Source organism: Erinaceus europaeus, chromosome 12, assembly GCF_950295315.1.
Source record: "Erinaceus europaeus chromosome 12, mEriEur2.1, whole genome shotgun sequence".
In the NCBI taxonomy this organism is placed as follows: domain Eukaryota; kingdom Metazoa; phylum Chordata; class Mammalia; order Eulipotyphla; family Erinaceidae; genus Erinaceus; species Erinaceus europaeus.
This window is the reverse complement of record NC_080173.1, coordinates 43,229,777-43,495,852: the sequence shown is the minus strand read 5'-3', so window position 1 is coordinate 43,495,852 and position 266,076 is coordinate 43,229,777. Positions and strand designations below refer to the sequence as shown.

Here is a 266,076-nt window from a genome sequence, read left to right as displayed (position 1 = left end):
GTCATTATTGTTGGATAGGACAGAGAGAAATCGAGAGAGGAGGGGGAGAGAAAGATAGATACCTGCAGACCTGCTTTACTGCTTGTGAAGTGAACCCCTGCAGGTGGGGAGCTGGAGGGTGGAACCAAGATCCTTACTCGGGTCTTTGTGTTTTGCACCATGTGTGCTTAACCTGCTGCACTACTGTCTGCCCCCCTCCCCCGCCTCTTTTTAAAGTTTGTTTGTTTATTGATGACAAAGGGAACCAGAGCATCACTGGCACATGCACTGCTGGGAATCAAACTTAGAATATCCTATCTGGGGTGGGGGTATAGCATTATGGTTATGCAAAGAGACTTTCATGCCTGAGGCTCTCAAGTCCTAGGTTCAATCCCCCACACTGCCATAAGCCAGAGCTGAGCAGTGCTCTGGTAAAAAAAAAAAAAAAAAAAAAGAATATTCTATCTGAAAGCCCAAGGACCGGTGTAAGCATCCCGGTTCTAGCCCCCGGCTCCCCACCTACACAGGTGGTAAAGCAGGTCTGCTTTACCCCTCTCTGTCTTCCCCTCCTCTCGCCATTTCTCTCTATCCTATCCAACAACAACAATAAAACAAGGGCAACATAAGGGAATAAATAAATAAATCTTTATATATATATATATCCCCCTTTCTGAGGCCAGTGTTTTATCCACTGTGCCACCCTGACTACTCTATCTGGTAACACCAGCCTGGATCAGTGAAGCTCCAAAGACAACAATTTAAAAACAAAGACTCTGGGACTGGATGGTAGTGCACCTGGTTGAGTGCACATGTTACAATGTGCAAGGGCTCGGGTTCGAGCCCCTGGTCTCTACCTGCAGGGAAAAAGCTTTACCAGTGGTGAAGTAGGGCTGCAGGTGTCTCTCTGTCTCTCTCCTGCTCTGTCTCCCCCTTCCCTCTTGATTTCTGGCTGTCTCTATCAAATAAATAAAATAAAAATTAAAAATAAAAAACAAACTCACTAGATCAGTGTGAGGATCTGGCACTTTCCCCCAGATAACCTAAGACTTGGGCTCTTGGAAAAAGCTCAGTTTCTTTTAATTTAATTTAATTAATTAATTTTTTAGTCTTTATTTATTGGATAGAGGCAGCCAGAAATTGAGAGGGAAAAGGGTGACAGAGAGAGAGAGAGACGGGGTTGGGCAGTGGTGCACTGGGTTAAGTGCACATAGTACAAAGGGCAAAGGACCTGTGCAAGGATCCCGGTTCAAGCCCTTGGCTCCCTTCCTGCAGAGGGCGACACTCCACAAATGGTGAAGCAGGTCTGCAGGTGTCTATTTTTCTTTCCCCATTCTCTGTCTTCCCCTCCCCTCTCAATTTCTTTCTGTCCTATTCAATAAAACAGAAAAAATGGCCACCAGGACCAGTGGATTCATAGTGCTGGCACTAAGACCCAGCGATGACCCTGAAGGCAAAAAAGAGAGGGGGAGAGAGAGACAGCCCTGCTTCACAACTCACAAAATTTTTCCCCTACAGGTGGGGACCAGGGGCTCAAACCCAGGTCCTTGTGCATTGTGATATGTGCGCTCAACCAGGTGCACCACCACTCGGCCCCTTGAACTTTTTTTTTTTTTAACTGGAATACTGCTTAACTCTGGCCTAGGTGAAATAGGGATTGGATTTGGCACTTAAGAGCCGCAGGCATAAAAGGCTTTTGCATAACCATTAGGTTCTTTCAACGCACCCCCCCCCCCACACTCCTTGAATTCTTTGACTTCCAACAAGGGCACTTATAAATTAGAAGTATTAAAAAGCAAAATATGATTCAGCAGCAAGAGCCAGAGTGCTCCTTAGCAGAGCTGATCAGCCTGGCTTTCCTGGTGCCCGCTGTGCCTCTGTGCATCCAGCTCTTGTTGTTTTTTGTTTTAAGATCTAGTTATTTATTTATATGGGTAGAGACAGAGAAGTTGAGAGGAAGAGGGAGATAGAGAGGGGCTGGGCAGTATCTCACCTGGTTAAGTGCACTTAGTTAAACACAGAAGGACCCGGGTTCCAACCCTCAGCTCCCACATTGGGGGGGAGGGGGATTCTTAAGCAGTGAAGTAAGTCTGCAGGTGTCTTTCTCTCTCCTTCTCTATCTTCCCCTCTTCTCTCACTCTCTCTGACCTGTTGAATAAAATGGAACAAATGGCTGCCAAAAACAGTGGATTTGCAGTGCAGGCACCAAGTCCCAGCAATAACCTAAAGGCAAAAAGACAGAGAGAGAAAGGAAGAGACACAGACACCTGTAGCACTGCTTTACCTCTCCCGAAGCTTCCTTACCCCCGTCCTTGCGCTTAGCGCCATGAGTGCTTCACCCGCTGCACTACCGCCCAACTCCCTCTCCTGAAGCTTCCAACCTGCAGGTGGGGCCCAGGGGCTTGAGTCCAGGTCCTTGTTCTGTAATATATGTACTCAACCTAGTGCGCTACTGCCTGGCTTCTGTGCATCCAGCTCTTACTTAGTCACCATGAGGTGCAGGACCCTCACCTGACTATGTGTAATAGGGAGCTGAGGCAGCCCAGATAGTGCAGACATTACCAATGAGCCACTGGTGTTGGGCTCAGAAAAGGCTCACACTCTTCCCCAAAACCCTCTTCATGTGTTCCAGGAGGTGGGGCAGTGGATAGAGCATTTGACTCAAAAGCATGAGGTCCCGAATTCAATCCCCAGCAGCACAAGTACCAGAGTGATGTCTAGTTCTTTCTCTCTCTCTGCTTATCTTCTTCATGAATAAATAAAATCTTTAAAAACAAAACTCTTGGGGGGGTGGTCAGGCGGTAGTGCAGTGGTAGTGAAGTGGGTTGGGCACACGTGGTGCAAAAGCATAAGGACCAGCATAAGGACCCTGGTTCAAGCCTCCGGCTCCCCACCTGCAGGGGAGTCGCTTCACAGGCGGTGAAGCAGGTCTGCAGGTGTCTATCTTTCTCTCCCTCTCTCTGTCTTAGCCCTCCTCTCTCCATTTCTCTCTGGCCTGTCCAACAAAACGAAGGACATCAACAACAGTAATAACCACAACAAGGCTACAACAACAATGGCAACAAAAGGGGGGGAAATGGCTTCCTCCTGGAGGACTCATGGTGCAGACACTGAGCCCCAGCAATAACCCTGGAGGCAAAAAAAAAAAAAAACCTCTATCTGCCCTGCATGTGATACTAATAAACCATTGGATGGGGGGGGGGTGAGGGTAGCCTAGGGATTTATGCAACTTTCATGCCTGAGGCACTAGATCTCCCAGGTTCAATCCTCAAAACCACTATGAATAAACTGAGCAGTGCTCTGGTAAAAAGAATGAGAAGGGGGAGTCGGGCCCATAGCACAGTGGGTTAAGTGCATGTGGTGCAAAGCGCAAGGACCCGCGGAAGCATCCTAGTTCCAGTCCCCAGCTCTCCACCTGCAGGGGAGTCGCTTCACAAGCGGTGAAGTAGGTCCCCCTCTCTGTCTTCCCCTCCTCTCTCCATTTCTCTCTGTCCTATCTAATAGTGACATCAATAACAACAACAATAAAAAAAAAGGGCAAGAAAACGAAAAATAAATATTAAAAAAATAAAGAACGAGAGGAAAAATAAACTCTCTGTCACTGCATGGGGAGCCATAGTGGTATGACTGCCCAGCCTGGCTTCCATTCCAGGAAGGCTCATCTTGATAGGCAACGTTGAGCAAAAGAAAGGCCTGAGAGCTGCAGGGATGGAAACACTGACGAGCCCTTTGTGTTGCCAGGACAACTTTCATTTCTGCCCTGCCACACCCAGGCATTGCCAGCTTCATCTACAACTCAGCAAGGCCAGAACAGATTCTCAGAAGGAGTGGATTTTAAGAAAGTAAAATCCAATCTGGTCACTGGGAGAGAGCCCTTGAGTTGGTGGCCAAGGGATTTTGCCCTTTCCCTTTGATCCTCAGCAGCTGTTTGGGAGGGCCAGAGGAATGATTGGTCCTCTTTTGCAGATGGGAGAACCAAGGCTTAGGAAATTGTTTTCCTGGTCGCTAGAAAGCTGGCCAGAGGCCTGCCTTCCCCTGTGGGGTACTAGCCCAAGGGCCCCTGGGCCAAGAACTGACAGCCTCCCAGCTGCTGCATTCCTCAGCAAGGAATCCAGAGGGTAAGGGGAAAATAGGTGACTGAGGACAATAGGGGAAAGTTGTTTACCTTGGAGGCAATCATTTTGTGTGTGTGTGTGTGTGTGTGTGTGTGAAGAAGATTCCAGAGGGCTTCTGGAGTGTGGGGGAGGAGTGCTGGGGTGTGTCCAGGGATGGCTTGGCCAGCCTGTCCCTGAGCAGACAAGATCTGCAGACAGGAGGGGACAGGTGAGGATAACAACCCTTCGTGGACCAGAAACTGCTGAGGAACCTGAAGACCTGAAGACTGCCAGTTAGCTTGCCCTATGCCCAACACACACACACACACACACACACACACACACACACACACACACACACACACACACACACACACACACGGCTTTTCTTGCTCAGGGTCACACAGAGAAAGATTGACTCTCTTCCAGCACTGCTCAGCTCTGGCTTATGGTAGTGCTAGGGATTGAATCTGGGATTAAAGAGCCTCAGGCATGAAAATATTTTTACATAACCATTATGCTGTCTCCCTCACCTAGAAAACTGATTTTTAGGAGACGGGCGGTAGCGTGATGTGAAGCACAAGGACTGGCATAAGGATCCCAGTTCAAGCCCTTGGCTCCCCACCTGCAGGGGGGCCGCTTCACAGGTGGTGAAGCAGGTCTGCAGGTGTCTGTCTTTCTCTCCCCTTTTGTCTTCCCCTCCTTTCTCCATTTCTCTCTGTCCTATCCAACAATGATGACATCAATAACAACAACAATAATAACTACAACAAATAAGGGCAACAAAAGGGAAAATAAATATTAAAAAATTTAAAAATTGATTTTCATAAAGCTGGTAGATAACAAAGTGGGACAAGAAGAAAACAAAGGGTGTATGTCTAGAGGGGCTGACGAATCAGTGATGAAGGGGTTAAGGAATCAGTGTCACCCCTTTTCCTATCCAGCTCACTGGCCCCAAACCTCTGGGTGCAGCTGGGATGTCTCCAGAGTTCAGTCCCTGGAGGGGCAGCCCAGCATCAGGTGATGACCAGGCTAGGGTCCCTCAGGCTGCCTGTGTCTGAGTGCCAGCTTCTCTCTCACCCATCATAGTGATACCTCAGTTGACAGAGCTGCCCACCCCCAATACCCTATCTCAGCAGCTTGGAGGACAGGTTTCGGCAGCTGTTCCCTCTCCTTCCCAGGCCATTCCAAAACAAATGTTAGCTGCCTCACTCAGCCTGCTTGCTTTATTGGACACATGGGCCAAAGGGAGAGAGGTTCATAGAGGCACATATTTTGTAGGAGTGACTCAAAACTCCTTACCACCCCCTCATCCCTTCACCTGGAATCCTTTCTTCCATCAAAGCCTTCCTTGCTCTGATGGGAGCTCCTGTGTCTAATGAAGAGACCTTGGGATCATAGAACGAAAAACTGAGAGGGCAGGAGGAAGCTGCCAGGAAGTGGAGGGAGAAGGCCAGAGGTGTAGTTACCTGGCATGGGTCTCCTGGCCCCTGCTGGGTGCATACAAGGATGGAACTGGCCCTTTAAGTGGGAGTGCCAGTCAGTGCTCTCCCCCAGCCAATCCAATTTGTGGGCACACAGAGTATGTGCAGGAGCTGTGCAAGAAGGGAAGATAAGGGAGAGGTTCTGGAGGATAGCTTAACCCCCTCTACTTCTTTGTAGCTACCCCTGTTCTCCTTTCTGGGTCTAACAAAGGAGCCTCTAGCGCCCCCCCCCCCTTTTTAAGTATTTTATTTATTAATGAGAAAGATAGGAGGAGAGAAAGAAAGAGCCAGACATCACTTTGGTGCATGTGTTGCCGGGAATTGAACGCAGGACCTCCTGCTTGAGAGTCCAGTGCTTTACCCACTGCACTAGTGGGGTTTTCACTGGGGTCTGCAAGAGTTGCTGTGCAGGTCCTATGGGTCCTGGGTAGTCTGGGGCAGCCTCCCTGGTGCCCCAAGATAGCATATATTTACTGCTACCTGCACTTCTTTGGTGTGGGCAGTGGGTAAATTTCCCTGGTTGGTCTGTTTTGTTTTTGTCTTTTTCCTGAAACACTGCTCCGTTTCTGGCTTATGGTGGTACTGGGAATTAAACCTGGGACCGCAGAGCCTCAAGCATGAAAGTTGTATAACCATTATGCTGTCTCCCCAGCCCTCTTTCCCTGCCTCTTAACATGCTTTATTTCATTCCACTGGTGTCAGGTTTTCATAAAAAGTTATCTGGGATGGGACAGTGGCACACTTGGCTGAGCACATGATACCATGCTCAAGCACCCAGTATCAAGACCTCAGTTCCCACCTGTAGGAGGAAAGCTTCACAAGTTTCTCTTATTTATTTATTTATTTATTTATTTATTTATTTATTTATTTATTTATTTTGCCTCCAGGGTTATTGCTAGGGCTCGGTGACTGCACCATGAATCCACTGCTCCTGGAGACTATTTTTCCCATTTTGTCGCTCTTGTTATTGCCCTTGTAGTTGTTATAGTTGTTGTTGTTGGATAGAACAGAAAGAAATGGAGAGAGGAGGGGAAGACAGAGAGGGAGAGAAAGAGAGACACCTTGTGAAGCGACCCCCCTGCAAGTGGGGAGCTGGGGGCTCAAACCCGGATCCTTACACCAGTCCTTGTGCTTTTCGCCATATGCGCTTAACCTGCTGCGCTACCACCCAGCCCCCAAGTTTCTCTTTCTATTTATCTCCCTTTCCCCTTTCAATTTCTCTCTGTCCTATAAAATAAAATAAAATATATACATACATAAATAAATCTTAAAAAGAAAGAACCATATCTACTTGTGATGACACTACTCTGAAAACTAAAGATAGCTAGACAGTGAGGCCCCTGCCTATACTCAGGAGCTTCCAGTTTGAATGGAAGCAAATAGCTCAAAAAGTACCTGCTATAGACTCCCTCTCCTGCTTTTCACTTCCTCTACAGACCAGGGACTCCCCCAAACTCTACCTACTCAACCAGCAGCCTAGGAAGTCCCTCCCTCAAACCTCTACCTCCTCCAACTTCCCTGTCTGAGCAAAGACTTCCTTCTTTCCTGGGCCCCCTTTCACCTTCAGGAACCCCTTGTCCCTGCCCTTCTTCCTTTAATTTGTTAATTGCAGTTATAAGTCTGGGCTTTGGAGAGAGTATGTGTGTGTGGGGGGAGGACGGGGATTTCACTGTTCCTGGGCTCTTTTTCTATTTATTTATTTATTTATTTTGCCTCCAGGGTTATTGCTGAGGCTCAGTGTTTGCACTAGAATCTACTGCTCCTGGAGGCCATTTTTCCCTTTTTGTTGCCCTTGTTGTTTATCGTTGTTGTTGTTATTATTTCTGTCATTGTTGGTTAGGGCAGAAAGAAATCAAGAGATGAGGGGAAAACAGAGAGGGGAGAAGAAGACAGATACCTACAGACATGCTTCACCTCTTGTGAAATGACCCCCCCTGCAGGTGGGGAGCCAGGGGCTGGAACCGGGATGCTTGCCCTGGACTTGGCTTCATGCTTGCTTAACCTGCTGCGCTACTGCCCCGCCCCCTCACTTTTTAATTTAGATAGAGACAGAGGGAGAGACCCCAGAACATCTGAGTTTCCACTATCCTGGCACATCTCTCTACAATCTTTTATTTTTTCATTATTTATTTATTTACATTTTTTATCAAAGTACTCCTCAATTCTGTCTTATGATGGTATGGGAGACTGAACCTGGGACCTCAGAGCCTCAGGCGTGAGAGTCTTATTGTATAACCATTATGCTACCTTCCCCACCCTAATTTTTTTTTTCTTTTTGCCACCGAGGTTATTGCTGAAGCTCGGTGCCAGCACAATGAATTCACTGTTCCCAGCAGTTGTTTTCCTTTTTATTTACTTATTCTTTCTTCTATTTGATTGGACAGAAAGAAATTGAGGGGGGAAGATAGATAGAAAGAGAGACAGACACCTGCATACCTTCTTCACTACTCGTGAAGCTTCTTTCCCTCCCTGCAGGTGGGGAGTGGGAGCTGGAACCTGGGTCCTTGCACATGGTATTATGAGCACCTGGTGCTTCACATCCTGGCCTCCAAAATATTTTTTGAGATTTTTTTTTTAATTATATATGAGGGAGAGTTTCACACAAGGCAAAGAGGAGAGAGAAAGAAAGAGACCAGAACACTACTCTGGCATAAGTAGTATAGAGATCAAATGGGGATATCATGCATGCAAGTCCTGCACTCTACCTGATGAGACACCTCCCATCACTCTGACCCATGAGATGCCAGGGATTGAACTTGTGACCTCACTGCCTTACAGGTTGCTACTTTTTTTTTTTTTTTACTGTCTTTTTTTTAAATTTATTTCTTTATTGGGGAATTAATGTTTTACATTCAACAGTAAATACAATAGTTTGTACATGCATAACATTCCCCAGTTTCCCATTTAACAATACAACCCCCACTATGTCATTTATCGTCCTTCATGGACCTGTATTCTCCCCACCCACCCACCCCAGAATCTTTTACTTGGGGGCAATATGCCAATTCCATTTCAGGTTCTACTTGTGTTTTCTTTTCTGATCTTGTTTTTCAACTTCTGCCTGAGAGTGAGATCATCCCATATTCATCCTTCTGTTTCTGACTTATTTCACTCAACATGATTTTTTCAAGGTCCATCCAAGATCGGCTGAAAACAGTGAAGTCACCATCTTTTACAGCTGAGTAGTATTCCATTGTGTATATAGACCACAACTTGCTCAGCCACTCATCTGTTGTTGGACACCTGGGTTGCTTCCAGGTTTTGGCTATTACAAATTGTGCTGCCAAGAACATATGTGTACACAGATCTTTTTGGATGGATGTGTTGAGTTCCTTAGGATATATCCCCAGGAGAGGGATTGCAGGGTCATAGGGTAGGTCCATTTCTAGCCTTCTGAGAGTTCTCCAGACTGTTCTCCACAGAGGTTGGACCAATTGACATTCCCACCAGCAGTGCAGGAGGGTTCCTTTGACCCCACACCCTCTCCAGCATTTGCTGCTGTTCCCTTTTCTGATGTATGACATTCTCACAGGAGTGAAGTGATATCTCATTGTTGTCTTGATTTGCATTTCTCTGACAATCAGAGACTTGGAGCATTTTTTCATGTGTTTCTCGGCCTTTTGGATCTCTTCTGTGGTGAATATTCTGTCCAAGTCCTCCCCCCATGTTTGGATGGGGTTATTTGTTGTCTTGTTGTTGAGTCTGGCAAGCTCTTTATATATGTTGGTTATTAAACTCTTATCTGATGTATGACATGTAAAGATCTTCTCCCATTCTGTGAGGGGTCTCTTGGTTTGGGTAGTGGTTTCTTTTGCTCTGAAGAAGCTTTTTAATTTGATGTAGTCCCATACGTTTATACTTGCCTTAGTCTTCTTTGTAATTGGATTCGTTTCATTGAAAATGTCTTTAAAATTTATGCAGAAAAGAGTTCTGCCAATATTTTCCTCTAAGTATTTAATAGTTTGTGGTCTAACATCCAAGTCCTTGATCCACTTGGAATGTACTTTTGTATTCGGTGAAATACAGTGATTCAGTTTCATTCTTCTGCATGTTTCAACCCATTGTTTCCAACACCATTTGTTGAAGAGACTCTGCTTTCCCCATTGAATAGTCTGGGTCCCTTTGTCAAAGATTAGATGTCCATAGGTGTGGGGCCTCATTCCTGGGCTCTCAATTCTATTCCACTGGTCAGTGTGTCTATTCATGTTCCAGTACCAAGCAGTTTTGATTACAGTGGCCCTATAATACAGCTTGAGATCTGGGAGTGTGATGCCTCCAGTTCTGTTCTTTCTTCTCAAGATTGTTTTGGCAATTCTAGGTCTTTCCTGGTTCCAGATAAACATTTGTAGCATTTGTTCTATTGTCCTAAAAAATGTGCTTGGGATCTTGATGGGGATAGCATTAAATTTGTAGATGGCTCTGGGTAATATATTCATTTTGATGATGTTAATTCTTCCAACCCATTAACATGGAATATCTTTCCACTTCTTTGTATCTTTTTCAATTTCTTTGAGTAGTGACTCATAATTTTCAGTATACAGGTCTTTCACTTCTTTGGTTAGGTTTACTCCTAGATAGTTTATTGTTTTTGTTGCTATAGTAAAAGGGATTGATTTCTGGATTTCAATTTCTTCTAACTTAGTGTTTGCATAGAGGAATGCCACTGACTTTTGAATGTTAATTTTGTAGCCTGACACCTTACTGTATTGCCTGATGATTTCCAAAAGCTTCTTGCTGGATTCCTTAGGTTTTTCCATGTATACTATCATGTCATCTGCAAATAAGGAGAGTTTGACTTCTTCCAATTTGTATCTCTTCCAATTTGTATCCCTTTAATGCCTTGCTCCTGCCTGATTGCTATGGCAAGAACTTCCAACACTATGTTGAATAGTAATGGTGATAGTGGGCAGCCCTGTCTAGTACCTGATCTCAGTGGAAATGCTTCCAGTTTTTCACCATTGAGTATGATGTTGGCTGTAGGTTTGCTATATATAGACTCCCACTATCTTCAGGAATTTTCCATGTATTCCCATTTTTTGTAGTGTTTTGATCATAAAGGGATGTTGTATTTTGTCAAAGGCTTTCTCTGCATCTATTGATATGACCATGTGGTTTTTGGTCTTGCTTTTGTTGATGTGGTGGATCACATTGATTGATTTACGTATATTAAACCAACCTTGCATGCCTGGGATAAACCCCACTTGGTCATGATGAATAATCTTTTTAACATACTGCTGTATCTGGTTGGCTAGAATTTTGTTCAATATTTTCGCATCTATGTTCATCAGAGATATTGGTCTGTAGTTTTCTTTTTTGGTTGTGTCCCTGTCTGCTTTTGGTATCAGGGTGATGTTGGCTTCATAGAAGCTGGCAGGGAGTATTCCAGTGTCTTCAATCTTCTGGAAGACTTTTAAAAGTAGAGGTATTAGTTCTTCTTTGAAGGTTTTGTAGAATTCATTTGTAAAATCATCTGGTCCAGGACTTTTATTTTTGGGGAGATTTTTGATAACTGTTTCAATTTCATTAGCTGTGATGGGCCTGTCCATGTTATCCACTTCCTCTTGACTTAGTTTTGGAAGTTGATAGGTATCTAGGAAATCGTCCATTTCTTCCAGGTTCTCTAGCTTGGTGGCATATAGTTGTTCATAGAAGCCTCGCATGATATGTTGAATTTCTGCGGTGTCTCTTGTGATATCTCCTCTTTCATTTACTATCTGATTTATTTGGGTCTTCTCCCTTTTTTGTTTTGTGAGTCTGGCTAAAGGTTTGTCGATTTTGTTTACTCTTTCGAAGAACCAACATTTACTTTCGTTGATCTTTTGTAAGGTTTTCCTGTTCTCAATGTTATTTATTTCTGCCCTAACTTTAGTGATTTCTGTCCTTCTGGTTGCTTTAGGGTTCCTTTGTTCTTCTTCTTCTAGGTCTTTAAGATGTGCAATCAGGCTGTTTATTTGTGCTTTTTCTTGTTTCCTAATGTGTGCTTGTATAGCTATGAACTTCCCTCTTAGGACTGCTTTAGCTGTGTCCCAAATATTTTGATAGCTTGTGTCTTCATTTTCATTGAACTCTCGAAACATTTTGATTCCTTCCTTGATTTCCTCTTTGACCCAGAAGTTGTTAAGAAGTGTACTGTTGAGCTTCCACATTTTGGCACTGTTACTAATATTTTGTTGATTGTTAAGTGTTAGTTTAATTCCACTGTGGTCTGAGAAGATGCTTGGGATGATTTCAATGCCCTTGAATTGGCTGATGCTGTCTTTGTGGCCTAATATATGGTCTATCCTTGAGAATGACCCATGTGGATTTGAGTAAAATGTGTATTCCAGTTTCTTGGGATGAATGACTCTGAAAATGTCCAATAGTTCTAGTTTATCTATCTTTTCATTTAGCTCCCTTATGTCTTTATTGATTTTCTGCCTGGATGATCTGTCAAGTTGAGAGAGTGGGGTGTTGAAGTCCCCTACTATGATTGTGTTACTGTTAATATATTGCTGTAGCTCTTTCAGTAGAAGTTTGATGTATTTAGATGGCTTCTCATTGGGTGCATAGATGTTAATAATTGTTAAGTCCTCTTGATTGACTGATCCTCTGAGCATTAAGTAGTGTCCATTCCTATCTTTTTTAATCTTATCTATTTTAAAGTCTATCATGTCAGATATGAGAATAGCTGCTCCTGCCCTTTTTTGTGGGCCATTGGCTTGTATGATAGTTTTCCATCCTTTCACTTTAAGTCTGTGTTTGTCTTGTTGAGTTAGGTGGGTTTCCTGTAGACAGCATATTGTTGGGTTGTGTTTTCTGATCCATCTTCCTACTCTGTGTCTTTTAATAGGTGAATTCAGGCCATTGACATTTATTGATATCAAAGATTGAAGATTTTTAAAAAATTATTTATTTATTTCCTTTTGTTGCCCTTGTTTTTTTTTATTGTTGTAGTTATTATTGATGTCATTGTTGTTGGATAGGACAGAGAGAAATGTAGAGAGGAGGGGAAGACAGAGAGGGGGAGAGAAAGACAGACACCTGCAGACCTGCTTCACCGCCTGTGAAGGGACCTGCCTGCAGGTGGGGAGCCGGGGGCTCGAACCGGGATCCTGACTCAGGTCCTTGAGCTTAGCGCCACCTGCGCTTAACCCGCTGCACTACAGCCCAACTCCCGATTGAAGATATTTTAACACCATTCTTGTAGAGTTTTTAAAGTGTTTTGATATATGTCCTATTTGTGGTGGTCTGGTCGTTTATAGGAGACCTTTCAGAACTTCTTTCAGGGCAGGCTTGGTGATGGTTGCTTCCTTCAACTGTTGCTTGTCTGAGAAGGTTTTGATGCCTCCATCTAGTCTGGATAACAGTCTTAGCAGGATATAGTATTCTTGGTTGAAAGCCTTTCTCATTGAGCACTTGATAGATATCTTGCCATTCTCTTCTGGCCTGTAGTGTTTGTATGGAGAAGTCTGCTGCTAATCTTATGGGTTTTTCTTTGTAGGTGACTCTGTTTTTCTCTTGCAGCCTTCAGGATCCTTTCTTTATCCTTATTCCTTTCCATTCTAAGTACGATATGTATTGGTGTCTTTAGGTCTGGGTTAATTCTGTTTGGGACCCTCTGGGCTTCTTGAATTTTTATGTCTTTGATGTTGTCTAGATTAGAGAAGTTTTCCGCTACTATGGCCTGGAAAATGCTTTCTTCCTCTCCTTCTCTTTCTTCCTCTGGTATGCCAATAATGCGTATATTGTTTCTTTTGAAGTCATCCCATAGGACTCTGTTGTTGTTTTCAGCATCTCTTAATCTCTTTTTGAGATCTCTTACTTCTTTTTTAGTTGTCTCTAATTCATCCTCAATCTTGCTAATTCTGTCTTCAGCCTCATAGATTCTATTCTCTCTGCCCTCTACTGTTTTCTGGAGTTCATCTATTTTGTTGCCCTGCTCTAATACTGTTTTAGCTTGTTCAGCTAGTTGCATTCTTAGCTCAGCGATTTCAGCTTTCAGCTCTCTAATAACCATGAGATAATTAGTATTTTCTTCCATATTCTCATTTGTTGTTCCTGCATTTCTGATTACAATTTTTTCAAATTCTTTACTCACTCCTGTTATTATTTCCTTAGCTAATGTTTGGATGTTGAACTCGTCATTTTGTGCTTCACCCTCTGGAGGACTCTTAGCTGGACTCTTGTCCTGGTTCGATTCTCCAATATTTTTTCTTGTTATTTTAACCATTTTATATATTATGTTATGAGTTCCCTTTATCAGTACTTTTCAAATTATTGATCACTGTTGCCTGGATTGACTTGTGTCTAAGTAAGTTAATTAAAGGGTTCACAGTGGTAGAAGTTAACAGTTATTTCAATCCCTGAGTTGGAGCTCAGCAGTTTAAAAGCCTCTTTCTTTTTTTTCTCCTTCCCTGTAGGCTATGGGAGCCTGAGGGCTTTTAAACTATCAATAGGCTTCTTAGCTTAATCACTGACTCCTGACCAAGAGATAAATCAGGGTGTGGCAGAGATAATCCAGTGGTTATGCAAAGAGACTTTCACAGCCCCTCAGCTATGCCACCGAGGTATAGGTCTTCTGAGTTTCCTGGTTAGATCTCTGTCCCCTGGTGTCCCTTCCTGTCGCTGTTCCAAATTATGAGGGTAGTAGCAATGGAGACTCAGAGTTGCACTTGGTGAGTCTCTGAGGAGTCCTCTCCTCCCTTCAGCTGTCCCCTTGTTGTGGAGCAGACTGGAGGTGGTGTCTCCACTGATAAACTGTTGAACTGTTAGCAGTCACTTAATCTCTCCTTAGGCCCCTCTCTCCTCTCTGTCACCAGCTACATGTGTTTGTACTCACCGATGATTTACTGGGTTCCTGTGGTCATTCTAGTCCTGTCTTGTTTCGGTCCTGGTGGTCTCCTTTGGTATTCCTAGTTGATCCGAGAGAGGACAGGAGAGGAGAGGAGAGGAGAGGAGAGGAGAGGAGAGGAGAGGAGAGGAGAGGAGAGGAGAGGAGAGGAGAGGAGAGGAGAGAAAGCGATCTGCTGCTCGTAGCTCTGTCTCTGGAAGTCTAGGTTGCTACTCTTAATTGAAGTTACATTCACATGATAGTAAATAACTTTTATTGTGAACAATTCTGTGACATATAAGACATTTACTGTCTTGGTCAGGGAGGTGGCACAGTGGCTAAGGCACTAGACTCTTAAGCATGAGGTCCTGAGTTCAATCCCCGGCAGCACATGTACCAGAGTGATGTCTGGTTATTTCACTCTTCTCCTATGTTTCTCATGAATCAATAAATAAAATATTTTTAAAAAAGACATTCACTGTCTTCCCCAATTGCCAATTCTTTTTTTTTCCTCCAGGGTTATCATTGGAGCTCGGTGCCTGTACTACAAATTCACTGCAAGACATTATTATTATTATTATTTTATTTTTAAAAAGGGAACACTGACAAAACAATAGGATAAGAGGGGTCCAATTCCACACAATTCCCACCACTGGAACTCTGTATCCCATCCCCTCCCTTGATAGCTTTCCTATTCTTTTTTTAAATATTTATTTATTTTTCCCTTTTTGTTGTCCTTGTTGTTTTTATTGTTGTTATTGATGTCATCATTGTTGGATAGGACAGAGAGAAATGAAGAGAGGAGTGGAAGACAGAGAGGGGGAGAGAAAGATAGACACCTGTAGATCTGCTTCACCACTTGTGAAACGACCCTTCTGCAGGTGGGGAGCTGTGGGCTTGAACCGGGATCTTTTTGCCAGTCCTTGCACTTTGCGCCACCTGTGCTTAACCTGCTGTGCTACTGCCCAACTCCCAGCTTTCCTATTCTTTAACCCTCTGGGAGTATGGACCCAACATCATTGTGGGATGCAGAAGGTGGAAGGTCTGGCTTCTGTAATTGCTTCCCCACTGAACATGGGCGTTGACAGGTTGATCCATACTCCCAGCCTGCCTCTCTCTTTCCCTAGTGGGGAAGGGCTCTGGGGAAGCAGAGCTCCAGGACATATTGGTGGGGTTGTATGTCCAGGGAAGTCTGGTTGGCCTTATGCTAGCATCTGGAACCTGGTGGTTGAAAAGAGAGTTGACATATAAAGCGAAACAAATTCTTGATTATTGGAGGCATTTTTTTTCCTTTTGTTGCCCTTGTTGTTTATCGTTGCTGTTGTTATTATTGTTGTTGTCATTACTGTCATTGTTGGATAGGACAGAAAGAAATCAAAGAGAGGAGGAGAAGACAGAGGGGGGGAGAAAGACAGACAACTGCAGACCTGCTTCACCACTTGTGAAGCAACCTCCCTGCAGGTGGGGAGCTGGGGGCTTGAACCATGATCCTTACTCCAGTCCTTGCACTTCGCACTATGTGTCCTTAACCTGCTGCATCACCACCTGCACCTCCAACTGCCCATTCTATCTAGATCCAAATATCACCACCCCAAAGGAAAATCCTGAGCCCATCATACAGTTCTTTCTCATTCCTGAATTTCTTCCATATAGGAAAGGAAACAACTTATCTGCTTTCAGCCTTGCACATCCTATAGAACACACATTGCCATATGCAAGAACCCAGGTTCAAGCCCCTGGTCCCAAACTTCAGTCAGGAAGCTTCCCCAGTGGTGAAGCAGGGTTGCATGTGTCTTTCTTTCTCCCTATCTCTCCTTCCCCCCTCAATCTGCCGGAATCAAAACCAAAATCAAACCAAATCAAAAACCTTCTTTAGGACTAAAAGCAACAAATATTCGGGTGGTATTTTATAGGATCAGCGGAGACATTGAAGGAGACCCTATAATCCATCTGAGCATCTCTTATAACTCAGAGGCCTTTTCTGCTGCTTTGTTCAGTGGGCTGGGGACTTCAGGACCACCCAGGGTCTATCCCTGACTAGAGAACTTCTGCAGTTGTGTTGCCTGGCCTGAAAAACACTATCCCCTCGATCCTCTTGGCTCTTCCCTGCCAGGTCCAAGCAGAAAAGTTGGCCCTGGGAGTGGGGGGTAGCGTAGGGGTGTCAGGAAATTGTGAGGATGTGGTAGAGCCTGGCAGGGCTTGACCTGAGGACTGTATCTATCCTATCAGTGTCTCTCTCTACCGAGAGGTTGAGCAAGGAAGGACAGGAGTAACCCCAAAGGTTTGCCCTATCTTATCAGACTCCCTGCCTCACAAAGCACCCTGCATTCCTGATACTATGGCCATTAGATAAAAAGAAAGGGGGAGATGTTAGAAAATTGTGAGGATGTGGTTGAGCTTGGTAGGGCTTGACTTGAAGGGACATCCCTCCTCTTGTATTATCAGACTTACTATCTACATAATCATTGTTTTGCCTGAAAGATCCCCACCCATTCCATTCCTTTGATCTATCTTCTTTCTACCTTCAAGATCCTCCCTGCCTGCAGGGTATTATTAATTCTACCAGTTAAACCCCTCACAACAGTTGCTAAGGAGATTCCTACCTTTCCAGTCCTCTTTTGCCTTTCTCCACCCCTTTCCTAGCTATTTCCATTTCTGACTTGCCACTTCTGGGTCCGATCTTTAAAAGCCTGGGCTTCCTGATCAATAAAGATTTGAATTGTCTCACCACCATGAGTCTGTTCCTGAGTCATCTCCCGTGCGTAGCTGAATGAGTAGGAGCCCAGGCTGGCTCTGGTTGAGTTCTCTCCAACTCAGAGAGTATGTGCCCGGGAATTGGCACCCCCATGAGCGGCACTGGGGTGCCGCTGGGTTGAATCCCCCGGGTGGACTGTGTGGACCCCACCCATTTACCTCTTAATGGTTTCATGCCCTCTTGAGCTCTCTCTTCAAAGTTCTTTTCAACTTTCTCTTATAGTACTTGTTGACTATCGGTTTCATGCTGGTAATTATCCTTAGATGGAGTTTACCACCCACTTTGGGCTGCATTCCCAAGCAACCCAACTCTGGGAAGACCTGGGCCTGGTATGCTGGGGGCCACTACCAGCCTCACACCTTTAATGGGCTGGGCCTTGATCAGAAGCACTTGGGCCCCGGTGCTGCTCGTGGGGATGCCTCTTCTTGGGCGTGTACTCTCTGGGTTGGAGAGAACTCAACTGGAGCCAGCCTGGGCTACTACTCACTCAGCTACACGTGGGATGGATGTCCCCTCAAGTCAAGCCCTACCAAGCTCACCCACATCCTCACAATTTCCTGACAGTAGGGGGACAGGGTGATTAACACTGTGGCCTTTGGCGTCAGGTAATAGAGATGAAGAAACTTCAGCTCAGGGAAGTTGAGAAATTTGTCCAAGGCCACACAACTCTTGCAGCACTAAAGCAGTCAGTTCTGGTTGACTGTATTTGTGTTCTTGACCACTGTACTCTCCTGTCTTCAAAGAGATACAGTCAGTTAAGGGTTTAGGAAGGTGCCAGCTGTGTGGGAGGTGCTCTCCAATGGAAGCGACCATAAATTTTATTACTTGTAGTGCGTTGCATCACAGTGAAACTCCATGCCAAGGATGCTCTTGGGAGTTTTACCCAATCCTCCTCCCCTTTTTCTATCTCTTGAAGAGTTACCACTTTGCCCTTTCAACTAGCCTCCCTAGGATAACAGTTTTTATTGGGGTTGGGGCTGTCTGGATCCTGAATCCTTAAGGCGGGTGGGAGTAAGAAGTGTGGATCCTCCCTCCCTCAGAGGAGATGTCATACTGCCATCACCTGGGGCTCAGTTTTTCCCACAACTGGACACCCAGCACTGATCACACAGACAGAAAAACCTTTGTGGACCCAGAGAAGGGTGGGGGCTGCTCAAGCCTTCTAGGGGCCAGGCTGAACAACTGGCCGCCAGTTGGTCACTGTGTTCCAGTTGCTTGTGAGCACAAACATTTCAGAGACCACCTGCCCTAGAGACCTTCCAGATCAACTCTTGAGGCAACAGCAGTCTCCTGCCTCAGGACAACCAGGATGGGTCTTTCCCCTACTGTGTTCTTTTTTAAAAAATTAATCCACTTTTTGGCATATTGCACCAAAGTAAAAAACTCTGGGGTGGAGAGGAGGGTTCAGGCCCTGGAATATGATGGCAGAGGAGGACTTAAGGGGGTTTGAATTGTTATGTGGAAAACTGAGAAATGTTACACATGTATAAGCTACTGTATTTTACTGTTGACTGTAAACCACTAATCCCTCCAATAAAGAGAAAAGTAATTCATATTATTATTATTATTGCCACCAGGAATATCGCTGGGGCTTGATACCTGCAAAACCAATTGATTGCTCCTGATGGCCATTTTTTCCTTTTTAGTTTTTGTTCTTTTCTTTTTTAAAAAAAAAATTTTGTTTTTATTTATTGGATGGAGACAGCCAGAAATCAAGAGGAAGGGGGATATAGAGAGGAAGAGAAACAGACAGACACCTACAGCACTGCTTCACCATTTGTGAAGCTTTCTCCCTGCATGTGGGGACTGGGTGCTTGAGGCCAGGTCTTTGCACATTGTAATATGTGCGCTCTACCAAGTGCACCAGCACTCAGCCCCCTCTTTTCTTTCTTTTATTTGGTAGAACAGAGAGGGATTGAGAGGGAAGGAGGAAGTAGACACCTGAAGTACTGCTTCGCCTCTGCAGATGGTGCTGTGTATATTCAACTGAGTATGACACCACCTGGGCCCCCATGGAGACTATATTGTGAGGAGGACATGACAGGGACCTCCACAGCCTACTTATTATTCCAAAGAAGGAATGGAAGGGATTTTTTGTTGTTATTGTTATTTTTTGTTTGTCTGTTTTGTTTTTTAACCAGAGCTCAGCTCTGGTTTATGGTGGTGTGGGAGATTAAATCTGGGACATTGGAGCCTCAGGCATGAATCTCTTTGCATAACCATTATGCTAACCCCACACACACACAGACACACCCATACACACACACAGGGTCTCTAGGGCCTCAATCTCTTCTGGTTCTCACTCTTTCCAGCTCCCTGCCCTTAAGTTAAACACTCCTGGTCAATTTTTCAGATTCCTTTAGCTCAGTGTGAGGACCCAGCATAGAAGCTACAGGCTTCCTCTCAGATCCACTTGGAACCAAACCCTGTGGCTGCCTGCCTAGCAGGCTCCCTCTGTCACCCATGGGTTGCCCAACCCTCTGACCATGGTCCTCTGTGTCGAGGTTAAAGAAAAGCCCAGAATAGTGGTCTGGGAGGTGGCGCAGTGATAAAGCATTGAACTCTCAAACATGAGGTCCCCGAGTTCAATTCCCAGCCGCACATGTGCCAGAGTGATGTCTGGTTCTTTCTCTCTCCTCCTATCTTTCTCATAAATAAATATTAAAAAATCTTAGAAAAAAAAAGCCCAGAATATTGAGAACAGCCGTTAACCCAAAACCAACTGTTCCTTGTTCTGCGTAAATATTTCCATCTGTACCCACCCTGTGATAACTATAAAAAGGTGGAATGAAAAATGATCAGGGTGATCACAGACTCTCTCCTTGCGTGGAAGGGTGTCAGCGGCCCAAGCTTAAGCTTTCTTTCTTTCTTTTTTTTTCTTATTTTTTTTATATTTATTTTATTTATTTATTCCCTTTTGTTGCCTTTGTTATTTTATTGTTGTAGTTATTATTGTTGTTGTCGTTGTTGGATAGGACAGAGAGAAATGGAGAGAGGAGGGGAAGACAGAGAGGAGGAGAGAAAGATAGACACCTGAAGACCTGCTTCACCACCTGTGAAGGGACTCCCCTGCAGGTGGGGAGCCGGGGTTCGAACCGGGATCCTTATGCCGGTCCTTGTGCTTTGCGCCACCTGCACTTAACCCGCTGCGCTACAGCCCGACTCCCAAGCTTAAGCTTTCTAATAAAGGCTCTTGCTATTGCATGTGATTCTGGTCTTCTTTGCGTGAGATTGGGACTTGAATCTCTGGGCTTAACATTTGGGGGCTTATCCCCATCTCACTAAAGGAATGCCAGCCTCACTGAGCCTTCAGGACCGGTCAAACTTCAGGTATCTGTAGCGAGAGACCCCTTGGAGTTGAAGGCTGACGCGCTGGGTGGCTCCGGGTCCAGGGTCCTGGGAGAGGTCTCAGGCCCTGCTGTAGGGGATTGGATCCCCCTCACAAATTTTGAAGGGGAGAGTGGGTCGTGCCCACAGAACGGTGAGAGGCCGTCCTCCCATCTGTTGGTTCAGAGTGTTGGGCTGGGCCACTGGAGTTTTCTTTGAGTATTGTCTCTGCATTTTCTTTGTGTGTGTTGTCTCTGTATTTTCTTTGTATTTGTCTCTGTATTTATTATGTTTTGTTTTTCTTAAGTCCAAAATCATGAGTCAGGCTACTTCAACTCCTCTGACTATTGTCCTGGATCATTTTAAAGGATTCAAATATAGGGCTCATAATTTGAAGGACCGGATGATCACTTATTGTCAAAATGAGTGGCCAACCTTCTCTACCGGTTGGTCCCCAGAAGGAACCTGGGACCTTTTTGTTGCCCCCCTTTTAAAAATTATTTATTTATTTATTCATGAGAAAGATAGGAGAGAAAGAACTAGCCATCATTCTGGTACATGTGCTGCTGGAGATCAAACTTGGGACCTCATGCATGAGAGTCTAGTGCCTTAACCACTTCTCCACCTCCCAGAGCACCTTGTTTTATTTTTTTTATTGCTGTTGTATTTATTATTGTTGTTGTTATTGATGTCATCATTGTTAGATAGGACAGAGAGAAATGGAGAGAGGAGGGGAAGACAGAGAGGGGGAGAGAAAGATAGACACCTGCAGACCTGCTTTAACGCTTGTGAAGCGACTCCCCTGCAGGTGGGGAGCAGGGGGCTCAAACTGGGATATTTATTTTTTTTAATCAGAGCACTGTTCAGCTCTGGCTTATGGTGGTGCAGGAGATTAAACCTGAGACTTTGGAGCCAGCCTCAGGCTTGAGAGTCTCTTTGCATAATCATCATGCTATCTACTCCCGCCCCTATCATTTTTTTCTAAAAACCCTTTGATAGGATTTGCTTCCCATCCAATAGGACACGGACTTCCTTACCCTTGAGGAACTCCTCTGCTCCTCAACTTGACTACTTTCAGGAATCACCTGGGAACAAACTTGATCATTCTGATGTCTGTGCTGCTTCTCCCTCTCTTTCTCATAAATAAATAGTCCCCCCCCCCCCCCTTTTAAGTGTATTGTCTTCCAGTTCTGGAGTCTAGAAATCTGAAATCCTGTTAACAGGACCATGTTCTCTCTGACAACTGTAGAGTGAGAAGCCTTCCCTGCCTCTTAACTTCTGCTAGTTTGCCAGCAGTCTTTGGCATTCCTTGACTTATAGATGCATCATTTCAGTTCTTTATCTTCCTTCTGTCTGTCTCTGTGTCCAAATGTCCATTTATTTTATAAGTATTCTAGGCCTATTAACTAAGAACCCACTCTAAGTAATTGTAGTTTAACTTGATTATATCTGTAAAGATATATCCAAATGAAGTGATATTGTGAGGTACTAGAGTTAGGACTTCAATATTTTTGGGGGGGAGGAGGGGTACAATTAAATCTATAACACTGAGTATCTGTGCTGTTCCAGGCATCCTGCTAGAGACTTAGGATACAAGTGAACCTGATAGACATCAGCCTCCACAGGCCTTACCCCATCTCTTAGTCTTTTTTTTTTTTAAATAATTTTTATTTATTTTAATGAGAGAGAGATACAGAGAAAAAGACCAGAGCACTGCTCAGCTCTGGCTTATGGTGGTACTGGGGATTGAACCTGAATATGGGCCCCAGATCAAATCAATGGGGTTTACAGTTAACTATATTTATATACTTTCCCCATATTTGGGAGCTACTCTTTTCCCTGATGCAGCTTTCTAGTCCTAATCCCAACTCTAAAACCATCTCCCCAGATACCTTTAGCCCACCTACATGTTAGCTGTCAGTCTCTTAGTCTTTTTCCTCGTTGCTGTTTATTTAGTACTTTTTTTTTTCATCACTAGGGCATAAAGTAAACAAATTAAAGAAATAATCACTAAGAGAAGAGAAGGGAGGACAGTAAAAAAGAAGCCATCTGCCTGCCCCAATGGTGAGATGGAGGCAGGCCAGCCAAGAGAGCCAATTGCCTCTGCTTTTCACATAGAAAGAGATGGAGACACACACAAAGAGGGGGAAAGCCACCTCAGCATTGCAGTATTAGGGGTCGGGCACAGATGTCTGTTGCTCTACCAGCTGAGTCCTTTCTGAGTCCTTTCTCCAGTCAAAAATATGTAGTTTTATATAATATTTTAGACATAAAACACCCTCCATGTACCCACCATCCTACGGGAGAAGCCACCTCATTTCCATTATTGTTGAAACCCTAAACTCATACTGCTTCCCAATTGCGTTTCATACTGCAGAAGGAAGCAGCACTCTGGATTGGTGACAAGTATTTCCATTTATCTTTTTTTTTTTTCTAATTTATTTTCCCAACTTAAAAATTTTATTTTTAGAGAGATGTAGAGAGAGAAGGACACAGAAACACCAGAGCACTGCTCAGCTCTGGCTTATGATGGTGTGGGGTATTGAACCTGGGACTTCGGAGCCTCAGGCATGAGAGTCTCTTTGCTTAATCATTATGCTATCTACCCCCGCCCCTAGTTAATATTGTTTTACAAGGGTCTGTGCTGTAGGAGAACAATTTCATACCTCTTACTGTAGTGTGTCTTTCTTTTTTTTTTTAATTTTAAAAATTTATTTGTTGGATAGATAGTCAGAAATTGAGAGGAAGGGTGAGATAGAGAGAGACAAAAAGACATCTGTAGCACTGCTTCACAGTTTGTGAAGTTTTCCCCCTGCAGATGGGGACCAGGGACTTGAACCTGGGTCCTTGAGTATTGTAATATGTGAGCTCAACCAGGTGTATCACCATCTAGCCCCTGTAGTATGTCTTTCAATTTTAGGGAATACACAGACTTGGGGCTGGAGAGATAGCATAATGGTCATGCAAATGACTCTGATGCCTGAGGCTCTGAGGTCTCAAGTTCAATCCTTAGCATCATCATAAGCCAGAGCTAAGCAATGCTCTGATATCTCTTTCTGCCTTTCTCTGTATCTCTTATTAAAATAAAGTAAACAAAATATTAAAAAAAGAGAAACTGGTTATGTGTGTTCTGTAAAAAAGTTTTTCTTTAATGCATATAGGTGAGGGTGAGAAAGCAGCTGTGTAGACAGTTGTGCAAGTATGTGCAGGATGACCATATGGGCATCACAGCTTGACACGCCCCCAGCATCATCCACAGCCCTTAAAACTATTAGCTCTGGGCGGTAGCGCAGTGGGTTAAGCGCACATGGCAGGAAATGCAAGGACCGGCATAAGGATCCCGTTTTGAGTCCCTGGCTCCCTACCTGCAGGGGAGTCACTTTGCAAGCGGTGAAGCAAGTCTGCAGGTGTCTGTCTTTCTCTCCCCCCTCTCTGTCTTCCCCTCCTCTCTCCATTTCTCTCTGTCCTATCCAACAATGATGACAACAACAGCAGCAATAATAACTACAACAATTTAAAAAAAAAAAGCAAAAAAACAAGGGCAACAAAAGGGAAAATAAATAAAAAAAAAAAAAAACCAAAAAAAAAAAACTATTAGCTCTGATTGGAGGAAAGCAAATAATCAGTCTCCTGCAGCAGTAGGACCGATTTCTCTTTCTTCAGAAACCATCCTGGAAGCCTGTGTGTGCCCTCCCATTTGTTTTGTTATGCAGTTAATTCTGCTTGTTGCTACAGAAGCAGCATGTCGTTTGCATTTCTAGAAGGCCCTTTCAGGGCTGGGCATGCTTGGGTAGGTATTGAGTGGTGAGAAGTGCTTGTCTCAGAGACTGCATTCCACTTGGGGCCTAACAAATGGAGAAAACGAACCTGCAATTAGCAGCATCTCTTTGCATGCAAAGAATTAATGTACTGAGGACTGTTTATTCTCTTGCACCTGCCAAATATGTCCCACCATCCTGTTTTAACCAAATTTTGGCTTAGAAAGCCCTTTTCCTGTTCCATGGAGAGGAAAAATTAGTTTATATATTTTTTTTAAAAAAAGGCAAGTGAATTGAGCTACATGTATCGTATAGATAAATCTGGAAAGTTTTGGGGAAAGGAGCAAGTTATTAAAAGCTTTCAGCGGGATGATTTGCAGAAATTGAGGCCACCAGCTTCTGAGTTTGCAGAGTTCTGGCTGATGAAGTCATTTTGTTTCTTCTCTGTACTCTATAATTCAGTAATTCTGCAATTCAATTCAAATACAGAGAGTGCTGAGCCTGGCTGAGGTCTCAATAAGAATTGGTGTCCCTCCCCAGCTATTCCCTACTCATAGCAGGGCAAGGAGCAGTGTTACATGGCATGTGCTAGACTTGGGATTTGGTGTGGGAGATGTGACGTTGAACCCTATGATGATTTACTAGGTGAGTGATGGTTCATCTACCAAACATTTGTTGAGTGCCAGGCACTGGGTTGGCTCTGGAAACACCATAATAAATAGGACACAATTTTCACCTCTCCCATTAAAAAAAATGAGGAGTTCTTTTTAACTATGACATATGTATGTCTTGTAAACAGGAAAGTATGAAGTACACTGAGTGGTAAAGAAAGCATCCAATGATAAGAACCACCCAGATGATGCACAGATCTCAGCGGCATTTAAAGCACATGCTTTAAATGTATGAAGCCCTGGGTTTGGTCTTTAGCACCAAAACCAATGAAAGATTTACCTGGTCTGAGAAGTAAATCTAGAAGCACATTTAAAGTCCCTTGTACACAATACAGTCTCCCTTCTCCCACCAAAAAGGAACCTCCTTTGCATTTGGTGTTTGCATGTCTGCTATTTGAATTACCTGGATATATTTGACACTTTTTAAAATGAGTTTATATTTCATTTCTTTATATTGAAGATATGACTGAAACCATACATTAGCTGTCTTTCAAAGAAATGCAGGTCATTTGGTAACAATTATAAACTATAGCAACAAGAGTACTTGAATACAGGTATATATTCTTTTAAAAAATATTTATTTATTCCTTTTTGTTGCCCTTGTTTTATTGTTGTAGTTATTAATGATGTCATTGTTGTTGGATAGGACAGAGAGAAATGGAGAGAGGCGGGGAAGACAGAGGGGGGAGACAAAGATAGACACCTGCAGACCTGCTTCACCACTTGTGAAGTGACTCCCCTGCAAGTGGGGAGCCAAGTTTTTTTTAATAATCTTTATTTATTTATTGGATACAGACAGCCAGAAATCGAGAGGGTAGGGGGAAATGGAAAAGGAGAGAGACAGAGACACCTGCAGCCCTGCTTCATCACTCATGAAGCTTTCCCACTGCAGGTGGGGACCAGGAGCTCGAACCTGGGTCCTTGCGCATTATGACATGTGCGCTCAACCAGGTGTGCCACCACCCGGCCCCAGATATATATATATTTTTCAGATATATATTCTTATTTATTATTAAATATTTTATTTATTTATTAATGACAGGGATAGGAGGAGAGAAAGACAGAAAGAACCAGATATCACTCTGGTACAAGTGCCACGGGGGATTAAACTCAGGACCTCATGCTTGAGAAGCCAACACTATCCATTGCACCATTTCCAGACCACTATTATTTTTTTTAAAAAAAAGCACAGTTATTTTTATTTATTACTGGATAAAGACAGAGAGAACCTGAGAGGGGAGGAGGAGATAGAGAGGGAGAGAGACAGACAGACACCTACAACACTGCTTCACCACTCATGAAACTTTTCCCCCCTGCAAGAAGGGACCGGTGACTTGAACCCAGGTCCTTGCACATTGTAACATGTGCACTCAACCAGGTGCAATACACACACACACACACACACACACACACATCATTGCCAGGAGTTTACTACTTCAGGCTGATTTTTTTTTAAGGTAAAGACAGAGACAAAAGAGACACAGAGAGGGAAAGACACCACAGCACTAAAATTTCCCCAGGCTCAAATATGGGTCGCGCCCATGACAAAGGAGTACTATTCAGGTGAGCTATTCTGCTGGTTCCACCATGTCTTTTTTTTCGGGGGGGGGTATCAATGGGGTTCAATGCTCCTGGAGGCTATTTCCCCCATTTTTTGGTTGCCCTTGCTGTTGTTATTATTGTTATTGCTGGTGTTGGATAGGACAGAGAGAAATCGAGAGAAGGGGAGACAGACAGACACCTGCAGACTTGCTTCACCGCTTGTGAAGTGACCCCCCTGCAGGTGGGGAGCCGTGTGCTCAAACCAGGATCTTTGAACTTTGTGACATGTGCGCTTAATCTGCTGTGCTACTGCCTGGCCCTCTCATTCTCTTTTTAAAAAATATTTATTTCAGGTCCTGGAACATGATGGCATAGGGCCTAGTGGGGGTTGTATTATTATGTGCAAAACTGGGAAATGTTAAGCATGTACAAACTATTTTATTTACTGTTGTCTGTAAAACATTAATCTCCTAATAAGTAAATTTAAAATACCTTTATATTAGTATTAACGAGAGAGAGAGAGACAGAGAGAACAGGAATCAGAACATCACTCTGGCATGTGCAGTGCTGAGATTAAACTTAGGACCTTATGCTATCAAGTCCAGAATTCTACTGCTCTGCCACTTCCCCTGCCACTCAAAAGGTTAATTATTTAGGGGGTCAGGCGGTAGCACAGCGGGTTAAGTGCAGGTGGTGCAAAGCGCAAGGACCGGCCTAAGGATTCCAGTTCGAGCCCCCAGCTCCCCACCTGCAGGGGAGTCGCTTCACAGGCGGTGAAGCAGGTCTGCAGGTGTCTGTCTTTCTCTCCCCCTCTCTGTCTTCCCCTCCTCTCTTCATTTCTCTCTGCCCTATCCAACAAAGAACGACATCAACAACAACAATAATGACTACAACATGGCTACAACAATAAGGGCAACAAAAGGGGAAAAAATGGCCTCTAGGAGCAGTGGATTCATGGTGCAGACACTGAGCCCCAGCAATAACCTTGGAGGCAAAAAAATTAATTATTTAATATATTTATAATTAGTTAAGAAATGTTTTCTATTTTTTATATTTATTCCCTTTTGTTGCCCTTGTTTTTTATTGTTGTAGTTATTATTGTAGAAATGGAAGGCAGAGAGGGGGAGAGAATGACACCTGCAGACCTACTTCACCGCTTGTGAAGAGACTCCCCTGCAGGTGGGGAGTCGGGGGTTCAAAAATATATGTTTTTTATGGAGCCCAGGAAATGAACGCTGGACCTTAAGAATACTGAACAATGTCCCCAGTCTATTATTTTTTTTGTTATATATATATTTGAATTTCATATGAAATAGAGATAGAGTATCACATGAGAGAGAAGTGAGGGCATCTCTCCAACACATGTAGCATTGGGGCTCAAACCTGGAACTCAGGCGCTGAAGCGCCTCACTTTACCAGTTGGGTTATTTCTCTAGCTGCCTTATTTCATATTTTTGTTATTTCTTTTGAGAGAGAAAGTGAGGGAGAGGGTTGAGGAGACAGCATAATTGTTATGCAAAAAGCTATTCATGTGTGAGGTTATGAGTTCTTAGGTTCAATCCCCAGCACCACCATAAGCCAGAACTGAGCAGTGATCTGGGTCTTGCTCATCATTTGCTTCCTTCTCTCTGTATCTTTTTCCCTCTCTCATTAAAAAAAAAAAAATACACACACACACACACACACACACACACATATAAGTATAGTCAGGGAGATAAAAGACAGGGGAACACACACAAAAAAAATGAGAGGGAGAGAGAGAGAGACCGGTGGTGGCGCACCTGGTTGGACATGTTCCAGTGTGCAAGGACATGGGTTTGAGCCCCTGGCCCCCACCTGCAGGGGGAAAGCTTTGTGAGTGGTGAAGCAGTGTTGTAGGCATCTCTCCCTACCACCCCCTTCCCTCTGAATTTCTGGCTAGCTCTATCCAATAAGTAAATAAAGTAAATAAAGATTTTATATGGTGCTCCTATATAGCACTGGAACTTGAAACAGGACTTTATTTTTATTATTTTTTTAAATTAAAAAAAAATTATTTCTTATTGGGGAGTTAATGTCTTACATTCAACAGTAAATACAATAGTTTGTACATGCATAACATTCCCCCAAAACAGGAATATATATATATATGTGTATATATATATATATATATATATATATATATATATATATATATGTATATTTGAAACAGGACTTTACACATGGATGGTGTGCACCCTCTTGGATGAGTTATCTCTCAGCTCCCATTGCCATTTTTTTAAAAAAATATTTATTTATTTATTCATTCCCTTTTGTTGCCCTTGTTGTGTTGTAGTTATTATTGTTGTTGTTGCTGTCGTCATTGTTGGACAGGACAGAGAGAAATGGAGAGAGGAGGGGAAGACTCTAGAGAGGGGGAAAGAAAGACAGACACCTGCAGACCCACTTCACCTCTGTGAAGTGACTCCTCTGCAGGTGGGTAGCTGGGGGCTCGAACCGAGATCCTTACGCCCGTACTTTTTTGTTTGTTTGTTTTTGGCCTTTAATGTACTCTTTACTCTTTTTATTGATTTATTTTTTACAATTCTTTTTTTTAAAATTTATTTCTTTATTGGGGAGTTAATGTTTTACATTCAACAGTAAATACAATAGTTTGTACATGCATAACATTCCCCAGTTTCCCATTTAACAATACAACCCCCACTATGTCATTTATCGTCCTTCATGGACCTGTATTCTCCCCACCCACCCACCCCAGAATCTTTTACTTGGGGGCAATATGCCAATTCCATTTCAGGTTCTACTTGTGTTTTCTTTTCTGATCTTGTTTTTCAACTTCTGCCTGAGAGTGAGATCATCCCATATTCATCCTTCTGTTTCTGACTTATTTCACTCAACATGATTTTTTCAAGGTCCATCCAAGATCGGCTGAAAACAGTGAAGTCACCATCTTTTACAGCTGAGTAGTATTCCATTGTGTATATAGACCACAACTTGCTCAGCCACTCATCTGTTGTTGGACACCTGGGTTGCTTCCAGGTTTTGGCTATTACAAATTGTGCTGCCAAGAACATATGTGTACACAGATCTTTTTGGATGGATGTGTTGAGTTCCTTAGGATATATCCCCAGGAGAGGGATTGCAGGGTCATAGGGTAGGTCCATTTCTAGCCTTCTGAGAGTTCTCCAGACTGTTCTCCACAGAGGTTGGACCAATTGACATTCCCACCAGCAGTGCAGGAGGGTTCCTTTGACCCCACACCCTCTCCAGCATTTGCTGCTGTTCCCTTTTCTGATGTATGACATTCTCACAGGAGTGAAGTGATATCTCATTGTTGTCTTGATTTGCATTTCTCTGACAATCAGAGACTTGGAGCATTTTTTCATGTGTTTCTCGGCCTTTTGGATCTCTTCTGTGGTGAATATTCTGTCCAAGTCCTCCCCCCATGTTTGGATGGGGTTATTTGTTGTCTTGTTGTTGAGTCTGGCAAGCTCTTTATATATGTTGGTTATTAAACTCTTATCTGATGTATGACATGTAAAGATCTTCTCCCATTCTGTGAGGGGTCTCTTGGTTTGGGTAGTGGTTTCTTTTGCTCTGAAGAAGCTTTTTAATTTGATGTAGTCCCATACGTTTATACTTGCCTTAGTCTTCTTTGTAATTGGATTCGTTTCATTGAAAATGTCTTTAAAATTTATGCAGAAAAGAGTTCTGCCAATATTTTCCTCTAAGTATTTGATAGTTTGTGGTCTAACATCCAAGTCCTTGATCCACTTGGAATGTACTTTTGTATTCGGTGAAATACAGTGATTCAGTTTCATTCTTCTGCATGTTTCAACCCATTGTTTCCAACACCATTTGTTGAAGAGACTCTGCTTTCCCCATTGAATAGTCTGGGTCCCTTTGTCAAAGATTAGATGTCCATAGGTGTGGGGCCTCATTTCTGAAGCCCGTCCTTGTGTGCTTTGCCCCACGTGCGCTTAACCCGCTGTGCTACTTCCCTGCCCCCCCCCATTGCCATTTTTATATTAATGAAACCTTTTCATTGACATGTAACACATATATAAACAAGTGCATAAATCATGTGTACAGATGAACAAATTTTCACAAAATCAACAGACCTGTGTGGCCACACCCACTGTGGAAACAGTAAATACTCAGTGCTCCTGCATTCTCACTTTTTATGTACTACTCCCTAAGTATAGACTCTATCTGACTTCCAACACAGGTTACTGGGTCACTTAAGTCTGTTACATGAAAAGAAGAATTAAAAAAAAAACAAAGCGGGGGGGGGGAGTTGGGTGGTAGTGCAGCGGATTAAACGCACCTGGCACGAAGCTCAAGGACCAGCTTAATGAACCCAGTTCGAGCCCCCGGCTCCCCACCTGCAGGGAGGTCGCTTCACAGGCAGTGAAGCAGGTCTGCAGGTGTCTGTCTTTCTCTCCCCCTCTCTGTCTTCCCCTCCTCTCTCAATTTCTCTCTGTCCTATCCAACAACAACGACAGCAATAACAACTACAACAATAAAAATAATAAGGGCAACAAAAGGGGATAAATAAATAAAGAAAAAGAAGCATTTTTTGCTCAGTTCATTTCCCTCAACTTTACATTTGTGAGATTTATCTGTGCTACAAGTCGCAGCAGCTCATTTTTTCTTGCTATGTAATACTCCACTGCATAGACGATACCCATGTTAAAATGCATTAATTCATTCTCCTGCTTCTGGGTTTTTGGGCTGTTTCTAGCTTTATTGTTATTATGGTCAATGCTATGAGAATAATTTATGTGTCTTTCAGTGCACCCATGTGCACAACCTTCTTGGATATATACCTGGGAGTAAATTATTGGGCCATATTGTGTATACATATTCAGCTTTCACAGGTGCTGCTGAGCGGTTGCCCCTGTACTGAGTATGAGAGTTCCCTATTCTAATCTACATCCTTGGTCAGCACTTGGTGTTTGCTTTTTTCAGGTATTCAAAAGGGTATCCAAAAAGTGTCTCTATCCAAAAACTGAATAAAGAAATTTAAAATTTGTTGTTTTAACATATGTGCTCAACCAGATGCATCACTGCCCAGCTGGGCTCTTAAGTTTATTTTCTAATGAGAGGAGATGTGGATGGGGGCAAAGGAACTGGGGCATCACTCTACTATATGCTATGCTGGGGATACAACTTGGGGCTTTATGTTTATGAGGCCAATATGCTTTATCTACTCACCACCTCTTTGGTCACTGACTTATTTATTATTATTATTATTATTATTTGATTTCTTTATTAATGAGATAGAGAACCAGAGCATCAATCTGGCACATGGGATGCTGGGGATCAAACTCAAGACCTCATGTTTGAGAGTTCAATGCTTTATGCTGCACCAACTCCCAAGCCACAATAAATAAATTTGAAAAGAAAAAAAATAAAAAAAAGAGAGAAAGGGGGGAGGGGAGGGAGAGGGAGAGAGAGAGAGAAGGAAATACCCCACCCCACTTTGGTACTGTCACCTTGTTCCCCTCCATCCAGTTCCCAGGTCCCAGCAGAATTGGGAAGTAGGAACAATAACCAATGAAGGAGGGCCAAAGAAGGTAGGGCCAGGGTCAGGGTCAGGGTCAGGGTCAGGGTCAGGGTCAGGGGCAGGGCCAGGGCCAGGGCCAGGGCCAGGGCCAGGGCCAGGGGCAGGGCCAGGGCCAGGGGCAGGGCCAGGGGCAGGGCCACGGGCAGGGCCAGGGAGGTGTGTGTTTGTTTTGCAACCCTAGGGCTGCACCAGAGGGGAAGGAGGAGAGGAGGAGGGTGAGGGGAGAGTCCGGGAGAGTCGGGGAGAGGCAGGAAGGGTGGGGGAGGAAGGGAAGGAGTTGGACACAGAAAGGGGGAGGATTGATGTGTTGCTGGGGAGGGTAGTGAAGCCCCACCCCTGCCCCTCTCTACCGGGAGTCCTCCAAGGGAGTTTCCTTGGGGCACCCAGTGCCGGGAAGGCGACACGGAGGCTTAGGAGTGGGGAGCTAGATGGGCAGGAGTGAGGGTGGGGCTGCTTGGAGACCCCTGTGTGCCGGGTCCTTGTGGACCCGGGTGGGCAGACCACACCGAGCCTCTGCTAGGTTCTGCCAGAGCTGGCTCGACAGCGGCACCTGCTGGCCGTGCCTACTCGAGCGGGGTTTTCCCTCCAGCGCGTAGCCCAGCGGCTGAGTCATTCCTGCCTCCTGCCCAGCTGTCAGAACAGAAAATGTCGTCGGTGGCCTAGGAAAGCTCCAAGAGACTTCCAGTGTCCACCTCTGTCCCTCCTTTTGGCCAGCTAGTACATCCAGGATAGGCCAGAACTAGGGGATAATGCAGACCCTAAGTCTGGTTTGGGTAGAGGGTTAAAAAAAAATTATTTTTTTAACCAGAGCACTGCTCAGCTCTGGTTTATGGTGGTGTGGGGGATTGAACCTGGGACTTGATGGAGCCTCAGGCATGAGAGTCTGTTTGCATAACCATTATGCTATCTACCTCCGCAAAAAAAAAAAAAATAAGTGTGGGCTTTTTAAATTTTTGTTATTGGGCGGGGGTGGATACCATAATGGCTATGAAAAGAGACTATCATGCCTGAGGCTCCAAGGTCCCAGGTTCAATCCCTCTCACGACCATAAGCCAGAGCTGAGCAGTTCTCTGGTAAAAATAAATAAATAAATAAATTTTATTAGTTGCAAGCTTACATAAGAGTTGCAAAGAAAACGGCACAAAGCTTCTCCATATACCACATTACCACTTGTGAACTTTTAACCCCATCTGTTCTTTCTGTGTCTTCATCTGTGTATCATTTTATTCTTTTAAAAGATTTTTGTTATTTATTTTATGTAAGAGAGAGAATTTCACATGAGAGATGGAGAGAGAGAAGTCAGAGTTCTGGTGTATGCAGTGCTGGGAATTGAACTGGGAACCTTAGGCAACAACACTACCAAGTAAGCACTTCCCCAGTCTCTCTCTCTCTCTCCCCCCCACACACATTTAAATTTAAATCATCATTATTTATTGGATAGAGACAGAGTGAATGAAATTGAGAGGCAAGGGGGGAGAGGAAGGGGGAAAGAGATAGAGACCTACAGCTCTGTTTCATCACTGATGAAGCTTCCCCCCTGCAAGTGTGGGCTGGGGGCTTGAACATGGGTCCTTGCACATTATAACATGTGTATTCAACCAGGTGTGCCATGGACCAGCCCCTGTCACTCTATGTTTTTTCAAGGTTTATTTCATTAAATATGAGAGTTTCACATGAGGTGAGTAGGGGGAGAGGCCTGAACACCACTCAGTACATGCAGTGCTGGGAATTGAACCTGGAACCACAAGTACACAAGTCAAATGCTCTACTACTTGAACTATTTCTCTAGCCCAGTAGGTATTTCCTAAATGCTGGGAAGCTCTGCAAGAAGTGATTTGTGGGGCAAACTGCAGTTGATCTTTCTTGTCATCTATGCATTCTCCACTGGAGACATCTGCCGAGTTCCTGTCTTCAGCTGGGGCTTCTAGCAGCTTCAGAATCCCCGCTCGTGTTCATCAACCTAGAACCTTCACTCCCCCCATGTCTGTGGTGTACGTGCTGTGCCCCACCAGCTCTTTGTCACCTCACTCCAAGCCTGGGACATTTCCCCCTTATGTGAAGCCTTGTCTTTCTGAGAGATTCCTTTCTTTGCTCCTTTCTCTGGCTTGTTGTATTATTTTATTTATTTATTTTTGGATGTGAGGGCGATCTGGCTGCGACACCTGTCACTCCATTGATCACCAGGGTTGATTTGGCTGATCTGGCTGGCTAGGCGGGTGTCCCCTTCCTCCCTCACCTCGACCTTCCCCGAATAGAGACAGGTCTTTGGTATACGAGTAGCTGCGCTCCCCTGCTAGAACCTCCAAACAAACTCTCAAGGTCTATTTATTTATTTTTAGATAAAGACAAAGAGGCAGTGAGTGAGAGAAAAATAATGAAGAGACCACAGCACAGAAACTTCCTTCAGTGTGGTGGGTGCCAGGCTTAAACCTGGGTAGTACACATGGAAAATAGATATTATTGTTCTATCTATTTTATTATTTTTGTTTTTTTATATTTATTTATTTTCCCCTTTGTTGCCCTTTTTTATTGTTGTTGTAATTATTATTGTTGTTATTGATGTCATCATTGTTGGATAGGACAGAGAGAAATGGAGAGAGGAGGGGAAGACAGAGAGGGGGAGAGAAAGAGAGACACCTGCAGACCTGCGAATGCTTGTGAAGCGACTCCCCTGAGGTGGGGAGCTGGAGCTCGAACCGGGATCCTCACTCTGGTCCTTGCGCTTTGCACTACATGAGATTAACCCGCTGCGCTACCGCCAAACTCCCCCCAAAGTAACTTTTTAAATTTAAATTTTGAATTTTCTAGTTGTCAGCTTTCTCTGCCTATTTCCCTTTTGCTCCACTGTCCCTTTTAATCACCAGACTCAAGTCTCATATGCTTAGTATGTCCTTCAAGACACAATTGGGACTAATTATTAATTATTTTTCTTAAGTTTATTATCTTTATTTATTGGATAGAGACAGCCAGAAATAGAGAGGGAAGGGGGTGATAGAGAGGGAGAAAGACAGAGTGAGAGAGAGACACCTGCAGCCCTGCTTCACCACTGGCAAAGCTTTCCTCCTGCAGGTGGGGACAGGGGGCTCTAACCAGGGTCTTTGCGCATTGTAACATGTGCGCTCAACCAGGGGTGCCACCACCAGGCTTAGTTAATAATTCTTTTAGACTCATCCTCTCTCCTCTAGTTTCACACTATCCCCTCATCCTTATTTGATGCAGAGAGAAACTAAGAGGGAAGTGGGAGACAGAGATGGAGAGATATCTGCAGCACTGCTTCACTGCTTGTGGAGCTTGCCCCTGCAGATGGGATTGGGGGCTGGAATCAGAGTCCTTGAGCATTGTAACATGTGCTTTATCCTGGGTATACTATCATACATGAGGCTCACATCTCCCTGCCCAACTCCATACTCTTATTGCAGTTATGTTGTTTCTCTGAATACTGCTGTGGGACCACTGTGCCTGTGGCTCCCAGTTTGAATAGACACACTTAGCGCTTTCTCTGTCTCCCTTCCACTAATCTATCAATAGTATAAATGTTGGGGGCTGGGCAGTAGTGCAGTGGGTTAAGCACACATGACACGAAGCACAAGAACCCAGCTCCCTACCTGCAGTGGGGGGGGGGGGGCGGGGGAGCGGGTGTCACTTCACAAGTGGTGAAGCAGGTCTGCAGATGTCCATCTTTCTCTCCCCCTCTCTGTCTTCCCCTCTTCTCTCCATTTCTCTCTGTCCTATCCAACGACGACAGCAGCAACAACAACAACAATAACAACAATGATAAACAACAAGGGCAACAAAAGAGAAAAAATAGCCTCCAGGAGCAGTGGATTCATAGTGCAGGCACCAAGCCCCAGTGACAATCCTGGAGATAAAAAACAAAAAAAAAAAGGAAAAAAGAGTATAAATACTGTTCTCTGTGAAGCCTTTCTGAGTGGTCATGCAGTTCTGCCTTTACTCCTGGGGGGAAAGAGGGCCTGCCCTGATCTCCTGCAGCTGTCTCCCTCCCCACAGGGTAAGGAGTCCATTGGGAGTCCAGTCTCACCATCTAAACCTGTGGAACTTTCTGTGACAATGGAGATACTATCCATCTGCTATCTAGCATCAGACACATGTCCACACGCACATGCAGTTACTGAGTGCAAACAAGACACTGAATCTTAAATTTTATTGTTATTTTTATAAGGGCGTGTGGAGACTAAGACCTGGACATCATTCTAATATTTGTAACAACTTATTTGTTTTTGCATTTACTATTTTAAAAGAATTTTTATTACTATATTTATTTACTTATTGGATACAGTCAGAAATCAAGAGGGAAGGGGTGATAGAGAGGAAGAGAGAGAGACCTGCACTACTCACAAAGCTTTCTTCTTCTCTTTTTAAAAAATATTTTTATATTTATTTATTTACTTATTCCCTTTTGTTGCCCTTGTTGTTTTATTGTTGTAGTTATTATTGATGTTGTTGTTGTTGTTGGATAGGACATAGAGAAATGGAGAGAGGAGGGGAAGACAGAGAGGGGGAGAGAAAGACAGACACCTGCAGACCTGCTTCACTGCTTGTGAAGCGACTCCCCTGCAGGTGGGGAGCCAGGGGCTAGAGCTGGGATCCTTATGCAGGTCCTTGCGTTTTGTGCCACCTGCACTTAACCCACTGCGCTACTGCTTGACTCCCTCACAAAGCTTTCTTCTGCAGGTGGGAACCAGGGGTTTGAACGTGGGTCTTTGTGCATTGTAAAATGTGCACTTGACAAAGTGCACCTCCACCCACCGTGCATTTCCTGTTTTTATGTGGTGCCTGGGATGGAACACAGGTCCAAATGTAGGTAGGGCAGAGCCTCTACTGCTGAGTTGCTCCTGGCCCTTAAATAGTTTACATCAAAATTCATTTAAGGATTCGTTTTTTAAAAAAATATGTACTTTGTTTATTATTATTATTATTATTATTTTGTTTCTGACTTATTTCACTTAACATGATTTCTTCAAGCTCCATCCAAGATGTGCTGAAAACGGTGAAATCACCATTTTTACTCTGAAAATGTCCAATAGTTCTAGTTTATCTATATCTTCATTTAGCTTCTTCATTTTTTTGTTGTTGTTGCATTTTCAGATTTTATTTTATTTTTTTACTGTTTTTTTAATTTAAGAAAGGAGACATTAACAAAACCATAGGATAAGAGGGGTACGGTTCCACACAATTCCCACCACCCGATCTCCATATCCCATCCCCTCCCCTGATAGCTTTCCCATTCTCTATCCCTCTGGGAGTATGGACCCAGGGTCGTTGTGGGTTGCAGAAGGTGGAAGGTCTGGCTCTGTAATTGCTTCCCCGCTGAACATGGGTATTGACTGGTCGATCCATACTCCCAGTCTGCCTCTCTCTTTCTCTAGTAGGGTGGGTCTCTGGGGAAGCGGAGCTCCAGGACACATTGGTGGGGTTGTTTGTCCAGGGAAGTCTGGTCGACATTGTGCTGGCATCTGGAACCTGGTGGCTGAAAAGAGAGTTAACATACAAAGCCAAACAAATTGTTGAATGACCATGGACCTAAAGGCTGGAATAGTGCAGATGAAGTGTTGGGAGGTATTCCCTGAAGGCTCTTGTGTACTTCAGCTTTCAGGTATATATTTTTCCCTAGCTTATAGGCACGTGTGAACATACGCTCTATTTCAAGGGACCTGGACTATCTAGGTTTGGGGACTTTAATGGGGAGTGGAATACCTGAAATGGAATTAGAGAATACTATGAAAGGAAAGGTCTCACCTGAATGATGAAGCTGGAGGGTTGTCATTCCACACCTGAAGTCTTTGGACATAGTCTGAAGTGAAGCATGCTGGGGTGGCACTTGTTGCGTTGATTGGGTTGCGATCCGCGGATGCAATATTATTTGATTTGGATTGAGAGAAGCATGCAGGAAAGTGCGCCCCACCCTAAGTTTCAAAGGACTGGGGGAAATATAGGCTCTACAGTGGAAATGTGAGGTTCCTGCTGTCTTAGGGTTCAAGAAGACAATGGATAGTTATTGTTATCATCACATTATTTGGTGATTGGGTTAACTTTGAAAAGTCCCTTTGTTAGGGTTTGGCGTATAATACCCAGCATCTTGTATATAGCTGTGCTACCAGTTGCTTCTGTTCTCCCTGGTCTAGGCTTTTGAGAGAGTCAACATATCAAAAACAGCCTATGTATTAAAAAGACTCAGTCTGTGTTTTAAGAAGTTCTAGACATATGATCAATTTTCCCCCCTCATATTAATTAAATAGTGGTTTATATGTCTACAATTTAATAGGAGTGTACATAAACACCATTCCTACCACCAAAAGACTGTGTCCCATCCCAACCACTCTTCCCCCCCCCCCCCCGCACTGGGAAGCCCAATGGCCACCCTCCCCTTCACCACAGGGTTTTTACTTTGGTGCCCTGCTCTCGATTTAATCAGATCCTGCTTTTAGTTTCCCTTTCTGTTCTTCTTTTTCAACTTATGTTGATGTGTGGGGACATCCCATACTCATCTTTATCTTTCTGACTTAGCTCACTTAACATAATTCCTTCTAGGTCTGTCCAAGATGGGTCAGAGAAGGTGGGTTCATTGTTCTTAAAAGCTTCATAGTATTCCATTGTGTATATGTACCACAGCTTTCTCAGCCACTCATCTGTTGTTGGGCACCTGGGTTCCTTCCAGGTTTTAGCTATTATGAATTGAGCTCCTTCATTTCTTTATTGATTTTCTGCCTGAATGATCTGTCAAGTTGAGAGAATAGGGTGTTGAAGTCCCCTACTATTACTGTGTTACTGTTAATATATTGTTGTAGCTCTTTCAGTAGTAGATGTTTGATGTATTTAGATGGCCTGTCCTTGGGTGCATAGATGTTGATAATCATTAAGTCCTCATGATTGATTTATCCTCTGAGCACTAAGTAATGTCCATCCCTATCTTTTTAAATTTTATTTATTTTAAGGTCTATCATGTCATATGTGAGCATAGCTGTTCCTGCCCCTTTTTTGTGGTCCACTGGCATGTATGGTAGTTTTCCATCCTTTCACTTTAAGTCTGTGTTTGTCTTGTTGAGTTAGGTGGGATTCCTATAGACAACATGTGATTGGCTTGTATTTTCTGATCCATTTTCCTACTCTGTGCCTCTTAATAGGTGATTTCAGGCCATTGACATTTATTGATATTAAAGTTTGAAGATATTTTAATGCCATTATTGTATATTTTTAGAGTGTTCTGTTATATGGCATGTTTATGGTGATCTGATTGTTTATAGGAGATATTTCAGAACTTCTTTCAGGGTAGGCTTTGTGATAGCTGATTCCTTCAACTGTTGCTTGTCTGAGAAAGTTTTTATGCCTCCTCCAGTCTGAATGACAGTCTAGCAGGATACAGTATTCTTGGCTGAAAGCCTTTCTCATTGAGCACTCGATAGATATCTTGCCATTCGCTTCTGGCCTGTAGTGTTTGTGTGGAGAAGTCTGCTGCTAATCTTACGGGTTTTCCTCTTTAGGTCACTGTTTATTTTTCTCCTGCAGCCTTCAGGATCCTTTTTTTTAATCCTTATTCCTTTCCATTTTAAATATGGTGTGTTTTGGTGTCTTTAAGTCTGGGCTAATTCTGTTTGGGACCCTCTGGGCTTCTTGAATCTTTATGTCTTTTATGTTGTCTAGACTAGAGAAGTTCTCATCTATTGTCCTGTTGAATGCTTTCTTCCTCTCCCTCTCTTTCTTCTTCTGGTAGGCCTATAATGCATATACTACTTCTTTTGAAGTCATCCCATATGTCTCTGTTGTTGTTTTTAGTATCTCTTAATCTCTTTTTGAGATCTCTTACTTCTTTCTTAGTTTTCTCTCATTCATCCTCAATATTGATAATTCTGTTTTCTGCCTTATTTATTTATTCTATTCTTTTTTTATATTTATTTATTCCCTTTTGTTGCCTTTGTTGTTTTATTGCGGTAGTTATTATTGTTGTTATTGATGTCATTGTTGGATAGGACAGAGAGAAATAGAGAGAGGAGGGGGGAGACAGAGAGGGGGAGAGAAAGATAGACACCTGCAGACCTGCTTCACCACTTGTGAAGCAACTCCCCCTTCAGGTAGGGAGCCAGGGGCTCAAACCAGGATCCTTATGCCAGTCCTTGCACTTTGTGTATTTATTCTATTCTTTCTCCCCTCTGTTGTTTTCTGTAGCTCAGCTATTTTATTACCCTGTTGTGATATTGTATTAGCTTGTTGAGCTAGTTGTGCTCTTAGCTTGCTATTTCAGTTTTCTGCTCTCTAATTACCTCGAGATAGTTATTGCTTTTTTTCAGAGTCTCTCACTTGTTTCTGCATTTCTGATGACAATTCTTTCAAACACTTTGCTCACTCCTGTGAATACTTCCTCTACTAGCATTTGGATGTTGACCTCATTATTCTGTGCTTCAATCTTTGGGGGGCTTTTAGCTGGACTTTGTCCTGGTTCACTTCTCCAATGTTTCTCCTTGGTTTAACCATTATTACAGTGTGTTATGAGGTCCTTCTCTCAGTACTTTTCAGTTCACTGATCACTCTTGCCTGGATTGACTTGCATCTAAATAAGGTACTTAAAGAGTTCAAGGTTGTGGAAATTAACATTGTTTCAATGTTATCTCAATCCCTGCGTTGAATCACAGTGGCTGTTAAAGCCTCTTTTGTTCTTTTTCTTCCCTGTAGGCTATGGGACCCTGAGGGCTTTTTACCTATAAGTAGTTTTTTTAGCTTAATCACTCACTCTGGTGACTTGGTGGGTTCCCAAAGTAGTCCCAGTCTCATCTTGTTGCAGTCTCAGGTGATCTTTGATATTCCTTGTTCTTTAGAGATGTTTCTCAACTGGGTAGAGCTGTATCTGGGCAGAGCTGTAGTCTCTGGATGCTCTGGTGATTTGGTGGGCTCCCAAAATAGTTCTTGTCCTGTCTTGTTGTGGTCCCAGGTGGTTTCCTTTGATATTCCTAGTTGACTGAGGAAAGGAGAAAAATGCAACTGCTGCTACTCTGTATCCCCGCCTCCAGAAGTACCTATTATTATTATTGTTGTTGTTGTTGCCTCCAGGGTTATTGCTGGTGCCTGCAGTAGGAATCCACTGCTCCTGGAGCCCATTTTCCCCCATTTTTGTTGCCCTTGTTGCTGCTATTGTTATTGTTGTTATTGTTATTGCTGTTGTTGGATAGTACAGAGAGAAATTGAGAGAGGAGGGGAAAACATAGAGGGAGAGAGACCGCCTTGCAGGTGGGGAGTCGGGTGCTCAAACTGGGATCTTTATGCTGGTCCCTGCATGCTCAACCCACTGCACTACCGTCTGCCCTCACACCCCCCCTTTTTTTTAACTGGAGCAGCGCTCAGCCCTGCTTGACTGATGATGCTGTGGGGTATCAAACCTGAGACTTTAGAGCTTCAGGCAAGAAAGTCTCTGCATAACCATTACGCTATCTACCCCACCCTGTTTATTTCATTTGAGATAGAATAGTTTTTATAGGAGAGAGAAGCCAGAGCACCAGTCATTCACGTGATGCTGTGATTGAACCAGGAGCCTCAGGCATACAAGTCTTTCACTTTATTATTGAGATATTTGCCTCAGCTAAAAATTAAAAAAATATTTAAAAATCTTTATTCATTTTTATTTTTAAGTTTTTATTTCTTTATTTCCACCAGGGTAATTTCTTTCTTTTTTTTTTTTATTTAAGAAAGGATTAATTAACAAAACCATAGGGTAGGAGGGGTACGATTCCACACAATTCCCACCACCCAATCTCCATATCCCACCCCCTCCCCTGATAGCTTTCCCATTCTCTATCCCTCTGGAAGCATGGACCCAGGGTCATTGAGGGTTGCAGAAGGTAGAAGGTCTGGCTTCTGTAATTGCTTCCTCGCTGAACATGGGCGTTGACTGGTCGGTCCATACTCCCAGTCTGCCTCTCTCTTTCCCCAGTAGGGTCCACCAGGGTAATTTCTTGGACTAGTTGCCTACCTCAGTGAATCCTCTGCACTGGATGGCCATTTCTCCTCCTGCTCCTCTTTCTCCTCCTCTTTCTTCTTCCTCTTCTTCTTCAATATAGAGATAAATTTAGAGAGGATGGAGAGATATAGATAGAGAGCAAGAGACCAACCTACAGCACTACTTTACTGCTTGTGAAGCTTCCCTCTGCAGGTGGAGACTAGGGCTTGAACCTGGGTCCCTGCACATGGTGAAATGTATGTTCTTTTTTCCTTCCTTCCTCCCTCCCTTCTTTCCTTCCTTCCTTTCTTCCTTTCTTTTCCTTCCTTCCTTCCTTCCTTCCTTCCTTCCTTCCTTCCTTCCTTCCCTCAATTCAGTTAATTGAAAAATTTTAAGGGGACTGGGTGGTGGTTCAACAAGTGCACATATCACCAAGTACAAGGAACCCAGTTCAAGACCCCACTCCCCACCTTCAGGGGGTCTGCTTCACGGTGAAGTAGGTCTGCAGGTATTTATCTTTCTCTCCCTCTTTCTATCTCTCCATCTTCTCTCAATTTCTCTCTGTCCTATGTAATTAAAAATATTACCGAGGGAGTTGGGCTGTAGCGCAGTGAATTAAGCGCAGGTGGCAAGGACCAGTGGAAGGATCCAGGTTTGAGCCTCTGGCTCCCCGCCTGCAGGGGAGTTGCTTCACAAGTGGTGAAGCAGGTCTGCAGGTGTCTATCTTTCTCTTCCCCTCTCTGCTTCCCCCTCCTCTCTCCATTTCTCTCTGTCCTATACAGCAACGACAACAACAATAATAACTACAACAATAAAACAAGGGCAACAAAAGGGAATAAATAAATAAATATTTAAAAAATATATTAAGAGGGAAAAAAAAAGACCAAAAATTGGCTCCTGGAATCGGTGGATTCAAGGGAGTGGTGGATTTGTAGTGCCAGCACTGAGGCCCAGCAGTAACCCTGGTGGCAATTAAAATATATATATATATATATATATATATATATATATATATATATATATATATATTTTTTTTTAAAATAGATTAGACAAGAATTGGCAAGCTCACTTTTGCTTTCAAGCACACAATTATCAAAGTAGCTGCATATTAAACTGTTGTATGCTTTACATTGGGTTGTTCTAGCTCTCCCCCGCCAAGAAAATTGGATCAGTCCTGCTAATTTCACGGGCCCACTTGGCCCCGCCCCAAAGAACCCCGGGAGGGTTCCAGAGTTCCAGAGTTCGAGAGTTGGAGAGTTGCAGAGTTAGAGAGTGCGAGGGGGGGGGGTGAGGGGGCTTTTTATTGGGCGACAACCAGGGGTGACGTGTAGGGCCAGGATTGGTTGAAGGGGGCACTGCTAGGATTTCGCAGGGCATAGTAAAACCTGGGGGCGGAGACTGCATCAGAATAACTCCTCAGCAACATTAAACCATAGGAAAAATCTCAACCAAATTAAAAAAAAAATCATATAAATGTCATTATGTGACAGCAATATAATTAAGTTAGAAAGCAATAGTCAAAAAAAGAATATTGGGGTCTTGAGAACAATATGGGAGCTAGGAGAAAGCCAACCCTAGAGTCTTGCCAGAGACTTGCAGTCTCTGGGGCCTCAGGCATGCAAACTGGTTCTCTAACAGGCTGAGTTATCTCTTTCAGAATAGATTTCATCATCTCAAAGATGTCATATTTTGGGCATTCTTGACTTTTACAAGGGGCAGAAGGACTCTGACCCACTCCACCTTATGAGATCCCAGATTTTGTTGTTCATTTTTGGTTCTATCTCTCTCTCTCTCTTTCTCCTTTATTTCCCTCCCTCCCTCCCTTCCTTCCTTTCTCTTTCCTCCCACTTTCTTCCTACTCTTTCTTTCCCCCCTTCTCTTCCTCTTCCTCCTTGTCCCTCTCCTTCTACCAGAGCACTGCTCAGTGCTGGTTTCTGGTGGTGCTGGAGATTGAACCTGGGGCTTTTGGTGCCTCAGGAATGAAAGTCTTCTTGCACAGCCCTCTGCTATCTCCATGGCCTTGGATCTTTTCCTCTGAGGACTCTTTTTTTTTCCTTTGAGGGTTTTTATTTTCTTGCCAGCTCAGTCTTCTATTGAAGTAGCACGTACATTTTATTTTTTATGAAAAAAGATCTCAATATGAGATAGAGAGAGAGAGAGAAAAAGAGAAAGCATGCCAGACTCTGGTCATGTGCAGTACAAGGGGATAGCCTCTGTAAACCCCAGCTGCCACATCTTATCTAGCATTTCTTGCTGTTTTGTATCAGAATATCTATGCAAAATAGCCTACTTTATTGCTAAAGACAAATCTCAGATGAGCCTTTACATGTTTTATTTAATATTCAAAACATTTCCAGGAAATCCTACTGACATTATTTTCTGAAGGAGAAAACTGGGTTGGTGTACCTGATTAAGCACACATATCAGAGTCCACACTCCCCCTTTCTATCCCCCCAAATTCTCTGTCCTGTCACATAAAAATAGAAAGGGAAAAGAAAACAAAAAAAGGAAAAGGAAAGAAAAAAAAGGTCACTGGGGGTGGTAATGCAGGCACCAAGCCCCAGCGATAACCCTGGTGAGGGGAAAAAAAAGTAGGAAACTGGGTCAAGGAGGTAGTACAATGGCAGAGAATTTCCCTGGCATTCCTTGGTTGCCCTCTGGCAACACATAGAGATAGACTGGTATTCTCTTAAAAAAAAAAAAGAGGGCTGAGGAGATAGCGTAACGATTATGCGAAAGACTCTCAACTTAAAGTTCAGAGATCCCAGGTTCAGTCCCCTGCACCACCATAAACCAAAGCTGAACAGTACTCTGGTGTCTCTCTCCTGTCTTGTCTGTCTATCTCTCTCACTAAAGTAAATAAATAAAATATTAAAAACATAATGGGTTCCCCCAGCTACTCACAAGCAGGGGGGTTGCTTCACAAATGGTGAAGCAGTTCTACAGGTGTCTTTCTCTCCCTCATTTCTGTCTTTTCCTCCTCTCTCAATTTCCCTTTGTCCTATCCAACAATAACAACAGCAATAATAACAAGGGCAGCATGGGCAACAAAAATGGTCTCCAGGAGCAGTGGATTCATAGTGCAGGCACTGAGCCCCAGCAATAACCCTGGAGGCAATAATAATAATAATAATAATAATAATAATAATAATTTTAAAATAATGGCGGGTTGGGCAGTAGTGCAGCAGGTTAAGCACACATGGTGCAAAGTGCAAGGACTGGGTAAGGATCCCGGTTTGAGCCCCCAGCTCCCCGCCCCCTGGGGGGGGCTGCTTCACAAGTGGTGAAGCCAGTCTGCAGATGTCTTTCTCTCCCTCTCTCTCTCTTCCCCTCCTCTCTCTATTTCTCTCTGTCCTAGCCAACACAACAATAGCAATGACAACAATAACATTAATAGTAACAACAAGGGCAACAAAAATGGGAAACATGGCCTCCAGGAGCAGTGGCTTCTTAGTGTTGGCACCGAGCCCCAGCGATAACCCTGGAGGCGGGAGAGAGAGAGAGAGAGAGAGAGAGAGAGAGAGAGGTACAGACTGGGGGGGGTTATGAGTGGTTCAGATTCCAGCTCTGATATTTACCATCTGTATAGCTTTGAGTAATTAGTCCCTCCCCAGCACGTTGAGCTCAGTAAGCACTGCAGTGAGAGATCTGGCTGGCAGCAGGCACTGTCCAGTTTGGCCTGATGCACAAAAAAGGCCAGCTTCCTCTTGGTGCTAGGGAGATGTCAGTGACCACAACCACCTATAGGGGAGGGACACATGCCTGCTGTTGACCAGCATTGGTCATTTTCTGCCTGAGAGATAGCCAGGGGACTGCCTGTAAAAAGAATCCTTGACCCCATCTCCTTCAAATCTGATACACTGTCAGATTTGGGCACCTGTGTCAACAGGAGTGTAGCTTATGAGACATTGTTCTCTGTGGGGAGAGGGATATATGGAAAGGACAGTTTATTGAGGTTAGTTTCTTCATCTGCCACAAGTACAAGTTTCCAACAAGAGGGACGGAGCAGTCTTCCTTGATTAAGCAGCTTTTATTTTATTTTGTAATTTTATTTACTTTAAAAATATTTTAAAATTTTATTTTAATGAGAGATACAGAAAGGAAGATACAGAGACCAGAGCACTGCTCAGCTCTGGTTTATGGTATTGCTGGGGAATGAACTTGGGATCTTTGGTGCCTCAAGCTGAAAAGTCTTTTTGCATAATAGTTTTGCAAAAAGACTATATAATCTCCAGCCCCAACAGCTTTTATTTTAATTCCCCCCCCCCAGTGCTTGCACAGCTCCACTGTTCCTGGTGGACACTATTTTTTTTCTTTTTCTTTCCTTTTGACAGAGGGTAAGAGATAGAGAGAGGCAGAGTGAAAGAGAGAGAGAAAGAGAGATACCTTCTGGTCCACTGTTTGCCCAGCACTGTACAGTTTACCACTTGTAAGTTACTTGCTTTTGTAAAAATTTTTTATTTATTTTATTTATTCCCTTTTGTTGCCCTTGTTTTTTTTTTATTGTTGTAGTTATTATTGTTGTTGTCGTTGTTGGATAGGACAGAGAGAAATGGAGAGAGGGAGGGGAAGACAGAGAGGAGGAGAGAAAGATAGACACCTGCAGACCTGCTTCACCGCCTGTGAAGCGACTCCCCTGCAGGTGGGGAGCCGGGGTTTGAACCGGGATCCTTATGCCGGTCCTTGTGCTTTGCGCCACCTGCGCTTAACTCGCTGCGCTACAGCCCGACTCCCATTACTTGCTTTTTAAAACAAATATATTTATTATATTTATTTTTAAAATTTATTTTATTTTTTATATTTATTTTCCCTTTTGTTGCCCTTTTAAAAAAAAATTGTTGGTGTAGTTATTATTGTTGTTGTTATTGTTGTCATCGGTGTTAGATAGGACAGAGAGAAATGGAGAGAGGAGGGGAGGACAGAGGGGGGAGAGAAAGATAGACACCTGCAGACCTGCCTCACCACCTGTGAAATGACTCCCCTGCAGGTGGGGAGCTGGGGACTCCAACTGGGATCCTTTGGCCAGTCCTTGCACTCCCTGCCATGTATGCTTAGCCTGCTGTACTACCGCCAGACTCCTGAACTCATTTATTTAACCAGAGCTCTAGGTGTTGACAGGTCACTCCATACCCCCAGCCTGTCTCTACCTTTCCCTAGTGGCATAGGGTTCTGGGGAAGTGGTGTTCCAGGACATATTGATGGTGCTGGGGATTGAATTTGGGGCCACTGGTGCTTCAGGCATGAAAGTTTGATGCACTGTGCTATTTCTCCAGCCTAAATTAGTTAGTTAAAGCAAAAAGTAAAGATTTATGTAGCCTGGGAAGTGGAATAATAGCTAGAGCACTAGACTTGGAAACATGAAGTCCCAAGTTTGATTTCTGGCATCACTTGTGCCAGAGTGATGCTCTGGTTCTCTCTCTTACTCCTTTCTCTTGTTAATAAATAGATACTTAGAATAGATTTACATATTTATTAATTAGAGAGAGAACCAGAGCATCAGATGCAAACTTTTTTTTTCTTTTTTTGCCTCCAGGGTTATCGGTTGCATTGGATCGATCTTCTCGTGGTGCATCCCGTGAGTACCCATTCATTGGGGAAACTGACGATCCTTCCTAGCCGACTGAATCCACATGGATCCCAGTCACTTTCAAAGCCAGCAACAAGCAGCTCCTGACAGCTTTCAACCTGACGCTGTTGACTGGCTACGGAAGAAGGGCAAACGCTAGAAGAAGAAGAAGAAGAAGAAGAAGAAGAAGAAGAAGAAGAAGAAGAAGAAGAAGAAGAAGAAGAAGAAGAAGAAGAAGAAGAAGTGTCTGCACCACGAATCCACTGTTCCTGGAGGCTATTTTTTCCCCTTTTGTCGTCCTGGATTTTTTAATATATTTTTTATCATTGTTGTGATTATTATTATTATTGTTATTGATGTCATTGTTGTTGAATAGGACAGAGAGAAATGGAGAGAGGACGGGAGACAGAGAGGGAGAGAGATAGACACCTGTAGACCTGCTTCACCACTTATGAGGTGATCCCGTACAGGGGCTGGGGGCTTGAACTGTGATCCCTACGCTGGTCCTTGTGCTTGGCGCCATGTGTGCTTAACCTGCTGCACTACCACCCGACCCCCGATGCAAACATTTTTTTTTTTTTTGCAAACATTTTTTTTAAAGAGTTTATTTATTTATTTATTCATGAGAAAGAGAGAGAGAGAGAACCAACCAGACATCACTCTGGTACATGTGCTACCAGGCATTGAACTCAAGACCTCATGGTTGAGAATCCAGTGCTTTATCCACTGCGCCACCTCCTGGACCACGCAAACATTTTTAAAAAGATTTATTTATTTATTTTAAAAAAAGGAGAGAGAGAAGGAGGGGGGACAGAGACAGACCAGAGCCTCACTCTGGCACATGCTATGCTGACAGTCTCCTACAGTCACATAATCCTGGCTTATTTCCAATCTTTTGTCAGTTGATGATGATAAGGTCCACCCCAGGGAGGCAGGAAAGCTGAGTGAGGGCTGCTCTGGAAATACTGAGGCTTCAACCCAGATCTGGAAGTTCCTAAGGGCCTGTAAGAGAAGGGTATTAGGGTTTGGGGCTGAGGCTTAATCTGGGCCTGGAAAAGAGAGCAACCATTGGGACCAGGTGGTAGTGCATCTGTTAGAGCCCACACGCTACAGTGCAGAAGGACCCAGGTTCCATCTCTTGGTTCCCACTTGTGGGGTGTTTTATGAGTGGTGGAGCAGTAGTCTCTTATTCTCTTTCCCTACCCCCTCCTTCCTTAACAATTTCTCTCTATATCTCTATTAAAAATAAATAAATAAGTAGAGTGACCAGTAAGCATAGGCATCTTGCTCAATTCTAACCCACTTCCTCCTTCTAAGCTTGTCAATGTATAGTTGTGTTTTCTTTCATTTAATATTTGAGTCCAGTGATGAGGATAGAGACATGGAAAAGACTCAGTCTTTGCCTTTATAGATCATTACCTGCCTTTGCCAAAGACTTCCAAAAAAAGGCCCAGCCCAGACAACCACACCAATATGTCCTGGAATACCACCTCCCCAGAGCTCTACCCTACTAGGGAAAGATAGAGATAGGCTGGGGGTAAGGATCGACCTGTCAACACCCATGTTCTGTGAAGAAGCAATTACAGAAGTCAAATCTCTCACCTTCTGCACTCCATAAAGATCTTTGGTCCATACTCCCAGAGGGATAAAGATGGGGAAGCTTCCAATGGAGGGGATGGGTGTTCTGGTGTGGGAATTTTATAAATTGTACCCCTCTTTTATTTATTTATTTTTTCCCCTTTTGTTGCTCTTTTTATTGTTGTAGTTATTATTGTTGTTGTTATTGATGTCATTGTTGCTGGATAGGACAGAGAGAAATCGAGAGAGGAGGGGGAGATAAAGATAGACACCTGCAGACCTGCTCCACCACCTGTGGAGCGACTCCCCTGCAGGTGGGGAGCCTGGGGCTCGAACCGGTTCACGCCATGTGTGCTCAACCTGCTGCACTACCGCCAGACCCTCAATTGTACCCCTCTTATCCCACAATATTGTCAATTATTATTGAATCACTACTACTACTACTAATAATAAAGAAGTTGAAAAATAAGAAAATAACAAAGCAGAACTTGGACTGAGTTTAGTGTATTGCAAAGTAAAAAACTCTGGGATGGGGGTGGGGAAGGTTCAGGTCCTGGAACATGATGGCCAAGGAGGACCTAGAGGGGGTTGAATTGCTAGGTGGAAAACTGAGAAATGTTACGTACAAACTACTGTATTTTACTGTTGACTGTAAACCATTACTTTCCCCAATAAAGGGGGGGAAAAAAAAGCCCAACCTAAGATCCAAAGGCTTTGGTAGTGTTCTCCATTAGTGAGGATGGAGGTGTGGGGGAACAACACCATTCATTGCTGGGACTTACACATGAGTACAAACTTTTTGGAGGACAATTCTATGGAAATCTATCATAAAGTACCAAGTGTATCGGAGGCTGGGTGGTGGCATACCTGGTTGAGCATACACGTTACCATATGCAAGAACCCAGGTTCAAGCCCCTGCTCCCTACCTGCAACTGGAGGGATGCTTCATTGCAGGTGTCTGTTTCTCCTATCACCTCTTTTCTCTTCATCTTTGTTCTATCAAATTAGGAAATATGGTTCCCAGGAGTGGTGGATTTGTTCTGTAGGCATTGAACCCCTACAGTGGACCTGGTGGTGATTAAAAAAGAAGGAAAGAGGGGGCCAGGCGGTAGTACTACAGGTTAAGCACACATGGCGCAAAGCGCAAGGACCGGTATAAGGATCCCTGTTTGAACCCTGGCTCCCCACCTGCTGGGGAAGTCGCTTCACAGGTGGTGAAGCAGGTGTCTATCTTTCTCTCCCCCTCTCTGTCTTCCCCCTTCTCCCGATTTCTCTCTCTTCTATCCAACAACAATGACAGCAGTAACGGCAATAATAATAACAATGATAAATAACAAAGGCAACAAAAGGGAAAAAATGACCTCTAGCAGCAGTGGATGTGTAGTGCAGGCACTGAGCCCCAGCAATAACCCTGGAGGCAAAAAAGAAAAAAAGAAAAAAAGAAAAGAAAGAAAGAAAAAAAATCATATATAATGCATCAACTTTCGCCCAGCAATGCCATTTATACATTTTATTTCTTTTTAAAATAAATTTTATTTATTTATTTTGGATAGAGAAATTAGGGAGGGAAAGGAGATAGACACCTGCAACGTTTCTTCACCACTTATAAAGCTTCCCCCTTTCAGGGGAGGACCAGGGTTTTGAACCTGATTCTTTGTGCATAGTACTGTGTGTACTCAGGTACACCATTGTCCAGCCCCTCATTTATAAATTTTTCCTTTTTTATATATATATAATTTATTTCTTTATTGGGGAATTAATGTTTTACATTCAACAGTAAATACAATAGTTTGTACATGCATAACATTCCCCAGATTCCCATTTAACAATACAACCCCCACTATGTCATTCATCATCTTTCATGGACCTGTATTCTCCCCACCCACCCACCCACCCCAGAGTCTTTTACTTTGGTATAATACTCCAATTCCATTTCAGGTTCTACTTGTGTTTTCTTTTCTAATCTTGTTTTTCAACTTCAGTCTGAGAGTGAGATCATCCCATATTCATCCTTCTGTTTCTGACTTATTTCACTCAACATGATTTTTTCAAGGTCCATCCAAGATCGGCTGAAAATGGTGAAGTCACCATTTTTTTTACAGCTGAGTAGTATTCCATTGTGTATATAGACCACAGCTTGCTCAGCCACTCATCTGTTGTTGGACACCTGGGTTGCTTCCAGGTTTTGGCTATTACAAATTGTGCTGCCAAGAACATATGTGTACACAGATCTTTTTGGATGGATGTGTTGAGTTCCTTAGGATATATCCCCAGGAGAGGGATTGCAGGGTCATAGGGTAGGTCCATGTCTAGCCCACTGAGAGTTCTCCACAGAGGTTGGACCAATTGACATTCCCACCAGCAGTGCAGGAGGGTTCCTTTTACCCCACACCCTCTCCAGCATTTGCTGCTGTTCCCTTTTCTGATGTATGACATTCTCACAGGAGTGAAGTGATATCTCATTGTTGTCTTGATTATAAATTTTTCCTATAGGTATACACATAAACCATTTCTCTAGCCCTTTGTTTTTCTTTTTAACTGTCTGCTGTGTTACCCTTTAGAAATATCTATTAATTTGTTAATATATAAAGCAATAAATGAATATATATTAATTATAGATATGTTTTTAAGGAGAGCAAATCAGAGCATCACTCTGGCACATTTGATGCTGAAGATTGAACTCAGGACCTAATGCTTGAAAGCCCAACATGTTATCCACTGCATCAGCTCCTAAGCTTGTCTCTTTTTTTCTTCACATTTCATTTGTTTATTTCATGAGAGAAAATGAGAGAGAAGTTATAACATCATATGTGATAGCATATGTGGTGCGAGGGATTGAATTCAGAAGCTCATGCTTGCAAGTTCCGAGTTTTACTTTTTAAAAAAATATTTATTTATTCCCTTTTGTTGCCCTTGTTGTTTTATTGTTGTAGTTTATATTGTTGTTATTGATGTCGTCGTTGTTAGGTAAGACAGAGAGAAATGGAGAGAGGAGGGCAAGACAGAGAGGGGGAGAGAAAGATTGACACCTGCAGACCTGCTTCACCGCCTGTGAAGCGACTCCCCTGCAGGTGGGGAGCCTGGGGCTCACACCTTACGCTTTAACCTGCTGTGCTACCGCCCGACTCGCCCGAGTTTTACTTCTATGTCATGTCACCTGGGCTTCCAAAAGTCAGTGACTTACTTACCTACTTTATTTATTTGGTAGGACAGAGAGAAATTGAAAGGGGAGGGGAGATACAAAGAGAGATGTAGGGGGGATGCTTCACAAACGGTGAGGCAGGCCTGCAGGTATCTCTATCTTTCTCTCTCTTCTCTGTCTTCCTTTCCTATCTCAATTTCTCTTTGTCCAGTAAAATAGAAGAAATTGCCACTGGAATTAGTGGTTCGTAGTGCTAGCATCTGGCCCCAGCGATAACATTGGAGGCAAAAATTAAATTAAATTAAAATTTATATATATTATCTAAAAAAAGAAACAGCAATAAGGGAGAAGAAAGATATTTCTGGGAAAACTACTCAGTCATCTGAGCTCTGAGTGTCTTCATTGCCTGTACAATCTCTCCACAGAAGGTGAGAACAATTCAGAAATGTCACCCACATAGCTCTTATCACTGGCCCGGCCTAGGTTGTTATTTCACCTATGCCCAGCAGGGGGAAGCACAAGCCCACCAAAACATTGGTTCTAAACCTCACCAAGCATTCCTTCTAGGATTTATTTCCTCCTCTGTGGACCATTATTGGAAAGACACTTCCTGCTGAATCCACTAGATCAACTAAACAACAACTGACTATATTTTCTCCTTTTATTTTTTTCCCTTTAATTCTTTCTGATCTGAAAGAAAAAGAGAGAGATAAAGCTGACTCAGAGCTGATAAGAAAAGTCTTGGTTTGGGGAACTGGCATGGTATTTATGCAGAAGGTTTTCATACCTGAGGATCCAAGGTCCTAGGTTCAATCCCCAGAACCACCAGAAGCCAGAGTTGAGCAGTGCTTTGGTTAAGCAAAAACAAACAACAAAACAGTGTGTTTTGTTTGTTTGTTTGTTTGTTTGTTTTTCATGAGAGATAGAACGAGAACCAGAGCATCATTGGCATATGTGCTTCTGGGGATCAAACTTGGGATCTCATGCTTAAGAGTCCAATAATTTATCCATTGCACTACCTCCCAGACTACATTCCTTCCTTCCTTTCTTTCTAAACTATTTTAATTTTACTTTTATGAGAGAAAGAGATACACATGCACACAAGCACTGCTCAGCTCTGGCTTGAACCTGGGACTTTGGAGTCCGAGGCAGGAGGCCACACTCATTTGTTTACTTGATTATTGTTTACCAGAGCTCTACTCAGCTCTGGATTATGGTTGTATAGGGGATTGAATTTGGGACTTCAGAGCCTCAGGCAAGAATGTGTTTTATATAACCACTATGCTGTCTCCCCAGACCTCCACTTTAAAAATATATTTTATTTTCAATAGAGACAGAAAGGGGAGAGGTAGATAGATAGGTAGACAGTCCTGCAACACCGCTTTACCATTATTAGGCTTTCCCCCTGCAGGTGGGAACCAGGGACTTGAACCCAGGTTCTTATGCATTATAATGTGTTCACTCAACCAGGTCCATCACCACTCAGCCCCCTACATTTATTTCTAATAGGCCTTAGCAACTGAGCAATCCAGGGATTGAGGGTGCAGGCTAGGAATTACTGCATTAGAGGCTCCTCAGCCTACTAGGCTTTCAGCTCTAGGGTGCCCCTCAGAGAAGGAGTCTGGGCTAAGGGCAGCATTAGAATCAGATTCCATAAACTGACTGGTAGTATTCAGTCTTCCAGATGTGACTAAAGTCTGTCTCTTGGGGCTGGGAGGTGGCGCACCTGGTTGAGTGCACGTTACAATTTACAAGGACCTGGGTTTGAGTCCCTGGTCCTCACCTGCAGGGGGAAAGCTTCACAAGTGGTGAAGCAGTATTGCAGGTGTCTCTCTGTCTCTCTTCCTCTTATCCCATCCTTCCCTCTCAATTTCTGGCTGTCTCTATCCAATAAGTAAAGAAAGATAATGAAAAAAAAAATTAAAAAAGAAAAAAAAAAGCCTGTCTCTTGCTAGGTTGTGAGCAGCCTGAGGACAAGAACTCTTCTCATTTGTCACAGAATCTGAAGGATGGATCTTGCTGGCCCTGTAGTTATTGATAATGAACACAGATTTCATTATTTGCCAATGATGCAAAACAAATAAAAAAATCTTTAAGAATGAGCACAAAGTGGCATACAGCTGGTGCGAAGTAAAGGGTTGATGTTTAATGGAAAGAGTCCTTGAGGAGATCAGGGACAACGTCCTAAAAGGGAGGGAGGAAGGGAGAGTGAGAGTGGAGGAATCTAGCTAATCTCAAGGGCAAATACCCAAGGGCAAGACTTGATCCCTTCTAGGCTGGAGGCCAGGGCAGTGGGCAGGGAATTCCTACCACATCCAAGGAAAACTTCTACATCATTTTACCATATGGAACCCTGGCTGGGAACTGAAATAAGTAATTACATCTCCTATCCACTGGTGACCTTGGCAGAAGAAATCAGGTCAGCCTGGGGGAGGGTCAGACTCATCTCACAGTCTTTCTTAAGGTGTAGAGTTAAGTTCTATAATGGTCCTGATTTTGGGAGAAAGGACAGAAGGAAGAGGTGACTCTAAGGAGAGAGGATGTATATTATGATGATGATGATGACAAACAGACAGCGAAATATCACAGCATCTAAGCTTCCCTGAATACAGTAGGGGCCAGGCTCAAACCTGTGTTGTGCACATGACAAAGCAACATACTATCCAACTGAGCTATTTCAATGAAAGGCCCATTTCAAACCCCTCGTACAACCCAAAGACAATCCAGGACTCATAAATGGCCTCTTCTTCCTCAATGCCTCAGTAGTGTAGGGAGGGGCTGATAAGGTAGCCCTGAAAATTAGGATGGGGGTTGGGGAGGAGGAATAACACAAGCCTCTGTCCCAGGTTCAATTCCTAGAAGCACTATAGGTCAGAGCTGAGCAATGATCTGATATTAAAGAAAAAAGAAAAAAAGAGAAAACCAATGAATTATTTAAAAATAAAAAAAGAAAGAGGGGCCAGGTGGTGGCACACCTGGTTAAGCACTCACACTAGAGTGTGTAAAGACCTGGGTTCAAGCCCCTGGTCCCCACCTGTAGGGAGAAAGCTTCACAAGCGGTGAAGGGGGGCTTCAGGTGTCTCTCTGTCTCTATCCATCTCTATCTCCTCCTCCCCTCAATTTCTCTCTCTGTCTCTATCCAATAATAAATAAATAAAATTTTAAAAAATGAAACAAGGACACACAAATCAAATGGGGAACAAGAGGAGCAAGTGAAAGAGCAGAATCTTCATTTAGGATGGAAAATGTTTCCAGAGATTTGAGTTTTTCTTTTCTTTCTTTCTTTTTTCTTTTCTTTTTTTTCTTTGTCTCCAGAGTTATTACTGGGGCTCGGTGCCTGTACTAGGAATTCACTGCTCCTAGAGGCCATCCCCCCCCCCCATTTTGTTGCCCTTGTTGCCATTGATGTTGTTGGATAGGACAGAGAGAAATCGAGAGAAGAGGGGAGACAGAGAAGGGGAGAGAAAGACACCTGCAGACCTGCCTCACCGCTTGTGAAGGGACCCTCCTACAGGTGGGGAGCCGGGGAACCGGGATCCTTAATCTGGTTCTTGCGCTTGGCACCATGTGTGCTTAACCTGCTGCGCTACCGCCAGACCCCCAAGATTTGAGGTTCTACACATCCTCAATACTCTCACTCTTCTGGTCCACCTGGGTGGAAGTGTGTGTGTACACTAGCAGTGTAGATTTTGGAGGTGGACAGCCAGCCAGTCTGTTTCCGTCCTTTATTAGCCCTGTGGCACTTAACCACTCTGAGCCCCAGCTCCCTCTGATTCCCCTCCGCCCTTAGGCGAGGATGTCATACCCACCTTCCCTGGTCATTGTCGGGATGAATGGAAGAAGGCCCTTGGAAGCCCGCACCATTGCTAGACATCCTTGGATGGTTATTCCCTCAGGCGACAGAGGCTATACTAGGTCACTGGAGGAGACAGCGCAGTGAGACTCTGCTCTGTTCTGCAGAGCCTGCTCCAGCCTTTCCCAGCCCCCGCGCTTCTCCTTGACACCGCCTTGGTGGTCCCGGCTCCGTGCCACCCGCCCTCGGGCGCCCTCACTCCGCAGCCAGCACAGGTGGCCGGCTCACGGCGGACAGGTCGCGGCAGTGTCTCTTAACCTGGGTGTGCCACCCCCTTCCCGCTGGGGCGAGGGCAGATTGGGGGCGGTTCTCATTTGTAGATGGCTCCCTCTGTCCTCATCTCCTCTCTGGGCTACACAGAGAATAAGAAAAACCAGGGCTGGGGGGTCTGGAAGGGGGTTTCTACTCTCTCAGCCAGCGACCCCAGAGGGGGCGCCGCCCGGGCCACAGCGCCGCAGGGTCCAGGGTCCGCCGGTCGCGGGCTGCCACTGGGAAGCCTTAGCTCGGGGTTCTACCCCGAAACCCCAGTGCTGGGATCCCCTCGCAGCCCCCAAGCTGGGCTCGGGGAGAGCAGGAACCGCGGTTCTAGGACCCGGGGGCGCCGCCGAGCGCGCCGCCGCCTCTGCCTCGCCCGGGTCGGTCGCGGGCGCTCCGGCAGGTGAAGCGGCCGCCCCGCCCGCGGCAGGTGGCGGGGTCCACGGTGCCCTCCCGCCTCCATGGCTGCGCGGGACCCCCGGCCCGCACCCCGAGCCCACCCTCCTGCCCGCCCCCCGGGGGCCGGCTGCGCGGCGGCGGCGGCAAGATGCGGTCTGCGCTCCCGGGGAGCAGAAGTTAGAGACTCGCCGAGGGGGGAGCCCGCGCCGCAGCTTCCTGCCCCCGGCCCAGCCCTCTGGCCCTGCCGGCTGCAGCCTGACTTCCTCCCCCCGCCCCGCAGCGCGCCGCCCGGCTCCTCGGACGGGGCCACCCCGATGGGACGCCGTGCCCCGGTGCCTGCACGCCGCTGAGCCGAGCGCCCGCTGCCGCCTGCCCGAACGGGAGCCCCCGGCCCCGGCCCCCGGGAAAGCTGGATTTCCGTGGCTGGAGGCGCCTAGCCGGCTGGGTGGGGACCACCATGGGCAACGCGGCCGGCAGCGCCGAGCAGCCCGCGGGCCCCGCCACACCGGCGCCCAAGCAGCCCGCGGCGCCCAAGCAGCCGATGCCCGCGGCCGGAGAGCTGGAGGAGAGGTTCAACCGGGTGCTGGTGAGCGCGACCTCCGGGTGCGGGGCGCGGGGCGCGCATCCCCTCCCCCAGGGGTTCAGGTACCGCTTGGAGATCCCCAGGCAAGCAACTACCTTTCATGGGGTGGGAGTGACAGTGGCTTCCTTCAGAGTGACTTAGCACTCACCCCCACCCCACCCCCACTCCCCCCATAAAAAGAAAAAGAAAAAACAACTTTGTTCTGCCATTGTCCAGTTTCCCTCCTTCACACACCTCCTTTACCCCCCCCCCCCCCGAGTTCCTGGCTCTAAAGGTCTTTAAAAATGACCTGCAAGGAACTTGGAAGCCGAGCAGCAAGGGTGCCCAGGACACCCCTTTCCCACTGTAGCCTCCCGGCCGGGTCTGAAACATGTGCCTCAGTCTCAGGGTCAAACTGCGCGTGAGGAGTTACATTTGTAACCTCCTGGGAGCTGGAGAGCTAGATGAAGCATTTGGTCCTGATTTGCTGGTGCCTAGGCTGCTGGGAAATGTCAGAGCACGTCAAGGGGGTGTCTGCTTCTCACCTCCGTATGTACTTGGGACTGATGGGTCTTCCTTATCTTGGTCATATTCCTATCCACTGAAGGGTTTCAGCTTCTGAAGGGCGGGGTCAGGATGCTTTGGTCATTCTGGCTTGGGGTGGAGCAAGAGTCTGGAAGCCCTCTCTTTACCATGTCTTAGGAATTGGGGGGACTTAGAGGTCTGAGCCACTGGGGAATGAGTCCTCAGCCCTAGCTGAGCCTGTAGGCAGTTGGGATGTATTTTGTGGGTGGGGACTCCAGAGAAAAGACCTGCTAGGAGGCAGAAGTCTGTTGGGGGAAAGGCCCTCATTCTCACTTCCCTCTCTACCTCTCAGCCAGTCCCAGGTTCCCTTCTCTAAATAATTGCCCGGTGGCCTGCCTGCTGTCAGCCTCCCTCACAGGACTCTGGGTGACAGGGGAAGAAAGCTGTGTTTTTTCCAAGAGGCACTTCCTAGTCTGAGCAGGCTGCCACTGCAGGTCTGAGGGTGGGGACTTCAGAGGCCCTGGCGGCAGAGGGGTGCTGGCTGATGGCTTGATTCTTCTTCCCCTCCACCTTCTTGACATCATTTCCCCATCCCCTGGCTGGTGCTTAGGCCAGACTTGCCAGATCCTCTGCATAGCCCCTCCTAATAGTTCCTGGAAATCTTGGCTGATCCCCCCTCCCAGGAGAGAAGCCAGAGCAACTCTGGGATGGGGTGGGCTCTGGTCCATCCTTGTGAAGGCACCTTGTTTTGAAGGGAGGAAGGTACTCTGAGGGACATCTCACACCAGGCCAAGGCCCCAAGTATCCCCCTTCTCTTGCTTCCTCCAAGCCATGACTTTTCAAGGCTGAGCCAGTTGAGCAGATGGGGGGGGGGGGTGGTAAGGAGAGAGAGACAGTCTCTGGGGGCCATCTGGGAAGCCTGAGATGGTGGTGACTCCCTGGGCCCCTGCCAGGCTACTGGGGGGACTAGGGGCTCCAAGTATGAGCCTGTGGATGGGGGTAGACAGGCTGTTAGGGAGAGGCCCAGGACCCTGTGGGTGCTCTGTCCTATATGCTAATGGAGGAGGAGCTGTGTGAATAATTCAGACCAGTGGAAAATCCAAAAGTCAAATGGTGAGTGCTGATGCATGTGTGGGGCTTGATTGCTCTGCTTACATTTTGGCAGTCACCCCGAATGTACACTCAAGGCCATTGGGAGTACCTAAGCATCAGGGTGTGGAAGGAGGAGGTCCAGAGATGGGTCTTAGAAAGTGTTGTGGTAGAGAAAGGGGTGGTGGCTAGGTAAGAATGTAGGATGGCTTCACACACTGGGGCTCTCCCTGCCCCAGCCTCCAGGAGGCTCAGGGTGTTACTACTTCACCTTCTTCTTGGGGAGGGATCTTCCTGCCCATTGTCTTAACTGTGGGCAGAACACACCCAATTCAAGACCACTTGGTGAAAACCGTACCCTGACAAGGTGGTAACAGCCTTGGCCCCTGCCTGAGGATGCCCAAGGGCAAAGTTTTGGGGAGACACACATAGCTGCCAAAGGACAATATGGGGGAACCTCCATCTGACTGCTTCCTGAGTGGCCAGGGTTGAGTCCTGGCCTTCGTAGATGTTTCCAAGTAGAAGAACCCCAGCTAGCTGAGATTGGACCCCTTCCATTTTTATGTGTGTGTTTTGTTTTTCTGCTAGGAATAGAGTCCAGGGTCTCAAGCATATACTGTACTGTTGACCCATCCCCCTAATTATTGATTTTTTTTTGTTCTTTTTTATTTACTAGAGAACTACTCACCTCTGGCTGCTGATGGTACGAGGGACAGAATTGGTGGCCTCTAGTATTCAAGTCATCTGGGCTATCTCCCTGGTCCTCTGGCTCAGTTAAAAACATTTTATTTATTTATATTTATTTTTTTAATTATCTTTATTTATTTGGATAGAGACAGCCAGAAATTGAGAGGGAAGGGTGATAGCGAGGGAGAGAGACAGAGAGACACCTGCAGTCCTGCTTCACTACTTGTGGTGAGCGCACATGTTACTTGCACTGTAACATGTGCACTCAGCCAGGTGCACCACCACCCATCCCCTTATTTTTATTTTTTATTTTTGCCTTGAGAGTTATTGCTGGGGCATAGTGCCTGCACCATGAATCCACTGCTCCTGGATGCCATCCCCCCCCTTTGTTGCCCTTGTTGTAGCCTTGTTGTGGTTATTATTATTGTTGATGTCATTCATTGTTGGATAGGACAGAGAGAAATGGAGAGAGGAGGGAAAGACAGAGAGGGGGAGAGAAAGACAGACACCTGCAGACCTGCTGTGATCACTGCCTGTGAAGTGACTCCCCTGCAGGTGGGGAGCCGGGGGTTCGAACTGGGATCCTTATGCTTTATCCTTATCCTTGCGCTTTGTGCCACGTGCACTTAACCCACTGTGCTGCTGCCCGACCCCTTAAAATATTTTATTTTTAAAGGGAGATACACTCACCAGTGCACTACTCATCCTATGTGGCACCAGAGCTCTAACCCAGGGTATCGTGCTTGCAAGGTATATGCTCTGCTGTTAAGTCACCTCTCTATTCCCCTTATTATTATTTTTTCTTATTTGTTTATTTTAACTAGAGCATTGCTCAACTTTGGTTTGTGGTGATGCAGGGGACTGGGCTTGGGACCTCAAAGCCTCAGGTCTGTTTGTATAACCATTATGTTGTCTCCCCACCCACCTATTTTATATTTTTATGAGATACCAAAGTACTGCTCTACCACCCATGAAATCTCATGTATTTGGTGTTTTATTTTCCTTTTTAAAAAAATATTTTTATTTATTATAGATTAGAAACATAAATTGAGAGAGGAGGGGGAGAGACAGAGAGAGAGAGAGAGGGAAAGAGAAAAAGAGATACCCGTAGCCCTATTTCACCACTCATGAAGCTTTTTCCCCCTGCAAGTGTGCCAGGGGTTTGAACCTGGATCCTTGTGCACTGTATTGTGTGTGCTTAACTGGGTGCACTACTGCCTGGCCCTATGTTTGGTGTTTTCATAGGGTGTGAGAATTGGATCTAGGCCTCATTAATATAAGAACCTGCTCACTTCTTCTAGCGTTTGCCCTTCTTCCGTAGCCAGTCAACAGCGTCAGGTTGAGCCTGATGTAAAGTTTCGAGACCTCCTTTGAATCTGGAGAGGTGGCAGTCGTTGACTATGTGGGTCATAGTCTGTCTGTAGCCGCAGGGGCAGTTCGGGTCGTCTCTGGCTCCCCAGCGATGGAACATAGCGGCGCACCGGCCATGGCCTGTTCCATAGCGATTGAGGAGGGCCCAGTCATAACGTGCTAGGTCAAAGCCGGGTTGACGCTTGCAGGGGTCTGTGATCTGCTCACTACTAAGCCATCTCTCTGGCCTGAAACCCCCCCCCCCCAAATCTTGATGGGAGAAGCTAAGTTATACCTTGGGGACAGTCACATGGGCCCAGGAAATTTCTTCCTTTGATGTAAGTTCAGCCCTTAGGGGGTTGGGCGGTAGCACAGTGGGTTAAGGACCAGAGTAGGGACCCTGGTTCCAGCCCCTGGCTCCCCACCTGCAGGGGAGTCACTTCACAGGCGGTGAAGCAGGTCTGCAGGTGTCTATCTCTCCACCTTTCTGTCTTCCCCTCCTCTCTCCATTTCTCTCTGTCCTATCCAACAGTGAATGATATCAACAACAACAATGATAACTACAACAAGACAGCAACAAGGGCAACAAAAGGGCGGGGAATGGCCTCTAAAGCAGTGGATTCATGGTGCAGGCACTGAGCCCCAGCAATAACCTTGGAGGCAAAAAAAAAAAAAAGTTCAGCCCTTAGTGCAAAGTAGGATTTTAAAACCCCAGATTACCCCTCCTCCATGTTCCTGGCTATGGAAGGCTTTTGTGGGTGAGGGGTATCCCCCTAAATTCCCCTTCTCTGGAGCCAGTCATTCTTACCTGTAAAGGTGGGAGTGCAGGGCTACCTTCCCAAAGAAGCTGTGAGCCAGAGGTGCCCTGCTTAAAGTCGGGGTGGAAAGAAAGCAGGTTGAGCCTGGGCTTCCGGCTGCTACCTTAGCAACCACAGATGAGTGATGGCTGCCCAGCTATATGGGCTGCTGCAGTGGTAGGAAAAGCAGACGCTGAGGCTGTTGCCCAAGGCTGGTGTCTCCCAGCACTTTAGGCCTTCCTTCCTCTGTGACCCTCTGGATTTGGGATGGCAAGGCACTCAACCAGGCCTGTCACAGGTTCCATGCTTACCACTGGGCCTGGGACATCCCTGGTCTGGCTGGGGCTGCAAATTTGGGGCAAAGGGAAGTGGAGAGAGCAGAGTGATGCTGGATTCACAGAAAAGATTGAGCCATTAGAGGGGGTTCTTCCTGATGGAGACTAGTACCCTGGGGGTGATGTAGTCAGTGCCCAGGGCATGTGGGCACTTGGATGGGCTATGTGTGTGTGTGTTTAGGGGTGTGGGTCAGGATAGTCTCAGGTGAGGTGTGATTCTGGGTGTCCTGCTTCCAGTTGAGTCCTTCCTGTTGGGAATGACATGGGTACCTCCATGGACTGGGATGGAAGTATAGTCTCCTTCACCAAGCAACTTTTCTGGGATGGGGCAGATGAAGGGGGACTTGTAGCTGTGGGGTGGCTCAAGCCCTGGGCTTCCAGTCTCTGAAGGGAGTAGTTCTCGTGGAAGCTCCTAGTGGGGTGTGGCTGTGTGGTCAGATGTCAGCTGGGTAGAATCTGTGGTGCCATTTCTAGCTGGCAAGGTTGCCACATGCACCCTGAAGACCAAGGATGTGGTAAACATGATGCACAATGGCATCTGGGGCCAGTTGGCAAAGGGCTGACTGAGATGGGCAGGAGCAGGTGGGGCTGATCTTGCAACCACCTTTGCACCCCCCCCCCCCGAACATGGAGTCCCATTCCATCCCCATCTCTGTCTCTAAAAGGGCCAGGGGAAGAACGAGTAATTTCCTGGGCTTTGGGTTCTTAAGTTTGGGGGTTGTTACTAAGTACCTATGTGACCTTGAGAAGGTTGCCAACCCTTTCTGAGTTTTTTTTTTTTTTTTCCTCTTGTGTGTGAAAATGAGAATAGTTATGGTGTCTATTCCTTTTTTTTTTTTGCCTCCAATGTTATCGCTGGGACTTGGCACTTGCACCACAAACCCGCTGCTCCTAGCAGCCCCTTTTTTTTTTTTTTGACAGGACAGAGAGAAATTGAGAGGGGAGGAGAAGATAGAGAAGGAGAGGGAAAAACAGACACTTGCAGACGTGCTTCACTTGTGAAGCGACCCTCCTGCAGGTGGGGAGCTGGGGGCTCGAACCAGGATCCTTGCTCAGGTCGTTATGCTTTGTGCTTAACCTGGTGCTCCACTGCCTGCCCACCTGGTGTATATTCCTCATTCAACATCTTGTTGAAAGGATTAACTAGAGTTGAGGGGATTAAAACAGGTCTGTAGCCCTGGGGCCTAGGCTGAAAAACTGCCTGGTGGCCGGAAACCACGAGAGGGAGGGCCTACCTCTCCTGGAGGGTGGGGCAGTGGGGTGCTAACGGTAGCTATGTGTACTCTGGGAGGGGGTGGGGAGGACTCCACTTCCCTCTGAGAGATTGTGTGCTGGGGGGGGGTTCCCCAGTGAGTAAGACCTCAGTGTGGGCAACAACAGGAAGTCAGGGTGCTGGGTGACAGGAAATGGGACTAGCAGTTCTTGGTTCCTAAGACGGGAAGGGGGGGACACGGGGGGGGGGATACGGGGGGGGGCACTGGGACCAGACTGTCTGCAGAAGACCCCTCAGAGGCCAGGACCCACATTTCTCATTGCCCACAGTGCTCCTTCTGAGGAAACAGTCTTCTTGCCAGTGACTTACCTTGGACAAATGACTTAATTACTTCATGCCTCAGTTTCCCATTTGTGAATGAGTATTATAATAGTACCTTCTTTGCAGGCATGCTGTTGGGATTTTTGTTTTGTTTTCCTGTAATTTCTTTACTTGCCCATTTATTCATTATTTATTTACTCATTTACATGCTCTTGAGATTTAAATGAATTGATAGCTCTGAAGCACCTGGCCCAGAGTGTCTTGGGAGTAGTAATAATAGTCATTACTTTTGCTATTCTCTCGCTGTTTTTTTTTTTTTGCCTCCAGGGTTATCAATGGGGTTTGGTGCCTGCACCATGAATACACTGCTCCTGGTGGCCATCTTTTTCTATTGTTGTTGTTGGATAGGACAGAGAGAAATTGAGAGAGGAGGGGAAGACAGAGAGGGGAAGAGAAAGATAAACATCCACAGACCTGCTTCATTGTTTGTGAAGCGACCTCCCCCCAGATGGGGAGTCGGGGGCTCGAACCTGCATCCTTGCACAGGTCCTTGCACTTTGTACTATGTGCGTTTAACCCGGTGCACTACCATCCAGCCCCCCTCCTACTGTCTTGAGCAGTGTGTGCTATCCTTATCCCACCTGTCTGGTCCTTGTTTCTGTCCTGGGGACCCTTGAATATTGAAGGGAGAAACTATTTACTTTTGGGGGTCCTCTGATCCTAAGGCTGGGTTACCCTATAACACTCCTCTAAGCTTATGATTGCTTATACAAGCCTCAGAAAATTAATATACTGGAGTTTTAAAGAAGTGGATAGAGGGAGTCGGGTTGTAGCGCAGCGGGTTAAGTGCACGTGGCACAAAGCGCTAGGACTGGCATAAGGATCCTGGTTCGAGCCCCAGCTCCCCACCTGCAGGGGCGTTGCTTCACAGGCAGTGAAGCAGGTCTGCAGGTGTCTATCTTTCTCTCCTCCTCTCTGTCTTCCCCATCTCTCTCCATTTCTCTCTGTCCTATCCAACAACGATGACATCAGTAACAACAACAACAAAGCAACAAGGGCAACAAAAGGGAAAATAAATAAATAAATATTTTTTAAAAAGTGGATAGAATTGATTGTTTTGGTAGGCTAGGTGGTGGCACACCTGGTTAACCACACACATTACAGTGTGCAAGGACCTGGGTTCAAGCCCCCTGGTCTTCATCTGCAGGGAGAAGGCTTCATGAGTGGTGAAGTAGGGCTGCAGGTGTCTCGGTCTCTTTTCCTCTCTTTCCCTCCCTCCTTTCTCAATTTCTCTGTCTTAAATAAATAAGTAAATATATAAATAAAAATAAAAAACTGGTTGTTTCTGGAGAAGTGCTGAACACTCTCAAAGCTAGGTCAAAGCCATATAGCAGTGGGGGAGAGGGATGGAGAAGTAAGTGAGTGTGTGTGTGGGGTCAGGTGGTGGTGCACTGGGTTAAGTGCACAAAGTACAAGGGCATGTGCAAGGATCCCAGTTCGAGCCTCTGGCTTCCCACCTCAAGGGGGTCACTTCACAAGTGGTGAAGCAGGTCTGCAGGTATCTATCTTTCTCTTCCTCCCCTTTTTAAAAAGATTTTTTCTTTCTTTATTTATTAATGAGAAATATAGAAGGAGAGAGAAAGAGCCAGACATCTCTCCAGTACTTGTGCTGCTGGGGATTGAACTCAGGACTCCATGCTTGAGAGTCCGATGCTTCATCTACTGCACCACATCCTGGACCACAAGTTTTTTTAAATTATTATTATTATTAATGAAAAAGAGAGGAGGAGAGAAAGAACCAGACATCAACCTGATATGTGTGCTGCAGGGGACTGAACTAAGGGCTTCATGCTTGAGAGTCCAGTGCCTTATCCACTGCACCACCTCCCAGACCACTCTCTCCCTCTCTATCTTCTCCTCCTCTCTCAATTTCTCTCTGTCTTTACCAATAAAACGGGGGGGGGGGGGGAAATGGCTTCCAGGAGCAGTGGACTCATAGTGCTGGCACTGAGCTCCAATGTTAACCCTGGAGGCAAACAAACAAACAAGAGAAGTAAGAGTGGGGTGGGGCAAGGCTGGCTTCTGGGCCTATCAAGCTTCAGGACCTCTGCAGGGCTGATCTGAGGCTGAGGTTGGAGTCCAAGTTCAAGGGCATCCTGGGATTAGGCAGGGCCAGACCCCACGGGGAGAGGGTGGGCAGGTGGGCTGGAATATTGACTCAGCTTGAACTGAAAATGAAACTGAAGGGTATGGCTGTGTCCAGATGTAGATGGAGCCCTTCCAGTCTCCAGAGGCACATGTCAGCACTGGGGCTGGGGTGATGGGATGAGTTGGCCCGTGGCTGATCTTAGGTGGGCAAGGCAGGAGGCTGCTCTGGATCAGGGAGGAAGGATGATTAGCCCATACACAGTCTACCTTCTCTTGGGAACACCCTAAAAGATCGTACTTCTCTTCCTCTCTCTCTGTCCTACACTATCTCAGGTAGTGGGAGAAGGGGGCAGGAGGGGCAGCTGAGTTCTGGTCAAGTCTGGGTATTTTCACAAACTTCTGCTCAACCCACTGATCCCCACTTTGGGGTCTTCAATAGACTACCTCCAATCCCCAATCTATGAGATTCTTCTTAGATTATAGAAGAGGATAGTTCAGGAATGGGGAGACAGCATAGTAGTTATGCAAAAGACTTGCATATCTGAGGCTCTGAAGTCACAGGCTCAATCCCCTACACCACCATAAGCCAGAGCTGAGCAGAGCTCTAGTTAAATAAAGGGGGGGGGGAACAGGTGGTAGTGCAGTGCGTTAAGTGCACGTGGTGCAAAGCTCAAGGACCTGCATAAGGATCTCCGTTCCCCACCTGCAGTGGGGTCGCTTCACAAGCAGTGAAGCAGGTCTGCAGGTGTCTTTTTCTCTCCCTCTGTCTTCCTGTCCCCTCTCGATTTCTCTCTATTCTATCCAACAACAATGACAGCAGCAACAACAACAACAACAATGATAAACAACAAGGGCAACAAAAGGGAAAAAATAGCCTCCAGGAGCAGTGGATTCATAGTGCATGCACCAAGCCCCACCAGTAATAATCCTGGAGGATATAAAAAAATAAAATAGATAGAGGAGGATCATTCCATGAAGCACAGATTATCACTAGTATTTACAGGGGCTCCCAAGTTTCAGGAGGGAAGCATACCCACCCCACTTCATGGAGGAGGAAGGTAAGGCTAAGGGGGTAGTGATGCTATAGGGTCAGGTGGGCTTAAAGTGATGATGGTCTGAATGCAGCTGCCCCTCCCAGCTGCGCCCTCCTGAGAGGCAGGTGTCTACTACCACCACACCTGGACTTCCTTGTCCCATTTGAGAACTGTCAGCTAACTTGCCTCTCAGCCCTAGCCCCATGCTGCTGCCTCCTGGCTGAAGGCTCTGGTTCTGGGGGTTTGTTCTCATTTTCCAGGAGATAGCCCCACTCCACCTGAGTGAGTGGCATTGGCTGGCCCCTCTCCAACTCCCTAGCGTGCCCAGCTCCTGGGTGGGCACAGCCAAGGAACAGCTGCTAATTAGTGCTCAGCACTGTCAGAGCTATTTCTGATTTCTGAGTCTAAATTTAGCTCGCCTGGCAGGCTGGCATGTGGATTCAGAGGCCTGAGGAGTCTCAGGTGGGGAAGGGGCAAAGGTGTACCCTGCCCACCATCACTGTTGGGACAGATACACCAGACTCAGCAGAGGTTGTCCCCCTGCTCCCAAGAGTAACCATGGGGTCATTTTGGGGGTGTGTGTTCAGTGTCAGCTCTGGGTTCAATACCATCCTGACTCTCCTCTCACTGGCATCTTAACCTTGGCCAGGTCACTGAATCACTCTGAGCTTGCACCTGCAAAACAGGGTGAGTGGTAGTGAAGGTGGAAGGCAGGTATCAGTTCACCAGTCTCAGAGCTGGGCTGAGCATGGTGCACATTCAGGCTAAGCTGGCTAACAACATTCTCAGTCATTAGGATGATTAGTTGCTGCTTCTGGAAGTGTTACTAGGGCCATTCCAAGAAGCAAACAGGTCCCTGGGATAGGTGATAGCCTAGAGAGATCCACAAGGGAGACTGCTGTCCCCTTTAAAGCTCAACCATTCTCTGGCATTTCTGCCATCACCTAGGCCCTAGCTTTCCCATCTGTGTGTAGTGTCAGTGGATAAAGAGGGACCAGAGAGCAAGAGAGATAGACAGAGACAGAGGGTGAGAGATCATGAACTCAGAGGGGCCTCTCTGACCTAGTAGTACAGCGCCCCCCCCCCCCCAAGAGGCAGCTTACTTTCAGAACTGGGGAGAGGAATGACATAGCTCCATCCCCAGCCAGCCTGGTGTGTGTGTGTGTGTGTGTGTGTGTGTGTGTGTGTGTGTGTGTGGTGGTGGTGGTGGTGGTGGTGGTGGTGGTGGTGGCAGAAGATGGACAGTTTTGGCTCTTGAGTGAGGCCCAGCGAGAAGCTTGGGCAATGGGGGCCTAGAGTGCTTAGCTTCCTGTTATCTGTGGCTGACCTCTGGCAGTGATTTTTGGGGTGAGGTCTGGCCAGAGCCCCAGAGCTGGGCCCAGTACTCCAGAGAGGAAGCTGGCTGAGGAGCCTGGGCTGGGTGTGGCCCCTTCTCAGTTCCAGCTGTGACCTCAGACCATGTGACTGAGGATGCATAGTCTGAGCCACCCCAGCTGGGGCTCCCTGGACTCTGGGTTGGCTTTCTGAGAGCTCCACTTGCCTGGGGAGATCTGGACCTCCCCTAGGGGAAGGATTGGTTTGGAAGGCCTGACACATAGTAGACCTCACTAAACCTAAGGCTTGTAACCTATGGCCCAGTAGATGGGGCACTGGACTTGAAAACATGAGGTCCCAAGCTCAATTCCTGAGTTTAGTTCCTAGCACCACATGTGCCAAGGGATACTTGTTCTCTCCTTCTCTCTCTCTGTCTCACTCACTCTCATAAATAAATCTTAAAACAAAAACTGAGGTTTACTAAACTGAAGTGAAACTGGTACTATTTTCTGGCTCTATGAGGGAGACAGGCCAAGTCTTGGGGAGTCTAGAGAGCCCTTAATGCTGTTAACACTTGGTGATTCCACAGGAATCCCACAGGCAGGGCCCTACACCTGCCTGTGTGGGAGAAGCTTGGCATCTGGGGCTGGGGGAGGAAGGCCTGGAAAGAGCTGTGATTTTTCTTAGCTGCTGAGGGGCATCCTTGCCTGGGCTACCAGCACCCCTGACCCAGTCCCTGTGCTGAATCCTGGCCTCCAGGGAAGAGAGAGAGATAGACGGGGGTGGGGTGGGGTGGGGGGGGGGAGAAAGAGAGAGAAAGAGAGATAGAGAGAGAGAGAGAGAAAGAAAGAAAGAAAGAAAGAAAGGGAACAGAACATCATGCTGTCATATGTGCTGCTAAGGATTGAACCCAGGGCTTCATGCATGTAAGGAATGCACTCAGCTGCTTAGTCACCTCTCAGCCCTTAAGAAAAGATTCCTGGTTTGTGTGTGTGCGTGTGCGTGTGCGTGTGTGTGTGTGAGAGAGAGAGAGAGAGAGAGAGAGAGAGAAAGAGAGACACAGAGAGAGAGAGATACTTGTGCCTAGGTTGGGACTGAACACACGTGGTGTCTGCTGGCATGTGGCCAGGGCAGTACTTAGACCTGGCCACACCACTTCCTGGTAGAGTGTCCCTGTCCGCCCAAACTGGAGGATCAGGGGCTATAACTCCCCCCCCCCCCATCTCCGTGGGGAAACGAAGGTATCCAAGGGCCACTGGAAATTAGGCTGAGAATTCATATTCCTATATCATATGCCAGGGTTTTTTTTTTTTTTTTTTGGAGGGGGGTGCATGGAGGGGGCAGAGGCCAGACTTTGGAGACACATTGATTTAGAATCACACCCCAGTGTCACTTTCTAGCTGTTGGGCCCAAGAGCAGGTGCACCATCGCTGGGCCCCAGGTTTGTCATTATTAGCTAAGGCTGTGTGTCTCCCAGTGGGCAGGGATACAGATCTACCCAGGGAAGGGAGTGTCTGGTGGTGTCTAGTGGGCATTCTGAAAATGTCCAGGTGCAGGGCTCTCAGCCTTGTCTCTTCTTCCCCAGAACTGCATGAACTTGCCCCCAGACAAGGTCCAGTTGCTAAGCCAGTATGACAATGAGAAGAAATGGGAGCTCATCTGTGACCAGGTGGGTACTGGGCACCTTCCCTCCCATCATTGGGGTACTTTGCTCCATAGGGATGGCAGCATTAGGGGTGGGCGCTGTGCAGGGACCTGACTCACAAGTAGAGCTGGGCCTGTCCTCATGAGAACTACAGGGTTGGTCTGGGGCAGCTGAGGCCCCATCACCATCCTTACTGAGACCTCTGGAGTGGCCTCTTTTGACCCTCCAGCTCAGAGCTGGGAGAGAGAGGGGACTGTACAGACTCCTTTGACTCCATGGGCAGTAGGGATGTAGAAACAGTCCTCTTCCTCCTTTTTATTGTGGGTCCGGAGGAGTTGTGATTGGTGAAGCAGCCTCCTTCCCCCAGCATCAGCCAGTTCCCCAGTGGCTTAGAGCCAGTCTCTTGTCTCAGTCAGGAGTCTGAGCACGCACCCTTCATAGTGCATTCAGCTGCCTCCATTCCCTGGGCTTCTAGGATCACTGCCCTTGGTGGAAGGCACAGTTCTGCTCTTAGTAGGTGAGCTGGACTGCTGCAGGAGTGTAGAGATGGAGGCTTTGAGGAGGGAGCTTGGGAGTAGGAACCTACCCCTGGGAGCCAGGGCTGGGCTTTTAGCTCCTGCTAATGGAATGGTAATGGTAATAGTAATATGTGCACTCTGCTGGGTGTGCCACTGCCTGGCCCCTTAGAATGGGATGGAATGAACTAGTTGCCCAGGAGTCTTGGGGTGGAGGGAAAGCGGGTAAGGGCTGAGCTTTGGGAGAAGGTGGGGAGCAGTGTCCAGAGACTGTGGTGTTGTGGTAGGCATCCTTGCTATTGGGTCTAATGTGAAGGTTCATATGTCTAGGGGAGGTAGGAGAGCGAGAAGGTAGCTAAGTGTATCTGAAGGGCTTGGGTTGGGGTGTATGGGAGCTCCTTTGTGTAGGGGGCCTTCTGTATTGTCCCTGCTCCTCTGAGTGGGAGCTTAGGAGTTGTTTTGCTGAATGAGGTGAGCACAGTACCTACCAGCACAGGTGTATAGGACAGCTGGGGTAGGTCCCTGGGGAGGTGTCCCAGGAGCTGATCCACTTCATCAAGCCCCTCCAGAGTGTTTTTCTTCTTTGTATTCCTGACTCCAAACTGGGGTTTGGTCCAGGAAGGACTGGGGCTTGGCATCACCTACTGGTCTGTTATCCCCCACCTCTTGGCACCAGGGCAGGGTACGGTACCGTAGGACTGATCTGTCCAGACTCCACCCCAGGGCTGTGCTATGGCTGAGGCCTGTGAGGGAGGGCAGGGCAGGCGAGGGGGCTTTTAAAGTGGCCTGGTGGATTGTCTGTTTAGCCTTTTTTTTTTTTTTTTGGGGGGGGGTATTCAGATAGCCTGGGGCCTATAGTCTAACCTGAGACTAGGATTCTGGGCTGAGGTCTGGTCATTCTCCCTGGGAGTCTCTGGCTGGTTTCCTGTTCATCCCTCTCCATCTCCCTAGGAGCGGTTTCAAGTCAAGAACCCTCCCACAGCCTATATCCAGAAGCTGAAGAGCTACCTGGAAACTGGAGGGGTCAGCCGAAAGGTGGCAGCTGATTGGATGTCCAATCTGGGGGTACATGTCTCCCCCTTTTCTGTGTCCCTTCCCCTCACTCCTAAGCTCTGGTCAGCTGGAGTAACTGTGTGTATAACTTTCCTGTGGACTTGTGTGGGTGCATGTGTGAGTGTGAGTGTGTGTGTATTTGGAAGGGGTGGAGTGTGCCCAGCCATGCACTTCACAGACTCATATGCATATCCTATGTGTGTCTGCCTACATGTACACGAGTGTGCCCTTGTACAGTATGTGCACCTGTGCCCCCGTGTGGGTATGGATATGTGTGTACCCCTGAGTTTTTCTATAGGGTTGTGTGTACCCTGTGTCTCCATGTAGGGATGCGCGGTTGCCTTGTTTGTGTACCCCAGGTATTAGTGGGGCTGTGTGTATGAACTGTGTACCTGGGTTGGAGGTGTGTCTGTTCAGATGAGTGTACAGTGCTCTTCTGTGTATGTATGTATGTGAATGTTGTGTCCACACAAGGATGTATGAGCCTCCCATGTCCCCACTGTGTGTATGGGTGTGTGTGTACCCTGCTTGTCTGGGGGTGGGGGGAGCATGGCCTGAGAAGGCTGCTCTGCCTGGGCAGGTGTGTGGAGGCGGAGCGTGAAAGGCCAATTGTGGAGGGAGGCTGGGCGCTGCTGGGTGCTGCCTTTGGGCTTGGCAGGCATGTGAGAGAGCCCAGCTCCATCCATCAACCCAACCTGTTGTTGGCTCTCAGTTCAAGAGACGTGTCCAGGAGTCCACGCAGGTGCTTCGGGAGCTGGAGATCTCCTTGAGGACAAACCACATTGGGTGAGCCAGAGTGCTGGTTTCCTCTTATGGGCAGGGCTGAGCAGAGGTCCAGGGGATCCCTCACTATTCCTGCCTATGTCTCCCCTCTCCCTCCCAATATAGGATGTGCCTTGGGCCACCTCCAGGGAAGGAGTCAGGGCCAGCCTACCCTCTGCCCAGCCTTTGAGGCATGGCTAGTTCAGGGTCCTGGAATCTGGCTGGGGTCTTCTTGGGAGAAGTGAATCCAGGGGTTGCTGCCAAGCTTGTTCTATGGCCACTCTGGGCAGGAGCTCCTTCTGAGCTGGAACTAAGGGAGTTCTGTTTCTAACAGGTGGGTGCAGGAGTTTCTCAATGAGGAGAATCGGGGCCTGGATGTGCTCCTGGAGTACCTGGCCTTTGCCCAGTGTTCTGTCACGTAAGCCCCCGTCCTGCCCTGTGCTGTTCCCCACAGACTCTAACCTCTTCTCTGCTCTTTGTCTGCTTTTCTGGCTGCTTCCAGACTTGTCCAGAGGTCATACATTTGACCTTGAATGAAACTCCTCCCTGAAGGAAATGGCCTGTGTGTGTCTGGGAGATGGGTGGCTGATTCTTTTGTCCCCTCTCCCCCTAAGCCCAGCACGGTGCCAGAAACACAGCTGACCTCTGATTCCTCCTCTTCTCTTCTGCAGAACTCTCTCTCCCTCTCCTTCTCCCTCTCCCTGCCTCCAGGGTTATTGCTAGGGCTCAATGCCTGCACTACAAATACGTGGCTCCTGGTGGTCACGTTTCTTTCTTCCTTCCTTTCTCTTTCTTTCTTTCCTTCTTTCTTTCTTTCTTTCTTTCTTTCTTTCTTTCTTTCTTTCTTTCTTTTCCTTCCAGGGTTATTGCTGGGGCTCTGTGCCTGCACTACGAATCCACTGGGGCTGGAAGCTATTTTTTCCCTTTTGTTGCCATTGCCAATGTCATTGCTGTCATTGTTGGACAGGACAGAGAGAATTCAAGAGAGGAAGGGAAGACAGAGAGGAGGAGAAAAAGATAGACATCTGCAGACCTGCTTCACTGCTTGTGAAGCGACTCCCCCTGTAGGTGGAGAGCTGGGGGCTCAAACTGGGATACTTATGGGTCCTTGCACTTTGCGTTGTATTTTACCCGCTGTGCTACTGCCTGACCCCCCATTTTTCATTTTTATTGGATATGACAGAGAGAAATTGAGGGGGAGGGTAGGTAGAGAGGGAGAGAGACAGAGAGACCTGAAGAACTGCTTTACCGCTTGTGAAGTGACCTGTCTGCAGGTGGGGAGCTGGGGGCTTGAACCGGGATCCTTATGCTTCATACTATGTGCACTTAACCTGGAGCACCACCCCCGGCATCCCAGAGCTCTCTCTTCTCAAGTCTTCCCACCTCTTGTTTAAGCACCTCCCCCACCCCTTTCTAACTCAGCAGGTATGACATGGAGAGCACAGATAATGGGCTCCCTGGCTCAGAGAAAAGCAAGCCGCTGGAGCAGTCAGTGGAAGACCTCAGCAAGAGCCCGCCCTCCTCTGTGCAATCACAGCCCAAGAGCCGCCATCTGACCATCAAGTATGTGGATTCCATGGGCAAGTGTCAAGGAGAATGGAGAATTCACTCCTAGACCACTGTCCTCAGCTGGCTCTACCCTGTGCTTTTGGGGGATGGTGGGAGGAGTGACATTGGTGATTAAAGAGAAACAGGGTTGGCTGGGAGATGAATATGTTAAGAAGCTTTTGGGGTAGGCACTTAGAGACTAGAGTTGGGATGAGTCTGGGATAAGCAGGGGGTTTCTGGGTTTGTGGGACCCCTCTTTAACCTTGTAACCCTGTTTTCTCCCATGCGGCCTCCAGGTGTCCCCCTTCTCCCCGGTACGTAGCCACCTGGGGGCAACTGCATGTCTGATCAGTGGTGGTGGGGTTGAGTGAGGTGTCTAACTGATACCCTAGAGTTTGTCTGGATAAGTCACCCCACTCTAACTTTGGGTATCCTGCTGGGTAGCCGGGAGCGGGAAGACATGTTCCTGCAGCCTCATGTGGGGGGCCCTAGCTTCCTCCATTTCCACTTGAGGTCTGGGAGGGACTAACTTCATATTATGCCCTAAACGTTCATGTTTCTTTGGTTGTTCATTCAGCCATTCAACAAACATTTTTTTCTGAAGAATATTTACTATATAGTAGGCATGCTAGGAGGTGCTGAGAAGACTCTGCCCTTGAGAGCCCTTGTGGGTAGGGGACAATGTATATGACAGGCTGTCATGGAGGTATGACTAAGAGCTCTGGGAAGGGTGGTGACCACTGCCTGGGGCATCAGGAAGGATCCCCAGTAGACCCCTGGGGATGATGTTTTGCAGATGGATATGGGCTTTCCAGGCAGCACTGGAGGGGGTTGGTGGTGGTGGCAGGAAAAGGCATTCTAGGCAGAAGGAACAGCATGAATGAAGACTCAGGCACAGCTAAGTAAGGATGGGAGAAGTGTTGTGGCAGACAAGGAGGTGGGTCTTTCCAGTGTTGTTGGAGATGTGCTAGCACTCTCAAGGGGACACAGAAGTCACAATCTGGGGAGGGGCGGTAGCGCAGTGGGTTAAGCGCACGTGACACAAAGTGCAAGGATCCACCTAAAGATCCCAGTTCCAGCCCCCAGCTCCCCACCTGCAGAGGAGTTGCTTCACAAGCGGTGAAGCAGGTCTGCAGGTATCTATCTTTCTCTCCCCCTCTCTGTCTTCCCCTCCCCTCTCGATTTCTCTCTGTCCTATCCAACAACGACGACAACAATGAAACAACAAGGGCACAAAAGAGAATAAGTAAATATATAAAAAAAGAAGTCACAATCTGAAGTTTTGCAACAATGACACCAGCTACATTTTGGCAAAGAATTATGGAACATGCTTACAAAGTACTAACTATATGACAGGAACTCTGAAGCTGTTTCCATAGACCCGACGCCATTCTCAGAAAGGTAGCATTATTACCATTCCTATTTTACAACTAGGAAAGAAACAGGCAAAGGGAGATTAAGTAACTTGCCTCATAAGTGATCTGCTGGTTTCCGAATCCATGAAGTCTGAGGTCAGAGTTGTCCACCCAAGATGGAAGATAAGCCCTATGTGGCCAAGAGTGCCCCCTTGTGGACAGAGTCCCCAACGTCTGGCAGTTTTTGCCATCCACTGCTCTCCACCCTCTGTAACACACCAAGTCTTTTTGGCTGTCACGTGTCTTTGCTTTCTTTCTTCCCCTTTCCTCTCCTCTTCTTTCCCCTCCTGTCTCCCCCCCCCCTTTTTTTTTCTTTTTACCAGAGCACTGCTCAGATCTGGCTTATGATGGTGTGGTAGACTGAACTTGGAACTTCAGAACTTCAGGCATGAGAGTCTATAGAACCACTATGCTAATTCCCCTGCCCCGTCTTTGCTTTCCTGAACTTCTCATCCCCTGCCCAGAAGTCCAGGCCCCAGGCCCAGAGACCAAGAACACCTTTCTGCTCTCTACTGGTTTCTTTGACAGGGACTCTGGGAAGCAGGGGCCTGAGGTTCCAGATGTGTCCCCTTTACCCTAGAGGCCACCTGAGAGTAGTGGTGGGGCAGGAAACTGGGTTTGGAACACTGACCTCTGTGGCCTCCTCCCACCCTGCCCAGGCTGACCCCTGCCCACAGCAGGAAGACTCTGCGGAACTCTCGCATTGTCAGCCAGAAGGATGACGTCCATGTCTGTATCATGTGCTTGCGTGCCATCATGAACTACCAGGTTGGTCCTGGCACAGGGTAAGGGGTTCAGGGAGCCAAGCCTGTCCTCACTGGGACTGCCTGAGCTGCTGAGTCAGATGTCTCTCTACTCTGCCCCTGCCACTGGAGAACCCTGGCAGTCTAGACTGCTGGGCCTGGACTACAGGCTCAGGTTCTGGAGGCTGATGGGTTCTGAGAGGAAGCCTAGGTTTCCTAGTTGGAGCCAGAGAGTAGCAGGGATGTCACTGGGAGCAGGGATATAACTCACCTGGGAACTTAGGCACACCTACCAAAGACTGGACTGGCTAGGGAGATAGCTCAGCTGGTAGAGCATAGGACTTGCATGCCTGAGATTCCTGGTTCTGTCCCCAATGCTGCACATACTGTAGTGGTACTCTGGCTTCTCTCTTTCATGTAAAGCTATATCATATGAAATAAATAAAATTAACCTTTAAAAAAAAAGGGTGGATATATATATATATAAATATATATATATATATATATATATAATACAGGGAGGGTGAGACAGCATAATGATTATGCAAAGAGACTCTCATGCCTGAGGCTCTCAAATCCCAGGTTCAATCCCCCGCACCACCATAAATCAGAGCTGAGTAGTGCTCTGGAAAACAAACAAATGAAAAACACAGAAGCTGGAGAGACACAAAAACAAACAAACAAAAAAACATTATGCTTGAGGTTCCAACGTCCCAGTTTTAATCTCCTGCTCCACAATAAGCGAGAGGTGAGCAATGCTCTGGTGTCTCTTTCTCTCTCTCTCTTTTTTCCTGTATCTCTCTTACTCATTAAACAAACAGAAAACAAGCCTTGGAGGTGGCACAATGCATAAAGTATTGAACTCTTAAGCATGAGGCCTCAAGTTTGATCCCCAGCATAACAAGTTCTGGTTCTCTTTTTCTCTATCATTAATTAATAAATAAATCTTTAAAAAGAAAGACAGGCAAAATAGCTCGCTTGAATGGTGTACTATTTTGCCAGGTGTGTGACCCAAGTTCAAAGTTGATGCCCACTGCATTGATTTTTTTACCTCTCTCTTTACCTCTCTATCTCTATTAGAAAGAAAGAAAGGGGAGTTGGGTGGTAGCGCAGCGGGTTAAGCGCAGGTGGCACAAAGCGCAAGGACCGGCATAAGGACCCTAGTTCAAGCCCTCAGCTCCCCACCTGCAGGGGAGTCGCTTCACAGGCGGTGAAGCAGGTCTGCAGGTGTCTATCTTTCTCTCCCCCTCTGTCTTCCCCTCCTCTCTCCATTTCTCTCTGTCCTATCCAAGAATGACAACATCAGTAACAACAACAATAGTAACTACAACAATAAAACAACAAGGGCAACAAAAAAGAATAAATAAATAATAAAAAAAGAAAGAAAGAAGGAAGGAAAGGAAGGAAGTATGAAAGAAAGAAGGCAGGGGAGATAGATAGCATAATAGTTATGCAAAAAGACTCTCATACCTGAGGTCCCGGGATCAATCCCCCAAACCACCATAAGCCAAAGCTGAGCAATGCTCTGGTTAAAAAAAAAAAAAAAAAAAGAAAAGGAAAAAGAAACAGAGAGAGAGGGAGAAAGACAGGAGACAAATTGGGCACTAGGCATACAGAAAGAGCAGCTCTGGGTTACTACCTTTGGAAAGTCATGGGTAAAACTGCTCTTTTCACTTCCCCACCTTTGAGGACTTCCTATATCCAAGGTGCTGAATCCTGACACTGGTTTTTGAATGGAGGTATTTAAAGAGGGCACCAGGCTTTGGCTGGTTGTGATTACATATAAAGAACTACTTAAACTGGAGGACAATTAGAGAGCAAAATGGCTCCATGCCAATGCATGATACTGGACAAAATGGTGCTGGAACTTCTGGGAGGATTGCACGGAGGACCTAACCTCTCTTCTTTCCCCAGTCTGGCTTCAGCCTCGTCATGAACCATCCAGCCTGTGTCAATGAGATTGCACTGAGCCTCAACAATAAGAACCCCAGGTGATGTCTAGCCCCCTGGCCTTTCTCCATATCTAAACTCTCCTCCTACTTAACCCGTTGCCTACTCTGTCCTCCAGCACTCAGGACTGCTGTTGAGGTTCACTATGATTCCACAGCAGCACCCCTTTCTTCTGGAGATCAGCCCTTATATGCCTTGGCTATGCTGTCCACTTGTTCTCAAGGCACAACCTGTCCCTTTCTCCCCAGAACCAAGGCTTTGGTGTTGGAGCTGCTGGCAGCTGTGTGCCTGGTGCGGGGAGGACACGACATCATCCTTGCAGCCTTTGACAATTTCAAGGAGGTACCATGCCCCCCGCCCCATCATGTACTTGCCCTCCACTGTGGCTTGGGGCCCTGTTCCTGCCCTTGTGGCCTATGGCTCAGGAGGAAGGTGGGGATGCTGGGTGGGCATTTGAGGAGCACAGGATGGGGACAATCTGGGATAGGAAAGGTGATGCACCATCAAACAAAAGAAACAAAGAAGGGGGCAGGGCAGGCGACTCACTGGGTAGAGCATATCCCTTTCAGGGCTTAATCTCTGAGCCACTTATAATAGAGTGGTGCTCTGCTCACTCTCTCAAAAACAGCAATCAGTAATGGATAAGGCTTTGGACTCTCAATCATGAAGTCCTGAGTTCAATACAAGGCAGCACATATATCAGAATGAAGCTTTGGTTCTTGTTTTTCTCTTTTTATTGCTCATCTCTTTCACAAACCAAACCAAACCAAAGAAACAAACAAAAAACAGCAAACAAAACAAAGTAGTTTGTGGGGCCAGGCAGTGCTGCACCTGGTTAAGCACACACATCACAGTGCACAAGGACCTGGTCCAAGTCCCTGGCCCCCACCTGAAGAGGGAAAGCTTCATGAGGGGTGAAGCAGGGGTGTAGATGTCTCTCTGTCTCTTTCCCTCTTGATCTCCCCCTTCCCTCTCAATTTCTCTCTGTCTTTATCCAATAACAAATAAATAAATAAATAAATATTAAATATTTTTTAATATTTTTAAATATTTTTAAAAAGGTAGTTTGGTAAATTATTAGTCCTGCCCTATAGTAGTTATATATATATATGGGGCTGGATGATAGCCTACCATCTATCCAGGTTGAGAAAATATTTAACCATGTCTGGGGACCTGGGCTTGAGTTCCTAGCACCGCATGGCAGAGTACCATGCACGGCAGGTGCTGTGTTTTTTTCTCTTTCTTGTTCTCTCACTGTCTCTCTTTATCTTTTAAAATTTTCAAATATCTAGTTATTTATTGTAAAGAGACAAAGAGAAATCAAGAGGGAAGGGGGGATAGAGATGGAAAGAGAAAGATACCTGTTTCACATGCAGTCTTGAACTTGGATCCTTGGGCATTATAACATGTGTGCTCAACTGGTTGTGCCACCACCCCACCACTTGTGCTTCTCTTTATCTTAAAGTATATATATTCCACCAAGAGCAATGAGATGGGATTGTGTAGGCATGTAGCCCTAGCCCCAGAACAAAAAGAAAGGGGGAGGGGACAGATAATGAACACTATAATAAGGAAGTTGCATACTATATTAAAAATGATAAATTCTGTGGGTCAGAGAGAGAGCTTCACCAGGAAGGGTACATGCCTTGCCATGTGTGCAGCCCAAGTTTGAGCCCTGATACCACATGAGGAGGTTCTGTGGCATCTCTTTCTTTCGTTGTCTCTATTTGTCTTTCTCTCTGAGTGATGGAAAGGTCCAGAGTGCCAAGAGGCCCTGGCTCTGAAAAATCAGTCAATACATCAATCAATAAATGAAAATAAATGGAAAAAATAGGAGCTGGAGATAGCTTACCCAGCAGAGCACACATTTCACTGAGCATCAGGACATGGGTTTGAGCCGCTGGTTGGCTCCACACGGGAGCACCACAAGCTGTACCAGCAGAAGATTCATGAATGGTGCAGTGTTGCTGTGGTGTCTCCTCCTCCCACTCTCTCCCTTTCTATTTGGAATTAAAAGGAAAACGAAAAGTCCATATGGAGCCATGGAATTCCCCATTCAAAACGAAAATGATCAATACTCTGGGGGAAACACCCCCCAGAGACAATTGTGTAAAGGTTGGTCAGGGAAGCCTCGAAACTTTACATCAGGCTCAACCTGACGCTGTTAACTGGCTACGGAAGAAGGGCAAATGCTAGAAGAAGAAGAAGGGAAGCCTCTATAGCAAAGCTGTGAGGAAGTGAGGGATTTGGCAGGGTGGTTGTATAGAGAAACACTACATCAGACAGTTAGAACAGCGAGTGCAAAGGCCCTAAGGTGGGAAAATTCCAGTATGGTCAAAGTGGGGTAAGTGAGGGAAAGGCTGTGATAGACAAAAATGAGGTTCTGAGTAGACGAATAACAGGTCTGACAGATTAAACTTGAGAGAAGCCTACAGAGACATGAGGGTGGCAGCTGCAAGGTTTAGGAGGTGTCTCTGGAGACTGAGTGACAGCCATTCTCTCCTCCTCAAGGTGTGTGGGGAGCAGCACCGTTTTGAAAAGCTGATGGAATATTTCCGGAATGAGGACAGCAACATAGACTTCATGGTGAGCTCAGGAGCCAGCCAGGGCAGAGCTACTCATGGGTGCCAGAGGAGCAAGGGGAATGGGGCTTTGGGCTTGGGGCTCAGTTTCTGCCATGTGTGAGGATGGAGTGGTTGGTAGGGAGGAGTCACAGCGGGGAGTTATGGATTGGAACAAAGCTGAGCTGGTGGGGTAAGAAATGTGGAGTGGGAGAGACATGGGGGTAGGAGGCTTGGAGTACCCCCAACCCAGAGGACAATGGGGCCTGCTTAAACCTCCGGCCTCCCAGGTGGCCTGCATGCAGTTCATCAACATTGTGGTACATTCGGTGGAGAATATGAACTTCCGTGTCTTCCTGCAATATGAATTTACCCACCTGGGCCTGGACCTATACTTGGAGGTGAGCTCTGCACTGCCCCAGACTGCACCAGCACTCACCACCACAGGATATGGGTCACTGGTTAGCCTCATGGATGTTGAGGCCCCTGGCTGTTTAGGCACCAGTACAAACTCTGGGTGGCCCTGGGTTTGACTCAGACAGGCACTCAGATTTGAACACATACTGGGGACCAGAAGTGCTGGACCAGAAGGGAGCTGGCTTATGCTGGGTGGATGGGGGGCTATGGAGGAGTTCCTGGCCCTGGGAAAGTAGAAAGAGGAGCCTGAGTACAGGAGCTACAGTTTTCTTCTTTGATTCCTTTGGGAGATTTCCAGGAGGAGCAGGGTCTTTGGGATAAATTTTTGAAAGCCAGCATTAACAAAGGAGAAAAACAGACTCAGGCAATAGAGTCATACAAGGCATAAAAAAATGGAAGGAACTATTGATACATGGTGCAATATAGGTGAGCCTTGAAGATGTTTGTTTGTTTGTTTGTTTATTTTTACCAGAGCACTACTCAGCTCTGGCTTATGGTGGTGCTGGGGACTGAACCAGGGACCTTTAGTATCTCAGGCACAAAGATCTTTTTGCATAACTATTATGCTATCTCCCCAGTCCAAAGATGTTATACTAAGTGAAAGCCAGCACCAAAAACTATATCTTGTATGCATCCTTATGAGACATCCAGAATAGACACAGAGATGGGACTGGAGGAGGAGAGAAGGGGAAGTGACTACTTATAGACAGAGGATTTATTTTGGGGTAATGAAAATGTCCTAGAATTAGACAGTGGTGAAGGTTACCTATATTATACTGTGAATATACTAAAAATGATTGAACTGTAAGCTTTTAAATAGTGACTTTTATGGTATATGAATCATAGCTCAATAAATAGTAAAGAAGAAAGAGCAGGCCAGGGTTCAGGCCATTCCTCTGGGCTTTGGGCTACTGAGGGGCACTAACCCTGATCCTGCTCCTTCTATCTGGGGCGCAGAGGCTTCGGTTGACCGAGAGTGACAAGCTGCAGGTGCAGATTCAGGCGTACCTGGACAATGTGTTTGACGTGGGCGCCCTGCTGGAGGACACTGAGACCAAGAACGCTGTGCTGGAGCACATGGAGGAGCTACAGGAGCAAGTGACCCTGGTGAGAGCTGCTCTTGAACTCTATCTGGCACACAGTGGGCCTGCAGGGACCTAGGTGGCATCAGACATAGGCCCTTGTACACTCATTCCAGAAGTGAAGTGGTGTGGCCAAATGCCTTGCCTGAGTTTGACCTGAATCCAAACCCTGACATATAGGAATCTTTCTCAGAGCCTACTTGAGCTCCTACATGGGGCTGGTCCTAGGTTATCTTTCTCTTCTCTTCTGTCAGTGCTCAGAACCCCCTTCCCTGCCCTGTGGGTAACTAGGAACTAGGTGTGTCTGTGGGGAGGGTGACCCCCCATCCCAGCTGTCTCCTTTCTTTCTTCCTCTCTTTTTTTAATTAATTAATTAATTAATTTTGACCTGAGCACTGCTCAGCTCTAGCTTATGGCGGTGTGTGGGGATTAAACCTGGGATATGAGAGCCTCAGGCACGAAAGTCTCTTTGCATAACCATTATGCTATACCCCCACCTTCAGCTGTCTCCTTTCACCTCCCTACACCCTTCACTGTTGGGGCCGTGGTGGCCCCTTCTGAGAGAGGTCTAGTGTCCTCAGTGCCTCACTTTCTTGGGTTTGAGCGCCAGGCTCGCCCCCCCTCCCCATGGCACTCGGGGCTCAGCACATCCGGAAGCCTCCCCCAGCCTCCCAGGCAGGCCTGCCTGATGCCGCCCCCTCACCGGCGGTACCAGTGCCCGGCCGCGGGTGGGAGCTCACCATGTGCTGGTGCTACAGCTGACAGAGCGGCTTCGGGACGCGGAGAACGAATCCATGGCCAAGATCGCAGAGCTGGAGAAGCAGCTCAGCCATGCCCGGAAGGAGCTGGAGACCCTGCGGGTGAGGCTGTGGGCCGCGGCGGGGCAGGGGGGCCAGGCCCTCGGGAGCTGAGCTATCACTCCACCCCAGCGGGAGGAGCGGCTCTGCGAGACCCGCGCGATGCTGACTCGCCCCTGGGGCTTGCAGGAGCGCTACACCGAGGCCACCTCTGCGGTCGCCGCCAGGCGCCCCCCGGAGCCTGGGAAAGTGCCAGCCTCCGTGCCGGCGCGGCCCTCGGCGCTCGAGCTGAAGGTGGAGGAGCTGGAGGAGAAGGGGTTAATCCGGATCCTGCGGGGGCCCGGGGATGCGGTCTCCATCGAGATCCTCCCGGTCGCTGTGGCAACCCCAGGCGGCGAGGAGGCGCTGACTCCGGAGGTGCCCGCCAGCTCCCCCAGCTCAGGTGCGCAGGGGCTTCCAGCGCGGTGCGGGGCAGGTGGGAACCGGAGGCCCTCACCCAGAGGTGTGTCGGGGCTGGGGGCGCGGCTCCCGTAGACGCGGGTGGTGGGGACCTCGTTCCCGTGCGCATGCGTGGGGCGCGGAGGCGGAGACGGGACCACCCGAAGTGAGGAGCTGACGCCACCTTTCCCCCTCCCTGGTCCTTGCTGGGCTCAGATCTCGCACCTGCAGCTGAGCGCCTTTCGGGAGCAGCACCCCGGCCGCCGCAGCCGCCGCCGCCGCCGCCGCCTCTGCCCGGACTCCAGTCTCAGCAGGAAGCCCCGCCCCCGGCGCCCCCCTTGGCCCCGCCCCTCCCGGGGAGCCTCGAGCCCCCGCCCCCGCCGCCGCTGCCAGGAGGCCCGTCGCCCCCCCCGCCGCCGCCCGACACAGATGGGCCGGTGCCTCCGCCGCCCCCACCGCCGCCAGGAGGTCCTACTGATGTCCTTGGAGGGCCGGGCTCAGAGATGGGTCCAGGTGAGAGGACCGTCCAGGACTGGGAGGAGTCGGCGGGAGGGGCTCCTGTTTACAGGGTCAGGAGCCCTTCTTCTGACAGCTCCTCCAAGCCGCTGCCCCAGCTCAATAGGAGCACGCCACCCTTTACCATCCCTGTGCTCACTAATCCCTTCTGTCCTAGGAATGAAGGCCAAGAAACCCATCCAGACCAAGTTCAGGATGCCACTCTTAAACTGGGTGGCCTTGAAGCCCAGCCAGATCTCGGGCACTGTCTTCACTGAGCTCAACGACGAGAAAGTGCTGCAGGTAAGTGTGTACCCGCTGTGCGGAAAGCAGGGAAATGGATTTGCATGGATTTGGGCACAGCTTCCCTCCTCCCACTCCCATTTTACAGATGAAAACATGGAGGCCCAGAGAGTGGATGTTAAGCCAAACTGGGTATAGGGGCACATCCCTGCATACATCTCTCCCTTCAGGCCCCTCTTCCACAGATAACTAGGGTTTCAGCACTCTTAACTAAACTTTTCTGAAAGACATATATGATAGTTCTTTTGCCTCTAGGCCTTTGGTTGTGCCATTCTGTCTGCATGGAAATGCCTTCCGTTTCCCCCTTTAAACTTATGACCAGTTCAGCTCTTTCTCCTGTTGTAATGACTTGGGGTCAAGTGTCCCTGGGTTGGGTGCTGCTTCTACTGTTGTTGTTGTTGCTGCTGCTGTTCCTCTTCCTACTCCTCCTATTCCTCCTCAGTACTTTCTGTATTTTTTCTATACACTCCATCAGGGTCTGTGGTCAAACTGGTTTACTGGCTGACTTCTCTGGTGTGGCCTAATTGGGGCTGGTAGGTTGCCTTAATGGCCAGTGGTCATTTTTGGACCAGGGCACCACTCAGTTCTGGCTGTTGGCAGACTGCACCCAGGATCTTTCCATGCAAGCCCTTGTGTGTTGCTGTTAAGCTATTTCCCTGGCCCTGGAGACACAGCAGTCTTCAAACAGGCAGTATACCAGACCCTGGACCTGCCCAGTCCCTCCTCTTCTCCCTGTTCCTTCAGGAGCTAGACATGAGTGACTTTGAGGAGCAGTTCAAGACTAAGTCCCAAGGTCCCAGCCTGGACATCAGTGCTCTTAAGAGTAAGGCAGCCCAGAAGGCCCCCAGCAAGGCCACGCTCATTGAGGCCAACCGGGCCAAGAACCTGGCCATCACTCTGCGCAAGGGCAACCTGGGGGCTGACCGCATCTGCCAGGCTATTGAGATGTAAGTAACCCTGCCTGGGCTCGGTAAATCTAGTCTCTTGGGTAGGCCAGGGTCACCAAGAGGATCTTAGTAAAATAACCTCAAATATGAGATATAATCAAGCTTCATACCAGTCCTAGTTGGGGAGTAGGTGATGTATCTCATGCCTTTTTCATACCTAGAAAACTGAGGTCAGGGGTTGGGCAGTGAGTTGCACACATTACCATGTGCATGGACCTAGGTTCAAGTCCTCAGTCCTCACTTGCAGGAGGGAAGTCTCACAAGTGGTGAAGTGTTGTAATTTAACTTAAAAAGGGGGTTTGTGGGGGCTGTTGTGGCATGTGAAAGGATTCACAGTGGGGAGCTGGGAACTGGTTTAAACAATACAAGGTTTATTAGGGTGAAACAGATGAAAGGCCAAAGAAGCAGTTATCATCAAGGGTTAAAGGTACGCTAGGTCCATAAAGTCTGAGTACAGCAATTAAAAGTTTAGTCCCATAAGATAAACAATTATCTGTAGGGAGTCAGGCGGTAGTGCAGCAGGTTAAACACACGTGGTGCAAAGCGCGAGGGCCGGCTTAAGGATCCTGATTGGAGCCTCTGGCTCCCCACCTGCAGGGGAGTCGCTTCACAGGCGGTGTAGCAGGTCTGCAGGTGTCTGTCTTTCTCTCTCCCTCTCTGTCTTCCCCTCCTCTCTCCATTTCTCACTGTCCTATCCAACAATGAAGACATCAGTAACAACAACAATACCTACAGCAACAATAAAAAACAACAAGGGCAACAAAAGGGGGAAGAGAGATAAACAATTATCAGCTCTGGTAAGGTTGCGCATGGCTGTAGAGGGGTCTAAAAGTTTACCATCTAGCAGAGTCACACGTGTGCAGTTCCCAGAAGTAGCCATGGTGGATACCTGGGCCACCTCCGTCGAGATGCTTCTGACCAGGAGAAGAAGCAGCAGCCAAAAAAGAGCAACGTGTTCAAAGTCCCGTGCTTTTATACATTCCCTTCTCTGAAGCATCTCCTCAGGGTGTGTGCTAATATGTATGCTAATAGTCCCAAACTCCTGTTGGGGTCACAACAGTGAAGCAGTGCTGCAGGGGTCTTCCATTTGTTTTTCCGCTCTATTTCTCTGTTCTGTCAAAGAAAAAAACAAAAACAAAAACAAAACAAACAAAAAAACCCGTGGCTTCCGGGAGTGGTGGATTCGTCATACAGGCACTGAGCCCCAGTGATAACCTTCTTCGTCACACACACACACACACAAAAAAAAAAAAGGAAAAAAGGAAACTGAGGCCATACTATGCTTTCATGTCCAGACAGGGACATTTCCATGCCTTTCCTGCCCATCTGTGGACACTCAGGTCCAGGCCTTCCCAGCCAGGCCTCTGCCTATGGGGACTCTTCCCAACTCCTAACTTCTCTTTTACTTCTTGTTCTGCTTCTGAAGATATAGGCAAATAGCAACTACTGAAGTTCATTTAGTAAATGGGAAGTCCTCTTCTCCAGGACTGGTGGGTATAGAGTGACACCCAACCCCGTGCTGTGCCTCTCTTCCCTTCCCCAGGTATGACCTCCAGGTCCTTGGCTTGGACTTCCTGGAACTGCTTACCCGCTTCCTGCCTACCGAGTATGAACGCAGCCTCATTGCTCGCTTTGAGCGGGAGCAGCGGCCGATGGAGGAGCTGTCAGAGGAGGACTGCTTCATGCTTCGCTTCAGCCGTATTCCACGCCTGCCTGAGCGCATGGCTACACTCACCTTCCTGGGCAACTTCCCAGACTCTGTCCAACTGCTCATGCCGGTATGGGTGGGTGTACAGGACCAGGCCTGGGATGAGTGGTGGGGATGGGGCTGCTAGCAGCTTCCAAGAGGGATCGATCTTGTTATGAGCTGGCCTTCCATCTCACTGCAACAACTTACGTTTCCTCCTGTATTCCTTCCACAGCAACTGAATGCCATCATTGCAGCCTCCATGTCCATCAAATCCTCTGACAAACTCCGACAGATCTTGGAGGTGAGATGCTACTGTCCTGGGTGGTGAGAGGGAGACCCTGGACCCTACCCTGCACATCTGAGATGCAATAAATATATTCCTACCACCCAGATTCAAGCTCAGAAGAGCAAAGGTAGCAGTGGGAGTTGAGGGCCATATTTATAATCTCATGGCCTACTTGAGAGCTCAGTCTTCTCTGGGGACAACACCCACACATAGTGTCCTGGGAGGTGGCTCAGTGGATAAAGCCTTGAACTCTTAGGCATGAAGTCCTGAGTTCAGTTCCTGGCATCACATTCCAGAACATCAGCTCTGGTTTTTCCCCTAACCACCATTAACAAATAAATTAATCTTTAAAAAGAAATGATGGCAGGGTGGGGGTAGATAGTATAATGGTTATGCAAAGAGACTCTCATGCCTGAGGCTCCAAAGTCCTCGGTTTAATCCCTCTACCACCATAAACCATAGCTGATCAGTACTCTGGTAAAAAGAAAAAGAAAAAGAAATAAAAATAAATGGTGGCTAGGAGCTGGGTGGTTGCTCAACCAATTAAGTGCACACATTACCATGTAGAAGGACCTGGGTTTGAGTCTCTGCTCCCCACCAGCAGGGGGAATGCTTCACAAGTGGTGAAGTAGGTCTGCAGGTGTCTTTCTCTTCTCTAAATTTCTCTGTCCTATCAAATAAAATAGGGGTGAAAAAAGAAAAAGGAAAAAAAATGGCTGCTGGGAGTGGTGGATTTGTAGTGCTGGCATCAAGCCACAATGATAATCCTTGTGGCAAAAATAAATAAATAAATGGTGGCTAGAAAGGTGGTGGCCCCACAGCCTTGGAGGAGATGTGGCATGGTTGTGGGTAGGACTAGCAGAAGATGAAATTGAGTGAGCCATGGTGTTAGCTGTATTTGTGTCAAACACATGCATGTACATGTCAAGTGCCCACATGCCATGGACTTGAAGGAGTGCAGTGGGAGCTGATTATGTGGGTATGCTCATTGCCACCTCCTCATGAAATTTTGTATTTCTGGGGTTTCCAAAACCCTAGCATGTACCTGACTTTCCTTCCCCCACATCTCATCCCCTAGATTGTCCTGGCCTTTGGCAACTACATGAATAGCAGCAAGCGTGGAGCAGCCTATGGCTTCCGACTCCAGAGTTTGGATGCGGTGAGGGGTGGGGTGAGGAGGGCCTTCTGGCCTGGGTGATGGGGGTGGTTTGTGGCCTGTGACTTATAACAAGCCCTACCTGTAGTTGCTAGAGATGAAGTCCACTGACCGCAAGCAGACGCTGCTGCACTACCTGGTGAAGGTCATTGCTGAGAAGTACCCACAGCTCATGGGTTTCCACAGTGACCTGCACTTCCTGGACAAGGCAGGCTCAGGTATGGGTCCCTGGGTGGGAGAAAGCCTCAGCCCTGGGAAGATGTAAACGTTGAGTCAAAGAGGACCTCCAGATGCAATGGGACAGGTGTCTCTCTGATTCTCTGCCTCTTGTGCTGTTCCCTCCTGCTCAGTGTCCCTGGACAGTGTCCTTGGGGATGTACGCTCTCTGCAGCGAGGCCTAGAGCTGACCCAGCGAGAGTTTGTGCGGCAGGACGATTGTGTGGTTCTCAAGGAGTTTCTGAGAACCAATTCGCCCACCATGGACAAGATGCTGGCAGATAGCAAAACAGCTCAGGTGGGCCAGGGCAACCCAACACTGGAGGTAGGGAGTCTGGGATGAAGGATGAAGGTGGAGGGGCATGGCTACTGCAGGGGCATGTTGGGGGCTGGAGCAGGATTGAAAGGCCACCTGTCTGGAGGAGTAGCCATGCATCAGCTGGTGCCTTATTTATGTTTTAAATTTCTTTATTGGGGGATTAATAGTTTACAGTTGACAGTAAAATACAATTGTTTGTACATGCATAACATTTCCCAGTTTTTCACATAATACAACCCCCACTAGTTGAGTTGGTGTCTTGAGGTGGCACAGAATAGTGGGCAGGCTCTTTGTTGGTGGGGCTGACAGGTTATGTGTGCCCTCAGGAGGCCTATGAGTCTGTGGTGGAGTACTTCGGAGAGAATCCCAAGACTACATCTCCCTCCATGTTCTTTACCCTCTTTAGTCGCTTCATCAAGGCCTACAAGGTATGTGTGTGTGATGAGTACAGTGCACTGGGGCCCCCAAGGGATACTGCAGTCTCTAAATGGATGGTAGGGAGGGGTAGGTCAGGAAAGGGAGGACTCCCACCTCATGGACAACCACCTTGGCCCCTCAGAAAGCTGAGCAGGAAGTGGAGCAGTGGAAGAAAGAAGCAACTGCCCAGGAGGCAGGTGCCGACACCCAGGGCAGAGGGGAGCTCCCAGCACCCAAGGTAGGCAGCTGCGTTTGAACTTGGGCTCCTGGAGCTTAGTGTTCTAAGGACCTGGCCTTCCTCCACATGCCTATTTGCACAGACAGGCACTGCCCAAGGCAAGGACTGTTCTCCTAGCTTGGGGTGGGAAGGATTTGTCTCCTCTCCTCTCTTCTCCTTTCCTTTCTTCTTTTCTTTCCTTCCTTCCTTCCTTCCTTCCTTCCTTCCTTCCTTCCTTCCTTCCTTCCTTTTTTTTTTCTTTTTTCTGGAGCTGCAACAATACATCCTCACACACTTCCCTACCCATGCCAGTCTCCTACCAAGGCCCGACGGCAACAGATGGATCTTATTTCTGAATTGAAACGGAAGCAGCAGAAAGAGCCTCTCATCTATGAGAGTGACCGTGATGGGGCCATTGAAGATATCATCACAGGTGAGGGCTTGGTTGGGCCTGTCCTGTCCAGTTTGCCCTTCTGTGCTGTCATCTTCCATGTTCCACCCTAGGGTCAGGCTGCCTCACTGTCTCTTGCTACTTTTTTTTTTTTTTTCTATTTTCCCCTCTTTTTCTTCTCTTTCTCCTACTCCCCCCCCCCCCCCCCGCCAGTGCTCAAGACGGTGCCATTCACTGCCCGCACGGGCAAGCGGACGTCCAGGCTTCTCTGTGAGGCCAGTCTGGGAGAGGAGATCCCCCTCTAGCCCCCAGGTATCTGCATGGACTGGTCTTTGATCCCAGTGGCTGCCCACAGCCTGGTTGGGGGAACTGATTCATGTTGCCCTCCCCCTGGATCATGCACTTGCCCTTGAAGGGGGTCTGGTTAATATCAGCAGGCCCCTTCCACATACACTCTACGTGGGCCCCTAAGAGAGTGTGATTTGTTTCTTGGAGTGTTGGTCCCAGCCCCGTGTCCACTCCTGAAGGATAAAAGTGTTTTCTTCTCTTGCTGCCAGATCTTCGCAACCAGCCTTACATCCGTTCAGATACAGGCCGTAGAAGCGCCCGTAGGCGGCCCCCAGGACCTCCCCTGCAGGTCACTTCGGACCTCTCCCTGTAACCTGTTGACTATGCAGATGGACTCCGCAGGCTGGGATGGGGTGGGGGTACTTTCTTAAGCTGCGGCTTAAGAAAGGTGATCGTCAACTGGGCTGGGCCGGGTCCCCAGCGTGGGTCCACCTCAAGTGGGCCGGCATACCTATATCTTGCCACTGGGGGGCAGCATCGCCGCCCCCTCCCTCCAAATTCTGCTCGCAGCACTCCTTTCCGCTCAGCTTCAGCGGGAGCCTGGCCTGTAATTTATAAAATACAACCTCGCCCCATCCCAACTCCTACCATCCCTAGCTCCCGGGACTCTCCATGGACCTTATTTTTATACAAGATTAATAAAGATGTTTGCAAAAGATCTGTGTCGGCTCCGTGCCCGCACCCATCACGCGCAGTCTGTCTGGGCAACAAATGCTTTACTTGTATAAGTTCTTCACAACAGGTTTCTGTGCATAGGCGGGCGGTGGGGAGAAGGGCTGCTTCTGTACTAACGTTGGCGGGGAGGGGGCCAGCTTCGAGGAGCGCAAGTACTCCAGAGGCTGTTCCATCAACCCTGTAGGAAGGCGGGGAGGCCATAGGGGAGTGGGCAGCTGGAGTTTGGAGGAAGCTGATTTGTAATACCCCCGCCCGCCTTTCTGTTGTCCCATCGTCTCCTCCCTGGAGTAACCTTTTTCTTCTGCCCCGCCCCATCCTCAGTCACCCTTGAGCGAGCTCAGATTACTCTTGCTAGTCCCTGCCTCGCTCACCCCTGCTGGGTCCTGTTTGAATCCCGCTGTCACTCTTTCGCCAGTCCCCGCCCACTCAATCACTTGAGTGTGATAGCCCGGGCTCCGCCTGCCCTTTACCTGGGCGGCGCGACGTGGGTTTGGGCTTGAGTTTGGGGCGGCTGGGTAGGTAGGACTTGGGGAGTTGGATTTCGGAGCGTGGGGCTAGGTTCCGCGTCTTGAGTTCTGGACGTGTGCTCTCCTCCAGGTTAGGTATCTGGGAGTAGGGACTGCGCACACCTGGGGCGGGGAAGCCAAGAGGGGTCACCTGAGAGCCGGCTCCCCCACCCTCCAGCTCCCCTTCCCCCACCACGCGGGCTCCCCGCGAACCCCGGGCGCACCGGTTTTGCAGAGTCTGTGCAGCGATCGCACCAGCTCGCTACTGGAGAGTCCACTGATGCGGGCCGCCTGGCAGAAGAAGGTGAGGCCCACCTGAGAGCGCGGCGCGCAGGGCCGGCCCTTCCAGCCTGGGATCTGTCGCAGAGCTCGCTGCCTTGTGGAGTAGTAGCTTGAAGGAGAAAAGTGAGGCAGCTACCTCAGACACCGCCTCCCCGAGTAAGCACCATCTCAGAGGTGGGGAAATCGGTGCTAGACAACTCGGTCCCAACTTGGACGAGTTGGGAACCAGAAAACCACATGCAGAATTGGGGCTCAGGTTCTCTGGGGCAGGAGCCCTGCTCTGCTCAGTCTTGCCCCTCCCATCCTGGCTCCTGAAGTTAGGTAGGGCTGTGCTCACTTCATCACCTCCTGTACCGACTTGGAGGACACGAAGCCATGGCTTATCAACTTGAACACCAACTCTAGGAACAGAATTTGCAGGCCTTGGGCATCACCGGTCTGGCTTGGCCTCACTTGGCCTGGGGGCAGAGAAGAGTGGGAAGGGTAAAGTGGGGTCTCCCCCAGACCAGGTCCACTTCTGCCCCCCAGCATGCCTCCTCACCTAGGCACTGAGCAAGACATTGGCTGTCCGTGAGAACGCCCAGGAAGTCTTTGAAGTTTACAATTCCATCACCTGTGAAGATACAAGAGGCATGGGTTTGTGGGTCTGCAGTACACCTGCCATTAGCGAGTGGTTCCATGCTTGCCCCAGTCAAATGTCTCCCAGCTGAGGGTGTGTGTATTAGTCCTCAAACCGGGATGAGGACTAATCAGCGATTTTTAGAGATGGTGGGATAGTCTATGTTGATTAGGCAAAAGGGGATTTACATAGTACCAAGCCAGGGGCTTTGTAGACAGAACTGCTCTTCAGGACTGGGGGTGGGAGAGGGCCAGCTGGGGGGCACTCACCATCCAAATCGGCTTGCCGAAGAGCCTCACACATCCCCTGGGGGCTCAGATGGATGCCCACATTGCCCAGAGCGGCTTTCATGCTGCGTATGCCCACTGTGCCCTGAGGGCAGGAACTTAAGAGTCTGAAGATATCCTGGAATGCTGGGCAGGTGTGGGCCAGGTGGCAAGGTCAAATGCACCTTGAGAATACCACAGTGCCCACGGTCTAGATCAGATGGGTAAAGATGTGGCTAACTCAACCCCTTGGGCTTTAGAACTTTTATTTCCAAAAAATATTTATTTTCATCACACACACACACACACACACACACACACACACACACACACACACACACACACTAGAGCACTGCTCAATTCTGGCATATGGTAGTGCCACGGACTGAGCCTAGCACCCCTGCAGATTCAGGCAGGACAATCTGCTGCCCTATCTCCCTGCCCCTTATGAATTTTCATATAAGGAACAGCATACTGGCTGCTAAGTGCCCACTCAACTACCATGTCTAAAATTTATCCCTGAACTTGTCTGCATAAAAACTATTCAAAATTTGTGTATTGCACCAAAGTAAAAGACTCTGGGGTGGGGAGAAGGGTTCAGGTCCTGATGGCAGAGGAGGACCTAGAAGGGATTGAATTATGTGGAAAACTAAGAAACGTTACACATGTACAAAGAACTGTATTTTACTGTTGACTGTTAACCATTAATCCCCAATAAAGCAAAAAAAAGAATATTCAAAATTTATGTCCAAGATTATATATACTACCAGTGGAACCAATGATGGATCTTTTATTTATTTATTTATTCCCTTTTGTTGCCCTGGTTGTCTTCTTGTTGTAATTATTATTGTCGTCATTGTTGGATAGGACAGAGAGAAATGGAGAGAGGAGGGGAAGACAGAGAGGGGGAGAGAAAGATAGACACCTGCAGACCTGCTTCACCGCCTGTGAAGCGACTCCCCTGCAGGTGGGGAGCCGAGGGCTCAAACCAGGATCCTTATGTCAGTCCTTGGGCTTTGCGCCACGTGCGCTTAACCCGCTGCACTACCACCGGACTCCCCCAATGAAGGATCTTAAAAAAAAGATTTTTTTGGGGGGAAGTTGTGGTCTCTCACAGGTGCAATTTCATTACTCTAGACCACTTTTCCAATCAGAGAGAGGAAAAAGAAATCCCAGCACTAAAGCTTCCCCTAGTCCCACAGCACCTCCTGTGTGGTGCCAGGGCTCAGGCCTGGATTGTGTATACATGGCAAGACACAAACTATTTTTTTGGTCCCAGTGAGGGGCCTGAATTCTACTGTAACTGTCTGACTCTGGAGCTCCAGGGACACTGGAGGCTCACCTCTACTTGGCACTGAAAATTGTTGAATAAAATGATTCTGCTTTGAGGGGTCCTTTGGGAGACTGTGGGGACCCCCAAATTAAAAAATTGGCTTCTTCTACCTCTGCCCCCACTGGTTCAGACCTCAGGGAATTCACTCTTTTGCCCAACCACCCCCCCCCCTTTTTTTTTTTTTCCAATTTCACTCTTCCTTCCATCATGTTTATATATTCACACACCATACAAATGCCTCTTTATCCATCAATAGGTCCCTCTATCCCTCCACACCTTTCTCTACCCCCCCCCCCAATTGGGGCACTCTGGGGCTGTAGGGATGAGTAACTTGGACTGGCATGCAGGTGTGTTTCCAGTATAGTCACTTTTTGTAATGATTCCAACTTCTGGGTTTGTAGTTCTACTCTGAGCACCCCTTAATATTACTCCTCCCAGCACTGGGACACTTACCTGCCAGCTGCTGGGGTGTCAAGGGCTCCAAGTTCTCATCTGCAAAACTGCCTCGGGGGGAAGAGGTTGGAAAAGCCATTGCACCTCCTGCAGAGAGATGCCAAGACCAGGCAGCCCCAAACCCAGCCCCTGACCCAAGTCTGGCCTCCAGGTCCTGACCTCACCTCTGAGGCCCTTCACCTGAGCCTGACTGTGCTGAATAGGTGTTCTCAAGGCCCTTGAACTCCCTAGCTCTCCGGAAGGCCTGCTCAGCCCCCATGGCCAGGGCTGCTGCAGATTCCATCTGGCTCAGCAGGGTAGTGCGCTGCTGTAGCCTCTTTGGTGTTTTGCTGGCTTGCTCCTCTCCAGGGTCCTGTGTGAGCAGTCTTGAAGGCTTTTGTGACAGCCTTGGAGGGGAGAGGACAGGGCTGAGGGAGCCAGCCCACTGAGGTGCTCAAACTCTGGGGCACTCAGGAACAGGCCTACAGGTATATAGTTTCACCTCCTCCCAGGATCCCCCATAAACAGCCTGACCCACAGTCTCCTTCCAGAAGATTCCAGGGCTTAAAAGTAGTGGTGGACCCTTCCCCAACCTGTCACCTGGATGCTCTCAGTGCCGACAGGGGTCCCTCGGTCTTCCTCTCTCCGCTGCCTGAAAGGCACAGTCACAGCCTCTGAGCTTGTTCAGTACCGCTCAGCCCCCAGCTGGCTTTGCAGTAGGTTTTGACAGCTTTTGGCAGAAGTACTTTTTCTTCCCTACCACAGGCCCACTGCTCCCATAGGATATGGAAGACTTCATTCTTTCAGATTTGTGACTCCCTTAAGACTTCTGAAACTGTGACTGTACTCTGGAAGCCAAGCCAAGCCCAGGGAGAAGCAGAGTCCTGAAGTCAGAATAGTACTAAAGGACAGGGTTCAGTCCAAGATGGCGCTGTGTGTCACCTGACCACTGGTCTCCCAAGGGGGAAGGACCCCCCTCCAAAAAATGCAAACTCACAATACACAGGAAAAAAAACAGGTGGTGGCACAGTGGATAGGGCATTGGACTTTTGAGTTTAGTCCCTAACATCGAATGTCCTAGAGTGATGCTCTTCTCTCTCTCTGTCTCATTAATAAATAAATTAAAAATAATATTCCAGTGGCCTGGAGGTGACATAATGGGTAGAACGCTAGATTTGCAAACATGAGGTCTTAAGTTCTGTTCCTGACATTGCTTATGCCAGACTAGTGCTTTGGTTTGCTCTCCCTCATTAATAAATGAGTAAATGTAACAAAGAAAAAACCTCCAGAAGAACGTGTCTCAATAATTGAGGGACATTTCTGACTTAGTCCCTCCTGGGACACTCACCTAGGCATCTTTCTCATTTCTCTTTTCAACATCATGCCCCCTTTTCTCTCCAGTCCTGGCCATTCTTAACATTCACCCCCTTCCTAATCCCACTCTCTCTGTCCTTAACTCTGCCTCCCTCCCTCCCTCCCAGCCCGTGCTCTTGAGGATCTACCAAGCTGGAGCTTTCACTTAACCAGGCAACCATGTTTGGAGTGAGGTCCAGGCTAACCAGTACCCAAACTACAGCACCTCAGTCTCTCCTCTTTCCCAGACTCTCCTCTTCATGTCCATGTCCCTTCTCACACCAAGAGTTTTCTCATTTGTGCTCCTTCTCCTCTTCCAGAATCTTCCTCCCCCATTGCCTGTCTTTCCTCAAGGCTGTGAGATTTATGACTTGTGTGTGTAGCACATGTGTCTGAGTCAATGCGCATATATGCTGATGTGAGTTTGCATTTGTGGCACATGTAGAGGGTGCTTCTTGTGTCATGATATGGGTATCTGTGTGTGCGGTGTTTGTTCATGTGCCATCATACATGACTCCCCCCACACCTTGAGGTCTCTCCAGCCAGCTGAAGACTGTGCCCCATAGGGTTGATTCTCTGGCTTTACACTACTCCCTCCAACATCCCCCATGCCAGGCTTTGCCTGGGAGAGAAGCAGGAGGAGCTCCCTTTGGACCCATCTTTTGGCCTTCTCACCTACAGGAGCTGTCCTCTAGGTGATTCCATTATACCCCCAGTTTTAGACCAACAGGCAGCCCCATCTCAGGCTCTGAGAGACTGCAGCCTCAGGGAGGCCTTTGAGGATGCCCCAAGACCCATCCTGAGTCCTTGCTGATGGCTTAGAAGTCAGGATGAATGCTAGTCAAGTGGAACTATAAGGGAGGCATGAACAGGGCAAAATGGAGGTGTCAGAGACCTCTGGGGTGGGGGTAGGGGGTGGGGGGAGCAGGGCTGGGAATAGGGGGCAGAATCCCTAAAAAAATTGAGATCAGGACGCCGAGTGCAGCCAGGTGGGCTCACAGACCCAGGAGCATTTGCACAAAAAATATGAGCCAAGGGCCAGCACTGGAGGCTTTACTGTTTGTTTTTTTCTAGTCATTTCTCTGGGATTGAGGGGGTTGACAGCTTAAAATGGATTTTCAGCAATAATGGATTCCCTTTTCTGGTTTCTGGCACCGAGCTGCAACGCAAAAGAGAGAGTGTCATTTGGGGCCCTATGGACAAGTTGGGGCAAGGGGTGAGCCCAGAGGCCTTGCTGGGGAGGTCACTTAGGTGACTTTTCCTGCAGCCACTGAGCTGTGGTTCATATTCTGTGGTGTCCACTCATCAGTGGATAGCAAAGGGGTGCTGGGAACCCTGTTCCCTGGGCCCAGAGCCATCAGGTCCTCAGGAGGTCAGACAATGCCTGAGCACTTCTGGTGAGGACTTGCCAGCCACCTGTGAGTGGAGAGCTGCCTAGTGCTGGGCTGGCCTTCCCATTTTGACCCTAACCCTGACCCTGGTGCTCACCCTCCATGCTGCCCAGGTCTCCGCTAGCCCTGGCCTTGGCCCTGTGTCTCAAGTCCACTGGAACCTTGTTTCTAGCAGCCTTTATGAGGTCATGGGGGGGGGCAGGGGGAAATCACTGCTTATCTCCTTCTCTCCCTCCAATGTTCTCTGCTACCACCCCCCCCCCCCTTGGGTGGAGTGAATTCACTGCACATCTGAACCACCCAACCTTGCTTACTTGTCCTTGACTTCTTGCGGTGGAGGGGACAAGTCCAGTGGCTGAAGAAGCTTCATTTCACCTTTGATTGTGGCCTTCATCCCTGGCTTGCTGAAGTCAAGGTAAGGGTAAAGGAAGTTCTTGTTCCCTTCCTGCCAAGTTTTCTGAAACTCCCCACTCTCTAGTGTCTTGTTTAGTGGTTTCTCTGTTAACTCTTCAGGGGACTTCTTTGGCGGCTCTTTGGGGGCCTCTCTTGAAGGCTTTTCCTGCTTGGGTTGGTCCACAGAAGGCTGGGGGACATGATTCACTGTGGGCCCTGCTGAAGGTTTTATGACTTTCTGGATGGACATTTTGAACATGTTCTCCAAACTGGGCAGGTCCATGTTGTTGGAGGAAGCCATAGCCAGGGAAGAGGCAAAATTGATCAGCTCTGCTAAGCTAATAGTGGATGGCTGACTGGGGGGCAGGCAGTAAGGTGGTGACTTCTGAGACTGTGTGTCTGTGTGAGCCGACTGGGTGGTAGGGCTTATGAGACACAGATTGTTCTTGGGGACCAGAGTCTTATCTTTGCTTTTGTTGTTGAACTGCAAGAGGACACGGTCCAGGCTGTGTTCAGAGGCCTGGAGGAGCTTGTCTGCCCAGAAGAGGTGCCTGGAGGTCTGTATAGAGATGGAACGGTGATTGGCTGACATTGGTTCCTCTTCCCCGGTGCTGAGGAAGCTGCAGTTTGATCTTGTACTCCAACAGCTGGCGTCCTGTGCTAGCTCCTCTGTGAAGGGCTGGAGGAACTCTGCCTTTAACTCCCATTTCTCAGGCTCTTGCTTCTGGGACTCCTCCTGGGCTGGTGGTGCAGGCTCCTCCACTTCCTCCAGCACTGTGTCCGCTGATTGCGACTCCACTTCTAGCTCTAGGTCCATTTCATTATATGACATAGGCTCCAGTGCCAGCCATTCTTTCTCCAGCTGAAAGGTTTCCACTGAGCACTCAGGAGGTAAGAGTTGTCCCTTGCCCCTGAGGCTGTCTCTGTTACCAATTTCCCAGCTTGCTCTCCTGAGCCTCTTCTCCCTGCCCCCCCCCCCCCTTCTTCCTTGCTCTTAGGTCTTCACAAACACCTGCATGTGGGCAGGTTGTGGGGTGGGGGTGTGTGTGTGCCTGAGCAGGCCAGCACTAGGTTGACAGTGGGGTCCCAGAATTATCAAGGGGAGGGGCTACTCAAAAGTTATGGAGGACATGCCTCAAAGAGCCCACCCTTATCTACTACCTCCCTCTGAGAGTGACCCTGCCCTGATGTTACCTCTGCGTCAAAGTCTTCATCTGTTTGTTGGAACTGGTGTTGGTTATCTGTAACTCTGAGGGAGACAGAGTGGGTGCCAGGGCTCCATAGGGTGGATGGGGAGGCTTTTGGGCGGGGTAGGGCTTTCTTGTGTGGGAGCTGTCACAATGCCCCCAGGTCATTTGCTCCCCTGGACATCCCTACCCCACTCCATCAAGAACACCACTTGGCAGGCACATGCTCAAATTTCAGTGAATGCAGGAAGTATCTAGAGAGCTTGCCCAGTTGTCCCCGTGCTAAAGAAGGGTCCAGTCATTGTGGTCACTTCTCCATTGAGCTCATGCAGCCCACTTGGAGAACCAGTGTTCAAAACCATGAAAGGAGTGGTCCAGAGCAATCCTCTGGGCCCTGGCCCAACCCAGGTTTGGCAGGTGAAAGGATGTGTGTGGGTGATGGAGAGATGGAAGTGTTCCCTTAGTTTTTGTCTTGTTTTATTGGTGGAGCTGTGGTCTCATATGTGTGTGATTTCACCACTCAGTGCTTTTTCATTCAGTTAGAGAGGCAGAGAGGAGAGGCACCATAGCACCAGGACTTCCTCCAGTGCCATGGTGTCAGGGTTTGAATCTGGGCTGCAAGGCAGATATCCTTTCCAGTAAAATATCTCTCTGTCCTCCCTCAGTTCTCGTGGGAAGTTTGATGCCTTCTCAGTTCTTGCCCTCAGTGCTCAGCATTTGTGGCACCTGCCCACCTTCTACCTTGGACAGACTGTCCTCAGAGTAGAGCAGCTCTAAGGAGTCAGGTGTCATCTATGCCCCTGAGTGTACCCCTTCCCCTGTCCTGGGTCCTCATCATCAGAGACTTGAGGTAGACTGAGAAGAGAGTGGTGTTTGTCTGACCCTCCCCCCAACCCATTTATGCCATTAGGACTGGATTCTGCTCTTGGAGAGATTCTGAAAATGGGCAGGGTGGAGGAAGACCCTGGGTTGGGATGGGTACAGGAAAACATAGGCAGTGGTGGCAAGGGTTGAGGGGAGAGGGTCTGTGATGGTGGGGCATGGTTCTCACTGTGTCTCCTTGATGTCCACCGAATTCTTGCTGCAGCATGGAAACCCGCCACCTGCAGAGAGGAGAGGGTGAGGCTACTAGCTGTGGTGGGGTCATGGGGGTTGTGGGAGCAGCCAGTAGTACTGTTCTAGCCATCTTTTTAAGATATTTATTATTTGATAGGACAGAAATTGAGAGGGAAGGAAGATAGAGGAAATGACAGACACAACTGCAGCCCTGCTTTACCTCTCATGAAGCCCCCCTCCCTACTCCCCTACCTCCACGGGTGGTGACTGGGGGATAGAACCATGGTCCTTGTGCATGGTAATGTGCGCACCCAATCAGGTGCATCACTATCCAGCCCCAGCTCCAGTCATCTTTATACTCCCTTCTGTCCCTCTCCTTGGCCAGTTTGCCAGCTCCTGCCCCGTCCTGTCCTCATGCTCCTGTGCCACCAGCCCTACCCTCCACATTTCCTGATATCTATAGGACACCATGTCCTCCTCCTCCTTCCCATCATCCACCACTGTCCTCTATAAGGATGAAGCAGTATTCATTTTCATCTACTGAGTTAGCCCAGGTCTTGTTTTAGCACTTTCTGTCCTTTATCTCATTGATTCAACATGAAAGAGGAGAGAGAGAGAGACACACACACATACACACACACACAGAGATAATATGAGACCAGGAAATGACACATCCAGTTAAGTGCACATAGTACTATGCACAAGGACTCGTGCAAGGATGCAAGTTTGAGCCTCCCTGCCCCCTGCAGTGGGGACGCTTCACAAGCAGTGAAGCAGGTGCCTTTCTCTTTTCCTCTCTATCTCTCCCCCCCATCAATTTCTCTCTTTCCTATTGAATCAAATGGAGAGAGAGGAGGAGAGGGAGAAGGATAGGGAGAGGGAGAGGGAGAGAGAGATAATGCTCACCCAGTAGAGTGCACACTTTACATGCTAAAGGATCCAAGTTTGGGCCCCCTGGTCACCACATGAGTACAATGTAAAGGGAAATCTTCATGAGTGGTGGAGTTATGCTGTTGTGTTCCTCTTCTATCCCTTTATTTCAGTCTCTTAGCCTCTATAAAATAGAGTCCTCCTATGATGGTTCACTTTGGGAGGTATTTGTAACAAACTATAAATAACAAATAAAAAAATAGAGTTTTCTGGGAGTCATGGAATTGTGCAAGTCCAGAGAAGAGCCCTGCACAATTTGTGGCAAACAAACAAACAAACAAACAAAAAGCCTTCGCAGACTGAGATCACTCAAGTAACCACTAGTATTTCACCATTAAGTGTGATGTTAGCTATAGTTTTCTCATAGACCTTTATCGGATTAAGGAATTGCCCATCTATTCCTAGCTTACTTCATTTTTTTAAAATTTCTTTATTGGGGAATTAATGTTTTACATTCAACAGCTTACTTCATTTTTAATTAGGAAGAGATCCAGGATTTTTTTCTGATGCTTTTTATGGACTTACTGACATGAGCATATAATTTTTCTCTTATTCTATTGATAAGTGCCAACATGAATAACATTCTGGAAAATGTTTTATAGTTTATGATAAAATAAGTGCTCATTTTGTTAAACTAGTCTTGCACTTCAGGAGTAAAGCTCACTTGGTCATGTTTTATATATCATGTGGAGGATTGATGGGACTTTGGAGCCTCAGACATGAGTCTCTTTGTATAACCATTATGCTATCTACTCCTGCCCCATGATATGCATATTTTATGCATATGTATATTTGTTCTTGTGGCTTCACTGGTCTGAGTTGACTAGTTCATATGGAAACAAAGAGAAAGAGAGAGACCACAGCACTGTAGCTTCCACTTCGTAGCTTCCCCGAGGTGGTGCGTATTGGGCTCAAACCTGGGTCATGTACGTGACAAAACAGGTGTACTACTAGTAAGCTATCATAGTCTTGTCTTTCCTATCAAAGTGCTGCTCGGCTCTGTCTTCTGGTACGAAAGTCTTTTTGCTATCTCCACTGTGCTATCTCCCCTGACCTATATTATATATATATATTTTAATTTTTTAATAATTTATTTATTCTTTTTGTTGCCCTTTTTTTTATTGTTGTAGTTATTATTAATGTCATTGCTGTTGGATAGGAGAGAGAAATGGAGAGAGGAGGGGAAGACAGAGAGGGGGAGAGAAATACAGACACCTGCAGACCTACTTCACCGCCTGTAAAGTGACTCCCCCTGCAGGTGGGGAGCCGGGGGCTCGAACCGGGATCCTTCCGCTGGTCCTTGTGCTTAGCGCCACCTGCGCTTAACCCGCTGCGCTACCGCCCGACTCCCCTATATTATATTTTTATACACTGTTGAATTTGATTTTCCAACTTTTTAAAAAGAGACATATTGTTGTGTAATTTTCCTGGTGTGTAATAGTTTCTGCTGGGTTTTGACGTGAAGTAATGCTGGCCTCAAGAATAAATGTATATAGAAGTTGTGTTGGGGACCAGGAGACGGTCTTCCCAGAAAACCCCATGTCTCATGAGGCCCTGGGTTTGAGCCCAGGCACCACGTGGGAGAACCGTGTGCTGCAACTGGGGAGCTGCATGGATGATGGAATGGTACTTTGATGTCTCTTCTTTAAATTATATTTTATGTTTTATTAGTTAATATGACAGAAAGAAATTGATAGGGAAGGGGGATGGTGAGGGTGAGAAAGAGAGACACCTGCAGCACTGCTTCACTGATTGTGAATCTTAAGCCCTACAGGTGGGAGCTGGGGGCTTGAACCTGGGTCCTTGCATTTGGTAATACGCATTTAATGGAATGCACCATCACCTGTCCCCATATCACTCTTATTCTGTGTTTGTCTTTCCCATTCTTCTGTTTCCTCCTCTTCTTCTTCCTCCTTCTTGTTCTCTGTCTCTTTCTCTCTCTCTTGCCTCCAGGGTTATCACTAAGGCAGTGTCGGCACTACAAATCCACTGCTTATGTGGCCATTTTAAAATTATTTTCTTCTCTTCCTTCCTTCCTTCCTTCCTTCCTTCATTTCTTTCTTTCTTTTTTTATAGGTTTTTTAAAATATTTATTTTATTTATTTATTCCCTTTTGTTGCCCTTGTTGTTTTATTGTTGTAGTTATTATTGTTGTTGTCATTGTTGGATAGGACAGAGAGAAATGGAGAGAGGAGGGGAAGACAGAGAGGGAGAGAGAAAGATAGACACCTGCAGACCTGCTTCACCGCCTGTGAAGTGACTCCCCTGCAGGTGGGGAGCTGGGGTTCGAACTGGGATCATTTCTTTCTTTCTTTCTTTCTTCTTCTTCTTTTTTTTAATGATAGGACCGAGAGAAATTGAGAGGGGAGAAGGAAATAGAGAGGGAGAAAGATAGACACCTGCAGACCTGCTTCACCACTTGTGGGGTGGGGAACCTGCAGGTGGGGAGCTGGGGACTTGAACCAGGATCCTTGCATGGGTCCTGCACTTTGTGTGCTTAACCTGATGTGCTACCATCTGCCCCCCCCCCCCTCAGTAAAGAATAGAACACTGGGCTGGGTCACTAACTCAGTAGCTGCGCTGCACATACATGAGACCCTAGTCTCATTCTTCAGCACTACATAAGACAATCAATACTGTTTCTTATATTTGGTAGAATTCATAAGAGAAAGCTGTGAATCTGGGAATGGAATTTCCCTATGGGAACACTTAATTCAACTTAAAAAAGGGGTGGGGGTCTAGTTGAGCACATTACTATGCAAAGTGACTCAGGTTCAAGGTGCCTGGCCTCACCTGAAAGGAGGAAGCTTCATGAGCAGTGTAGCAGGTCTGCAGGTGTTCCTCTCCCTCTGTATCTCCCTGTCCCCTCTCAATTTCTGTCTTATCAAATTTACACACACACACACACACACACACACACACACAAAGGAAAAAATGGCTGCCAGGAGCAGTGAATTTGTAGTGTTAGCATGGAGCCCCTGTGATAACCTTGGTGGGGGAAAAATACAGGGCTTTGTAAGCTCTTTCTTTTTCACTGTGACAATGTACATATCACATAAAATTGCCTATGTATACTATTTTGTTTTAAAGATTTATTTTATCTTTATTTATTTTTTACCAGAGCACTGATCAAGTCTGGTTGATGGCGGTATGGGGGATTGAACCTGGGGCTTTGGCGCCTCAGGCATGAGAGTCTTTTTGCATAATCATTATGCTATCTACCCCCTGCCCTTGAGATTTATTTTATGAAAGAGAGAAGTATGCATGCAACCACAACTACTGTCCATCTCTGCATACCTGTTTCATGTCCCTGTACTCCCTACCCCACCTCGTGTTGTTGGAGAATGAATCCTGGGCCTTGCAGTGTGTGAGAGACCTCTGCTGAATGGCTGCCCCAGGCAAATTTCTTTCATTCTTTTTTATTTTAAAGGGAAAGAGGAGAGAGGGAGAGACACAACAGCACTACTCCAGCATTCATGGAGCTTTTCCATCATGGGACTCAAACCCATAGTGAAGTGTATGCTCTACTGGGTGACCCATCTCTTGCTCCCCACCTCCTTCCTTCCTTTCTTTCTTTCTTTCTTTCTTTCTTTCTTTCTTTCTTTCTTTCTTTCTTTCTTTCTTTCTTTCTTTCTTTCTTTCTTTCTTTCTTTCTTTCTTTCTTTCTTAATGAGACCAGAACTTCACTCTCTTGTTGATTTTTCTTTCCTTCTTCCACCTTCCCTACCCCCACGCCCTTTCATGGTACTGGAGACTAAACCCAGGACCTCGTGCTCATGTATGCAACGCATGTGCCCCAGCACCGCCCCCCCCCCCCCCAACCTCCCAGCGCGCCTGCTGCTCTCACCTGTCACCCCCATGCTGACTGGAACGCTGGCGTGGAGGCGTGGAGGCGTGGAGCTGACTGGTGGCTTGTGTTCCTCCGCCTCCAGTGCTCTCTTTGGTTGGGGTTGAGAGGGCGGTGGAGACCTGGGACTGCTGGCTCTTGTGATGTCTCTGCTTTCTGTGACGTCCTTGCCACTAAACCCTCGGTCAGGGAACAAGGCCTTGAAGGTAGCTGGGGCTGTCTTGTCATGTGGGTGTGTGTGGCAAGTCTCGCCCCGCCCCGCCCGCCCACTCCCAACTCCGCCCAGCCGCACAGCGGCTCTCCCAAGCCCTGCAGTCCTGAGCAGTGAGGATGCAGCTATGTAGGTTCAGGGATTAGGGATGGGGGTGGCTGCTGGACTGAACTCTGCATCAGATCTGGGCACAGGATCCCACCAGAACCCCAAAGAACCTGCAGCCTTTTACCTCAAGGCTTGTCTGTGGACCCACACGCTTGTGCACAGCTGCAGGGGTGGCAGTGTGTGTGGATGACCTGATTAAATAAGGCATTCTATGTGCTGGTGGCGCAATCCTTGGACTTCTGCCACTTGACAAAGAAAAGCCACTCTTGAAATGTCAGGCAGATCCCCCACAGGGAGGCTGATACAAGGGTTGGGAGCCCAAGCCTACTGCCAGTTCAGTTCCCTGGAAGCCAGGCCTCAAGGACAGAAGCTGGGGTGGGGGTGGGGGCAGATTTTGTTCTAGGTATTCCATATGCGCCTATGCATGCTGTGTTGGTGCCCTGGCCTTGGCATCCTCCTCCTCCCATTGGCAGAGTTTGGTCAAGGATTTTTCTGGGGCCATTGGTTGGGGTGTCTTATCTAAATGGTCTGGATAGCCCAGGGATGGAACTAGAAGCACCCGCTGGGAGGAAGGCAGAAAAAATAGGTTCACTTCAGGTTAGAAAAAGGACCAAAAAGCCAAGGACAGGTCTGACAAGATCTCACTAAGAATGCAAAGGGAGGTAACTGGCAGGATCTGGGGTTCAGTAACCAAGCAGGTGAGAATGGAGAATGGAGACAGTCACAACTGAAAATCATGTCATCAACACACACTTTATTGCATTCAAAGAGTTCCCTACAGCCTGAATTCTGCTGTACCAAGGCTGCAGGTCCCATGTGTTGGGGGTCAGGGGTCTGTCTCAACCTAAGAAGTTGTATGGCTCAATGTGAATGCTGGGCAGTAGCCATCTTGGCAAGATGTGGGGATGAGCTTCTCCCAGGGAGGAATCTTGGGGTACACCTGCTCAACTCCAGGAGCTAAGACTAGCTGACCCCTCACCCTCAAGAATTCACAGTTGACTTAATGCTACGTAAGTCTTCATTAACTCCATACACCTCAAGACAAGGCTAGGCCAGGACAATAGAGAAAGGGGTTCATCTTAACCTGGAGATTTGAGAGGTCACATGCATGAAGACAAGTGAAGACTTGAGTCCCTCACCCCATCTCCTGGCTGGCGTATGCTTCTGCAGAGACACTGACCTACTCTCCTGGGAGGAGGGGAGGGCAACTGTGAAAGTGCTTTGAGGTCATCAGAGTGCAAAGTGCAGCTGGCAGTGCCCTCTCCCTAGGGACACGGTGGGGCATGTAAGTAGGTGCATGGGTGATCCAAGTACCTCAGCCTGCTGCTTTCTCTCTGCCTAGCAGGCCTCAGCCTCAGACTGTTCCTGTCAGGCCTTATGTCACCCTTTACTGCTGCACAGGAGGGGACTAAGTGCTGAGTTGGGGCAGTGGTGGGCCTCCTGTTCTGGGGAGAAGCGGCCTGGGGTACGTGCCAGGAGACTGAGAATGGTTTCACTTAAACTCATCCTTTGCTTCTCAGCTGAAGCTGGAACCACACAACCTGAAGTGTGGGGTGTTCTCCAGAGGAGGCTTACCAAACTCAGACATTTCCTCCTCCCTGACTGTAAAGTTACTTGCTCTACAAGGGGGTTCAGTGGCTAAGCAAGGGTAGGCACTGTTGATTTGGTCCTGTACTGGACCTGGGTGTGAACCTATAGACACCCTGCTACCTGCCCGGAGGTTGGGGGGCTCATAACCCCTTCCTACCCAACCAGGGATGGCTCTCCACTGACTGCTAGCAAGCAGTCACTGATCCCCATGTCAGGCCAGCTGGTCTGTCCCTCTGTTTCTAATGGGAAGAGGCCTTCTGTCTTCCTCCACACCCTCAAGTGGCACAGGGTGTTCTCGGTGGGATCAGGTGGGATACTGGTAGGAAAGCCTTTTGCCAGGGAGACCTTTTGCCAGCCCCCACTTTGCTGCTGCCAGCCCCTTGCCCCACTGCTGAGCCACAGACAACTGCTCCCATGAGCTGGCTGAGCCTGTGCTTCAGTGGCTGCATAGAGCACTGAGAAGGAAGGTTCCTTTTGACCGAGTTGGGTCGGTGGTGGAGGCTGGGTCAAGGCCTGTTCTCCAACTGACCATGCTTGACCCTCCAGCTCCAGGCAAAGCTGCCATCAGGGGCCAGGGTGCATTGTAGGTCAATGCCCGAGTCGGGCACCTCCATGTCATAGTGCACAGGCTGTCCATCCTTGGTCACCAAGCTGAAGGCAGAAGCTGGGATCTGTGGATAGAGCCAATCGGCTGGTCTCAGTGCATGGAGCTAGAAGCTACCTAGAAGTATAAAGCTGTCAGTCTCCCCCAGGCCTGCAGGCTTATCCATCTGCCCTTCATCATGAAGGAGTCTCACCTGGTCAGAGCCAGAGTCCTGAGGACTCCTCCACCACTGTCAGCCTCATCTAGAGACGCTAGGGATTATTGAGACCAATTGTTTGCTAAGTTACCTTGCTTTTTCTCTCCTTTAAAATACTTACTTACTTAATTAATTAATTTCTTGGAGAGAGACAGATGGAGAGAAATTCACAGGGAAGGAGGAGATAGAGAAGAAGAGATACCTGCAGTACCGTTTCATCTCTTATAAAGCTTCCTCCCTATAGGTGTGGACGAGGGGCTTGAATCTGGGTTCCTGTGGACTGTAGCATGTGCATCCCACCAGATAGACCACCACCCAGCTAACCATTTCTACTTATGCTAAAGTTTTTCTCCCTGGAGGGGGGTGGGCCAGGTGCACTGGCCTCTGGGATTCTGCCCCTAAATGTGTACCTGCCTGCTTACCTGGCTGCTGATGCCAGTGGCGATGTCTCCCACCTTGACCCGGTGGAACTCCCGGATGTGCAGGTGCTCACCATTGAGAGACTGTATTTGAACTTTCACACCTAGAGGGCAAGCAAGGCAGTCATTAGGGGCACAGATATAGGCTCTGCAGAGCCCCACGAGAGAGAGGTAAGTCTGGCCGTAGTGTTCTCTGCTCCTTGCTCTTCCTGACCATTTTCTGTCCACACCTGGATGGCCCAAACACTGCAAAGAGCAAATGGGGGCTCCTCAGAGGAGAAGATATTCCAGTCTGCATGCCAAACAGAAAGGAGCTAGAAATAGACAGTCCAGATTGGGGGAAATTTCAACACTCATGTTCCTTGAGCTGGCATAGTCCCTGGCCAGGCCCCTGGTCACTTGGTGCTCAAATCACACTAGTCCTGGGAACTGTGAGCTGATAGATCTGTGACTATGCTACTGAAATCACAATAGAACCTCTTCAGCCATGCCTGAAAATAGATCAGTCCTATACATGTTGTAATTCTCTAATTCTGACTTTAAGTCCCAGCAAACTTGTGATTATCATCCTCATTGGGCCCTGCTCTGCTTCCCTTCAGAAAGTACTCATGGCCAGAAGACTGTTGTCTCTACCAAACAGTCTTTATCAGGAGACTGTTGTCTTTGGGACCCCAATAGCAGCCCCAAAGGATCATCACTGCCCTACCACAAAGGCTCCTGGTTATAAGGGTCTTTGTTTCAAGTCAACATAGTAGCCAGATAGCTCAGGTTCTGGGTGGCAGGCACCTCTTCTTCTAGTCCCCTCTGTGCTAGAGGGAGGGGAAAAATACCTCTCAATGTCTCCCTAGCTTGGGCAGGTTGAGAGCCAGGAGGATTGCTGAATAGGTGGTGTTGAACCTTACCATTAAAATAGCTTGGGGTGTCAGTGGGTTGTCCCCGGAACAGCACCATGTTCCAGCTGGAGCTGTGAGCCTCTGCTTGGCTATTCCACGAGTGCACGCCAGAACTCAGCGTGTCTCTTGAGCTCTGGGATACCTTTGACTGGTTCTGAAACAACAGGGGCAGCCAGGACCTCAGGCCTCTAGACAAAGGAACCACCTCTCGACTTGGTATCCTTTGGAGCAAAGGGACCCCGATAAGCTCCCTTGGAGTGATGAATTGCTCGTGTCCTAGGCTGGGACACGAAGGTTCTGGGCATTCTGGGGACTAAACAGAGGACAAATCTCATGAGGGTACCCTAGATGGAGAACAATGAGGAATATTTCTTTTCTTTTTCTTTTTTTGCCACCAGAGTTATGACTGGGGCTTGGAGCCTGCTATGAATCTACCGCTTCCAGTGACCATTTTTCTCTTCCTTCCTTGCCTGCTCCTTCTCTTCTCTTCTCTTCTCTTCTCTTCTCTTCTCTTCTCTTCTCCTCTCCTTTCCTTTCTCTCTCTTTCTCTCTCTCTCACATATATCTCTTTTATTTGATAGGACAGAGAGAAATTGAGAGTAGGGGTAAGTAGAGAGGGAGAGACAAAGAGAGGTAGGTATCTGTAGCACTGCTTCACCACTCCTAAAGCTTCTCCCCTGCAGGTGAGGAGTGGGGGCTTGAACCCAAATTTTCATACATCGTAATGTGTGTGCTCAACTGGGTGAGCAACCATCTGGTCCCAATGAGGAATATTTCCATGGGAACTAAAGGTCAAGCCTTCTTCCCCATTGCCCCTAGAAAACAAGTGTGCCCAAATGTGTTTAAGGTGGATTTCTCATGCTGAGAAACTGAGGATCCTTACCTTGGTGGGGACCCCTCCCAAAAGGAAGGGGTGTTCTTACCTTCCCTTCACCCACTATATGCATGCTGCCTATGGACTGGCTGGACATGAAGCCACCTGCTCTGTGGCCTGGCTCCTGTCCCCAGCTGACTCACCTTTTCACTGTCATCTGATAGTGAGAGGCTGTCAACACTGAGGCATGAAAGGATTTGCTCTTGCTCCTCCAGAGAAAATGGCTGGGACAGGCTGTTCAGAAACAACTCTGTGGAGAAAAGCAGATAATTGTAAAAGACTGGGAGGGGTCTGGCTATGTGGTCAGGATTCAGCCTGCAGATGCTGACCCAGGGAAGGGATTGGAAGAAAAATCAGGCTGACCAGGAAGAGGCCCAAGTACAGGCATGTGTGTGGGCCCAGGGCCTGCCCAGGGAGTCAGAGGCCATAACCTCAGCCACCTGCCTGCCCATACCTATTTCTAGCTGCTGCAGCTCCTGCTCAGGGAAGGTTGCTTTCCGTTCTGGTGAGCTGGTTTTTTTGGCAGGGGCTGGGTCCAGGGAGGACAGAGGCATGGGGTCCCACACCCCCAACTCTTCTTTGCCCCAATTCAGGCTTGGAGACTTGTTGCGCTCTGGAGGGTCTGGAGGCAGCGGGGGCTGGAGCTTAGGAACACTGTCTGTTGTATCCTCTGTTGGCTTCGGCCTCAGGGCCCCTGCTGAATGCTCTGCTGGCTGGGCATGCAGGGGCTGCTGAGGGGGGGTTTGGCTCAGTGGTGGAGCAACTTGATGTGGTGGTGGCTGTCTTGGTTCTTTATATTCTCCTTTCCAAGGGCTGTTCAGACCTCCCACTAGGAAACACAGAACACACTCGGTGAGATGGGAATAGCCCAGGTAGCCTTTCCCAAGTAGATGCCCAGAGTGGGTCATGAGAGAGTGTCCCCCAACAGAGGAGCACAGTTTAGGAGGCAGAGTGGTACTTGGAGGCTTTTTTTTTTTCCCCCAGTAATGGAAAAGGGCAGTGTTTTCTACCTTTTGTTTAATTTTCCTGCTGGGTCACAGCACACTTTAAAATGATATAAATGACTCCAGAGGTTTTTTCCATTAGTTGTAGTAAAGGCAAGACTGAAAGCTAGCTCTGGGGTGACAGTGACTCAGGATCTTGGGTAACCTGGTCTCTCCACAGTCACTTTCAGAGGCACCATTTCTCTATAGTATGGAAGTTCAGTCCTGGGGCCCTCCTTATCACTTCCATATACTTGGGGAGAGAAGGGTTGGGGGTGCATTGAAAGTCTTTCTCCTGTTCTATTTATTTATTCTCTTTGCATTCTTCTTTCTACCCAATGCCTTTCCTCTGCCCATCCCCAGGTGACATTATTATGTTCAATATGTCACTCTGGATTTGACTGTATTCCTGCAAAATACATGATTTTTCTTTGTCATTCATTATTATTATTTTAATATTTATTTATTCCCTTTTGTTGCCCTTGTTGTTTTATTGTTGTAGTAGTTGTTGTTATTGATGTCGTCACTGTTGGATAGGACAGAGAGAAACGGAGAGAGGAGGGGAAGACAGAGGGGGAGAGAAAGACCTGCTTCACCTCCTGTGAAGCAACTCCCCTGCAGGTGGGGTCATTCATTATTTTTTAACCAGAACACCACTTAGCTCTGGCTTGTTGTGGTGCTGGGGATCGGACCTGGGACCTCTTATGTGCACAGCCAGTGTGCAGTTGCTGCATAACTTCCAGTCCTCTTTATCAACTTAATTCACACACACACACACACACACACACACACACACACACACACACACACCCCCCAAACAAAAAACATGGTGATATTGGCCTCTCTCTGGTTTCCCTTCTGGGTCAGAACTCTGTGTGGTTTTAGACCCAGAGGGCTGCCCCATGAACACTGAGTTGCACTGACTGCTACCTGGAGCTCCATGGGCCTCTTCTGCCTCTGGCCTCAATGCCTTCCTGGGAGGCTGCCCACAGTCAGTGCAGTGCGTACCCTTAGGTGTGGGGCTTCATGGATCTGTTGAGATACCTTTAGCAGTGCTTCTCAGGGCAGGCTGGATCTCAGGTCTGCAGATGTCTGAATGTGCCCTCTGCAATGCCCAAGGGTGATGACTACCCTATCTGAGCACTTGGTGCTACAGACTTTCTGATTTTTTTTTTTTTTTTGGTTCCTGGAGCTTCACTGATTTAGCTTGACTTTCAGATAGAAAGAGAGAGACCACAGAACCAAAATTTCCTTCAGTTCTGTGGGGGGGTGGGCTTGAGCCTGGGTCACATGTATAACAAAACAACTACACTATCCAGGTGAACTATTTTGCTGGATCCAAACTTTCTGATTTTTTCTTAGATTTAAGGCATTTAAGCAGGTTTTATTTTGCTTTCTCCTATAACTAGTTGGTTGGCTGAACTCCTCTCCTGCCTGCTTTTTTTTTTTTTTTTTTTTTGTCTCCAGAGTTATCACTGGGGCTCAGTGCCTGCACTACGAATCCACTGCTCCTGGAGGCCATTTCCCTCATTTTGCTACCCTTGTTTTTATTGTTGTTGTTGTTGTTATTATTGTTGCCACTGCTGTTGTTGTTGGATAGGACAAAGAGAAATCGAGAGAGGAGGGGAAGACAGAGATGGGGAGAGAAAGATAGACACCTGTAGACCTGCTTCACTGCTTGTGAAGTGACTTCCCTGCAGGTGTGAAGCTGGGGGCTCAAACTGGGAACCTTACACCGGTCCTTGCTCTTTGTGCCATGTGCATTTAACCCACTGCACTACCACCTGCCCCCCCCCCATTTTTTTTTCTTAACAAATGTTCTCCTCCCTTATCCCTGGCACAACACTCAACACTAAGCACTGGTACTTCTGTCATCTCCATCCTCCCTACAGGCCTAAGATGGTGTCACCACATGCTCTAGCTGGAGAAATCAAAGCTCTGAGAGGCCGAGCAAGGGCCTCACTGTGACCAGTACACTGCCTTATTCTGCAACCAGAGCAGAGCTCTTACCTTGCTGTAGTGCCAGGCTGACCTTCCCTCCCAGCTCCAGTGCTGAAGCTCGGTGGGTAGGCTCCTTCTGCAGCCCCTCCTGGATGGCCTGGGCTGTGAGGGGTGCACAGGAGGGGGGGATCTCCTGCACAGGTGGAGGCTCGCTGGCAATCTGGAGGTCAGAAGGCAGCATATGACCCCTGCCTTCCCTGACTTGCTTCTCCCCACTGCCCCCACCCTATTTTGTTGGGGGTCTGACACAAGGATGGAGTGGCCTGGGACTTTTTTTTTTTTTTTACTAAATGGAGAAAGAGACCAAGGGGGACAGGCCAACACCAGGCAATAAGGTGACCATGACCTTCAGGTCCAACCTATCAGGAGGCAGGTAGAGGTGGCCCAGGGTGAGGCTAGAGAGAGCTGTGAGTTGCCAGGAACTCAGAGATCCCTCATCCTCAGATTCGGGTAGGGAGCATTTTAATTAGAGCCCTCCCCCCATTTATGATGAACATTCCCCCTGCTCCCATAGAACCCTACAGAGCAGTCAAAATGGGGGCACCTCAGAAAAAATGGGGGGCAGTTCAAGGCTGCAGCTTGGGCCGAGTGGCCCCACTGGCACCTCCTCCTGGCGGTCCCAGGAGCTGTCACTGACCTTGAGGCAGAGTGGCCCTTTGAAGTACTGGGTCCAAGGGTGGCAGCCGTTGAGCATGTGTAGCATCATGCAGCAGCTGCTCCAGACATCCACCTTGGCATCACAGGGCTTGCCCAGCACCACCTCTGGAGCCATGTGGGTCTCTGTGCCAGGGATGTAGTCCCCTAAGCAGGCAAAGATAGGACAGAAAAGTCCACCATGAATGCAGTTAGATGGTCAGGAGCCTCCATAGTGACTGCCCTAGTCAGCTCCTGAGACCCCTTTAACTTGTCTCTGTTAAAGGACAGTATAGAAATTATTTCCTTAGAGAGGCTGGAGTATCATCCAGCACGTGCCAAACCTGACACGTGCAAGTCGTGTGCTTTGCTGCCACCCTAGTTTCTGTTAAAGGACCTTAGATATTAGTGATAAAGCCTCCAAATCAAATTCTGGGGAGGAGCTAAAGCAGGGCTGCTGCTGGGGGACTGTGCAAAGACTGTATCACTCAAAATATAGGTTCTGACCTTTGGCATTTTTTTTCTCCAGAGCACTGCTCAGCTCTGATTTATGGGGATGCTGGAGATTGAATCTGGGACTTTTGGTGCTGCAGGCATGAAAGTATTTATAAAAAATATTTAATTAATTAATTTATTATTTATTGGGCAGAGACTGGGAGAAAGCAAGAGGTAAGGGGAAGAGAGGTAGATACAGAAAATGTGAGATACCTGCAGCACTGCTTCACTACTCATGAAGCTTTCCTCCTGCAGGTAGGGCCTAGGTCCTTGCACTTTGTAACATATGCTTTCAACCAGGTACATCACTTCCCACTCTCCATGGAAGTCTTTTTTCATAACCATTATGATATCATCTCAGCCCTGGAAAAATTCTTAACATGATTTAAAAAAAAAATGGAGAGGGAGGGGCCAGTTTGTGGCATACTTGGTTAAGCATATAAGGATCCAGGTTCAAGCCTCTGCAGGTCCCCACCTGCAGGGGAAAGCTTTACAAGTGGTGGGGCAGGGCTGCAGGTGTCTCTCTTTTTCCTTCTCTGTCCCTACCTCCCCTCTCAATTTCTCTATTTAATAATAAATAAATAAAATATTTTGGGGGAGGGACCTGGATATCAGATGAATTTATGATATTCTTGAAATTTAGTAAGTAAAAAAAAAAACTATTTCGAGTAAATAAGTCGGAAGGAATGATACTAGATACCAATAGTATTTTTTTCCTGGTGATTTTGATTTTTCCTTAGCTTCACTTTCTACAAGAACTATGAGAAAATAAAAATTACTTTGTGATAAGAAAAAAACAACACTGAAGTTATTTTAAAATGGAGGTCAAGTGTCCATGTTCAATTTACCAAATACAATTCTTTAACACTAAAGAACCACATAAGTCTAAAAGATTGTTTTTCCTTTCATTAAAATGAAATGTTATGAATAAAAAAGGTAGGGCATAAAATTGTATATTAGTGGCTTTAATTATATATAGAAAAAACATTCTGGAGGGAGGGACTTATCTAAAATATTCATAATTATCTCTCTGGGTAAGAGTAATGATAGAATATAATTTTCTTCTCTTTTAATTCTGTAATTACAAAATATTTTATATTCACAAATAGATATTATATGTGGTTCAAACCCAGGACAATATGCATGCATGTACCATACTCTAGCCTTAAACTGCCTCTTGGGTCACACCATGGGCTACTTTAATTTTTCAAGGAAAATTTAAACATTTCTCCAGCTCCAGAGCCTCAGTCCCCTCGTCAGACTTCCCACTGTATTCCAGAAACTGGAGCTGAGGAAAGGCTGAGGTCAGAGACCTGGAGCACAGCTCCCTAGAGGAGGCTGGACAAGAGGGGGGTGGAGCTGTGGGATCTTAGGGACAAAGGATCTGAATGAGGTGTCCATCTTCCAGTTCCCATCTCAATAAAGCAGAAACATCAGAAACAAGCAATTCCTGTGCATTACTGCATTTATGCATAAGCCCTAGGAGAATGAGGGTCAAGCAGGCTGAAATCAGCAGTGGACAAAGTGTGCCTAGCTCTGTTACTCTGGGAAGTTCTGGAGAAGGCACATGGCTAATGCTGAGAAAGGGCTGCTGTTATCATGGGTGGGGGGCAGTTGTTGGGGGGGGGCTTACCTGTGAGCAAGGACTTCCCCAGGCCATCAGGTTGAAGGCACATGGCATGGCCAAAGTCGCAGAGGGCTGCTCGGCTCCCATCGCTGGACAGGAGCACATTGTCAGCTGCCAGGGTGCCCCGGAAAGAAGAGGAACAGGTGAGTCACAATCCCTGGTCCGACCTAACCCTCCAGTGAGGCAATATGCTGGCTGACCCCACTTGCAGCTGCTGCTTCTCATTAGTAGCATTAGTCATGGAAGAAGGGAGGAGGGAATCGGCTCAAGCTAGGAGCAAGCAGCATGCAGTACCCCTGAGGGGGAGGGGACAGGTGCAGTTTACTCCACTGCAAACTGGGCTACCACTACCCTACCCCAGGGCTCCCTAGTGTACAGGGGCTTGACCTGCAGCTCCCTGTGGCCACCACCCACTGGAAACTGCTGGGCTGAGGGCTTGAGGAATGAATGCACTCTTCCCACTGGTACAGCCTGACTCAAACCCCACCACAGGCCAGAAGGTGGGAAGATCAGGTAGGTGGGGTGAGGAAGGAGCCTGATAGTGGCCAGGACTCTGGAAGCCCAAGTCTCACCTTTGACATCTCCATGCAGAATCCTTCGGGTGTGGAGGTATTCCAGACCTTCCAGTGCCTGGCCCAGGTAGTAAAGGGCCCGGTCCTCCGGCAGACAACCCTTTTGTTTTATGAGCTGGCCTAGTGAGCCACCTAGAAGACCAATGCCAGTCTTTACATGGAGCTTTTCAGGTCTCCAAGCAAGCTGGAAGGCTAGGGTTTTTGGGGCAGGTGGCTGAAAATGCGGCTTTTACTGTTGATGCTACAGGGCTAAGATGTTACAAGTGGATTGACAAAAGGACCAAGATCAATCTGGGCAAGACTCAGGGATACCTTTGACCAAAGGTCCAGGGAGGAAGTGGGAACTGGCTCCTTACCTTCTAGCAGCTCCATGAAGATCTTGACCCAGGGGCCTTCCTTCACAGCACCATACAGAGGAACAATTCTAGGCGAGGCCAGTCCCACACATGCCACCAATTCCTCTGCCCGGAACATATTCACTGGCACCTGAAGGGGCCCAGAGGTGGCTGTGGGTCAGGATGAGGGCCCAGAGCAGGTTTTTTGGCATCCTGTAGTCTGTTGGTGCTCCCAGTAATGATTCAGGTGCAAGGAAGTGGCCCCCTCCACCCACCATCAGGCCTAGACCCTCAGAGACTAACCTGCATGGCACCCCCTTGGTTAACTAAATCCTCAGTCAACTAAATTCTCATTTAACGACACTATTGACATGCAGAAAACATTAAGGAAAGCAGGTCCTTAATTTGTTTTGCTCAATAAAGGCTAGGACTTCCCTCCACCCTCAATGTTATGACAATACTAAAGGACATTTTTCAGGTATCTGCTGTACAGGATTAGAGTTCTGCAGTGCTAACATGACAGAGTCACAGGAAAACTGTGGCCCTTATCCAGGTTCTGGCATGCTGTCCACCCTCAAACTTGCCAAGGACCCCTCCACTCCAGGTCAAATGTCTGGGCATGTCTGAGACTGGGGCCCCTTGTTTATCCACGTCTATTTAAACGTGGGGCTTTGGACTTCTCTGAAGATAAGAGCTGACAAATGCTGCCAAGACTCTGGCTCTTCAGTACTTTTCTCAGCTCTTGAATTATTTGTCTCTTCCCCAAGAACTAAAACATTTACATGAGTGAGACTATGTTTGTACATTGTTTGCAGTGGTTTCCCCAGCATCTGAGCACAAAAGAGGCTTCTAGGGAGGAACTTGACTGAGGTCCTTCCCACAATAGATGGTCACTTGGGGCCTACCCTTTCCTATCTGCAGGAACCAGCATGGAGGGGAGACCCGGACCTCAAATACAAACACCATGGGCTGAGACTCCGGTGTTGCCCCTTGCAAAGCCAGATCACCTCCCCTGAGCTGTGTAAGTCGACATGTCAACAGTTGGGGAACCTGTTCTTGGTAGAGTAGGGACTTGCAGGGATGCTAACCAGCATCAGGCCCAGCAACCAGTGGGTGCTCAGGAAACGTTGACTGCCCACTTCCCCAGTGGGTGCTCAGGAAACGTTGACTGCCCACTTCCTCCCTCTAGCTCAGATATGGGGAGACAGCATAATGGCTATGCAAAAATGCTTTCATGCCTGAGGTCCTGAGGTCCCAGGTTCAATCCCTAGTACCACCCTAAAATAGAGCTGATCAGTTCTCTGGTCTCTTTGTACTTCTCTTTCATTAAACTAACTAACTAACTAAATGCAACTTATTGAACACTTAGCCTTCCTTGTTCTTTCTAGCAGCTGCAATTAGCCTAGTGATGTCACTAAGAGGTGCCAGGAACAAAAAAAAAAAAAAAAAAAAAAAAAGAAAGAAAGAAAGAAAAGAAACTGAGCCTAGAAAAAAGCAGTTTAGACCTGGCAGTTCTGACAGGAGACCGCTGACTTGACAAACAAGACCTCTGACAAAGTGGGTTTTTTTTTTTGGCCTTTTGACCATCAGTGGAATATGTTTCCCTTCTGGTTTGGTTTATCAGCTTACACAAATTTGGACTCTTATCAGTATTTCTAGCTCTGAACCTGAGTTGGAACTAATTTCACCAAGAGCACTTGTGTTAGCAAGTGTCTTTAACCCTACTGCTGCCCAAGTGAGAGGTGAAGCCCCAAGGCACCTGGAAGAAGTTGAAATATTTTATGAGGAAAGCAGTGGCTGCATCTTTGGATCACCTGGTCAACTCTGATCTCTAGAGACTTTCAACATTAGATCATACCCCATTTTGATAATATATCTTTATGAAGCTAGGTTTTTGGAGTTTTCTGTGATTAAAAGTACTTCGGGGGGGTTGGCAATGGCACTACTGGTTGAACACATGTTACCATGTGCAAGGGCCCTGGTTCGAGTCCCTGCTCCTCACCTGCAGGGGGGAGGCTTCACTAGTGGTGAAGCAAGTCTGCAGATGTCTCTCTCTCTCTCCCTCTCTATCTCCCCTTCTCCTCTCAACTTCTGTCTTTTATTTCTATCATATGAAAAAGGAAAAAAAGAGAACATTTTGGGGTGGGAGGTGGGTGGAGGAGAATGTAGAACATGAAAAGAAGGTGATGGTGTCCCATCTGATCCTAAAGTTTGAGAATTTGTGTCCAATAAGGCATACATGTTATTAACGACTGTGGTTGTTCAAAAAAAGAGGAAATGGGGGCCAGGCAGTGGCACACCTGGTTAAGCACTCACATTACAGTGCACAAGAACCTGGGTTCAAAAAAAAGAACCTGGGTTGAAGCCCCTGGTTCCCACCTGCAGGGGGAAACTTCATGAGTGGTGAAGTAGGGCTCCAGGTGTCTCTCTCCCTCACTTTTTAAAAAATTTTTAAATATTTATTTCCCCTTTTGTTGCCTTTGTTTATCGTTATTACTATTGCTGTTGTTGTTGGATAGGACAGAGAGAAATGGAGAGAGGAGGGGAAGACAGAGAGGGGGAGAGAAAGATAGACACCTGCAGACCTGCTTTACTGCCTGTGAAGTGACTCCCCTGAAGGTGGGGAGCTGGGGGCTCGAACTGGGATCCTTAGGCTGTCGCACCATGTGCGCTCAGCCCGCTGTGCTACCCAGACTCCCCCTCTTAAAAAAAAAAGAGGAAAACATTTCTGTTTATATGTGCTGTCATCAAAATGGCTACTGAGTCGTTAGGATAAGGATAACAAATGGAGCTTCATGGTACTTGTTTTGGGATGGGGAACCATGTTGCATTTTGAATTACAGAGACATGAAAAGCTATGAATCAAGCAAGTTTGAAATCCTTTGCTTTAACTTTTCAGAAATCTGTAAATCCTCTAGGGTGTCCCACAGAGTTAAAAGCATTTCCAATCACTCAGGCCAAAAGGAGTCAGAGGGTACACTTTGAAACACAAGGGGCTGGGGCTGGGGCTGGGCATAGGCACATCCAGTTAAGTGCACATACCACAGTGAACAAAATGTCTGTTTGAAGCCCCTGGCCCCCTCACCTGCAAGAAGCTTCAATAGTGGCCAAGCAGCACTCCAGGTCTCTGTATCTCTTCTTGCTATCTCCCTCTTCCCCTCCTTGATTTCTATTTCTATCCAGTAAATAATTTAAAAATCCTTAAAAAAAAGAAACAAACAAGGGGCTTTAGGAGTCTGTGCCACTCCCAGGAGAGCAGACTGAAAGGGCACCCCTAGGAAGCAGGTGGGAAGAAAGCTCACTGGTCTTCCAGCTCAGGCCAGTTGCTCATCTGACCTGTCTCTCCTCTCTCTGGACTTCAGTGTCTTCATTCAGAAGTGAGGGGCCGGTCTCTGATGAGGCTGTTACTGAGAACCAAAGCTGAACACCTATTTCCCACACACCATGTACTGCTTGAAGGACTCTTGGGCCAACAGCTTACAATAAGTTATGAACTTAATTAATTAATTAATTTAATTAATTTATTATTGGATAGAGACAGAGAAATTGAGAGGAGAGGGGGAGACAAAGAGAGGGAAAGAGACAGATTATCTGTAGCCCTCCTTCACCACTTGTGAAGCTCTTTGCAGGTGAGGACCAGAGGTTTGAACCTGGGTCTTTGCACACTGTAATGTATGCACTTAACCAGGTGTGCCACCACCTGGCCTCTGAACTGGGATACCCCCATTTTACAGGTAGGAAGCTGAAGTCTAGACAAATGATTTGTTCAATGTCCAGGGAATAAAGTACTGGGATTCAGGTCCTAACTCCAGAACTGAGAGATACTCTAGCAAAAAGAAGAAAGCCTTTTTGGGTACCTTAGCTTATTATTATTTTATGATCTATCAATTTATGCAAGAGAGGGAGAGATAGAGAAAATTAGAACATTATTCTGGTGCTGGTAATCAAACTCAGGACTTCATGCTTTTAGGTCTGTTGTTCTAACTGCTGTAAAACCTCCTGGATCTAGCGTATTAGTTGTTACATTCTGAATACTTACAGACTGACAAGAGCAACTACTCTCAGGTAGAAGTGTGGACATCAGTCACTTGATTCTCAAATATACAAGTCACTTCCCTCTGCACCACTTCTAGTTATCCTGACACTGGAGACTGGCCTTTTTTTTCTTCCTTCCTTCTTTCCTTTCCTTTCCTTTCCTTTCCTTTCCTTTCCTTTCCTTTCCTTTCCTTTCCTTTCCTTTCCTTTCCTTTCCTTTCCTTTCCTTTCCTCCCCCTCTCCTTCTTATCTATCTTGCTTGCTTTTGCTTTTTGACTCCAGGGCACTATGAATCCACTGCCCCTGGTGGCCATTTTTTTCTTTCTTTTTTGGATAGGACACAGAGAAATTGAGAGAGGAGGGGAAGATAGAGAGGGAGAGACACCTGTAGAACTGTTTCACCACTTGTGAAGTGGGGAGCTGGGGGCTTGAACTGGGATCCTTGTGCTTCGTACTATGTGCACTTAACCCAGCGTGCCACTGCCAATCCCCCCTTTCTTTCTTTCCTAGTAGTCATTACCCCCCCCCCACTTCTTCATTTGATAGGACAGAGAGAAATAAGAGCAGAGGGGGGAGACAGAGAGGGGGGTGAGCAATGGTGCACCTAGTTAATCGTACATATCACCAAGCACAACGACCTGGGTTCAAGCCCTCACTCCTCACCTGCAGTGGGTCCACTTCATGAGTGGTGAAGCAGTTCTGCAGGTGTCTATCTTCTCTCCCTCCATCTCCCATTCTCTCTCAATTTCTTTCTGTCCTATCTAAAAGAGAGAGAAAGAGAGAGAGGGAGGGAGAGAGAGAGAGAGAGAGAGATAAGAAAGGAGAGAGAATGGCTACTAGGAGACTATAGCACTTACTTTACTACTTGTGAAGCTTCCTCCCCTGCAGGTGAGGAGTGGGGGCTTGAACCCAGGTCCTAGCACATGGTAATGTATGTACTTAATCAGGTGTGCCACTGCCTGGCCCTCAACCCCTCTTATTTTCTATGGTATCTGCTTTATCTCATGAGTGAAAAAAGGATTCAATATGTTTAAGATTCCAGGAGGTGACCTGCCCAGGAGGTGGCATAGTGGCATAGTGGCTAAAGTATTGGACTCTCAAGCATGAAGTCTCAAGTTCAATTCCTGATATTGCATGTGCCAAAGTGATGCTCTGGTTCTCTTTCCTCTCTTTCTCTCATAAATAAATACTTATCAAAAAAGATGTCAGGAATATGAACTATGCAAGAATGATAAACATAGTACTGGGAAAACAGATTCCAATAAATACATGATTAATAATTGGACAAAGACCCTCCTTATTCTCAGGCCTTCCAGCTGAGAATCCAACAATACATGCTGTCTGTCCAGGCTCCCTTCCTGCAGTGAAGGAGGGGCTATCTGCCCACCAAGCTCAGCTGTGTGGGCTCTCAATAAGCTGCTTCCACTGAGATCCATAGGGAGGAGGCAGAGTTCTGGTGGTGGCTGCAGAGCTCCAGAGCCAGAGAGTCTCATTTTTGTGCCTGGACTTCTCTGACCATTCTGGAGAGGTGAGAAATGGAATCTTTGTCCTCTTCAACTAATATAGGCTTGTTTACTTTGTTGCCTGGAACTCGAGAACCTCAGCCGGACAACAGCTGAGAGGCCCAGTGACTAAGCGCCTCAGCACTGGGCGCTCATCTCTAGGACACTTCACACTCTCTCATCCCCCTCCCACCCACCTCTCAGGAGGGACAGCTGAGCTTTCTTCAGTAGCCTGGGGAGGGAACTGCAGCTGGGGAAGTCAGGCATGGGGCACTGGCAGCCAAGCTTATGCTGACCCATGTTGGCAAGAACTTAGCATATGTTTTAGTCAATGAGAGGTGGTGGGGAGGAACTGGTTTACTTGATACAGTATGTTTGAAGTTTGGGGTGGTACCTATGGATAGGCCTCTATCTCATCCCATCACCCTGAGCCCAGACTCTAGAACTCTAAAAATCTTGGCCCATGTAGTAGACAGAGAAGCCAGACTTATTTTCATTACAATTTAAATCTCCTCAGAGTCACAGGTACCTGTGGTAATGGTGGTGGCATCTGTCTAGTCTGCCTAGTTGGTTCCTTTTCTTTTAGGGATTAGAGTGTCTTTGACACATGCCACTTGAAAACAAGACACAGTGTTGAGCTATCTTATTTCACCCTGCCCAAAAGGTCCAAAGAAATGGCCCCTGGGATGTGAGGGTGATCTGGCCACTGATGTCCAGGGCTGATTTACTGATTTGACTGGCTAGGCAGGCTTCCCTTCTCTCCCTCACAGCTTCAGGTGAATTCCTTAGTCAAAGAGAACAAATATCCTTCTGTGAAAACAAAGGGCGGGTCTTCAGTTGAGCTGTTTGGCTCCTCTGCTTAAGACCTCCAGAGAAGCTTTCAAGAAATGACCCACTGCTGATAACATCACCTCTCTAGAGCCTCACCCAACTAGGGAAGATAGAAACAGTCTGGGGGGGAAGTCCAGTGGTAGCAGCGGGTTAAGTGCACGTGAAGCAAAGCGCAAGGACCAGAGTTAAGTATCCTGGTTTGAGCCCCCAGCTCCCCACCTGTAGGGAAGTCGCTTCACAGGCAGTGAAGCAGGTCTGTCTTTCTCTCCCCCTGTCTTCCCTTCCTCTCTCCATTTCTCTCTGTCTTATCCAAAACGATGACATCAATAACAACGACAATAACTACAGCAATAGGGAGTCGGGTTTAAGCGCACGTGGCACAAAGCGCAAGAACCGGCGTAAGGATCTGGGTTCAAGCCTCCGGCTCCCCACCTGCTGGGGAGTCACTTCACAGGCGGTGAAGCAGGTATGCTGGTGTCTCTCTTTCTCTCCCCCTTTCTGTCTTCCCCTTCTCTCTCCATTTCTTTCTGTCCTATCCAACAACAATGGCATCAATGATAACAACAATAAAACAAGGGCAACCCCCATACCTATCGACATCTAATCTTTGACAAAGGGGTTCAGACTATTAAATGGGGAAAGCAGAGTCTCCTCAACAAATGGTGTTGGAAACAATGGGTTGAAACATGCAGAAGAATGAAACTGAACCACTGTATTTCACCAAATACAAAAGTAAATTCCAAGTGGATCAAGGACTTGGATGTTCGACCACAAACTATCAGATACTTAGAAGAAAATATTGGCAGAACTCTTTTCCGCATAAATTTTAAAGACATCTTCAATGAAATGAATCCAATTACAAAGAAGACTAAGGCAAGTATAAACCTATGGAACTACATCAAATTAAAAAGTTTCTTCACAGCAAAAGAAACCACTACCCAAACCAAGAGACCCCTCACAGAATGGGAGAAGATCTTTACATGCCATACATCAGACAAGAGTTTAATAACCAACATATATAAAGAGCTTGCCAAACTCAACAACAAGACAACAAATAATCCCATCCAAAAATGGGGAGAGGACATGGGCAGAATATTCACCACAGAAGAGATCCAAAAGGCTGACAAACACATGAAAAAATGCTCCAAGTCTCTGATTGTCAGAGAAATGCAAATAAAGATAACAATGAGATACCACTTCACTCCTGTGAGAATGTCATACATCAGAAAAGGTAACAGCAGCAAATGCTGGAAAGGGTGTGGGGTCAAAGGAACCCTCCTACACTGCTGGTGGGAATGTAAATTGGTTCAACCCCTGTGGAGAACAGTCTGGAGAACTCTCAGAAGGCTAGACATGGACCTACCCTATGATCCTGCAATTCCTCTCCTGGGGATATATCCTAAGGAACCCAACATATCCATCCAAAAAGATCTGTGTACACATATGTTCTTGGCAGCACAATTTGTAATAGCCAAAACCTGGAAGCAACCCAGGTGTCCAACAACAGATGAGTGGCTGAGCAAGTTGTGGTATATATACACAATGGAATACTACTCAGCTGTAAAAAATGGTGACTTCACCGTTTTCAGCTAATCTTGGATGGACCTTTAAAAATCATGTTGAGTGAAATAAGTCAGAAACAGAAGGATGAATATGGGATGATCTCACACTCAGGCAGAAGTTGAAAAACAAGATCAGAAAGGAAAACAGAAGTAGAACCTGAAATGGAATTGGCATATTGCACCTGCGGTGGGTGGGTGGGGAGAATACAGGTCCAGGAAGGATTCAGAGGACCTAGTGGGGGTTGTATTGTTAAATGGGAATGTTATGTTGTATTGTTAAATGGGTTGTATTGTTAAATGGGAATGTTATGCATGTACAAACTATTGTACTTATTGTTGAATGCAAAACATTAATTCCCCAATTAAAAAAAAGAAAATAAAAAAAAGAAAAAAAAAACAAGGGCAACAAAAGGGAATAAATAAATATTAAAAAAATAACTACAGCAATAAAAAACGGCAACAAAAAGGGAAATAAATAAATGTAAAAACAAAAAGGAAAATAAGTAAATGTAAAGAAAAAAAAAAGAAACAGTCTGGGGGGATGGATTGACATGCCACTATCTATGTCCAATGGAGAAGTCATTACACAAGAGAGGCCTTCTACCTTCTGAACCCCAAAAAGAATTTTGGTCCATACTCCCAGAGGAGTAAATGTTATGGGAAGATCAGAGAGCTCTGAATTCCAATTCCACCAGGACCCTGAGAGAGAATAGGGGGAAAAAGAGGAAGGACACTCAGAAATAGTGATTGTGACTTAGAAAGAAAGAGAAGGGGAGGGAGTCGGGTAGTAGCGCAGCGGGTTAAGCGCTGGTGGTGCAAAGTGCAAGGACGGTCAGTAAGTATCCCAGTTTGAGGCCTTGGCTCTCCACCTTCAGGGGAGTCGCTTAACAGGCGGTGAAGCAGGTCAGCAGGTGTCTCTCTTTCTCTCCCCCTCTCTGTCTTCCCCTCCTTTCTCCATTTCTCTCTATCCTATCTAATAACATCAATAACAACAACAATAATAACTACAACAGTAAAGTAACAAGGGCAACAAAAGGGAATAAATAATTTTTTTTTCCTCCAGGGTTATTGCTGGGCTCGGTCGGTGCCTGCACCATGAATCCACCGCTCCTGGAGGCCATCTTTTGCCCCCTTTGCTGCCCTTGTTGCTGTAGCCTCGCTGTGGCCACCATCATTACTATTGTTGATGCTGTTCGTTGCTGGACAGGACAGAGAGAAATGGAGAGAGGAGGGGAAGACAGAGAGGGGGAGAGAAAGACAGACACCCGCAGATCCGCTTCACCGCCTGTGAAGCGACCCCCCTGCAGATGGGGAGCCAGGGACTCGAACCGGCATCCCTGCGCTTTGCTCCACATGCGCTCAACCCACTGCGCCACCGCCCGACCCCCATAAATAAATATTTTTTTAAAATCTTAAAAAAAAAGAAAGAGAAGAGAAGAGGAGTTGGGCAGCAGCGCTGCGGGTTAAGTGCACGTGGCGCTAAACGCAAGGACCAGTGTAAGGTCCCTGTTGGAGTCCGGCTCCCCACCTGCAGGGGATTCGCTTCACAGGCATTGAAGCAGGGCTGCAGGTGTTTGTCTTTCTCTCCTCCTCTCTGTCTTCCCCATCTCTCTTCATTTCTCTCTGTCCTATCCAACAATAACGACATCAATAACAACAATAACTTCTATAACAACAAAAAACAAGGGCAACGAAACAAAATAAATATAAAAAAATTAAAAAGAGAAGGCAGGAACATAGAAAAAATGGATAAATATATATAAATATAGATAGTTATAGACATAATAGTCACCCCATATCTGTGCCCTAATGTAGTTTCCAATGGAGGGAATGGGGGGGGCATAGAACTCTGGTTGTGGGAATGGTGTGGAATTATACTCGTTATCTTGTAATTTTGTAAATATTAAATCATTAAAAAAAAAAGAGAGGAAGAAAGAAAGAAATGGCCCACAGAAATGTTTCTGATTTCTGGTGATCAAGGTCTTGGGTGCTACCTTTAAGGCTGAGTTTGGGGACAAGGTGGCTTCCAAACAAGGTGAGCTAAGAGAGGTAGGAGACAAGGTGGCTGAAGGGGAACAGGACTAACAGTCTGAAGGCCTGTGGAGTTGTTACTGGACCTGGAAAATGTGACTGGACAGAAAGAGGACTCTGGGGCCAGCAAGATAGCTCACCTGGATAGTGTGCTTGCTTTGTCTTTGGCATGATTCAGGTTTGAGCCCACCCCCCACTGCATTGTGTTGTGGTATCGTTCTCTCTACCTCCCTATCTCTTCTTAAAATATTTTATTTACTTATTTATAGAATAGAAACAGAGAGGAATTCAGAGGAAAGAGGGTGGTAGGGACAAAGAGAGAGAGAGACCTGCAAGTCCTGCCCCACCACTCCCGAAGCTTCCCCTTGCAGGTGGGAGTCAAGGGCCTTGAGCCCAGGTCCTTGCACACTGTGATATGTGTGCTCTTCTGCCGCACCACCATCCAGACCTCTGTCTCTGTCTATCTGAAAAAGTCTGCCTGGAGGAGTCTGTTCCAGGGCTAGTCGTGAAGTGCACCTCTTTCTCTGGTCTCCAGCTGTGACACTGGGGAGATGAGGGAGCGGGAGAGGTGAATAGCACCTTTGCTTCTAATGAAAACCTCTGGACCACGAGTCTTCTACCTGCTACCACGAGCCTTCTATCTTCTACCAGTCCTGAAGAGTGGTTCAAAGCCAAACTCATCAGAATCACCTGTCTCTCTTGCTGTCTCACCTCTAAATGTTCACCTCCCAGCCTCCATTATACTGACTCCCAAGGGCATGGCTGCTTCCAGGAGCACCTATTTTTTTGGGAGGGTTCTCTTCCTGCATTATGTACCAATCTTGGTGCAGGGCAGGCTCATCAATCAGATGGTTTAGGGCTTTCAGCTCAGTATGAATTTATGAGCATTCAGATTTTGGTGTTCTTTTTTTTTTAAATTATTTTCTTTCCTTTTTGTTGCCTTTGTTTTTTTAATTCTTGTTGTAGTTATTATTATTGTTGTTGATGTCATTATTGTTGGATAGGACAGAGAGAAATGGAGAGAGGAGAGGAAGACAGAAAGGGGGAGAGAAAGACAGACACCTGCAGAACTGCTTCACCGCCTGTGAAGCGACTCCCTTACAGGTGGGGAGCCGGGACTCGAACTGGGACTTTACACTGGTCCTTGTGCTTTGTGCCATGTGTGTTTAACCCACTGCACTACAGCCCAACCCCCCCTTTTTTTTTTTAACTAGAGCACTGCCCAGCTCTGGTTTATGGTGGTGCAGAGAAATGAACTTGGGACTTTGCAGCCTCAGGCATGATAGTTTCTTTGCGTAACCATTATGCTATCTGCCCCCACACTGTCATCCAGGTTTTGACTTGCCCCAAAGTCCCTGGCATTAGGAGTGGCCCAGCTGTGTGCACAGGCTTACATTCCTGCTCATGTCCACACATACCAAGAGCAGCTCCCAGGCCAGGGCATGTGACAGACACAACTCCCTTCCAGTTCCAGCTGACCCCAAGTGGGGAGTGACAGCCAGGCTTTGCTAAATCAGGTCCATGGCCACTCCACGGGTGGTCTTGAGACAAAGCAGCTGAAAGGCAACAGGCCACCTGCCTGGCCTCCCTGCCTCAGCCTCTAGGGTCCTGGCACAAGCTAGTTTTTTTCTTGGGTGTACCTTTTTAACAGCACACTGGAAGCCAGTCTGCTTGTCCTCCATTCTGTGCACCTCCCCGAAGGATCCTCTACCCAGGCAGGGCTGGCGCATGGCCCAGTGGACCTCTTCCCGGTACTCATAATCCACAGGCTTGAGTTTCTGGGGTTGGCAGAAGAAAGGCCCGTTTCAGTGGCCAGGGCAGTGGGGGATGGAGGTTTACAGTGAAGAAGGGTGGTTCTTGTCAGGCTTCTGGGTCTGGGCCCTCAAAACCAAAAACACCTCTGGATCTGAGGTAGAACACCAGGGAACTATAGGAATAAAATGAAGGCACAGAGGAGCTACATAGGCCACCCGAGGCTGGCCTATCCTTGTGATGATAAGACACCTCCTCCCCAGACCTGAGAGACAGAAATGGAACTTGTCAACTATATTGGCCAAAATAGAACATAACTCAGGAGCTGAGAGGTAGAAGAAAGGGAAGTGACAGGAAGGGCAGAGGGCAAGGGATGCCAAAGAGATTCAATAAAAGCCAGAACTCTAGGTTTGGGAGAATCATTTAGGGCTACAAGGTTATCCAGTAAGAGGACCAAAAGGGAAGGGGAGGAAGAGGGAGTGAAGATGGCAGAAAGCGTATTTTTCACAAGGGGGTGTGTGAGGTAACATCTGTTTACACTTTTATTTCTTGGCACATGTCTTTACCTAGTGCATCAGGGTGAGTATGTATATATGCACAAATATACTTAATTCAGCAATAGTGGGAAACCAACCAGAAAAGCTAATGCTAAAAATAACTAAAAAGATGGAACAGTGAATTTGGAAATGGAGTGGGAGACAACTGCTGGTCATCAATCTCATTAATGAGAAACAACCTCAACAATAGATTTGTTGTCACCTGCATGAGTGACTCTGATGAAGAAGGCAAGTCATCTCCCCAAAAGGTAGGACCTGAGAGGTTCCAATGATGCCTCTTTGCTCTGGCTGTTCCTGACCTGCTCTCACTTTGGAGTTGAGGGTGGTCATGGGGATTTTATGTTTAAGGAGGGGTATGGGGTACTCACCTCAGTAAGCAGGACACCCTCATTGTCCTCAGTTTTGAGGCTGGACTCCTGGGATCTGGAGCCCTTTGCTGACCATGTCTTGGCCAGGCTGGCCAGGCTGTGGGCCTGGCCTGAGCTCACGCTGCCCTGCAGGGCATGTACCAGGTATTCCTCCACGGAAAACTTCTCACAGGTGCCAGATGAGGGATGGCCGGGCTCCAAGAGTGGGCTGGGCAGGGGTTTCTGAGTGTCTGTACAGGCCAGCTTGCTTAGGTGTGGGCTGGGGAGTGGCTGCTGGCTCTCTACACAAGTCAATTTGCCTAGGAAGAAGGATTCTAGGGGGTGAGGTTTCCAGGGCTGCAGAGGGTGGAATGGGAAGGGGTGTGGCAGTCTACTGTAGGGGAAGGGGTGAGGGAGCTGGGGCAGGGGGCCATCTTGGGGGTGGTGGAGTTTCCACACATGGTTTAGACATTGCAAGGGGCTGATGAGTTTGTGGAGTTCCGATCGAGGTAGTGCTGGCCGCAGGCCTTCCCCAAGTTTCTTAAAACAGAGTTGGCTAAGGCCTGGCTCCTTCAGGGGCTTGGTGAACTGAGGGATGTTCCTCGTATACAGCCTGCCTAGTGGAGACTCATCCTCCTGTGGGGAGAGCGTAAGTATTAGGACACAGCGTCAGGGTCCTGGCACAGCCCCTGTGCTAGGCCCCTGGAGCCCCAGGGCTGGGTGTTGTGGCAGCAGCACCTGTATGGGGACTGTGCAGCTCTCCTGTTCTGGGGTCCTGGGTAGGGGTTTGGCTATTGCCCCTCCTGCTTGAGCCTGGGACTTGGAGTTCTTCTTGCGTTTCTTTCGGGCTTTGCTACGGCATTTCCCCTTCCAACACACACGGGCCATTTTGCCCTCCGTTGAGTGTGCCACATTGTTGGGGATTTGGTCGAGACTCTCAGATTGGCTGTCAATAAAGGGGACAGACAGACATTTGAGGTTGAGGAGGCAGGAAGATGTAATGGTGAAGATTGCAGATACCTTCTTTTAAGTCAAACAGGAGCCAGAGGGTGGTACATGTGGTTGGGCACGCTTTACAGTGCACAAGGACCTAGGCTCAAGCCCCTGATCACCACCTGTACGGGGGTGGGAAGCTTCATAAGCAGTGAAACAGTCTCTCTTTCTCTCTCTCCCCCCCCCTCAAGTTCAATTTTTGCTTAATTTTCTCATCTGCAAAATAGGATTTTGGGGGGGTCTATGAGATAGTGAAGAGGTAGTATATCATCAGACTTTCATGCTTGACGCCCCAGGTTCAAACCCCAGCACCACCATTATGCTATGTCCCAGCTGATCCTCTTTTTTTTTTTTTTTTAATTTATTTATTAATGAGAGTGAAAGTAGGAAAGAGAACCAGAGCATCACTTTGGCACATGTGATACCAGGGATTAAACTCAAGACCTTAGGAGCTTTATCCATTACACTATCCCCTGTCTCACTTTTACTTATTATTATTTTTAAGTATTTATTTATTCATGAGAAAGATAGGAAAGAAAGAGCCAGGCATCATTCTAGTACATGTGCTGCCAGGGATCAAACTCAGGACCTCATGGTTGAGAATCCAATGCTTTATCCACTGTGCCACCTCCCGGACCACTTACTTATTATTTTTAATCAAGACACTTTCCAAAGTTCAATGAGGAAAAAATTCCACCTGGTGGCAGTAGAGGGAATTGTTTCCACTGTCATACATTTGCCCCAAATTTCTGGGAACCAGTGGCCTCTCACCAGGCTTCCTTTCTGCAGGACCACTTATAGAAAGCCTGCCTGTGCCTGCTGGTTTCCCTCTGTTGACTTCCCTCCCAGGGAAGCGTGCCTCTCCCAGAGTGGCCTCAGGGCCTGCACGGCTGGTCACACACCAGTGGAAAGTAAATCCTGTTCCTGCACTCTCCCTGGGAGAGCAGCAGCAGGGTCTCTGAGAATAAAAATAAAGCATCAAGCTGATCGGATCTAGAAGTGGTCCTCTACATGCTGGAAAAAGCCTTTGAAAAGCTTCTATGGCTAGGAGAGCAGCTCCACCAGGAATACTTGAGCCGATGCTAAAGTTCTGAGAGCTGAGGGGAGTGGGCCCAGGCCACCTGTGTGGTGGGGAAGGAAACTTAAATCCCCCAATCTCCACTCCAGCCAGCCTCCTTACCTGTACTGTTTTGATCCAGCAATGAAGATCCTTTCTGAGAAGGTGGGACTGAACTCTTGGCTGTTCTCACCTTTGAAGTTAAGGGAAAGGGGTGGAACAGAGAGAATAGGAACTCAGTGCTTAGGAGAGAGACAGCTCACAGGTACCTTCTTGGGCTCCTCCTCTTCCCCAGACCACTTCTACCTCTTGGCTCATCTCCCTCCCAATGCTAGCTATACCCCCCAGCTTAGTACTTGCTCAATGGCAGAGAACATGACTATACTTTGGGATCACAGGGGTCCCAACTTCACTTAGTATGAAACTTAAGAGAGCTAGCTGATCTCTGTGATATTCTAAACACAGTGCCTGACATGTAGTAACAGCTCTAGACACATAGTGTTGTACATCTATATATTTGTGAGTTCATGCATATGTATACTACTGTCACTGCTGTCATTATGTCACCTATCCTGTTTTAATTTTTATTCTCTTATCTGCCCTCATAATTCCTCCAAAAGGAACAGAAGATGAGAAGTATACATCTCTGTGGGAAAGTGCCATCCCCAGCCTGTGAAATCTCTTGGTTTGGCAGGTAAATGTGGGGAAAGAAAGGACTCCAAGGAGTGTCTTGGTTTCTGGTGGCAGCTACCATTCCAAGACTATTTTGAGAAGTCATGCATCGAAGCAGAAAGGGCAAGATTAGGCCTTGCCCTGCTGGTTCAGGAGAAGGTGTTCACTCTTTGGGGTGGGGCTCCCTCCAGGTAGAAAGTGAAGGGCCACTAGGCCTCACAGGGGCTTTCCAGGGGACCTGGCCTTTCCTGTCTGGGTCCTCTCCAGACATGCTGAGTCTGCCCAAGGTCACAGCAGATGGCAAAAGGCCTATAGGCCAGCTCCGCAGAGAGTCCTGGGACCTGGAAGACACTTATTCCTGCTCCTCAGCTCTCTCCTCTGCTCTGACCATGAGGACCAAAAGCCTCCCTTTGCCACATCTCCTTGCAGGTGTGTCATGTCCCAGCACTGATATAGAGATTACTTTCTTTGGCGTCTAGTCTTAGTTTACTTTACACCTCCCCCATCCCGCCCCCCAACCATCCCAGCACTGTGCCTTGCAAGTCTTTCCTGTCATGGTCACCTTGACCTTTTCATGTGGGACCAGAGTCTGTAGACCCAGACCTCTTTGCATAAGGCCTGCAAAGAACTTTACTGTGCCACCTTTGGACCAATCTCCCTGCCCTCTTTCTGCCCACAGTCCCAGACCTGGAGTCCCTTACATTCAGCCTGGGCAATGATGGAGATGGCAGCCAGCCCCCCCTCAGAGCCTTCCTTGGCTGTGCCTTTGGTTATCACATCATTCAGGATCTCCCACTTCCCGCAGAACACGGGGCTCTTTTCCACGGCTTCAAGCTTGTTGACGGAAGTTTCTTTCTTTTCCACTGCTGATGTCTTTTCCTTGGCCTTGGTGAGTTCCTTCTGCTGCCCAACTGCTGGTCCAGGGGCACCTGGACACGCCATTTCCATCACTGCCATCTCCTAGGCTCACACTGGCCCTGAGGAAGATCAAGTGCAAGGTGTGTCACTCCCAGACCATGGGAGCCCAGGGCAGGCTGGGGCTAGAGGAGAGAAGCAGGGGAAATGAGTCTCTTTACATGTATGTATTCTCCAAACATTCCATACAGCAAAGGACTCATCCTCTCATCACCTCCTCTCATTCCGTGTGGTGTAAACCACCCAATTCCAGCACCACACACTATGAACAGACGTGTCCACTTTGCCTGAGAATGAGGGTTCCAGACCACTTCCTTCAAGACAGCCATGGCACAAGCATCAGGGTTGGTCCTTTCCTGCTTTATGAATAATGGCTGGGTCTTTGTCTGTTGCTTGTTTCATAGTGAACAAGGTGGTGGATCCACACTCTAAAACCATTAGTCACCTCAGTAATTGCTCACAGATCTTGCCTTCTTTGTTTTATTTAAGATTAAGGTTATGTATGAGAGGTTCACATTATACACACACACATGCAAGCAATGCACCAGAACATGTAGTGCTGGAGATCAAACCAGGAGCCTCAGTCATGCAAGTCCATACTTTACCAATTGAACCATTTCCCCAGCCACAGATCTTGCCTTCTGAGAGGATCACTGTAAAGGATTTATGATAGTGACAGAAATATGGTGAGAGAAGGTAGAAAGAGAAAAAGAGAGATACCTGCAGCCTGTTCCATTACTCGTGAAGCTTCCCCCTCTGCAGGTGGGGACCGGGGGCTCAGACCCTGGTTCTTGCACATAGTAACTTGTGCACTTTACTGGTTGTGCTACTTCCCAGCCAGAACTATTCTATGGGCTTCAGAATGGATTTTCTCCAGGTGGGGAGGAAAGATTTTTGTTTTGCTACCCAGTAGGAGGTAGATATATGTGTACATATATTTATTAATATATATATGTATATAAATACAGACATGTAAAAATGTGTGTGTGCAAACATAAACTCTTACAAAGTCTGAAATTAAGCATGTAACTGGCCATATCAGCACTGGGCTCCTCTCCCAATGCACATCTGTTTGTGGCTCTCCCAGAAGGAACTGGCAGGCTTCCTGTCCAAATTACTTTGCTGAAAGCCTCTAGCTATCTCCCCCCCCCCCTTTCTTTCAGGCAACATTAGCAGTGGGATTTGCAATGAAGCCTCCAACATCAACCTACAGTTCTAGAAAGAACAAAGCATAAGAACTCAGCTCTGGGATGGGGGAGATAGCATAATGATTATGCAAAAAGACTTTCTTGCCTGAGGCTCCAAATTTCCAGTTTCAATCCCTGGAAATACCATAACCCCCTTGCTCTGGTAAACAAATATAAACAAAACAAAACAAACAAATAAGAACAACAATAAAACCCAAAACAAATTCAGCTCTCCCTAGGTATCCCCTCCACTTAGTTTCATGGTTGCTTTCTCCACTAGGCCCCATGAGTGCCCCCATCCACTTGCCTCATTTTGCCAGAAGCAAGAGGAGAGGTAAGCCCAGGGCCTGAACAGTCAGCACAGGCAGCAGGACTAGAACTGTTAGGAAAGGGAACTTGGGGTGGGGCATATGAGATGGTGGGTGCACCTAGTAGAGTGCGTAGGTTACAGTGCATAAGGACCTGGGTTCAAGCCTCTTGCTCTCACCTGTAAAGGGGAAGTTTCACTATCTGTAAAGCAGTATAGTAGGTGTCTCTCTCTTCCCCTCTTCTCTCAATGTCTGTCTCTATCTAAAATAAGTAAATAATAATAAAGATATTTTTTTAAAAAGGCATCTTGGGAACCTTTTTAAAGTCTGGAACTTGAATTTCCATGGTGCAGGGCCCTTCTGGCATGTGGCTTGCTTTAAGGTACTACAGACAGGTTTCTAAGAAGGGCAAGCTGGTCTAAAAGCTGGGAAAAGCAGATTCAGAATGCAGGGACTCTATTCACCCCAACCACAACTGCCCCCCCCCTTCCAGGGCAGAATGACAGACCCTGTGAAACCAAACCTCTGACTCTCTGGTCTTTTGCTCTGAGACTTTAATGATGTCATGAGAAGCTGGGAGGTAAGACTGAAACCTTCCCACTGAGTGGGCCTCACCAAAATGACTAGGAAAGAATGACCATGACAGGGATGGGGGACTGGGTTAGCCTCCATCTTAATAGTCACCAAATAACCCACTGTTTTATTTGACTTTGGGGTCTTAAGGCATCTAAGGGGAATAGCGCTCAGACTTTAATCAGATATCTTTCCCCTTTCCTTCTTCCTTTCTTTTTCTCTTTCTTCCTTCCTTCCTTTCTTTTTTAATATGGTGCTATAACAGGGGGTATGATCTCTGGACCTCACACATGTACAATATTTTTCTTTTTTCTTTCTTTCCTTTTAAATTTATTTATTTATTTATGAGAATGATAGGAAGGGAGAGAGAAAGAGCTAGACATCACTCTGGTACATGTCCTGCCGGGGATTGAACTTGGGACCTCATGGTTGAGAATCCAATGCTTTATCCACTGCACCACCTCTTGGACGGTACAATATTTCTAAGTGGCCTCCTAGGACTAATTATAGGCCAGTTTTTCCATTTAATTATTTATTTATTTAGTAGGGAGACAGAGAGGAGAGACACTATAATACCACTCTATCATTCATGATGCTCCTCAGTGCTGTCCTTCATGCTATCATGTGGTGCTGGGCTTGTTCTACTGGGTAACCTGCCTTCTGGCTGGTAAACCAATTTTCATATAACTGGACATTTACCTTCCACACCTACTCAATCTCTGCCACCTCCAAGAAGGTATTTTCTAGGCCTTAGTGTAGTTACTTCTTCCTTTCTTTGCCAGGGAAATGAGATCTTAAAAACACCCCCTAGGGCCCCTCCAAAACTTAACAGTATCAGAGGTGTTCTCACATAGCTTAACCTTGCCTCAACCTCTTCATTTTCACAAAGAACTGAGGCCTGATTAGGTGGAGACAAAAGCTTCCTAAGTCAGTGCAGGGTAGGGCAGGGCCCAGCACCCCAGTTTTTAGTCTCTGCTGGAGACACCCAAGTCTCCGGGGTTATAGGTAAACATTGCAGGAATTCCTGGTCAGAAGCCTTCTGAGGGCAGAGGTGGTACCCTCAAGGGGGGAATGAAGGGTCCTGGAAGAGATGACCCTGAGCCCAGTGAGGGAATCCAAGGATGGCTGTCTATGGAAACAGAACGAAGGGTGTGCAGTATATAAAGCATTGGACTCATAAGCATGAGGCCTTGAGTTTGATCCCCAATGCCACATGGGCCAGAGTGATGCTCCTAGTTCTTTCTTGCTTTCTCTCCCCTTCTCTCTCATAAGTAAATAGACCTTAAAAAGCAAATAAACAAAAGGATGAAGGGAGAGTTCTGGCTAATGAGTGAGAGAGATGAGGCCATGTGGGCAGTGGTGTCCCCAGGGTGCCTGGCTGTTGTGAGGTCCAGCGGCACTCAGGCCACACAGCCCATCTCTGCCCACATAGCTCACTCTGACCTCCTCCAGAAAAGCTAGGGTGTACCCCCTATTTTCCCAGGGTCTTCCCCCTTTTTCTTTATTGGGGTTTAATGGTTTGCAGTTGACAGTAAAATACAGTAGTTTGTACATGTGTAACACTTCTCAGTTTTCCACATAACAATTCAGCTCCTACTAGGTCCTCCTCTGCCATCATGTTCCAGGACCTGAACCCTGACCCCCCAACCCAAATCTTTTACTTTGGTGCAATACACCAACTCCAGTCCAAGTTCTGCTTTGTGTTTTCCCTTCTGTTCTTATTTTTCAACTTCTGCCTAAGAGTAAGATCATCCCGTATTCATCCTTCTCTTTCTTACTTATCTCACTTAACATGATTCCTTCAAGCTCCATCCACGATGAGGTGAAGAAAATGAATTTACCATTTTCAGTAGCTGAGTAGTATTCCATTGTGTATATCTACCACAACTTACTCAGAGGGGCCGCCCTTTATTTAAGCTCAGTGGTTAGGTGGGCTGCCGGCTAGGCCCTGGATCCTCCCTTCCCGAGCATAGCAGGCTTTCCGTTCCCAGAGGAGAAGGTAAGACTGAAGCAGTGTTTGCAGGGCCTCCTCCCATTCTCTGATGATTCACCCCACAGTTTAGAGGGTGGAGAACAAGAAGTGAACCTAGCAACTGGCAACTAAGTCTGTGAAGGGCATGGGGAAGACAGGCTGACCCTCACCTCTCAGGGGCATGGAATTGGGGCCCAGGAGCTGTGAAGCTTCTCCTGTGCACATGACCATGACTCAGCCCCTCACCAACATTCTTGTAAGTTCACAAAGTTGTTCTTGGAGGCTTCTGGTCTGACAGTAGCAGTCCTGTGTGGGCACACATGCCTGTTACCTCCTTTCTACATGCAGTCTGGTCTGGAAGCAAAGAGCTCTGCTTTATATTTGGAACACTGCCAGCTGGCTTCCCAGTCCAGGGCTCATCACCTCCAGCTCACAGCCTTCCAATTTTGTCCCTTTTCACTCCTGCAGTTTGTGGGAAAGGAGGACTATGTGGGGGCCACTTGTGTTTTGATTTTTTTATCATTTTACACTGGAGGTTATGATTTATCTCCAGAATGCCGCCTCTTCCACACTTTCCCCCTAAATGCAGTCACTGGCTCCCCAACCTTTCAGCTTATGCAGAAATCTTACACTCATCCTTGGTGTGCCTCTCCTCTTCCTTTCCCTTTCTTTCCTTTCCTCTGCTTCCCTTTCCTTTCCTTTCCTTTCCTTTCCTTTCCTTTCCTTTCCTTTCCTTTCCTTTCCTTTCCTTTCCTTTCCTTTCCTTTCCTTTCCTCTCCTCTCCTCTCCTCTCCTCTCCTCTTCCTCTCCTCTCCCTCTCCTCTCCTCTCCTCTCCTCTCCTCTTCTCTTCCTCTCCTCTCCTCTCCTCTCCTCTCCTCTCCTCTCCTCTCCTCTCCTCTCCTCTTCTCTTCCTCTCCTCTCCTTTCCTCTCCTCTTCTCTTCCTCTCCTCTCCCTCTCCTCTCCTCTCCTCTCCTCTCCTCTCCTCTCCTCTCCTCTCCTCTCCTCTCCTCTCCTCTCCTCTCCTCTCCTCTCTTCTCCTCTCTTCTCCTCTCCTCTCTTCTCCTCTCTTCCCTTTCCTTCCCCTCCCCTCTCCTCCTCTTCCTTTCCCTTCTCCCTCTCCTTCTCAGTGTGATTCTACCTTTGAAGGCAAGACCTGCTACTCTGTCTGAAGACTCTCCTCCAGTTCCATTCAGTGTTCAAATTACCCTCTGCTTTCAGTGTCACCATTGGGGATGTGAACAGTGGCAATAGCCAAACCTACTCAGTTCACCCTCAATGCCACAAAAACTGAAAGGGAATGTGGTGGAATTTATTCTGTATTTTTTAAGTCTGATGGATGTCCATTGCCTATCCTCTCTTCTTCTTCTTCTTTTAAATATTTATTTATTCCCTTTGTTGCCCTTGTTTTATTGTTGTAGTTATTATTTTTGTCGTCATCGTTGGATAGGACAGAGAGAAATGGAGAGAGGAGGGGAAGACAGAGAAGGGGAGAGAAAGATAGACACCTGCAGACCTGCTTCACCGCTTGTGAAGCGACTTCCCTGCAGGTGGGGAGCCGGGGGCTTGAACCAGGATCCTTACACTGGTCCTTGCGCTTTGTGCCACGTGCGCTTAACCCACTGCGCTACCACCCGATTCCCTGCCTATCCTTTCTTCTGTGGTGTTTTGATAACTCCCTGAAGAAGTATCAGGGTAGACTGACTAGGGTGGCATCAGGTCAACCTTGGGGATCATTGATCAGTATGTGCCAGCTGTGGGTGAAGCTTTTGGGCCCCTACAGTCAAACTTGGCTCCCTTATCAGCTAGTACAGATCTTCTGTTCCATTCAGGGTTTCTCCCTTTTCCCCGTTCTTTCTTTCTCCCTCCCTTCTTTCTTTTTTTCACTGATTTATTAATGAGAGAGAGAGAACCACAGCATCATCACTGTAGCATCATTAGAGAGTAAATTTTAAGGTGTTATTTTTGTGCCATCCAGTTAATCAAAAGTGTACATAGGTGTCATCCATAACTGTCCCAGAATAAATATATTTTTTTAGTTCTCTATTTTCATAAGTATAGCAAAAAACACCAGACAAGATACCACAAGATATGGGTTCTAGCTTTGGCAATTTTTATTTTATTTTATTTTTTTATTGCCACCAGGGTTATAGTTGGGGCTTGGTGCTGACACCATGAATCCACTGCTCCTGGTGGCTATTTTTTCCTTTTTAAATTTTCTTCTTCTTTCTTCCTATTTTATTTGATAGGAGATAAATTGAGAGGGGAGGTGGAGATAAAGGTAGTACTTGCAGACTTGCTTCACTGCTTGTGAAGTACCCCCCTTGCAAGTGGAGGAGTGGGGGCTTGAACTCAGGTCCTTATGCCTGGTAATATGTGTGCTCAGCCAGGTACACCACCACCTGGCCCCCTGAAACTTTTTTTTTTAACTAGCAGAACCACTTTTGTCAGACGAAATCATAACTCAACCCCTAATACATATAAATGAACTTACAACTGATGTGTAAAATTCCAAATAAGAAATAGCTGCTCACAAAAGAAGACCCCACATCCACTAAGGACCTCTACACAATCCCAGATTTTGGAGAAAAGGGTTTGAAAACCTGTGGCCTAGGAAATATATATATTTTTAAGGTTCTCCAAATGCAACTGACTTGTCAGGATTACATGAGTATTGGATGAATTCAATTCAAGGTGATGCTTATCCCTGTCTACCAAGTATCTATCTTTATTGATCTCAATTTTCTTTTTCAAAAAATTATTTATTTATTAATGAGAGAGACAGAGAACCAGACTGGTATACGTACTGCTGGAGATAGAACTTGGGACTGCATGCCTGAGAGTCCAATGCTTTGTAGCTTCTTCAGAGTTGTTCTGAGGGTTGGATAGAGTATGTGTAATACTGATCAGATTGCCTGGCTAGCACAAGATGCTAAAATCAAGTTCATGGCTCATAAATGACAACAGAGCCTCTTTGTCTTCGCACCATATAGTCAAGGCATTGAGTCTCATATAAAGTCTTGGTTCTCTGTACACAAAAAGGAAATAAAAATCTCCACCTCCCAGGGAGATTTTTCAGGGTCACCCTGAAAATGCCTACTGAAAAGCAGCGTCCCATGTAACTGAGTCTGCCTAGAGCAGAACAGCTTTGTATTGTGCCCTGAGTAAGGGCACCTTCTAGAGTCACCCAGCTTCACATCATTGCAGAGACTATAGGAAAAGAAGAGACACATTGAGCCTCAGTCCAACCCAAGCTGCTATCCATCTTAGGAACCCCGGAGAAAAGCTGATAGTCTGCAGCTTCCTTTGGAAACTCAGCTGAAGTAGACATTGTATGTAAGAGATATCTCTCCAAATCTTTCGTGTTGAAATAAAGCTTTTTCTCAAAAAAAAAAAAAAATGTCCACTAAGGGGCCAGGGCAAACCAGGGCAAATCCCTCTCATGTGTCTTTCATCTGGAAGTAAAAATTTGTCCTTCTCTGAATGCCCAGGGGGGACAAATAGCAGAAGTAGAATGACTCAACTTCCTTAATAAGATATTAGTTGAAAATCAATCTCATTCTGATGCTTCCTCTTTTTAAAAGCCTACATGAAGGAAGAAAACACAGTCCCTTGAGGAGCTTACATTCTATGGGGCAAAAGAGGCCAGTTGTCTGAAAATAATACAATACCAGAGAAGACAACAGATACAGCGGGAACACCAGGAAGGATACTTAGCCCAGCCAGTGGATGTCAGAAAGGCTTGCTAAAGCAGATAATGCCTGGGCTGGGTATCAAGGGATAAGCAACAGGTGTCCAAGAAGAGGGTGCTGGGAGATACCCTGTAGAGTGCACGACACGTAAGGATCTGGGTTTGAGGCCCCGGAAGATGAGTGGCAGCCACCAGAGTAGTAGAATTGTGTGGGTATGAAATCCCAGTGAAACCCTAGAAGGAAAAAAAAAGTGTCTAAGGGCAAAGAGAGGATATTCCAGGTGAAAAGAGTGGGAAAAGTGAAGGCACAGAGAAGAGTGAGAATCACGAATAGCTTCAAGTTGCTGGTGGGTAAAACTTAGGTTGGGGAAGGGCTGGTGGAATAGCTCACTTGGATAGTGCACTACTCTGTCATGTGCATGAACCAGAACTGGCCCCCACCACATTGATGGAAACTTCAGTACTTTGTTTATTCTCCTTCTTCCTTCCTTTCTCTCTCTTTCTCTCTCTCTGTTATTTGTATCCTTCTCTTTATCTGAAAGGCCCCAATGCTCATGACTCATGTTTGAACCTGGCACCCACTACACTGAAGGAAGCTTTAGTGCTGTGTTTTCTTTCTTTCTCTCTCTTCCCTTTCTCAGTCCCTCTACGTACACGAGGTCCTGGGTTCTTAGTTAATTATAGATTAATAAAGTTATTTTATAGTTACTATATTTATATAAATATTAATTTACATGTAAATAAACAATACCTATTTATTAACTACTAATAAATAACTTAGTTATTATTAAATAAGTAAGTATGAAGTCACTAACATTTTTTTAAAGATTTAAAAAATATTTATTCCCTTTTGTTGCCCTTGTTTTTATTGCCGTAGTTATTATTGTTGTTGCTATTGATGTCATTTGTTGTTAGATAGGACAGAAAGAAATGGAGAGAGGAGGGGAAGACAGAGAGGGGGAGAGAAAGACACCTGCAGACCTGCTTCACCACTTGTAAAGTGACTCCCCTTCAGGTGGTGAGCCAGGGGCTCAAACCAGGATCCTTATGCCGGTCCTTGTATTTGGTGCCACATGTGCTTAACCCGCTGCGCCACCTCCCAAATCCCAAATAAGTAATATGAAAACCCAGCCACTGGGATAGAATATCTCCCTCCCTTGGACCAAAATCTTCAACCATTTGAGGAAGATGGGTCTGGCAATGGGTGCAACCTAGAATGTTCCTAGCTATGACCACAGAATGCGAGCTTAGAACTACAGGGATGCAGAGGTTACACAGGCTCCTGCACTGAATATAGGCCTCAGATCAAATCAACGGGGTTTACAGTTAGTGGTATTTATATACTTTTCCCAAATTTGGGAGCTACTCTCTTCCCTGATTCAGCATTCTAGTCCTATTCCCAACCCTGACACCATCTCCCCAGATAATACCTTTGGCCTACCTGCATGTCAGCTGTCAGGCTCAGGCAAAAACTAGTAAAGTCATGGGTCCCTTGGAATATACCTAAAATAGACGTACTAACTTTCTTCAAAATGGAAACCTCAAATATCATCTGCTATAATCCTGCCTTTAGGTTCCAGATTATTAAACAATTTGTTGTTCTTTATATCTTTTAAAAATTTTAAAATATTTGTTTGTTTATTTATTCCCTTTTGTTGCCCTTGTTGTTTTATTGTTGCAGTTACTATTGCTGTCATCATTGTTGGATAGGACAGAGAGAAATGGAAAGCATAGGGGAAGACAGAGAGGGGGAGAGAAAAATAGACACCTGCAGACCTGCTTCACCGCCTATGAAGCGACTCCCCTGCAGGTGGGGAGCTAGGGGGTCGAACTGGGATCCTTAAGCCGGTCCTTTGTTCTTTATATCTTTTTTTAAAATATTTATTTTATTTATTCCCTTTTGTTTCCCTTGTTTTATTGTTGTAGTTATTATTGTTGTTGTTGTCGTTGTTGGATAGGACAGAGAGAAATGGAGAGAGGAGGGGAAGACGGAGAGGAGGAGAGAAAGATAGACACCTGCAGACCTGCTTCACCGCCTGTGAAGCGACTCCCCTGCAGGTGGGGAGCCGGGGTTTGAACCGGGATCCTTATGCCGGTCCTTGTGCTTTGCGCCACCTGCGCTTAACCCGCTGCGCTACAGCCCGACTCCCTGTTCTTTATATCTTAATGCTTTTTCAGATACCAAATTGCAGATGCTATCATGATGCCAACCTGAGTCCCCTGGGCAGACAACCTCAGCAATGTACCCTGGAACCCCCTCTCTCTGAAGTTCCGCCCCACTAGGGAAAGAGAGAGAGAGGCTGGGAGTATAGATTGACCTGCCAACGACCATATCCAGTGGAGAAGTAATTACAGAAGTCAGACCTTCCACCTTCTGCACCCCATAATGATCCTGGGTTGATACTCCTAGAGATTAAAGAATAGGAAAGCTGTGGTCTAGGAGGTGGCACAGTGGAAAAGTGTTAGATTCCCAAGCATGAGGTCCTGAGTTCAATCCCTGGCAACACATGCCAGAGTGATGTCTGGTTCTTTCTCTCCTCCTATCCCTTATTAATAAATAAAATATTAAAAAAAATAGGAAAGCTTCCAGTGGAGGGGATGGGATATGGAAGTCTGGTGGTGGGAACTGTATGGAATTTCAGCCTTCTTATCCTATGGTTTTGTTGATATTTTCTATTTTATAAATAAATCAAATAAGTTAGAAAAGAAATGCATGCATAGAAATTCATACAGTTAAAAAAAAAAAACTTCATCCCCCCCATCTCCCTGTCCTGGGCTGACAATACTACAAATGGCAAATCTCTGAAAGACTTGCCTAATTATCTCCCTCATGTGGAGAGACTGAAATAGCACTGGGACCCAAAAACATACAGCTGAGGAAGAAGGGAGAGCACTGAGTGAAAGTCAGCTGGAGGAATCTCAAAACCTACCACACTCACCATTCTGAGGCCTGCTTTCCAGGAGAGCAATTTCTGCATAAGTGTTTCCCATTAAGGAGGATGTGAAATGAGAGTGTGTATCAATCATTAAAATCTTAAAGATCAATTATAAAAAAAGAAACCTGACATGTCCATAAAAACATAGCCTTACCACTGATTCCAAAGGTCAAACTGCTTGCAAACGAAACGTATGGAATTAAATTTATCAGGCTGGGAAATGGCTCAGTGGGTAGAGCATAGGACTAGCATGCTGGAGGCCTCAGATTTGATCCCTGGCACCACAAGTGCCTGAGTGGTGCTCTGTGCTTGACTCTCTCTAAATAAATAACTACATATTAAAAAAAAAATTTATTCCCTTTTGTTGCCCTTGTTTTTATTGTTGTTGTAGTTATTATTGTTGTTATCGTTGAGGATAGGACAGAAAGAAATGGCGAGAGGAGGGGAAGACAGAGAGGGGGAGAGAAAGATAGACATCTACAGACCTGCTTCACCGCCTGTGGGGAGCCAGGGGCTCGAACCGGGATGCTGTAGGTAGGAAGCTGGGATAATCATGCTGGTCCTTGGATTTGCGCCACGTGCACCTAACCCACTGCGCTACCATCTGACTCCCATAAATCTAAAAATGCTGGGTCAGGGGCTGGGTGGTGGCACACCTGATTGAGCACACATGTTACAATGTGCAAGGACCTGGGTTCGAGCCTCCAGTTCCCACCTGCAGGGGGAAAGCTTCACAAGTGGTGAAGCTTGTTGCAGGTGTCTCTCTGTCTCTCACCCTCTCTATTTCCCTCTTGATTTCTGACTGTCTCTATTCAATAAAAAAATTAATTAAAAAATAAAAAATAAAATAAATGCTGGGTCAGGGATATAGCACACTGGTTTGTGGACCAGAATTTCATGCCTGAGGCCCCAGAGGTCCCAGATTCAATTTCCAGTATCACCATAAACCAGAGTACATCAGCTATGGTTATTCTCTGATATAAAACAAAACAAAACAAAACAAAACAAAAAAAAGAACGAGGGGCCGGGCGGTAGCACAGTGGGTTAAGTGCACATGGCACAGAGCACAAGGACTGGTGTAAGGTCCAGGTTCAAGTCCCTGGCTCCCCACCTGCAGGTGTCTATCTTTCTCTCCCCCTCTCTGTCTTCCCCTCCTCTCTCCATTTCTCTCTGTCCTATCCAACAACAGTGACAGCAATAATAATCACAACAACAAGGGCAACAAAAAGGGAAAAATAGCCTCCAGGAGTGTAGATTTGTAGTGTTGGCACTGAGCCCCAGCGATGACCCTGGAGGCAAAATAAATAAATATTTAAAAAAAATTTTAAAAAGCAGGTGGGGAAACAGCTTAACTGGTACACTTTTCCTCCTTCTTTCCTTCCCTTTTTTTTTTTTAACCAGGGTTATCTTTGAGGCTCAGTGCTTATACTATGTTATACACTGCTTATACACTGTTCCCAGAAGCCATTTTTTTCCCTAATTCTTTTTTTTTTAATTGATAGGACAAAGAGAAATTGGGGGGGGGGAGGAAAGGGGGAGACAGAGGGAGAGAGAGAGAGGCACCTCCAGCACTACTTCACTGCTTGTGAAGCCTCCCTATAGGTGGGGACTAGGGGACAGGGGCTTGAACCTGGGTCCTTGTGCATTGTTATGTGTGTGCTCAACTGGGTGCACCACTGCTTGGCCCCCTCAACTGGTAGAATTTTATTCCTAGTTCGGTTTCCAGCAACATGTGTGCCAGTGAGGATGCTCTAGCTTATCTTTCTCCCTGCCTCATGTAAAACCTCATTTGTAATGAATACAATAATTTCCCCCTAAAGATTGTATGACTGTCTTCCAGTCCCACTACAGGCCCATCAGTGTTATTAGCCATCTACAAGCAGAAACACTGCTGTCCACAGTCTCCTTCAAAGGTATGAGGCAACTGCCTCCGCATCTGTTGTATCAGCATGGGCCTTCCCTGCTTCCAGCTTCTCTGTGCCTCCCTCCATCCCACACTGCTGTCTAGCTTATCTTGAAATAGCATGTCTTCAAGCCTGGAGACATCTGTCGGCTCTACTGCTTATAGGCTCAGCCCCAGCTCTGTGGTCTCTGAGCTGTCTGACCATTGTCTGACACAGGGTTTGGGCCCTGGCCAGGCTGAGCTCGCTACTTTCTGTTGGCCACTCAACTCTACAGGTCTCTCTGTGTGCTGAGTCTTTGTATGGGGGACTCTCACATGCAGTGTGTCCTGTACAGACGAATCTCAGGCCACTGTCTCCAGGCAGCCCCTCCCCAGGGATCCCCTGCACTGACAACCTCCTTTTTTTGACTGACTGCCTCCTGCATCTGGTCTCCTCATCCTTCTCACCCTGAATCATGCCCCCAGTTCTTTTTATTCATCAAATAAGATGATGCAGATTAAGGAACTCTAGAAACAACATTCTACCAAGAGAACAGTTATTTCTTTCTTTTTAAATGTAGTGCCAGAATTGGAACCCTGGAGCCTCACGGCAGCATGCCTTTTACTACTGAGACACAGCCCCAGACTGATTTCTTTTTAAATTTTTAAAAAGATTAAAAAAAAATTATTTACTCCTTTTTGTTGCCCTTGTTGCTTTTATTGTTGTAGTTATTGCTGCCACTGTTGCATAGGATAGAGAGAAATGGAGTGAGGAGGGGAATACAGAGAGGGGGAGAGAAAGATAGACACCTGCAGACCTGCTTCACCGCTTGTGAAGTGACTCCTGCAGGTAGGGAGCCGGGGCTCCAACGAGGATCCTTACGTCAGTCTTTGTGCTTCGCACCACATGTGCTTAACCGCTGCGCGACTGCCTGACTCCCCCCAGACTGATTTCTATTTCACTGAGAGACAGCAGGGCAGATCAAAGTACAAGTGGAGTTCCAGTCATTTTATCTTTGTTCCTCTCATGTGGTGCTGAGGATTGAAGCCAGGAGCTCATCCACGTAAGACACACACTCTACCACTGAGCCACCCCCTGGTCCTAAGAAGCTCTTATGTGGAAGCTCAGAACTGCAGTCTAGGTAGGGAGCAAGTAGAAACACACATACACACAAATACAAAGTCAAGGATGTTTGCTGGTGCCTATGACCAGACCACCCTGAACACTACTGATCTCTTGGTGTTGTGATATTTCTTACATGTTTCTAATCTTCCAGTGAGCAAGCATTGCTTTTTATTTTTATTTATTTATTTATTTATTTATTTACTTATTTATTTTGCCTTCAGGGTTATCACTGGGGCTTGGTGCCAGCACTACAAATCCACTGCTCCTGGAGGCTATTTTTCCCATTTTGCTGCTCTTGTTTTCCTTGCTGTGGTTATTATTGTTGTTATAGCTGTTGTTGTTGCTGGATAGGACAGAGAGAAATGGAGAGAGGAGGGGGAGACAGAGGGGAGAGAAAGATAGATACCTACAAAGCGCAAGGACTGGTCTAAGGATCCCGGTTCGAGCCCCGGCTCCCCACCAGCAGGGGAGTCGCTTCACAGGCGTGAAGCAGGTCTGCAGGTGTCTATCTTTCTCTCCCCGTCTCTGTCTTTCCCTTCTCTCTCCATTTCTCTCTGTCCTGTCTAACATTGACGACATCAATAACAGCAACAATAATAACTACAACAATAAAAAACAAGGGCAACAAAAGGGAAAATAAATAAATAAATATTTAAAAAATACACAAGATGGAAATACTGTGAAAAGTAGATGGCTTTCCCACTCATCACCTACTGCTGTCATCAGTTTCTGGCACAGCTCATCACAGGTGTTCTCTGTGGCGTATTACTGCTATAATTAAAACAAGCAATAACTAGGAAATGGTCTCTTGGTATGAGTGAGAATTCAAAAGGATGCTAGTCCACATTGTGAGTGGGGCTAAATCTGTGCTGACTGCTCGCCTACCCCCCTACTCATACTCCTTTCCAGAGCCTCTGTGGCTGGTTTGTGAGTTCTGGCAGTAAGGCTGGGGGGTGGGTGAGCTTGGCCCTTTAAGTTTTGGTTTTCATTTCACTCCCTTTCTTGTTCTCCCCTGGGGTTTGTGGTTTTTATCAGTTGTGACTCAAAAAGTAGAAAGGTGCTCAAAAATTGTTCTGTTTCTAACTTGGCTGACCACTGCTTCTCTGCTTTTCTCTGTAATGATTCAGTGACAAGTGGTGATAGCCCTGGGCTAGTGCTGGGTATAAGAAATGCTTGTGGGCACAAGTGGCTCCACACACAGCCCAGCAGAGCCTGGGAGGGACATTGGCTCCTCCTTCACTGCCTATGTCAGGAGGTGAGATCTAAGGGCTGGTCTCAGTCGGGGAAACCTAAACCAGGCAAGTTTTTCTGGCTAGTCTCTCCTATCCTCTTTATGTAATATCTGACCCTGGTTTTTTGTTTGTTTGTTTTGGGGGTGGTGGTGGTAATCTTTGCTTTAAATACAAAAATAGCTATTGTAATACCTTACTATAACTTATATTTGTTCACTGTAAAAATTTAAACAACTAAAAAGTGTACTGAAAAATCTTTATATTGAAGAGTACATGAAAACAAAACACAACAAAAAATCCCCTACACCATTCTCTTCTCTCTACACTATATGAAATACTCAAGTTTGGAGTAAATCCTTCTAATTCCATTAGTGGACACAGAGTTTGAGGTCATCTAAAAGTAGACCCAAGGCTCTATACACATAATATTTTGTAACTTTTTTTTTTTTTTTGACAAAGCACTGCTCAGCTCTGGCTTATGGTGGTGCAGGGGATTGAAGCTGAAAGTCTGGAGCCTCAGGCATGAGAGTCTTTTTTGCATAACCATTATACTATTTCCCCTGCCCTGTGACTGTTCCAACAATATATTATGGATACAGGTCCATTTTAGTGTATGTAGCTCTCTCACTTTTAAAAAATACATTTAAAATATTTATTTAATAATAGGAGAACCAGAGCACTACTCTGTCAAATGTAGTGCTGGGGTTGGAACTCAGGACTTCCCACCACCAAGTTCTGTGTGCCGCAGTGTACCAGCACTGCACTTGTATCTACTTTTTATTTTAAAATTATAGTATTTATTTACTGGATAGAGAAAGCCAGAAATTGAGAGGGAAAGGGGTGCTAGAGAAGCAGAGAGAAACCTACAGCCCTGCTTCACCACTTGTGAAGGACCAGGGGTTCAAACTTGAGCCCTTGTGCATTGTAACATGTGTGCTCAGCCAGGTGTGCCACCACCTGCCCCCCCATCTACTTTTTTTTTTTTTCCTCCAGGGTTATTTCTGGGGCTCGGTGCCTGCACTATGAATCCACTGCTCCTCGAGGCCATTTTCCCCATTTTGTAGCCCTTGTTGTTGTTATTGCTGTTATTGGATAGGACAGAGAGAAATCAAGAGAAGAGGGGAAGACAGAGAGGGGGAGAGATAGACACCTGCAGACCTGCTTCACTACTTGTGAAGCAACTCCCCTGCAGGTGGGGAGCCAGGGACTCAAACTGGGATGGTTATGACGGTCTCTGTGCTTTGTGCTAAGTGCCCTTAACCTGCTGTGTTATTGCCTGCTCCCCCCACCCCGTATCTACTTTTTAATAGCTCTGTTAGATGCCATAGTGCAGATGAACCATCATTTCTTCATCTATTCTTCTATGGGTGAACTATCAAGTTGTTTCCAATCTTTTTACCCACTGAAGGTGAAAATACCTTAATTTATGTCTTTGTGTACTTGTACAGTCAATTCTAGGTGGCAACTTCCTAGAATTAGAATTTCTAGGTGACTCTTTTCTTGGTGAGCCTTCTATGCCTTCCTGTTTCTATGTGTCAGGGGGCAGGAGGTATCCTTTACTTAGCAAAGCACAGCACTTAACAAACATCACATTAGTGATTTTCTAGAAGAGACTATCTTTGCCCTGAGAGTGCCTATGATGTAGTTAGGAAAACTGGGCAGATGGATAAGTAAATAATTAAGGAATCACAACATGATCTTGAGGTCCAAAGGGCCTTTGGAGACTATATAACACTTAATAATCTCGAGGAATCCAATCACATAACAGGATAGCCTCAGAGTCAAAAGCCCTGAGTTAAAATTGGGGTCTTTCAAACTGGTATATGAATCACTTAATTTAATATTCAGGTGTGATGTTTGTAAAATAGAGATCCTCAAACTGACAATACTAGGATCTTACAGGATAATCAAATTCCAGAAGAAATGAGTAAATGCACACAGCAGTGCCTTGTATGTTAGGTGATCTTTAAACATTAGCAAAACCCCAGAGAGACAGAAACTGTTATAAGATGAGCAGTCCTTGTCATAGCTGCCAGTTATTGAGAGTTTCTGCCCCAGCAGACTAAAATCAACACCCCCCGCCCCCGACAGCTTCCAGTCAGCAATCCTGTCACTAGAAGGAAGGTCTGGGGTCGGCACAGCCAAAGGAGAGGAAGAATCCCAAGAGTGGCAGGAGCTTTCAGCCAGAAAAGGCCAAGCAGGAGGGAGGATGTTTTTAAGTGCAAGCTGCATGCACCACCCAGTTTCTCTCAACTTTCAACAGAGCTGAAGAACCAGGACCCAGAATTTCTTGGCAGCTAGAGTTGAATTAGTTGTCCTGTGGATCTATTTGGGCTACAGTAGTATGTGCACACATATAATTATACTACCAACGTATGTAATAGTAGTAACTATTAAAGTTTGCTATATATGAGGCAGTCTACCCATGTCTCCCTCCCTCCCTCTCTCAATCCCTTCCTTCTATTTTATTCTTCATGCAGTGGACAACATCTCCCAGGTCTTGACAGCCTGATGGAACTCAAACCTTCATAGGAACATAGTGACATTTTGATCAATGTGCAAATGATTACTGATTTATCTGGGTATTCAGAAAACTACTGTAGTGTCTTACAGACAAATCATAGAGAAGGTAGTGCTAAAGAGAGATGGGGCTAGGCGGTGGTGTACCATGTGCAAGGACCTGGGTTCAAGTCCCCATCTGCAGGGGGTCAGCTTTACAAGGGACAAAGCAGTGCTGCAAGAATCTCTTTCTCTCCCTCAATATCTCTTCCTTCTCTCTCAATTTCTGCCTCTATAAAATTAAAATAAATTTAAAGAAAAAAATCATGTTTACTGGAACAATCAAAAGCCTTGAAGATGATATTTGAAAAGGAAGAATTAGCTTTTGAATCCTCACAGGAACTCTGCAAGTAAGGCATCAGGATCACTCCCTTTGTAGGGAGGAAGAAACTGAGACATAGTAGGTCAGATAATTTCCCAAGGTCAAACTGTAAGGAAGTGGTAAGGCAGGATTTGCAGATGAGACTTTTTTGTGTCAAAGTCCATACTCTTAACCACAATACTGTATCTACTTTCAAGTTATTTAAACTTTAAGTATTGGAACTCAAAAGCTGCCACAAGCAAAAGGTGGGTTGCTGACAACCCAGGAACTGAGAAAGCACCTGAACCCTGCTAGCCTGTGTTCTGGCAACTAGCCCATTTTAAAATGGCAATGGGAACAAAGTCTCCAGGTGGGGTATGTGGCAGGTCAGGTCTGTACTTCTTATTTCACCCACACAGCACAATTCCAGGGACCACTTTTGTAATGAAGTTCAAGTTTGCCTTTCATTTTATAAAATCTGGATGCAGGTTTTTTTTCTTTTCTTTTCTCTCTCTCTCTCTCTCTTTTCTGCCTCTAGGGTTATTGCTGGGGCTCGGTGCCTCACTACAAATCTACTGCTCCTGGAGGCCATTTTTTCCCATTTTGTTGCTCTTGTTGAATAGGTCAGAGAGCAATCAAGAGAGGAGGGGAAGACAGACTGGTAGAGAAAGACAGACACCTGCAGATCTGCTTCACCACTTGTGAAGCGAGCCCTCTGCAAGTGGGGAGCCAGGGGCTCAAACCCGCATCCTTATACCAGTCCTTGCACTTCATGCCATGTGCCCATAACCCACTGTGCTACTGCCCAGCCCCCAGATGCAGGTTTCTTGAACTTACTCTACAAATCTTTTATATTAAAGCCTTGATTGTCAGCTGCTATCTTCACAAATATGATCAGTACTACATTTCCAGGTCCCTGATATAAGGTGCTCAGAAAGCTTTAAAAAAAAAGTTACAATAGCATTTTCTTTTTGTTGTTGTCACTGGGGCTTCACCACTCTGGATTGACCTTTTCAGATAGAGACACAGAAAGAGGGAAAGACACCTAGCACCCAAGCTTCCCCCAGAGACATAGTACTCCTAAGGGCTTTAACTTGGATCATGCTCATAGCAAAAGTCACCCTCCTAGATAAGCTATCACATCTAACTATGGTAGCGTTTCTGGTTCAACTTTCCAACCCTTTTCGCAAGGTGAGCCAACAGCATGTAGGAAAAAATACCATCAGGACATCACTAACCCACAGAGACAAATATGGTAAGTAGGAGAGAAAGGGTAAGGAATATAGCATTGTAAGGAAAAAAAACTAATTATATGCACACTTTTATACAATGAGCAGAAAAGAATTTCTAATGTATGTTATGTAAAAAGTCAGGAATCAGTGAACTCTTTAGGTTGGGGTATTTAGAAAAACTAAATATTCTGCTTAAGTGGGAGCTATGGTATATACCATTCAAGAATCACTGACTGCCAAAGATTATGTTGCTAAAAACTGCCCTTGACACTAAAATCATGCCAAACACAACCAGCTTTCTTTGATGAGTCAAAATGCACTTCTGGATCTTGCCAAGCCTTGAGGTCATCAGTACAGGCACTGTTTGGTTGTGGAAACCAGCTCTTTTGAATTGGACTATGAACCAGGAGTGCTTCACAAGGAGCGTTCAATCCCATGCAATGCTGTCACACACCTACCCCAACTTGGTGGGCGATTCTGATTGTCACAGGTGGGTACTGACCTCAAGCAGGGCCCACCTGCATTCAGAGGGCACGGAGAAAGACTCAGCTTCTTTTTAAGGGAGGAGGCTTCAAGTTCATTCCAGTTCCTGGTGACTGGTTCTGAAATTGAGGAACTAGTTTGAGGAACTTCAGAATAAACAAGAAACACTAACAGCCTAGTTTTCCACAGAAGGCTCCCAGCACATTGTCCATCCCTGGCCTTTGGCAGTGAACCCCCCCTTTCAGATGCTGCCTTCTGTACACTGGTCCAATCATCAGTTGGGAGACATAAACAGCACCAGTGCCCTTGGTTGTTCCTTTACAATCAACAGTCAAATAGCCACATCCTTACCCACCACTGGGAAGGGAAGAAAAGGATGGATGGGATGTGCAGTGTGATGGGGAATGCTTGCAGAGAATCTCAGATGATTTCTTGAACAGACAGGGAAACCAAGTAATAGCCTGAGGCTCTTGGCTCCTTTTCGATCAGCCTGGAAGGAAGAGTGTGGGTTCTACTTTTGTACTTTCACTCAACAACAGATGTTTAGCTAGTGGGAACAATGCTCTAGACATTGTGCTGGCTACTGTGGATATGACAGGGAGCAGGACAGACAAGTGGAGTTTTCACCAAGGTAAAGCTTAAAAGGCCTTCCTGGAACGCTAGGCCCTGTTACTTTGAAGCACTAGCATGAGTCAAGCCTACTACCACTGCCTGTCTATGATTCTCCCCCAGAGCAGCAGTAAGTTCACAGCACAGGAAAGGGTTGTCACTGCCCTCCATAGTCCAGCCTGAGGGCCAGGGTAGGTTGTATCTTCAATAGCTGGTCACTGCTGATTCTACTCTGAGTTTATTTTATTTTATTTTTGAGAGAGATACAGAGGGAGAGAGAGACAGAGAGAAACACCAGTATACTGCTCATCATCTCTGGTTTATGGTGGTGCGGGGGATTGAACCTGGGACTTTGGAGCCTCAGGCATGGGAGTCTGCCTGTTTGCATAACCATTATGCTATCTCCCCTACCCACTTTTTTTTTTGTTAAGGTTTACTTATTTATTTATTGAGATTTATTTACTTTTGATATTTATTTTTGACAGAGAAAGAAAGGAGAATGAGAGAGAGAAAGATTGGCACAGCTAAGCTCTGATATCTGATATATGTGGTGCTAGGGATCAAACTTGGGACCTCAGGCTTGTGAGCTCTGTGGCTCTGTGTTATCTCTCCAGGACCCCCCCCACACACACACACCATTTTTCAAAGATTTAGTTATGAGAAAGAGAGAGATCAAAACACTGATCAGTTCTGGCTTATGATGGTGCTAGGGGTTGAACCAGTGACCTATGGGGCCAGAGGCCTGGCAGTCTGATGCACGATTACACCAACCCAGGTGTTTTGTTTTGTTTTGTTTGCCTCCAGGGTTATTGCTGGGGTTCAGTGCCATGTACTATGAATCCACTGCTCCTGGAGGCTATTTTTTCCATTTTATTGCCCTTGTTGTTATTGTTGTTATTGCTGCTATTGTTGGATAGGACAGAGAGCAGAGAGGAGGGGAAGACGGGGGAGGGGGGAGAGAAAGTCAGACACCTGCAGACCTGCTTCATGGCTTATGAAGCGACCCCCTTGCAGGTGGGGAGCCAGGGGTTCGAACCAGAATCATTATACCGGTCCTGTTGCGCTACCTCCCCGACCCCTGCCGCCAAGGTTCTTTTTTTAATGTGGTATCAGGGAATTAACTTGGGGCTTCATGTATATATGATACTGGTGAGCTGTCTCCATGGCCTTTTATTCTGTATTTTGAAAGAAAGATGGATAAGAAAAGAGAGAGAGGAAGTGAGGGACAGACAGCAAAGTAGCACCCCATTATCCATACAGCTCCATTCATTGTTGTCCTCAGTGCTGTCCGCAGAGCTCCCATGTGGTGCTAGAGACCTGATCCAGAATCTCACACATAAACGGCATGTGCTTTACTGCTGAACCATTTCCTATGGCTCTGAACTACATTTGAGCACAAGAAAAATATACTTCTTTCCTTCAAAGTGAGGAAGGTTCTACACTGTCTCCAAGCTCCCATTTTTTTTTTTTTTTTTTTAACCAGAGCACTGCTCAGCTCTGGCTTATGGCAGTGTGGGGGATTGAACCTGGGACTTGAGAGCCTCAGGCATGAGAGTCTCTTTGCATAAACATTATGCTATACCACCACCCTCCAAACTCCTATTTCAAGCTACATGTGGTACAAAGCAGACTAGTGAGTCACCCCAGCTCCTCTCTTACATGCTGATCTAGATACTCAGTGACTTCCAATTCCTTGAGATGATGACCTTTCTGAACTGAACAGTATCCACCCAGGCTTGGACTTCATTTATGTGCAATATGGGGGTGGAGGGAGGGTTACATATCTCTGCTTTTCACATTTATTTCTGTAAAACTATTCCTGCCTCTCATAGAACATTTGACCACTAGGACCATTGAGCATGAATTTGAGAGCCAGGTGCACCTAACTTAACTTTCTGGGATGAAGAGTTGTTCATTCATTCCCGCTTTCTCTGTCTCTTTAATTCTTTCCCCTTTCTCTTTATTCCTTTTAATTTTATTTTTTATTGTAACCAGGGTTATTGCTAGGGGTTGGTGCCTGCACGATGAATCCACTGCTCCTGGTGACCATTTTTCCCTTTTTTAATTTGATAGGACAGAGAGAATTTGAGAAGGGTGGGGTAGATAGAGATGGAAACACCTGTAGTACTTGCTTTACCCCCCCCCTTGGGAGCTTCCCCCCTGCAGATGTGGAGCTGGGGGCTTGAACCAGAGTCCCTGTGCATGATAACGTAACTGCTTAACCATGGGTGCCACCACCTGGCCCCATTTTTTTCTTTTCTTTCTATCATTGCTGGGACTTCACTGCTCTTTACTAACCTTTTCAGATATATATAGAGAAACACACAGAGAGAAGGAGAGGCACCACAGCACTGGAGCTTCCCCTAGTGTTGTAGTCCTCTTCTGAGGTGTTCTAGGGGGTTGAACTTGGGTTGGTGCCCTCCTAGGTGAGCTATCTTGTTGGTCCCAGTTCATTTTTAAATTTAATTGGCAACAGCTGCTCATATAAGGGTGGCAAAGTCCCCATTATCATTCAAGCCTCTAGGTTATTCCTAGTATTTACCAGTAGATAATGTCTGGTCCAGTACAAGGCAATGTCAGTGTCAGCAGAAGGTGGGTGGTGGATCTCAGGCACAATGTTGCAACGACAAGAGCCATTCTCCAGGTATGACATCATGCTTTACCCACAAGGAAGAATCTCTCCACTGAGTCCAGCTGGGATGATGCCTAACTATGCTGGTTCTCTGGCCACCTGCATGCCACCCGGGACAACATGTCTCTTCTTGATAGGAGTAAGAGGTGGAAGAGTGTCCTGGTACCAAGTGGGTTTACACCTCCACAATCAATCATGACACCCACTTCAGGTACGAAACTGCTTCATGACAGCCCTAAAGGTGCAGGCAACCTTTGAGACATCCAAGTAGCCCTGCCCAGAGTTGTATTTTATTATCTTTGACCTCCTTTTGACTACATGAACATCATGGTAGAAGAGAATGCCAAATAAACAGCTTTCTGTCTATTTTTCTTAGCCCTAGAACAGATGTTGTCTTAACTTCATCATTCCCAGGCCTGGCAGGGCAGGAAGTAGGAAGGGTGAGAATGATGGAGTTGGAATGGGGGAAAATAAAGGAGAAGCCAGTTAAAAAAAGTCCAGTTCCAGGGGCAGGGCAGTGACACAACTGATAAAATGCACAAGTTACCATGTATAAGAACCTGGGTTTGGGCCTTGGTCCCCTCCTGTAGGAGGGACACTTTACGAGCAGTGGAGCAGGCTGCAGGTGTCTCTTTCTCTCTCCCTCTCACCTCCCCTCTTGAACTTTGTCTTGATCATGGTAACGAGGTGGTGGTGGTGGGGAGATAAGAGGTACAGAGGGAGAGAGAGAGAGAGGGAAAAAAAGGCTGCCAGGAGCAGTGGATTTGTCACTCAGGCACTGAGCCCTAGGAATAACCCTGGTGGCAATTAAAAAAGAAAAATCCAGGTTCTGCCCCAGATGTGGTTCTTTTGTTCACTGGTAGCAGAGCTCAGTGAAAAGAGTCTGGACCTTAGTTCAGGTTTCTGCTGTCAACCAGCTGCATGATTTTGGGTTACTCACTCAGCTTTCTCAGATCGTCATTTTCTCTTTTGTAAAATAGGGACATGTAAATGATTAAGAACCTTTTCAGTCTATAGTTCTAATCATTCTTTTTTATTAGAGGGAGGGAAGGAGGGAGGGGGAAAGAGAGAGAGAGAGAGAGAGATTCTCAGCTCTGAAATATGGTAGTGCCGGAAATCAAACCTGGAATCTCAGGCACACAAGTTCTATGCTCTACCACTGAACCAATACCCCAGCCCTAATTGTTCTTCTTGACAGACAGTTAAGGTCTAGAGTCCCTTAGCCATGCCTGCTGAAATGACCACTGGTGAATCCAGATTGATGGTGTGTGGGAACAGGGCTGGGGAAGAGTCAGCAATGGATCTAGGAAATGAGAATCTCTTGCAAGGTAATATTAACTATTCCCCTGAGACTTTAACAAGATGAAGGCCACCTTATGTGTGGGCATGGGGATCTTGATCTGGGTTTATAGGTGCTCCTGACCATCAATACCAAATGCACGGGGTCTAGAACAGAGTCTGAAAAAACTCTTTGCCTTGATGGAAACCTACTCAAAGCTTAGAGGGAAAAGGATCAGCAGAACCCACACAGAAAAAGGGTGGAAAGGATAGCTGTTTCTTTCTGAGTTCAAACACTGGCTCTGAAAGGCAACTGAGGTGGTGTCAGGCTCTGGATTCCAATGTTTGCTGAAATCTGCGGTTTAATCTCACTTTTCCAATCACTGGAGCTCTCCAGAGTCTTCAATTCAGGTGGCAAAAAGAAGGCGGGTAGACAAGGGTTCCTCCAAAGGCCCTTCCCACTTTGGTATACTTTGTATCTCTCTGTTCTTTGCCAAGGGATTTCCCAGCTCCCTGGGGCCAGAGCTCCCCTTCTGCTTCTTTGCTGACTATCACTGGAAGTGGGCCATTTTCCACTCTCCAGGTGGCTATAATCAGGAGTGGTGACATTGCAGATCTGGACCCTGTTCCTTGCTCATAGTACACCCAACTTTGCCAGGGGACCCAACTTTCTGCCAGCTGGTGAGCCCTGGGAGCTTCCCATTTGCATCCTTATCTATGCTTCCAAAGGTGGTGAACGAGATCTTTGGTTGGGGGCTTCTCCGCAAGATCTGCTCAAGATTTCCTCTGCTACTGTGCTGGGGAATAAACTGCTTGTCACCCACACCCCTGCAGTGGTGACTCACCTTCCAGAGAAAGTGCTCTGCTCACCTAAGCAAAGCTGCCTGGAAAATGACTCAGGCACCTATCAAATGCAGTCTGTGGGGCCAGCCAATTACTGAGCAGACACAACTCTGCTTCTCATCTCCAGCCTGAAGTCAAGTGTGGAGCTGCCACTCCAGGCCTGCTGGTTTCATTTTCAGCTGAACATGAGGCTTGACATCCGGTGATCTATTTTTTCTAAAAACGAGGTTCACTTTAGAAATGACTCTTTGGCCATCAAGACAAGCAAAATGTCTTGATGGCCAAGAGAAAACAAAATGTTATTTAAAGGGAACATTAGCTTGGTGGCAACCTTTATTTTTGTTTTGTATGAAGAAGGGGGAAAACAAGAATTTAAAAATCTAATATGAAACTTATTTTTTTCTTGTGTGATTTAAAGGGAGACTTGCAAATCTCTGACTGCTTATCCAGGGCCCCCAGACATAGGACTGGTGATAAGCTAACAAAAACTATTAGAGGGAAGGACAGTGAGCTGAGGGTGAGCCAGGTTGTGGTGGGTCGGAAGCTTATCCCAAAGAACTAAACTTTCCCTCCTAGTCCCCCTGACAAAGAGCATTTTACAGTATTTTTCCTTTTTTTACCTCCAGAGTAAAGACTGGTACCAAACTCCATCACATGGGAAACACCACAACACCCATTCTGTCTAGGGTTCAGTCCTGAGAGGGCCACAGATGCCTGTGGAATAGGTTCATCAGCTCTAATACTATGGACAAAGTCTGGATTGTGTAGAATGCGGAGAGGCAGTATTTAGTGAGAGATGGAAAGAGAGAGAGAGAGAGAGAATGAACTTGACAGCTAAGACCTCTAGATAGTAGAAATGTCCCCCTGGAGGTTCTGCTGGAAAAAAAAAACTGCCTTCTCAGGCAGCTGACCCTTCTGACATCATCTTACAGAAACAGATCTAGCCAATGCAGTCACGAGCATCAACTATGGCTATTACTACTATCAACAACAACATTTATTGCCAACCAATAACAATAACATTTACTGGTACTGAATTCTGCAGCATAAGCGAGTATGCCAGGCTTTGAGTTCAGCACCCTTTTTTTTTTAATTCAAAACCACCCCACAAAGTGTTTCTGATTCTATTTGTTAATGAGACAAAATGCCTAGACAAGTGATTTTCCTAAGGTCACACAGACAGGTCTAGACCTGATTTAGGTCTGACTTAACAGCCAACTCTCCTCTCTCTCCCATTTGACATGGAGACACCAACATGAACTTGATCTACTGCTTGACCACCTAATTCTTGCACCTGTAAGATAGGGATGAACATCCAGAGGATATACTATTCATCTTTCAGTCTCTAAGTGCTCTTTATGACAAATCAATATCAATTAATCATTGTTAAACAACACTTAATAGTAATCATTAACATAAATAAAGCTGCTGCCTGGTTAAGTTATATTCAAAATGATACTACTTTGGGAAAATACACCCAATTTATCCTTTTGTGAGAAAGTTAGTAGAAGAAGCAGTGAACTGGATGTCAAAAAATGGCTTAGATTCTGAACATGATGCTGGTTTCCTGAGATTCTTGTCTACTTTATTCATCCCGACTATGCTCCACTTTCCTAATCTCTGTCCCTGTCTTTATAGAGAATATCAGAGAAAATGCACAAAGAAAAAAATCATAACTACAAAATGCCCTTATTCCTTAAACATGTACTTTTTAGGAATTTTTATTAGGAGGATAAAGGATGTAAAATAGCAAGCAGGAAAAAACTTTTTTTTAAAACAAGAATTCAAAGAAGGGCACACAGACCATTGAGGAAGAAAGAAAAACATTCTTTGCAGTGTCACTCAGGTACTAAGAGCAACCCAGAACTAAAGACCCCATAGTCATCACACTTCAAAATCTCAGTTGGCTGAACTGAGATGTTCTACTCCCAGATATGCCCTATGATTGGCCTTCCATTTCTAATACGCCCCTTTCATTATTTCAGTCAGCACCACCAAACAGATGCAAAGCCTTCATTCACATGTGCATTTCTTCAAGTGTTCACCTCTGGAAGATTCTCATCCTCCACTCCTTTCCCTTTCTCAGGATCTCAGGATGCAAGGGCCAGAGGGGCTAGTTTAGCTGTATACTTTCCCACATCTACTGAGATGGAATGTTCCTCCTTCCCACCAACGTCACATGGGTACCATCAAACATGCCCAGAACGCTCAGATGTTTCCAGTGTAACTGAAATACTGAAATGGGGCAAACAGGAAGCATCAGACACAACTGTGGTAGTGACTTATTAATCATGAAAGCAGAATTTTAGTTGCATTTTAACCTTTTGCCAGGAAAAAAAAAAAAGCAGCCTTGCACTGATGAAAGCCACTGGTACCATCAAGCTATTCTGTGTATAGCAGGCTAACTTAACACTTATTATTTAGGACTGAATTTGGTTTTAAGGTTTCTTAACTCTCATCCCAGAAAGAACTTCTGTCACTGCAACCAACATCAATCTGTCAGCTCCTCATAAGGGCAGTCAGGCCTGTTAGGGACACTCATGTGCTGTCCACTAAGACAGGAAAAAAAATAGGAAATAAGAAGCGACTTCACAGGTCAGCATGACAGAATGCTCTTAAGTGGGTGCCAACAATGAAGAAAACCCTAGATGAAGCTTTACCTCTTTTAGTTTCTACAAAGGCCTTTCAATCTCTCACCAGCCCTTGGTCAGGGATGCCCCTCCTTCCAAAAAAAAAAAAAAAATTACAACAATTGCCTACAGCTGAACAACCAACTAGGGCAAGGCTGCCTCTCAATATTAAGTGATATATAGACACTCCAAACAGATCACAAAGGAGTCAATGTTCAACAGGAGAACTAAAATGAGGAACCAAACCTCCATCTGTTGAGGCGAAGCAGCCAACCAGACATTTTTGTTTAATAGATGAAGGCTCATTTGGCAGGGTCTCCGTCTATGGTGCTACTCCTGCAAACTCTAACAGACAACACCAGGAGCAAAAAAAAAAACCCCTTTTACAACTGATCCTTAAAACCAGGACACAGTCAGAAGATGACCTTCAAGCTTGGCCATATCTGATTTCACAAGGGTGTTGAAACCTATACCTGGGTACTTATCTCTAAAATAATTGATTTATTTTCTGTTGGGACCCTCTGAGAAGTTCACACACCCTTCAAGAGAAATGAAGATGTCCTAGAGGTGTTTGAAAATTTCAGAGGTCCACTGCTGCACTAAAGGAACTGACTTTGATATCAGTTAGAACAACATCAAGAGTAAATCCAAACACACATGAAAGATGTACACTTGTCTTCTAATGTTAAGAGTACAAGCACCATACCAAACACTTTTCCCTCCTTCCTATATCTGAGTCCCATAATGTTCAGGGGTAGGAAGGCAAGGAAGACTTCAGTGGCCCAGGTTGGAGTCCTCAATTTGAGTCTTAATATGAAATATTCGGTAAAACACACACACACACACACACACACACACACACACACACACACACACACACACACACACACACAGATCTAGACGAACTCTTGCCACACAGAAGTCCAAAGGAATAAAAAGATACAGGTATAAAGCGACTAAATGAAAACACATCTCCAATGTTAAGATACTACCTCTTAGCTTTCAAAAAGACCATGTTTCTAGTGAAGGAGTTTTCAACATTTTTCCTGGAAAAAGCTTCAGGTTGCAATTTTGTATTAGGCCCTGCCTCTCATCCTTTAATTTCTCTTGCTATTAGTCTTTAATCAAGTCAGAGATGTTAATTTTCTCCAGTTAACGAAAATAATTTTGCCATTGATACCTGTCCTTTTTCTCCACCCAACCTTGCCTCCTCACACTCATACCTCAGTTCACCCTTTAGACCTGAGAGCTGCATTTTAACTTCCATGGGAAGCAAAGCCTTTTTCTGAAGTTGCCCATCACCAAGGAGGCTCCTGGGTAGGTGGGACTCTGCATAGTACCGGTGGCCTCTGTCTGCATGATGTCCCGTGGTTTTGGGGTTGCCAGGGCCACGATGCCCTTTCCAGATGGGAATATTAGATCTGAGCCCAAAGATAAAGTCCTGGGTGCGGCGGGCAGAAGAATTACCAAGGGGTTGGGGGAGAGTGTCCAGCGCTGCCCTGCGTGCCAAGCGTGAGCTGTGTTCTTCTTCCCGCCTCGGAGTGTGACTCGAGAACTTGGCAGGGAAGGCCTGAGGGGTTCACTGCCAGGACAGGTGGGAGGGGGCATGGACCCGGCACACTTGTGCAGAAGACAACTCCATCGCGAGTCCAGACGCGCGCCATCCTGGAGGGGCACCCCGGGCACGGACAGGCAGGCCGGGCAAGTCGGTGGGTGAGGCAGCACAGCGCGGTGGGACCGGGTGCTGGGAAGGGGAAGCAGGGCGCCCTCGCGTGCGCTCGCGGAAGGCGTGTGGCCTGCGGGGGCGCGGAGGAGCGCGGCGAGCACCGGAGCGCGGGCAGCAGGCGCGAGGGCATGTCGGCGCCCAGGCCCCGGCCCGCGAGCCGGTGGGTCTGACCCCCACCACACCACCACGGGGTGACTCGCCAGGCCTCAGCCCAAGTCGGGCTGCGGGCGGGGCGATCCATCACCGCGGCTCCCTCCGCGCCACGCTCTGGCCCCGGGTTCCGCCCAGTAACCTACCGGCCGAGCGCCGATCTCCCCAAACAGCGAGCGTAGCGTTCCCCTGGCCCGCGATCTCGCGCTGCCGGTGGCGGATCGCGGCTCTCTGGGCCCACAGTCGCCGGCCCCGGCCTGCGGCCCGCCCCGGCCAGGGACACGCCCCCTGCCGCCCGCCCCTGCCCCCCGCCCCAGGGCCACGCCTCCGCCGGCGGCTGCAACTTTGTCTAGGTTCGCGCCTCCACGCTGCCGCTGCGCCTCGACCCTTGGTCCTGCCCACACCCGCAGTCTAGCCAATGAAGTGGCGCGTCTTGTTGTCCCGCCTCCGCCAACGATTGGTTGACGAGGATGCCTTTCCAGAAATGGGCACGGTTTCCGGACACTGTTTATAGAGGAGATGGCTGGGGCAGACCCACTGACAGAAAGCGGAGGCGGTAGGGCGTTGATGTAAGCACACATGCGCGCTCGGTTTCTGGCTGTCTTTAAGGGTGCATTCTTCTGGAGGTTACGGGAAGGAAGGACGGGTGTGCGCATGCGTGGGCCCTCAGTCTCTGACTTCAGTTACCTGGGAGGCTGCGAGGCGCCCTCGGTCCTGGCTGTTTCTGAACTTCCCCTCAGCGCCGATCCTCGGCTGCTGAAGCAGGTGCGGGGAGGGGGGCAGACAGGGCCAGGCTAGAAATGCTTTTGTGGAGCACTCACAGTATGCCCGGCGTTGTAGTGGCCCTCAGGATGAGTAAAACCGTTTCCTAATGCCTGGCCTCCAGAAGCTTGGGGAGCCAAGGGACTCACTACCCTGATCTGGCCAGATCTGTTATCTACGCAGAGCTGTTGAAACCCATTATGTCAAATGTGCTGATGGTGGGGTTGCAACCCCATCCCACAACCTGAGGAGCAACCTGCAGACACTAAAGCAAAGTATCACCTTGCTGAGTTTACCGGCTATAGAGCCAGAAAGACTAGTTTCCCCTATTAAAAAAGAGAGAGAGAGAGAGAGAGAGAAAGAGAGAGACATGGAATCTGAATATGCACCAAGGTGTCAACAGTGTGTGTATGGAGGGCAGCGATCAGAAAAGAGACATGGATAATTTTTGCTTGTCTGTAATGTTCAGTGTTTGCAAGTGAATGTAAATTTTATTTTTTATTTCTATTTTTATTTGGTTAAATATGTATTTTATTTTGTAATAAAGAGATATTCCAAACTTATTTGTTTAAGTTTTCAAAATAAAAGACATGTGTCTTCCCAAGCAGTCCACCCTCAGCACTGGTTCAAGGTGGTTGCTGATTGTAGTGGTGGGGATCTGCAGGCGCCATCCAAATCTGTATTGAGAGGATCACTGTATCTCTGCAAGTGTTTGAGCAAAGGCTAGCCTTCCATCTGCTTAAGACTACTTTTCAGACCTTCCTTTGGTCCTCAAAGTCTTATTCTGGAGATCTGCACCTCTGATTGAGGGTGGGACAGGATAGACATATGGAAGATGGTTCATTTTGGCATGGGTCTCAAACATATGGCCTAAGAGACTCACACAAGTCATAGATATGTTTTGTTAGGCTAGCCCAAAGGTTTTGGATGTCTTTCTCTCCTCCTCTCTGTCTTCCCCTCCTCTCTCCATTTCTTACTGTCCTATCCAACAACGATGGCAACAACAGCAATAATAACTACGACAATAAAAAACAACAAGGGCAACAAAAGGGAAAATAAATAAATAAATAAATAAATGATTTATTTTTCTTACCTTTGTAACTAAAATCTGAGTGACTTAGAGCAAAACCTGCAGTTCTTCATAGCCCTTGTTCCTGCTACCTTATAACCAGCACTTTAACCTATGTCATCTGTCTAGCCTTTGAAGAATTTGATGTTGCTTTGGAGCTGGATAGTTGCTGGTGTCTTAACTGGCTCTGCCACTGACTGGCTTGGGAGATGGCAGGCGAGAGGCTAACCCGTGGCTCCTCAAGGTCCTTCCAACACCAGGGGTTTTGGTTTGGTGACTCAGGGAAGGGTAGGGCGGGGCTAGCTGGTGGGTAACTGGTTGGTATCAGTAGGCCTGGGTGTGCGTCTTGCCTCTCCTACCACCTGCTTGCCTCTGGGCATACCACTTCTCAGGAAAGATGTGGGCTCTGGGCCCAGAGTCTGCAGACATTCCCTGGCTTGCCTTTACCTTCTCCTTTCACCATTCTTTCCTTAGGGTGCTCAGTACTCACGTACTTTACCCAGCTTCTCTTGATACTTTCCTGGTCTTTGGTCCCCTATGAGCCCCTTCCCACCTCATCAAGATGACCTGGCTTTGTTTGAATCTACCCACTGATACACTGTTGTCTGTTAGAAGGAGAGACTGGGTTGTGTTGACCCAAAGCTTTGGCTCCAAGAGGAAATCTCACTCACATCAGGCTGCAGGGAAGGAACAAACCACTTTATGCTAGTGAGGAAGGAATTTTGGACAAGTAGGACCTGGAAACTTCAGCTACTTTTCTTGGCATTTCTGAGTGCTGATGTGTATGGTGTGAGTTGAGGACACAACACCCATGCTAAGTGACTACTGAGGGGCCCAAGTCTTGGAATGCCAGAACCTTCTTGTAAAGAAAGCTTTCTGGGGGACAGGAGTGGTGGCACACATGTTATGCAGTGTAAGGACCTGGGTTCGAGCCCCTGGTCCCCACCTGCAGGAGGAAAGCTTTGCAAGTGGTGAAGCAGTGCTACAGGTGTCTCTCTCCCTCTCTCTCACCCCTTCTCAATTTCTGACAGCCTCTATCTAGTAAACAAAGATTAAAAAAATACATAAAAATAAAAGTAAATTAAAAACAAAAAGAATGCTCCAGGGCAAGACAACTTCTTCTTGGACCTACCAGCTAAGTCATGACAACCTGGGAAGACTTCTAGCCCTGAGTCACTAGTACAGCTTCAGTTCTGCTTTAAGTGAAATCAATTGACATTTATAGAGTGACTCACACTTGGAGCACTGAGCCAAGTTCTCAGCACTGAAAGACATTCATATCCCACTCCAGCAGTTCAGGTTTGAAAGCAGAAGGGTAAGACTGTACTTAAAACAAAATCAAACAAAAAAACAAAAAAACATAACAAAAGCCAAACAAAAGGCATAGTAGCTTCCCCCTCCTCCTTCCCCCTCTTCCTCTTCTTCTATTTAAAGATCTTACAAAAAGTAAGTCAGTGACCCAGAAGGTGGCACAGTGGACACAGTGCTGGATTTACAAGCAGAAGGTCCTGAGTTCAATCCCTGTCATTGCAAGTGTCAAAGTGATGCTCTGATTCTCTCTCTTTCCTATTTATTTATTTATTTATTTTGGATAGAGACAGAGAGAAATTGAGAGAGGTGGGGGAGATAGAGAAGGAGAGATAAAGACATCTGCAACACTGCTTCATTGCTTGTGAAGCTTCTTCCCCTTTGCAGGTGGGCACCAGGGGTTTGAACCTGGGCCCTTACACATTGTAACACATGCAATCAATCATGTGTTCTACCGCCCAGCCCCTCTTTTCTCTATCTTAAATAAGGGGGCTATGTGGTGCTACACTGGTTGAGTGGATAACACTTGAAGACTTGGGCTCAAGCCCCTATCACCACCTACAGGAGGTGAAATGTCATGTGCTGCATATTTCTCTCTTTCTTCCTATTTCTTCTCCCCTTTCTATTTCTATCAAAAAAGAAAACAACAATAACAACAAAAAACATTACCAGGGGCAGTGGACTCATGTACTAGCAGCAAGCACCACCAGTAACCCTGGTAGCAAGAATAATAAATAAAAATAAATATTTAAAAAAGTAGACCAGACACTTCTTTTAAAAAAATTTTTTATTTATAAAAAGGAAACATTGAAAAAACCATAGGATAAGAGGGGTACAGCTTTGCACAATTCCCACCACCAGACCTCCGTATACCACCCCGTCCCCTGATAGCTTTCCTATTCTTTAACTCTCTTGGACTATGGACCCAAGGTCATTGTGGGATGCAGAAGGTGGAAGGTCTGGCTTCTGTAATTGCTTCCCCGCTGAATATGGTCGTTGACAGGTCGATCCATATTCCCAGCCTGTCTCTCTCTTTCCCTAGTGGGGAAGGGCTCTGGGGAAGCAGAGCTCCAAGGCACATTGGTGGGGTTGTCTGTCCAGGTAAATTTAGACCAGACACTTCTAAGTGCTTCATGTGCATAACCTCACTGAATATTCCAGGATTTCTCATCCTATCACTATGGATAATTTGGGGTAGATACATCTTTTTAAAATTATTTATTCCTTTTTGTTGTCCTTGTTGTTTTATTGTTGTAGTTATTATTGTTGTTATTGATGTCATTGTTGTTGGATAGGACAGAGAGAAATGGAGAGAGGAGGGGAAGACAGAGAGGGGGAGAGAAAGATAGACACCTGCAGACCTGCTTCACCGCCTGTGAAGCAACTCCCCTGCAGGTGGGGAGCTGGGGGCTCGAACCAGAATCCTTAAGCTGGTCCTTGCACTTTGCACCATGTGTGCTTAACCTGTTTCACTACCACCTGACTCCCAATACATCTCTATTGTGGAGGATTGTCATGCATTGTAGGATGCTTAAGGGCATTCCTAGTCTCTGCATACTAGATACCAGTAACTTGAGCTGGGCAGTGGTGCATCTAGTTAAGCACACGTTTCTATGGGCAAGGACCTGGGTTCAAGCTGCCGGTCCTCACCTGCAGGGGTGGATGCTTCATCAGTGGTAAAGTAGGTCTGCAGATATCTCTCTGATGCTCTCCCTCTCTACTCCCCCTCCATTCTCAATTTCTCTCTGTCAAATAAAGATGAGAGAGAGAGGGTGCTAGCTGTCAGGATTGGCAGATTTGTAATGCAGGTACCCAGCAGAAATCATGATGACAAAGAATAAAAAATATATAAGGAAGTCCTCCCCTTACACATTTTTTTTAAAAGAATGTATTTATTTATGCATGAGAAAGATAGGAGGAGAGAAAGAACCAGCCATCACTTTGGTACATATGCTGCCGGGGATCAAACTCAGGACCTCATGCTTGAGAGTCTAGTGCCTTAGCCACTGCGCCATCTCCTGGACCACCCCTTACACATTTTTTATGACAACAAAAAATGTCTACAGATGTGTCCAAGGAAGCAAAATTGTCCCCAATTGAGAGTTTTTGCAATGCAATTCTGAAGAGTAGCTCGTGTTATCATTTTCATTCTCATTTCATAGATAAGCCCAGAGAAAAGTGACATACTATGTTACTCTGCTATAATAGGAAACCTGAGATTCAAAGCAGCTGTGACTCCAAGGAGTTTGCCTTCTTGCAGGTAAGAAAGAGTCTTTGAACTTTGAACTTCAAGGAGCCAGTTGATCAGCAGTTCTTTAGAAGAATGATGAAAAAATGAGTGAATTTTATGTGTCTGTGGGGTAAATCTATCTTTGGATCGTTTTTTCCTTTTCTGTGTACTTTGGAAGAAAGGGAACTGCATCCTGGTTTTTATTGCTTTTAGTTACCGCAGTTCATGGAACTCAGTTATGTCTAGTGAGAAAGTGGCTGGTGAATCATCTGAGTGTCTGTGGCTTTTGGGCCCCAAATTTCTTTGAGATCCTAATATTACACTTAAGAAGAACTCAGATGTGTGGCTGAGATAAAAGATGACTTGGGAGTGCCTGTTCCTGGAGGGGAGGCAGCTTTGCTTGCCCTGTTAGCAACTGCCCAAGGAGGACGCTGTTATAGTTGCTGCTTTCACTGGCTTGGACTTGCCCCATTGCAGCTACAGGGCTAGAGACCTCTGGAGTCACCAAGGAGACAGGAGAGGGAATGGATGCAGAGTTCTCTTGCTATTCTGTAATCAGTGACCCATGTTGCTAACTTGGAATTGGACATGGTAGATTTATTTGCACTATGGGAACTGGCAAGCAACATATTCTAGGGCTAGCTACCCTCATGTTGTTTTTCTCTCTCCCCCACAACATTTATTTATTATATTTTAATTTGATAGAATATAGAGAAACTGAGAGGGAAATGGTGAGACAGGGAGAATAAAAGCTTGTGAATCTTCCTGCCTGTAGATGGGGACCAGAGCCATGAACCCAGGTCCTTGAGCATACTAATGCTCAACCAGATGTACCACAGCCACACCTCAAGTTGGTTTGCTCTTTCTTCTTTTTTTTTAACTTAAAAAATATTTTTATTTATTTTGGATAGAGATAGAGAGAAATTGAGATGGAGGGGATGGGACGGAAGATGGGGAGAGAGAGACAGAGACCTACAGCACTACTTCACTGGGGACCAGGACTTGAACCCAGGTCCTTGTACATTGTAACATGTGTCCTCTACTGGATACACCACTGCTCAGTCCATCAAGTTGGTTTTCAAGCATTTATCAGCACAACATTTTTTGAAGGTACTAGACCTTGACTTTGCTCTTCCCCCAAAGACACACACTAGTTTGGTCCCACATGGGAGGTGGAAGGGAGTGTACCAAACCATTAGATTGTTGTCAGAGAGGAATATAGGAGCCATAGTGGTGTGGGTGAGAGGAGGGGATAACCTCTGAAGAGGATGGAACCACCTTGGCTGGAGGATATCTGTAGCCCTGGATAAAGATGGCCTCACCAAGATCCTGAATGTATTTTCCTGAAACCACCTCCTAATTTTGGAGCTTTCTTAGGGAATCCTGGGTTAAGATTTGACTCACTTCCTAATTTGTTATCCTGTCTTGTTTTGTCTTATCTTGTTTTGTCTTTTCTTTTTTGCCTCCAGGGTTATCACTGGGGCTCAGTGCACTATGAATCCACTGTTCCTCATGGCCTTTTTTTTTTTTTTTTCTCCATTTTATTGGATAGGACAGAGAGAAATTGAGGGGGGGAGATAGTGAGGGAGAAAGAAAGATAGATACTTGCAGACCTGGTTCACCACTTGTGAAGTGTCTTCCCTGCAGAGGGCTTGAAATCAGATCTTTGCTCAGGTCCTTGCACTTCATGCTATGCGCATTTAATCCATTGCGCCACCACCTGGCCCCTTTGGTTATCCTGTCTTTTTTTTTTTAATTAAAAATTAAAAAAAAAATTATTTGTTCCCTTTTGTTGCCCTTGTTTTATTGTAGTTATTATTGTTGTTGTTATTGATGTCATTGTTGTTGGATAGGACAGAGAGAAATGGAAAGAAGAGTGGAAGACAGAGAGGGGGAGAGAAAGATAGACACCTGCAGATCCAATTCACCACTTGTGAAGTGACTCCCCTGCAGGTGGGGAGCCCGGGCTCGAACCCAGATCCTTATGCAGGTCCTTGCGCTTCATGCCATGTGCTAACCCGCTGTGCTACCGCCGGACTCCCAGTTATCCTGTCTTAATTCACTTCTCTCTCTCCTCTCTCTCTTCCTCCCTTCTTCCCTCCCTTGCTCCCTCCCTCTATTCTCATCACCACCCTCACCTCTTCCGTGGTGGGAGGAATTTAATCCTCCTAAGAAACCACTGTTGTCATCTGCTGTACCCTCAATGTCCCACCATCACCTGCCCTTCAACTTCTCTTTAGCTTCTTCCTCTCAACCTCTAAACTTGGCCAGCCCTCCCTCAGCACCCGCCCCCCACCCAAGCCTAAAAACAGGCAAATTAAAAAAGAAAGGGGTAAGGAGATAGCACTAGTTGTAGCAGATCAGACTTTCATGCCTGAGGCTCTGAAGTCCCAGGTTCAGTCTCCAGAACCAAGATAAACCAGAGCTGAACAGTGCTCTCTGCCTTCTCTCTGTGTCATCAGAATAAATAAATGAATCTGAAAACACATGGGGGAGGGGAGGGCTTGCAGCTCCTAGTCTTTCCCTGCATTTTTGGCCCAGCCTTTTCCTTGAACCTCTCAAACTTCATAGTAGTCCTGGAGTCTGCTCTATCTCAGCTTGCATGTGTTCCCAAAGCCTGGTGTCTGCTAACAATTCCTTCTTTCCATGGACATTCATCAGTTGCCTCTCAGTCAGATGACTTCTTTTGAGTTTCCATTTGTAGTCAACCACAAAGTGATGTTCAAGATGTACTCAGAACCTCTGGGACTGTCATTGCTCTTGAGAAACTTTCATACTTGTGAGTGGGCAGACCTTGATGACAGATGAGAGCTAAAATAAGTGAGGAGCGTGACGAGAGGACAAAGTGTTTTCAATTAAAGAGGATCCAACCAAGGAAGAAGAATTTATTGAGTTTTTAAAATTAGTAATCCAGCCTTTTAAAACTTACTTATTTATTTATCCATTTATTTATTTATTGGCTAGATATAGAGAAATAGGGAAGGAAGAAATGGGAGAAAGAGACTCTTGTAGCACTGCTTCACCACTAGTGAAGCTTTCCCTGTGCATGTGGGGATCAAGGTCTTAAACCCAGGTCCTTGTACATTGTAACATGCTTATTCTATCAGGCACACCACTGCCTGGTCCTCTCACTCTGAATTTTTAAACATGGGATGCATTATAAGGAATTGTTTAAGAGCTTGTTTGGAGGTTCTAGCAGGGGAGCGCAGCTACTTGTATACCCTTGACTGAAGATGGGTCCCTCTCTATTTGGGGAAGGCCGTCCTCTTCGACTGAGCGCACAGCTTTGGGAGGGACGCACATGGAGTGGTGAGGGAGAAAGGGAACACCAGCTTAGCTAGCCAGATCAGCCAAATCAACCCTGGCGATCAATGGGGTGACAGATGTCGCAGCCAGACCGCCCTCACATTCAAGGAATTGTTTGTACAGAGGATGGAAATCCTGAGAAGCTCAGCAGGAGATGGTGCAGTAGCCAGGAGTCACTTCAGCATTTGAGAGGGAAGCAGTATAGTGATTGACTAGGGGCCAGGTCACTTAGGAAAAGTCTTGGGAGGTGGTGTCGTGTTAGTGTTAAATTCTCAAACATGAGGTTCTGAGTTCAGTGTTGCATGTACCAGAGTGATGTTCTGGTTCTCTCTTTTCTTCTCTCTCTCTCTCTTCTAAGTAGGTAAGTAAATCTTGGAGAAGGAGAAGGAGAAGAAAAAAAAGAAGAGAAAACATAACCATTTCCATACACTCCATTGAAGATGAGAGGAATAGGGATTCTCCTACCAGAGCTTTTTCCTGCCCTAAACCTATAGTGGTCTCACCTCTTGTGCAGAACATGGCAAAGAAGGTGACAGGAAGCGCACATAACCAGGGCTAGACAGGTATGGGAGTTGTGGTGGGGGAAGGGGGTAGTGCAGAGAGAGAGAGCTAACTTAAGTAAGTGGCTTCAGAGAAGGCTTCTTGAGGAACTAAACAGAATAAGATACAGAGCTAAGTAAGCAGTGTTCTGGTCTCTGTATTCTTACTCTGTGTCTCTCATTTACATTAAAAATATTTTTTTAACTTATACCTTAAAAAAAATGCAGTGATTGCTGGAAATATTCTCCTCTGACTGTCCTTCACCTTTCAAGTCTCTGTTTAGTTCTCATTCCCTTACCAGTCGAGCCCCAGGTTCAAGCCCTAGCTTGTGTGAAGGTCTTTTTTGTACAACCAGCATGCTATCTCCCCAGCATAGGTGTAACTTTTTTTAAAGAGTAGTTTTAGGTTTACTGTTGGTATACTTCTAATTCTGCTTCTAAAACTCCTTCTGTTTCATTGGTTTAATCCCCCCTGCTTAACACTGTATTCTATTTACATAACCACTGTTAACTAAGCACCGCCCTGCCTCCAGGGCATTGGTTTAATCCTCACTGTTTTGCACGCTTTTTCTTTCTCCCCATCCCCTATCCTACATACATCCTCTTCGGACCTGACACTTCTGCCTCAGGATATATAAGGACAGGATTGTGATTAGAGATAGCTTAGATTGCGCTCCACATGAATAAAGAGATATTGCTTCCCAGCTCAGCCATGAGTCCCTGGTCGCCTGGCAGTTTACAACAAAATGAAACAGTGTGGAGAATTCCTGTATTGCCCCTGCCCCATGTACAACACCAACCCCCCCCCCCCCAGAGGGGTCTCTGTGTTACAACTGAAGTGTCTGCACTGGCACATCATAAATACCCATAGCCATAGTGTGCCATAGGATTTACTTGGTGTTGGATATTCTATGGGTTTAGACAATGTGTAATGAGACTTATCTATCATAGTGTCATAAGAATATTTCCACTGTCCTAGAAACTCTGCTGTGTTTAGCCTATTCATTCCTTTTTCCTCATCAACCCCTGGCAACCACTAATCTTTTTACTGTTTCCATAGTAATAAATAAATTGTGAGGGCAGGCATAAATAGCATAATGGTCATGCAAAGAGACTTTCATGCTTGAGGCTCCAAAGGCCCAGGCTCATTACCCCTTGCATTACCATAAACTAGAGCTGAGCAGTGCTCTGGTTAAAAAAAAATTTTTTTAATAAATAAATTGTGATACATCTCTACAATGAACTATTATTCATCAACAAAAAAGAAATTATTTATCCATCCATGACTTGAGGAAACTCAGTATATTACTAGGTGAAAGAAGTTGATTGGAAAAGGCTGTAAACTATAATTCCAACTATATGATATTCTGGAAAAGACCAAATTGAAGACTGTTGGATAGTATGCCAGCTCCCCCTGGCTTCTGCTTAACCATATGCCTATATAGGGATAGATTTAATCCCATTCAAAGCTTTGGTCTATTTACATAAATCACTTTTATATTTACATAAAGCACCACACTCCCTCCAGGGCATTGGTGGTTTAGTGGTAGAATTCTCACCTGCTCCACCCCCTCTCCTTGTCACACCCTGATCCTCTCTTTGTCACACTCTGATTTTCACCAGTCACTTTTCACTCCACCCTCTCTATATCACATCCTGTTTCCACCCTACTTGGAGAGTATAAAAACAGCTGCTCTTCTGATTAAAGACACTTGGAAATTGCTTTCCGGCTCTGAGAGTTCCAGAGTGTATCTCCTGCGAAGTTAGTGCGGCACGAGTTCCTGATCCCTCTCCCACGCAGCAGCCTAGATCGGCTCCAGTTGAGTTCTCTCCAACCCAGAGAGCACTAGCTCGGGAAGAAGTACCCTCAGGCTATCCTGGCATCTGGCGCCCGAACAGGGACACGTAAGCAGCAGATTTATAAGAAGACATCCTAGATAAGTACACACCTTTTGGGTATCTGCAATATTGTGTTAAGGTGCTGTGATTTTTTTCTTTCTTATTGTTTTCCTGAGATCTCTCCACCATGGAAAATCTTTTCCAAATTCTGCATTCTTTTTCCAGTATACAATTTTTATATATCTGGGACATTTTTCTCGGGGCTGCACCTTATATCCTGTTGATCATCATAGCAGCTTTTAAGGGATATATAGGGCAACCTCTCAAAAGGCTTAAGGACCTAGAGGCTGAGGTCCAAGAGATAAAGGAAGTGATCATAGAACTTAACCAGCACCTTAAAAACAAGAAGAAGCAAAGGCCTGTCGTGATCCTGACCCACCCTAATTCCTCTGCATCTTCCCCTGAGGCCCCTATTTTGGCATCTTGCCCTGAGGCCCCTATTTTGGCAGACACGTGTCCGAATTCCCCTTAGGACTCCACAGCCACTTCTTCGGCCACCCCCATTTTGGCAGACACGTGTCCGGAACCTCCTGCTGCCTCCACGGCTGCTTCTTCGCCCACCCCCATTTTGACAGACACATGTCCGAATTCTCCTGTAGCCTCCAAAACCACTTCTTCGGCTGCTTGTCCAGAAGCTTCCACTTCAGTGACTCCTCCTACTGCTACACACTTATCAGAGCAAGTCCACACATTTCCGGTCAATGTTGCCCCCAATAGACGAAAACCTCAGGCCTGGTATCCATATTCCGCCACAGACCTGAAGGAACTATGCCAGGCTATCAAGGATGACGGTGTTCATGCCCCATGGATCAGGTCCATTTTACAAGGCCTGCTTCAGAACCTTAATATCCCCCAAGATTGGAGGGATGTAACTCGCGCTACGCTCCCAGGCCCCCTCTTCCTGCAATGGGAGGCATTCTTTTGCGACGAATGTTTACAACAATCGCGGAAAAATATTCAAAATCAGCCAGAGGGGAATTTTGATGCATTGTTTGGAACAGGACAATTAGAAACAGGGATTCAACAGGCGGAAGCCAAGTTTCCAGCGGGGTATTTTGATCAAGTACGCCTGTGTGCATTAAAAGCATGGGAGCGATTAACACCACCCATGGGAGCGGCCTCAGCCCCCATTCTCTCCCTCAACAAGAACCTGATGAATCCCTCGCTAAATTCATTGCCAGGGTCCAGTCGAGTTTGGAAAGGAAGATTTATAATCCTGGCGCTCGTTTTCTCCTCCTGCGATCCATAGTCTGGAATAGAATGCTTCCGCATTTTCGACAGGCCTGTATCGTTTTTCTTAAAAACGAACACCCAGATACTTGGATTATAGCTACACAGGATCTCAGATCAAGCTCTTTCCAAGGACCTATGTTACAGGCCTTACATAAGCAAAAAGGGGCTTGCTTTCAGTGCGGTCGCCAAGGGCACTGGCATAACCAATGTCCAGAAAATAGACCGTGACCCCGCCTCCAGTCAGGGCAACCCCACCTCCAGACAGGGAATCAGAGACCACGAATACCTTGTCCCAGATGCCAGAAAGGATTTCACTGGAGGAGAGATTGTTGGTCAAGGTTTCATAGGAATGGCACACCTCTGCCAAATGTAAACAGGGATTTAAACTAGGTGTGGGGCTTCCCTTAGCCCCGCCCCCAAGAGGGAAGGAAGCAGGTTGCCCGCTTGGTGCTGTGCCCTTCTTCCACAAACAGAAGCCCAGCTTGGGACCCAATCCGTCGCTACACCCACCATGCCAAGTAACAATAACAGAGGGTGAGCAGAAGGATGAACCCGTGGTATGTGGGAACTTCCAGCATAGAAATAACCGGCTGGAGCAAGAGAACAGCTCGAATTCGGAGCCTGAGATTTTATGGACCACCCCTGTTTTAGAAAGGGGTCACCCAACTATGACAGTAAAGATTGGTAATATTCCTTTTAAGTGTTTGATTGACACGGGAGCAGATAAGACAATATTAAGACAAGCAGAGGTTCCTCAGAGTTGGGAACTCCTCCCAGGACCACGCTTACATGGTGTTGGAGGATTGACTCAGGCATTCTGCACACGAGATTCCCTTGTGTGGAAAGATCCAGAAGGGACTACCGGACGCTTTCAGCCTTTAATAGCTGATATAAGCACCAATTTATTGGGAAGAGACTTGCTGGAATCTTTAGATGTAGTGATATCCTCAGACACCTCTGCAGGACACCACACTCACTCCTGTGAGACTGCTAGACCCAACCAGCACCCCCAGTACTAACTGCCACTGTTTGTAACAGAACTCCCCGCTTAGATTGGCTTTCTAATGAGCCTGTCTGGGTGGAACAGTGGCCTTTGCCTAGGGAGAAGCTAGAAATTTTAAAAGAACTCGTCCAAGAGCAGTTATCTTTGGGACACATTCATCATTCTTGGAGCCCATGGAATACTCCAGTCTTTGTGATTAAAAAGCGCTCAGGAAAATGGCGCCTCCTCCAAGATCTTCGTGCAGTTAATAAAACCATGCAGGTTTGGGGCTCCCCCCAAAGGGGTTTGCCTCTTGCTTCTGCAATTCCCACAGGAATTCCAGTCATAGCTATTGATATACAGGATTGTTTTTTCTCTATTCCCTTACACCCACAAGATTGTAAACGTTTTGCTTTCTCTGTTCCTTCTATTAATAATGCCAGCCCTGCCGATAGATTTGAATGGGTGGTACTGCCCCAGGGCATGGCTAATAGTCCTACTATTTAGTCAAGAGGCTGTTAAATCTGCCCTTTTTCCATATATTCACAAGGGCCTTAAGGTTTTTCATTATATGGATGACGTGTTAATATGGGGAGAATTAGATACAGATCTCTCCGCCCTACGTGATTTTCTAATCCCTGCCTTAAAGAGAAGTGGACTTAATGTAGCTCCTGAGAAAATACAGCTAATTCCTCCAATATCTTTCTTAGGCTCAGAGATTTCCCTAACGCAGATTCGTCCTTTAAAACCTTGTGTTACTTTTCCTTCTAATCTCACTCTTGCTTCTTTACAAAGTTTTCCTGGAAATTTGAATTGGCTTAGGCAGTATCTTTATCTGCCTACGAGCTGCCTGCAACCACTGTTCGATCTGTTAAAAGGAAACAAACAGCCCTCCTCAAAGCGTATGTTAACCCCCGAAGCCTCCTTGGCACTGGAAAAAGTTAACCAGGCTCTCCAGGACATGCACCTCGTTCGGTTCTCCCCCTCCTCTCCAGTAAATCTTCTAATCTTTAACTCCACCCCCACGGTAGTGGGGGCATTGTGGCAGAAACATGGCGTTCTCGAATGGCTTCATACGCCAGTAGGCGGAGCTCCAAGACTCCTTACCGAGATTGATGCCTTAGCATTTATGGTTTGCCAAGGAAGAAACAGATCGGTTCAGGTCTTAGGAAGGGAACCAGATTCAATCATTCTTCCCTTTTCTCTCACAGATACAGAATGGCTCATACGCCACCATTCTCATTTTGCCATAAGTTTAATGGGTTTTCCAGGACAATTAGATAATCATTTTCCCTCTAATAATTTGATAGCTTCTTTACCTCTGTTGCCTCTACTAGTACCTAAACTTTTCTCTCGAGATCCCATCCCCTCTGCTCCTACAGTGTTCACTGATGGTGGAAAAAAGGGAGCTGCTGCCCTTATATATTATCCAGACCAGCAATACCCCAAACCTCTCTTTACTGAACTTCCTGATAATTCCCCTCAGTACAAAGAACTTTATGCTGTTTTCCTTGCATTAAAAGTTGTACCAGAATCCTTCAACCTTTTTTTTGACAGTGTGTATACTGTTAACTTACTTCCATGGCTTGCTCAATCTTATGTAAGAATTGATGACAACCCACTTTCTCCGCTTTTAATTCAAATTGCCTCTATGCACTGTTCTCGAACCCAACCACTGTATGTTCAGCACCTACGTTCCCACAGCCCTCTTCCTGGTCCCCTGTCCGAAGGGAATGCTGCAGTCTACCACCTTGCCTCCACAGGAATTCTCCTAGCCTCTGTCTCTAATCCTACTGACTTTCATTCCCTAACCCATGTTAATCTTAAAGGTCTTCGAGCTCGATTTCCTGATATTCCTCTGCCTCAGTTAAAACATATTCTTGCTACATGTTCCTCCTGTGCAGATCTAATCAAAACACCTGTTATTCAAACTCTGGGGGTTAATCCTCGAGGTTTAAAAGCCAACGCTTTTTGGCAAATTTTTTTTTTAATAATTTATTTTTTATTGGGGAATTAATGTTTTACATTCAACAGTAAATACAATAGTTTGTACATACATAACATTCCCCAGATTCCCATTTAACAATACAACCCCCACTATGTCATTTATCATCCTTCATGGACCTGTATTCTCCCCACCCACCCACCCCAGAGTCTTTTACTTTGGTGTAATACTCCAATTCCATTTCAGGTTCGACTTGTGTTTTCTTTTCTAATCTTGTTTTTCAACTTCTGCCTGAGAGTGAGATCATCCCATATTCATCCTTCTGTTTCTGACTTATTTCACTCAACATGATTTTTTCAAGGTCCATCCAAGATCGGCTGAAAACGGTAAAGTCACCATTTTTTACAGCTGAGTAGTATTCCATTGAGTATATATACCACAACTTGCTCAACCACTCATCTGTTGTTGGACACCTGGGTTGCTTCCAGGTTTTGGCTATTACAAATTGTGCTGCGAAGAACATATGTGTACACAGATCTTTTTGGATGGATGTGTTGAGTTCCTTAGGATATATCTCCAGGAGGGGAATTGCAGGGTCATAGGGTAGGTCCATTTCTAGCCTTCTGAGAGTTCTCCAGACTGTTCTCCACAGAGGTTGGACCAATTGACATTCCCACCAGCAGTGTAGGAGGGTTCCTTTGACCCCACACCCTTTCCAGCATTTGCTGCTGTTACCTTTTCTGATGTATGACATTCTCACAGGAGTGAAGTGATATCTCATTGTTGTCTTGATTTGCATTTCTCTGACAATCAGAGACTTGGAGCATTTTTTCATGTGTTTCTCGGCCTTTTGGATCTCTTCTGTGGTGAATATTCTGTCCAAGTCCTCCCCCCATGTTTGGATGGGGTTATTTGTTGTCTTGTTGTTGAGTCTGGCAAGCTCTTTATATATGTTGGTTATTAAACTCTTATCTGATGTATGGCATGTAAAGATCTTCTCCCATTCTGTGAGGGGTCTCTTGGTTTGGGTAGTGGTTTCTTTTGCTCTGAAGAAGCTTTTTAATTTGATGTAGTCCCATAGGTTTATACTTGCCTTAGTGTTCTTTGTAATTGGATTCGTTTCATTGAAGATGTCTTTAAAATTTATGCAAAAAAAAGTTCTGCCAATATTTTCCTCTAAGTATCTGATAGTTTGTGGTCTAACATCCAATTCCTTGATCCACTTGGAATTTACTTTTGTATTTGGTGAAATACAGTGATTCAGTTTCATTCTTCTGCATGTTTCAACCCATTGTTTCTAACACCATTTGTTGAAGAGACTCTGCTTTCCCCATGTAATAGTCTGGGCCCCTTTGTCAAAGATTAGATGTCCATACGTGTGGGGCCTCATTTCTGGGCTCTCAATTCTATTCCACTGGTCAATGTTTCTGTTCATGTTCCAGTACCAAGCAGTTTTGATGACAATGGCCCTATAATACAGTTTGAGATCTGGGAGTGTGATGCCTCCGGTTCTTTTCTTTTTTCTCAAGATTGTTTTGTCAATTCTAGGTCTTTTCTGGTTCCAGATAAACATTTGTAGCATTTTTTATATTCTCCTAAAAAATGTTCTTGGGATCTTGATGGGGATAGCATTAAATTTGTAGATGGCTCTGGGTAATATATTCATTTTGTTGATGTTAATTCTTCCAACCGATGAACATGGAATATCTTTCCACTTCTTTGTGTCTTTTTCAATTTCTTTGAGTAGTGACTCGTAATTTTCAGTATACAAGTCTTTCACTTCTTTGGTTAGGTTTACTCCTGTTGGTATGCATGAGACCCTTTCTGTTTCATTTGGTTTAAATCCCCCCTGCTTAACACTATTCTATTTACATAACCACTTCATTCTATATACATAACCACTGTTAACAAGTTCCACCCTCCCTCCAGGGCATTTGTGGTTCAGTGATAGGATTCTCGCCTGCTCTGCCCCCTCTTTGTCACACTCTGATTTTCACCAGTCACTTTTCTCTCCACCCTCTCTATGTCACATCCTGTTTCCACCCTACTTCGCAAGTATATATAAAGACAGCATTGTGAGTTTTACAGTACCTTTAGTTTAGCTCAGCTCAGCTTAGATTGCGCTGCGTCCTGCATGAATAAAGAGATACTGCCTACAACTCAACCATGAGTCCCTGGTCATCTGTTACCCGCCCGTGAAGCCAGCCCATTGAAAACAACATAACCTGTCGAAAACAACATACTCCTAGATATTTTATTGTTTTTGTTGCTATAGAAAAAGGAACTGATTTCTGGATTTCAATTTCTTCTAACTTAGTGTTTACATAGAGGAATGCCACTGACTTTTGAATGTTAATTTTATAGCCTGACACATTACTGTATTGCCTGATGATTTCCAAAAGCTTCTTGCTGGATTCCTTAGGTTTTTCCATGTATACTATCATGTCATCTGCAAATAAGGAGAGTTTGACTTCTTCTCTTCCAATCTGTATGCCTTTAATTCCTTGCTCCTGCCTGATTGCTATGGCAAGAACTTCCAACACTATGTTGAATAGTAATGGTGATAGTGGGCAGCCCTGTCTAGTACCTGATCTGAGGGGAAATGCTTCCAGTTTTTCACCATTGAGTATGATGTTGGCTGTAGGTTTGCTATATATAGACTCCACTATCTTCAGGAATTTTCCATCTATTCCCATTTTTTGTAGTGTTTTGATCATAAAGGGATGTTGTATTTTGTCAAAGGCTTTCTCTGCATCTATTGATATGACCATGTGGTTTTGGTCTTGCTTTTGTTGATGTGGTGGATCACATTGATTGATTTACGTATATTAAACCAACCTTGCATGCCTGGGATAAACCCCACTTGGTCATGATGAACAATCTTTTTGATATACTGCTGTATCCAGTTGGCTAGAATTTTGTTCAATATTTTCGCAACTATGTTCATCAGAGATATTGGTCTGTAGTTTTCTTTTTTGGTTGTGTTCCTGTCTGCTTTTGGTATCAGGGTGATGTTGGCTTCATAGAAGCTGGCAGGGAGTATTCCAGTGTCTTCAGTCTTCTGGAAGACTTTTAAAAGTAGAGGTATTAGTTCTTCTTTGAAAGTTTTGTAGAATTCATTTGTAAAACCATCTGGTCCAGGACTTTTATTTTTGGGAAGATTTTTGATAACTGTTTCAATTTCATTAGCTGTGATGGGCCTGTTCATGTTATCCACTTCCTTTTTACTTAGTTTTGGAAGTTGGTAGTTATCTAGGAAATCAGTCATTTCTTCCAGGTTCTCTAGCTTGGTGGCATATAGTTGTTCATAGAAGCCTCGCATGATATGTTGAATTTCTGCAGTGTCTGTTGTGATATCTCCTCTTTCATTTACTATCCGATTTATTTGGGTCTTCTCCCTTTTTTGTTTTGTGAGTCTGGCTAAAGGTTTGTCGATTTTGTTTACTCTTTCGAAGAACCAACATTTACTTTCATTGATCTTTTGTATGGTTTTCTTATTCTCAGTGTTATTTATTTCTGCCCTAACTTTAGTGATGTCTGTCCTTCTGGTTGCTTTAGGATTCCTTTGTTGTTCTTCTTCTAGGTCTTTAAGATGTGCAATCAGGCTGTTTATTTGTGCTTTTTCTTGTTTCCTAATGTGTGCTTGTATAACTATGAACTTCCCTCTCAGTACTGCCTTAGCTGTGTCCCAAATATTTTGATAGCTTGTGTTTTCTTTTTCATTGAAGTCTCGAAACATTTTGATTTCTTCCTTGATTTCCTCTTTGACCCAGAGGTTGTTAAGAAGTGCACTGTTGAGCTTCCACATTTTTGGACTATTACTAATCTTTTGTTGATTGTTATGTGTTAGTTTCTTTCCACTGTGGTCTGAGAAGATGCTTGGGATTATTTCAGTGCTCTTGAATTGGCTGATGCTGTCTTTGTGGCCTAACATATGGTCTATCCTTGAGAATGATCCATGTGGATTTGAGTAAAATGTGTATTCCAGTTTCTTGGGATGAATGACTCTGAAAATGTCCAATATTTCTAGTTTATCTATCTCTTCATTTAGCTCCCTTATGTCTTTACTGATTTTCTTCCTGAATGATCTGTCAAGTTGAGATAGTGGGGTGTTGAAGTCCCCTACTATGATTGTGTTACTGTTAATATATTGCTGTAGCTCTTTCAGTAGAAGTTTGGTGTATTTAGATGGCTTCTCATTGGGTGCATAGATGTTAATAATTGTTGAGTCCTCTTGATTGACTGATCCTCTGAGCATTAAGTAGTGTCCATTCCTATCTTTTTTAATCTTATCTATTTTAAAGTCTATCATGTCAGATATGAGAATAGCTGTTCCTGCCCTTTTTTGTGGGCCATTGGCTTGTATGATAGTTTTCCATCCTTTCACTTTAAGTCTGTGTTTGTCTTGTTGAGATAGGTGAGTTTCCTGTAGACAACATATTGTTCGGTTGTGTTTTCTGATCCGTCTTCCTACTCTGTGTCTTTTAATAGGTGAATTCAGGCCATTCACATTTATTGATATCAAAGATTGAAGATATTTTAATGCCATTCTTGTAGAGTTTTAGAGTGTTTTGATATATGTCCTATTTGTGGTGGTCTGGTTGTTTATAGGAGACCTTTCAGAACTTCTTTCAGGGCAGGCTTGGTGATGGTTGCTTCCTTCAACTGTTGCTTGTCTGAGAAGGTTTTGATGCTTCCATCTAGTCTGACAGTCTAGCAGGATATAGTATTCTTGGCTGAAAGCCTTTCTCATTGAGCACTTGATAGATATCTTGCCATTCTCTTCTGGCCTGTAGTGTTTGTATGGAGAAGTCTGCTGCTAATCTTATGGGTTTTCCTTTGTAGGTGACTCTTTGTTTTTCTTTTGCAGCCTTGAGGATCCTTTCTTTATCCTTATTCCATTCCATTATCAGTATGACATGTCTTCGTGTCTTTAGGTCTGGGTTAATTCTGTTTGGGACCTTCTGGGCTTCTGGAATTTTTATGTCTTTGGTGTTGTCTAGACTAGAGAAATTTTCAGCTATTATGGCCTGGAAAATGCTTTCTTCCTCTCCTTCTCTTTCTTCCTCTGGTAAGCCAATAATGCGTATATTGTTTCTTTTGAAGTCATCCCATAGGACTCTGTTGTTGTTTTCAGCATCTCTTAATCTCTTTTTGAGATCTCTTACTTCTTTTTTAGTTGTCTCTAATTCATCCTCAATCTTGCTAATTCTGTCTTCAGCCTCATAGATTCTATTCTCTCTGCCCTCTACTGCTTTCTGGAGTTCATCTATTTTGTTGCCCTGCTCTGATACTGTTTTAGCTTGTTCAGCTAGTTGCCTTCTTAGCTCAGCGATTTCAGCTTTCAGCTCTCTAATAACCATGAGATTATTAGAATTTTCTTCCATATTCTCATTTGTTGTTCCTGCATTTCTGATTACAATTTTTTCAAATTCTTTACTCACTCCTGTTATTATTTCCTTAGCTAATGTTTGGATGTTGAACTCATTGTTTTGTGCTTCACCCTCTGGAGGACTTTAAGCTGGACTCTTGTCCTGGTTCGAGTCTCCAATATTTTTTCTTGTTGTTTTAACCATTTTATATATTATGTTATGAGTTCCCTTTATCAGTACTTTTCAAATAATTGATCACTATTGCCTGGATTGACTTGTGTCTAAGTAATTTAATTAAAGGGTTTACCGTGGTGGAAGTTAACAGTTTTTTTAATCCCTGAGTTGGAGCTCAGTGGTATAAAAGCCTCTTTTTTTCCTTCCCTGTAGGCTATGGGAGCCTGAGGGCTTTTAAACTATCAATAGGCTTCTTAGCTTAATCACTGACTCCTGACCAAGAGATAAAGCAGGGTGTGGCAGAGATAATCTAGTGGTTATGCAAAGAGACTTTCACAGCCCCTCAGCTATGCCACCGAGGTATAGGTCTTCTCCTGAGTTTCCCGGTTAGATCTCTGTCCCCTGGTGTCCCTCCCTGTTGCTGCTCCAGATTCTGAGGGTAGTAGCAATGGAGACTCAGAGTTGCACTTGGTGAGTCTCTGGGGAGTCCTTTCCTCCCTTCAGCTCTCCCCTTGTTGTGGAGCAGACTGGAGGTGGTGTCTCCACTGATAAACTGTTGATCTGTAGCAGTCACTTAATCTCTCCTTAGGCCCCTCTCTCCTCTCTGTCACCAGCCACATGTGTTTGTACTCACGGGTGATTTACTGGGTTCCTGTGGTCATTCTAGTCCTGTCTTGTTTCGGTCCGGGTGGTCTCCTTTGGTATTCCTAGTTGATCCGGGAGAGGAGAAGAGAGCAGAGGAGAGAAAGCGATCTGCTGCTCGTAGCTCCACCTCCGGAAGTCGAATCTCACTTTTTGGCAAATTGATTTTACCCACATACCCAACTTTGGCAAACAAAAATATGTGTTCGTCTCAATTGATACCTTCTCTAAGTTTATGTGGGCTACAGCTCAGACTGAAGAAAACTCAAAAAAGCTTATAAGCCATATGCTCTCTTGTTTTGTTGTAATGGACTTACCTCTTCAACTTAAAACGGATAATGGACCTGCTTTTACCAGCAAACAATTTAAAGATTTTTGTTCCCTCTGGAACATTACTCATACTACAGGCATTCCGTATAATCCACAGGGACAAGGCATTGTTGAGAGGGCCCATCAAACTCTTAAGGCTCAATTAAATAAAGAAAAAGGGGAAATGTACCCCCCCAATATCCAGCTGGCAAAAGCCTTAACTACATTAAATCTCTGTAACATTTACAAAAACTCAGACCAACCTCCTATTATTCTTCATTGGCAAACACCACCCACCCTCCCAGCTATTACAGTCAAATGGAAAGACCCACTTGATAAAATTTGGAAAGGACCTGACCCCCTGTTGACTATGGGGAGGGGTTTTGCATGCATTTTTCCACAAAATTACTCCAAGCCTGTTTGGGTTCCTGCCTGCCATGTCCGGCAATACCCACATGATGGCGCTGATATCCCTGAAGAACAAGAAACACTGCAAGAAGACTGGCTGCAGGATGCACCCCAGGATCCATAATACAGCATGGCAGAATCTAAAAAAATCTGATTCACAGAACTCTTCCCCCCCCCCCCGAATGTCTTATGCTATGACTGGCCAGTTGTGTTTTGTGAGTGAGTGAGTGAGTAAAAAAAAAAATTGAGTGAGTTGAGTGACCAAAATTTTTGTACAACCCATTGTGCTCAGAGTACTCTGAAAGTTAACTGACTTTATATAAAACGGCTGGGCGCAGCCATGGTTGCTGGAGACGTCCAGAAACAGTCCAAAAATTGTTCATTTCCCTTTTTGATTTCTTTTTTAAGTCTTGATATAAATATGAAATGTTTAGTCTTAAACTGTGTGAGTAAAGATGGTTCAACTATGACAGTAGATCTAAATTCGCATTTGAAATGATATGTCTTATTTACAAGTTTTTCTCCTCCTGTGTGTTATAAACTATGTTTAATATGCGTGTTTCAAGTTTGGTAAACATTAACTTAACGGTTAAATTGTAACTTTGAAGCTACATTCTTACGAGAAGAGGTAAAATCAATTCATTAAAGTAACTGAGTGTTTAAGGTAAAACTCTAAATATTCAGTGTGACAGTTCATCATCTCCTAAGTTAAAATACAAATCCTCTATACAGGCTGGGAGTATGGATCAACCTGTCTGCCAACACCCATGCTCAGCGGGGAAGCAATTACAGAAGCCAGACCTTCCACCTTCTGCACCCCATAATGATCCTGGGTCCATACTCCCATGTGGTTAAAGAATAGGAAAGCTATCAGGGTAGAGGATGGGATATGGAGCTCTGGTGGCAGAAACTATGTGGAATTGTACCCCTCTTGTCCTATGGTCTTGTCAGTGTTTCCATTTTATAAATAAATAAATTTTTTAAAAAAGGAAGGAATACCTGGATGAGATAAGAGGATCTATAAGCTATCTTAAAAGGCTTCCTGGAGGAGTTAATGTTTGAGTCAGCTACTGCCATGTATACTAGCAGTGAGCCAGGTGTATGAAGTGGGAAGAACATTCTGGCAGAAAGAATAACATGTGCCAAGGCATGGAGACAAGGAAAATGTCGAAGCATATTTAAGGAGTTCCGTGTGAGATACAAGAACTGAGAAGAGAGAGATAACCTGGCCCTGCAGGCTGTGGTCCAGATTGTGGAATTCTCTATAGACCATGCTTAGTAAACTGGGCTAGAGAAAAGACAGCCTTTCTGAAATAGAGTTTCAGAGTATTTCTGTCTCCAGTGTGAGATGGTTGGGGGAGGGGAGGCTTTATAATAAACCAGGTGAGAAATAGTGGGGGATTGGCTACAGCAAGGCAAGGGTATGGGGAGCCAGGAGAGATGAGCAAAATACAGTCAGGTTCAATAATGAGAAAATAAATCAGGGCAGGAGATAGCATAATGGTTATGCAAAGAGAAAATAACAGGTTGTAGATTGTGGGTAGAGAACAGGGTGGGCTTAGATTGGGGTGCTGCTTCTTAGGTGAGAAGCCAGTGGAGGAGAGAGGTTCTGGAAAGAGCTTGGTACCTCCTAGGTCCCCTCAATTGTCCTTTTTGCTGTTGACTTTTAGATTAGGCCCTCCAGCTCTGACCTTAATCCTGAGCTCCAAACAAACCAGAGTTTCCAGGGCCCATAGAGCATCTCCAGGTCTACATAGGCTCCTGGCCCACCTCGCTCCATCGACAACACCTCTACCCACCACAGGAGTCTTCAGTACATCCTTTTGGCATCTCACCCCAACCCATGTTGATTGTGTCTCCAGAATAAACTTTATGCCTGGCTTTCCTTCATTCCTTACTCTTGTCAAAGCTCTTGTGATGCCTCATCAGTTTCTCTTGCTTCTTGTAATTTTCCTTCCTATCCTGCCATTTTCTTTTCTGTCACTCCCTTGATCATAACTTTTTTCTCTCCTTTCTTCTTTTTTTTTCTATACCTTTTTCTCTCTCTCTTTTTCTCTTTATTTATTTATTTTTCCCCAGAGCACTGCTCAGCTCTGGTTTATGGTGGTGCAGAGGATTGAACCTGGGACCTTGGAGCCTCAGACATGAGAATCTCTTTGCATAACCATTATGCTATCTACCCCCACCTCTTTCTTTTTTTCTTTTCTTTCCCCCACCTCTCTCTCTCTCTCTCTCTCTTTTGAAACCAAAGCATTGCTCATCTCTGGTTTATGGAGGTGCTGGGGGTTAAACCAGGGACGTTTGGAGACTCAGGCATGAAAGTTTTTTTTTTTTTAGTGACTTAATATTAATTTACAAAATTATAAGCTAACAGGTATAATTCTGCACTATTCACACTACCACAGTTCTGTATCCCCATTCCCTCCATTGGAAGCTACAGTAGTTCTCCTAAGTTTGACTATCATTTCTATAACTATCTGTCTATATTTATATATATTTGCCCCTACTCTTTTCCCCCCTATGATCTCTTACTCTCTTCCCTTCAAGTCACATACACACCTATTACTATTTCTGAGTTGTCTTCTACTTCTTCTCTTTCTTCTTCACTGTTCAGCTCTGGCTTATGGCAGTGCGGTTGTGTGTGTGTGTGTGTGTGTGTACTGAACCTGGGACTTTGGAACTTCAGGCAAGAGAGTCTGTTTGCATAACCATTATGCTATCTACCCTCTGACCATGTCCTTCCTCTTTTCCTCTTCTCTCTCCAGGTCCTAATGGAGTTGTACTTCAGAGCCCTCTGGTCATCTTCTGGTCATCTTCTCCTAACATTTCTTCCCCTCTGGGAGTATGAGCCAAAATTTTTTGGGGTGCAGAAGGTATGAGTTCTGGCTTCTGTAATTGCTTCTCCGCAGGATATGAGCATTGGCGGTTGATCCATACTCCCAGCCTGTTAAAATATTTTTGTAGGGGGGCCTGGCAGTAGAGCAGCGGGTTAAGCACATGTGGCTCAAAGCGCAAGGACTAGTGTAGGGATCCTGGTTCGAGCTCCCAGTTCTAGCCCTCCCTCCCGTTCCCCACCCGCAGGGGGGTCAGTTCATAGGCAGTGAAGCAGGTCTGCAGGGTCTATCTTTCTCTCCCCCTCTCTGTCTTCCCCTCCTCTTTCCATTTCTCTCTGTCCTATCCAACAACAACAACAATAACCACAACAACAAGGGCAACAAAAGGAGAAAAATGACCTCCAGGAGCAGTGGATTCATAGTGCAGGCACCGAGCCCCAGCAATAACCCTGGAGGTGCAAAATTAAAAAAAAATCTTTTTGTACAACTATTGCTATTTCCCCTGCTCTTGATCGTGCCTTAGTTTCTTTTGTTTGGTTCCTTTCCTGTGTTTTTTTTTTTTTTTCTTTATTGGGGAATTAATGTTTTAGAGTCAATAGTAAATACAATAGTTTGTACATGCATAACATTTCCCAGTTTTCCTCATAACAATACAACCCCCACTAGGTCCTCTGCCATCATGTTCCAGGACCTGAACTCTCTCCACACCTGCCACAGAGTCTTTTACTTTGGTGCAATACACCAATTCCGGTCCAAGTTATACAGTGTTTTCTCTTCTGAATAATTCCGGTCCAAGTTATACAGTGTTTTCTCTTCTGCCTGTGAGTGAGATCATCCCATATTCATCCTTCTGTCAGAAAAGGAATTTCTATGGAAAACCAAAAGGAACAGCAACATCAAGACCTCTCCCTGTGAGGCTTCCCCTACTATGACTTTTCTTTCTCTTTCTCTCCGTCCGCACTCCCTCTCTCTCCCCTCTTTCTCTCTCTTTCATCTTGGATAGAAACAGGGAGAAACTGAGAGGGAAGGGGAAGATAGAGAGGGATAGAGACACTTGTAGTAGCACTGTTTCACTACTTGTGAAAGTTCCCCCCTACAGGTGGGACCAGGGGCTTCTGAAAGCTATGAGGGACAAAGTGTAAGAAAGTGGGGGATTTAGTGATGAAATTGGAGTCTCTTAATCTTAACCTGGGTCCTTTTGTACTGTATTGTATGTACTCAGTCAGGTGTGCCACCACCCAACCCTGATCATACCTTTCAGTGGCTCCCCAAGATCTACTGATAAAGTGCTATATTGTTATCTCGTTCTCAGGATCCTTATAATCCAGCCCCAGCTCATCTTTTCCCTTTTTTTTTTTTCCCTCTTTCTCTTCACAACCTCCTTGCAGACATTCTTCTGTGCAGCTCACCATTTTCTCAAGTCAACTGGCTGTGTAGTGATGTAGGGATCACAGAATGAAATACACCCGCCTGTCACACCCAGGCCTGCAGGCCCTGATGTAATACCTCATCTCTAAACAGCACATTTCCCACTTAACTGCCTGCCTTATCTCTTCTGACAAATGTAAGCATCTTGAGATCAGCCTATTCACCAGACAGCGAGTTGGTATTTAGTGAATGTGGTTGTGAAGTCATTTAAGGCCCTGTTGTGACTCCCTACTGCCAGCTACTGAGTAGCTTTTCAGATTCTGTTTCTGGTCAGCCTTACTCTCCAATTGTTCCCCCAATTTCAGCTATTTTGCTAGTAGTGTGAAAGTTGTGCAATGAGTGGAACCTGGGAAGGAGAACAGGTCTTGCAGGCATGCGATCCCGGGCTCAATTCCCAGCACCGCATGACAACAAGCAACACAAAACCAAGACAGAACATCATGTATGGTGAAGCCATGCTCTTTGTCCTTTCACAAGAAAGAAAAGTTAGTTTTTCTTTTTTAAATAACTGGGGAGTTGGCTTAATGGGTAAAACACATCTGAGCACACCTGTGGTCCTGAGGTTCCATGCACGGTGCTGCACTATGACAGAACAATGCTCTTGTCTCATCCTCACTCTCTAACAAAATAAATATTTAAAAATGAATAAAATATATCTTTTTGTGCCCTTCCCTTGTCTATTAGGGTGGATAAGGTATGCATTGACATAACTAACAAGATTTTAGTTTTGTTTACTCATGGGTTATCTTTTCTTTATTTCAATAATTTATTTTAATTCTGACATATTATAGCATAAATGAATCATTCAAAATTATTTTATTTATTTTAATTTATTTTTTATTTAAGAAAGGACAAATGAACAAAACCATAGGGTAGAAAGGGTACAACTCCACACAATTCCCACCACCCAATCTCCATATTCCATCCCCTCCCCTGATAGCTTTCCCATTCTCTATCCCTCTGGGAGCATGGACCCAGGGTTGTTGTGAGTTGCAGAAGGTGGAAGGTCTGGCTTCTGTAGTTGCTTCTCCGCTGAACATGGACGTTGACTGGTCAGTCCATACTCCCAGTCTGCCTCTCTCTTTCCCTAGTAGGGTGGGTCTCTGGGGAAACGGAGCTCCAGGACACATTGGTGGGGTCTTCAGTCCAAGGAAGCCTGGCTAGCATCCTGATGGCATCTGGAACCTGGTGACTGAAAAGAGAGTTAACATACAAAGCCAAACAAATTGTTGAGCAATCATGGACCCAAAGGTTGGAATAGTGGAGAGGAAGTGTTGGGGGGGGGTACTCACTGCAAACTCTAGTGTACTGCTTTCAGGTATATATTTTGCACTAGTTTATGGATACGTGTGAACATATGCTCTTTCTCACAGAACCTGGTCTATATCTAGGTTTTGGGACTTTGTTAGAAAGTGATCCACCTGGGATGGAATTAGAGAATGCTATGAAAGGAAAGGTCTCACCCGAGTAATGAAGTTGAAGGGTTATCATTCCATGCCTGACATCTCTGGACACAGTCTGAAGTGATGCATGTTGAGGTATCAGTCGTTGTGTTGATTAGGTTGCGATCAGCTAATGCAATATTATTTGATATGGATTGGGAGAGGCATGCAGGAAAGTGGGCTCTATCCTAAGGTTCCAGGACTGGGGGAAATATAGGCTCTTTAGTGGAGATGTGAGGTTCCTGCTGTCTTAGGGTTCAAAAAGACAATGGATAGTTAATGTTATCATCACATTATTTGGTAATTGGGTTAACTTTGAAAAGTCCTTTTGTTAGGGTTTGCTGTATAGTACCCAGTATCTTGTAAATAGCTGTGCCACTGGTTGCCTCTGATCTACTTGGTCTAGGCTTTTGAGAGAGTCCGCATATCAAATACTCAGTCTATATATTAAGAAGAGTCAGTCTGTGTTTTAAAAACTTCGAGACATACAATTAATTTTCCCCCTCTCATATTAATTAACTAGTGATTTATATGACTACACTTTACTAGGAGTGTACATAAACACCATTCCCACCACCAAAAGACTGTGTCCCATCCCACCCACCCACCCCCACCCCCCACCGGCCTACGAAGCCGCATGTCGACCCCTCACCACAGGGTTTTTACTTTGGTGCCCTACTTTCAATTTAGTCAGATCCTATTTTTAGTTTTCCTTTCAGATCTTCTTTCTCAACTTCTGTTGATGAGTGGGGTCATTCCATACTCATCTTTATCTTTCTGACTTAGCTCACTTAACATAATTCCTTCTAGCTCTGCTAAGATGGGTCAGAGAAGGTGGGTTCATTGTTCTTGATAGCTGTATAGAAAATTATTTTATTTTAACTAGAGTACTACTCAGCTCTGACCTATAGGGATTAAACCCTGAACCTCAGACCTGGGTTGCTATGTCTGTCCTTTTAAGATTGAATTCTAGGGCCAACAAAGTAGATCACTTGGATAGTGCACTGCTTTGCCAGGTATGCTACTCAGGTTTGACCTGACCTCTACCTCACTGAAGGAAACTTTGGTGCTATGGTATCTTACACACACACACACACACACACACACACACACACACACACACACACACTGCCTCTGTCTCCATCGAAAAAAGATGAAACAACAGCAATGGGAAAAAATATGGCCACCAGGAACAGTAGATTCACAGGCACCAAGCCCCAGCAATAACCCTAGAGGCAACAACAACAACAAAAAAAAAAAGAAGAAGAAAAAGGAGGAGGAGGAGAACAAGGATTGAGTTTTAATTTGATCATAGTAGTGACCTGCTTAGTTCAAGATTTTGTTTTTTGTTTTGCCACCAGGGTAATCAGTGGGGCTCAGTGCCTGTACAATTCCACTATTCTTGTCACCACTTTTTCTTTTCCTTCCTCTACGTAGGGGGTAAGAGACAGAGAAATAAAGAAAGAGAGAAGGGAGAGAGAAGGATAAACACTATAGCACTGCTCCACAGTTCATGAAGCTTTACCCTCATGAAACCCATGTGGCTCAGGGCTCGAACCCAGGTCTTTGTGCATGGTAATGTGTGTGCTCTACAGGGTTTGCCATCTGCCAGCCCCTGATCTCCTTAATTTTAAAGGCTTTCCCAGGCCCCCTGAAGCTAGAGTGGTCATGTGACAAATACCAGCCAGTGAGATGCACTTGGAAGTCTCTGGGTAGGGCTTTGGGAGAAACTTGTTACAGAGACTAAAATCCAGCCTGCACATGCCCTTTTGTCTTTTGCCCTTTACCTTACCATCTTCTTCAGTCTGGAATGTTGACACACTGCCAGGAAGTGAAGAAACGAAATCTGAGCATGAGCATGAAAACCCCACTCTCTGAGGACAGAACAGAAATCCATATGGATTCTTAATTTCCTAAAGCTTAATTGAATTGTCAGACAGCCAAGAATTACCCACTTCTGGTCTCCAGGTCCCCTCATTGTGTTGGTGTTTCTGTTACCTGCCATCCTTCTAGGAATAGTGAACTTTGTAGAATGTATCCTACTCGAGTATTCCCAACAATGAAAAATGGCCTCTGAATAAAATCATATTGTCAAAAGCTTTAATATATTGCAAACTCTTGATTTTAAGGATTGTGTAAAACAGGAAACAGTTAAGAAAGATATGTCTGTGGCCCAGGTCCTATGTGGTTGAGAACACCACTCCTATTTTCTGAGAAAGGGAAGCTATCCTGGAAAAAGTTGTGGAAAGGGAGGCATGGAGTGCTGGGCTGGAGAGCCTGCCGGAAACGTCAATCAAGGACTACGTGACTGTGATGGGCTGTATCAGGACCAAGATATGTTTCAGTCAATTAACATGAAAGAGGTTCAAATTAGTGTAGGGAAAATCCAGGTGTGGAGATTCCGAGATTAGATGTAGAGACAGGAGTGAGGAGTGCTTTTACTAAAGCCAGGCCATACCCATGGAGCTTTCCTGGGTTCCCCACTTCCTGACTTTTTGAAAACTTTATCTTATTTCAGTAAAATTTAATATTCTAATGATGAGTGTACCTGTTTCTAACCATTTCTTAATATAAGGATTTATCATTAGAACTGGGAGTAGAACACATATATGAGGATCTGTGTTTGATGCTACACACATACACTCAAGTTGCAATACATATTCTTGTACTAGAAATTTCATTTTGCATATTAATTAATTCATGCATTCAGTGAATGTTTACTGAGATTTTGCTATCCACCAGGATAATTCTAGATACTGGGGGTAAAGCACTTGAACACAATAGGCCCAGTCTTTGTATCATGGAGCTTTCCTTTGAGTAGAGAATAGTCTTGAATAAATCTTTAGATATGGGCCACACTTTCTGTCAACGCTTCTTTATAAAATATTTATTTATTCCCTTTTGTTGCCCTTGCTGCTTTATTGTTGTAGTTATTACTGTTATTGTCACTGATGTCATTGTTGTTGGATAGGACAGAGAGAAATGGAGAGAGGAGGGGAAGACGGGGGAGAGAACGAGAGACACCTTCAGACCTGCTTCACCACTTGTGAAGAAACTCACCTGCAGGTGGGGAGCTGGGGGCCTGAACCAGGATCCTCACGCCAGTCCTTGCACTTTGCACCACCTGAGCTTAACCTGCTGCAGTACTGCCTGACTTCTGCTGTCTATCCTTTTATTCAGTCAAGGAAAAAGTCACTATATATCTTTTTTTGTTGGTATGCTTCTAAAAACCCCTTCTGTTTCATTAGTTTAATCCCCCTGCTTAACACTATTCTATTTACATAACCACTTCATTCTATTTACATAACCTCTGTTAACAAGCACCACCCTCCCTCCAGGGCATTGGTGGTTCAGTGGTAGAATTCTTGCCTGCTCCGCCCCGTCTCCTTGTCATACCCTGATTTTCACCAGTCACTTTTCTCTCCACCCTCTCTGCGTCCATCCTGTTCCCACCCTACTGGGCTAGTATATTTATAAGGACAAGATTGTTTGTAGTTTTTAGTTTAGCTTAGCTCGGCTTAGATTGTGCTGCGTTCTGCATGAGATATTGCCTACAGCTCAACCATGAGTCCCTGGTCGTCTGTTACCCACCCGTGAAGCCAGCCCGTCGAAAACATTTTTTCTTTTTAAAGATTTCTTTTTTTTAGATTTATTTATTGGGGTTTAATGTTTTACAGTCTACAGTAAATATGCTATTTTGTACATGCATAACAGTTTCCAGTTTTCCACATAATAATACAACCCCCACTAGGTCTTCTGCTATCATGTTCCAGAACATGAACCTTCCCCCTCCACCCCAGAGTCTTTTACTTTGGTACAATACAACAACTCTAGTTAAAGATTTATTTGTTAATGAAGAGGAGAAGGAGACAGTCAGACAGACAGACAGACAGACACACACACAAACACACACAGAAAGAGAGAGAGAGACAGAGAGAGAGACAGAGAAAGAGACAGAGAGAGAGATAGAGAGAGAGAGAACCAGAGCTTCACTCTGGCATATGCAGTACTGGGTGTTGAACTTGGGACCCCATGCTTCTGAGTCCAATGCTTTATCTACTGCATCACCTTTAGGCCCACTGCCAAATATCTTTAACACTTCTCTCTGTTCTTTTCTAATCCCATATAGACTGAGACAGTGTTGGTCTCAGGATAAGAGTCTTTGGGAGACCACAGGGCCTAGCTAGAGATTAACAGCTTTTATCTTTGATTGGATTTTTACATAGGAAATGATATTAGTTTCCCACCTACAGTCAAAATATTAAGGCTCCTTTCAACATAGTCTCAGTTTGGAAAAAAAAAGAGTTGATTTAGAGAATGTTAAGAAAATAATAACATAGATGGAATTTAGATGTAGACAAAACTCATGAAGGTGATATTCAAATGAGGTTAGGAAATTGCAGATGTAAACAAATTGAAGAGAAAAGGTGAAGCTCTGTATACTGTACTGGGTGTTTATTTTCATATCCTCACTCACATTTGGTGATAAAATGGACTTGCCTCCATATTTCTTCCTAGGCCTCTTATTTGCTAATCATTTATTATTTTCTTGGTAGTTACTCAGCGTAGATGTCACTGATCTTCTGATCATGAAAGTTTTTCTACTTGTTTGGCCTCCTTCCCCACCCCCCAAATTTGTTTTAATGAACTATTACTGATTTTCATTCACTTGGGAACTCTCTTTTGCTTGAATTCCCCAGATTCCCTGGCTTCTTTGTCATTGCTGGCTCTAGATATACTTGGTGATGCCTCTGCCATGGGGCATTTGTGCTGAGTCTTTAGTCATCTCACAACCTGACTGAAGCTTGCTCAGTGCTTCTCTTAAAATATAATATTGGTGAAGCAACCAAACCCAAGTAGTGAGGAGATCTTCACAGAGATCTCAAAGCCAGAGCTTGTGTATGATGCCCACAACCACCAATTGGCTTGTAATATTCCACAGTTTATTAGCCTAGGACACAAATAATTAGTTTGCTGGCTGCAATTGTAAACAACAGTGTGCTTCACAGATGTGCTTTTGATGCTAAGTAAGTGGTGGCATTGGTCTTCGGTGGTGACAACCAGCTGCCTCTAGGGACCCAGAGTGAGTGGCACCTCAAATTCAGAACTTTGTGGTGGAAGATAAGAGGGGCTAGGTTGAATGGAAGGGTAAGGAGGGGTTATGGGGACAAGCCTTCAGTCAAAGATGGGGCAGTGAGAAACAACAAAAAGTAAGACCATCATTAGTAGTTAAATTCTTGAGCTCTGGAATCCAGTGGAGCTAATAGCTGATAATGAACTACTGAGGACCTACCTACCTTGTACCAGGCACTGATTTAATCATTTTATGAGTACTTGAGCTCAGGTGTTTTCCAATATTTGAATTTTTTTTTTTTTTGGACACTGAAAGAGCTTTTGTTTTTCTTAATTATCTTTGGTGGGGTGATGGTAACTGTTTTTAGCAACTGGTTTCTCTGAAGGAAAGATCCTCATTTTTATAGCATCTGACAATTTCCATGATGCTTTCATAGGGACTAATTTCAAGATTCTATGACATAATTGAATGTAAAGTAGTATGATGTGTACAATCAACTCTCCCAGCTGCCTCTGGCACATGTTTGGGATAGTTACTGATACTTAAGATGTAAGAAAAAAAAAATTTTTTTTTTGCTTCCAGGGTTATCACTGGGGCTCAGTGCCGGCTCCATGAATCCACTGCTCGTGGTGGCCAACTCTTTTCCATTGTTATTGATGTTATTATTCTTGTTCCTACTGTTGTTGGATAGAACAGAGAGAAATTGAGAGAGGAGGAGAAGATAGAGAGGAGGAGAGAAAGATAGACACCTGCAGATCTGCTTCACCACCTGCAAAGTGACCCCCCTGTAGGTGGGAAGCTGGGATTTCTTGCGTGGTTCCTTGAGTTTCACACTATGTGCGCTTCACCTCGTGCGCTACAGCCTGGCCCCTGAAAAATTTTTTTTTAATTTTTTAAAAATTTGTTTATTTTCCTTTTTGTTGCCCTTGTTGTTTTGTATTGTAGTTGTAGTTATTATTGTTGTTGTTGTTGATGTCACTGTTGTTAGATAGGACAGAGAGAAATGGAAAGAAGAGGGGAAGACAAGAGAGCATGAGAGAAAGATAGACACTTGCAGACCTGCTTCAATGCTTGTGAAGCGACTCCCCAGGGGAGCATGGGGCTTCAATCGGGATTCTTAAGCAGGTCCCTGCTCTTTGTGCCATCTGTGCTTAATCCGCTGACTACCGCCCGACTCCCTAAAAAATTTTTTTTGTCATGGTCTAGGTTGATTATTTATTTATTTATTTATATTTATAAAAAGAAAACACTGACAAAACCATAGGATAAGAGGGGTACAACTCCAGACAATTCCTACCACCAGAACTCCGTATCCCATCCCCTCCCCTGATAGCTTTCCTATTCTTTAACCCTTTGGGAGTATAGACCCAAGGTCATTGTGGGAAGCAGAAGGTGGGAGGTCTGGCTTCTGTTATTGCTTCCCCACTGAACATGGGCATTGGCAGGTCGATCCATACTCCCAGCCTGTCTCTCTCTTTCCCTAGTGGGGCAGGGCTCTGGGGAATTGGAGCTCCAGGACACATTGGTGGGGTTGTCTGTCCAAGGAAGTCTGGCTGGCATCATGCTAGCATCTGGAACCTGGTGGCTACAAAGAGAGTTAACATTATAAAGCCAAACAATTTGTTGACCAATCATGAACCTAAAGGCTAGAATAGTGCAGATGAAGAGTTGGGGGGGGGGGTGTCTCCGTTTTATAGATAGCTAGTAGGCATATTTTAGTTATATTCCAAAGGGCCTGTGGCTATACTAGTTCCACCCCCCTCCCCTCAGGAGCCTGAAATCTGTTATGAAGGTGGATCCAAGTTATTGTCTGGGGAGATGATGTGATGGCTGGAAAAAGGACCAGAAAGCTGGATCAGGGAAGAGAATAGCTCCCAAATATGGGAAAGGTGTATAAATATTGCTGACTGTAAACCCTATGGATTTGATGTTGGTTTGACTTCCTTTCTCACAGAAGTCTTAATCTAGTCTTACTGATAGGTCCCTCACTAGTGCATTTTGTCCCATGCTACTGTGCTGCTGTTGTCCCTTTTGGATTGTATACTCCATGGAGGCAGGCAGATATACTTTAATTACAGTTGTTTCATCAGGATCTGAAACTGGTGCTTGAAAAAAAAATTTCCTGAAAAAAATAAATAGATAAATAAATACACAGACATTTTGCTTGAAGGCAAGATATAATCCATCCAATTCTAACTTCTCTGTGATTCCAGGCAGGGAGAGGTGAGTGGGGTGGGGGTTGTAGTGCATTTATCAACATTTACCCAAACCTGTTGCATCATCATAATCACAGAACAAATTAGGTTAACACAATCCCCATCCTGGATTCCTAAAGCAGTCGAAACTAGCTTTGCCTAGAGTCTCTTCTGCATAATCTTCTCATCACTTGGCACTGAATCTCTCCACATGCTCTTCATCCTTCATCCTCCACTACTGCTATGGAATGGGAAGCCCTCTACCTCTCCCCTGCATAGCCTGGGTTTTGCAACACCTCTCTCCTCTTCTTGAATAGTTAAATATTTTCATATAATCACCTTATAACAAGGGTTAGGTACACAAAAATGAAGTTGTTAATGTCAATTGCTCTAAAAAAAACATTTGTGATGATTTCTCAAAAAAAAAACAACAACAACAACATACACACCCCTTAGGGCTTAATTAATAGCTTTACTTCTGAAAGCTAGGGACAAAGAAGATACAGCATGTCAGGTGGGAAACATTAGATAGAGGCCATCTCCCTGAGTTGAACCCTCTCAGCTTCCTCTTTCGCTATTTATACGGTCCTTTCCAGCAGTGACCTTCTAGGATTCTCAGAAGCTGCTGAGAGAGAAGTGTAACTGTGGGGGAGGGGGGCAGCTCAGAGGCTCAGGATGCTCTCTGGAAGGCCATGGAGCCTGAGCTCCTGGGACCAGAGACCTTTAAGAAGTTAAAAGGAACTGAGAAAACAGCCAGGAGTCAGTGCTTGGACTGGAGTTCCTGGAATTCTGCTTTGTGTGTGAACTTCCCACAGTAGCCAGAGCCTCCTCTGCCTGACAGGAGATGAGAATGGGAAGCTGAGGGTGGGCAGAGAGGCAATTGGACCTAACAGCTCTCCTGGGTATGACCAAGTGCTGTAGACTGGCTCCAAATTTCCTTTGCGAGCCAGCTTGGGTCTTCTGAGAACTTAGCTGAGAGTAGTCTCAGCCTGCCTGTTGGACAAGAAGCTGGGTGAGTCTCACAGACAGGCTCTCTTCCCATGTGTTACCCAGTTTCCTGCTCACCTCATCTGTAGTAGACCATCAAACCCAGACCACTGCCTCTAGAAGACTCTTTCTTTTAAATAAATTTAATATTTATTTACTTTCTTTTTAATTTGATGGAACAGAGACGTTGAAAAGGGAGGGGGATATAGAGAAGAAAAGAGAGATACCTTTGCAATCTTGTCACCTACTATTAATCACATATAAAAAATGAAGAACAAACCATATACATCTACAGCACTACTCCACTACTCATGAAGCTTCCCTCCTTCAAGTGGGGACTAGAGACTTGAACCCAAATCCTTGAGCATGATAATGCATGTGCTCAACCTGGTGAGCCACCACCCAGCCCCAAGACTGTCTTTTAAAAATGACCCTTGCCTAGGAAGGAATGCCTCACTCTGCAACCATTTTTTGATATTTATCATTGTGAAGATTTGTTTATTGATTTAATGAGAGAAATTGAAATTGAGAGTGAGAGAGACATGACAGCACTGTTCTTTTTTTTAAACTGTTGTTATTGATGTCGTTGTTGGTGGATAGGACAGAGAGAAATGGAGAGAGGAGGGGAAGACAGATGGGGAGAGAAAGATAGACACCTGCAGACCTGCTTCACTGCCCGTGAAGCGACTCCCCTGCAGGTGGGGAGCCGGGGGCTCAAACCGGGATCCTTACACTGTCCTTGTGCTTCGCGCTACATGCGTTTAACCCGCTGCGCCACCACCGGACTCCCTAGCACTGTTCTTCATACGTGGTATTGGGGATGGAATCTAGGTTTCAAGCATGCCCTTGCTCTTGCTGGGTCACTTTCTTGGTCGTAGGTGGTTGACATGTTGGAGGACAACAAGCCTGGCTTGGGCCATAGGGCTGAAAATTTTCAGCAGAAGCAGGGAGGCTGATGGAATAGGAGCAGCAGTGGAGGTGGGTGGGGTGAGGACATTAAGTGACTGGGATTAGAGTCTACAGACAAATTCAAGAATCCCTTTTCCACTCTCCACCCAATATCAGTGCAGGGGAACACTTGCTAAAATGAAAGCCAATGAAGCTGTGTACTCTCACCTACTCATGTTACACATCACAGTAGTCACATACCTGCCACTTCTTTTAACAGCAACTCCTAGAGGACAGACAGGTGGACTGTACTCACTTCTGTGTTTCAGTGCCCTGCATTGGGCCCCATGCATAGAGAGCGCTCAGTGGGTTTTGTAAAAGTCAGTGGAAAAATGAATGAAGTCTCATGAAGAAGTGTAGTCAAGGGAGGAGGAAAGGCACTCAAGTGGAATCAAAAGCTAAGGCAGCCACCTGTAAGAGTAAAGCTTCGTGAGTGGTAAAGCAGTGCTGCAGGTCTCTCTCTCTCTTCTCTATCTCTCCTCTCAATCTTTCTCTGTTCTATCAAATAAAATAGAGGCAGGTGTGTGTGTGTGTGTGTGTGTGTGTGTGTTTTGTATTTTCTGGTCCTCCTGCTGTTTCATAATGAATTAGGGGTTCCGAATAGCTTCCTTTCTTCCTCTGGAAAGGTGGCTTAGTGATATCATGCATGTGCAAGGCCCTGGCTTCATTCCTTGCCACCACACTAAAAGTTTTTATAGGGAGAAAGGAAGAAAGAAAGAAAGAAAGAAAGAAAGAAAGAAAGAAAGAAAGAAAAAAAGAAAGAAGGAAAGGGCATTACACTGAGAGGCAGGAAAACACAATGGTTAATAGCAAAGTCCTGAGACCAGAGGGCTTTTATTTGTGTAACCTCAGGCCATCTTGATTCCTTTGTGCCTCAGTTTACTTGTCTATAGAGCAGGAGTGATGATAACAGACTATGGGATTGCTAGTAGCAATGAATCATATAACTAAGACATCTGGAACAATGCTCAAATCACACAGGACATGCTCTAGCAGAGTTAGCTCCTGGTATTACCCCGTGAACAACATAGGGGTCTATATTCTGCATGGCAGGTGTGGCTGTTTCTGCCCCTTCTGGTCCCCCTTCTCCCTTCTGCTCCCATTACCAACCACCCTCCACTCCCACATGAAGTCATTTGTCCATCCAGCTTGTATTTCTTGACCACCTACCCTAGTACTAAGCTCTTAGTTTATTCATCTATATCCCATAAACCCTGGAGTTCATGTCCTGGCTTGCTTTTGCTGGAGGTGAGAGGCCCAGTCCCCTGTCACTTCCTGTTCATGTCCAGGGTCAACCCAAGTTAAAATGAGACATGGGGGTCACAAATGACCACAGGGATTCTTCTTTTTGAACCCAAAAGGGCTCAGGATGAGGATTCCTCCAAGGTCTGTGGGAATCTGTGGGGAGAAGGGGATTCAAGCATCTAGTTCATGCCTGCCTGCCTTCCCCTCCTCCTTCCACTGCCTGGCCCATCAGCATTACCCATAGCTGGTGCTGTGTTGCTTTCCAGCAGCAGTGTGACCTCGTCCACTAGAGAAAAACAGGAAGTTGGGCTTTGCCAGGAATCAGAACACACCCTTCTTCTGCCTGGGCTGCTATGGTGGGGGGCAGGACACAGGACAGTGGAGAGGCAGGGCTCCCCTGGCCAAGCCAGGGTGGTCTTGGCCTCAGCCTCAGCCTCAGCAGACAGGACTTCGTGCCCTAACTCCCCTCCCCTCCCCCCAGCCTGGGCCAAGGGGACTCCAGGAGGTGGGGAGTTAGGGGAGGGAATTTCAGGCCTCTTTTTCTCATATAGGACAGAATTATGAGGCACCAGGGCCATGTATGATTTTTTCACCTTTATGGACCCCTTTCTCCATAAACAAATATTAAAACATATATTTTACATTGACACAAAGATGAATTGAAGTTGGATTTGTGATTATGTACTTATGATCATTTTATACAACTTCTAATTGTATTTTATGTTTATATATTTATTTGTATGGGGGGGAGAAAAATAGAAAGAAAGGAGAGAGAGCTAGATGTAGAGACACAGAGAGAGAAGGGAACCATAGTACACATGCAGTGCCAGGGATCAGAGTTGCTACCTCATACGTGTAGCAGATCTACTGCTGAGCCACCTTCTCAACTGTGATTCTAATATGAAAATAAATTAAGGGCTGGGGAGATAACTAAGCCTATTAAAGCACCAACTTGCATATAGAAAGCCCCAGAGGCCCCAAGTTCAGTCCCTTGGCACTACCTTATACCAGATCTGAGCAGTGCTCTGGTCTCTTTCTCTTGTCTCATCCTTCCTCACTGAGAATAGAGGACAAATATCAAATCTGCTTTATTATTATTATTATTATTATCTCCAGTGTTATTGCTGGGGCTCGGTGCCTGAACTACAAATCCACTGCTCCTGGAGGCTATTTTTTTCTCTTTTGTTGCCCTTGTTGTTTTTACTACTGTTGTTGTTATTGCTGTCATTGTTGATGGATAGAACAGAGAGAAATCGAGAGAGGATGGGAAGACAGAGAGGGGGAGATAGACACCTGCAGCACCGCTTGTGAAGTGAACCCCCTGCAGGTGGGGAGCCAGGGGCTTGAACCAGTATCCGTACGCGGGTCCTTGGGCTTTGCGCCATGTGTGCTTAACCCACTGCATTACCACCTAGCCCCCCAAATCTGCTTTTAAAAAAGAAAGAGAGGGGGATGGTAGTAGTGCAGCGGGTTAAGCACAGGTAGCACAAAGCACAAGGACCCGCGTAAGAATCTTGGTTTACCCTACCTGCAGGGGGGTCGCTTCACAAGTGATGAAGCAGATCTGCAGGTGTCTATCTTTCTCTCCCCCTCTCTGTCTTCCCCTCCTCTCTCCATTTCTCTCTGTCTATCCAACAATGACAACATCAGTGACAACAACAATAATAACCACAACAACGATAAAACAACAAGGGCAACAAAAGGGAAAATATAGCCTCCAGGAATAGTGGATTCATGGTGCAGGCACAGAGCCTCAGCAATAACCCTGGAGGGAGGGAGGGAGAGAGGGGGAAGAGAGGTGGGGGGAGAGAGATGGAAATATTTTCATGGAGCTCTGAAAGTATGGGTCTGGTTCCTAAAGGATAAGTCAGCCTTGTGGGCATTCCCCTAGAGCTTTCTTGTCCCTTCACATGGCCATACAGAATAGGGGCTAATGCTCATATGGGAGAGAGAGATGCCCAGCTAGGACATAACCTTCTAATCTTGGGTTCCATTTATGTCAAGTGGGGCAGTGAGAATAACTGCCTCCTGTTGCTCTTAGGAGATGATCCTGTGGTGTGTCTGGCCCAGAGGGAGCCTCCAATGTTATCCCAGTGTGTGTGAGCTTCTGAGCCCAGGGGAGACCACAGTGGCTTACAAATCGCCTGCCTTTGGGCTTGAGGACATTCCCAAGGTTCTCACATTTTTCATTTTATTCTCCTTTCATGTCTGTTCTTTTTGAACCCAAGCTGCTTCATAGCCAGACCCAAGATGACAGTGAACCTAATGAATCATGTGGGTCTAACTCACAGATTCCCTCTCTTCACCCATCATGCTCCAGTCCTCACAGCTGATGACTGACAAAGTGTGTGTTGTGTGGTCATTTACTCCATTTGCTTGGAGAGGATACTAACCACCAGTGAAATGAAGAACTCTGCCCAAAGGGACTGGATGGTTGCACACCTGGTTGAGCACACACATGCCCATTCACAGGGATCCAGGTTTACGCCCCTGGCTTAAGCCTCTGGTCCCCACATGCAGGCAGGAAGCTTCACAAGCAGTGAAGCAGGTTTTCAGGTGTCTTTCCTGCCTGCAGATGTCTCTTTTTCTTTTCCTCTCTATCTCCCCCTTCCCTCTCAATTGCTGTCTCTCTTAAAACATACACAATAAAATAATAATTTAAAATAGGACCTTGCCCAAGGTCACTCAGCTGGCAGGGACAGAGTTGGGACCAGAGTTTAGGTCTGTCAATTACCTTCAGTTGGTCCTGTTAAAAATGATACCTCAGGTGTTCATACCAAACAGTGTATGTGTGTCAACTCTTATGACAAGGTGGTAGAGACTGGAGGGTTTAGGACCTTGTTGGAATGTGCTGGTGGTGGGGGTGGGGGGTTCATAGGTGTAGCAGGTCTGGATGTCCCCTGCAGGGTTCCTGAGGTTTTAGACATTTGTCATTGCCCCACACTGGAGACAGGGGTAGGACCTGCCCACTAGTTACTTGGCTGCCCTGATCCAAACATAGCTTTCCCTCCTTCCTGTGCTTTTTATAAGCTGTAGATGAGGCACCTACTGGAGGCAGAACCCAGGGAAGAGAGTGGTGGCTAAGAATGGACACTATTGCATCTAAGAGCTCTGGGATTATCTTTAACCTTTTTTTAAATTTCCTTAAAAAATTTCTTTATCTCTTTTACTTGTTAGGAAAGAGAGAAATTGAGAGAAGTGGAGGGGAAATGGAGAGAGATATCTGCAGCATCATTTCACCACTTATAAAGCTCCCCCACTGCATGTGGAGACTGGGGGCTTGAACTCAGGTCCTTGCACATGGTAACACATGCACTCAACTAATGGTGCCACTGCCTGGTCCCCATCATTAGCTCTTTATTGGAAAACAATGTTTAATTATGCATAAATCCACAGAAAGATAATAGGAACCGGTATTCCAGTTATTTTTACTAAAGGAGATATAGGTCCAGGATGAAGAATTACCAGCCTGTATTTGTTTAACTACGACAATTGACTACTTAGTGTACAGAGAATTGTTTTTAAAAGATTTTGAAAGTGACACTGAATCTTCAGCTAGCAGAGATGGTTTGGGTTAAGGTTTCCTTTCTGTGATGTTTCTGATTAAAACCTCCCAATTTCTCTGGCTGAATTAGGCCACTATGGCTTCTTGTTATTTTGGTATTTCCTAAGAATCCAAGCTGGAGCTAGCCTGTTACCCATGACAAATGCAGTCCTCATACTGTTGCCCACGAACTTTGGTGGCCTGAAATGACACTCAGCTAACTCCTCCTTTGCCAGAGGAGGGATGAGGTAGGGTGGATGGTTGGTGCTGAAATTAGTGAGTCCACTGCTTGGGATGCTCTTTTCATGACCCAAACCTGACTTTGTCATGAGTTTGCTTAAAACCTCCAGACACCTTATCTGGCCATCCCAACAGAGCAGTCGGCTGCTTGCTGTGTTTCTCTCAGTGCAGGGGGCTTTGCCCCTTGCCCCCTGATATCAGGCTGCTCATCCTGGTCTCATTAACAGTCACTCAGGTGGAAGCAGACCCCTCCGTTTTCCTGTTGGCCTCCCTCAGCATCTGGAGATGGCATGAATGGTTGAGAAATGTCTCTGAAGACAGACTGTCTGCCCTGCTGGGCTGTGAGCTCTCTGAGAGTGGGGACTTGTCTTGTCCTGCTCCACCTTACAACACACAGCACACAGCACAGAGTGTGGGGCATACAGAAGCACTCAGGAAATATTTCTAGAAGACAGTGTTGTAGCTAACTAACCATAGAATATTAAAAAAAAATTTTTTTTGGCACCAGAGTTATCAGTGGGAATTGGTTCCTGTATAGCGCCACTATTTCAGAGGCCTATCCTCCCCTCCCTCCCTCCCTTCCTCTTTCTTTCTCTCTCCTTTCTCTTTCTTTCCTTCCTTTTTTCTCTCTTTCCTCCTTCCTTTCACTTTTTTCTCCTTCCTTCCTTCCATTTCCTTCCTTCCTTTCCTTCCTTCTTTTTCCTTTCTTTCTTTCTTTCTTTCTTTCTTTCTTTCTTTCTTTCATTTCTGATAGAATTAAGAGACAGAGAGAGACAGGGAGGAGAGATAATGAGGAGAGTCACCTACAGCACTGCTCTACTGCTCATGAAGTTCCCTCTTGCAGGTGGGAACAGGGACTTGAAACCAGGTCCTCTTTAATGGTAACATGGACACTCTACTAAGTGAGACACTCCCTGGTTTCTAAGTTTTGTTCTCTATAGTAATGTGTGCACTCTACTAGATGTGCTACCACTTACTCATCTTTTTATTTTTAATCAGAAGATGGAAAATAGTCTCATATGGAAGATTGGACATCCTCCTATATCCTGCGCTTCAATGAGACATCCTCAGTGTCTTCCTACTAAGCTTCTCTTTGAAATCATCCACTTTCTTTGTCCTTGAAAATATTTGAAATCCTGTTGAGAATTCACAATACTACATGTGTCTTTGTGGGAAAGTTGATCTTGAGTCTGCAGGGAACAAACTGGCCCCAGATTTCTCCAAGTCCACATTTCTTTACCTCCAGTTCTTTCTTTCTATTTACCCTTTCCTCCTCCTCCTCCTCCTCCTCCTCCTCCTCCTCTTCTTCTTCTTCTTCTTCTTCTTCTTCTTCTTCTTCTTCTTCTTCTTCTTCTTCTTCTACTTCTTCTTCTTCTTCTTCTTCCTCTTCCTCTTTCTCTTCCTCTCCTTCTCCTTCTCTTCCTCCTTCTCCTTCTCCTTCTTCTCTTTCTTCCTCCTTCTCCTCCTCCTCCTTCTTCTTTTTGCCTTCAGAGTTATCGCTGGGGCTCAGTGCTTGTACTATGAACCCACTGTTCCTGGTGGTCATTTTTTCTCCATTGTTGTTGTTGCTGCTGCTGTTCTTCTTGGATAGGACAGAGAGAAATTGTGGGTGGGGGTGGGGGGAACTAACAGGGGAGAGAAAGATAGACACCTGCAGACTTGCTTCACTACTTGTGGAGTGACCTCCCCTGCAAGTGGGGAGTCGGGGGCTTGAACCAGGATCCTTGTGCAGGTCCTTGTGCTTTGCACTATGTGTGCTTAACCCTATGCACTAACGCCTGGCCTGGATACAGTTCTTACATATCTAAAGATAGGGAGCCACAGGCATGCCTTTGTGGGCGAGTAGCCACAGAATATAAATACACCAAATAATGGCTTTACAAATATTTCCTGAAAGATGGCCTTAGGAGTTTCCTCAGACCTGGTTTCAAGTCCCATCCCAGCACATTTCTCAGAATCTTCTTCTTCTCCTTTTTAATATTTATTTTATTTTCATGGGAGGGAGGAAGGGAGGGGAGAGATCAGAGCACTGCTCATTTCTGGCTTATGGTGGTGCTAGGGGTCAAACCTGGGTCCTCAGGCATGCAATTCTTATGCTCTAGCATCTTGAGCTATTTCCCTGTGATGTTTTTCATCTTCCAAGAGGGGATAATGATGGGGAAAATGGGGTAATGCACATAAAATATTCAACACCAGGGATGGGTGAGGCTGAGAGCTCCTGACCCACTTAATGGGATGATGCCAATTTGGCAGACATTAAGTTGGCCAGGAGTCCAATGTGCTTTGGCACTAACCTACTGCTGCTGACACTGGTCCAGATCATCAAAGGGGCCAGCGATTGTCACCTATATAGTTAGTTGCCTATGGAGTTCAATAAAAGAGGGTATTTAGGTCAGTTCAGAACATGGGGAACATTCAACCAGGTGTTCTGTGGAAAGCAGAATAGGGGGCACCTGCAGCAGACCAGGAGAGGCCTGATGGACCTGTTCCCATAGACATAATGATGGCAACTGGCCTCCAGCTAGAAGCTGGACAAGGATAACCATGGTGGTTTTGGTGTCATGGATTCATATCCTGGATGAGTGCTTCTGCTTAGATAACCTGACTCAATTTTCATGAGAGGTTAATTTCAGAGAGGTGAGGGGTACAGATTTCAGGATTAGTTCTGGGGCTCAGATCCCTGTTCTGAGGCCCAGGTTGTGAAACACTGGTTGAGTGTACATTCTGCAATGTGCAAGGATCCTGGTTCAAATCCCTGGTCCCCATATGCAGGGGGAGCTTCAGGAGTAGTGAAGCAGTGCTGCAGGTGTTTCTTTCTCTTTCCCTTCTCTACCAGTTTCCTCTGTCTCTATTCAATAAATAAATGAACAACAACAATAATCCCTGTTCTGTCACTTACTAAGAAACCTTAGACCAGGCTCTTAAACTATGGACCTCAATTTATTAGTTTACTAAATAGGAATGAATGTAATAATACACTTACAGGGATGTCACTAGGATTAAGTGGGCTAACAGATATAGAACAGTGCTGGGTTCTAATAAGGATCATATTGCTGTATGTTACCAAATATAAGACGTCATCAATTAGAAATGCAGTCACTTTAATTTTTTTTTTTTAGGAGATGTGAAATAACTCCTTAACCCAGGTTTGAGCCCTAGCATCAAATGAATGACACCAGGATTATTCCATGGATGATGGAGTGGTATGTGGTGTCTCTTCTCTGTGTGTCTGTCTGTCCCTTACCAAATAAAGATGGAAAAAATTGGACCTGGGGAGATACTTAGTGGTGGTATTGTTCATGTATGAAGCTCTGGCAACACACACACACACACACACACACAGAGAGAGAGAGAGAGAGAGAGAGAGAGAGAGAGAGAGAGATTTATATTATGTACAAGCAGAGCAGAGCTCTGGTATATGAGGTGTCAAGGATTGAACCTAGGACCTCAAACCTTTCATCTCTGTGCTCTACCAAATCAGCGACATCCCTTCCCCCAAGCACTGTATCTCACTTTTAAAATGCAGAAGTGATGTGGGGGCAAAATAGGAGAAGGTCATAAAGTGCTCATTTCTAGTTATAAAACAAATAAGCCACAAGACATAATGTAAAGTATGGTGACTGTAGTCAGTAATGCTATCTTGTGTATTTAAAAGCTTCTTAGAAAGTATACCTTGATAGCTTTTATCACAAGAAAAGTGATCTTGTAAAAAGAAAGAAAAATAATTATCTATGTATAATGATATAATAAAATATTCTTATTGTGATGATCACTTCACAGTGTATACAAATGTCAAGTCATTATGCTGTATAGTTGAAAGTAAGACAACAATTACACCTCAATAAAAAATTGCTCAAACTGTGCATCCCTAGGCTTGAGAAACATGCATGATGTAATTGTGAGATGTTACATAGAGTATATTATTTTAAGGGCTGGGTGATGGTGCACTTGGTTGAGTGCACATGTTATAATGCTCACGGACCCAGATTTGAGCCCCTGGTCCCCACAAAGCAGGGGGACAGCTTTGTGAGTGGTGAGGCAGTGTTGCTGGTGTCTCTCTGTCTCCTTTACTCTACCACCTCCTTCCCTCCCAACTTCTGACGGTCTCCATGAAGTAAATAAATAAAAATATAATAAAAAATTAAAAAAGAGAAAGAATATTACTTTAAACTCACAAGTATTAGGATAATGGTAACAACTAAGATACTGGGTCTTGTCTTTGTGCCAGATACTATGCTCAGGCCTTACAAGAATTGTCTCATCAATTCAATCCTTAAAATAGCCTTATGAACTAAGATCTAAAATTATCTTCACAATATAGAGGACACAGAGGATCCAAATGCTTAGGTAACTTACCCAAGATCATACTGCTTTTTCTATAGAAATGGTGGACATTCATCACCACAGTGACAGTTGTTTTACCCCTTCCTTGGATTTATATGATTTAAAATGCTTTACTATCAAGGTCCCCAAATTTAGAGAATGGATGTTAAAATCTAAAAGGGGTTTAAAATAATAATAATAAAAAATCTAAAGACCCAAGTCCCAAACCTAGGAATTCTGCTGTAAATGATTTGGGGTGTGGCTTTCAAGTGACTCCAGCTTATTACTCAGTGAGAAGGTGGCTCTGCTTCAGGTATGACTACAGGGGCCTCATTCCTTTTCTTTTATCATATTATTGATAGGTTAATGATTTATGGTACAGTTGTTGACACATGCATATAATTTTTCGTCTCTGTGGTAGGCAAAACACTCAGCCCCCAATTTAGGTCCTTTTCCACCATTATGCACCAGGACCCCAAGGCCCCCTCCCTTAACCCCTTCCCTACCCTTTTTCTTTGATGCAATATAACAAACTTAATGCAATTTTTATATTGTGTTTTCCCTTTCTGTCCTTGTTTCTTGAGCTCCACCTATGAGTGAAATCATCTCATATTCATCCTTCTCTTTTTGGTTTACCTCACTCAACATGATTCCTTCAAGCTTCATTTAAGATGAGGTGAAGGAGATTACTTCATCATTCTTAACAGCTGAGTATTATTCTATTGAATATATACACAGCAACTTCCTTAGCCACTCATCTATTGTTGAACATTGGGGTTGCTTCCAAGTTTGGGCTACTACAAATCGTGCTGCTATGGACATAGGTGTGCATAAATCTTTTCGGATGGATGTATATGCTTCCTTTGGATATAGCCCCAGGAGCAAAATTGCCTAAGTTTTAAAGACATCTTCAGTGACTCATGTCCAATTGCAAAGGAAATAAACACCAAAATAAGCCAATAGGATTACATAAAACTGAAAAGCTTCTGCAGAACAAAACAAACCATCATTAAAACAGTGACTCCTTACAGAATGGAAGACTATCTTTTTATGCCATATATCTGACAAAGGGATAATAGCCAAAATATATAAAGAACTCACAAAACTCAGGAAAAAAATAAACAAAAAGCCAATATAACCAGCCCCATCCAAAAATGGAGTAGGGGTAGGATAGATAACAGAATCTTTACCAAAGAAGAGATACAGTGGGCCAGCAGACATGAAAAAAAATGCTCAAAGTCACTGATTGTCAGAGAAGTGCAAATAAAGATAACAGTGAGATATCCCTTTACTCCTGTGAGAATGTCATACATCAGAAAAGGTAGCAACAACAAATTCTGGGGAGGGTGTGGGGACAAAGGAACCCTCCTGCACTGCTGCTGGGAATGTCAATTGGTCCAGCCCCTGTGGAGAGCAGTCCGGAGAACTCTCAGAAGGCTAGAAGAGGACCTGCCTACCCTATGACCTTGCAATTCCTCTCCTGGGGATATATCCTAAGGAACCAAACACACTCATCCAAAAAGATCTGTGTACACCTATGTTCACAGCAGCACAATTTGTAATAGCCAAAACCTGGAAGCAGCCCAGATGAGTGGCTGAGCAAGTTGTGGTCTGTATACACAATGGAATACTACTCAGCTATTAAAAAATGGTGAATTCACCTTTTTCACCCTATCTTGGATGAAAGTTGAAGAAATCGTGTTAGGTGAGATAAGCCAGAAAGAGAAAAATGAATATGGGATAACCACACTCACAGAAAGAAGTTGAAAAATAAGAACAGAGGGGAAAGCACGAAGCAGAACTTGGACTGGAGTTGGTGTACGGCACCAAAGTAAAGGACTCTGGGGTTGGGGTGGGGGGTCAGGTCCTGGAACAGGATGGCAGAGGACCTAGTGGGGGTTGTATTGTTATGTGGGAAACTGGGAAATGTTATGCATGTACAAACTATTGTATTTACTGTTGAATATAAAACAATTCCCCAAGAAAGAAATTAATAGTGGCCAGGTGGTGGTGCATATGGTTGGGCACACATGCTACAGTGCAGGGGAAAGCTTTACAAGTGGTGAAGTGGCTCTGCAGGTGTCTCTCTGTCTCTCTCCCTTTCTAGCTTTCCTCCTCCTCTCAACTTTTGGCTGTCTCTATCCAATAAATAAGTAAAGATAATAAAAAACATTTTTCCCACCTGCAGGAGAGTCGCTTCACAGGCAGTGAAGCAGGTCTGCAGGTGTCTTTCTCCCCCGCCTTTGTCTTCCCCCCTCTCCATTTCTCTCTGTCCTATCTAACAACATCAATAACAACAACAATAATAACTACAACAACAATTTTAAAAAGGCAACAAGAGCAACAAAAGGGAAATTTTAAAAAAGAAAAAAGCTATTTTAAAAAAAGGATCTCTTTGGTATAAAGGCACTGGAACTTGGTGGTGGTTGTGGTGATTGTTATGCAAATGTATTAAAATGAAAAAGTATACTTTTAACATTTTAAATATTTTAAATTAATGTTAAATCTATTAAAAATGCACAACTATTAATACACAAAACATAAAGAAAATGGTAAGTAGTCATCTAATAGAAAAACTAGTCTAAACATATTTGCTGCCAAAAGTAAATAAAGCAGATTCTTGTATTCTGACTCCAGAGACTGTCATAAAGTCTATAGCAAGGCTACATGCCTGTCTTTCTTGTTTTAAAGGATTTTAATTCATCTGAGGGTTAATTAACTTATTAATTAATGAGATAAATCAAGGGAGAGAAAACCAGAGCATCACCCTGGCACATTTGATGCTGGGGATTAAACTCAGGACCTCATGCTTGGGAGTCCAGTACTTTATCCATTGTGCTACATTCCAAGCTGCAGCAAGGCTATATTTCTAATAAGCACCCCAAGAAATTCTGAGATGAAAATCTTCTTGTTTTACTTTAAGAAATGTGATTGTGGGTCTAGAAAGACAGCTCACCAAGCTGGGCATCTGACTTGTCATACATGCAACTCAGTTTTGAATCCCATACTGGAAGTGTGGGATTCATCCTAAATGAAAAAGTGGCCTGGAATAGTGAAATTGTGCATACACAAGGCCCCAGTTCTGAAAGAAAATGAGAATAGAAATTGATTACGAAAGGCTGGGAAATAACTCACCCTATAGAGTATATACAGTACCAATGTCTTGGCTTTGAATTCCTGTACCATATGGGCATCCATGGGAAGATCCACAGATGGAGTATGGGACTGTGTCGTCTCTCTTCTATCTCTGTCTCTCACTCATTCCTCCCATTATCTTCTCTCGAAAATAGATGAAAGAGAAAATTGGACCAAGGACCACATTGTGCTAGTTTAGCTCCCAGGTGCCACATTAAAAAAACAATAACAACAACAATGACAAAAGGCATGTGGCTGGGGAGTTTGCTCAGTGGCTAGAGTGCATACTCTGCAACATGTGGCCCTGGGTTCAATCCCCAGCACCACATCTGGCCAAGCAGTATTCTAGTCCTCTCTTTCTTTCTTTTATGTCAAATATATATGTCTTTAAGTGGGTGTTGAAATTCAATAGACTCATTCCAAAGCAATATTTCACCAATAAAGGAGTCTAAGAGTCTTTAATGTGTTCATGCCCACTGTTAATATCTAATGGGAGATACAGAGTATTTAATATTTCCCAACTTCATTTATCCACATAGTGTGTGTGTATCTCTCTGTGTGTGTCTCCAAAGTACTACTCTGTCATTTATGATGTTCTATGTTTGTCGTTCTTATTTTTTAAGCAGTGCCAAGGACTGAATGAACCCTAGGCCTAATACATACAACGTATACACTACACAGCTGAACCACCGTTCCAACTCCAGGAAGCCTTTTATATTTTGGAGAAGCACAGAATTGATGTTCCACAAGGCAGACTTTAGGAAATTCTGCCTCAGAATTACTCGAACACCCCTCTGAACTCTCCAGGGGCTTTGCTCTAAAGACTCACCCCTCCAACCTGCAACTGCTCATACATGTTTCACCATCAGAGAGAGGTCTGTCAGGACATTGATTTAGACTAGATGAGTTGGGTATTTGGTCCCAGAACAAAAATTTTGGAGTGCCAAAAAAATTCAGAAAGCAAGATAAATAAATTATTATTTGGAGACTAGGTCAATGAGAAAGCCCAATAGGCTGCAATGTTTTGGGGTAAGAGGAACACAGTGTAGAGGGAATGTAATGATCATGGAGAATAGGACTAACAGGGGCCCCAACCCTGGAGGCAGAATACAGTCAAGCCAAGACTGTTTTCCGTCCAATCCCTCATGATCTATGAATATCTCCAGAGGAGGACTGGTTCTTTCTCACCTCTGAACACCATATCTAAAAAGAACTGTTCAGTTCTCTTATCGGGATGCATTGGATCGACCTTCTCATGGTGCATCCCGTGAGTACCCATTCATTGGGGAAACTGACGATCCTTTCTAGCCGACTGAATCCACATGGATCCCAGTCACTTTCAAAGCCAGCAACAAGCAGCTCCTGACAGCTTTCAACCTGACCTGTTGACTGGCTACGGAAGAAGGGCAAACGCTAGAAGAAGAATAGGGGAGAGTGCAGGGATGATGCCAAGTTTACTTACCTCCACCTCCTATTTGAACATTTAACTAAGTGCAAGGCATAAAGAGGACCCAGCCAATGCATGTTTTGAAGTGATGAATAGTTTTCATCTTGAAAGCTTCCCCAATGTATCTGATAAGTCCCCATGATGCTATCTCACTTTGGATGTGTTCCCAAATGTGAACTGGGGGATAAGGGGCTGGGTGCCAGAGAGTTTCTGGAAAAAGTCTGTCCTTTCCCGAATAACCTTCCTTTCTATGTCCAACAGGACTTGACCTCAAATGAGCAAGTTATAACATTCAAAACAGTTGGGTTTGAGCCTGATTGGGTTTGTACTAGATGTTTTGATTTGTGCAATTATCATCATGGTCTGATTGGGCCCTGTAACTGGGAAGCCCTCAGCCCTGATTCTGGGAAAACATCTGAAAGTCCAGGTTGTCCAGGGACACCTTCCTGGGCCCACCATTTAGGGTGGCCCCAGACATTCCCTACTTCAATCCTACTGACTCCTGTGCCTCGTTAAAAGTACTTTATAGGGGACAGGGGAAATGGCACAGTGGTGTATGCAATAGACTTTCATGCCTGAAGCTGGGAGTCCCAGGTTCAATCCCTGACACTATAAAAATCCAGAGCTGAACAGTGTGGAAGTAGGAAGAAGAAGAAGAAGAAGAAGAAGAAGAAGAAGAAGAAGAAGAAGAAGAAGAAGAAGAAGAAGAAGAAGAAGAAGAAGAAGAAGAAGAAGAAGAAGAAAAACAAACTCTTTATAGGTCTCTTGACTCTTCCTTGGAATTTCCATTTCTCCTTTTTTTCAAGGACTCTGAAACCTTGTCAATTAATTGGTAACTACAGAAACAAGAGCAAGGTTCCCTTTAAATAACTAGGATAAAAAGCTATGTCAGTGATTCCACACTGACCTGCTCAAGAGAGGAAATGCTTTCAGTCTCTTAGGCAACATCTAACTGCAGATATGCCTCCAGCTGATTGTAGAAAATTCTCATCCATGCAATAAAAAGCTGATTTCCCCCATGACCTCTATTTGTCAACACCTCATAAGTTTATTGAAAGTTGCTTCATAACCTCAAAAGTACAGTGATGCCTTCTGGGAACTGAATTTTTATAATGGCTTGATTGTGTTAAATAAACTTCAGAAAACTGGACACATGAAAGCCCAGGAATTCTGCATGGTTGTGCAGGACTTAGAATTTCTGGAAGAAGGCTGGTTCTTAGGGATTGTGTAATTGGCCCTATTTGTAAGGTGCTGAATTCAAAGGAGAGGGTGCTAAGATCCAGAGTGAAGGTAAAGATGACTTGTGCATATTTACACTGTGACCAAGCTGAGGTTGGGACATGAGTCTCCAGGCACCAAATCGTAACTCTCTTTCCCTTCCCACTCCCAGGCCCTAGATGTTCTACCCTGATCCCCTTCCTGCCAGGAAGATAAAAAATACTCTAGTAGCTGAGAGCAGTAGTCTGTATAGGAGAGTCAGATATCTTGTCTCCTCAATTTAGTTATCTTTAATGTGTCAAAAAAGTCCTTGTGCTGAGTCAAATAAATGCTAGGCAGGTGGAAGGGAAATGGTGAGAAGCAGTATCTCATTGTTGTCTTTTTTTTCTCCTTTCTTTACTGGTGGGATTGATTACTTACAGTCTATAGTAAAATACAGTCATTGGTACATGTGCAACATTTCTTAATTTTCTAAAAATATACTCTAAAGCACCCCCCGTTCTTCTCCACAATCATACTCCAGGAAATGAACACTCCCCCCAGGCCAACCCCAGAGTCCTTTACTTTGGTGCCGTACACCAACTCCAGTCCAAGTTCTGCTTCGTGCTTTCCCCTCTGTTCTTATTTTTCAACTTCTTTCTGTGAGTGTGGTTATCCCATATTCATTTTTCTCTTTCTGGCTTATCTCACCTAACACGATTTCTTCAACTTTCATCCAAGATAGGGTGAAAAAGGTGAATTCACCATTTTTTAATAGCTGAGTAGTATTCCATTGTGTATACAGACCACAACTTGCTCAGCCACTCATCTGTTGTTGGACACCTGGGCTGCTTCCAGGTTTTGGCTATTACAAATTGTGCTGCTGTGAACATAGGTGTACACAGATCTTTTTGGATGAGTGTGTTTGGTTCCTTAGGATATATCCCCAGGAGAGGAATTGCAAGGTCATAGGGTAGGCAGGTCCTCTTCTAGCCTTCTGAGAGTTCTCCGGACTGCTCTCCACAGGGGCTGGACCAATTGACATTCCCAGCAGCAGTGCAGGAGGGTTCCTTTGTCCCCACACCCTCCCCAGAATTTGTTGTTGCTACCTTTTCTGATGTATGACATTCTCACAGGAGTAAAGGGATATCTCACTGTTATCTTTATTTGCACTTCTCTGACAATCAGTGACTTTGAGCATTTTTTCATATGTTTGTTGGCCTTTCAGATCTCTTCTGTAGTGCATATTCTGTTCATATACTCTCCCCATTTTTGGATGGTGTCATTTGTTTTCTTGTTGTTGAGTTTGGCAAGCTATTTATATATTTTGGTTATAAGTCTCTTGTCTGATATATGGTATGTAAAGATCTCCCACTCTATGGGAATTCTCTTTGTTTGAATGGTGGCTTCTTTTGCTGTGCAGAAGCTTTTTAATTTGATGTAGTCCCATTGCTTTATTTTTGCTTTAGTCTTCTTCATAATTGGATTAGTATCATTGAAGATTCCTTTAAATTTTATACAGAAAAGAGTTCTGTCATTATTTTCCTCTAAGTATTGGATAGTTTCTGATTTTCATCCAAGTTCTTGATCCACTTGAAATTTACTTTTATGTTTGGTGAAATACAGTGGTTTAGTTTCATTCTTCTGCATATTTCAACCCATTTTTGTCCAACACCATTTGTTGAAGAGACTCATCTTTCCCCATTTAATAGTCTGGGTACCTTAGTCAAAGATTAGATGTCCATATGTATGGGGGCTTACTTCTGGGCTCTCAATTCTATTCCACTGGTCAATGTGTCTGTTTATGTTCCAGTACCAAGCAGTTTTGATTATAATGTCCCTATAATACAATTTGAGATCTGGTAATGTGATGCCTCCAGTTCTATTCTTTCTTTGCAAGGTTGTTTTTGGCAATTCTAAGTCTTTTCTGGTTCCAGATAAACATTTGTAGCTTTCGGTCTATTCTCTTAAAAAATTAGTGGAATCTTGATGGGGGTTGCATTAAATTTGTATGTGGCTCTGGGTAGTATATTCATTATGATGATGTTAATTCTTCCAATCCATGAACATGGGATATCTTTCCACTTCTTTGTGTTTTTTTCTATTTCCTTGAATAGTGACTCATAATTTTTAGTATATAAGTATTTCATTTGTTTTGTCAGATTTATTCCTAGATATTTTATTGTTTTTGTTGCTGTAGTAAAATGGATTAATTTTTGCATTTCTTCTTCTAACTTAGTGTTTGCATAGAGGAATGCTACTGACTTTTGTATGTTAAATTTGGAGCCTGGCACCTTACTATATTGTCTGATAATTTCCAAAAGCTTCCTGTTGGATTCTTCAGGTTTTTTCTGTGTATATTATCATATCATCTGCCAATAGTGAGAGTCTATCTTGTCAGATATGAGAATAGCTGTTCCTGCCCTTTTTTGTGGTCTATAGTTTGTATGATAGTTTTCTTTCTTTCTTTCTTTCTTTCTTTCTTTCTTTCTTTCTTTCTTTCTTTCTTTCTTTTAATTATATTTTTGCCTCCGGGGTTATTGCTGGGGCTCAGCACCTGCACTATGAATCCACTCCTCCTGGAAGCTATTTTTTCCCTTTTTGTTGCCCTTGTTTTTTTTATTGTTGTTGTGGTTATTGCTGTCACTATTGTTGGATAGGACAAAGGGAAATCGAGAGAGGAAGGGAAACAGTGAGGAGGAGAGAAACATAGACACCTGCAGACCTGCTTCACCACTTGTGAAGAGACCCCCTACAGGTGGGCAACCGGGGTCTTGAACCAGGATCCTTGAGTTGTTACTTGTGCTTTGCACCACGTGTGCTTAAACTGCTGCACTACTACTGCCTGGCTCCCGTATGATAGTTTTCTATCCTTTCACTTTGAGTCTGTTTTTGTCTTGTTGAGTTAGGTGGGATTCCTGCAGACAACATATAATTGGGTTATCTTTTCTGATCCATGTTTCTACTCTGTGCCTTTTAATAAATGAATTCAGGTCATTGACATTTACTGATATTATGGATTGAAGATATTCTAATGCTATTATTCTAGCCTTTTAGAATGTTTTGCTATATGACATGTTCATGGTGATGCGATTGTTTATATGAGACCTTTCATAACTTCTTGCAGGACAGGCTTGGCGATAGTTAATTCCTTCAATTGTTGCTTGTCCGAGAAGGTTTTTATCCCTCCATGTGGTCTGAATGACAGTCTAGCCAGATACAAAAGTCTTGGTTGAAAGCCTTTATCACTGAGAACTCAATGTATATTTTGCCATTCTCTTCTGGCATTTAGTGTTTCTGCTGGTAATCTTACGGGTTTTCCTCCGTAAGTGTTTGTTTTTTCTCTTGCAGCCTTCAGGATCGTTTCTTTCTTTCTTTTTTTATTTTATTTAAGAAAGGATTAATTAACAAAACCATAGGGTAGGAGGGGTATAACTCCACACAATTCCCACCACCCAATCTCCATATCCCACCCCCTCCCCCGATAGCTTTCCCACTCTCTATCCCTCTGGGAGCATGGACCCAGGGTCATTGTAGGTTGCAGAAGGTAGAAGGTCTGGCTTCTGTAATTGCTTCCCCACTGAACATGGGTGTTGACTGGTCGGTCCATACTTCCAGTCTGCCTCTCTCTTTCCCTAGTAGGGTGGGTCTCTGGGGAAGCAGAGCTCCAGGTCACATTGGTGGGGTCTTCAGTCCAGGGAAGCCTGGCCAGCATCCTGATGGCATCTGGAACCTGGTGACTGAAAAGAGAGTTAACATACAAAGCCAAACAAATTGTTGAGCAATCATGGACCCACAGCTTGGAATAGTGGAAAGGAAGTGTTAGGGGGATACTCACTGCAAACTCTAGTGTACTTCTGCTTTCAGGTATATATTTTGCAGTAGTTTATGGATATGTGTGATCATATGCTCTCTCTCACAGAAACTGGTGTATATCTAGGTTTTGGGACTTTGTTAGAAAGTGAACCACCTGAGATGGAATTAGAGTATACTATGAAAGGAAAGGTCTCACCCGAGTAATGAAGCTAAAGGGTTGTCATTCCACACCTGAAGTCTCTGGACACAATCTGAGCTGAAGCATGTTTAGGTGGCAATCATTGTGTTGATTAGGTTGTGATCGGCAGATGCAATATTATTTGATATGGATTGGGAGAGGCATATGGGAAAGTGGGCCCTATCCAAGGGTTCCAGAACTGGGGGAAGTAGAGGCTCTATAGTGGAGATGTGAGGTTCCTGCTGTAATTTGGTCAGGTCCTGCTTTTAGTTTCCCTTTCAGATCTTCTTACTCAACTTCTGTTGATGAGTGGGATCATCCCATACTCATCTTTATCTTTCTGACTTAGTTCACTTAACATAATTCCTTCTAGGTCTGTCCAAGATGGGTCAGAAAAGGTGGGTTCATTGTTCTTGATAGCTGCATAGTATTCCATTGTGTATATATACCACAGCTTTCTCAGCCACTCATCTGTTGTTGGGCACCTGGGTTGCTTCCAGGTTTTAGCTATTATGAGTTGTGCTGCTATGAACATAGGAGTACACACCTCTTTTTGGTTGGGTGTTATGGAGTCCTTGGGGTATAACCCCAGGAGAGGAATTACTGGATCATATGGAAGGTCCATGTCTAGCCTTCTGAGAGTTTTCCAGACTGCTCTCCACAGAGGCTGTACCAATTTACATTCCCACCAGCAATGTAAAAGGGTTCCTCTGTCCCCACAACCTCTACAGCATTTGTTGCTGTTGTCCTTTTTGATGTATGCCATTCTTACAGGAGTGAGGTGGTATCTTATTGTTGTCTTAATTTGCATTTCTCTGACAATCAGTGACCTAGAACAGTTTTTCATGTGTTTGTTAGCCTTTTGGATCTCCTCTGTAGTGAATGTTCTGTTCATATCCTCTGCCCATTTTTGGATGGGATCATTTGCTTTTTTGGTGTTAAGTTTGCTGAGCTCTTTATATATTTTGGTGATTAGTTTCTTGTCTGATGTATGGCATGTGAAGATCTTCTCCCATTCTGTGAGGGGTCTCTTTGTTTAATAGTTTCTTTGGATGTGCAGAAGCTTTTCAATTTGATGTAGTCCCATTGGTTTGTTTCTGCTTTAGTCTTCCTTGCAATTGGGTTTGATTCATCAAAGATGTCCTTGAGGTATAGGTGGGAAAGTGTTTTACCAATGTTTTCCTCTAAGTATTTGATTGTTTCTGGTCTGACATCCAGGTCTTTGATCCATTTGGAGTTGATTTTTGTTTCTAGTGAGACAAAGTGGTTCAATTTCATTCTTCTGCATGTGACAACCCAGTTTTCCCAGCATCATTTATTGAAGAGAGCCTCCTTCTTCCATTTAATAATTTGGGCCCCCTTATCAAAGATTAGATGTCCATAGGTGTGGGGATTTATTTCTGGGCTTTCAATTCTGTTCCACTGGTCTGTGTGCCTATTTTTGTTCCAGTACCATGCTGTTTTGATGATGATGGCTTTATAATATAGTTTAAGGTCTGTTTCTTTTCCTCAAGATGTTTTTGGAAATTCTAGGTGTTTCCATGTTCCAGATAAATGATTGTAGTGTTTTTTCTATTCTCTTAAAGAAGCTTGGTGGAACTTTGATGGGTATTGCATTAAATTTGTATATGGCTCTGGGGAGAATATTCATTTTGATGATATTTATTCTTCTAATCCATGAGCATGGGATATCTTTCCATTTCTTGGTATCAGTTTCTATTTCCTTGAGTAGCGACTCATAGTTTTCAGTATACAAGTCTTTCACTTCTTTGGTCAACTTTATTCCTAGGTATTTTATTGATTTTGCTGAAACAGTAAATGGGAGTGACTTCTGGATGTCTTCTTCTTCAGATTTAGTATTTGCATAAAGAAATGCCACTGATTTCTGTACATTGATTTTGTAGCCTGACACCTTGCTATATTGCCTAATAACTTCCAGTAGTTTTCTGCTGGATTCTTTAGGTTTTTCTATGTATACTATCATATCATCTGCAAATAGTGAGAGCTTGACTTCTTCCCTTCCACTCTGTATTCCTTTGATTTCTTTCTCTTGCCTGATTGCTATGGCAAGAACTTCCAATACTATGTTGAAGAGTAACGGTGATAGTGGACAGCCCTGTCTAGTCCCCGATCTGAGGGGGAATGCTTTCAGCTTCTGTCTATTGAGTATGATGTTGGCTGTAGATTTGCTATATATAGACTCCACTATCTTGAGGAATTTCCCATCTATTCCCATTTTTTGTAGAGTTTTGAGCATGAATGGGTGTTGGATTTTGTCAAAGGCTTTCTCTGCATCTATTGAGATAATCATGTGGTTTTTGGCTTTGCTTTTACTGATGTGGTGAATGACATTGATTGACTTATGGATGTTGAACCAGCCTTGCATTCCTGGGATGAATCCCACTTGGTCGTGATGAACAATCTTTTTGATATGTTGCTGTATCCAGTTGGCCAAGATCTTGTTTAATATTTTGGCATCTATGTTCATCAGAGATATTGGTCTGTAGTTTTCCTTTTTTGTTCTGTCCCTATCAGCTTTTGGTATCAGGGTGATGTTGGCTTCATAGAAGCTGGAAGGGAGTATTTCTGTTTCTTCAATCTTATGGAAAAGCTTAAGAACTATGGGTACTAACTGTTTCCTGAAAGTTTTGTAGAATTCGTTTGTGAAGCCATCTGGTCCAGGACTTTTGTTGTTTGGGAGATTCTTAATAACGGTTTCAATTTCTTTGTCTGTTATTGGTGCATTTAGATTTTGTAGTTCTTCTTGGTCAGGATCGTTTCTTTATCCTTATTCCTTTTCATTCTAAATACGATGTGTCTTGGTGTCTTTAAATCTGGGTTAATTCTGTTTGGGACCCTCCGGGCTTCTTGAACCTTTATGTCTTTTACATGGTCTAAAGTAGAGAAGTTTTCAGGTATCATGTTCTATATAATGCTTTCTTCCTCTTCCTCTTTCTTCCTCTGGTAAGCCAATAATGTATACATTAATTCTTTTGAATTCATATCATATGTCTCTATTGTTCTTAATATCTCTTTTTGAGATCTCTTACTTCTTTCTTAGTTTTCTCTAATTCATCCTTGATCTTACTAATTCTGTTTTCTGCCTCACTTATTCTGTTCTCTCTCCCCTCTGTTGTTTTCTGTAGCTCAACTATTTTGTTAACCTGTTCTGATACTGTATTAACTTGATCAGCTAGTTGTACTCTTAGATCAGCTACTTCAGCTTTCAGTTCTCTAATTGCCTCAAGATAATTAATATTTTCTTTCAGAGTCTCATTTGTTGTTTCCCTATTTCTGATGACATTACTTTCAATAGCTTTCCTCACTCCTGTAACTATTGCCTCAATTAGTGTTTGGATGTTGTCTTCATTCTTATGTGCTTCAATATTTTTGGATCTTTTATCTGGACTTTTGTCCTGGTTTATTTCTTAAATGTTTCTTTTTGGTTTAAGCATTGTATTTGGTATGATATGAGGTCCCTCTCTCAGTACTTTTCAGTCAACACTAATCTCCCTTGCCTGGATCGACTTGTATCTAAGTAAGATTTCACAGTTTTGGAAATTAACAATTATTTTAATGTTATCTCAGTGCCTTAGGTGAAGCACAATGGTTGTTAAGCCCTCTGTTAAACCTTCCAATCTTCTTTATTTTCTCTGCAGGCTATAGGAGCCTGAGGCCTTTTTAACTATTAGTGGATTGTTTATCTTAATCACTTTTGAACAAGAGATAAAACATAGTGGGGGATAGATAACACAGTGGTTATGCAAAGTGACTCCTATGCCCCAGGGGCCCAAAGTCATGGGCATAATCCTAGCCTCACCCCCAGCTGGAGCTGAGTCAAACTGTGCTCTGTGGCCCTGTGTTTCTGAATAAATCCTGATTTCTTAGGGTATTATTCACCCTCTTCCCTAATTTATCATGAGAACAATGTGAAAAGGCTCCTACTATATAGCCACACCTCCTGACCACTGGGTGTGTAGATTGTCTCCTGAGTCATCCAGCCAGCTCTCTGTGCCCGCCCCTATGTCAGTATAGGGCTTCCTTGCTCCTGTTCCAGCCCCTGAAGGGCAGCAGCAGTGGAGAGCCACAGCTGGAAATTGTTGGGTTTTTAGTTCTCCTCCCTTCAGCAGTCTTTATTGATAAAACTCAGACCAGAGGTGGTGTTTCTACTGGTTGACTGTTGGACTGGTACCAGCCACTCCTGAGTAGGTAAGGACTTTTAGCCCTAGGAATCAATCCTTAAGTCCTCTGTCCATGAGCCACATGTGTTGGCACTCATCTGTGGCTTGGTGTGTTCCTGGAGTGATCCTAATCTTATCTTGTTGCATTCTCAGGTTATCCTCCTTACTATTCCTAGTTGAGTCAGGAGAGCAAAATGCAGTTGCTGCCACTCTTTAGCCACACCTCTGGAAGTCTCTCTCATTTGTTTTTCTAAGAAATGTCCCAAAGAGATCCTTTTATGAATTTTTTTTTTTGCCTCCAGGGTTATCGTTGGAGCTCAGTGTCTGCACTACAAATCCACTGTTCCTGGAGGCCATCTTTTCCCCATTGTTGTTGTTGTTGCTGCTGTTGTTGGATAGGACAGAGAGAAATTGAGAGAGTGGGGGAAGACAGAAAGGGGAAGAGAAAGATAAATACCTGCAGACCTGTTTTACTACTTGTGAAGTGAGCCCCCTGCAGGTGGGGAACTGGGGGCTCAAATTTGGATCCCTCAACTTCACACTATGTGCACTTAACCTGGTGTGCCCCCCCCCCCACAAATCTTTCTCTCTTCCTTTCTTTATTACCTCTGATAACCACCACAGAGTCGAAGAGTTAGTTTGGTTATTACTAATTTTTTTTCAAATTCAATTTTTTTATTTATATAGAATTGCTTTAAATGAGCTCCCAGTTGACTGTAATGCATGCTAAAGTTGAGAAATACAGATAAAGTCCCCTAGAACCTGGCTTTTTCCCAGAGCACTGTAAAGATCAAGAGGTAAACATGACCAAAAGATTAACAAGAACAAAAAAAAAACTAGAAAGACATATTCATATTATTATATCACTATTACCCTGATAACAAAACCAGGCAAAGATCACACAAGAAGAGAAAACTGCAGATCAATAGATATAATGAATGTAGAAAACAAAATCAGGAGCATATCAAGAGGATTATATACTATAATTATGTGGGATTTAGCCCAGAAACACAAGGTTGGCTTAATATTACAAAGTCAATTAATATTATAGACTATATCAACAAAAGGCAAAAAAAGCCCATGATAATCTCAATACATATAGGGAAAGCCTTTGACAAAATGCAGCAACTTTTATGAGAGACAGAGAGAGAGAAAAAAGAAGAATAACAAATAACTCCTAGCTTAATAAAGGGCACCTGCAAAAATCCTCAAAGTTTAATTATAGTTACTGGTGTAAGACTGAGTGGGTTCCCTCTAAAATCAGGATCAAAACAAAGATGTCCATACCTGCCACTTCTCTTTAACATTGTGCTTTAGCTAAGCGAAGAGTAGAATGATTGACAGGCAAGAGGAGGGGAAAATAGGTTTATGTTGTTCAGTGGACATAACGTTTTAGTTATGCAGATTGGGGGGTACCAATGCCCAAGTCTAGCAGAAAAGCGATTACAGAAGCCAGAACTCCTAAAACAACTTTGATCTATACTCCCAGTGGGGGAGAAGTGATAGGAAGCAGAGGATAAGAGGACTCTGAACTCCAGCTCCATCAGGTCCCAGAAGAAGAGGGCAACAAAAGGAGAGATATTTGGATGTAGTAATAGGGTTATGTGTGGCTTGAAAGGAAGAGAGGATTGGACCTGGAAGAAAAAAGAAAGGAGGAAATTATGTACAAATGTAGAAAGATAGTTGTAGGGATGACAGTTAACCCATGTCTGCAGCCTTGGTGGTTTGTAATGGAGGGACTTGGGATTCAGAACTCTGGTGGTGGCAACAGTGTGGAATTATAACCCTGTTGATTGTAACCAATATAAAGATATTAGAGAGAGAGAGAGAGAGAGAGAGAGAAATCCAAACCATATAATTGAAGTTTCTAACTAGTGCAAGTGGGGAAACTAGGAGATAAAACTCATCCAGGTTGGAAGAGAAGGCATGAAACTGTAATTTCAGATAATATGAACATTTGTATGGAAAAATCTTATAGAATCCATTTATAAGTTATTAAAACTGATAAGTAAGTACAGAATGGTTATGACATACAAAACTTAGTTGTACTTCTATATATTTGCAATGAACAATCTGAAAATTAATATTTCTACTTATAATAGTACCAAGAAAACAAAACACTGAGGAGTAAATTTAACAATAGAAACTTTTCACATTATTAGAAAGTGTAAAACATTGCTCAGATGTGTTAAAGATCTATAGATTCAGCACAATTCCCTGTGGAGTTTTAGCTGACATATTTTCAGAAATTAGCAAGATGATTCATATGAAAATTCAAAGGATTCAGAAGAGCCAAAACTATTTTTTTTAAAAAGGACAAAATTGGTAGACTTGTGCTTCCTACTTTCAAAACTTATCACTGCAATGCTACAGCCATCAAGACAATGTAGTACTGATATAGGATAGATACCTAGAAAAGTGGGATAGAATCAATAATTTCAGAAATAAGACGTCACAATATTACAGATGCCCAAATAATTTACTGTGGAAAGAATTTCAACAAAGGATGCTGGGACAGCTGAATAACCAACTGCACACAGAAGAATACAGTTGGATCCCTTCTTCAAACTGTATCTGCAAATCCATTCAAAATGGAGCAAACTTAAATATAAGTGCTAAAACTGGCAGCCAGGGAGTTAGATCAGCTGGGTAGAGCACAAGAATCGCATGTCTGAGGTTCCTGGTTTGATTCCTAATGTATAAGAAAGATACTCTGACCTCTCTCTGTTCCTCTTTCATATGAAACATTCTCAATCTCATATGAGATAAGTGAAATAATAATTTTTTTAAGAGCTAAAACTCTGGTATGACGGTGGCTTTCTTTTTTCTGTGTCTAGGTTAACTATAATAATAATAATAACAGCAATAATAGACAATAGCAACTGTTGGTAAAGATATAGAGAAATACACTGGATAGTCTGGGGCTACTTGTCCTGCTTCTTGCTCTGGGGGTGGGGTCCAGCCTGACTCTGGGAAAAAGGGCCCTGCCTTCCTTTCCCCCTGGAAGGGGTACACCTGTCAGAACACCCCAAGACCAGCAGGGCCCAAGCTGTGGTCCCTCCCCACAGAGGGTACCTTGGTGCTTCACTGTGCTGATGCCCGGGAGGTGAGGCTGGATGTGTGTGCTGGGCCAGTGAAACAGGTCACTTGGGTAGTGTGCTGCTTTGCCATGTATACAACTTGGGTTCGAACCCAGCCACCACCACATGGAAAGAAGCTCTTTGCCTCTTTTTTTAATTGATTTTTTTTATTGAATAGAGACAGCCAGAATTAGAGAGGGAAAGGAGTGGTAGAGAGGGAGAGAGACACCTGCAGTCCTGCTCCACCATTCACAAAGATTTCCCCTTGCAGGTAGGGGCCAGGGGCTTGAACCCAGGGCCTTTCACAGTGTAACATGTGCGCTCAACCAGATGCACCACCACATGGCCCTGCCTTTTCTACTTTATTTACTTTTTGAAGATTTTATTTATTCATGAAGAAGATAAATGAAGAGAGAGAAAGAACTAGTGGGCATAGGAGACAGCATAATGATTCTGCAAACAGACTCTCATCTCAGAGGCTCCAAGGTTTGGGTTCCATCCCTTGTACCACCATAAACCAGAGCGGAGTAGGGCTCTGGAAAAAAAAACTACAAAAAGGAAAAAAGAAAAAAGAAGCAGATTTCACTCTGGTACATGTGCTGCTGGGGATTGAACTCATGCTTGAGAGTCCAGTGCTTTACCCACTGTGCCACCTACTAGACCACACTCCTTCTCTAAGTAAAAAAAAAAAAATGAATAAATGAAAGTGAATCAGAGAAAAAAGTGGGAGGGAATACACTGCTAGTGGCAATATAAACAATGAAGCTGCTCTTGAAAACAACTACAAATTCATCTAACTGAGATGCACATCCTCTGAGTGATGAGGCAACAACACACAGAGACTCAGCAGCAGGCCAGTGAGATGAGTCCCCAAAAGGTAAAGCACAGTTAGCAGATAATCCAGTAATTCCCCTCCTAGGTATATACTCAAGAGAGTCAAACCCATACAGATGACAAAATCTTGTACATGAATGTTTATGGCAATATTATTCATAATGTCCCCCACATTTTTGGGAAAAACGCAAAGATCTATCACTTGATGAAAGCATAAATCAAATGTGGAATATCCATGCAATGAAAAATTATTATTCAAAAATAAAAAGGAATAAAGTACTGCTAAACACTACAATATGAATGAATCTTGAAAGCTTGTACTAAATGGAAAGAGTTAGACACCCCCCACCACCTTTTATTGCCACTAGAATTATCAGTGGGGCTCACTGCCAGCACTACAAACCTACTGCTCCTGGCAGTCATTCCCCCCCTCCCTGTCTTTCTATTTTATTTGATAAGACAGAGAAAAACTGAAAGGGGAGGAGGAGATGAGGAGAGAGAAAGATAGACACTTGCAGATAGACCTACTTTACACTTATGAAGCCTCTTTCTTGCCTTTAGGTGGGGAGTGGGAGCTTGAACCTGAGTCCTTACACATGGTAATGGGTATGCTCAACCAGGTGCACCACCACCTGGCCCCAGACATTCCTACTGATGACACCGTTTAAATAAATCTATAGAGACAGAAATAGATGAGAAATCACTTAGGCTGAGGTGAGTGTGGAGGAACAGAGAACAATTGCTAAAGGGTATGGGGTTTCTCTTGAGGTGATAAAAATATTCTAAAATTGATTGTGGTGCTGATTGCACAACTGTGAATATATTGAAAACCACTGAATAGTACATTTTTAAATGGGTGAATTGTATGGTATGCAAATTATATCTCAATGGAGCTGTTTGAAAAAGAAAAGAAACTGCTAGAGGTGGAACTCCAGCTGCACCCTCCGATGAATAAAGTTCACCAGCCAAGACACAAGCAGAATGAAACCCAACATGAATCATCATTACCTACAGCCTCTCACTTCCTCTTATTTCCTCAGTTTGTTTTCCCTTGCCTTGCCCATCCCACACATGACCCCACTTGCTGGAGCAGCAGTGGAACCCTGGCTACAAACCCAAATTTGCTGTTCACAGTTGTCCTCTGTTTTATATATTGGTGCCTCTGGTTAATTTTCAAGACTGTGTGCACCCTAAGAAGCGTTATTTAGAGACTCTCTTGCAAAGCAAGAGAACAAGAGAACTAAGAGAAAAGAACTATTGCTCTCAAGTTGCTTGCAATCTGGAAGGAGAGATAAGATCAATTATTCAGAAATCATTCTGTCAATATAAATCAGAGAAAAAAATCCCAAATACCAATGACTTAAACAACTTAGAATTTATTTCTCTCATACCAAGTATAAACCTGGAGGCAGGCAATTCAGGACTGGTGCTGCCCTTCCTTAGGGCCACTGGGGACCCAGGAACTTGATGTCTTTCTGATTTGTTCCAGCACATGAGTTCTCATTCTAAGAGTTACTTCTTGGACCAAGTGGTGGCTGGTGTGGATTGAAGAATGAAGAGGAACTGAGGCAGAGGGAGTAAAGAAATATGTAGTAGTTGAATGTGCATATGGGGTAATGAGAATAGCTTGGAGAAATCATAGGTAGTAGAGGAAAATGACATGATCTGAGTCAGAAAGAGAAATTGTTGATGGCAGAGAGAGCAGAACATCACAAGAGTTCAGTTGTTGAGGAGAGAGGGGAAGTGATATCCATAGTCTGCAAGGTTTTAGAGAGGAGTTTGGACACTCTTCCAATTGTTACAGGAAAAGAACATGGTATGTATGGGGCAGGAAGGTGGGTATTCCTGAAAGATTGCTTGTGCTTTCTCTAAGCCATTGTCTCTCTTTTTTCTTCTTGCAAGTGATAATGTTCTAGGTGCTGAGTTCACAGCAGTGAATAAAACAGACAAAACCACCTCTCCTCACAGAGTATATATTCTCCTAGGTGGACAGAGACAGCTAATACAATAGCTTTGTAAATTTAATTGATGTTAGAAGGTGCAAGTGATAAAAAGAAAACTAAAGCAGGAAAGGAGGCAGGGTATTTTGGTAGGAATGAAGGGAATATGAGGGGCTGAGGAGGAAGGGGCTGAATGAATTGAATTGGCCCAACAGGAGAAGGTGAGTCAGAGCTCCAGGGAAGGGTGACCATATCTGAATGGGATGCTTGATATCACAATGTCAAAGAGGAGAGACAAGGTGTAGAATGTAGGTGGGAAATGACCCTGGGTCTCTACACACACATGGTTAAAGAATAGAAAAGCTATCACGGGAGGGGATGGTATACAGAGCTCTGGTGGTGGGAACTGTACCCCTCTTATCCTATGGTCTTGTCAGTGTTTCCATTTTATAAATAAATAAATTAAAAAAAAAGAATGTGGTGAGTCGGGTGGTAGCGAAGTGGATTAAAGTTTACTCAAGTGGTGCAAAGCACAAGGACCAGCCTAAAGATCCCAGTTTGAGCCCCTGGCTCCCCACCTGCAGGGGAGTCGCTTCACAGGCGGTGAAGCAGGTCTGCAGGTGTCTATCTTTCTCTCCCCTTCTGTCTTCCCCTCCTCTCTCCATTTCTCTCTGTCCTATCCAACAACAATAATAACTACAACAATAAAAAACAAGGGCAACAAAAGGGAATAAATAAATAAATATTAAGAAAAAAAGAATGTGGGTGGGAAAGGGGGATTGAGTTGACATGGAGGAAAAGATCTTTGGAGGTAAGGTCAAAGTACTGAGGGGTCATCCATGGTAGACCATAAAGTCACAAGAATACTGACAGCAGTTGGGGCTACAGTGCAGATGTTGGTGATGAACTAGGTTAAAGGTTGGTTGCAGGTTGGATGTTGGTTGCAGATGTAGTGCAGATATAGTTTGGAGGTTGGTTTCAAGGCATACAGATGCACTGGGGAGGGTACTACATCTGGTTTAGCAAATTGGTGTGAACTACACACACACACACACACACACACACACACACACACACACACACACACACTAGAATTTTTGAGGAAAGAAGAGAAATAATTTGGAGAGCAAGGAAAACACCTCCCCACACCATTCACATGAAGGTTACTGAGTTACCTGGAATATGATAGGGGAAAAGTACTTCCTCTTGAACAGGGAATCTAGCCTCAGAAGCTAGTTTGATTTTTAATAGACTACAGAGGTCAAGGGAAGTTTCTAGAAGAGGTTGAGGGGGTGGTAGAATGGGTGCTTCACAGAAGTTTGGGATATTGAGGAGAGGAGTTGGGCAGCTTTGGGTGATGATGATGTTCAACAGTGACTTCTTTTAGTGACCAAGTGAGTAAGGATGCAGACTCAATGGCCTAGTCACAGTGGTTTCTTGGAAGGTATGTGTGTGTGTTGGCGGGTGGGGGGGTGGTCCAGACTGTATCAATGAAGATAGATTTGTTTTGCCTCCCCAGCTTTTTATTGTTAAAAATTTGAAAGAACTGTACTCGAGCACTCATACACCTACCACCTCGACGCTATAGTTGATATTTTGTTCTGTCTGCTTAACTGCCTAGCGATACACCTCTCTTTCTCTCTCCATCTTTTATACTTTCTTTGGGGTGTCATTTCATACTGTGTGCACTTAACCTGGTACGCTACCACCCGGCTCCCTCCATGGGGTGTCATTTCAAAGAAAGTTGCTGACACCAGTGTATTTTACCCCCTGATACTTTAGGATGTTTGAAATAATACACTAGAGTTCAGTTTTCAAAAATATTTTTCTAAATATCTTATCTTATTTTATTTTATTTTATTTTATTTAATGAATGAGAGATACAGAGAGAAAGAGAGGTAGAAAGACTAGAGCACTGCTCAGCTCTGGCTTATGGTGGTGCTGGGGAATTGAACCTGGGACCTCAGAGCCTTGGGCATGAAAGTCTTTTTGCTCAACCACTATGCTTTCTCCCCAGCCCTACAATGATAAATTCTTGAGGAGAATTTATATGCATGAAGTATACAGATCTTGATAAAACATGAGGCATTTTGTCAAATACCTATACTTTTATAACTCAACCCCCTATCAAGATATAGTATACTACCATCATTCTAGAAAGTCCCCCTGACTTCTTCCTGTCAATTCATTCCTCCCCTCTTCACCCAGTTAACCACTATACTAATTTTTTATCACTCTAGACTAGTTATACCTGTCCTTGGACTTCATATAAATCGAATCATATTATACAGACTCTTTTATGTCTACTTTGTTTCTCTCAGCATAATGGGATATTCATTTGTAATGTTGTGTGAATTTGTAGTTAATTCCTTTTAATTAATTAGCTTATAAATATCCCATTATATGATTTGAACAGAAGAATCATTACTTTTTGGTAGCCATGGGAACTATTTCTAATTTTTAGTGACTGAATAATGCAGTTATGTGCATTCTTTTGTTCTTTTTCTTCCCTGTAGTCTGTGGGAGCCTTTTAACTATAAGTAGGTTTTTTTTTTTTTTTTTTTTAGCTTAATCACTCACTTCTGAGCAAGAGATAAATCAGGGTCAGGGAGATAGCACAGTGGTTATGCAAAGACACTTCCATGTCTTGAATATCCAAATTCAGCTCTTCTGCTAGCAGCCAGAACCAAGCTGGCAGTACTATTTGGCCCTGTGAGTTTCCAAACAAATCCCGTTTATACTCTGTGGGTTCTGCGGCAATTATTCACCGTATCTCCCAATTCATCAGGAGAACAGTGTGGAAAGGCTCCCACTATACAGCCTCACCTCTAGTCCAGCGGGGTGTAGATCTTCTCCTGAGTTTCCTGGCCACTTCTCTGCCCCCACCCCCCAATCCCCCATGTCAACACTGGGCCTCTCTGCTGCTCCAGCCTCTGAGAGCAGTAGCAATGGAGACTCACAGTTGCATTTGGTGAACCTTAAGGGAGTCCTTTCCTCCCCTCAGAAATTTTTTTTTTTTTTTTTTTTTTTAAGTAAAGCAGGCTGGAGGTGGTGCCACAACCGGCAAACTGCTGGACTGTTACCAGGTATTAGCTGTATTTCTCCTTAGGGCTTCCTCTCTGTCCATGAACCATATGTGTTTGCACTCACCAGTGATTTGGTGGGTTCCCAAAGTAGTTCTAGTCCTACCTTGTTGCAGTCCAAGGTGATCTCCTTTGATAGTCCTAGTTGACTGGGGAGAGGAGGAGAAAGAAGGGGAGGGGAGGGGAGAGGGGAGAAGAGAGGAGAGGAGGGGAAGAAAGGGGAGAAGAGAGGAAAGGAGGGGAAGAAAGGGGAGAAGAGAGGAAAGGAGGGGAAGAAAGGGGAGAAGAGAGGAGAGGAGGGGAGGGGAGGGGAGAGGAACACAGCTGCTGCTACTCTGTCAGTTATGTACATTCTTGTGTGAACATTTTTGTTGTCATGTGCTTTCATTTATTTCATGTAAATACCTAGAAGTGGTAGCCAGGAGGGTAGAACACAGGGTTTGCATGAGTAATGTCCCAAGTTTTATCCCTGACATGACATATGTCAGAGTGATAGTCTCATTCTCTCTCATAGATAAATAAATGTAAGGTATATTTTTAAAAAATATCTAGATGTGGAATTGATGATCACAGATAGACTTTGTTTTAAGAAACACAGATCTTTATCTAAAGTGGTTGTACTGTTTTACATTTTTACCAACAATATGTGAGAGTTCTGATTGCTCCATCTCCTTGCCAACATTTCATGCTATCAGTCTGTAATTTTAGTTTTGCTGGTAGGCACATGTTGGTGTCCCATTGTTTTTTTTTTTAATTCTTCTTCTTTTTTAAATTTATTGATGATAAAGATAGGAGGAAAGAGAGAGAGAGAAAGAACCAGACATCACTCTGGCACATGTATTGCTGGAGATGCAACTCAGGGCCTCATACTTGAGAGTCCAATGCTTTATCCATTGCGCCACCTCCCAGACCACTCATTGTGGTTTAATTTAGCCTTTTTCTAATAACTAACTATGGTGGGCACCTTTTCATGTTCTTCTTTCCCATCTATATATTTTCCTTTGAATTTTTTGTTCAGATCTTTTCTTTGTTACAAAAATTGGGTTCTTCATTGTTTCATCTTTAAGCTACAGGGACTCCATAGCCCATTGTCAGGATATTTTGCAAATATTTTTTCCCAGTATGAGGTCATCCATTTCTTAATGGTATATTTTGATAAGCAGAAGTTTTACATTTTGATGATGCCTCGATTTATTACTCTTTTTTTAAAAATAATTTTTGTCTTTCATGATATATTATAAAATACCTTTGCCTATGGTTACACCTCAGAGATATTATCCTATGTTTTATTCTAGAAAGTATGTGATTTTAGCTTATGCTTAAGGCCTATGATCCATTTCAAATTGTTTGGTTTTATAAAGTTTTTTAATAGAAACTTTAAAAAATATTTTTATTTATTAGATAGAGATAGAAATTGAGAGGGAAGGGGGTGATAGGGAGAGAGACAGAGAGACACCTGCAACACTACTTCCCCATTCGCAAAGCTTTCCCCCTGCAGGTGGGGACCAGGGGCTTGAACTGGGCCTTGTGCATAGTAACATGCGCTTGACCAGATGCACCACCACCCTGCTCCTTTTTTGTTTGTTTTTAGATAGAGACAGAAAGAGCAGAAGAAACTATAGCAGCAAAGCTTCCTTCACTACAGGGGATCCGGCTTGAATCTGGGTCACATACATGACAAAACAGCACACTATCCAAGCGAGCTATTTTTCTGGCTCTCAAATCAGTTTTTATGAATGGTGCTAGGGAGGGGTTTACTTATTTATTTTTTTCTATGCAGCTATTTAGTTGTTCTGGCTCCATTCATTGAACAGACATTCCTTTTCCCATTGCATTGCCATAATGATGGCATAAAAATTAAATTATTGCTTAATTAAGAATCTACTTCTGGGTACTCTTCCATTCCGTTGAACTATTTCTTTATGCTTCAATGTCTTGATTCCTTTTTTTTTTTTTTTTTAAACCAGAGCACTGCTCAGCTCTGGCTTATGGCAGTGTAAGGGATTGAACCTGGGACTTGAGAGCCTCAGGCATGAAAGTCTCTGCATAACCATTATGCTATACCCCCACCCAATGTCTTGATTCCTAAAGTCTTATAGTAAATTGGTAAAGTTAGAGAGAAATTGGTCTATAGCTGGCGGCCAGTGTTGGGTCTTTCTTTGGTTTCAAAACCGCTATTATCTTCGCACGACGCCAAACTTTGGGCATAGACTCAGATTCCAAGATGTGGGACAGGAATGAAGCGAGCCACTTCTTTGCTGTGGGACCCAGGTTAAGAATGAATTCTGGGGTGATGTTATAGACCAATTTCTCTCCTTTCCGTGTGTTACAAACTCCTTGAGAGGCTGCTTCTGTCACGTATTTCTCATCTTACAGAGAAATTCCTATCACCCGCCCAAGCTGGTTTCTGCCCAGGAAGATCTACCTGCGAACAAGCCCTGACCCTCTCAACTTACACTGAAAATGGATTCCAGAAGAATTTAAAGACGGGTGCTGTCTTTGTTGATCTCACAGCAGCCTATGACACGGTCTGGCACCGTGGTCTCCTAGTCAAGATCTCAAGATGCCTGCCTCCATGGGTGGCCAACACTATATCGTTTCTTCTCCAAAACAGAAGATTCCGGGTGCATCTGGGTGACAAGTCTAGCAGATGGAGACTTGTCTCAAGTGGCCTCCCTCAGGGCTCTGTTCTGGCTCCTACGCTATTTAATATTTACATCAATGACCTCCCAGAAACTTCTTCAAGGAAGTTCATCTACGCCGATGACATCTGCTGTGCAACTCAGGCATCCAAGTTCGACATCCTCTAGGAAACACTCACGAAAGACATGTCTCTGATATCTGATTACTGTAAAAAATGGCGACTAATCCCTAGCACTGCAAAAACGGTATCATCTGTTTTCCATCTACACCATGCCTCGGCCTCGAGTGAGCTTAATGTGCAGCTTGGCGATACGAGAATCCGGCATGAAGCCCAGCCAGTCTATCTTGGTGTTACTCTCGATCACACTCTGTCATTTCACAAACATCTCATAAAAACTGCAGCAAAGGTGGGTGCGAGGAATAACATCATTGCAAGACTGGCCAGCTCCTCATGGGGCGCGAGTGCTTCCACACTACGATCATCATCTCTGGCATTATGCTATTCCACTGCAGAATACTGTGCCCCAGTATGGTTCTGTAGCCCCTATGTCCACTTGGTCGATTCCAAATTATATTCCTCCATGAGGATAATTTCTGGAACCATCCGTTCCACCCCGGTTCCATGGCTGCCAGTTCTTAGCAACATCGCCCCGCCAGATATTCGTCGGGATGCGGCATCATCTAAGTTCATTTCCCACATCTACGCTCGACCGGACCTGCCAATATACGCGGATATCTTCGCCCACCCTGTCCAACGCTTGACATCTAGTCACCCAATCTGGTCCCCTACGCCTACACTGAACTTCTCTGTTCCAGACTCTTGGAAACAGAGTTGGCAGTCAGCTGAGGTAAAGAACAAACACCTCGTCACAGACCCCTGCAAGCGTCAACCCGGCTTTGACCTAGCACGTCATGATTGGGCCCTCCTCAATCGCTATCGAACAGGCCATGGCCGGTGCGCTGCTATGTTCCATCGCTGGGGAGCCAGAGATGACCCGAACTGCCCCTGCGGCTACAGACAGACTATGACCCACATAGTCAATGACTGCCACCTCTCCAGATTCAAAGGAGGTCTCGAAACTTTACATCAGGCTCAACCTGATGCTGTTGACTGGCTACGGAAGAAGGGCAAACGCTAGAAGAAGAAGGTAAAGTTAGATGCTTTGACCACTACATATCCTCTACATTTCCATAAAATTTTAGAGTCGGAGGGTTCAGGTCCTGGAACATGATGGCAGAGGACCTAGTGGGGGATGTATATTTATGTGGAAAACTGAAAAATGTTATGCATGTACAAACTATTGTATTTACTTTCGACTGTAAAACATTAATTCCCCAATGAAGAAACTAAAAAAAAAAAAATTAGAGTCAACACATCATTTCCAAAATATTTAGATTTGGTGGGGCTAGGCGGTGTCTGAACAGCTTAAGTACCCATGGTACAGAGCATAAGGACCCATGCAAGGATCCTTGTTTGAGCCCCTGCTCCCCACCTGCAGGTGGGTACTTCACAGGTGGTGAAGCAGGTCTGTAATTGCCTATATTTCTCTCCTTCTTTGTATTTCTTGACTCAATTTCTCTCTGTCTTAGCCAATTAAAATGGCTGCCAGGAGCAGTGGATTCATAGTGCTGGTACTGAGCCCCAGTGATAACCCTGGAGGCAAAAAAAAAAAAAAAAGATTTGTTTATTTGTTTATATGAAAGAGTGGGGAGGGCACTGCTCAGCTCTGACATAGGGTAGTGCTGGAGATTGAACCTGGGATTTCTGGGGCCTCAGGCATGCAAATCCTATGCTGAAATGCTAAGCTATCTTCATCTCAGCATGTCAGTTTCTCAAGTACATCTATAGTGATTAAGACTGAAATTGAGGACTGGGGAGACAGCATAATGGTTATTCAAATGACCTTCATGCATGAGGTTCCTAGGTTCAATCCCCAGCACCACCATATGCCAGAGCTGAGAAGTGCTCTGGTCTTTCTCTCTGTATCATTCTCTCTGTATTTCTTTCTTATTAAAATAAAATATATTTAAAAAACTGAAATTGAGTCATATCTAGATATTGCTTTGGAGATAACTGACATCTTGAAAATATGGAGTCTCCCACTCGATGAATGTATCAATCCCATTTCTTTAGGGATTGATATTCTCAGTAGTATTTTGTAGTCTTCAGTGAAGAGATCTTTTGTGTTTGTTGTGACATTTATTCCTGAGTGTTTCATGAGGCTGGGGAGGTGGGGGTGGGTGGGAGATACTATTTATTGTAAATGGACATTTTTCAAATTTCCTTTTCTGTTACTGGTAGCGGAACAAAACATTAGAAAAGACAATCTATAAGGTGACCCTGGGTGTGGGGAAGTGGTTCCATTTATTTGCTGACAATCCTAGAAGGTTCAGGGAGTGGGAAATAACATGGCCTTGTTGTTATGGGAGGGGAGCTGCATGTACAACACACTGCCTCTCTCTCTCTCTCTCTCTCTCTCTTTCTCTTTAGTGCCTCCAGGGTTATCACTGGGGCTGGGTGGCCATTTGTTTTCCCATTTTATTTGATAGGACAGAGAGAAATTGAAAGAGAAGGGGAAGGGAGAGAGAAAAACAGATACCTGCAGACCTACTTCACTGCTTGTAAGGCTTACCCCTTGAAGGTGGGAAGCAGTGGCTCGAAGAACCAGAGTGGTTCTTGCACTTAGTACTATGTACATTTAACCACCACCCAGCCTCCACAGCTGGGTGTGCTTTCTTTCTCTGTCCTGTTCCTGAAAGGGATGTCCTTCATTTGAGATGCATTTTGGGAAGGGCTCTTGAGCCCCTCCTCCATGCAGCTTTGCTACATCTTGCAACCAGTACAGGGCTGCCATTATGGCCTGTGACAAGCATGGCCCTCTGTGAGCCAGTGAGTTGGCCTTAGTGGCACAGGTGACCTATTCAGTAACAGCCACAGCCTCTGATTTTTTTCCCCCAGGATTATTGCCACAGCCTCTGATCTTTAACCATCCCAACCTACAGGGAAGAGATAGAGGCACAAACAAATTTACTCTGCTCCAAACATCACAGCCAGACTCCTGGGCTGCCTTACCACTTCCAAGGAGAGTCCTCAATGCTTTCTCCAGGCCAGTTTCTTCCTGCTGCCCCACCCAGTGAGAATCAGCTGCCCACACTTCTACAAGGGCCAAAGTTTCCAACTCACCCTCTGAGAAAAGATTCTCTAGAAGCAGAAAACTGGACAAGCCAAAACACCACCCATCCTGGGGCCTGCCTGTTTGGCTAGAAAGGGTGTGTAAAGAGAAGTGAGGGGAGGTAGATGTGGGGGCAGCCCTGTTGCTGAGCAAAAACACAGGGGTGGGACAATGACAATGTCAGGGAAGAAGGCAGTCACTCTTCTTGATCTCCCAGGAGATTCCCAGCATCCCCTGAAAGGACGATGTCTTTGCCACTCTGTGAAACAGTGCTTGCTGCCCTCCCTTAATATGCTGTGTTTCTTCCTCACCCATGTACCAGTTCATGGAGCTGTTCCTGGTTTTGCATGTGATTTTTCCTCCATGCACTTAGACAGGCATTGGAGACCAGTGCTTTAGAGGCAAGGTCTTTTGCAGTTTGGGGCTTTACCATCCTTAGTCTGAATGTGGCCCCTGATTCCAAGTGACAACAATTAAAAGGAGAGTTTGAGACTTGCTCGTCCCTGCCTCTGAGTCCTGCTAAATTTTAAGCAATCATTGACCTTTGTTTGTATATGAGGGGTTGTCCGGGTTGTCCCCACCCATCCCCAACCTTGGTTTCTCAGGACTTCCTCTGTCTCTGAAGTTGCTTTTCCAAAGACTCAGCCCCTCACCCCCGACTTCCACACCACTTCCCCTGCTTTTGACTTTTACTTAAATCTGAATTGATCCAAGATGCTTTTCAGGCATCTTCATAACTACACTGAAGTCCTCATCCTCTGTTTTTTTTTTTTTTCTATAAACATGAACAGGAACAACATTGGTGTGTGTGGAGTAACTCCCCTTCTTTATCTGTTCATAAGGTTGGGGGTTTCTTTCTTTTTTTAAGATGCTTCTTTTTTAAATTTTTTAAATGTTTATTTATTTGTTGGATAGAGGACAGTCAGAAATTGAGAGGGAAGGGGATGGTAGAGAGGGAGAGAAACAGAGAGACACCTGCAGCACTGCTTCACCACTTGTGAAGCTTTCCCCCTGCAGGTGGGGGCCAGGAGCTCGAACCTGGGTCCTTGCGCACTGTAACATGTGTGCTCAACCAGGTGTGCCACCACCTGGCCCCTAAGGTTGGGGGTTTCTTCAACTGAGGATCAAGGCCTTCTCACAGCCAACACTGCAACTTCAGAGGCCTGTGCCCTGGGAAAGGGGCTGGGTTCTCACATACTGTGTTCGTCTATTGGGGAAGGCAGAGGTTGGTGGAGAGGGGAGGGGAATGGAACATGGAAACCTGATAAATGGAGAAGGCAGGGGCCATGGAGGGTCAGGAGAGATCCCACATAGTAGAACATGTGCCTTGCTGTGTTGAGCTCCTGTAACCCCATGGGAGCACCATGGAAAATACAGGGGATCTCCAGGGATGACGGAGCAGTGCTGCAGTGTCTCTCCTCTCTCTGCCTATCTTTTCTTCTCTCTCCTTTCTCTCTTCCCCTCCCTCTCTCAAAGTGAGAGGTAGAGAAAGAGAGAGAAGAGAAGGAAATGAAAGGAAAGGAGAGGAAAGGAAAGGAAAGGATGGGATGAAGTTCAGGGAGATAGCATGGTTATGTAGAAGAATTCTATGCCTTAGGTTCCACACTCCCAGGTTCAATCTCTAGCACCACCATAAAACACAGCTGAGCAGTACTATAGAAAACAATAATAATTATAATAACAGAAATAATAATAATAATAATATGAATAATTGTGTCAGAAAGGCCTCTCAGTGGTAGTCCAATTACATAAGGCCCTGGGATCTTTCTCTGGGCATACATGGCATTAAAAAACAGAAAGAAAGTGGTCTGTGGGGGGCCATGTGGTGGTGCACCTGGTTAAGTGCTCACCTTACAGTGTGCAAGGACCCAAGTTCAAGCTCCTGGTCCTTAACTGCAGAAGGAAAGCTTCACAATTGATGAAGCAGAGCAGCAGGTGTCTCTCTGTCTCTATCTCCCCCACTCCTCTCAATTTCTCTCTGTCTCTATCCAGTAATAAATAAATAAATAAAACTTTAAAACATGTTTTGTGGGTATGAGGCAAGCTTTGATGAATATATACACACATATGTACATATATATTTGCATTCAGTGCCAGTGATTGAACCCAGGGACTCATGGATGCAAAGCATCCATTCTACTACTTAGTCATCTCCCTAGCCCCAAATATAAGATGAGAGGTCACATAGGCTCCTAAGATGAATTTGGGCCCCAGATCAGATCAAATCGATGGGGTTTACAGTCAACAATATTTATATACCTTTTCCATATTTGAGAGCTACTCTCTTTCCTGATCCAGTTTTCTGGTCCTTTCTCCAGCCATCATATCATTTCCCCAGACAATAACTTGGGTACACCTGCATATCAGATGGCAGGCTCAGAAAAAACAAACAAACAACAACAACAACAACAAAACAAATGAAAACTATTATAGTCATGGGCCCTTTGGAATATAACTAAAATAGGCCTACTAACTATCTACAGAACGGAGACCCCCAAATCTTCATCTGCACTATTCCAGCTTTTAGGTTCATGATTAGTCAACAATTTGTTTGGCTTTATATGTTAACTCTTTTTTCAGCCACCAGGTTCCAGATGCTACTGTGATGCCAACCAGACTTTCCCGGGCAGATGACCCCACCAATGTGTCCTGGAGCCCTGCTTCCCCAGAGCCCCACCCCATCAGGGAAAGAGAGAGACAGGCTGGGACTATGGATCAAACTGCCAACACCCATGTTCAGTGGGGAAGCAATTACAGAAGCCAGACCTTCCACCTTCTGCACCCCATAATGTCCCTTGGTCCATACTCCCAGAGGGTTAAAGAATAGGAAAGCTATCAGGGGATGGGATGGGATGGGATACAGAGTTCTTGTGGTGGGAATTGTGTGGAGTTGTACCCCTCTTATCCTATGGTTTTTGTCAGTGTTTCCTTTTTATAAATAAAAATTATTTTTAAAAAGATAACATTTTCAGTCAATTTAACTTCTAAATAAGTAAAGACAAATCAAAATGGTATCTTAGTGCCTACCACATGGTGGCATTACTAAACATTTTTATGTGATTAATCTTTCCAACCATCTAAATGAGTCAAGGACTTTGATTTTTTTATAATCACTTAGTAGACAAGGAAGGCCAGAGAAATGATGTCTCCTCTGTAGTGCCCAGGTAAGGATGGGATGAAGGGACTGCTTACAGAGAAGCTGCCAGGGACAAGTGAGAAAACTTGGGGGGAGGGTCTTCCCCCCCCCCGGCCAGCCTCCACCTCTGGTAGCAGGGTACTCAGACCTGGCCTCTTTCTTGTTCCTGCTCCACCTAGTAGCAGACTTCTTTTCTTGATGTTTTCCAAAGTGGCTTGCCTTTGGCACAACCTCTGTGTTTCCACCCCTAGTAGACAGCTTCCAGAAGTCCAGATGCCGTTGGCCCCTCTCCAGATGCTGGCCAAAGGGCCTGCAAGTCTCTTGGAGTCTTCCATTGTTTTGCATATGTATCTCTGGGGACCTAGCACTCTTGCAATCTGGGCAATCACCGCTTCCCATGTTTGATGGTTGTTCTGACTTGGCACCACTGACTGGGAGTGGCAGGCAGGAAGCTGAGGGTATGGCTGCCCACTGTCAGATCAGGCCTGAAGAGAAGTTGGGGGGGGGGCGTCTCTGAGCCCTGGGCTGACACCTGAAGGAAGATGGCAAGAGCCTTCACTTCTCAGGTAGATGGTTCCTTGACCCTCCCCTCTGATCCCCTCTGTGGGCCTGACCCTGTGGAGCATAGAACCATGGCCTTGGCTTCCAGGGGCTTCTATGTTCTTGGCCCAAGCAGGACAAGCTCCAGGAAGACAGAGTGCCAGGGAATGTGTAAGGGATTTTTTAGTTGCAAGTAACAGAACCTCTAGAGAGAAAAGAATGTGTGCTTCTCACTTTTGAAAGTAATTCTGATTCAAATATATGGTTTCTTTTAATGGTATTAATTCCCATTTTATTTGTGATTAATAGTATTTTAAGATTGCAGTGTATAGTTCCATACCACAGCCACCACCAAAGTTCTATGTTCTCATCCTTCCTTAATAGTATTTTTGATCCAACAACAATGACATCAATAATAACTACAACAATAAAACAAGGGCAACAAAAGGGAATAAATAAATAAAATTAAATTTAAAAAAAGTATTTTTGAAATATGTGTGTGCCAAAGTGAGCATGACCTTTTAGATATTCTGACTGCAAAATTCTAAAGAACTTTATCAAAACATTTTTTTTTCTTTTTATTCCTGTTGTTCTCCAAAGTTAGCTGGTACCTGAAAGTTTACAGTTTGAGTTATCCAACTCTGAGTCAGTCTCAAAAAGGGAAACTTTTGTTCTCATTTCTAAAAAGATTTCAGCTTCAGGCTTGGTTGGCTCAAGGTGCTTATAATATGTTGTATGAAATCTGACTCTGCCTTTCTCTATTGTGGCTTCATTCTTGGAGAGCACATACTTCTAGGACTATCTCCCAGGGCTTACTGGTCTTGTCTGAAAGAATAAGCTCTGTCTTCTCCCCAACTCTTTTAGATATAAATAAAAAATATTTTAAAAATTAAAAAAAAAGAATAAGCCCACCTCCTAGTCACATCAGAAAGGCCCAGATTGGGCTTAAAATGTCGAGGCATTTCTAAAAATAACCCCCCAATACTAAAATACTTACAACTTTAGACCAGATAGATTAGAATGTGGTCCTCTCCACGTCTAAGATTTAGTTATTAGTAAACAGCCCATTCCCTCTATTGGAAACTGCAGTAGTTTTCCCAAGGTCACAGATTTGGGGTGACTAATATATATATATATATATTTTTTTTTTCTATAGTCCTGTATTCTCATCCTTTCTAAGTCACACCTATACCTGTTACAACTTCTGAATGTCCTTCCTCTTTTCCTCCTCTCTCTCTCTGGGTCCAGATGGAATTGGAGCTCAGAGCCCTCTGGTCATCTTCCCCTAACATTTCTCCCCCTCTGGGAGAATAGATCAAAATTCTTCATGGGGTCCAGAAGGTGGGAGTTCTGGCTTCTGTAATTACTTCTCTACTGGACATGGAAGTTAGCAGGTCAATTCATACACCCAGCCTATTTCTATCTTTCCCTAGTGGGGTAGGGCTTTTACAGAGGTGAGGTCCCTTGGGCACACTGGTGGGGTATTCTGCCCAGGGAGCTCAGGGTAGAATCATAGTAGCACCTGCAACTTGGTAGCCAGTTCAGAGGCCCTGGCCTATATCTAGGGTCTGTAATTTTTTTTTTTTTGGAGAGTGTGCTATTTATAATGGAACTAGGGAGTCCCACATGCTAAGAAAGTTCTCACCAGATCATTGGAACTAGAAGGTTGACATCTCTGGCTTGGCATCTTTGGATACAATCCAAAGCAGAAAGTCAGTGACAGCATAATGGCATGGTGGCACTGGTTGCACTGATTTAGGTGAGGAGAGCAGAAGCAGTATAACAGGGTGAGGGATCAAGATAAGGCATCAAAAAATACAGGTTGAGCGCATGTATTACAATGCTCAAGGACCCGGGTTTGAGCCCCCGAACCCCACCTGCAGGGGAAAAGCTTTACAAGTGGTAGAAACAGGGCTTCAGGTGTCTCCCTGTCTCTCTCCCTCTCAATCACCCCCTTCCCTCTTGATTCCTGGCTGTCACTATCCAATAAAGATTAAAAATCTTAATCTTCCCTTCCCTTCCCTTCTCTTCCCTTCCCTTCCCTTCCCTTCCCTTTCCTTTCTTTCCTTTCCTCTTCTTTCCTTTCCTTTTTTCTTTATTATTTTTTGTGTGTATCTTTTTATTTGATAGGACAGAAAGAAGATGAAAGGGGAAGGGGAAATATAAAAGGAGAGAGAAAGAGAAACACTTATAGCAGTTTCATTGTTGTTCATGAAACGTCCCTCCTGCAGGTGGAAACTGGGGACTTGAACTTGGGTTCTTCTGCATAGTCATGTGTGTGCTCAGTCAAGTGAAGTGCACCACAACCCAAACTCTCTCCCTTTCTTTCCTTCTTTTTCTCTTCCTTCCTTCCACCCTTCCTTCCTTCCTTCCTTCCTTCCTTCCTTCCTTCCTTCCTTCCTTCCTTCTCCTTTCTTTTTTCCTTTCTCCCTTTCTCTCTTCATTTTTTTCTTTCTTACTTTGTTTTGTTTTTTTCTTTGAGAGAGATTGGGGCCAGGTGGTGGTGTACCTGGTTAAACACACATAATACTAAATGAAAAGATCCAGGTTCTAGCCCTGGCTCCCCACCTGCAGCAGGGATGCCTCACAAGTGGTGAAGCAGGTCTGCAGGTGTCTGTCTTTTTCTCTCTATTTCTTCCTCTCTCAATTTCTCTCTGTCCTATCCAATAACCAAAACAAACAAACAAAAAAAAGACCACCAGGAGCAATGGATTCATAGTGCAGTCAGTGAACCCCAGAAAAATAAATAAGTAAATAAATAAATAAGAGAAGAGGGAGAGAAACCACAGCACTGAAGCTACGTGGCTGCACAACAAAGCAATGTACTATATAAATGAGCTACTTTGTTAACCTGTGTTTGTCGCCTTTCAACAATATAATTTAAAGATGTATCCTCCAAATCTATTTATTTGCTTATTTATGTCACGATGTCAGGAACATATTCCACTATACTAAAATACTGTGTCCACAATGCAAAAATTGGAAAGCAGTAGTAATGGGAAGCTAATTATAGCCTATTTATACAACAAATTCATTGTAAAAAATAATGAGGTCTTGTAACACTACAGGACAAAGACAATTAAAATGTGACAAAATATTTGAACAGACACTTTGTCAAAGAATACATATTAGGGCCAGGAGATAGTGCTCACCCAATAAAGTGTACCCCCTACTGTGCTCAAGGCCCTGCCCCCAGTTGAGCAGAGCACCATGGACAGCATGGGGGGGGGATGGGGGTGGGACCTCTCTATGGATGATGGAGTCGTGCTGTTGTGTCTCCTCTCAAATTAAAAGTGAAGATAATTGGCCTGGGAAGGTGATTTGTCATTATCATGAATATGTGAATTGCTGGACTCATTCCTTGGCTCTCAATTAAAAACAAAAAAGAGTAGTAAGCAAATTAAAATACTCAATTTCATTTGCCACTAGGGAAATGCAAATTAAAACCAAATAAAATACCCTTCATATCCTCTAACATGACTATAATCAAAGACATAAATACTAACTAGTTTTGTCAAGGATGTGGAGAATTAGACCCCTCATATTTTGCTTGTGAGAGAATAAAATAGTATAGCCCCTTTGAAAAATAGTTTCTCAGTTTCTTAAAAAGTTAAATGTGTAGGAGAAATATGATTTAATGATTTTTTTTACTTATTCAAAGCATGTCTAGTGGTTTTCAGTACATCATGAATCAAATCATACCTTTATTACTATTTTCTTTGAAATTTCCTTTTCCATCAATTGTACATGTTAATATCCTAACACTTACCAAAGATATTTTTTCCATATCTAAATATATTATCTAAATGTTTCTTCTTTTATGAACTCTTTTTCTATTCCTGCCTTTCAAAATAAAAACATCTTAACTGTTTTGTAAAAAAAAAAAAAAAAAAGTTAAATGTGGGGCCTGGGAGGTGACAGAGTAAAGAAAATTTTGAACTCTCAAATATGAAGTTTTGATTTCAACCCCTGACATCGTATGAGCCTGAGTGGTGCTCTGTAATGGCAATCTCTCTCTCTCTCTCATTAACAAATAACCCCCCTTTAAAAAAAGATAAATATAAATTTATCACAAGATCCAGTAATTCTCCTATGTACCCACCCAAGAGAAAGAAAAATAAATACTAACGTCAAAACTTACATGTGAATATTCACAGCAGCATAAACACCCACTTGTGAGTGGTAAACACAATGTGACACAGCCACACAATGGAATACTACTCAGGAACAAACTCATTAACTACAACACAAAGAACTTAAAGGCATTCTGCTCAGTGCAAGACACCCAAGACAAAAGACCACACACTGTGGGATTCCATTTGCATGAGATGTCCAGAGAAGGCCCCACAGAACAGATGTGTGGTTGGCTGGGGTGAGAGGGTAAGGGTCAAGTTTAAACTGTAAAGGGCCCCAAGGAACTTTTAGGATGATGAAAATGTCCTAAAACTGGATAGTGGCCAAGGTTGCACAACTCTATAAATTTATTAAAAATCATGAAGCAGCATATTCACAATGGGTGGATTTATGTAAATTGTACTTCAAAGCTGTTTTTGAAAAAGCAAAAGGAAGAAACTCCATAAGCATGGGTATGGGAAGATCTCCAAGATATATAAACAAGGTGTAAAGTATGCTGCTGTTTACTTAAAAAATGCGTAAATGAACTTTTATACATTTTTCTGTTTATACATTTTATTCTTTCTGTTTATGCATTTTATGTATGCATGTATGGATGGATCTGTTTGTAGATGCAGACATTCTGTAATAGGATACCCCCCCCACACACACACAACTGGATGATGCTAGGCATCTTGGGTAAAGTCACTGGATAGCAGAGCGTCCTGCACATTTAGATTTCTTTCTCCCTCTTTTGTTTATTTATTTTTCTGTTGCCTGGGTCTCCAACATGAATAGTTCCATTGTTCCCAGGCCAACTGAAAACTTTATTAGTGATTTAATAGTGATTTACAGAATTATAAGACAATAGGGGTATGATTCCACACTGTTCCCACCACCAGAGTTCTGTGTCTACATCCCTCTTCAGCAGAGACTATAATAGTTCTCCCAAGATCAGATATATGGGTTGACACACTCTCTCTCCATATATATTTGCCCATTTTTATTCACTTCTATGGTACTACCCTTTCTAACCCAGTCCATTCTTTTTTCTTTCAGATATACATATACAGAGAAACACACACAGAGAGAAAGAGACATCACAGCACTGCTCCATTGTCTATGAAACTTCCCCTGGTGCTGTCCATAATGCTTAAACATGGTACTGGGATTTAAACCCAGGTCTTCAAGTGCAGTGAGGCATGCATGTGAGTTCTCTTTTGGTCTCAGAATTCTTTGAAATTGTGGCATAGTGGGGTGGAGATAGATAGCAAATGGTTATGTAAAGAGACACTCATGCCTGAAGCTCCAAAGTCCCAGGTTCAATCCCTTGCACCACCATAAACCAGAGCTGAGTAGAGCTCTGGTAAAAAAAAAAAAAAAAAAGTAAATAAAATAAAATAATAAATTGTGCATAGTACACATAATATAAAAGTTACCATCTTCGTTTAAGTGTACAGTTCTCTGGCAGAAAATACATTTGTATTATTGTATGATCATCATTCAAACTCTAGAACTCTTCAGTCTGAAACTCTACATCCATTCAACATTAACTTTCCATTTCCCCTTCTTCAGCCCTTGTCCAAATCTAACTGTCTGTCTCTGTGAATTTGACCAATCTAGGAGCCTTATAGAAGTGGAATTGTGTACAATTGTGTATGTGTTCTTTTTGTAAATGACTGATTCCACTTAGCATAAGTCCCTTATTACTGTGGGAGCATGTGTCAGAATTGCCTTCTTCTAAGAAGCTAAATAAAATTTCCATGTATGTATAGACCACTTGTTAAATTGAAAAATGTATTACCATCAGAGTTATCACTAGGGCTGCACAACGTATTCACCATTTCCAGTAACAATCTCCACCCCTTGCTTTTTTCTTTTTGACAGAGACAAAGAGAATTTGAGAGGGAAAGGGAAGATATAGAGGGAGAGAGAAAGAGAAACACCAGCAACATTGCTTTGCTACCTATAAAGCTTCCCCCTACAGGTAGGGACTGGAGGCTTGAACCTAGGCCCTTATACATGGTAATGTGTACACTCTATCAGGTACATCACTGTCTGGTCCCTAGACCACTCTTTTTTCTCTTCTCTTCTCTTCTCTTCTCTTCTCTTCTCTTCTCTTCTCTTCTCTTCTCTTCTCTTCTCTTCTCTTCTCCTCTCCTCTCCTCTCCTCTCCTCTCCTCTCCTCTCCTCTCCTCTCCTCTCCTCTCCTCTCCTCTCCTCTCCTCTCCTCTCTTCTCTTCTCTTCTCTTCTCTTCTCTTCTCTTCTCTTCTCTTCTCTTCTCTTCTCTTCTCTTCTCTCTTCTTTTCTCTTCTCTGCCTTTCTCTTCTCTCCTCTCACTCTGCTCTTTCTCTCTCTCCCTTTCTCTCCTCATCCCCTCTCTCTTTTCCAAAGTACTTCTTAGCTCTGGCTTCTGGTGGTGCAGGGGATTGAACCTGAAACTTTGGCACCTCAGGCATGAGCCTCTCTTTGTATAACCATTATACTGTCTCCCTCATAATTTTAAAAGGTCATTTGCCCCTCCATAGACAACTTTGCTTCCACCTGTTGTATATTGTAAATAATGTTGCAGTGAATAAGGGTATACAACGTCTTGGAGCTCCTTATTATCTTTTTTTTTTTTCCCCTCAGTGCCTGAGATTGAAAGCAGGGCCTTAGACACCTGTGTTCTACCACCTAATTCTATCCTCAGTCCCATTATTTTTATGTTTTTAAGCATATGAATGTACTACTTATTTGTAGGGGAAAACATGTTAAAGGATGAGATAGAAATAGATAAAACAGGAGGTAGGGGTAGATAGCATAAAGGTTATGCAAAGAGACTCTCATGCCTGAGGCTTTGCAGTCCCAGGTTCAATCCCCCACACCACCATAAGCCAGAGCTGAGCAGTGCTCTGGTGTTTCTCTCTGTGTGTCTTTCTCTCTCTGCGTCTCTCTCAAAAATAATAAATAAATAAATAAATAAAATTAAAAAATGTAAATTTAACTTTATTAAAAAAAAGAAATAGATAAAACAGGGCAAGGGGAGATTGCATAATGGTTAAGCAAACAGACTATCATACCTGAGACTCCAAAGTCCCAGGTTCAAGCTCCTGCATCATCATAAGCCAGACCTGATCAGTGCTCTGGTAAAACAAAACAAAACAAAACAAATTATATATATATATATATAACAAAAAATGGAGTTGTACTATTTTCCTCCACATTCTTTAGGGAGCCCCCACCCCTGCCCCATCAGATTGCTCAACTATTTTCCACCCCCCCCAAGATGAAGTGGGTGACAAGGAAAGTTTGTACTTCTGCCCCCCTACAGGAAGGTAGTCAGACCTGGAGGCCCAGCAGGGACCTTGCAGTCAGGGTCTGGCTTAGTCATGGGCAGCTCAGAGCAGCCTGCCCTCGCCTGCCCACCGCCCACCAGCTGGGGCCATTAGCCAGACCACATTCCTGCACTCTGCCTGCTGCTGGTTGTGGGTGACTCACAGCCTAGACTGCTCAGGAACGCCCGGGCCTATCCTGGGGCCCTTTCTATCTGGAAACTCCTTTACCACCTCCACTCTAGCCAACCAGGCTCCTCCCTGTTCCCCAGCAGACTGGAAAAGAGGGCAGGGAAGCTGGGAACAACCCTCCCAAGTGCCCCTCAAGTCTTAAAGATGCTTCCTTACTCCCAGTTCCAGAATTCCCCAAATGTCTGCAAATGTTACAGGATGGCAAAATCTGACATGAGACACTGGCATGAGACTAAGCTGAATGTCTGTCCCGCTGAATATGCATTGTTTCGCTGTATAAGTGCACATATCCCATGGCAGGTTTCCTTTATCCATGGAGATGCTCTGTGGTACATAACTCATGCACTGATTTATTTTTACCTTCTAAAATCGGAACATTTCTGAATTCCAAAACTCACCCAGGATTTCACATAAAAGACAGCAGAATTGAATTAGACCCATCTTACAAAACAGATCAAGGTTCAGAGAGGTCAGTCACACTGGGCCTGATATCTCTCTCTTTCTCACCTCCTCCCGTCTGCCTCACCTCTTCTTCTCTAAGAAGCTTTTCTTGTCCCATGACAAGTGACTGATTTCTCTCCCTTACCTGTTTCTCACAACACATCCTTGTCCCTCGGCTAATGACCTTTTCTTTTTGGTTCCTAGAGCCCAGTCTAGTGCCAGCCACTTATGGGCGTTTGGGAAGCAGGAGGCCTAGTGTCTGGGCAGGTTGACATGGGACCCCATCTGCTCAGGGCCTTGCCTTGCTTTGGCCACATTTTAGCTATGTGGCCTTGGCAGGCTGGTCAGCTCCTTCACCTGAAAAGGGGCATCACAACACCCCTACCACAGGGTTGACATGAGGATGAGAGGTGTGGCCTAGCATAGAGCTGCAAGGTAAAATCTAGGGTGTCCATATTGCATGGACAGACTCATGAGAAAGAGAGAGAGAGGGAGGAAGGAAGGAGAGAGACAATTTTGTTTGCTAAATTTGGAAACTTTAGCCTGCCGAGTTCAGTCCACAGTAGATGTTAGCTAGTGTATTAATAAACATTGAGCAGCCCAGGAGATAGTACAATGGGTAAAGCATTAGATTTTTTTCTTCTTCATTTTTTAAACTAGAGCACTATCCAGCTGTGGCTCATGGTGGTGCTGGGGTCCGAACCTGGGATAATGGAACCTCAGACATGAAAGTCTTTGGATAACTACTATGCTATCATGTTATCTTCCCAGCCTAGCATTGGACTTTCAAGCCTGAGGTCCTGAGTTCGAGCCCTGGCATTGCCTGTGCCAGAGTGATGCTCTAGTTCTCTCTCTCTCTCCTGGCCCCCTTTCTCATAAACAAATAAATCTTTTAAAAAGTAATAATAAATGTTGAATAATCTGTAGGGCATTTTATCAATAGTATTTCCTTATGCCTCGTTCTCTTTAAAGTCACTTTAAAAACATCCATCCACCATCCATCCAACCATCGATACATCCATCCATCGATATATCCATCCATCCATCCATCCATCCACTTATAAGCAAGACACACTTCCAAGCCTTGGGGATAAATCAGTGAACCAGACTTGGTTTCCACCCTCATGGAGTTTCTAGTCTGGCGATTAACTTTGTGACTATTAACTAACTAAGTATTAATTAACTAACTTTAACTAACTTTGTGACAAACCCACTAAGTCCTAGTTCCCAAATCCTAGGAAGGATGGCTATGCCTCCTACTTTTTCCTCTTCTCCACCACATGCTTCTTTTAGAGCCCCGCCTTGTGGGTGGTGAGCAGCAGGCCTAGTGGAGAAGGGCTTGGCCAGGTTGCTCCTAATCCCTGGGGCAGGAGGGTCAGTGTGTCAATTGGTGTCCCCTTTAGGTGGCCTTCTACTCTCTCCCATCCTTTCTGTGAAGGAAGCCAGATGGGAGACTGTGGGTCCAACTGAGGAGGGATTTGGTCTGAGACCAAGGCAGGTCTGGGTTGGGTGCTCATCCTCTCCATTAGAGATATCTTGTGTGTTTGTTCTGGAAGGAAGCAGGGGGGGAGGGGGGGGATGGGAGGGGGGGATGGCAGTTGGGGTGAAAGAGGTGAAGTGTGAACAGTCTTGAGGCTGGTGATGTCAGGGCAGGAGAGGCCCTTAAAGATCAACTGACCTGACATTTGATGAATGAGGGAACTAAGCACAGAGAGGGAAGTGACTTGTGAAGGTCACACAGATCTTTCCTTGTGGGGATGCAGCCAAAACCCAGGTTGACTCCCAGGCCAGAGTCCCTGCCCCTTCACATCCCTCCCCCATGGTATTAAAAAAAAGAAGAGCCTGTGAGTTTATTACCCTTTCCCCAAACTGGGAATCCCCTCAGGAGACAGAAGGAGGGGGTCACCTGGGAGCCTTGGTCACCTTATCTCCCACAACCCCCAGGCAAGTTTTGAGTTTTGAATTTTGAGAGTTTCAGTGTGTCTCAGGCCTCAGATCTGGGTCTCCACTCTCAGCTTGTAGCTCCAAGAAGGGCAGCCACTGAAAGCCAGCCTCAAACAACAAATGAGAAAGAAAGTTGGCTCTGAAAAAGTTTCAATTCCCAGGTTTCACTGTGGTGGCAACAATCTGGACTGAGGCCTGACACCCCTCTGGCTTCACCACTACCTCCTTGCAAAAATCCTGAGGACTCACTAAATGCTGGGCCCTCCTCCTCCATTCTCCCCAGTGTTGGGGGCTAACTCTAGTCCCCGGTCACGGAAAAGGGTCTCCTTGAGGATGCATGTTCCCTACCCCCAGAACTATCCACTGAGTCCAGCTGTCCCCAGTCTGCATGCCCAAGATAAGATGCTCATGAGGATGGTCCAGGAGATGGCACAGTGGATAAAGCATTGGACTCTCAAGCATGAGGTCCTGAGTTCAATCCCCAGCAGCGCATGTACCAGAGTGATGTCTGGTTCTTTCTCTCTCTCTTCCTATCTTTCTCATTAATACATAAATAAATTATTTTTTAATATTTATTTATTTATTCCCTTTTGTTGACTTTGTTGCTTTTTTACTGTTGTAGTTACTATTGCTGTTGTTATTGATGTTGTTCATTGTTGGATAGGACAGAGAGAAATAGAGAGAGGAGGGGAAGACAGAGAGGAGGAGAGAAAGATAGACACCTGCAGACCTGCCTCACCGCCTGTGAAGCGACTCCCCTGCAGGTGGAGAGCAGAGGTCTCAAACCGGGATCCTTATGCTGGTCCTTGCGCTTTATACCAAGTGCACTTAACCCTCTGCGCTACTGCCTGACTCCCGGATAAATAAAATAAAATAATAAAAAAAAGATGCTCATGAAGGACAAAGCAGATCTCTCACCTCCAGTTCCACACCTTTCTGTGTGCCCTCCATGCCCACATCCACTGGCTTAGTGAAGATTCTTTTTCCTGGAAGCCTGGCAGCCTGTGAGTTCCAATGGGCTAGTAGTAGATCTACCACCAGACACCCCAAATTCACCTTAAGGCACCCTAGCTCCTGGCTGTGTAGGGCAGTTCTCAAACATGTCACAAATGCACACTCTGCCTTTGGGAAAGTGGGACATACTTAGATCTTCTCTTCTTGAACGTGAGCCAACTTTAAAGATTATGGTGACTTGAGGGGATGGCAGGGAGTATGGTGTGGCTTTCAAGGCTAGCTCTTGAAGACAGACAGTCAGCTTCCTTCAGGTTCTCTGGGGACACTTGGTATTGGAGCTCTGAGTGGCTGTAGAGACAGTGCAAGGCTTCCATGCTGTGAGAGAGCCAGGTAGTGTGTTGCTCTGAAAACAGCCCTAGCCCAGATCTGAGCTGACAGCCGGCATCAACTGCAGGCTAAGGGGGCTGCACTCAGAGATGGAGGGGCCAGAGGTACCTTCCAGGTGTGCTGGGAACACCTCTCAGGACTCACAAAAGTTTGGAACTATTTTTTTCTTTATCTGGTCACCAGGGCTATTGCTGGGACTCAGTGCCTGCATAACCACTCCACCACTCCTGGAGGTAGGTTTCTTTCTTTCTTTCTTTCTTTCTTTCTTTCTTTCTTTCTTTCTTTCTTTCTTTCTTTCTTCCCTCCTTCCTTCCTTCCTTCCTTCCTTCCATTCTCTTTTTCTTTCTTTTTTTATTTCTAAGATAGAGAGTGAGGGTCAGTAAAATAACTTACTTGGACAGTATTGAAGCCCAGCCTCTACCACATTTTGCATTGAAGGAAGTTTTGTTGTGGTGGTCTCCTTTCACTACTATAAATAAATAAAGAAAGAAATAAAGAAATAAAGGTGGGTGGAAGGTGGTGCATTTAATGAAGAAAGTACTGAAGGTGTCTCTCTTTCTCTCTATCTCCCCTCCCTTAATTTTCTCTGTTCTATCAAATAAAGGGTGGGGGGGAGGAAAAATGGAGTGGTGGATTTGTTATGTGAGTAACAAATAATAATCTTGGTGGCAACTAAAAAAATAAATAAATAAAAAGAGAGTAAGACAGAGAGAGATGGGGGAGGGACAGAGAGACATCTACAGCATTGTTTTACCACTCATGAAGCTTGGCCCCTGCAGCTGGTGACTGAGGACTTGAACCTGGTCCTTGTGCATGGTAATATGTGTGCTCTACCCTAACCTAGCCTATAGGCCCAGAAGCTTGATGTCAGTATCTCCAAAAATGGGGGGTTGGGAAGAAATAACTCCCCCAACATGGGCTCACAATAATGGCAGACCCTAGCTCCAAATGAAGTCCCCAGCAGCTGAGTCAGCACCCTGCTTCCCTATGAGCTCCAACCAAGGATGAGAACACTCGTGGGCAGTGGATTGAAAGGAACAGCAGTCTGGACTGTTAAACCACATGATCTCTTAATCTACACTTTCTTTGTTTCTGTGTTATTTAACTTTCTCCTCAGCAGAGTGTGCTCTTATAACTGGCAGCACCCCTGCTTTTGCAGCGGTGCCTACTACATTGTAGGTACTCAGCAAACATTCAGAGAATAAGTGAATGAGACTGGCTGGTTGTTGTGTCCATCACTATGAGGCCAGATCAACTGCAGACAGGGCATTGCTCTCTTCTGGGATTTGGGGGCCATGGCAGGACCTGTCTATCAGCAGTGTGGGTGGGAGACTAGAGGCTGAGCAAGTGTCTGCACCTAGCATGTGGCTAATGCTCAAGTGGAGGTTACCAGGCTTGCTGCCATGACCAGTTGTCACCTGGTTGGGCTGGCTGAGACTCTTGGACCAGAGCAACAGATTCAGGTCTCTTAGCTTAAGTTCTAAGAAGGCTTCCAGCCTGTGAGCGTATTTGGGCTTCTGACCCTCTGAACTGTGGAAGGGACAGTGAGGAGACTATGTTGATAAGAGCTCCCCCTGAGATGGCCTCCTGTGTTGGCCAGTGGCATTGCAGTCTCTCCCTCCCCCCCCCCCCCCCATCATTCTGGGCCACAGTGCTGCAGGAGCCAAGATGGTGGATCTCAGGATCAGTTTCTTCTTGTCTTCCTCCCAGAAGGGGAGTTCCGCAATTGCCTGTTAGGACAAAGGTGGGGGCAGCATTACACGGTCCTGCCTGCACACATGGATAAGTCTCCCCCAGGGCACCTACTTTCTCCACAGCAAGGAGACTGCAGGGCCTGGTAGCTGGTCTAGTGACCCCCAGGATCCCCACCAACCTTCCTCATGTTTAAGGAATGTTTCTATGCCTTTCTGGTATCCATGGAGACTATCTGCAAAACAGCAAGGACAAGGAGGTGGGGGCCCACCTTCCCTGTGCCTTTCAATTTGTACCTGGGCCTGCCCTGCTAGGAGCCAGGCTAAGAGGAGACTTGTCTCGCCAGAATGAGGGGGAGGTGTGGCTCCCTGGAAGACTAGAGCTGCTGGTCTAGAACAGAAAAGGGGCCAGAAGCCTCAGTTCTGACAGGCTAGGAGTTTGAGGCCATTCTAGAAAAGTTAGCTCCTCACCCTCCTTGCGTCCTGTCGGCTTTCACGCTGGGTGACACCAGCAGGAAGGCAAGTGACCGGTTCTCTCTAGCTCGCTCAAGGGACAAAACAAAACAAAGACACCGGGGAGACTGCAGCGTGCTCAGATCTCGTTTATTGGCAGGTGGACATGAGTTTAAATAGAAAACCAAACAAAGGGCATTATTGAAATATGTCAGAAATTACAGGTTTCTTAAAGGTCAGCTTGCCCCTATGGTAGGGGGGCTGGTATGACAGGAATTGATGAGATACAAGACAGTTATTCTCCATGACACAAGCAACTTAATTATCCAAAGGTATTTGAGAGAAGCATAGAGGTTAAACCAGTAGGGTGAGACAGAGAGAAGATGGATATCAAAAGGCCATATAGTATGGAATTTCTCTTGTCTGGGGTCTGAGGTGTATGATGGAGTCTGTGATAAGGTGTGTTCTCCCCTGTGATCAGAAGGTGAGGTGAACTTTGAGTAAATGAATCTTAAGGTAGGCAGCCATGTGGCCTGCGGTTAATGGAGAGAGGCAGTGAGGTCTCCGTGGGCTTGAGAGTCAGGAAGGGAAGAACTTAGTCTGAGAGACGGTTTCTCCCCTTTGCTCACCTCGGTTGAGAGAGACTAACAAGAGGGTATCTTCTCAGACCTCCATCCAAGGATGGGGGGAGTTCTCCCTAAGCTCTATCAAGCTTACACAGAGCCCCAACAGCGTCCTTTCCATAGTGCTCTCTGCTACCATAGCCAATGGCCTCACGTCTTTCTCTCTCCCCACCCACACATGCAGCCAGACCAACTTCTACCCCAGTGAGTTGGGCCTGCCTCCCTGGCCTGGCCCCTCTCTCCATTCTTTTGCTGCTCTTTCCAGTGACCTTGGGGTTCTCAGGTGTGCTCTTATCTCCTGGTCCTGGTGGAGACATCCCAGCTGCTCTTTTGAGAGGAAGCCTCCCCAGGCTGGAAGTGGAGGTGGGCATCCTCCTGAGAACTGAATAATCACTACTCCCCTATTCTCTTCAACGCCCAGGATCCTCCTAACACACTTGACCAACTCTGTCATCCACTGCCTCATACTCTGCCCTGAGTTCTGGGGCACGTGCGCTGCCTGCCCTTTACCCTGGCCTCAGTTCAAGGACTCCAGCATCAGCACCCTGACCTTGCCTCCTGGCAGCACTTCCTCCGATCTGCTAGGCTGCCCACTCCTGGGACCTCCCTGAGGTCTCCAGGCTGGCAGAACCTACCCCAGGTTTCCAGCCCTCACCAGTTCTTTTCCTTCCCACTCTGGAGCCCTTGCCGCACCATTTGATGATTACTACAACTCCAAGTCTTGTGCTGGCTCCCTTTACCACCCCTGCCCCCAACAGCTGAAGTTAACTCTGATTTCTGCCCCCCTGCTCCAGGGAAGCTGCCATTCAGCACAGCCTGGGGATGGCTTTCTCAGTGGGTGATCCTGGGCAGAACCAGTTGGTTTGGTGGTGAAAAGAATCAAATGCACAGAAAACAAAGACATTTCTCTCCTTCTTTCTTTTTTCTTTTCTTTCCTTCCCTCCCTCCCTTGCATCCTTCCTTCCTTTCATCTTTCTGTCTTAAAATATATATATATTGCCACCAGGGTTATTGCTGAGGCTCAGTGCCTACACAAAGAATCCACTTTCTTTCTTTCTTCCTTTTTTTTTTTTTCACTTGACAGGTAGAAGTTGAGAGGAGGGGAGATAGAGAGGAAGAGAGAAAGAGATATACCTGCAGACCTGTTTCATTCCTTGTGAAGCTTCCTCCCACACACAGATGAGGAGCAAGTTCTCCACACATAATAATGTATGCTCTTAACTGGGTATGCCACTGCCTGGGCCCCCAGAGACATTTCTCTTTTTCTTTTCAATTAAAAGATATATTTTACTGGGGCCAGACAGTGGTACACACAGTTGAGGGCACATATTACCATGCATATTACCATGCATATTACCATGCATATTACCATGCATATTACCATGCATATTACCATGCATCTGGGTTCAAGCCTCTGGTCCCCACCTGCAAGGGGGAAGCTTTACTAGTGATGAAGCAGTGCTCCAGGTCTCTCTTCTTTCTCTCTCCATATGTGTTTCCCTCCCCCCCTTAGTTTCTCTGTCCTATCAAATAAAACAAACAAACCTTTAAAAGTTTTTTTTTCCCTGCAGGGTTATTGCTGGGGTTCGGTGCCTGCACCACTACTCCTGGAGGCCATGTTGTTGCCCTTGTTGTTGTCATTGCTGTTGTTGTTGGATAGGACAGAGAGAAATCAAGAGAGGAGGGGAAGACAGAGAGGGGGAGAGAAAGACAGACACCTGCAGACCTGCTTCACTGCTTGTGAAGTGACTCCCCTGCAGGTGGGGAGCCAGGGGCTCGAACCAGGATCCTTACACCAGTCATTGCACTTTGTGCCACGTGCGCTTAACCCACTGCACTACCGCCTGCCCCCCCAAAGTATTTCATTAAAAAAAGATAACAAGAGTGGTCCGGGAGGTGGTGCAGTGATAAAGCTTTGGACTCTCAAGCATGAGGTCCCGAGTTCGATCCCCGGCAGCACATGTGCCAGAGTGATGTCTGGTTCTTTCTCTCTCCTCCTGTCTTTCTCAATAATAAAATTTAAAAAAAAGATAACAGAAGCAAGCTAACTGTCTTTAAGACATTGTGAAAACTATGGTGGTTATCTTTGGGAGGTGGGAGGGTGGGGACACAAAAATATGGTGGCGGGTGTGGTATGGAACTATACCCTTGAACCTTACAATCTTGTAACCAATTATTAATTATAAATTTTAAAAAATAAAGAAAAAAGATTTGTTTTTTTAATGAGAGAGAGACAAGCTCTGGCTAATAGTGGTGCTAAGGGTTCAACCTGAGAAATCTGAGCCTCGAACATTAAAGACAAAGATATTTCTTTCTTTTTAAAAAAAATTTATAATTTACTTTTTATCTTGGTATGACAGAGAAAAATTGAGGGAGGAGATAAAGAGGGAGAGAGAGAGAGAGAGAGAGAAAGACATTTGCAATACTGCTTCACCACTTGAGAAGCTTCCTCCTGCAGATGAGGACTGGGGATTTGAACTTGGGTCCTTATACATAGCAGTATGTGTGCTCAACCTGGTGTATCACCATCTAACCCCAAAAACAAAGACATTTCTGACTTAGCAACAGGGAGTGTAGTTGTGCTACTTTTTTATTTTTTAAGATTTTGTTTATTTATTTATTTATTTATTTATTTATTTATGAGAGATAGGAGGAGAGAGAAAGAACCAGACATTACTTTGGTTACATGCACTGCTGGAGACTGAACTCTAGACTTCCTGCTTGAGAGTTCATTGCTTTATGCACTGTGCCATCTCCTGGGCCACTAATAGTGCTACTTTTTTGTGATGGGGATAAACAAGTTTGAGAGAGAAATGACCACTTTTTCAGTTGGTTCTGCCAGTTCTGCCTCCCACAAAGATCTTTAGCCAAAGCTGACTTTCTACCTCTGGTGCCTCCAGCTTGGACCAGTGATTTTGTTAAATCCTTCATCCTAATGCATCAGCTCCTTAAAAATTTTGCCTGTACTTTCTCCTCTCATGGAGAATTGACCCAGATGTTGGCCAATCTGTAGAATCTGGCTACTGGTTTCCCCTGCTACTTCTATTCCCTGTTTTGTTCTCCCACTCCCCATGGAAAATTCCGGCCCTCTATCAACAGGGAATACCTTCCTTCTGCTCCTGCCATGCCCCAGGCACTGTCCCATCCCAGTGTCTTAGCTTGTGTTGTGCTCTGTCCTGTCAGGTCCTCTGTCCACCCCCCCCTCCACCCCCTACGCTTACCACTCTGTCTCCTCCACTTGGGGGATAGGAAGGCCAGGTGCCCTGTCTTTTCACCTCTTGTTCCAGTCATCATGAGGCAGGGGGACCCAGTGGCAACTCTTGAATTCCAGAGGCTGAAGTGATGGGAGCGCAGGCACAGAGCCACAGGACTATGCTGGAGGAGAGCTCCGGTGCCAGGGATGGGGGTGAAGTGATACACCAGTTGGAGGACTGTACAGGCTTCATTTGGGGTTCTAGGGCCCCAGGAGATGGTTCAGTGATAGAGTTTATATCCTGTACATATAAGGCCCTCAATCTGATTCCCATAACCACACTGAAAAAATGAAAAGAAAGGAAGAAAAAAAAAAGGCGCAAGAGGAAGAAAGAAAGGTTGGGAGATAGCTTACTCAGAAGGACACAGGTCTTGCTGTGCATGTAACCCTTCTTTGAGTCCCAGCACTGTATGGAAACTTTTACAGGGCTCATGGAGAGCTCCACGGATGGTGAGCCGTGCATTGGTGTCTCTCCTTTCTGGGTATGTTTTGTCCTCTCATCTCTCTCTCTTGCAAGAAGTTAAGAACAGAGGGCGCCAACTGCTCAGTAGTATCTACATGTGGCAGCCTCTGAGTTCATTCCCTGGTATTAAAAAATAAATAAATGAAAGACAAGCCACCTAAGAGGTGGTTTAATGCATGGAGTGTCGGATCCTTGAGTGTAGGGTTCTGAGTTCGGTCCCTGGCAGTGCATGTGCCAGAGTGATACTCTCCCTCTCTCTTTCTCATGAATAAGTAAATCTTTAAAATTACAAAACCCAACAGAGCATCATAAATGTCAGAATAAGTGCATCCATCATCTCCCTTTCTCCTGAAAACAGTCATATGAGGTGTTTAAAACACTCTTCCTGCTGAGGGGATATTTCCCTACTTACCAACCCTAACAGGTACCATATACTCAGTGAAAAGTTGCCTCCCACTGCCCTGATGACAAGCCTTTTCAACAAAGTGTTAGTGGCTTGCACAGCAAGCACCTGGCCCAGGGAACTTGTTAGGCTAACAAGAGAAGTAGCAGTGAGCCTCCCAGTAGAAGCTGAGGCACCCTCATGGGTGACCTATCCATATAGGGTGGTAAAAGGAACTGGGATGACTTGGGGACATCCCTAACCTTTGAGGCTGACGTCATGGTGATAACCACTTACTAACCACCCATCTCGTGGTGCCAGTTCTCTGTCAAGGTGGATGAGGTCCCTGACACAGGACTGTGCCTCTGATAGGTAGGAACTTGCAAAAGAAATACTCTCCCCTCGCTTCACAGGCGGTGAAGCAGGTCTGCAGGTGTCTATCTTTCTCTCCCCTCTCTGTCTTCCCCTCTTCTCTCCATTTCTCTCTATTCTATCCAGTAACAACCACATCAATAACAACAACAATAATAACTACAACAACAATAAAAAAGACAACAAGGGCAACAAAAGGGAAAATAAATTTAAAAAAAAAAAAGAAATACTCTCCCCACAAACTGAAGATAAATGAGATTCATTCCTGTTCTTTCTTCAACCTGGCAAGAATATATTGAGTTTCTCCCTATAAGCGGGTGTCAACCACTAAAGGAATAGCAGACCATAGAAACTTATGTGTCTGTCCATGGATGGGATGGCTTAGAGGGGCAGAGCTAACCTTATAGGAGTGCAACATCATATAAAGGGTAATGACTGGAAAGATGAAGAGCATTCTGTCAACAGCATGTACAGACACTTGGTAATACAAGACATGAAAGAGGCCAAGGAGATAGTGTAAACTTTCATAACTGAGGCCCCATAGGTTGCAGGTTTAATCCCTGGCACCACCATATGCCAGAACTGAACAGTTCTTCTGGTCTCTCTCTCTCTCTCTCTCTCTCTCTTTCTCTCTTTCTATTCCTTCGCAATCAATTTATCTATGTCTCTATTCAATAAATGAATTTTCAAAATTTTTTCAAAAGTTATTTTTTCGTAGAGTTAGAGAGACGCCTACAGCACTGCTTCACTGTCCATGAAGTTTTCCCCTACAGGTAGGGACTGGGGGCTTGAACCCAGATCCTTGCACATTATAACATGTATGCTCTACTAAGTGCACCACTGCCCAGTCCCAGCTTTTTTCTTTGAATATGTGAAATAGCAGGGCTTCTGTAGGAGAGCATTAGGCAGCTGGATGGACTAGATTTTTCAAGCCCCTTCGTGTCAGCACTGAGCCAAATCATTCTGATAGGTGACAGAGCTCAGGTTCAAACTCGTGTTCATTAGATTCCCAGTCTGTGCTCCTGACCACCAGCCTGAAGGACTTCATAACTGGATGTAGTACCCATGGGTCCAAGGCAGGCTGTTTGGATTTGAATCTAGAAGGAAGACTCCCCATGACTGCCCACCACTTGCACTCTACCATCAACATGTCTACCTCTCATGTAATTTCCTTAGCACTTCTCTTTAAATGTTTCACTTAAAAAAAACTTAAATTGTTTTGTTTTAACCAGGGCTGCTCAGCTTTGGCTTATGGTGGTTCTGGGGACTGAACCTCTAATCATTATGCTGTCTGCCTAACCTCAAGTTTTTTTTTTAACCCTTGATATATAAAGTACACGTGAAGGAAAACACAAACTGGGGCCAGGTGGTGGCACATCTGGTTAAGTGCACACATTACAGTGCTCAAAGATCCAGGTTCAAGCCCCTGCTCCCAACCTGCAGGGGGAAAGCTTCACGAGTGGTGATGCCCGGCTACAGGTGTCTGTCTGTTACTTTCCCTCTCTATCTCCCTCCCTCCTCTCAATTTCTCTCTGTCTCTATCCAATAATAAATATATATATATTTAAAAAAAGAACACACAAACCAATTTTCATTCATTAAAAAGAGGGAGGGGGCTGGGTGGCGGCGTACCCAGTTGAGCGCACATATTAATTACCATGCACAAGGACTTGGGTTTGAGCTTCTGCTCCCCCCTCCAGGGGAGGTCACTATATGAGTGATGAAGCAGGTCTGCAAGTGTCTATATTTCTCTTTCCTTCTCCATCTCTTCTTACTCTCTCAATTTCTATCTTTCCTATAAAATAAAATAAAATAGAAAGAAAAAATGGCTGTTGTAAGCAGTGGATTTGTAGTGCTGGTACTCAGCCCCAGCGATAACCCTGGTGGAAATAAAAAAGGAAAATTTTCATCCAGATCAAAGCAAACATGCTCTTCAGAGTAAACACTCTTTGAGTTGTACTGGCAACAGATTAGTTTTGTTTGCTTTTCAATGTCAAAAAGATAAAACAATAAGGACTATGTGTGTGGTGGTGGTGGTGGTGGATCTATAATTGTATAATTGAATTCATCCATTCTCACTTTCATACAGTATTCCACTCAGTGAATGTTTGTTTTACTGCTGACTCATAGCTTGTCTTCAACCTTTGGCTATTGTGAACAGAGCTGCTGAGAGCATACTTATGTATGAGCACAGGTGTGTTTGTGCCTGTTGGAATTATACCCAGGAGCTGAATCCAGGCTTGAGGGGGTAGTAGCTCCTATCTTCACCAAAAAATGATACCACAGTGTGAGTGCTTACTGTGTAGGGACACCTGCTAGCCACTGGGTGCTGGGAAGAGAAGCTGAGTTCCCAAGGTGCTGGCTCCTGCCTTCTTGGGGTCTGATACAGTGCCAGGAAACAGGCTTTCTCTATGAAAGCTGCTCTGGCCCCACCACCTTCCAATTTCATTCTGCTCTCTTGGCTTGAGCTTCCTTCCACCCCAGGCCCTTCACCCATTGGCTTGTCCTTCCTCTCAGGTGCTTGCAGATGTCAAACAGCTCCCTCACACATGTGCTCAAGTCTTCCCTCTCTGTTCATGACCTTTGCTCCCATTCTCCAGCTCCATGCCCACTTCTCCAGGAAGCCTGCCCTGATGTCTAGCATGTTGAAAAGTGTGAGTCCTCATTCTCCATGCTCCCATAGCATATATCATGTGTATTTTCACACTAGAACTTGCTCATGAGGACTCATCTAATCATCTGTAGTTTATACACCCATGACTCCCTAAAGTCTGGCACTCAGAAGGAGCCAAGCAAAACTTGAGAAAGCTTGGCATGAGTTGCCATCTGTTTGAGAGCCTCTTTCTGTGACTTGCTTCTGTCCTCCTCTCCTGTGACCACTAGTTTTATTTTATTTTATTTTATTTTATTTTATTTATTTTTTTCTTACCAGAGCACTGCTTAACTCTGGCTTACCAAAGTGCTGAGGATTGAACCTGGAATGAATATCTTTTTGCATAACCATTTTATTTGTAGACAGACGCCCCCCCAGCTAACCCATAATCATTGGCCCCCAATGCCAATGATTATGGCCCCTTCCTAGCATGCTCACTTGTGCTGAGGGTCCCCAGAACCCTGAGCCCCAATGGCTTTCATGTCCGTTTTCAGCCACTGTCTTTTTTTCCACTGGAACATTAAGCTCCTTCACAGCAAGAATCTTGTTGTCCCTGGCTCCCAGCCATGCTCTGTCAATATTTGTGAGCCGAGTGAGTGGGAGACTCTACCTCTGCAAACACGTTAGTTTGTGGGAATCAAGCAGCTTTCTACCTCGGTGCCATGGCTCAAGTATTCCTTCACTGGTCTTTGTCCCCATTTTCTAACTCCATGCCCATGGCTCCCAGTCCTTCAGCTTAGAAACCGCAGACACCCAGGTACCTTTTACTCTTCACATGTCAATGATTGCCACAAAACCTGTCTTCTACCTCCTCTCTCTAGTCCCCACACCCAGCTCACACCTGGATCTCCTCTATTGCTCCTACTCCCACCTCAGTGTTATCCATTTTTGTCACCTGAATAAGTTTGCTAATGAATCTATTTTTCTATGGCAAGCCCTATAAAAACCCTCAATGCAGTCATGTAGTCTATAATCCTATTTCCAAAAGTGTAGACGTCACAGTGTGTGGCTGGTGTAAAGGTGTGCAGAGGAAGCGAGAGGAGGGGCTGGACAGGTCGCTCACTGTGTAGGGTGCCATGTGTGCGGCCAGCACCACACAGGAGGTATTATGGCTCTGGAGGAGGCTCCAGTACTGTGTCTCCTCTTTATCTGAATGAAAAAAATTACCAGGAGCAGTGAAATCATGAGTGTACAAGGCCTGGTTCTAAAAAAATAAGAGAGAGATAGAATTAGATGGAATTGGAAGATGGCGGAGCCAGCATAACTTTCAAGGAGAGAACCTGCTCCCCAGCACTGCCCACACCCCCAAGCAGACAGGACCCAGTGCCCTGGGAGCTCAGTTTCCCTTTCTAGCACCCAGCAGGTGTCCCCCACACAGGAAGTGCCTGCTCTGTGGGTTTCATGGATTGGGCTCCATACATCCCTGAGCACTGGCTAAGACCAAGTGTGTGTGTCTGGGGGGACAGAGGGAACACTGCTGGGAGACACCTTGTAGGAGGGTGTTGAGGGAGGGGTATAGAGTTTGGGCACCTGCTCTGGAGTCTTGGGAGGTGAAGGGATGGGGAGGCTGTCAGGCATGGGGAAGGGTGGGCACAGCATAGGTATCAAGGCCCAGCAGAGTGATGGAGGCCACAGTGGCTCTGGATGGCAGAGCCACAGCCCTATCCCTATGCAGATGCCAGCCTGCCACCCCTTCTCTCACTGCACAGTGTCAGCTTTACCCCACAACCTCCTTTCATTAGCACTGGCATGAAACATGGGGTCTACACTCTACAGTAGGGAGACACACTCCAAGTTCTCTTGACTCACATGCCTTCTGTGCTTTGGCCCAAAGTTCCAGGCATCCTTCCCAATTCACTGTCCAGAGTCACCCTTTTGGGCAAAGGCCTCTGACACCCCCTACTGGCACTTTTGCTTCAACAGTCTGATTTCTCTGTAGAGGAGCCTGTCTTGCTGGGTCTGAGCACAGCCAAAGCCAGTTCTCTCAGCAAGGAGGTGGTGTGAGCCACACCAGGAAGAGAAATGACTTGTGATATTTACCTGCATGCCAGCAGCTTTCCAAATGACCTCCCTTCCACCCATCCTCCATTTCCCATCCACTGCTAATAGAATGTCTTCACAAGAACATCTGTGAAATATTACTCAGTAATAATAAGTAGAGCACTACTGATATGACAGCTTCAAAGGATTTTTTTTTTTATTGCCACTGGGTAGAGGTAAACAAGATGGTCAGGCATTAGAGAAGGGAAAGGAGGTGTGACATTAAAAATGAGTGCATGCAAAAACTGGTGAAATCCCTGGTCCCCTAGTCAGGAAATCCTTGGATTCCTACATAGATAATATGGGCCTAGATCTCTCTCCACCATCACTGGCCACTTCCATCAGGAACATCATTAGTCTTCCTGTTGGCCTCTCCAGAAACTCGCTTTTGCTATAAAGTAGTAATGGTAGGGACTGCCCCACTCTCCGAAGGGAAGCTGGATTATCCTACTCTGCCACTTGAGGACAACTGGTCCTGAAATGAGTGCAACTAGAATACTCCCAGCTATGGCCATGGACTGTGAGCTCAGTCTCACAGTGACTCAGAGGTTACACTGGCTCCTGTGCTAAACAAGAATATATATAGTCCCTGGGTTAGATTTATGGGGTAAATAGTCATGGGTCCCCTGGAGCACACCTAAAATAGACTTCCTAGCTATTTTTCACACTAAATATGAATATACTTGGGTCTTGGTCAGATTGATGTGGTAAGCAGTTAATTGTATTTATATATTTTCTTCAGGTATGGGAGCTACTTTCTGCCCTAATGTAGGTTTCTAACCCTATCCTCAAGTCTGACATCATCTTCCCAGACAATATTTTTGTCCACCTCCATGTTAGCTATCAAGCTCAAGCAAAAATTATTAAAATCATGTGCCCCTAAGAACATACCTAAAACAGATTTCCTAGCTTCTTTCCACCCTAAGATCTCTATTCTCATCTATATTATTGCCTATTGCTTCCTGTTTATTAAACATTTTGTCCTACTTTATATCTTTTTTATTTATAAAAAGGAAACACTGTCAAAACCATAGGATAAGAGGGGTACAACTCCACACATTTCCCACCACTAGAACTCCATATCCCATCCCTCCCCTGATAGCTTCCCTATTCTTTATCCCTCTGGGAGTATGGACCCAAAGTCATTATAGGGTGCAGACCTACCTTATATCTTACTGCTTTTCAGCCACCAAGTTGCAGATGCTACTATGATTCCATCCTGAACTCCCTGGGCAGATGATCTCTCCAATGTGTCCCAGAACCTCACCTCTCCAGAGCCCTACCCCACTAGGGAAGGACAGAAACAGGATGGGGTTATGGACCTGCCAACATCCACATCCAGTAGAGAAGCAATTATAAAGACAAAACCCTCGCCTTCTGCATCTCATATAGAATTTTGGTTCATACTCCCAAAGGGGAAGAAATGTTAGGGGAAAATGACCAGAGGGCTCTGAACCCCAATTCCAGCAGGACCATTAAAAAGAAGAGGAAAAAAAGGAAGGACAGTCAGAAGTAGTAATAAGTGTTGTTGTGACTTGGAAAGGAAGAGAAGGCAGGATCATAGAAGAAAAGAATATATATAATAGTCAACCCATATCTGTGACCTTGGGAGAACTACTGCAGTTTCCAATGGAGGGAATAGGGACACAGAACTCTGGTGGTGGGACTGGTGTGAAATTATACTCCTGTTATCTTATAATTTTGTAAATCAATATTAAATTATTAATAAAAGAAAACTGGTAAAATCAAGTAAGACCTCAGTCTAGGTCACCTTTGCTGGGTTTCATCCTGCACTAGTTATGTAAGCTGTCACCACTGGGGGAAGCTTGGTGACAGGTGCACTGAATAGCTCTGTATGACTTATGTCACTTATGGGACTCAAGTGCTTTTAAAAAAGTAAAAGTTTAAGGGAGTCGGGCAGTAGCGCAGCGGGTTAAGTGCAGGTGGCACAAAGCACAAGGACCAGCATAAGGATCCTGGTTCAAGCCCCCAGCTCCCCACCTGCAGGGGAGTCGCTTCACAAGTGGTGAAGCAGGTCTGCAGGTGTCTATCTTTCTCTCTCCCTCTCTGTCTTCCTCTCCTCTCTCCATTTCTCTCTGTCCTATCCAACAACAATGACATCAATAGCAACAATAATAACTATAACATTAAACAACAAGGGCAACAAAAGGAAATAAATAAAATAAATAAGGTAAAAGTTTATGAAGGGCTTGGAAATACCTCATCCGATAGTGTGTACCCTTTGCCATGCAGGAAGGTCTAGGTTTGAGCCTCAGCTCCAGATGGGATCCCCACTCATGGCACTAAAGGAAGCTCCCTGGATTGTAGAGTGGTGCTGTGATGTCTCTCCTTCTCTCTCTATATTTATGTCTCCCTCTCTATCTTTCTCTACCTGATTTCAAAGAAAAAATACAGTCCAATGGGAACAGAGGAGTTACATGTGTAAGCCCAGGCACAGACACAAAAGGTTTATGAGAAGGGGCCTGTTTGTGGTATAACTGGTTGAGCACTCATGTTACCATGCTCAACTGGATTTAAACCTCCAACCCCCACCAGCAGTGAAGAACACAAGTGGTGAAGCAGAGCTGCATATGTCTTTCTCTCTCCCTCCATCTTCACTCTCTACTATCAAGTAATAAACAAAGGGGGCCGGGAGGTGGTGCACTGGGTTAAGCGCACATAGTTCAAAGCACAAGGACCTGCACAAGGATCCCAGTTCAAACCCCCCCCCCCACCTCTCTGCCTGCAGGGGGGTCACTTCACAATGGGTGAAGCAGGT

General features: G+C 45.3%; 4 protein-coding genes, 2 long non-coding RNA genes and 1 other non-coding gene across 18 annotated transcripts; 2 read left to right on the top strand and 5 right to left on the bottom strand.

Moving 5' to 3' along the window:
* Positions 1–56,703: 56,703 nt before the first annotated feature.
* Positions 56,704–90,442, top strand: FMNL1 (formin like 1). Of its 4 annotated transcripts, XM_016193707.2 has the most exons (28): positions 56,704–57,286; positions 69,661–69,744; positions 71,187–71,300; positions 72,001–72,074; positions 72,385–72,468; positions 73,476–73,613; positions 73,895–73,912; positions 75,673–75,781; positions 77,671–77,747; positions 77,955–78,048; positions 80,218–80,292; positions 80,558–80,668; positions 81,642–81,791; positions 82,525–82,626; positions 82,753–83,005; positions 83,218–83,514; positions 83,675–83,799; positions 84,544–84,746; positions 86,290–86,524; positions 86,669–86,737; positions 87,801–87,881; positions 87,967–88,096; positions 88,229–88,392; positions 88,740–88,841; positions 88,973–89,068; positions 89,360–89,480; positions 89,652–89,750; positions 89,996–90,442. In XM_016193707.2, exons 1-27 carry the CDS (start codon positions 57,158–57,160, stop codon positions 89,741–89,743), a joined length of 3,327 nt encoding a protein of 1,108 aa, XP_016049193.1. In that variant the 5' UTR covers positions 56,704–57,157; the 3' UTR covers positions 89,744–89,750; positions 89,996–90,442. The 4 variants fall into 4 exon arrangements, with proteins under 4 accessions (XP_016049193.1, XP_007535792.1, XP_060059306.1 ...); XM_007535730.3 differs by lacking the exon at positions 73,895–73,912; XM_060203323.1 differs by lacking the exon at positions 89,652–89,750.
* LOC132541897 (uncharacterized) lies at positions 74,070–82,595 on the bottom strand. Its single transcript, XR_009553006.1, has 3 exons — positions 82,507–82,595; positions 76,050–76,179; positions 74,070–75,221 (listed from the first exon to the last, which is right to left on the bottom strand). It is a non-coding gene; the product is annotated as an uncharacterized LOC132541897 (long non-coding RNA).
* A 45-nt stretch (positions 90,443–90,487) lies between the features above and the next one.
* On the bottom strand, positions 90,488–94,214 carry LOC103124982 (EF-hand calcium-binding domain-containing protein 3-like). 2 transcript variants are annotated; one of them, XR_009553005.1, is made up of 8 exons: positions 94,085–94,214; positions 93,921–93,967; positions 92,138–92,281; positions 91,791–91,862; positions 91,587–91,707; positions 91,192–91,358; positions 90,833–91,090; positions 90,488–90,639 (listed from the first exon to the last, which is right to left on the bottom strand). XR_009553005.1 is itself a non-coding variant. In XM_007535746.2 (8 exons), exons 1-8 carry the CDS (start codon positions 94,201–94,203, stop codon positions 90,503–90,505), a joined length of 966 nt encoding a protein of 321 aa, XP_007535808.2. In that variant the 5' UTR covers positions 94,204–94,214; the 3' UTR covers positions 90,488–90,502. The 2 variants fall into 2 exon arrangements, 1 of the variants encoding a protein (XP_007535808.2); XM_007535746.2 differs by having other exon boundaries at positions 90,932–91,090.
* Positions 94,215–94,379: 165 nt separating this feature from the next.
* Positions 94,380–104,281, bottom strand: SPATA32 (spermatogenesis associated 32). The gene is made up of 5 exons (XM_060203325.1): positions 104,057–104,281; positions 99,275–99,326; positions 98,231–98,285; positions 96,958–97,892; positions 94,380–94,551 (listed from the first exon to the last, which is right to left on the bottom strand). Exons 1-5 carry the CDS (start codon positions 104,067–104,069, stop codon positions 94,464–94,466), a joined length of 1,143 nt encoding a protein of 380 aa, XP_060059308.1. The 5' UTR covers positions 104,070–104,281; the 3' UTR covers positions 94,380–94,463.
* Positions 104,282–105,109: 828 nt separating this feature from the next.
* MAP3K14 (mitogen-activated protein kinase kinase kinase 14) lies at positions 105,110–161,475 on the bottom strand. Of its 7 annotated transcripts, XM_060203322.1 has the most exons (18): positions 161,347–161,446; positions 160,792–160,989; positions 151,352–151,451; positions 131,638–131,913; positions 130,388–130,457; positions 128,953–129,160; positions 128,236–128,850; positions 127,199–127,336; positions 115,619–115,748; positions 115,263–115,394; positions 114,697–114,801; positions 112,573–112,736; positions 111,945–112,095; positions 109,406–109,780; positions 109,095–109,201; positions 108,087–108,231; positions 107,188–107,288; positions 105,110–106,636 (listed from the first exon to the last, which is right to left on the bottom strand). In XM_060203322.1, exons 4-18 carry the CDS (start codon positions 131,891–131,893, stop codon positions 106,472–106,474), a joined length of 2,862 nt encoding a protein of 953 aa, XP_060059305.1. In that variant the 5' UTR covers positions 131,894–131,913; positions 151,352–151,451; positions 160,792–160,989; positions 161,347–161,446; the 3' UTR covers positions 105,110–106,471. The 7 variants fall into 7 exon arrangements, with proteins under 7 accessions (XP_060059305.1, XP_060059304.1, XP_060059300.1 ...); XM_060203321.1 differs by lacking the exon at positions 160,792–160,989 and having other exon boundaries at positions 131,638–131,976; positions 161,347–161,473; XM_060203317.1 differs by lacking the exon at positions 160,792–160,989 and having other exon boundaries at positions 161,347–161,473.
* Positions 161,476–161,665: 190 nt separating this feature from the next.
* LOC132541715 (uncharacterized) lies at positions 161,666–239,193 on the top strand. 2 transcript variants are annotated; one of them, XR_009552813.1, is made up of 4 exons: positions 161,822–161,965; positions 166,502–166,599; positions 186,144–186,251; positions 190,887–191,100. It is a non-coding gene; the product is annotated as an uncharacterized LOC132541715 (long non-coding RNA). The 2 variants fall into 2 exon arrangements; XR_009552814.1 differs by lacking the exons at positions 161,822–161,965; positions 186,144–186,251; positions 190,887–191,100 and adding exons at positions 161,666–161,769; positions 238,926–239,193.
* LOC132542325 (small nucleolar RNA SNORA38) lies at positions 204,481–204,575 on the bottom strand. The gene has a single exon (XR_009553413.1). It is a non-coding gene; the product is annotated as a small nucleolar RNA SNORA38 (small nucleolar RNA).
* Positions 239,194–266,076: the final 26,883 nt, after the last annotated feature.

What these genes read in the sequence shown, in the direction of transcription:
- FMNL1 (XM_060203323.1), top strand. Translation starts at nt 57,158, where the DNA reads ATGGGCAACGCGGCCGGCAGCGCCGAGCAGCCCGCGGGCCCCGCCACA. An exon ending in ATCTGCCAGGCTATTGAGAT is followed by an intron (nt 84,747 to 86,289) that starts GTAAGTAACCCT and finishes TCCCTTCCCCAG; the next exon opens with GTATGACCTCCAGGTCCTTG. An exon ending in CCTGGACAAGGCAGGCTCAG is followed by an intron (nt 88,097 to 88,228) that starts GTATGGGTCCCT and finishes CCTCCTGCTCAG; the next exon opens with TGTCCCTGGACAGTGTCCTT.
- LOC103124982 (XM_007535746.2), bottom strand. Translation starts at nt 94,203, where the DNA reads ATGGAATCTGCAGCAGCCCTGGCCATGGGGGCTGAGCAGGCCTTCCGG. An exon ending in TCAGGTGAAGGGCCTCAGAG is followed by an intron (nt 93,968 to 94,084) that starts GTGAGGTCAGGA and finishes CCCCCGAGGCAG; the next exon opens with TTTTGCAGATGAGAACTTGG. An exon ending in ACCCACGTCGCGCCGCCCAG is followed by an intron (nt 90,640 to 90,931) that starts GTAAAGGGCAGG and finishes GCCTTCCTACAG; the next exon opens with GGTTGATGGAACAGCCTCTG.
- SPATA32 (XM_060203325.1), bottom strand. An exon ending in GTGGACATCAAGGAGACACA is followed by an intron (nt 98,286 to 99,274) that starts GTGAGAACCATG and finishes TGTCTCCCTCAG; the next exon opens with AGTTACAGATAACCAACACC. An exon ending in ATGAAGACTTTGACGCAGAG is followed by an intron (nt 97,893 to 98,230) that starts GTAACATCAGGG and finishes TTTCAGCTGGAG; the next exon opens with AAAGAATGGCTGGCACTGGA.
- MAP3K14 (XM_060203318.1), bottom strand. Translation starts at nt 131,893, where the DNA reads ATGGCAGTGATGGAAATGGCGTGTCCAGGTGCCCCTGGACCAGCAGTT. An exon ending in AGGGTGTCCTGCTTACTGAG is followed by an intron (nt 127,337 to 128,235) that starts GTGAGTACCCCA and finishes TGCCAACCCCAG; the next exon opens with AAACTCAAGCCTGTGGATTA. An exon ending in CCACTGGCATCAGCAGCCAG is followed by an intron (nt 106,637 to 107,187) that starts GTAAGCAGGCAG and finishes CTCTATCCACAG; the next exon opens with ATCCCAGCTTCTGCCTTCAG.